General features: G+C 37.3%; 30 protein-coding genes, 1 long non-coding RNA gene and 3 other non-coding genes across 59 annotated transcripts; 15 read left to right on the top strand and 19 right to left on the bottom strand.

Moving 5' to 3' along the window:
- The first annotated feature begins 9,863 nt into the window (after positions 1-9,863).
- Positions 9,864-11,933, top strand: LOC147868541 (UDP-glycosyltransferase 85A2-like). Its single transcript, XM_087320542.1, has 2 exons — positions 9,864-10,549; positions 10,701-11,933. The coding sequence occupies exons 1-2, from the start codon at positions 9,970-9,972 to the stop codon at positions 11,726-11,728; spliced, it is 1,608 nt and encodes a 535-aa protein (XP_087176668.1). The 5' UTR covers positions 9,864-9,969; the 3' UTR covers positions 11,729-11,933.
- A 16,957-nt stretch (positions 11,934-28,890) lies between these two features.
- Positions 28,891-36,218, bottom strand: LOC147868542 (mitogen-activated protein kinase HOG1-like). 6 transcript variants are annotated; one of them, XM_087320563.1, is made up of 15 exons: positions 36,042-36,215; positions 35,580-35,680; positions 35,403-35,499; positions 34,995-35,067; positions 34,528-34,638; positions 34,319-34,403; positions 34,142-34,234; positions 32,256-32,326; positions 32,112-32,136; positions 31,968-32,035; positions 31,820-31,889; positions 31,624-31,725; positions 30,852-30,977; positions 29,773-29,895; positions 28,891-29,680 (listed from the first exon to the last, which is right to left on the bottom strand). In XM_087320563.1, exons 1-15 carry the CDS (start codon positions 36,100-36,102, stop codon positions 29,096-29,098), a joined length of 1,791 nt encoding a protein of 596 aa, XP_087176689.1. In that variant the 5' UTR covers positions 36,103-36,215; the 3' UTR covers positions 28,891-29,095. The 6 variants fall into 6 exon arrangements, with proteins under 6 accessions (XP_087176689.1, XP_087176712.1, XP_087176680.1 ...); XM_087320586.1 differs by having other exon boundaries at positions 34,528-34,655; positions 35,035-35,073; XM_087320554.1 differs by having other exon boundaries at positions 34,995-35,073.
- Positions 36,219-39,474: 3,256 nt separating this feature from the next.
- Positions 39,475-45,539, bottom strand: LOC147868543 (ribosomal protein L11 methyltransferase-like protein). 2 transcript variants are annotated; one of them, XM_087320604.1, is made up of 8 exons: positions 45,199-45,539; positions 43,137-43,220; positions 42,406-42,462; positions 41,295-41,435; positions 40,616-40,681; positions 40,354-40,521; positions 39,974-40,249; positions 39,475-39,833 (listed from the first exon to the last, which is right to left on the bottom strand). In XM_087320604.1, the coding sequence occupies exons 1-8, from the start codon at positions 45,514-45,516 to the stop codon at positions 39,726-39,728; spliced, it is 1,218 nt and encodes a 405-aa protein (XP_087176730.1). In that variant the 5' UTR covers positions 45,517-45,539; the 3' UTR covers positions 39,475-39,725. The 2 variants fall into 2 exon arrangements, with proteins under 2 accessions (XP_087176730.1, XP_087176737.1); XM_087320611.1 differs by lacking the exon at positions 41,295-41,435.
- Positions 45,540-48,644: 3,105 nt separating this feature from the next.
- On the top strand, positions 48,645-51,791 carry LOC147868544 (rop guanine nucleotide exchange factor 1-like). Of its 5 annotated transcripts, none has more exons than XM_087320612.1 (7): positions 48,645-49,060; positions 49,490-49,606; positions 49,702-49,856; positions 49,957-50,031; positions 50,626-50,910; positions 51,029-51,397; positions 51,478-51,791. In XM_087320612.1, the coding sequence occupies exons 1-7, from the start codon at positions 48,757-48,759 to the stop codon at positions 51,727-51,729; spliced, it is 1,557 nt and encodes a 518-aa protein (XP_087176738.1). In that variant the 5' UTR covers positions 48,645-48,756; the 3' UTR covers positions 51,730-51,791. The 5 variants fall into 5 exon arrangements, with proteins under 5 accessions (XP_087176738.1, XP_087176739.1, XP_087176740.1 ...); XM_087320613.1 differs by having other exon boundaries at positions 50,629-50,910; XM_087320616.1 differs by having other exon boundaries at positions 48,923-49,060; positions 49,399-49,606.
- Positions 51,792-53,717: 1,926 nt separating this feature from the next.
- Positions 53,718-62,631, bottom strand: LOC147868545 (uncharacterized). Of its 3 annotated transcripts, none has more exons than XM_087320681.1 (14): positions 62,442-62,631; positions 61,922-62,033; positions 60,904-60,965; positions 60,730-60,817; positions 59,854-59,915; positions 59,653-59,740; positions 58,737-59,192; positions 58,049-58,519; positions 57,676-57,810; positions 57,376-57,468; positions 57,208-57,294; positions 55,826-55,973; positions 54,942-54,990; positions 53,718-54,808 (listed from the first exon to the last, which is right to left on the bottom strand). In XM_087320681.1, exons 2-14 carry the CDS (start codon positions 62,018-62,020, stop codon positions 54,358-54,360), a joined length of 2,289 nt encoding a protein of 762 aa, XP_087176807.1. In that variant the 5' UTR covers positions 62,021-62,033; positions 62,442-62,631; the 3' UTR covers positions 53,718-54,357. The 3 variants fall into 3 exon arrangements, with proteins under 3 accessions (XP_087176807.1, XP_087176802.1, XP_087176813.1); XM_087320676.1 differs by having other exon boundaries at positions 54,942-55,005; XM_087320687.1 differs by lacking the exons at positions 53,718-54,808; positions 54,942-54,990 and adding an exon at positions 55,042-55,130.
- Positions 62,632-70,965: 8,334 nt separating this feature from the next.
- LOC147868546 (uncharacterized) lies at positions 70,966-74,056 on the bottom strand. The gene is made up of 5 exons (XM_087320617.1): positions 73,876-74,056; positions 73,213-73,345; positions 72,228-72,475; positions 71,388-71,571; positions 70,966-71,232 (listed from the first exon to the last, which is right to left on the bottom strand). Exons 1-5 carry the CDS (start codon positions 73,986-73,988, stop codon positions 71,050-71,052), a joined length of 861 nt encoding a protein of 286 aa, XP_087176743.1. The 5' UTR covers positions 73,989-74,056; the 3' UTR covers positions 70,966-71,049.
- Positions 74,057-75,515: 1,459 nt separating this feature from the next.
- On the bottom strand, positions 75,516-79,455 carry LOC147868547 (protein arginine N-methyltransferase 1.1-like). The gene is made up of 9 exons (XM_087320618.1): positions 79,226-79,455; positions 78,242-78,456; positions 77,830-77,996; positions 77,476-77,539; positions 77,225-77,364; positions 76,874-76,961; positions 76,636-76,751; positions 76,292-76,442; positions 75,516-75,946 (listed from the first exon to the last, which is right to left on the bottom strand). The coding sequence occupies exons 2-9, from the start codon at positions 78,453-78,455 to the stop codon at positions 75,741-75,743; spliced, it is 1,146 nt and encodes a 381-aa protein (XP_087176744.1). The 5' UTR covers position 78,456; positions 79,226-79,455; the 3' UTR covers positions 75,516-75,740.
- Positions 79,456-81,736: 2,281 nt separating this feature from the next.
- Positions 81,737-90,450, bottom strand: HOS1 (ubiquitin-protein ligase). Of its 2 annotated transcripts, none has more exons than XM_087320635.1 (10): positions 90,328-90,450; positions 89,041-89,428; positions 88,798-88,932; positions 88,530-88,705; positions 86,678-87,091; positions 86,384-86,542; positions 84,519-85,040; positions 84,082-84,216; positions 82,318-83,188; positions 81,737-82,017 (listed from the first exon to the last, which is right to left on the bottom strand). In XM_087320635.1, the coding sequence occupies exons 1-9, from the start codon at positions 90,394-90,396 to the stop codon at positions 82,415-82,417; spliced, it is 2,772 nt and encodes a 923-aa protein (XP_087176761.1). In that variant the 5' UTR covers positions 90,397-90,450; the 3' UTR covers positions 81,737-82,017; positions 82,318-82,414. The 2 variants fall into 2 exon arrangements, with proteins under 2 accessions (XP_087176761.1, XP_087176752.1); XM_087320626.1 differs by having other exon boundaries at positions 81,737-82,020.
- Positions 90,451-92,990: 2,540 nt separating this feature from the next.
- LOC147868549 (Late embryogenesis abundant protein (LEA) family protein) lies at positions 92,991-96,777 on the top strand. Its single transcript, XM_087320644.1, has 3 exons — positions 92,991-93,243; positions 95,936-96,155; positions 96,454-96,777. The coding sequence occupies exons 1-3, from the start codon at positions 93,047-93,049 to the stop codon at positions 96,667-96,669; spliced, it is 633 nt and encodes a 210-aa protein (XP_087176770.1). The 5' UTR covers positions 92,991-93,046; the 3' UTR covers positions 96,670-96,777.
- Positions 96,778-98,033: 1,256 nt separating this feature from the next.
- Positions 98,034-100,664, top strand: LOC147868550 (large ribosomal subunit protein eL33z-like). The gene is made up of 3 exons (XM_087320720.1): positions 98,034-98,153; positions 99,101-99,136; positions 99,502-100,664. The coding sequence occupies exons 1-3, from the start codon at positions 98,125-98,127 to the stop codon at positions 99,887-99,889; spliced, it is 453 nt and encodes a 150-aa protein (XP_087176846.1). The 5' UTR covers positions 98,034-98,124; the 3' UTR covers positions 99,890-100,664.
- Positions 100,665-103,167: 2,503 nt separating this feature from the next.
- On the top strand, positions 103,168-106,111 carry LOC147868551 (G-type lectin S-receptor-like serine/threonine-protein kinase SD2-5). Its single transcript, XM_087320665.1, has one exon. It carries the CDS (start codon positions 103,381-103,383, stop codon positions 105,949-105,951), a length of 2,571 nt encoding a protein of 856 aa, XP_087176791.1. The 5' UTR covers positions 103,168-103,380; the 3' UTR covers positions 105,952-106,111.
- A 4,261-nt stretch (positions 106,112-110,372) lies between these two features.
- On the bottom strand, positions 110,373-112,480 carry LOC147868552 (uncharacterized). The gene has a single exon (XM_087320698.1). It carries the CDS (start codon positions 112,393-112,395, stop codon positions 110,530-110,532), a length of 1,866 nt encoding a protein of 621 aa, XP_087176824.1. The 5' UTR covers positions 112,396-112,480; the 3' UTR covers positions 110,373-110,529.
- Positions 112,481-113,195: 715 nt separating this feature from the next.
- Positions 113,196-114,783, top strand: LOC147868553 (F-box protein FBW2-like). Its single transcript, XM_087320709.1, has 2 exons — positions 113,196-113,548; positions 114,091-114,783. The coding sequence occupies exons 1-2, from the start codon at positions 113,238-113,240 to the stop codon at positions 114,671-114,673; spliced, it is 894 nt and encodes a 297-aa protein (XP_087176835.1). The 5' UTR covers positions 113,196-113,237; the 3' UTR covers positions 114,674-114,783.
- Positions 114,784-116,014: 1,231 nt separating this feature from the next.
- LOC147868554 (uncharacterized) lies at positions 116,015-116,897 on the bottom strand. Its single transcript, XR_015531336.1, has 3 exons — positions 116,822-116,897; positions 116,578-116,699; positions 116,015-116,439 (listed from the first exon to the last, which is right to left on the bottom strand). It is a non-coding gene; the product is annotated as an uncharacterized LOC147868554 (long non-coding RNA).
- Positions 116,898-117,133: 236 nt separating this feature from the next.
- Positions 117,134-118,572, bottom strand: LOC147868555 (ATP synthase gamma chain 1, chloroplastic-like). The gene has a single exon (XM_087320655.1). It carries the CDS (start codon positions 118,495-118,497, stop codon positions 117,355-117,357), a length of 1,143 nt encoding a protein of 380 aa, XP_087176781.1. The 5' UTR covers positions 118,498-118,572; the 3' UTR covers positions 117,134-117,354.
- Positions 118,573-124,376: 5,804 nt separating this feature from the next.
- Positions 124,377-126,419, bottom strand: LOC147868556 (F-box/kelch-repeat protein At5g26960-like). Its single transcript, XM_087320731.1, has one exon. It carries the CDS (start codon positions 126,027-126,029, stop codon positions 124,503-124,505), a length of 1,527 nt encoding a protein of 508 aa, XP_087176857.1. The 5' UTR covers positions 126,030-126,419; the 3' UTR covers positions 124,377-124,502.
- Positions 126,420-132,841: 6,422 nt separating this feature from the next.
- On the top strand, positions 132,842-135,248 carry LOC147868557 (pre-mRNA-splicing factor ISY1-like protein). Its single transcript, XM_087320743.1, has 2 exons — positions 132,842-133,429; positions 134,670-135,248. The coding sequence occupies exons 1-2, from the start codon at positions 132,978-132,980 to the stop codon at positions 135,094-135,096; spliced, it is 879 nt and encodes a 292-aa protein (XP_087176869.1). The 5' UTR covers positions 132,842-132,977; the 3' UTR covers positions 135,097-135,248.
- A 1,108-nt stretch (positions 135,249-136,356) lies between these two features.
- On the bottom strand, positions 136,357-138,069 carry LOC147868558 (ferredoxin-like). Of its 4 annotated transcripts, none has more exons than XM_087320772.1 (2): positions 137,558-138,069; positions 136,357-136,556 (listed from the first exon to the last, which is right to left on the bottom strand). In XM_087320772.1, exon 1 carries the CDS (start codon positions 138,004-138,006, stop codon positions 137,581-137,583), a length of 426 nt encoding a protein of 141 aa, XP_087176898.1. In that variant the 5' UTR covers positions 138,007-138,069; the 3' UTR covers positions 136,357-136,556; positions 137,558-137,580. The 4 variants fall into 4 exon arrangements, with proteins under 4 accessions (XP_087176898.1, XP_087176888.1, XP_087176905.1 ...); XM_087320762.1 differs by having other exon boundaries at positions 136,357-136,581; XM_087320779.1 differs by lacking the exon at positions 136,357-136,556 and adding an exon at positions 136,803-137,177.
- A 779-nt stretch (positions 138,070-138,848) lies between these two features.
- Positions 138,849-148,913, bottom strand: KMS1 (SNARE associated Golgi protein family). 3 transcript variants are annotated; one of them, XM_087320790.1, is made up of 10 exons: positions 148,577-148,913; positions 147,149-147,217; positions 147,001-147,066; positions 146,163-146,371; positions 146,005-146,083; positions 145,599-145,907; positions 143,689-143,855; positions 139,881-139,997; positions 139,589-139,771; positions 138,849-139,369 (listed from the first exon to the last, which is right to left on the bottom strand). In XM_087320790.1, exons 3-10 carry the CDS (start codon positions 147,047-147,049, stop codon positions 139,193-139,195), a joined length of 1,290 nt encoding a protein of 429 aa, XP_087176916.1. In that variant the 5' UTR covers positions 147,050-147,066; positions 147,149-147,217; positions 148,577-148,913; the 3' UTR covers positions 138,849-139,192. The 3 variants fall into 3 exon arrangements, with proteins under 3 accessions (XP_087176916.1, XP_087176925.1, XP_087176934.1); XM_087320799.1 differs by having other exon boundaries at positions 148,571-148,913; XM_087320808.1 differs by lacking the exon at positions 148,577-148,913 and adding an exon at positions 147,455-147,601.
- A 6,346-nt stretch (positions 148,914-155,259) lies between these two features.
- TRNAK-UUU (transfer RNA lysine (anticodon UUU)) lies at positions 155,260-155,331 on the top strand. The gene has a single exon. It is a non-coding gene; the product is annotated as a tRNA-Lys (tRNA).
- A 1,505-nt stretch (positions 155,332-156,836) lies between these two features.
- TRNAK-UUU (transfer RNA lysine (anticodon UUU)) lies at positions 156,837-156,908 on the top strand. The gene has a single exon. It is a non-coding gene; the product is annotated as a tRNA-Lys (tRNA).
- A 4,351-nt stretch (positions 156,909-161,259) lies between these two features.
- Positions 161,260-161,331, bottom strand: TRNAK-UUU (transfer RNA lysine (anticodon UUU)). Its single transcript has one exon. It is a non-coding gene; the product is annotated as a tRNA-Lys (tRNA).
- Positions 161,332-162,707: 1,376 nt separating this feature from the next.
- On the top strand, positions 162,708-167,947 carry LOC147868563 (peroxisomal adenine nucleotide carrier 1-like). The gene is made up of 5 exons (XM_087320817.1): positions 162,708-163,223; positions 164,618-164,849; positions 166,543-166,689; positions 167,088-167,248; positions 167,352-167,947. Exons 1-5 carry the CDS (start codon positions 163,075-163,077, stop codon positions 167,650-167,652), a joined length of 990 nt encoding a protein of 329 aa, XP_087176943.1. The 5' UTR covers positions 162,708-163,074; the 3' UTR covers positions 167,653-167,947.
- A 3,403-nt stretch (positions 167,948-171,350) lies between these two features.
- ASG2 (transducin family protein / WD-40 repeat family protein) lies at positions 171,351-182,344 on the top strand. 4 transcript variants are annotated; one of them, XM_087320833.1, is made up of 19 exons: positions 171,351-171,592; positions 172,508-172,591; positions 174,236-174,313; positions 174,393-174,527; positions 174,664-174,750; positions 176,638-176,772; positions 176,851-176,966; positions 177,051-177,168; positions 177,954-178,059; positions 178,136-178,260; positions 178,382-178,552; positions 178,619-178,729; positions 178,817-178,928; positions 179,016-179,371; positions 179,457-179,550; positions 179,786-179,881; positions 179,970-180,040; positions 180,143-180,270; positions 181,839-182,344. In XM_087320833.1, the coding sequence occupies exons 1-19, from the start codon at positions 171,497-171,499 to the stop codon at positions 181,915-181,917; spliced, it is 2,298 nt and encodes a 765-aa protein (XP_087176959.1). In that variant the 5' UTR covers positions 171,351-171,496; the 3' UTR covers positions 181,918-182,344. The 4 variants fall into 4 exon arrangements, with proteins under 4 accessions (XP_087176959.1, XP_087176968.1, XP_087176952.1 ...); XM_087320826.1 differs by having other exon boundaries at positions 171,422-171,592; positions 172,407-172,591; XM_087320842.1 differs by lacking the exon at positions 172,508-172,591.
- Positions 182,345-183,672: 1,328 nt separating this feature from the next.
- On the top strand, positions 183,673-188,338 carry LOC147868565 (S-adenosyl-L-methionine-dependent methyltransferases superfamily protein). Its single transcript, XM_087320863.1, has 7 exons — positions 183,673-183,892; positions 184,425-184,620; positions 185,609-185,688; positions 186,743-186,803; positions 186,889-187,004; positions 187,466-187,598; positions 187,769-188,338. Exons 1-7 carry the CDS (start codon positions 183,829-183,831, stop codon positions 188,061-188,063), a joined length of 945 nt encoding a protein of 314 aa, XP_087176989.1. The 5' UTR covers positions 183,673-183,828; the 3' UTR covers positions 188,064-188,338.
- Positions 188,339-191,743: 3,405 nt separating this feature from the next.
- LOC147868566 (Mitochondrial substrate carrier family protein) lies at positions 191,744-197,454 on the top strand. The gene is made up of 4 exons (XM_087320874.1): positions 191,744-192,851; positions 194,341-194,644; positions 195,131-195,685; positions 197,212-197,454. The coding sequence occupies exons 1-4, from the start codon at positions 192,214-192,216 to the stop codon at positions 197,278-197,280; spliced, it is 1,566 nt and encodes a 521-aa protein (XP_087177000.1). The 5' UTR covers positions 191,744-192,213; the 3' UTR covers positions 197,281-197,454.
- Positions 197,455-199,748: 2,294 nt separating this feature from the next.
- LOC147868567 (uncharacterized) lies at positions 199,749-203,307 on the bottom strand. The gene is made up of 2 exons (XM_087320887.1): positions 202,517-203,307; positions 199,749-200,150 (listed from the first exon to the last, which is right to left on the bottom strand). The coding sequence occupies exons 1-2, from the start codon at positions 203,240-203,242 to the stop codon at positions 200,082-200,084; spliced, it is 795 nt and encodes a 264-aa protein (XP_087177013.1). The 5' UTR covers positions 203,243-203,307; the 3' UTR covers positions 199,749-200,081.
- Positions 203,308-205,145: 1,838 nt separating this feature from the next.
- Positions 205,146-217,353, bottom strand: LOC147868568 (PHD finger family protein). Its single transcript, XM_087320898.1, has 19 exons — positions 216,862-217,353; positions 213,892-215,211; positions 211,134-211,219; positions 210,758-211,022; positions 210,591-210,634; positions 210,464-210,502; positions 210,056-210,382; positions 209,748-209,885; positions 209,615-209,670; positions 209,130-209,539; positions 208,504-209,045; positions 208,090-208,311; positions 207,584-207,637; positions 207,286-207,348; positions 207,056-207,199; positions 206,801-206,857; positions 206,626-206,685; positions 205,818-206,198; positions 205,146-205,725 (listed from the first exon to the last, which is right to left on the bottom strand). Exons 2-19 carry the CDS (start codon positions 215,018-215,020, stop codon positions 205,573-205,575), a joined length of 4,170 nt encoding a protein of 1,389 aa, XP_087177024.1. The 5' UTR covers positions 215,021-215,211; positions 216,862-217,353; the 3' UTR covers positions 205,146-205,572.
- A 4,083-nt stretch (positions 217,354-221,436) lies between these two features.
- LOC147868569 (protection of telomeres protein 1a-like) lies at positions 221,437-229,741 on the top strand. 2 transcript variants are annotated; one of them, XM_087320910.1, is made up of 10 exons: positions 221,437-221,639; positions 224,219-224,355; positions 225,459-225,654; positions 226,784-226,851; positions 227,182-227,270; positions 227,355-227,645; positions 227,751-227,827; positions 228,007-228,065; positions 228,797-228,994; positions 229,103-229,741. In XM_087320910.1, exons 1-10 carry the CDS (start codon positions 221,522-221,524, stop codon positions 229,274-229,276), a joined length of 1,407 nt encoding a protein of 468 aa, XP_087177036.1. In that variant the 5' UTR covers positions 221,437-221,521; the 3' UTR covers positions 229,277-229,741. The 2 variants fall into 2 exon arrangements, with proteins under 2 accessions (XP_087177036.1, XP_087177044.1); XM_087320918.1 differs by having other exon boundaries at positions 221,444-221,639; positions 229,108-229,741.
- Positions 229,742-230,403: 662 nt separating this feature from the next.
- On the bottom strand, positions 230,404-232,986 carry LOC147868570 (pentatricopeptide repeat-containing protein At1g03540-like). The gene has a single exon (XM_087339551.1). It carries the CDS (start codon positions 232,984-232,986, stop codon positions 230,404-230,406), a length of 2,583 nt encoding a protein of 860 aa, XP_087195677.1.
- A 2,030-nt stretch (positions 232,987-235,016) lies between these two features.
- LOC147868571 (acylphosphatase family) lies at positions 235,017-235,632 on the bottom strand. Its single transcript, XM_087333717.1, has 2 exons — positions 235,491-235,632; positions 235,017-235,381 (listed from the first exon to the last, which is right to left on the bottom strand). The coding sequence occupies exons 1-2, from the start codon at positions 235,506-235,508 to the stop codon at positions 235,109-235,111; spliced, it is 291 nt and encodes a 96-aa protein (XP_087189843.1). The 5' UTR covers positions 235,509-235,632; the 3' UTR covers positions 235,017-235,108.
- A 1,586-nt stretch (positions 235,633-237,218) lies between these two features.
- On the bottom strand, positions 237,219-241,384 carry LOC147868572 (uncharacterized). Of its 4 annotated transcripts, XM_087320939.1 has the most exons (8): positions 241,192-241,384; positions 240,450-240,502; positions 239,807-240,028; positions 238,248-238,363; positions 238,080-238,163; positions 237,849-237,933; positions 237,667-237,748; positions 237,219-237,596 (listed from the first exon to the last, which is right to left on the bottom strand). In XM_087320939.1, exons 1-8 carry the CDS (start codon positions 241,250-241,252, stop codon positions 237,562-237,564), a joined length of 738 nt encoding a protein of 245 aa, XP_087177065.1. In that variant the 5' UTR covers positions 241,253-241,384; the 3' UTR covers positions 237,219-237,561. The 4 variants fall into 4 exon arrangements, with proteins under 4 accessions (XP_087177065.1, XP_087177057.1, XP_087177075.1 ...); XM_087320931.1 differs by lacking the exon at positions 237,219-237,596 and having other exon boundaries at positions 237,603-237,748; positions 241,192-241,383; XM_087320949.1 differs by lacking the exon at positions 237,219-237,596 and having other exon boundaries at positions 237,603-237,748; positions 237,849-237,930; positions 241,192-241,381.
- A 2,753-nt stretch (positions 241,385-244,137) lies between these two features.
- Positions 244,138-254,026, top strand: LOC147868573 (uncharacterized). Its single transcript, XM_087320971.1, has 10 exons — positions 244,138-244,374; positions 246,462-246,743; positions 246,847-246,886; positions 247,656-247,736; positions 247,858-248,031; positions 250,489-250,558; positions 251,066-251,119; positions 251,243-251,592; positions 251,674-251,739; positions 253,747-254,026. Exons 1-10 carry the CDS (start codon positions 244,190-244,192, stop codon positions 253,900-253,902), a joined length of 1,458 nt encoding a protein of 485 aa, XP_087177097.1. The 5' UTR covers positions 244,138-244,189; the 3' UTR covers positions 253,903-254,026.
- A 1,613-nt stretch (positions 254,027-255,639) lies between these two features.
- Positions 255,640-257,998, bottom strand: LOC147868574 (transcription factor ABORTED MICROSPORES-like). The gene is made up of 4 exons (XM_087320982.1): positions 257,225-257,998; positions 256,591-256,776; positions 256,066-256,236; positions 255,640-255,973 (listed from the first exon to the last, which is right to left on the bottom strand). The coding sequence occupies exons 1-4, from the start codon at positions 257,843-257,845 to the stop codon at positions 255,887-255,889; spliced, it is 1,065 nt and encodes a 354-aa protein (XP_087177108.1). The 5' UTR covers positions 257,846-257,998; the 3' UTR covers positions 255,640-255,886.
- Between the last annotated feature and the right edge of the window lie 25,502 nt (positions 257,999-283,500).

Consider the following 283,500-nt stretch of genomic DNA (forward strand, 5'->3'; position numbering starts at 1 on the left):
GAGAGTGTCACGGATTCTTGTTTTTATTATTGCCACGTCACTACTGCTCCTGCCATTATAAAAGAAAAACCAGCAGTAGATCTTCAAGAATCAACGCCCGCCTCCCCCCCCCCAATTTGAATCAAACAAACCAACAAGTGATTTGATTGGTCTTTCGGATTGGGATCGTTTATATGTTAACCCGTAGTTAGATGTGTGTTTTAGATATCGCATAACTCATTGAAGTGATTTCCAATGCATAAGGCTAGCGTTATGCATAAAGTGTGAAAGGTAATTAATTGCAAAACAAAGGTCAGGACGAGTTCTTGTGACTAAATATCGAAGTTTTCCTATTAATTGTTTAAAAGGAAATTGTTGCATAAAATTAATATCTCTTTTTGTGGTTGGACCATCGGATATGCTTAAGTTACATGTTAGTGATAGGGGAGTAGTGCAAGGTTTAATGTTTAGCATTCCGAAGAATTTCAAATTTTCATTAATGAATTTATTTTGAGGAATTATCAAAGTGTCCATACTACGATTACGCGTAACTTGTATGCCTAGGAAATAAGATAGGGGACCTAAATCTGTTATTGAAAATGCTTTGGAAAATTCTAGCTTTGCTTGAGTAATTTCATATTGTGTTCCAACTAATTGTGACTTGTTGAATTTTTGAGGACATTTGTGGAGCCCGCCAAGAATTAGTAGGTGATGATATTACTTCTTAAATTAGTGAATTCAATGTTAGACATGGTAGTCGCGTCTTGTATCTTTTCATAGCCATGATGTGAGTGAGGATTAGATATCAGTTTGTCTTCATCAAATATCACTCGTCGGCTAAATATAAATCTTTTGGATTTTGGGTCTTATAATCGATAATCCTTATAGCCATGAGGTTCACCATACCCAACAAATATTGTGCGAACTGCGTGATTATCTAATTTTGATCGAGTTTCTAATGGTACGAGTGCATATGATGGACATCCAAAGATTCTTAGATTTTCAGAATTAGGATTTTTTCCAAACCACAAGGAAAATGGAGTTCTCCTAATGGATCGACTATATGTTCTATTGAATATGTAACAAGCGGTTGAAACAGCCTCTTCCCAATATGTTCGGGGAAAGTTTGCAACGGCGAGCATGCAACGAGTGGCATCCATATACAACTGGTTTCGTCGTTCAGCCCTTGAATTGTGTTGGGGTGTATATGGGATGGTAAACCATTGTTGAATCCCATGGTTTTGGCAATAAGTTTGGAAGTTTTGGGACTTGAATTCCCCACCATTATCTGATTGGAGTACTTTAAGGGGTAAATCTTGTTGATTTGTTGCAAGTTTATGATAGGCTTTGAATTTCTCAAGGACTTGATCACTATATTTTGTCTTGAGAAATGTGACCATCGTGAAATGAGTAAAGTCATCCCGCCTCGTTAGCAAATATACATTTCCACATAGGGATGGGGTAGACAAAGGACCACATATATCTGTGTGCACCAGTTGGAGGGGTTTAGTGGTCATTGTAGGATGGGATGGAAATGGCGAGTTAGAGAGTTTTCCAAATATACACCCTTCGCAAAGGGATAGTTCCGATTTACTAGGAAGTGTAAAACCAATTGCTATATGTTGTCGGGCGATGTGAACCATTGTTTGATGGTTTAAGTGACCTAATCGATAGTGCCATAATAAGGTCATATAGTTTGATATGTTAGAATCATCTATACGGTGTGCTTCTTCAGCGGGTACCACAGAGCGGCCTAAAAGGTAAAAACATCCTTGTCTTGGACAATTAACGACATAGCCTCGTCTAGAGGGTGTCTTATGACGAATGATACAATATTTTTGATAAAACTCGACGGATGTATTATCATTTGTGAGTTTATTGACAAATATCAAGTTTTTTGCTATGTTAGTTATATAGTAAATTTCATTGATTTCAATGAAGTTCCCATCAGAAAGTTCAAGATGGGCAGTCCCATGTCCAAGGGCATATTCAACCCCATTGTTTCCAAATCTAACCGGGAAAGGATGTTCTAAGACCTTATAGTCTTTGAGTCATTCAACTCTTGAGGTGAGATGACATGTGGCACCTATATCAAGAATCCACGTTGAAGTGGGACAGTTGCTAAATGAAGTGAGAGCCATGAAGGCAATGAAAGAATCTTCATTATCCTCATCGGAATTTTGGTCATTATGACATATGTCATTATTTTGATCATAGTCATCATGTGATGCATTGTAAGATTGGTCTTCTTGATATGTTCTTTTCCCGTTGTTAGAATTCTTATAACAATCTTTCGTTTCATGTCCACTACTTTGACAATTTTTGCAAAAGGATCTAAGGAACCTAGATTTGTTATGATTCCTTGAATCATTAAATTTAGGTCCGTGAATAAAATTTGGAGTTATTAGGTTGGTATGTTGATGTAGGTTTATTGTAAGGTTTTTTATTGTAATTTGGATGTTTGATATAAAGTGCGGCGTGAGATGAGGAGGGTTGATTTATTGCCCTACGAAGTATGTTTTCTTGTGAGATTGATGCCACTAATGTTGGGACACTAATGTTGGCTGATGTGGATTTTGTACCTATTACGGGCATGACCATATAATATCCCGTGGTGAGAATTTACCGTAGTATTCTATACACGTGGATAAGTGTGAGGGTTAAACGAGAGTGTAAAGAAGGGGAGGATTACTTTTAATCCTTGGGATTGAGACAACCCATTAGGTCAAGTGTGAACTTGCCTGGGGGCCTTGGGTATCACTATAAATAAGAGGCCTAGCTACCGTCATTTGATCATCTTTTGACTACATCGAGACTCTGCTCTTGTGGTGGGTCAACTCTTGTAGTGAGGGCGCCAGCACCAGGTATGACTCGACGCCACGACGGTCGTATGGGACGTTGATCGAGGCTCGAGTCCGTCTCGATCCCTTCGCTCGGGGGTGGTCGGGTGGATCGGCACCCTTCTTTCTCTTTCTCCTTTCTATCTATCATTTGTTTATCCTTATCTTAAGCTTACTTTAGTACCTAGATCTCTAATATTTGGTATCAGAGCTATGTACATATGACTATAACACATGTTTAGACTTAAGGTCTAAGTGCACCTCGGGGTCCTCGTAATAGGACTTAAAGAGCAGAAACCGCATATGTGGGCAAAGAAACATAGTTTATTGTTAACATTTTTTTCGTGTATAAACTACTCATGACACGAACATACATGGTTGAGCCTCAGGGAGCCGCCATGAAAAAATCGATATAGAGATCAGGGAAAGACATTAAATTGTCACCCCCATGGTTTTTAAAACACATTTGTGTTACCATAGTAACATGATCTTGAACCTCATCTCATACGTCTAGAGGGGTATTGACGTGAGATCATGATATCGATTAATGTTTGCCCATGATATGTTTACATCACGACATGATGTTATGACTATCTCTCCTCTCTAACCTTATCCTATTTCTTTTCCAGAAATAATCTGTAATGGCTCAAATTAACGACCCGATGTCATCCGCTCAAGCGGAAGGAACTCAAGGGAATCCTCCTGGACAAATGTCCACTGAGATGTATTTGGCACAAATAACCCAATACCTTAGTTTCACCGCTCAATAGATGACCGAACTTCGGCAATCTCAGAGTGCTCTTGAGGCACGTGTCATTAGTCTACAACGTGAGACTAATAGACCTTATGAGCGACAAGGTGAACCATCATTTGTCGTTAAGACATTTACGGGAGACAAAAAGGAAAGAACCGAAGAAGCAATCTACACATGGCTGGGACGATGAGAGTCTCATTTTGAGCTCTATCCCACGCCAGATAGTACGAAGATTGCATATGTCGGCCGAGAACTCGGGGGTAAGGCCGCCGCTTGGTGGCGTGGGCTCCGTACTATGGGGAAATTGCCCGATACCTGGACAGATTTTGTCACGGTTTTTAAGAGCCAATTTTTGCAACCTCCCTCTCGAACCGAGGCAGCACAAGCTTTAATGAACCTCTCTAGCAAGAAATTTTCCTCACTAGAAGACTATGTTCACCATGCTAGAACCCAAATCCAAAAATCGGGTCTAGAAGGGGACAATTGGTTGATAGCTTGTTTTGTCAATGGCATCCCCAATTCGGACTATCACTGGATAGTGCACGATAAGGATCCAAAATCCTTCGAAGAGGTCGTTGAAATAGTTCTTCACTATCAATGCACTTCGAAGAAGGACCACAACAAACCCAACGAAGCGCCCGGGACTAAGCAGTTGCAATTCATTGGGAAACGCAAGACACCCAACGAATTCCTGGATCGCAATTGTAAGCGACAACATCCTTTTTGCGTATTCTGCAAAAAGAAGGGTCATACAAAAGATCAATGTCGAAAGCTCCAACGGAAAGAGCACGACAACAAAGCTAAAGTTGCAGACCATAAAGGTCAGATTCCCAATGTCCTTCAGGTCTATACACATCATTTAAGTAATTGTCAATATTCTTTCCCTCATTATGTATTGGGTCCCAATCATTTACTACGTGCAAACGGGTATATCAATGGATCTCCCGTACAATTTTTATTTGATTTGGGAAGCTCACACAATTTTGTGAATGATCGTTTGGTTCAAATATGGGGAATCCAACCCACCATAAGTGATCCCACCTACACGGTGCACTTGGCTGATGGAAGAGTACAATACATCAACGGGGCGATTCATTCATTAGGAATTTCTCTTGATACTTATATAGAGGAAGTAGACTTCCATGTAATAAATCTTTGTACCACCGATGTAATACTGGGTTATCCCTGGTTTTATAATAAAAACTCTTCTTTATCTATTGATTGGGTTCATCATTCAATTACATTTGTACTAAACGATTGTACTCATTTTATTCAATGTGTAAAAAAACAATCTCTCTCGATTGTTTCCTCGTGTCCATTAGTATCTGAGTTGTCTTGTTCTACTCTATTTTATTGTGTACTTGATCCGGACATTCACGTTTATAATATCGATAATGTCTCAGTTCAATTAACATATTTTGAACAACAACAACTTGATGAAATCTTAAATGATTTTCCTGATGTTTTTCCGAGTGAACTACCAGATGGCTTACCTCCTAGACGTAATATAGACCATCGTATAGATATTGTACCTAGTGTTGCACCAATAAGTATACCTCCTTATCACTTAAGTCGACCCGAAGAGGATGAGGTATCTAAGCAACTCAAGGACTATTTACGAATGGGTTATATACGTTATATTAAATTTCCATGGGGTGCACCAGTTCTCTTGGTTAAAAAGAAAGAGGACACATGGCGTATGTGTATTAATTACCGACGCTTGAATCAAGTGACGATCAAGAATTCGTATCCATTGCCCCGGGCTAACGATCTAATTGATCATCTCCAGGGAGCTCAGTATTTTACGAAACTTGACCTCCGTACAGGCTACCATCAAATACGAATAAGTGAGGACGATGTTCCTAAAACGGCATTTCATACGCGCTATGGCCATTACGAGTTTTTGGTTATGCCTTTTGGTTTGACCAATGCTCCGGCTACTTTTCAACAAGAAATGAATGACATTTTCTGAGAACAACTTGGAAAATTTGTCATTATTTTCTTGGATAATATTTTAGTTTATAGTCGTACATTACAAGAACATGTTAAACATGTCTGCTTTGTTTTACAAACATTGCGTGACAAACAGTTTTATGCGAAGATCTCAAAATGTGAGTTCTTCAAGAAATCAATTACTTATCTAGGACATCTCATAACCGAACGAGGAGTTGAAATTGATCCTTCTCGCATTGAGAAAATCAAGCTTTGGCCCACTCTTCGGAATATTTGAGAAGTTCGATCATTCCTTGGTTTTGTCGGGTTTTTGCGAAAGTCTCTTCGTAATTACTCCCAATTGACGATGCCATTTACTGATCTTTTAAAAGGTCAAACGCGTAAGTCTACAAAACCTATTGTGTGGAATGCTACACTAGACCTCACCTTTAAGGAACTCAAGGACCTGGTTTGCAAGGCTCCTTCACTTCTTTTACCTGATCCTTCAAAACCTTTTGAGGTTGAAACCGATGCAAGCAATTATGCTATAGGTGTTGTCTTGTATCAAGATGGTAAACCAATAGCATTCGAGAGTAAGAAACTTGATTCTGCTCAATGTCGGTATACCGTTCAAGAAAAGGAATTATTTGCAGTTATACATGCGCTCAAAACATGGCGCCATTATCTTTATGGAAATCGCTTTGCGGTAACTACGGACCATGAGTCCTTGAAATATTTTTGTGACCAACAAGACCTGAAAGGTCGTAAGGCACGATGGGCTGATCTCATCTAGGACTTTGATTTTTCCATACGATATCGTAAAGGTTCCATGAACACCTTCGAGGAAAGTATCCATATGACAGTTATTTTGCAAAATATTGGGCAAGAGTTGAGTTTGGAATAGACACCACCACATCCTCGAAGGAATACTTCCACATTGCTAATGGTTTGCTCTACCGTAATGGGAAGGTTTGTGTTCCAGATTTACCCGAGGTCAAAAAGAGGATTCTTTTTTAATGCAATGATGCACCCTCAGCAGGGCACCCTGGAATACATCGTACACTCGTTCTCATCTCCACTCAATTTGATTGGCCTAAGATGCGCCCTAACATACATAGCTATGTGACAAAATGTCACCAGTGTCAGGTTAACAAAGTCGAGCGACTTAAAGCCGCAAGACTTTTACATCCCTTGAACATTCCCAATAATAAGTGGGAAAGTATATCCATGGATTTTATTGTTAGCCTTCCTCGCACCCAAAAAGGTCATGATGCCATCTGGGTTGTCGTTGATCGACTAACTAAAATGGCCAGATTTATTGCTACTAAAACCACAGTAACAGCTCCTAAATTGGCTTACCAATTCGTTGACGAATTATTTCGTTTTTATGGGTTACCGATGGATATCGTGAGTGATCGAGATCCAAAGTTTACTAGTGACTTCTCGACGCAAGTCTTTAAGAAGTTAGAAACTACGTTGAGCATGAGCTCCACAGATCATCCTCAATCCGATGGACAGACAGAACGAGTAAATCAAATTATTCAGCACATGCTTCGAGCATACGTTGGTGCAAAACCAACAAAATGGGAACGTTATCTCCCAATTTTAGAGTTTGCTTATAATAGCTCCAAGCATACGTCGACGGGATATAGTCCTTTTATGTTGATGTATGGTTTTCAGCCACGAGCCCCGATTGATGTTAATATACATCATAATGAGTTGCGAAGTACACAAAACTTTCTTTGGGATATGCAAGATGTGTTGCATATTGCACGAGATAATATAAAAACAGCTAAAGATAGAGCGCGTTTTTATGCCGACCATCATAGGCAACCTCGTGTATTCAACCCTGGACAGAAGGTATTTTTACGTGTACCTCACAATTCTAAGACATTGTCTATGGGTAAGTGCGCTAAGTTAGCCCCACGGTTTTGTGGGCCTTTTACAGTCCTCAAATGCATTGGGTCATCAGCCTATCGTCTCGCTCTTCCCGATGGTGTCGGAATTAATCCAGTCTTTCATGTGAGTCGTCTAAAAGAACTTCTAGGTTCTGGCGACAATAAAATTACTACTGAAACTCTGGTTACTTCTGAAGAATTATCTTCTAAACCACATGTACTAGAAAGAATTCTCGATGTTAAAACAAAAAAATTACGTACTAAAGAAATCCAAGAATTTAAAATAAAATGGATGGATAAATCAATAAAAGATGCCACATGGGAACGCAAAAATACTCTTAGAACTAACTTCCTTAACTTTCCATTGCAAGAGTGCAATGTTTTAAAGAGGGGGAGTATGTTACGGGCATGACCATATAATATCCCGTGGTGAGAATTTATCGTAGTATTCTATACACGTGGATAAGTGTGAGGGTTAAACAAGAGTGTAAAGAAGGGGAGGATTACTTTTAATCCTCGGGATTGAGACAACCCATTAGGTCAAGTGTGAACTTGCGTGGGGGCCTTGGGTATCGTTATAAATAAGAGGCCTAACTACCCTCATTTGATCATCTTTTGACTACATCGAGACTTTGCTCTTGTGGTGGGTCAACTCTTGTAGCGAGTGCGCCAGCACCAAGTATGACTCGACGCCACGACGGTGGTATGGGACGCCGATCGAGGCTTGAGTCCGTCTCGATCCCTTCGCTCGGGGGTGGTCGGGTGGATCGATACCCTTCTTTCTCTTTCTCCTTTCTATCTATCATTTGTTTATCCTTATCTTAAGCTTACTTTAGTACCTAGATCTCTAATATTACCTATAAATGGTTGCCATGATGGGGGTAGGGCGGCTAACAAGAGGGCGGATTGAAAGGAACTTGGCAAGCTATGTCCTAAAAGGATCACATCATCGAGTCGAAGTCTCCAATTTTTAACAAATGTGTCAACATCATCATTTTCATTCATATTCATATTTATTAAGATTTTTAAATTTGCAACTTGGGACGTAATGTCCGTATGGAGGTAATCAGCCTCTAATCTATCCCATATTTGTTTGGTGGTAGTCAAAGTTCTCACACTTTGCTTAAGTGTGTCCTCCATATGAAGGAGAAGTTCTAAGTGAGCGTTTAAATCATGCCGCTTCCATGTTTGCACGTCAAGTGCATTTGTGGGGACATTAATGTCGGGGCACACGTCGGTTCCATCGACGATATTTAACAAGTCATGTTGTTCTAATATAATTTCCATGGTCATACGCCATGGTTGATCATTTTTATCATTCAATTTTTCAATGTGATAAGTGTGAAACGATACCTGGGCGGCATTTACCGCCACATTCGCTATCACTCCACCGTTTGACATGGTCGAAAATTCGTTTCTTTAATTCACGCGTTCGTTATTAACACCGTGACACAATTCTTGGTGGGGTTGGACTCTTTCACCGCTCTGATACCATGTGGAAAATAATGAAATATGATATGGAGAGAGAGAGAGAGAGAGAGAGAGAGAGAGAGAGAGGGGGGGGGGAAGAAGAAAACTTTATTGAATGATAGTTTATGTCTCTCTCTAAAACCAACCGACCACACAGAGAGGAGATGTGGTGGTTCTAGCTGCACCCTAATTTTTTGGGGTGTACCTTTTCATTTCATATAGCTTTTAGTCTTCTTCTTCTTTTTTCTATTTACTTCTTCTAAACTAATTAATTTATTACAACATGGCTAAGAGATCAAGGATGCAAAGAGCACATTAAACAGGTTCCCAACTTCCTTTTATATAGGGTAGAAAGTGGAGGGAAAATTGATGTAGGCTTCTTTGAATTACAACTAGGTTAACATGAAAACTGTTTTGTCTACTAATAATAACTTGTGGTGTGGGGTTATATTTTGTAATTAACTAACTAGTTGCTGAGTGCCAGCTAATTAGTTAATTATAACTGCTAACACTTTCTGAGGAAGTACAATGACAAAGTTCTTTTTTGGGAAGTATTGCAATGAAGATTTGGACGAAAAACAGTCGTTGCAACTTCTGTGTAGTTGTTTTGTGACAGATTCATGTGCACTGATTAATGAGGAAAAATGTAAAGGTGAAAAAGGCTAAAAAAAATTTATGAAGTTGAGAAAACCGTCCGATGAGAGAAGAAAACAGGCATTATTCTTGGAAAGAGGATATTCTATTACGAAGAGACAAAAATGTTTTAAGATGAATCCACGAGTCTTGGAAAGGTGGAAATGGTCCACAAGACTGCGCTATAGGTCAAGACTGTCTTTTTTGGAAGCATATAATTACCTTTACAGCAGGAACAGAAATAAATGGATCTAAAAAGTTGTGTACACTTTTCTGACAATGTATTTTAAGATCATCCTAGTGATGATGCAGCAGTGAAATGATTTGAAGCCCTACGTATGTATATACAGATATATATATATATATATATATATATATATGTGCATGACCAGATTATAAATGTATGGGGAGAGGGGTATCAAACCATCCATCCATCCACTGAAGCAATTCAGGGACACAAAATATGGTGTCTTCTGATACAACCACCACAACACCCAGCAGCATAAGTGGTAGTAGTAGTAGTAGTAGTAGTAGTAGTAGTAGTAGTAGTAGTAGGCGTAGGCATCATGCGGTGGCCATCGCTTTTCCCGCCCAGGGCCACATAAATCCCATGATGCACTTCTGCTTCAAGCTTGCCCGAGACCATGGCTTCGCGGTCACCTTTGTGGTCACGCAGTACCACCATCCCCTCCTCGTCCGCAACCTCGCCCCCGTCTTCCAGGAGCACGGCCTCGACATCCGCATTGTCGAAATCCGCGACAAGCGCAGCACCGGGACCACCACCGGGGTGAGTAGCATGTTCGAGCTCCGCCATTCCTTCTTCAGCCTCCTCCCCGAGTTCCAGGAGCTCTTTCAATCCCTCATCACCGCCTCCACATCTGACCCAATCACTCATCCACACCCCTCGCTCATCATCTACGATCTCTACCTCCCTTTCTTGCTCGACCTCGGCACAAAGTTCAGCCTCCCTCGCATCGCCTTCTATTCCGCCTCTGCGGGTACGCTAGCTTCCTTCATGGCCGTCAATCAGGGCCACCGACCCGGTAATAATCCCAACCTCCTCCTTTCTAGCGATTGCATCCCATCGATCAAAACATTTTTTGTGTGTTACGTAGTAGTAAGTAGTAGGTAGTACAGTAACAGCTGCACCAGGAGGTCTGCCTAACACTTATCATTTTTTGGGTTGTTGGTAAGATCCGCACGACCTGGTACGGTGGATCCCAGGTGTTCCTCCGTTGAAGCCAAACGAGCTCTTCACCTTCCTGCAGTGTTTTGACCCGGCTGATCTCATGTATTCAACCATATTGGAGGCATACCAGAGGATGAAGGAAGCCTCGAGCATCGTAATCAACACTTTCGATGAGTTGGAGCACGAATCTCTGGAGGCCTTACGGGAAGAGAATCCCCACATATTTGCGGTGGGCCCTCTGCTACCACCTGCATACTTTAATCAGCATGCCAGAGACGGCATGGATGGGGATGGAGCAGATGCCACTCAGAATCCTGGCAATGAGGGTTTAGTGACCACATATCACAGTGCAGCGCTCTGGGAAGAGGACCACAGCTGCCTCCACTGGCTAAACGGACAAGCCCTAGGATCGGTGCTGTTCGTATCGTTCGGGAGCATAACCGTGTTGAACGTCGAGCAGTTCGAGGAGCTGGCGTTGGGGCTAGAGGCGAGTGGCGTGGCGCTGCTGTGGGTCATACGCCCCGATCTGATGTATGGGGAGAAGGCCTTGTTCCCCGCGGGCTACTTGGAGAGGATGAAGGAGCGCACGTGCTTCGTGGAGTGGGCGCCGCAGCTGCATGTGCTGAAGCATGGGGCGGTGGGCGGATTCCTGACGCATTGCGGCTGGAACTCCACATTGGAGAGCATATCGGCAGGAGTGCCACTGCTGGTGTGGCCATACTTCGCGGACCAGATGTTGAACAATCGGTGCTGCGTGGAGAAGTGGGGCATAGCCGTGGCCTTCAATTCCGACCCATTGACGGAGCAGCTAGTGCGGCGTGAGGAGGTGGAGGCGAAGGTACGAGAGCTCATGGTGTCCAAATCTGGGAGCACAATGAAGGAGAGGGCATCGTATTGGCGTGAGGTAGCCCGGAAGGCGGCGGCGGTGAAGGGAGGCTCCTCGGAGAGATCATGGACAGACCTCATGGATGCCATTGAAAGCTGGCGACCAGCAAATCAAGAGCAGCGCCACCAAGTTGGGATAGCTATCTAGCTGGCTATTGATGGATCTATTTATTGGCCAGCCTTCTTTATCATGATTTCATCCTGTTTATTCTAATGTCAGACTGATAGCCCTATTGCTAGTATATGGTTTCTAGATTGGCCTCACTATCGTTTCTTGTCGTCTGTTACAAAACTTTGCTTGTCCTTCTTGATGTTCACTTTGCCCCAATTGTGATATCCTAGTATGTGGTATAGATTAGCCTACTATCTCTCCTTGTCCTTATTGTGTGGTTACTAATACCTTACTAAACTTTTTGTCGTTTTTTATGCTCACTTTACTAAATTGCCCCGTAAACAAAATAAATACGGAAATGGTGTGGGGACTCTACCAATGCCATTGAGGAAAAGAAAGAAATTAAGAGATAGATAGATTATATTATCGTCTTCGGAGGTCAAATATAACCTATGAGACCAAAGATATTACATTTCACGTGATACGTGTGAAAGTGAGTATTGATTCTCGATGTTCAAGAACTTTACCAATGAATGTTGCAATCGAGAGTGCACATCGTGATTGTGAGAGAAATTCGTGCAAGGATTGGGCTCGCTCGAAGAGATGTGGAAAGCATGGTCGAATATGATCAAAGGCAGAGCATTGTATCAAAGTGTGATACTCATACTCTCGAACTTGTTTGGGGCAAAGTGTGAATAGCCGGTCACTCTCATCACTTGTGCCCCAACGCCCTGTCTATTAGAGACATGGTCTAATGTAAGCATTAGATAAGGATAGAATACAGATAGATAGATAAAAAGGAGAGAGAGAAAGAAGGATGTCGATCCACCCGACCACCCCCGAGCGAAGGGATCGAGACGGACTCGAGCCTCGATCGGCGTCCCATACCACCGTCGTGGCGTCAAGTCATACCTAATGCTGGCGCGCTCGCTACAAGAGTTTACCCACCACAAGACAGAGTCTCGACGTAGTCAACCAGATGATCAAATGAGGGTAGCTAGGCCTCTTATTTATAACGATACCCATGTGGCATCTTTTATTGATTTATCCATCCATTTTATTTTAAATTCTCGGATTTCTTTAGTAAGTAATTTTTTTTGTTTTAACATCGAGAATTCTTTCTAGTACATGTGGTTTAGAAGATAATTCTTCAGAAGTAACTAGAGTTTCAGTCTCCTTCTTTACACTCTCGTTTAACCTTCACACTTATCCACGTGTATAGAATACTACGGTAAATTCTCACCACGGGATATTATATGATCATGCCAATAACACTGTCTCACATCGCAATGCATGCGAGCTAATTCGCATCGAAGCAACGGTTCGAATGGTAGATATCGAGATGGGCTCTAACATGTCTCGATGAGTACGGCTTCCCCGTTCTGCGAAGAATATGGTTTTGTAGTTAGGTGCAACATTTGTAGTATAATGTGTGAAGCGTGAGCCTCGACATTTGTCCCACACCATGATACATTGGTGTTGCAAAAAAGAGGAATCTAGTGATGCATCATGAAGCAAGTGTCTTGCATCCCATCTACCAAACCATGTTTCTAAATCTTGCATCCAACCAGAACACAAAATTTTGCTTTTATGCGTCTTTTGGATATTTTTGCTTACTTCCCATGCGATTCTAGGAAGTTGATGTGAGGGGCTTTTTTTAACCTTAAGCATGTATTTAACAACCCTTTCCATGGCCATGATGTCAATGGGAAGCGATCTTGTCTCAAGGAGGAGGGTGTAAGGCGTTTGTTTCTTAACTTGTAGAAACTTTGTAGGAAAATGTTTTCGGACATTTTCAAACTCTTTCCACATAGATTTAGGGATGCTACCCCCCCATACTTCCACCCCATAGAGAAGAACCGGGGTCACCAAAGTGTCGAAAAGATATTTCTTGAGAACCCAACACTTAATATCTCCAAGATTGCATGTGTTCTCAAATGCATAGTATGCTCGCTTGCCCGCCTCTAAACGGCGTGTAGCACATTCATTCCATCTATGATTTGAAGGAACTTCACGGACAATATATTTGAAGCTTTCCACACATTCAAGTGGCTCATTGTTGTACATAATGCATGGTTTATCTCTTTTTTGGCTCTTCACAAGCATAATCTTTGTTTTAGAGCTATTGACACTTAATTTAGTGGGCATGCAAAATTTTTCCAATGCCTTCATAAGCTTTTGTGCATCTCCTAAAGTATTTGCAAAGAACACTAAATCATCCGCATATAACAAAAGCATAATCACAACATTCCCAATGGCAACCTCTTCAACAAATTCTTCCTTTACAAACTTGGTAACCATTTCTTCCAATTCATCAATGCATAGACCAAATAATGTTGGTGAGAGTGGGTATCCTTGCTTAACACCAATAGTGCTATTGAAAAAATCTAGAAATCTATCTCTCATACGCACACAACATATAACCTTCTCATATATTCGGGAAATTGCAAGCATATATTCACTTGGCACCTCAAGTTCTTCCATTCGCCTCCAAAGATGCTCACGAGGTACCATATCAAAAGCTTTCTTGAAGTCTACAAAGCAACAATATAAACCTTTACCTCTAAGGCGACTTTCCTCCATTAATACTCGGAGGGTCAAAAGATGATCAATGGTGCTATGGTGTTTCGAAAGCCAGCTTGTCCATAAGCTTCTCTTACCATTTGTTTCTGCCCATACACTTATCTTTGATTCCATTATACATGCAAATAGAGAGAGAGAGAGAGAGAGAGAGAGAGAGAGAGAGAGAGAGAAAGAGAGAGAGAGAGAGAGAGAGAGCGAGAGAAAGAGAAACAAAGTCTCAAGTATAGTCGTTTAGTACTCGTCTCAAAGTGGTTCAAGCTATAATGATTCCAATGATTTCTTAATTTTTGCCATTGTTACCATGGACAAAGAAATCACTTGATCATTTTTCACTTAAATAAACACTACAGAAGAAAGAAACAAACTTTGGTATGAGTTGGGTAATCATGGAACAATATTTGTACATAGGTACCAAAGCTTGGGCAAAAATAATTAGTTATTTTGCGGAAAATGTTAGTATATAACATGGGAAAACAAGAATTACAGCTTTGTGGTGGCATGTTGTTAATAGTACCTGCCAATTTAAATGTTCAGAATCTATTATGGTTCAACAATTGGTGCTTTCTTGGCAACGATGTTTGAATTTGTTTAAATGGAGGCCTCTTGAGTGCAGAAAAGATATAAATTCATTAGTAGCAAGGGTGTTGGCAGCTTTAAGGATGTTACGCTGGGATGGAAAAGAAAGTCCAAATTCACAGTTCAATCGAATGGTAAGGCTAGGATTAGTAATTGTGGAAGATGGTATTTTAGAGTCACGTAGGAAAATGATGGCCTTTCGGGCAATAAAAAATAAGTTTCATATACCACCGGATATGGGTATATTTGGCAATCAATATTGGCATTCCTACATTAGTTTTCCCGATTCCAGAGTTGTGTTGGCCTAGAGGGTGCAAACAACTTACCAAACCAATTTGATGGAATATGAAGTGCAAGCAACCGTCTTCGCCCCAACCATCTTCGCCCCAATCATTATCATCCCCATGCTTCACATGTACCACATTAGATTGGGCATAAGTAGGATGTAATGCTTGGAAAAACAAATGAGATTGACATTGATTATCAATGATTCCTTCCCTGAGTTGTCGCATCTTAGCATAACGATAACTTTGGCATTGCAACTGAGAAATAATAACATGCAATTGACTCTGAATATCCAAAAGCTCCTCATCTAATGGTGTATGTATCAATAATTCATTACACCTAGAGAGAACTTGTGAGAATTGTTGAATAAGACCTCTTCTTCATTGAGCATTGGTTACTCCATACATACGATGAATGATGTTAATGTTTCGTAATGTGATATCCCATGCTTTAACTCCTTTAACATTCACTTGTTGAGAAAAATTTACCAAAATTTGCTGCATGAGAGAATCAAAGTGAGGTTGAAGCAAAAGAGAAGAGTTAAAGCGTAGTGGAGGCTTTCCAAGTAAAGAGTTATACATGTCAATTGCATGATTACACACCTCCAAGAAAATAGGAAAGTTATCTGAAGTTCCAACATCTTGTAGAACGTTCATACGAAGTGATGTCGGTAAAAAAGAATCATCATGCATCACATACATTCTATCTAACCGACTCCATGTTTGTCTATGTTGAGCAAATTGGAAGGTAAAACCTGGATCATTCCCTTGCAACCATGTCCAAACATCCAACTTCAGAACCTCCATAGCCAACGAGTCCCAAGCAAGTTGCTCAGGATCATCCATGATTGAATGTTCAGACGTGGATTGAAATGCATCAACACACATGTTAAAATCGCCCATAAGTAATCCTGGACATCCAATAGATAGGGTTTGAAGGAGTGAACCCCATAATGCAATACGTTGAGTGGCTTGGCTAGGGGCATAAATCCCAACCACCCACACAACCTTGCCAAAAAAAGTGATTTCTAGAACCAAAAACCGACCATAAGGATCATTATGCACCACTTGAGGATAATACTTATCCCTCACGATTAATACCACACATGAATAATGATTATTAAGATGTCCTGCATAAAATGATGAATATCCACGCAAATGCACTGTGGATCCTGCTAACTCATGACACTTATGCTCAACTGCACATACTACATCCCATTCTCTACTTAACAAAGTTTCCCATAGTATATACTTCTTATGAGGAGAACATGCCCCTCTCACATTCCATGTTACCACTTTCATTCAATCAACAATGTTATGGGAGCACTTGCTCCTTTAGAGCAACCGATGTCATGAAACTAGTCAAAGCATGCTCTGATGCTGCATATGGATTTTCATGCACCACATCCTTAGGTGAAGGGGTAATCCCTTATCCCTAGATTGTCATTGCCAAGGAACTTTTTGAGGGCCCTCCCTAGTTCCTGAATTACCTTGCCATGTGATGACAAGGCTCAAACCCATAACCTATGTGTCTAAGAAATTTTCGAACATTCTAGAACTTCTCGCAATATTCTAGAAAACCTTAGAATGCTCCACGACCCACTATATAATGACGCCCTCTCATTCTTGTTGAACCATTCTGCAAACTATTAGAACTGAGTCAAGATGGCAATTGTGGTTAGTACTAGAGGAGATGGCTTCATTGGAGAGATTGAGCACAACATTCACATGTGATGGTGTCGCGAAGTTTCGCGCGCATGTGTTACTTGGGCGGGACCACGGGGGTCTTGGACTAGGGAGTACTCAAGGGATAAATATTTATTTATTTATTTATTTAAAATCCTATAAATATAAAGCACTCTTCGAACCCACTCTACGAATCCTCACTCTACGAATCCTCTCTACAAACTCTCTCTACAAACTCTCTCTACGAATCCTCACTCTGCGAACCCACTTTACAAACTCTCTCTACAAACCCACTCTACGAATCCTCTCTTTGAACCCACTAAACGAACTCTCTCTACGAATCCTCTCTACAAATCCTCACTCTACGAACCCACTCAACGAACTCTCTCTACGAACCCACTCTACAAATCCTCTCTTCGAACCCACTCTATGAACTCTGATATCGGCCAAAGAAATAAATACGTATTCGATTCCAACGCTAGAGAACCCTTTATAATATAGGGTTTGACTACAATGGAAACTTCTAGTCAACCACAAGCTCAATCAAAAAATAAATATTAAATGCCCTTAGATACAAGAGCAAAACCGAACACGGCGAAGATGAACACACGAGCACCACCAAAAGGCCAACCCCAACGAACCATGACCACCCGAACGGCGAGCACACGGGCTCGCAACGACGAATGGGGCTCGCAACGTCTAACCAACGAAGCTTGCGCTCACGAGCACTTCTAGTGCCAACGCGAAGAAGGCGAGCACGTGACGATGAGGGGATGAAGGGGTATGAAGAGATGAAGAGAAGTGGTGAAGAAGAAGATGAAGAGCTCCGAAGGAAAAATTGCGATAGTCTCCTCCTCCCAAAACGTCCTCTTGAATAAGCCCCCTCGATCTCCTTTTATAGAAAAAAAAGAAAGGGGGGGTCGCCAATTTTGTCTTTAATGCAAAAAGGAATAAAATTCCTTAAATCACGTTGCATTATAAGAGTAGATTTGAACCGTGCACCCCTAGTTAAAAATTAATGTGACTATCCACTAGCCCATTAACTCTCTCTTATATAATATATAATTCTATCTCTATAAACTCTTAGCCTATCTCCCCTCTACCTTTTATATCTCCTCTCTCTTACTTTTTGCACGAGCTTCTATATATCCTTTCCACCCTTTCTTTTCCTTTTTATTTTGCATATGCACAACAAATCGCCTTTGTGTGCACACACATTGCATATGCACATTTTGACCCCCCCCTCTTTCGTCGGTTTTTCCCACTCTTGAGCACACCACATCACGACAACGATTCTTGAAGTAGGAAATTGTTATTATGCCTTGATTTATAAGAAGAGCTTTCTTCTTGTTGGGATGATGTCGATGATGCTAGTCTTTGGTCTTATTAGGATTGAGGAATATTTCTGTCTCGATTTCATCAATTCGCGATGCAATTGATGCTTATGTGCCGCAATAGAGTATAAAACAAAACTCATAAAATCATTTTGCTACTTTTGTTCTCAAATTTCACTATCCAGTAGCATGATTAGCTTGTTTGCACCTCTCTGTATTGATCTCTTTCAGAAGCATTCAATTGCCTTTGTTGTGAATGGAATCCATTGAGTGTATGGCGTCTACTTAGTAGTTGAAGAGAAACAAAATAAATAGTATATTTGGTAGTAAATAGACACAAGCATACTTTATATAGTGTCATATTACAACTCACTTTGTCTAATCTTAGATAGGTCGCATACAAATTAATTCCTTCACATTAACAATACCATACACAATTTATAAGGTTACGACAAGGGACTACACAAATGGATTTTAATGCACACCTGTGACCACCCTACTTGCGTGATCAAACAAATATTGCACCGTGCATTATGCATATAGGCTGCCTTATGTCATGAAAAATTTCCGAACATTATAATGTAAATGCAATGCATCACGAGAAAGGTACTACTTAAATGCAATTGGATTAATGACATTTGTCAATGTTGAAGGAAATAACACCAAAAATATTGACACGTACAATCGGATCCACTTGTGTAAAGGTGATACATATAATGAATATGTGTGAAAATGGAAAATACTAGTATGATACATTTATGTATATCAAAGTTATAAATATGAAATTTGATAACAACATTATGCGAAAATTCGATGCAAAGTTCTTTCTGTTTAGATTTTGACACAAGGTAAAAGATTATGACAAGCAGAAATTATGGAATAACTTGGAAAAGGAACAAGGAATTTGATTAAATCAAGCCAATAATGCAGTAACTAAGATTAATGGCTTGTGTAGACTTTTCAAGTAATATACTAAGGTGTATCTTCCTTATCAAAGAAAAAAAAGAAAAAATAAGAAGATTAATGGCTTGTGGAAAATAAGGAAATATGGAATGGAAAGAGAGAGAGAGAGAGAGAGAGAGAGAGAGAGAGAGAGAGAGAAAGGGAAGAAGAAAACTTTATTGAATGATAGTTTCTATCTCTCTCTACAACAAACCGACCACACAGAGAGGAGATGTGGTGGTTATAGGTAGCAATGGGCCCGGTTCGGTTCGTTTTTTTTGCCTTGAAACCAAACCAAACCACTTATTAAGAAAAAAAACCCAACCAAACCATTTTGAACCGAACCGTTTAAACCAAACCATTTAAGAAGTATGAGAAACCAAACCATTTAAGCCAAACCCTTTAGGAACAATTTAGAACCAAACCAAAGCATTTACGAAAAAATCAGAACCAAACCAAACCATTTACGAAAAAACCAAAACCAAATCAAACCAAACCACTTTAAAAAAATGTAACAAAAGACATTGCAACATCTAAACCAAAACCAAAGATTCGTTAGACATAATAAACATAAGTAGAGGTTAGATAAACATAAAAACAAAACCAAAGACAAATAATAATAAACAAAACGAATTAGAGAAAGAAAAACAAAAATTTAGACATTTTAAATGTTTTTTGAAGAAGAATACCATAATAATCAGAAATTTTCTGATATTAAAGTTTTGTGGAGAATGTATAGATAATACACAAAAAACTAAAGGTTTTTTGGAATGAAATCCTAGAGCTTATGACCAACAATCGATCATATACAATTCACGTCAACATTTAAGTTTGTATCCACCATTTACAACAAAGTCAAAAATATAAGAAAACTGTGAAAAACCTCTACATAAACTAATGCTCCTCTTTTAGTTTCCAGTGTTTACTTTCAGCTTGAATTACGGATTCCTAGAAGTATAAAATATGTAAAAGAATTAATTAGTAATAAAAAAATAAAAAATAAAAATAAAAACAAATTCGTAAAAGTATGCACTAAGAAATTACAATGTCTTCGAGGATCTTCAATTGCAACTTGCATTTCATGGACTTCTGAAAAAGTATCATGATTCCTGTACCATGTACATATAAAAAACATCAAATAAGTAAAAAACTAGTAATGAAAAATAAACTTAAAGAATGAATTAAAAGGTATGCACACCTTATCTCCCATGATTATCACGTAACATGTAATCTATTACCTCGTCTTCACCAACAAGATCATCTAGATTAAATTTTAGTTCTTCATAAGCCATGTGAAAGTTATCTGTTATTTGAACATCCGATTCTTGCAAAACTTGCATCCATGATCGAATACACATTTCGGCCTTGAATGTGCATGAATGTAGTTTGATCCTATCATCAAAGGTCATTTTTGCTGCTGAATTTGCCTCTTCAACAGGTACTGATGATGCTGGCATAGCAAGGTAATCACATGCCATCCTATACAATTGTGGCATTGCAGATATATTATCATGCCACCATTATAAAGGATCCTTGTCTGTGCTAGCTAAAGGAAGTCTTATGAATTGCTCAATTTCTAATCGTGAATCAAAAACAAGACTTTTATTGTGTACACCCATTAACCTCCAAATTTTAGATTTATTATCAATAGGTTGTATTGTGGTTGAAGATGGCTCAACACCACTCGAGAATGAGTGGTAATGGGACTCAATCATGCCTTCAACCAAGTTAATATCCAACTCTCTTTCGATATGGTCATTTGGAATAGGCAATCTATAAAGGAATGAAAAATATTATTAAACTCGAATAAAATATCAGAAAGCATGAAGACAATTGTAAAACTTAAAGGAAAGTATTACCTGGGATCAAGAAACATTGCAATGCGCGATGGAATAGACTTTAACGATTCTTGATACTTAATTAAATATTGTAAGCAGTTCTCAGACGCTTTTTGAAGCACCTCTTGTGTGAATCTAGATGATCTCGGAAGTGAAGAATCTAAAAACTGATTACAATGATTAAGTAAACAATTATAAGCTAGTGATGCTAATGATAATGTAGGATAATGTAGGATAAGCTCGTCTCAAAGTGGTTCAAGCTATAATGATTCCAATGATTTCTTATTTTTTGCCATTGTTACCATGGACAAAGAAATCACTTGATCATTTTTCACTTAAATAAACACTATAGAAGAAAGAAACAAACTTTGGTATGAATTGGGTAATCATGGAACAATATTTGTGCATAGGTACCAAAGCTTGGGCAAAAATAATTAGTTATTTTGCGGAAAAGGTTAGTATATACCATGGGAAAACGAGAATTACAGCTTTGTGGTGGCATGTTGTTAATATTACCTGCCAATTTAAATGTTCAAAATCTATTATGGTTCAACAATTGGTGCTTTCTTGGCAGCGATGTTTGAATTTGTTTAAATGGAGGCCTCTTGAGTGCAGAAAAGATATAAATTCATTAGCAGCAGAGGTGTTGGCAGCTTCAAGGATGTTACGTTGGGATGGAAAAGAAAGTCTAAATTCACAGTTCAATCGAATGGTAAGGCTAGGATTAGTAATTGTGGAAGATGGTATTTTAGAGTCACGTAGGAAAATGATGGCCTTTCGGGCAATAAAAAATAAGTTTCATATACCACTGGATATGGGTATATTTGGCAATCAATATTGGCATTCCTACATTAGTTTTCCCGATTCCAGAGTTGTGTTGGCCTAGAGGGTGCAAACAACTTACCAAACCAATTTGATGGAATATGAAGTGCAAGCAACCGTTGTTGCCGACCTCATCAAACATCTTAACAATGAAAAAAATGGCCATGAACGACAAAACAAAATTGGGCATCGACAGAATCCAGATGATCGTCGTGGCGTGGAAGAACCGGACAAAGACAAAGATAGACAATTGTTCGGCGACAGTGTGGAATCAATGATCGCGACAAGTGGTAGAACTCCAGATACTCTAGGCGGATGCAAAGAACCAAAAGAAGGACGGCGACCATTTTTACAAAAATTATGGATGAAGAAAGCATTGTTACCATCCGGGAAGAATTGTCGAATGACTTTTATGCCTAAGTTGGTCGAAACACAAATTGAGGTTGTCTCGAAGCTCATCGAAAGGCTGAAGATGATCAACTCGAGACCCAACTGTAGTTCGAGAGATATGAGCAAGAACGTTGACGGAGAACAATATTATTAGTTAGGAAATATTATAGGAATGGATGGATCTGGATAGTTGTACCGATTCGGATCCACACCAATTAATAGTGCCGGTAGTCGGTAAGGCACCGTTTTGTATTTCCTACCGGATGCCTATAAAAGGGTCTGGAATCGATGTAATTGTTTTAACGAAAGTAATATGAGATTAGTGTTCTATTTTACTTCTATTGTGTCTCCGCACTTGTCATTCTGCGCTTCAAGGGTTAATCTTACACGTGTCATAATTAATCTGTTGTATGTTAACAATCCAGAACGTAACCAAAATTAGTTGGATCGGAATCGGATAGCCGGATAACATCCATCCCTTAACCACCCCTTTGGTGAAGTGTTCTAGAACGGACACCCTGTGTTTGAGGCTAAGTCCAGCCCAGAGTAAACAAGTTGGTGGTCGAGGACTCATGGAAAGATTGGTCATTTGGTATTGGGAAATCGATTTATGTGGTGCACACTAATGATATGTACCATAAGTTGGTTGAAGATAGAGCTTGGTTAGCCAATAAGGTTTTGGATACATGGTACATTACTCGACATGTAATGTGGTGGTGTAGAGTTTTAGATATAGGGTAGCAGTCTTATCTTCCATTTCGTGCAAAGGTGTTTCTTTGGTGTGCCATAGTTGGTGGGTTGCTTTTGGTGATGGCCTAAAAACGAAGACATATTTCGAATGGGACATGTTTTTTCTGTACAGTGGTTGAAGAAGATGCCAAACATAGGTTCGTTACATGTTCAGTTGCTAAGGCCATTTGGGTAATTATGTCACAAATTTGGGCATTGATAACAAGAAATATTTTGTCAAGTTATAAGTAGGTTTTTATGGATGAGGATAAAGTTATGCCCACACCATCATATAAGGTTGTTTTTTACTACCTTAGATATTGGGGGACTTGGTTTAATTGGACCATGAGAAATGGGTTCTTGTTTGGCGTACTTCATGGGGTAACACAACAACTCCGTAGGATGAAAGGGAAGTTGATTTGGCAATTTTCACAATTATGTTGTATGGGGACGTTGTCCCAAGAGGAGATACACTTATGTCATCTAGTTTTACAACACTTGAGAGGGTTTCCCTTTGCACTATCATTATTTATGAAGTAGTGAAGATAGCAAGGGTTATATTATCATCTTGTTTTAATAACAAACATTGATTTACGGAAAAAAAAGGAAAAAAAAGAGACAAATTTTCTTTATTGGAGAGTATAAATTCTTACGCTTTGTGGAGTGATTCACTAGCCTTCTAATAGTGTGCACGTATTTATTAATATAATTATGTCTTTTCATGAGAGAGAGAGAGAGGGAAACATGGTGGTTGTTTTATATTATAGGAAGCCACCACATATTCAGGTTTTGTGGTTGTAATGCTATGGTGGATTGTTTTTTAACTTTCAACAAATTGAAGCACCAAGTAGTGTGTAGACATAATGTACTTCATAGATTGACATATTCGCATTCGTGGGGTTTCCCATTCGAATGCATACGAATACGCATACAAATGCATGGTCAAGTATTCGTTTATCCCTCCCCCCCCCCCCCCCAAAAAAAAACAGTCCAAGAACTCCCTTCTTTTTTAGTTTACTAGGATAAAAAGAAGGGACTTCACAATAAAAAGGGACTATAAAAAGGAACATTAAGAGGAACTTGACACTAATCAATTTTTATAATAAATATAAACGTATTCATTTTATTTTTAATAAATAAATAAAATAAAATAAAGGTTCATAAATTCCTTACTTTTTATTCTCTCAAAAATTATAGATATTTTATTTTGATATTAAAAATTGGACTTCACACTAATCATATTTCTATAATAAATATACAAATATTCGTTTTTTAAAACAAATTAATTAATTAAAATAAAGGTTCATAAACTTCCCCATTTTTTATTTGACACTATAAAAGAGAGTTAATACTAATCATATGTATATAATCTATTAATGAATGATTGTTCTTTTTTTTAGTGAAATTAAATTTATTTAAATAAAAAAATAAATTAATTAATATTTTATATATTTTGGTAAAACGAATGGTTTTATAATATTCTTGGGGCCATTTCATACTCTCGAATATTGAGAATATCACGCATGGAGAATATGACGAATATCACGCATGTGTCAATCTATGAATATAATTATGTCTTTTCATGAGAGAGAGAGAGAGAGATACATAGATAGATAGATTATATTATCGTCTTCGGAGGTCAAATATGACCTATGAGACCAAAAATATTATATTTCACGTTGTCGTGCCGTTCGGCTCCGGATCGTTGCGTGAGTCGGGTGGGAACCACCGGGGTTTTGTTCTAGGAGGAGGAAGAATTTGAGGCTTGTGAATCCCACAAGTATTACGTTAATCAATATTTATGTAAGAATATGAATTTCGATTGAAAGAGATAGATTATATAAAACTTCGTGAATCCTACGAGTATAGTTTATTAATTGGTGTTTTAGGAAATATATCCAATTTCCCAAATATTTTTCACCCCCCCTACCCTATTACATTGTGCTCCTCATCCTTATATAGTGATGAGAGAGTCTTTACAATCCATGCTTTTTCTCTAACTATAGACTCCATGCTTTTTCTGTCGATAGACTACATGCTTTTTCTAAAAGTGATCATGCGTTTTTATTATTATTATCTAACTATAGCTTTTTTATCTAGAAAATATACGTGAAATAAAGCTTCTATGTGGGATGTCTACTTTTTGAACACTAATGAAATGCTAGTGTAATGGTAAGACATTACATTATTAACATGGAGGTGCAAGGTTTGAATTTTGCCCTATGCATGTTATATGTATTTTAATATTTTCTACTATTTATTCATATTTATTAAATCGGTACTTTATAAGTTTTTCACGTAGTGTACGAAATACACTACGACAACGTGATACGTGTGAAAGTGAGTAGTGACTCTCGATGTTCAAGATCTTTACCAATGAATGTTGTAATCGAGTGTGCACATTGTGGTTGTGAGAGGAATTCATGCAAAGATTGGGCTTGATCGAAGAGATGTGGAAAGCATGGTCGAATATTATCAAAGGCAGAGCATTGTATCAAAGTGTGATACTCAGACTCGCGAACTTGTTTAGGGCAAAGTGTGCATAGCCGACCACTCTCATCACTTGTACCCCAACGCCCTGTTTCACATCGCAATGCATGTGAGCTAACGGTATGGGCTCTAACATGTATGGATGTGTACGATTTCCCCGTTCCGCAAAGAATATGGTTTTGTAGTTAGGTGCAACATGTGTAGTATAATGTGTGAAGCGTGAGCCTCCACATTTGTCCCATGTCATGATACATTGGCGTTGCAAAAATGCCTCATTTACAGAGGAATCTAATGATGCATCATGAAGCAAGTGTCTCGCATCCCATCTACCAAACCATTTTTCTATATCTTGCATCCAACCGGAACATAAAAATTTGCTTTTATGCGTCTTTTAGATCTTTTTGCTTGCTTCCCACGCAATTCTAGGAAGTCGATGTGAGGGACTTTTTTGAACCTTAAGCATGTATTCAACAACCTTTTCCATGGCCATGATCTCAATGGGGAAGCGATCCCGTCTCAAGGAGGAGGAGGGTGTAGGGCGTTTGTTTCTTAACTTGTAGAAACTTGGTAAGAAAATGTTTTTGGACATTTTCAAACTCTTTCCACATAGATTTAGGGATACTACCGCCCCATACCTCCACCCCATAGAGAAGAACCGGTGTCACCAAAGTGTCGAAAAGATATTTCTTGAGGACCCAACACTTAATATCTCCAAGATTGCATGTGTTCTCAAATGCATAGTATGCTCGCTTGCCCGCCTCTAAGCGGCGTGTAGCACATCCATTCCATCTATGATTTGAAGGAACTTCAAGGCCAAGATATTTGAAGCTTTCCACACATTCAAGTGGCTCATTGTTGTACATAATGCATGGTTTATCTCTTTTTTGGCTCTTCACAAGCATAATCTTTGTTTTAGAACTATTGACACTTAATTTAGTGTGCATGCAAAAAATTTCCAATGCCTTCATAAGCTTTTGTGCATCTCCTAAAGTATTTGCAAAAAACACTACATCATCCGCATATAACAAAAGCATAATTACAACATTCCCAATGGCAACTTCTTCAACACATTCTTCCTTTACAAACTTGGTAACCATTTCTTCCAATTCATCAATGCATAGACCAAATAGTGTTGGTGAGAGTGGGCATCCTTGCTTAACACCAATAGTGCTTTTGAAAAAATCCGAAAGTTTATCCCTCATGCGCACACAACATATAACCCTCTCATAAATTCGGGAAATTGCAAGCATATATTCATTTGGCACCTCAAGTTCTTCCATTCACCTCCAAAGATGCTCATGAGGTACCATATCAAAAGCTTTCTTGAAGTCTACAAAGCAACAATATAAACCTTTACCTCTAAGGCGACTTTCCTCCATTAATACTCAAAGGGTGATAAGGTGATCAATGGTGCTATGGTGTTTCCGAAAGCCAGCTTGTCCATAAGCTCTCTTACCACTTTTTTTCAGCCCATACACTTATCTTTGATTCCATTATACATCCAAATAGTTTTGCCATTAATGAGCCAACCATGATGGTTCGATAGTTGTTTACATTATTTATATCTCCACCTTTAGGTAATGGTTTGATCCAATTTGTAGTCCAATCGTACGGCATACCATGTTGCAATGCATCATTAAACATATCGCTTATCCATATATGTGCTTCCTTTCCCGTCCATTTGAGCATTTCAGCCTTTATACATTGAAGATCGCTTGCCTTTCGAGAGGCCAATTTCTTAAGTCCTATGCATATATCTTCAATTGTAAAGAAGGGAGGCATATGTGAAAGAGAACCATAACACATCATCTTTCCAGCAAGAGATAACTCATATAAATTCTTACAATGCATAGACAAGTCGTGAAGAGAGAGAGAGAGAGAGAGAGAGAGAGGGTGAAACATGGTGGTGGTTTTATATTATATGAAGCCACCGCATATTCGGGTTTTGTGGTTGTAATGCTATGGTGGATTGTTTTTTAACTTTCAACAAATTGTAGCACCAAGTAGTGTGTAGACATAATGTACTTCATTAATCTTCATCAACAAGCTCAAAGGTTATCATGCTTGTTTTGTGGCATTGTTGTGGTATCTTACAATGATAGGTGGGTCGATTGGTTTATACTTTTGTAACCAATCTTTATGATTTCTTAGATTGTTGGTTGTACGAGTATCAAAATACCAAATCTCATTCATTATATTCGAATTTTGGAATAGTTGCCAAAAGTACTTCCACAGTGCAAGCTTGAAGAACATCTTCATAAATTTTGCTACAATGTAACGTTTATGATCCTTAAGGCAATTGTCATCATTCGCATTTGCTTGAACTAGGTGAGGTTGGATATGCTTCAAGGTGGGAAACTTCTAAACATGGTTTTGCAATGGTTGAGACAAACCTACATGACATATGTATTTATTATTTACATATTTTATGGTAAAGACTATTAAAACACATCTTTATCCATTGTATTCAACTATCTCCACGTATATCATGTTTGAATGTAGCCAATATTGACATAGTTGAAGTAGGCTCATGACCCTTTTATAATTAGTGAAAGGAAGCTTTTGTAAGATATCAATTAGGGAGGTACAGTTTTTAGAGTTTTTCGATGGTTCTAAATGTCGTCCATGAGGACAGAAGCTGAATCTTTTGCCCTTTACTGTCAATTTCTTTTGCTGAATATACATACATTGTCCAATTTTTCTACTTTAAGGTTTCCTACCTATGACAATTATATTAATAAATTTGTGGAAAAACACTATGATGTTTCTACTCCACGTCTCCTAGCCAATGCTTTAATCATGCTTGTTTGTGCAATAACCCTCTCTGGGCTGCTGCTCCAACTCCCCCAATTTCCACATAAGTTCTCTTGAGCTGAATGATTGTGTATATCGGTGAGCCCACTTCCGGCCATTGTTCCCCTCTATGTATATTTTTCCATGTTCATGCATTCTTGTCCAAAAGCAAGCCAACATCAGCAATGCCCCACATAATATGGTCAACAATCTACTGATTAATGAATTTGACACTCCCCCCCACCATCTTCGCCCCAATCATTATCATTACCTCCATTACTATCTCACCAACAAAACTCACACAAAGCAAATGTAACCACAGTAACAAGATCCCCAGCCAACCATCAGTACCTCTTCAAATTTCATCGTAGCACACACCACTCCATCACCCTGCATACTTATAGATATGATTCAATTGAAACCATATCCATTTTAACCTTGCACCATAGCCTTGCGCCTTGCTGTTCACATATATAGCATCCTCTCAGAAATGTAATGTATCACCTAGGTCCTAAACAACTCTACGGCATCTAGCATATACTATATTTACGGCTAAAAAGTTCACTACAATATTCCCTAACAAAAAACGAGTTTAGGTGATCAGCTTCTACCTATGCACCTTAGAGCAGTGAAAGCTAAATTCAAAACCAGATTAATTATCAGAAAGTTATCCTAGACATATAGCTTAACATTAGTGTTAAGTGAAGAATCAAGTTTGTCTAAGAAATTTCAAAGGACATTTTAATTTCAATTTTTTGAAGTCTGTAGCACAGTCTAAGAGAATTAGAAAAGTTTCAACTAGCTGATGCCAAATTCGTACAATTAGCCATCCATTTGTCGACCGTTCAAACTATTAGATTCCATAGAAAACTACCACCGATTTAAATATAGGTTCATATGATTACAACACATTTTGAGTTACATCCTCACAACTCATCAAGACGGTCGACGTGTTCTCTTAGCAAGAGGTAACCCTGGTCGGTCATATCGGATTCGAGGAGATCTCCGAGGAAAAGATGGAAATTGCGATGACTTTGTGTCATTTCTACAACGATCATTAATATCAACTACATGTAGCTTCGAGAATCCAATACTATCAACCTTTGGAATGTCTCTTCTAAGTTCTCTCTTGGTTGATGTACCTATAGCTTGATCCTGGGATGTATGGTTAGTACCAGAGGAGATGGCTTCATTGGAGAGCTTGGACACAACATCCACATGTGGCGGTTCCTGAAGTAAGAAAATTTTCTTATTCCTTGACTTATAAGAAGAGCTTTCTTCTTGTTGGGATGATGTCGATGATGCTGGTCTTTGGTCTGTATTAGGATTGAGTATTTGTGCCCCAATCTCAGAATTTGGGACGTCCCTTCTGAGTAATTGATGCTTCTGTGCTGTAATAGAGTATAAAACAGAACGCTTAAAATCGTTTTGCTCTTTTTGTTCTCGAATTTCACTATCCAGCAACATGACCAGCTTGTTTCTACCTCCATCTTGATCTCTTTCAGAGGCATCCAGTTCCCTCTGTTGTGAATGGAATCCATTAAGTGTATGGCATATGCTTAGTAGTTGACGAGAAACAAAATAATAGTTGAAAGAAAAGACAAGTTTTTCACCTCAAGCAGTTCTAGGGCTATGGATGGATCTTTTATTTTCCAAAGAGAGCCATTTGTAAGAGCTGCAATAGGATTGTCCGACAAACTTTGCTTCACATCACTTGATTTTTTTATACCCTTAAACTGAAGCAGCAAGTAAGTTAACCTCTTAAAGCAACAAGGAAACTTACCAACATAGTCTTTTTGTTATTTTAAGTTCTATCAACTTTACAGGAATAACGTTGCTTTAAATTTACCGACTCTCCAACAGACCGTCAACCATTCTTTTGTAGCACAATTGACAGCTTGTTTCCATAACAGTCAACCTACCAACTAAACTGTCTATATCTCTAGAAGATTTTTCCGTGGTGTACACAGCCAGGTTGAGATTGACATGCACATATGCAGCACTACGAGAACTATAGAGACCATGTCATCAGGCATACTTTCAGAAGCCTGTAAAATGGCATATTATTGTGGACTATTCATGAGTATAACGCAGGAAGGATTTATGTAGAGTATATACATTAGGATGCATTCATGCTACTCAAGATATTGAGAAGCATACATGCCACAGCAAAGATTGTGTTATGATTTGCCAATTTCAGGTAACCTTCCACCAGCTCGATATAAAGGGGCACGTGACACATATGCCTCGAGTGGAGAGGATATGCAAACTTTGTTGGGGCATAATGCACTGTTTCAAGGGTGCACCACACTCTTGACATCCCATACCATAACAAGAGGTCACACTCGAGCCGCACAGAAACCTTCAGATCAAGAGTACTAGGTTTGTGGGCACCGAGACTACACCCAGACCATAGAGACCAAGACCCACAACGAGGATATAGAGACCCAGAAACATCATAGAGAGCAGTGCTATGGTATGAGAATTGTTTGATCCAATAACTCTATCCTGCATCCCATTATCAGTTGTTGATGGAGCTAGTCATGTAGTTACATATACCACTTCAACTCTACTAAGCCCAAAGTCTTCATATGCCCACTTACGACATAGTTGTATTAAAGAATTTTGTTTTGTACCCAAGTAGAATATTAAAACGTAGTTTTGCAAGTAAACATTTGACAGCATTACTTACATATACATGCATTAAAGCCTCCTCTGCGGTACACCGGCGTGCAGGGTCAAAAGCAAGCATTCGCAAGAGAAGATCAATTGCGTCATCCTCTACAAGACTGGCCATACCCTTTGCCAGGTTTCCTGCCTAGCAAACCCAAATATATTAATACGACAAGAATAAAGGGGATGACACCTTAATTCTAGAAGCAATGAAAAATCTTTAATGTTAGCATTTTCATAAAGAAAGAAAGATATGTTGATGACTCTAAAAGACCATAATATCCTACGGAACCTGACAAAGATTGCAACTGTAGTTATTAACTGTCAATACTATAGTTTTCAATCCTTGTATTGTGGAAAATAGGACAACATCCATGTTGCAAAGTTATTCTTTTAGGGAGCAGATCGTTATCGTGCATGAACTCAATTAAAATTATGAAGACTTGTTGTAACAAATGTAAGATCCAGCAAGACTGAATTCCCATAACGCCAATGTTGCAAAGCACAAACTTTACCACTATACCATTATATTTATATACTACTAGAAGCTCAAGGCAGCCTCATGAATGCTATCACATTGTTCTAAGGTCATCTTCAGTCTCTTGTAGGTTGTCTAAAAGTAGTGCTATCACATTGTGCTTTAGCATATATTTTCTTGTTTCATTAATACACATTGCCCTTACTGATATTGCCTTCAACAAGTAGATACGGATGTTGAAAAACTAACATATAAACTTCATGATTATTGCAAAAAAAGGAATAAACAATGTCACTTTGGGAAAATGTTATACTCGTCCAGGCAATTCCTTTAAGTATTCACGCCACGTTTCGCTCGGTATACTCTGAATATCCTTCCAACAAGGAGTTCCAATTACATTGAAGATGACATTAAGCTGCAACAGAGAGCACATATTAGGAAAGGTCATAACAAACCCTTCCTCCACAAGTGTCACAAAAAATAGGCCAAACAGATGTGAGTGTCATAACCTGCTCTGCTAAAGGTGTGTGACTATCCTTGGCATATTTTTCTCCAGCATCTGGTGTAACAGGCTCTCCACTGAAGCACAAATTTCACCCTCATAATCATTAAGCAGACTATGTGTGCATCTTACTGAAGAAGGTCAAAGGACATTACCGAACACCAAATAAGGGATTAGCTAGGGGCCCCCTGAATTGTTGATTCACACTCCTGATCAGTAGCTCCTACATGTAGGAAAATATGATATTCACTCAATACTGAATATTCAAATGTTGTATTTAAATCTGGAATTTAACCTACCCAGAAAATACAACCCAATGACCATCTGATGCATTGAGATTTACGTGCCGTTTCCAAAATAAACAACATAATTAGATATCTCAGTATTTGGCATTATGGCAAAATGTTCATTTTATTGTGAATCAATTCAGAAAACTTACTCACATATCAATTGTAGAATCATACTCCCCTCTAGACATAATCACCTCCGGTGCACGATAACATGGTGTAACAACCTGTATTTACCAACCAGTAAACAATCCATCATAAAGAGTTGGTCATTCATTCATACCTCAAATATTAAGAACAGTCAATAAGAATTTAATTTACAATATCAAAGCAAAAAACATTATGAATATTCATATGAGATCCAAGTTAGAAATCATCATAGATATGAGTCAAATCCAACAGTACATTAACACCTAACCACCCACAAATATTGCCTCCAGGATATCAAGCGCCTTGATATGGAGGTTTAGCATCGGTAAGTGCTCATGAAGCACCAGGGGCCTGGTAGTGGGGTTTGTGAACACCAAATCAGTGGACATGTCTCTGGTGATGGTGGAGATGCCGACTGATTTAACTGTGTGTGGAGACACAATATGAGACAGAATTGTCAATTGAGTGGCAGCGTCACCTCGTTCTCTTGGAGTGCGGACCAAATATTATTGGAGCTCAGCCATGTGGCTGCTCTCTCCTATTTTGAGAACAGGGTTTGGAAACAACCTTTGTATTCCCAGTTCAGCCATGTGGCTGCTCTCTCCTATTTTGAGAACAGGGTTTGGAAACAACCTTTGTATTCCCAGCTCAGCCATGTGGCTGCTCTCTCCTATTTTTGAGAACAGGGTTTGGAAACAACCTTTGTATTCCATCTACTAGACACACAGTTGAGTTCACTATCTTACTTCCTGCGTAGCCTAGGGGTTTGCAAATATTACTTGTTTTCAGGTGTGTAACTGCAATACATTGTCAGCAGTGTCCCCAATAAAGTTGCTTGTTAGGCCCTTCAATTTGGTTTTTTGACTGTCACCGCAGACACTGGTTGCCGAAGAGTTCAAGCTAGCTAAAACAGAAGCATCGCTTCTGCGGGTGGGGCCCGCTGGGGGCTTGTCTGCTTGCTGTAGGTGGGGTTTCCAGGGTATCAAAGGGGCTAGTGGTGGCAAGCTTTCTCTGGTGCAAGGAGTGTCGTGGCTTTGGTGGGTAGTGATAGTTCCAATTCTCCTGATGCTCACAATGATCTTCAAGGTTGCAGCATTCCTGGCAATCCATAGACATATTAAGTCTCCTGAAACACCTCTGTATAACATTTCTTTCCTGTCTTTAAGGACCAAAAAGAGCTGAAACAAATGAATCCAATCCCAGGAAGAAAATTGTGCTCACAGAAATGATGGTTCTCCCTCCCTGACTATTCCATTATCTTTATTCTTATTGCAAGGACTTAAAATAGTTGTTCAGACAGTAGATTCATGAAGCATAGAGGCTGGGCAGTTGATTGCGTGAGGGACGATCGGTGATGAAGAAAATCCAGTAGTTTTCATAATTCACAGATGTTACGAAATAGATCATGAGGTCATGTCTCTAAAGTGTAATGGTTAAATTAACACCGACAGCGTAGTATCACATGCGTGTAAATAAAGCACAACAATATGGATCTATTTTATTCCATCTGGGTTGCACACTCCTTCGCTAGTGATTCACAGATATTCTTTGAAGCTCTTTGGCTCAACCTTTGTATGGCTTCTCATTGTCTAGAACTAGATCAATAGTCCAGATAAATATTAAACATGTATGGCTTCTCATTGTATGGATCAACCTTTGAATCTGCTGTAGTTGAAGACCATGTTTCCTTGCACATAAATATTAAACATGTATTCTTCTGTGTGTACTCATTACACTCATTACCGCCAAAAATAATGGAAAAAGAATATAAATACTTATATGATAGGAAATGCCAACCAATATTGTCAGAAAATCTATCACAAAAATATTTGTTTTTAAAACTATCTCTTTATTTGACCAATGAGAATTGAAGGCAGTAAAAACTACCATACCATTTTAGTGTATTGTCTTGTTAATGTTTTCCTTATAAATTTTTTCCCAGCAGTGCCAGTGGAAATTTTCCCAAGCTCAAGACCAGAAGCAGCCTGGAAACAATACCAGGTTCCAAATAGTTACATGAACTTGTGCCGCATGCAGGTAAATCATAACTAATTGCCACAATGGATTACCTCTTCTGCTGATCTTGACAACCCAAAATCACAAATCTTGGCATGCATCCTAGATGTCAGAAGAATATTTTCTGATTTGATATCTCTGGAAAATAACCATAACTTTTAGCATAGATTTATGAACTGAGCTAGATAGTTTTTAAGCCAAAAACAAATCAAACCTCAAACAAAAACAGAAATTAAGATACAAGTGAACTGAAGAACAGTACCTGTGCCAAACATGACATGAATGTAGATATTTAAGCCCAGAAAGCAGCTGCCACATTAACACTTTTACATCACTGCTGGACAGTGGTTCTTTTAAATGATACAAGTCACCCCTGAAAAGTTTCCATAACTGTTTACATAAAAAGGCACTGGTAAAATCATTACATGTATTGTTAAAGTATATACACATTAAGAAATTTGAAGGATGACTGTAAATCAATACAATACGTATGTTATGTAGAGATATACATTACCAGATAATGTCCTAATAAGAATGTTACTGATGCATTTAAATTCCCCAATCAAAATTCCAAATGTAGAAAATTATTTCATTTTCTGCTGGAGTGCAGGATTGAGATTGATCAATGGAAGGAAATTATCGTTGGCATTTGCATAAATGTGTTCTTTTTATACATAGCAGGTCAGAATTGTATAACAAAATGACATGGCACATTCATTTGCATATTACCCATCAGCAAATTCTGTTGCAATATAAAGATCAAGCCCACCTTCGATATCAGATGATGGATAGACAAAAACATCTGTTACTGTCAAATCAGGGCAGAAAAAAACTGGAAGTTAAACTTCTATTCCTGTCATACGTTACGACCAAATTAAGTGATTCTTGGATTTCTAAGTAAATCTTAAGTATAGGGGAAAAAATTCTTGGAATAGAAGAGTGTATCATTACAAGTTTTGTCATGTCTGAGTTTCATGCTCATTCATGTCACAAGCCTTTCAGCTTTTATTTGTACTAAATCTTTGTTATGGAATCAGCATTCCAACTCTTGTAAAGGAACCCATTGAGCTTTTGAATCAACCACAGTCAAAATGAATATTTTTTCCCAGGATTTTGCATACTTCTTGATAAACTTACAGGAAATTATATGTTGATGAGACAGGCGACGCATAATGCAAACCTCCCGAAGAACACGTTTAGCCAACAAGGGGCAACATAATACATCTGGAACTCTCTAAAGCCAAAAAAAATCCAACCAAATTTAGTAAACTGGATTCACTTAGAGGGTTTTTAGAAAAGAAGGGATAAGAATACCTTCAATGCTACTATCTGGTTCATTTCCAAGTCTGTGGCTCGACAAACATCCCCATATGAACCACCTCCAACATGCTCATGCAAAATATATTTGGGTCCAACTGATAAGATAGAAAAAGAGTTTAACAAAACGTTTTCCCAGTGTTCCATGTGACCTTGCATTAGTTTTCAAATAACATTCTTTGATTGCTACACTTGTTTCCTATTCAAAGAAGAAATGGGCAAAACCATCTCTAAGACTTTCCATAAATGAGCTAATGATAGACATTCAAGTAGAATTGGCACTGCTAACTTAGTTTGAAAGGTTACAGTAACTGAAACTTGTATATTACACTTCATGTGCTACTTTTTTTCTCGAGACCTTGGCATGGAGGCCATCATATATCTTCATGATTGAAAAGCAATAAGCTCAACATGGTAGAAATGAAGAAGAAAGCGAGAATCGAGAGAGGATGGGCATACCTGTCCATAGCTTGCCACGGACATTGTAACTGTTACAACTGTCGGGCATGGCTGCCTTCATTTTCGTCGTCGGAGGAGGAAAGAGATACAAATGGAGGCTGTTGACCGGCAGCAATGAGTCAAGAGGGACGACAACCCAGGGATCTTAGAGCAAAAAAGCCAATCAATCATTCACAATATGTACATATATGTAACTCTTCTCGCTACGATCGCTCAAATCATCTAAAGACTGAACATTGTTTGGGCTTTCTTTTGTCCTGTCCGGCCCTGCCCTGCCCTGCCCCGCCCTTCACCAAAACTATGGTCTGGACTCTGGGCGGCCATATGTATCCCAAACAAGAGCCTGAATTTGATGGGTTAGTATTAAAGTTTTTTGACGGGCATTTTTTAAAGATCTATGTCATATATGACATGAGAGAGTACAAAAACTAACATGTCATTTGACATACAAATTTTAATAATAATGAAAAGCTCTATACGATGCTTCATTGTTATACATTTCATTACTATAGAAAGTAATGCACAAATAAACATAAATGCCTCACAAATATCATAAAATATATCAAATAAATACCGTGTTAATGTTTTAACTCATAAGTATGAAAAAAACAAATTTGGGAAAAAAAAGGGTTGGTAAAATATTTCATTTTAACTTAAAACATTAAAATCAAACCTAGAGTTTACACTCTTAAAGTATTTTTAATAAAGGTTATTGTTTAAAATTTCAATCAAATTACAACTAGAATTATTTAGTAAAGAATAAATATTTGAGAATATATGTACATATATCATTATTACACGATGATCATATTATTTTAAGCGTGTTACAGAAAACAAAAAAAACATATAGTATAAAATTTAAATATATTATTATACACACTTTATAGTATCTATAATAAGTGACATATGTATATGACATGGGAAAATGAATTTTAGCATGTCATTTCACATGCATAATTTGTAGGGGCCTTTCACATGAAAAATGGAAATTTAAACTTTATATGTCACTTGATGGGCATTTTTATTATGTGTATGTTTTTGACAGGCAAAATGGCCTTTGACAGGCATGACACCCATCACATTCTTGCCTTGGTCCCAAGCAAAGCCCTCTTAGAACAAAAGCTTCTTTAAACTACTTTCGTTATATACCTCATTCTCCAATATCAATGTTAACTTGTCATTGGTCAACGTCAATCATTTCGTCATCTAGATGTCCTGCCCACTCCCGCTCTCTCATCTCTGCGCAACAACGTTTCTTTCGTCCTACTCATATTTCATATTTCACTCACCATCATGACACTCATAAACACAAATCTAGGGTAAAACACGAGAAATAGCCCTTCCCCCAACTAACTGACCAACCACATAATACCGAAACAAACCTCGGTTTTTTCAAACATCACTTGAAAACACCTCTACTTTTATAAACTTTTGGAGATCATTTTACTAACTTTTGAAGGTAAATACTAAAGAAGTGTGTCAACAACCTCATGAAATTGGTAAAACAAAAAGAAAAGTAAAAGCTTGTTTCCTCGATCTCACGGTTAAGTTTTGTTCTTTAAAACATCTTCTAGACATCCTCAATCTATTTCCTTTGGAAACTTTGAAGTGCATGTCGAGTGTTGTACAAAAACAAGAAAGCGCACAAACAATACTTGACACATATTACTCAATGAAGACAACTGAGATCCATTCTTGTATTAGCTATGGACCAAGGCATGATTATATCATAGATTATATGCTCTTGAAAACTAACCTACAAATACACACTTTGATTTGATTATTCCTACCAATGTTTAACCCATCTATCATATTCAATGCCTCACTCTTTCCATTTTCCATTGTGGCAGAGGGTAGTTGGCGCTTGCTCACACCAACACACCCCCTCGAACACTTTACCCATATCAATTTCATCATCCGATTCAATTTGAATTTTATTTCATCTTTAATAGAACAAACTTCTACGTATGAACTCCCACATCATTTAGTTGCTTAAACTCTTCCATCAATTGGTTGATTGAACTCGTGTATAATCTAACTTGTTTGACACTTCTTGCTAGTATTCCCACACTTGAGCAATCCACTATAGATCCTTAATTCACTCAAGTTTATGGGCCTTCACGAAGAGATCTACACAATTTCCATTTAAAGGATAATCACTTACTTCACCAGAATGTATGGTTGGTATTGGGTCATCATATGCTTGATCCACTTGAATGAACATTGAATTGTTTTTTATAGTAATGTAGTTGTATTTATCACACCTTATTTTCACCTAAATCAATATCTTGATCTCTAATGGGACCTTTCACACTACAACTCTTCCATTGAGGATAGCAAGACACTCCATTGCTTGTTAATTGAATAATCCAACTACTCAATGAGGGATCAACTTGACGAAGGCACAACTTGTCATTGAGTACAGCAAGACACTCCATTGCTTAGCTTAGTCAAAACCAAACAATGCCTAGGCAAATCCAACTACTCAATGAGAGGTCAGCTTGACGGGAGCCACAACTTGTCATCCTCACGCAAATTTGTCAATGCATGGATGGGGTAACAGCTCTACTACCACTAGGACCTTTTTGGAGCAAACATGCATGCATGCATGGCATTGGTTAAGATCGCCATATAAAAAATGTGAGTGTTTAATAGCTAGCAAATGGTATGCTAAATCCCACCCCTTATTACCATTATAAACAGTCCTCTCAACACACAAGGCACACCAAACGTGTGGCTACACATCATGCCATTTAATTATTGAGTATAATAATAAATGAATTTTCATTTAAATGTGGTAGAGCATGTCCTAGACTGAGGTTACGGTTTACCTATGTATTATAAGCTTTTAGTGTCTTGTAAGAGTAATATATGTCTGCCATCTGTTGTTGTCAACCAGCAATTTTGATTGCATGATCTAGTTCAACTGCGCATCAGATGTCCGATCTTCAATAATCTCAAAGTGCTCTCAAGGCACATGTCATTAACTTACAACGTGACACTAATAGACCCGATGAGCGTCAGGGTGAACCATCATTTTTCGTAAAGCCATTTACGGGAGAAAAAAAAGGAAAGAATCGAAAAAGCAATCTGCACGTGGTTGGGCTGATGGGAGACTCATTTTGAGCTCTATCCCATGCTAGATAATACGAAGATTGCATGTGTCGGCCGAGAACTTGGGGGTAAGGCCGCCGCCTGGTGGCGTGGGCTCTGAACTTTGGGGAAATTGCCCGATACCTGGACAGATTTTGTCACATTTATCAAGGGCCAATTTCTACAACCTTTTCACGTCCTGAAAAGAAAATAGTTATTAATATCATACTGTCATTGTATGCCTAAATACAATTTCTGCCAAAGGCTGGTCAAATGCCATAATTATGCTGATAGATATCCACATTGCATGATGATCAGCCAACAGTGGCTAGCCTCAATCCAGTACAAACATTGTAAAATTCATTAGATTATCAGCTTGTATATTACATTCCAGAAGGCTGAAAAGTACAACCCCAGAATTACAACCTATTACATTTCCCATAGGCTTTTTAATGCGTTGATCATGATGTTTTGTGACGTGTGAGAACTTAAAAGGCTTCTCATTGTCCTCAGTTATGTTTTGTATAGAATGTCATAAACCATACCCTTCAACGAATTTCATCATGATACCAATAAATAAGATCATTGAAATTATGGGTGGGAGACACTTTTTATCCCATTGACACATGCCCAACCATCTTGTGATTGTACCGAGACGTTTTCTAGATATGGAGCATAGGCCTCTAAAACTTGATCTACCTGAAATAGATCCCAGCATACATTAGAATTATATAAACACACATAAATATATAGACATACAAGAATCATATATACATGCATGCATACATGATACGATACATATATAATCAATCAAATTGAAGGCATGCAAATTACAATACCTGACTTTCTAGAATTCCAGAAAGACCAAGGCATCCACCTGGTCTGATGTATCTCAAAAGATTACAAGAGAGCTGCAACACGGGATTAAGGAGAAGATTTGCAATCACAATGTCATATGCTCCATCACTAATGGATATCTCATCATTATCGCTACTACTGGGAGCAAGAACAACTTCAAGGGACTCTGACCCAAAACCATTGAGTAAAGCATTCTGTTTTGCAGATGTAACTGCAATCGGATCAATGTCTACACCTACCGCATGGCTAGCCCCTAGCTACAAAATAAAATAAAAAGAATGAAAAAACAAATCATAGTGAATCTAGAAAAAAGAACAAAAGAAATTAACATTTGAGTCTATAAAAAATTCTAGTTTTTCACCTTCAGTGCTGAAATGGCCAGAATCCCAGAGCCAATCCCATAATCCAAAACATTTTCCCCCCCCTTTACAATTTGTTTCAACCACCGAAGACATAACTGAGTAGTTGGATGATCACCAGTACCAAAAGCAAGCCCAGGATCCAGAATCACATTGGTGGCTGAAGGATCCTATCAAATAACATGAATTAATAAATAAATCAGCACAATGACGAACCCAAGTTCATTATGTTCTCCAAAATGTAAAAGAAAAAATTTTCATTACCGGTACAGTGCTCCACTTGGGCACAATCCATAAGTTTTCTGAGATCTTTGATGGTTGAAACAGATCCTGAAGATATAAAAACAATGCCGAACTAAATAACCATCCTATTCAATCTTCTTCGTACATGAATGGTAGATACATATATAAGGCAGTTGTTATAAGCTACACAGCAAATTCAAGGCAAAATGTGCAAAAAAAATAATTGTGGTAGCATTGACCATCTGAAAAAAAATGTACAAAAACTTACAGCAACAAACACAAAGAGACATAGCATTGGATATGTTCAAATGTATGAATGGTTTCAGCTACATTATATGAGTATAGATGCATTACCATCATTCCTATATAGCTTCTGATATCCTCAAATTAGATCTATAAAGTTCATGGATCAGCTGCAAGGTACTACTTGATAGAAATATGGCTCACTATCAGTTTCTATTTTTACATGGATATTATAACTTACAGTAATATAGTGATTGTTTCTAGAAAGAAAGGAAAGACTAATGCAACAGTCTAAATAGTTGTACATAAATGTCCCAAATCTTTCTCACTTTCTAAATCATGTGTACACTACTAAAGAATAAAGAATTTTTAACTGAAACTGAAACGATTAGGGTGTATAAGGCAGTGAAGTTAAGAGCAATACAATTTAAGAAGAAATAAGAATAACATCATATACTTTTACTTCTTGTTCCCAATCTTGATGCTTAACAGCTTCAATCTCATAAGGAGGAATTTCCTTTAGCCCTATTGATTCGAATGCAAAAGAAAGACTCTCCTCCGCATCTTGTTCAGCTGGAAATAATGCAGTCAACTTACTCTACAGCAACATAAAAATACATTGTCCATGAGTGCAGTCATTGTGTGGAGAGAAAGAAACAATAAAACTAAAAGGCTACTTTAATATCACTAATAATTTGCATAAACGTCATTGTTGTACATTGAGTGGCAAGTTTCTTGAGTTCCCTTGAGATGGGAATTTAATAGGCTTCAGGTTTTACATATTTTTGTTCTGTTTTTAGATGTGTTGAGAGTAGGAAGAGATCACAACTTATCCTCAAAGTCGTGAGTTCTGTCTTGGCAAGTAATGACTTGGCTTGTCAATTTTCCACCTCTTTACCATTTTGGAAGGCAAGCTTCCTCACATATAAAACACATTTTTTTACTCTTCTAAACCATCAGCTCTTCTTTCTTATTAATGTTGTGATTAGTTATGTGTGTGCACCACTATTATAAAAGTCTCAGTTTTCCTTGATAAAAAATTAAGTTTCCTATTGACTATTTTCTGGCAGTTTGTGGTGCAATTGGACTAGCAGGATTACCCAGATGATTATCAACGTGCTGATAGGCACTGCTTACAATATAAAATAAGTTCTTATAGCCCATCACATAATATCCAGATCTCTAAGTTCATAATTCATATCAAACGAACAAGTTCTTATAGCCCATGATGTAATATCCAGATTCTACATTCATAATTCGTATCAAAATTTAGTAATCCATAATTGGATACGTCAAAACAAGGTCTTATCTTCATGATTCGTGCAGGGTGGAGGATCTTGGCTTTAATATTTTCTGGATACCTACAATATACTGATTTGATAGTGAAAAGCATTTTTATTGACAAAATTTATTATCAATAATCCATGGAAGTCTCCTTCTCAGCTTTATTTGATTTTGAATAAAAGAACATAAGGGAAAATAGTACAAATTATTGGCATTAAAGTGCATCTTGATAGGGAACGCATGTATGTATCCATATAACTCAAGTAAATTCAAAGAAATATTACCTGATCCCAAAATTTTCGTTTTTCATCACTCCATGCCACTGGGCCACTTGAAACTCCCTATATGCACATCAAATAGCTTTTTACGTGAAAGATTCAAATCTGTTAGAAATGTATGCATTAAAATATAAACATTCTTTTCCAGCAACTTAAAAAAGTCTAAGATACAAAATGAACTTAAAAAATATATCATAATTAAACTGATTTAAAATAATTAAATATTACATGTGAAAGAACAATTCTAAAAACCAAGAACCTAAATAGTCAGGGTGAAACAGGAAACCATAGTACTATTAAAATGATTTTCTTAATCGAATTCATGTCACATATCACAGGCCTCAAAATCTCTAAAGGACAGACCATAAAGATTAGCATATCTCTTGAGGAAATAGTGAAGAGATTGCTTCATGCCAAAGACATTAGTTTGCAGATATATATACACCACTTATAGACAAAATATTCTAGGTTTCTCAAAGAAGATTCAAGATTAGTGCAGAAACATTATAATAGATTCATTCCCCTAGAACCCCATAAACATTCAAGTCTTTGCTTATTTTTGCAGATTGTTTGGGCAGTTCCTGAAGAGAAAGAGGGAGCAGTAATATAACAAATTATTTACAAAAAAAAGGATGGAAAGTATAAACCCAGATTTACATGAGAAAACTTCTTGACCATGATATCGGCTGGTTTCAAAGTGAATAAACCGAAAAGATTGAAATGTGTCATTGCATCACCTCCTGAGCTGATGAAGCAATAGTCCCATTCGTAATGGTCACTGACGATGCTCCAAAACTCATTAGTGCTTCTACCAATTCATCCTGTTAAAATAGGAATTATTTGAAGTAACACCAGGCATCAAAACTTCAATGTAACTTATATGATCTCAGCCCTTTTTTCTTTGGGTCATTTTGACAAAGAGCTGTCAAAAAGATGAGTGCACAAGATCACTGAATAAGCATACATATGTTAATAGATAATTCTAGACTGAAGAAGATCTGATGAATGCATAAGAAAATCATATAAAACACAGTCACGCAAATAAGATTTAGTACATTTCCATAAAACCTCGATTCACTATAGCAAAAATACAAAAACCAAATAATTTAATCCACGTCTACAATACAAGAATATAATCTTTCATAAAGAAAGAATGTTAATCCTCATCTTTCTCAACTGACGGATTTCCAAAGCAAGAAAGCATCATTAATTCTTGTCAAACTGATTTCTCAATCCACCACCCATCATCAAAGCATTTGATATATTTACTCTAGCCGAAATGATTTTCCGTCGCATTAAAAATATTATCAATTCAAGTCTTAATGGTTGTCCATCATACAAAAATGTAAATTTGGCATAAGATGTCTCAGATTCAACATATTGGCAAATCAGTAATCCAGAACCAATAAATGGGAAGATTTCATTTTAAGAGGAACAATATGCATTTAACTTGCACCAAAGTATCAGAACAGCAATTAAATCTAAACAATTTGATTATTCATCTTAAATTTACATCTGATGCATCCATTTCTTTCTATAGATTTTAATCACTATGTCTTCATTTTACTGTTTCTAACTTAATCAAAATCTGTATTCACCTGTTGCATTTACGTTGGGGTTTCAGCATATGATTTGGAAATTTAAGTTAGGTTTAAGCGTCTCTATCTATTTGGCAATGCAATAAAATTAGATATCTAAATTTAAATTGTGATCTCAATTTTATCACTGCATGAACAACTATCTTATATCCAGCTGATTCTCCAAAAGACTTAACAGAGATATCTCTAATTCATGCAACACTTTTGCTTTGAAATCACTGTTAGAATGCATAAACCTATTCTTGGTATGCAAAACCATTAGAATTCAAGCTTCATGATCTCTTGTAAGAATATTCAAATGGTTCATATCTATCCCAAAGAAGATTAATACAGATAATTCTTCAATGATGAAAATCCAACCATATTCTTTTTTCAAGACTGTAATTGGCCACCAAACATTGTTGGTAATAGCAGCACCATAATAGCCTAGCGCCTTGTTTGGATGCTACCTTCTATACAACATTTTCCACCAACTGCTCAGGAAGATTATACTGAAGCCCCTAGAGAACTTAATACTGATGCTTTCACGATATTTAATTCTGATTCTATGAGCAAACTGATAGTATTTCTAAATTGAGTGGGGTTTTTTCAAATAAAACTAATTATCTCTGCAGAATCTTACTCCTTTTATCAAAATGCAGTTTGAGATTCAGCACCTATTGCAACTTTCCTTATTTTAGGATCTTACTCCATAATTTGAACATAATGATAACAAGAAGAGAAAGATCCGTTCATTTTATTACATACATATATGCACACACACACACACACACATATATATATATGTACATAAATATCTGAACCCATATATATGTACAAGAATATATATAAGTTCTTATTCAAATAATTGATTTTTCGATATGCCCTCTGCATGAATATGCGTATAAGTAATGGATGTGTGTACATGTGTATGCATCAGTGTATGTTTGTGTATACACACACATATGTATGAATACACGTACATATACATGTGTATGTATCAATTTATGCATGTGTAAATGTGTGTGCATCACATGTTACATTATACACATATAAGTTCTAAATTCAAATGATATGGAGCCTCTATGCCCTTCAATAACACTTTTTTTTTGTAAAAAAGAAGGTCACCAGAAAAATTAATTATCCTAACATAGACAGAGTGAGTGAGTGAGTGAGTGAGAGGAAGAAAGAGGAAAGAGAATAAAAATGGAGAGAGAATTACTGCAATCTCGCCCTTGCATTCTAATGTGGCTGATACTGTGGGGATAATATAGTTTCTGTAGCTGGTGGCGCTGCTGTTGCTGTTGCTGTTGCTGTTGCAGCTGCAGTTGGGGTGCAGAGCATCATCCTCACCAGTGAGATTACGAGGTGGGGGAGGATTAAGAACTTCCTTCTTACTGTTACTGAGGCACCTCACCTGGGAAACAGGAGAGTTGCGAGAGAATATGGAGGAGGCAGCAGGGGAAGGAGAGGAAGAAGAGAAGAGGCAGAGCCTGGCAAGGCTACTACTACAACTCAACACAAGTAGCTTCATCATCATCTTTCACTAGTATAGTAGTCTTGTGGGAAATATGAGTCTGAGAAAATCAGAGAGACCAAGACCTCGGGCCTCTCTGTTTTAACTTTTAACTTTTTATTATGAGTTGGGTGGGGGCCCTCGGCCTCTCTCATGGGTCAATCAAAACCTTGGGATATGGCCCTCTCATGCTGCACCAAGTGTTCTCTCTAATGGACATTGAAATTTTGAGCGTGGCATCGGGCACTTTGGCCGGACAATCCTCTCGAGTGCTAGGACTTTCGGTTTGATCTCCACAAGATCCCAAATGTGTAACCGAGAGTTGGGCGGTGGATCAGTTCGAGAATAGAAAACATGGTGGGGTAGTGAACCTTGTTGTGTAAAATAGGACATTCATGATAAACGGCCAATCGGGCATGTAACACTCCCAACTCTCCAATTTTGATTGTAGAAGAAGAATATTTAAGGATTGGAAAGGTAACTCTTGTGTTGTCATATATATATATAAGTTGCAATTGTTAAAATAGAATTTACAGCTTTGCTACCTCCCTCACCACTCTCAATATTGTGTTATTTGGGCATTCGCTCTCTTCACTTCCATTTGTGGTTGTTTGTATACCTATAGTGTTTGTCTTAATCTTACCATTTTCGTAAATTTCACGCTTGGCATAAACTCCGTACTAAATTATGTGGGTTCTATTCGGAGTCTTTGCATTGGAATGTTTACACGGGGTTGGTCTATGCCCGTTCTCCTCAATAAGTGGTATTAGAGTTGCACGTTCAATCATAGTGCCTAAAAAATATGAGAAGATTTGGAAGAAGGAAACAACATGCACGAACCCAATAAGAAAAGGGAGAGGGAGAGGGAGAAGAGGAGATGTGGATTAACAATTGAGAGTTGAGTGAAGACAAGGGTCTCATTGAGTCGAGTGTGATCACAAAACGGACTCAATACATATCATCAAAATCCGCCACATCAACAAATATATCCCAAGGCTCGTCCAACATTATTCCACAATGAAGAAATCTTAAGGAGAAAGAGAAAGTATCAATGTTTATTTCTTAGTCTTAGACAATGAAAACTCGTTGAAATTGTCAAAGAATATAGGAAAATACAAGCTCACACAAGGTTTACTTTATGAGACTAGAGAGATTTGGAAGTTCCTTTGAGAGCTTCTAATGTACAATGTGACACCGAATAAAGTCAACTTCACATTAAAATCATCTCTCTCTCTATATATATATATGTGTGTGTGTGTGTGTGTGTGTGTGTGTGTGTGTGTGTGTGTGTGTGTGTGTGTATGTATGTATGTATGTATGTATGTATGTATGTGTATTTGTGTGCATACATTTTTGTATCTATTTGTTCCATTATGTTGAAGGGCATGCACCATTCTCCAATATTCTCTTCATTGTCTTTTCAAGCATTAAGTGCATGTATTGAGCCCTCCAGCGTATGCAAAGAATAAAAATCATCTTGATGCAAATACTATATTTCTAGCATTTGTTATTTCCCTAATAGTAAATGGTTATAACCCACATCCTCCCTAATTACGACCATTTCTCTCTTGTTCAATGAAGGAAATACAATTGTAATTGAGATCATTATGCACTCACATCTACAACCACATTCAGGATCTCGTGATTGAGAGAATAAAGGTTGTTCCATTGAGTGATTGATGCTGGGAAACATTTCCTGGCATTGGTGTATGCATCATATTGTGGGATGAGGTGCTCAATATCCCAACTATCAACATAGATTAGAGCCAAATTCTATGCTAATGCACATAAAACAGTCTTTAAAAGCCATCTTCTAAACCTTGTATCTACTCTTGGTCATCATTGATAGAAAATAGGTTTGTACACATCATTCTCTACATAGAAAACATTGGAATATATAACAACCTTCGTCCACCCAAGTGGTTGAAAACAAGCACAAATATTGTAATAAGTGTGTGAATTGGTTCTTCCAAATGTGTGTCAGTGTTGTGTCAACCCAAGATCTACACTTCCTTTTATCTTCGAATATAGAACATGAATATATATATGTGGCGCAAGATCTATACTTCCCTTTTTTGTTCGAATGTAGAACATGAATATATGTATGTATGTATGTATGTATGTATGTATGTATGTGAATTGGTTCTTCCAAATGTTTGTCGGTGTTGTGTCAACCCAAGATCTACAGTTCACTTTTTCTTCGATTAAGTTAAAAGTTTTTATTTTGGGGGAATACATTTCGGATATCATGGTTAGTTAACCTCTATATAGAATATGATGTGTATATATTAGTATTGCCTATTAAAAAAGTTTAAGTCACACGATGTTTACATGGTGTTGATATTGATAGCTTCTTCTTAATTTGCGGTTGATGTTTCTATCCCTATTACTCTACAATATTGTCTCTTTATTTGTTTATTATTCTCTCCCAAGAGTTTGTGAAACGTTTACTTATTTACTGGCCAAGTTTCCATACGTGGATGAAATTACAAGGACTTCAATAAAGATCCAACATATTTTATAAAAGATTGTGGGATTTATTTTCCATTATATGTATTTCCAAGAGTCATGTTCAAGAATTCAACCGACATCTAATGACCAAACAATCTCTCCAACAGACACACACATGGGATGGGGATGGTTCATGTTACTATATTTAAAAACACACACAAAGATAAGTCATGTAACCATATTTGCAACCAGGTATTGACAATAAGCAATGTAAAATGTGGTAGCATATAGACGATGGGAGCAAAAGAGACATTCCTCCAAGGATATCCACAAGGTGAACAAACAAATTGTGTCAAGTTCCTTATACGAGCCATTCACCATCAATGTGAAATTGGGCCGAGCAAGAAAACAATGAATGACCTTAGCCCCCACACCATCACCACCACATGATCAACCAACAAAACTTAAAGAACATAAGAACAGAATAAGTAAAACTTCCCTCTCTTTTTTGGGGTAAATAGGATAATCATCCCATAAATGCTTTTGGCATCATCACGTGGAACAAAATGGAGTAAATAATGTAATGTACTTGTTTATTTATGAAACCAAAAAGGGGCCCTCCAAACGTGTGATGCACGTGCTCTCTCACTCTAGATTCTCTCATTCTGCACCCCACGTTTCTTTTCTCTTTTCTCTTTTCTTCTTCATCATCATGTTCATGGAGATCTCAGCGCCCCTCCTCTTATCATCTATACTATATCACACTTCTTCATAGCCATCATTCATACCACTGTCTTGTCAACTCATCGAACCATGGATGATGCCCACCCACTTCCACACAACGTCAATGCCCAAGCAGAATTGGATCCCTCTCATTTGTATGATGAATCGGATGTTGACTCCTGCACCATTGCCACCAATTTCAATCCTAATCCGATGACCCCATCTAGTCCTCCATCATGCCCCCTTGATCCATCAACACAACAAACTCTAGTTCTTTCTTCACCAACTCATCATCATGAGGCCATTACACCCGTGGACACCACTAGCATTCACAATAATTCGAAATCTCATGGAACAGATGTTGATGTTCCCCTTGAGCAAGGAGAACCCTCAGGTAAGGTTATGAACTGCGTTATTAAAGCGTATTCATGGTCTAGAATTTAGAATATTGCACAATATACATATTATATCTCATCAATTGAGCCCATTCATAATGATACTAGACATGTAATTACACATGTGATTGTCAATGGACTTGATTAATTTTGCATTAGCATGTTTGCATTATGAATGTGCAACGTTGTTTGAAGAGACGGATGGTTGCACATGAAGATGGCCAATTGGCTTAACCATTGACATCATGAACCATTTTAAAACTATGAACTAACCCATGGTCTTAGCAAAAGAGCTATAATTCCACATTGTATGATCTTTGGCCTATTTGACTTTTAGGTGTGATGAATATTATGCTCATATATAAAAAAGTGGGAATTAACACTTTTGGTGTTGTGCATTATAATGCATGGTGCCTTGGGCCTAGAAGAAGTCGAGATGATCAAAGAAAGATTTGCGAAGCTTCTTCTTGGAGAGGATTTGTCTGGTGGAGGTAAGGGAGTTTCAACTGCTCTCGCCATCTCCAATGCAATCACCAATGTTTCTGGTAATTTTAATACCCACTATTGGTTCTCTTGGATTTTATTGAAAGACAAAACTATATAATATGCTTTATCTAGCATTAAAACTTTCCAAGAGTAGCTTCAATTTTTGGTGAGCTTCGGCAACTCGAACCGTTGTCAAATGAGCGAAAAGTACGATGGCAACGAGAGATGGAACGACTCCTCTCGGTTAGCGATTACATTATTGAATATGATGCTTCATTAAAATCCTTGGATGATGGGAGCACAATAAAGGTATTTATCTATGTATGCTTTCATCAAACAAGAGATTGCAATTTCTAGTGCATTACTTTGATGATTTCTTTTATGGTTTAAGTTTTGCATACCATTATAGGTCATGGAAGCGAAACATCGACGAGACCTCCATATCTACCTTCCGGCCTTAAAGAAGCTTGATACAATGCTAATTGTAGATACCTTACCCCAAAGTTTGTTTCTAAACGTTAACTAAGTATAATAGACAATAACCTTAAAGGCGTATTTTTAATGAGGCCATAGATTTACCTAAATAACCCTTTAATGTGAATTTTTCTATATAATTGCAAATTTCTGTCTTAAATCCAATTGAGAATGTTGTGTCTAGAAATAATGTGTCGAATGAATGGCTAGTTTAAAAAATCCCTTGTATTCAAATGCATCTTGCAAGGCTACATGGTTATATACATACATATTAATTTTACCAATGACCCCGCCAAACCATGAGATACCTCTACCCTAGAGAAAGGGTGGTACCGTTGGTTGTCTTTTATAGTTTGATTAGTGAAATCCTAGTTCTATGCCCAAACCATAGCAACTACTAATCTCCATCCCATCAACTTTCAAGTGTCAAACTCATATGCTAAATTATTGTGTGCATGTACATAAATCTTTGGCCTCATTGACTCCAAATGTTTCAATCTGTACGCTCACTTGCAAACAAGTTCTTCAGCAGAGAAAGGTTGCCATGAGGATCTGTGAACATAACAGTACATTTGGATTGCCGTGTTTGTTGTTGATTGATTAGGAGACTTTGGATAGCTTCAGCGACACTAGCTTTTGGTATACCGATCCATCCACAAGTAATGGGGGGACGGAAAGTGATGCACAGAGCCCAAATCAGAGCCGTGTAGATCGATGGTGGCTTCCCACTCCTAAGGTTCCTCCTGGTGGCCTATCCCCAGAAGTAAGGAAGCATTTGCACCACCAAAGAGAGTGTGTCAACCAAATCCTGAAAGCAGCATTAGCTGTAAATGCCCAAACCCTCTCTGAAATGAAGGTTCCTGTAACTTATGTGGATTCATTGCCAAAGGTATGCAACCTGGTAAATTCTACGACCAACTTTAAATATGTCCAACAAAATTACAAACCAAAATCAGGTTATGGCCTTCTCTTGGAATTTTCATGTATTTTTATTTTTATTTATGTAGAATGGGAGATTAAGCTTAGGTGACACAATATATCGTACGATGAGATCAGAGAAGTTTTCGGCTACCGAGTTAATCTCTTGTATGGACCCAAACCAAGAACACAACATCGTCGATTTAATGAACAGTGTTGAAGCGGCTCTTCACATATGGAAGCGAAAGGTCCGAACCATTAAACAGGCCCGCATTGAATCAAAAGATGGTCAATTGAATAAGGTGTTGCGAGGGACATTCTCGAAAGAAGGGTTGATAGGTTTAGAGAAGAGGCAAATGTTGATGGAGAGAGCCGAGAGCTTGTTGTTATTGATGAGGTTGAAATTTCCAGGCATGCCCCAATCCATTCTAGATGTGAGCAAGATACAATATTGCAAGGTGAGTATTTGATCCTCCTATTTTCTCATGCTCATCAACAGCCTACCAAATGACGGTTTCACAAATATGTTTCCGTGTAGGATGTCGGTCAATCAATATTGGAAAGTTATTCAAGAGTATTAGAGAGCTTGGCTTACAACATACGATCTCGGATCGATGACGTTATATATGCCGATGAACTTGCAAAGTTAGAACAAACTTCTTCTTTGTCAACAAGCATGTCCAAAAGCGAAAGTTATTCAACTCCACCCATTCCTTTGTTTTTGTCTTGCTCTGGACTTTCCTTGTATGATGAGCATCCACATGAGCCCAAGTCTCCCTCAATACCATAGTTATCCAAATTGTGCCCAAAAACATGGTCAAGTCATCCATGAACTCGTGGGGTCAATGAACTCGTGGGGTCAAGTCATCCATGAACTCGTGTACTAACTTGTAGCATTCAATATGTGCATGATCATAAAACTATGCTTGAACACTTGCTAGAAATTGCAAGGTCTTGAAGGTTGGCCTTCAACTTGTAAACACAAGCTTATGGGATTGAGATTTAACTTACAAAACCATATTTCGGTTGAGCTAATATTCAACATTCCACATTGCGCATCAATTATATATTAAATGTCGTTTTTGTAAGTCTTCCATTAAAAATATTGAGTGACCACTATTATTAGCCTTACATGTTGTTGGCCCATACTCCAAATGTCCCTATACTAACTAGAGCCCATGATATTATAACCTTAGAACATTTATTCGATTAGTGTCGATGCACTCTACCAACTTGCGTATGGCTTTTTGATACTCAACCCCCTATCATTGTCTTGTATGCAAGATCATAATCTCAATTGGTAATGCAATGATCATAGCATATCAATATCGATAATTTGAAGTTACGTGGTGAATTGAATCTACATATAGTCAACGACCGCATATCATGTACTTACAATTACACGACAACATTGTACCTTCATGATACATCCATCAATGGTAATTGAATACTCTATGCCAACCATCATTTCATGCAAAACCTAATTGCATCGAATACTTGAATGTTTGCAGCTCTTTATACTTAGTTGAAAAGGAGATCATTTTGACAATTGTAGTCACTTCTCACGCGACACCATCTTTGGATGGACAATAATGACAAAATACCATAAATTTCTTTCCAACAATCGTCAAGTACTCAGTTCAAAAGAGGTATTGCAACACTTGGGATTGAAAAGTATGCAATGTTTTGTTTTTAATTAAATGATATTTTCATAGTTTTTCCACTACAAAAAGGATCACATTTTGTAGAAGTGAAAGCACTTTGCTACCAAAACAAAACAATACATGTAGGACTACTGTATTCATTTGCATATTTACCTCAATGCCCTTCATTTTCTAGAAAATGTACCCCTTTAGCGTTTAGGGTTTATGTAGTACACTAACTCTTTGCATGCTTCAGGGGAATGTAACCAAGAGCACATATGTGAAGCTCGTTTATCTAAAGATAGTGCCCAGTGTAACAAATGCACATATTGATTTCTTCTTCAACAGGCCAACCTCCACCTTTAACGAGCTTACTGAAGAAAATCATGGGATGATAGTGGCCTACATATATTGGTGGCATAGGATCTGTCATAATTCTATTTAGTATTCAACAATAACCACACAATTACTGAAGTAATTCCATCTTCCCAAGAGGAGCTCAAAAAAGAGAACATACATTGAGTCTGTAAGGCAGTACTGTTTAACCACCAAGCATAGCATTCAACAATATTACTTACAGACATCCATTTTTCCAAGAAAACCTCAAAAAGTGACCTGGGGCCTGTGACAGTACCATATATAGCCTCCATTTTATATTATTGGCACTACTATATTGGGGTCTGTAAGTGTTCCACAGTAAAGAGTAGTATTACTTCAGGCTTTCCACAGTAAACAGTCAAATTACTTCAGGCTTTCCATTTTCCCAAGAGCTTGAAAACTGACTATACTGTTTAGCCTGTGCTTAAGAGTTAACAGTAAAGAGTAGAATTATGTCAGAATTTTCATTTTTCCAAGAAGAGCTCGAAAAGTGACCAACGTATATTAGGGTCTCTTCATTCACACGATTTCTCACGATCCAATGAGATCAGTGTCATATTATCACCATCAAACTCCAATATTGTCTAAGCAGGAAAAATAATCACTTCATTCACAATATTTCTCCCGATCCAATGAGGTCAGTTTTGAATTATCACCGTCGAACTCCAATAGTGTCTAAGCTGGAAAATAATATATTAATCCAGCTCAAACTGTGTCCAATTAGGAAACCCATAAATATTTAGTCAATCAACCCAAATTAGGTTTAGTAGGAAGAAATATAAATTACTCCAAGTCACATTCACATAGGGATTTCGCGGCATATTAAAAAGTAAAGAGGCTCTAGATATCTTCTCTAAGAAAAAAAAACAAGATACAAGGTAAAATCAACGCATGGACAAGCATTTAGGACATTTTAGAAAGTGTCAACTCTCAGCACTAGAAATCCTTGATCATGCCTAGGACAAGTTTGGCAACCCCCAAACATGCACAAAAATGCTTGTACACTTTATCTTGTCTGAAGTGTAAACTCTCCTGCACTGAAAATCAGTACTGAGTGATTCCCAGCATTTTGCTCACGATCCCAGCTTCCAAAAAACGAAGATATATTCTGCAAGAAGCCAGCATTCCTCTGATGGATTCCTGATCATCCACCATAGTTTCATCTCTCCAATGTGGAGTGTGCCCAGAAAAACATATTTAGTCATTGTTTATACATCATACACAGAATCATCATCAATATGTAGAGAGCAATGAAGAGGCTTATAGTTGTCGACCTTCACAAGACACTGCTAGAATTGAAGGTTTCACAAACCAGTGACAAACCATAGATCACATCGTTGAAGCTTTTTCTTTTGGTCTTTGGCATTGAGCAGCATGAAGATGATTCCAGAAAAAAATCAGCCAAATGGATTGCCATTAGGATTCTCGGTATTAAAATGGAAGGAACCTTGTGGAAGAGGTTGTGCATCTGTTCCCAACTTGTTGCTGAACGATCCATGTGAACTATGAGGTTGTGATTGAAATAGAGGATCGGTACCAAACATATTGCCAAAGGATCCAGCTGAATGCTGTGATATAAGATGCTGCTGCTGACTAACATTGGGGTAGAATGAATCTGTATTCGCACTACTTCCACCAGGCATACCTAGTGAGCTATGATGCAAAGGAAATTGAGGAGGATTCCCTTCAACATTAGGACCTGACGCTCCATATGAACTATTCCGGAAAGACGTATATGGAGGTGAAACACTGCTTTGATTCTGGAAAAACATATATGGAGGTGAAACGCCACTTTGGTTTGGCATGCTCAAGAAGTTTGGTAGAGCTCTTGGATCCACACCTTGTTGCCTACATCATGCATGTAAAGCAATGTTAGCTAAGGTAATAGTTAGATGTTCTTTCCAATTCCTTGAACGCATATATATAGACCATATGAGTGATCCAACTGATAAATGCCACCTTGTAGAAACCAGAAACTTACATCATTTGGGGAAAGTTTGCCATTTGTTGGCCTTTAAAATTCGCAGTCACTGCATATACAAAAGCTAGACTTTACGCATCACGAATAAAAGTATGCGGATATAAATGAGCCAATATCCTTTCTAACCCACAAATAAATCAGAGGAGAAGCTAAGATCCCTTCTTACATTAATGCGTGAAGCAACTCGAACTACAATCACCCAAACATCACTGCTAGCCAATAGCTCAACATAACCACGCTAAAATTTTAACTAAGAAGTTTCATCTACCACATACAACATAAGATAGATATATATACCTCCAAATCAGCTCAACTACCACTTCCAACCACAGCATTCTTATAAGCTTATAATCAATATGTTCAACATAGATTGTGATAGAGAGGAAAACATTAACTTAAAATCTACCACTTAAAAGATACATATTTATATCTATTTCCAAGATAGTAAACACATCTATATAGCTCCACATCAGTTCAACTACCACTCCTATTTATCAATATAAGCAGTATGTTCATCTATCACTCATCAATCTGAGTAATGAGAGGGAAAACCAGCAAGAAGCGCACAATATTACATCACAGGCATTCTAACGCAAGAAGTACTTGATCACTTGAAACCCATCGACAATCTTCAAATGCCATTATCAAGTTTTCTCATGAGTGAGTGAATAAGTGAGTCTTCACATCCAGTGCAAGAAATATTATTATCAGAACATTTTCGAGAGTTGATGAATACGTCCACCCGTAGTTAACGCAGCTTGAGCTTCCCCAGCCCATGTTAAATTCAAGACTACATAGCAAGACACATTTTCCGGGCGAACAATAAAATTGCAAAAATGAAAGCAGAAGATTGCTGACGTTTTTAAGTGGTTTTTAGAAGATACCTGATGGTGGGTAGGATGTTTGTGGTTGAACTACTGCATTTGTCTGATTCCATAGGACACCATAACCATTAACTCCAGGCCCAGTCACTGGCATTGATGGAATACCAAAATTTGGAAGTGCTGCTTGCATTGAGGTCATACTGGGAAACTGCCACACCACAAGAATACCAAAATTATGTGTCAAGAAAAACTATGATATTAATTCATTAACAAGAAAAGCAGAATGTACATTCTCACATTATACACTGTTAGAACATTAATTCTAGAACCCAGAGATACAACTATCTAAAAGATTCTAGTTTTTAGACTAATGATGCAGAACAGTATCCAGGCTTGTTATATATGCATGTATGCAGGATTTAGAATACATCATATATTAGCATGTACCAGTAGGGATCGGCAACGGTTCGGTTTAGGCTTAGCCGGTTTGGCCTGATCCAAGCCAAACCGGCTAAGCCTAAACCGTTTACAGGATCTCAAACCTGAGCCGAGCCGGTTCACAAACCGGTTTAGGCTAAACCAGTTTATGCTAAACCGGTTTGTGAACCGGCTTGGTAAACGGCTTGTAAACCGGTTTCCAAACCGGTTTAGAAACCTCCGTCTCTCTCTCTCTCTCTCAGATGATCCCTCCCACTCTCTCTCACGTCTGTGGTCTCGACTCTCTCTCCCTCTCCCTCTCTCTCCCCTCTATGTAAATCCTCTCTCTCTCCCCTCTATGTAGTTCCTCTCTCTCTCTCTCTCTCTCTCACGTCTATGGTCTCGACTCTCCCTCCCTCTCTCTCTCTCCCCCCTCTATGTAGTCTCTCTCTCTCTCCCCTCTATGTAGTTCCTCTCTCTCTCTCTCTCTCTCTCCTTATATGTTGTCTCCCTCCCTCTCTCTCTCTCTCCTCGTTTGTGTAGTCTCTCTCTCTCTCTCTCCTTATATGTTGTCTCCCTCCCTCTCTCTCTCTCTCCTCGTTTGTGTAGTCTCTCTCTCTCTCTCTCCTTATATGTTGTCTCCCTCCCTCTGTCTCTCTCTCCTCGTCTATGTAGTTCTCCCTCCCTTACTCTCTCTCTCTTTCCCCTTGTCTGTTGTCTCTCTCCCCCTCTCTAAAGTTTATAAACAGCTTAAACGGTTTAGCCGGCTTAGCCGGCTTGAGCCGGTTTGGCGAGGCTCAAGCCAAGCCGAGCCGAGCTCAAACCGTTAAGGCAAGTTCAAGCCTAAACCGAGCCGAGCCGAGCCGCTAAGCCGCTAAGCCGTTTTCAAGCCAGCTAAGCCAAACGGTTTAGGCTTGAGCCGAGCCGTTGCCGATCCCTATGTACCAGTTCAACTTTACACGAGTGAATAGAATCATACATTCTATCTATCATAAGCAGTATCCATTAGAATTTAATATGAAGACCTGATCAGCTGATGCGCCTAATGGTGTATCACCAGGAATGTCAAATGGATTTCTTGATTTTTGAGGTTGACTGTAATTGCCCATACCCTGTACAAAATCCATTATGTGATATAGGTACTGCTGTCAGAAAGCTAAATTACTTTGGCAACATATAAGAGAGGAATTCACCATCACAGTTGATTCAGCCATTGATGAATACTGTGATACATAGGGGGGGGCAACTGAAAAGGGTAGGCTTGTTTGTGGTCTGCTGAAAAAATCCTGAATTTTTTTTAAAACAGCAATCCAAGTTACATAAGTTACAAAGATGCAACAAATAGAGAACACATACAGAAAGATGAAAATGGAAACTTTGACAGTTCCAAGGACTTTGAAAATGAAAAAGTATGAATCCTACACAGCTGACAACATCCCATCAATCTGAAACAAGAAAGGATATTATTAACGATGAAAATGAGCTTTTCTTACCTCAGGAAGCTCTTGTGTTGCAAACGATTTTGCTGCTGTTGAGTGTGTTGCTCCACTGCTAGAAGAGGCAACAGGTTCTGGCACTACTCCAGTTTGCATAGCTGGTGGAAGACTTGGAGGAAAAGCATCCCAAATCTGAGAGGCAAAAGTTAGAAAAACAAATTCAACCATCTTACCAGAATCCATAAGCCTGTTAATGCCTGTATCGATATTTACCAATTGTGTATGTCAGTGCTCATGTATGGGCACATATCATATATGTGTGTGCGCATGTACATACACACATATATGGTATAGGTATATAACAGGCATATATGTGTAAGTGCCTTCGTATCAATAAATACAACTACCATATATATAATTATGCAATTACCTGGGATCCTGCTGGTGGAATAGATGCAGCCATCAAAGGAGACCAGTTATTTGCATGCAGGTCAAGAGCTGGAGCCATAGGAGCTGCAGACCATTCAGTTGCCCATGGTGTATTTCCATTCATATCAGCTGTCGGTTTGTTAACACCTGAAGAGATGCCTGGAACAGATGGTGAAACACTAGTTGTTGTGAAGGAGAATGGTTGTTGTGGAGGTGAAACACTGGTTGTCGAGAATGTATCAAATGATGCCCAGCCAGTGCTACTTGATGAAGTGGCTGATGGCTGAGACACTGTGCTCAGCCCAAAAGGATCAGTCATCTCTGTAACTGCTGTTGTTGCTGGGGGGGTCGGTTCTGACAAAAAGTCAATTAAGCTTCTAGAGCTCTCTCTAGTCAAACTTGTAGGCCCCGCTGCCACACTGCCTTCAACAGAACTAAAACTACTTGAGGATCCAAATCTTTTACCTCCATTCTGTGGTGAAAAAGAGCAGTTGACAGTTGAGATATAATAGAAAGCAGTTCATCATAAGAAGTTATGTTTATATTAAAGTTTTCCAAAGTTCAAAGTGACCAAACTGAGAGCAAAAGCTTAGATCCATGAGAATTTTATAAATAAGTGAAAATGTACCGAGTTCAATTTAAAACACGTATGCACTTATTAGATGGGTCAAAGAAAAACAATTTTATACCTGACCAGAACGGGATTTTTCCGCATCTTGACCACCATTGGTTTGATTACCATGAACTTCCACTTGAAGATGTGGAATATTATCACCCAGAATTTCCTTCACAGGTATAACAGGTGGAGGACTTCCATACTCCCTATTTCCTTTCTCACTTGAAAACTTCTCAACCCTTCTATCGTAGTTATCTTCATAATGCTTTCTATCACGATACTCATTGTGAGGCCTTTCGTCATATCGGCGATGATCATTATTATTTCGGCCATATCTATTTTGTTCAGTTTCAAACCGAGCAGGGCTTCTCCTTTCATTATACTCAGATCTCCTGTCATCATGGCCCACATTTGAGCGCCGAGTCCCTGTTGGACGGGTATCATATCTTTCTTCATATGTAGGACTCCTGGAATCTGTCCGATAATTTGACCGTGATTCAGAGCGGCGACCATCATTTTCATAATCACCCTAGAAAATGAGAATATGATATTCAGATATTGACCACATTATAAATATAGCTATATATATTGACCACCATATATGATTTAGGCATCATCTGCAACCATTACAAATGCTTGAAACATAATAGTGGCAATGCAATCCCTCTATATATAATAGTAATGGAGTTGTTAGCCTAAACACTCATTTCTACCATCATTAACATGACAGACACAAATTAAGAGAATTGCTTTGGAAAATTCTGAAGAGACCTGGATGAGGATCAATTATAACAACCTCAAAATTGGCACTAGTATAACCATTCATTCATTTTGAAAATGCATCATATATAGTTTGGTCAAAATCAAATAGGCAAACCAATTCCTATATCGTTTCAAATATTCATTGGGAAAGTAAAAATGTCTCTACTGCTACTAATGCTGTCCAAACACAGTCAAAAAGAAAGAAAGTTTGTAGTTTTAAACAGTACCCCTCTCCCTTCAGCAGATGCCCTTTCTCCAAAAAAGCGTTTCTCAACGTAAACCATTTTAATGAACTCTCTTAACCTGTCTATATTGCTGCAAACAAACAGAACAACCCCAATGCAAATCTTCAGTAAAGCCAAACTTTCAGCGGGTAAAGTTGCAAAGCTGCAAAGCAGCAAAACAGAGTTTTTGATCAAGTAAATAACCTGCTATCTGGTAAAGGTTGGCGCTGGGAATCCCATCCCTTGAAATAAATTTCTCGTCCACGCTGTCATCAGTCAAAGCAGAATAGTCATGTTAAATAGCTATTTTAAGACATGCTCATAATTCACAACCACACATGCGTTTGCGTTGTTTGCTCAACCAAAACAATGTAGAGTCCTAATATGAGGTGAGCAACTAATAAGAAATTTGGAGATTTTCTGTACATATTTTTTGTTCCACTTGGTTGGAATGCAGAGAAGAAAAGGACACTCTATTATCCCAAGGCCTCTCCTAATCTCAATTTTATATTGAGCATGTCTATATGATTCAGCACCCACATCCAGTTTTTCTACCAGAATTCCACCCAAAAATCCGTCAGGGGTACACTGTTTGCTCAACCAAAACAATGTAGAGTCCTAATATGAGGTGAGCAACTAATAAGAAATTTGGAGATTTTCTGTACATATTTTTTGTTCCACTTGGTTGGAATGCAGAGAAGAAAAGGACACTCTATTATCCCAAGGCCTCTCCTAATCTCAATTTTATATTGAGCATGTCTATATGATTCAGCACCCACATCCAGTTTTTCTACCAGAATTCCACCCAAAAATCCGTCAGGGGTACACTGTCAAATCCTGAAGTCCCTCATAGTCTCATCTTTACATTCAACATATCTATAAGGATTCAAGGGCCCAGATAGTTTCATGGAACTATCAGTTTTTCTAACTATGTTCCCCCCCTGAATTCATTGGTATGCCAAGTCCCTGAAGTGCTAAAGGCATTCAAGCTCGATGGAGACATGATAGTCTACCCACAACTACACTATTCGACAAACAATTGAAGTAGTATTGCAAAATGCATCTGGTTATTATGTATACCTCATTACCACCATTCTCCAGATTGGCCACTTCTTCTGAATTGAACTTTGACATTGACACAGATTTTACACGATGCGTAAATTCTCGGCTGCAGCCAGTATATGCTGTCAGAGCTAAGCAGATATATAGGTAGATGTTACCTTTAACTAGCATTTACATGAAGAAAGCACTTACTGGATTCCACTGCATTGTGTACAAATAAAGGTAGAAAAGTTCAAGCACACATATTGAGGACCCTGCCAAACATGATCAACGAGATTCAGAGACATGTTCAGTAAGATATCCTTCTCATAAATGCCAAAAAATTGAATTTTACTTATTTAAAGTTGTGTCGCATCATCCTCAATACCTTCTGGATCGCCATTGCAGGCCTACTAGCTGAATTTTTTTCAGAAATTCCTATTTCAAGATCCTTTTCTTTGTTCCCACCAAATCTTAAATTTTCATTGTCCTCTTTCCAAATTAGAAATATCCAGGCATACCATTTGATAGTATGCAGAGGGTTAAGCCCCAATAAGAAAATGTGTCCACAATTTTCACATAGTAAATAACCAGTATGCAGAAAAAGTTCACCCCATTTACTCAAAAGCCTGGCTGAATATTGTGAGCATGCTGACCATCCCGTTTATAAAGCGAGCAAAATATTACAACATTATGTAATTTTCCCACTCAATGTTTATAAATTTGTGGTATTTTAACATAACCTCTTATCATTTGATATAAATAAAATCGTCTCCTACTAAATTGTTATACTAACTTACGATTTATTATTTCATAATACATTCTTAGAGTTTTCTATTATTTCATTCAGGCAATGGATCACTTTCCCCGACAGAATTATTTTTCCAACCCTTTCTATGGCTTTTTAATCCCATTTCTGCTGTCTGGAAAGTTTTTAATCGCTTTTCTGAAGCCCTATCTAAATAGCCTTCTTTTATCAAATTTCTGCAGCCCTAACTAAAAGCCCTCTCTTTATCAAATTTCTGAAAACCTAATAAAAAATCTGCTTTCATCAAATTTCTGCAACCCTAACAAAAAGTCCTCTTCGTCACATTTCTACAACCCTAACTGAAGGACCTCACTTCACTTTTTCTTGCAACTCTAACAGAGACCACTCAAAATTTCACATTTGATGTTCTACTTTACGAAGTAAAGTTACCAAGGTAGTGAGAGAGGATATATGACAGCATACCAGGCTGTTACAGTTGATGCATCTTCGATTTGGTGTCTTCTTTAGCAGATTCCTTACTGCCTTCTCGTTTTTTTCATCCATTTTCAGTCTAGTCGCCATGCTTCTGAGCTCTCTGAAGGTGCAGCAGCAGAGATCGAGAAATCAATCAAAGTTAAGGAAATAGGAAGAGGAGAAGGGGGAACGGGGAACGGGAAGAGAAAAGCATCATCAGAGATTCAACTTCTTCTACTGCGCCAAGAAAAGTTTGAAATGGAAAAACAACGTGAATACATAGTAATCAAAACTATGAATTCAAAGAAAAAGAAAATACAAACAGAGAGGCATGGATCTTATCCGCAGAGAAACTGAGAAGCTTAGATATAGAGAAATAACGGGGGTGAATTCAAAGCAAAAGCAACACAAAAGAAAAGAGAAAAGAGACTTTATACGTAATCGACCATTTATGCAGACAGACAGACAGAGGGGGAGAAGAAATGAAAGATAATACACAGAAAGACGGCAAGAGGATGTCGAAACTCACCTGACGAAAAACGTTTGATGATCAGTTGGAGATCTGCAGAGAACGAGAAGGAAGAGACGTTTTCAGATGCCAAAAGAAAAAACGGAGAAGTCTCGGAAACCCCTTGATTATCCGAACTGTGGAACCCTAAGTTTTCGAACAGAGAAACCTTAATTCTTCGAAGAAGAAGAAGAAGAAGGAGCTCCAGCTCCAGGAAGAACAGGAGAGAGAGAGAGAGATGAAAAATAATCATAATAAACATAATAATAAAGAAGCCGGTAATTATTTTTAATTTACCGCCACGTGTCGGAAACTATTTAATCCCCATTAGATACCTTCCACTTTTTTTCCCTCTCTCTCTCTCTCTCTCTGTCTCTTGTCTTTCAATGGTTTTGTTCTTTTTTTATATGTTGTGTGGGCATGGATCCCCTCCATCTTATGTATCCATCCATCACTCATCTCCATGTTTCTATTTGTATTTCTGTGCATATATGGATTATTGCGCGCTCTATGTGTGTGCAGTTTATTGTGTATCAATATGAAGCATTGTTTGTTGTATGTTCGTATGTATGTCTGTTTGTCTATGTAGATGCATTGATTCTTTGTGTGTATGGTGTTTCGAATCGTAGGCATATTACCATGTTGCATTTAGCATTCATGCGAACATCACCTTACGTATAATATAATTCTTCTTCTACATATATTCCTTGGAACTAAGTACGGTAGGAAACATCACATTAGAGAAGAGCTACGTTGGATAGGTCATATATTCAAGCATAGAGACAACAATTATCATATCTGATATATCACGTAGCTTCACAAAGCATACGTAACAATCGGCAACAGTTTGGTTTGAACCGAACCGAACCGCGAAACCGCAGTTTAACAGCTTAACGATTTCAACGGTTCGGTTCGGTTCAGGCTTAGGTTTTTATTAACGGTTCGGTTCGGTTCAGGCTTAGGTTTTTATTAACGGTTCGGTTTCAACAGTCAAAAACCGCAGTTTAAACGGTTTAACGGTTTTTAATTTTAATTTTAATTTTTAAAAATTTAAAGAGTTTTTTAAAAAATCTAAAATTTGTTTTTAAACAATATTTTCATTTTCAGACCTTGTTCTCACATTTTAGGAACATCTTAAAAATTTTAAAATTTTAAAAAAATGAAATCTTATAAATTTAAAACAATTGAAAACCGAAACCGAACCACAAAACCGCAGTTTTACAGTTTAATGGTTTAATGGTTTGAAAAATGTTTCATGGTTCGGTTTAACGGTTTCGTGGTTCGGTTCAGGTTTCAAAAAAATTAAACGGTTCCATTCCAAACTGGTTCGGTTTGGACCCTCTCAAACCGAACCGTTGCCGATTGTTAAGCATACGCATGCTTTGTTCAAATTTTGTCCACTCTCTATATGCAAATAAGTGTTGACTAGTGTAGTCTTGGGTATTTGTAACAGATTTCCCATGTTCCCACATGCAAATGGGTAACATGGATGAAGTAAATGAAGGGATGGAAGTACAAATGTTTGTCTACATAAACACTACAAACTTCGAGAATAAGTTCATTCAGAACTTTGTGGCGATATGTGTCCCACGTTTGAATAATGTCCTAACAAAAATGTTGGCCAACAATGAACACAAAAATGGTATGAAATACAAGTTGCGAACTATACAGTCTAGACTCTACATAAGCTCTCACAAGAGAGTACTAATGCAATCAAATGTTTTTTGTCGTTGTTTGTATAAGGCCACTCTAACCATGGGGAAATGTGTATTGAATGAAGCAATACAAATAGAAAGGTTTCTTATAGGAGGTAACTATGCCTTCCGAGGCATAGACAAACATTAGTTTTGGTGTGTACGACCCCCTTATGTTAGTGCACAAAGAATGCATTTATACTTTAGGTTTTAAGCCCTTGAGATACAATCACGCTTACAAAAAATAATAACATGCCAATGTGAATAGTGAGCCTTTACACCAAACATTGAATTGAATTAACGATTTTTGCTTGTGCGCAAAGAATGTATTTATACTTTAGAGTTTTAACTCATAGAGATGCATTCACACTTAGAAAATAAGTAATAGCTGGCCAAAGTGGACAAATTGTGTCCACATCCAACATTGAATTCAATAAACAATTTCAATAGCAATGTAGTGGCCCATGGAGGTCAAGGGAAAAAAATGCAATAATAAGATAAAATTCGAAAAATCTAAGCGATGCCAAGAGAATTTCACAAATGTATTTTTTCATTTGAGATTTATGCATGCATGTACATGCATTTAGAGATGGTAATGGTGGCAATGTGAGTGAGCACTAGAATTGAAACAATATCTTAGAGTTCAATTTTAATACTTATTTCGATTGTGGTCTTTCCTTCAACACGTTTAGAGATGAGTCCAAAAGGTAGGTGATGTTCTTTGACCCCATTTAGAGATGGGGCCAATTTTAATACTTCAAGCGCTCTTTCCTTTGCACTTGAAATGAAAGAATATCCCCCAGTCCAATCTTAAGACTACGAATATTACCACTTTTTCCTCTGAACTGCAAGATAATGAAAGAATACAAATTTTTTGTCGTGCATGCACTTAAAGAGCCATGGTAATGTTATAGGAGCAATGAGTATTATTTCAAATATTTATCTTATTATAAATCTTTCTATCCTCGAGCTTTGACCTTTATTAACTCTTAGCTATGAGTATATGGAAATGTATCAAGAGTAATTAAAGAATCCCTTTCATTGCACATTTTGCATGTCGTTTTGCTACTTATCATTCCTTCAATGTTGCTTTACACTTACTTATAGATAACTTGATAGAATAGATTGTTTGGGGATTTATGTGAACAACACCATGTTCAATACATATGAAGGTATCATTGGTGTTCAATGACATCAGAAAGGTTGCATACTCTAAAAGTTCCCATGATAATAAATTTACGATCACAATTATGACCCTGTCAAGAATCTCAACTTGTGTATGTGACGTAACACAAATCATGGACATGTATTCATAATGAGGGTAGAGATTTGACTCACCTCCTAGCTATAAAGACAATATGAGCTCTTGTCCAAGCTAGGAGCTTTTAGTGAACATGGTAACCTTGGGCCCAATAATCTATACCTAATGTTAACATGAGAAAAAATAGTCAAGCGCAAGAGTCTAATATTTTGGTGATCACTTGATAATTTGTCCAATTAAAAGTTTATCCACATGTCAAATTACTTTGCCAACCTTTCATTTTAGGAACCCCATTTACATGTCTATAGATGTATCATGTAACTACCACTACATGACAAAGTTTATAATTGTGATACTATCATGAGTCATGACAATCCTGAAGCACAACAATCTCAAAACCCACCAATTTCTAGCTCTTAATAGATATATTAATATCACTTTCATCGGAACTAGATTTCAATGCTTGACTAACCTCATGACACTAATCAATGTCAAATATAAATATGTATGTTAATTGGTAACTTATGTGTTTCAACTTTTCTCAAATGCAACATTTATTTAAAACGTAAAAATACATTAACCAGTACATATGATTCTCCATCTAAACCATCGTTACTTCCATCCTTCTTGAATTTTCTTCACATGCATCCTATTGCAACGAAGGGCTTTTGTGCATTCCATCCTTTCTTGATCAAGTTTCCTAGCTTTTACAACAAGCTTGGAAAACAAGTGAATTGAAACATATATATTACAATAATATAATATATATCAATGCAAATCTCCGTCTGATTAACTACACCATGTCAATTTTGTTCGTTCAATATGTGGTATAAGTGCATATTCAAATGATTCTACCATTGTCAATTCAATACAACTAGAAATTTCTTACTTTTTATCATCCCATTTACACTTTTCGAAGTTCTTCTAAAATTAGTAGGGCTACTTCTGCTTCTTCTTGTTTTGCAACATATTCTATGCTTGATGTCATTGGCTTAGACCAATTGACATTAATGGAGCTGTTGTAGGTAAAAGAGGTGTGCAACATGAGGTTTTTAGGTAAATGAATTTATTTAAATATACCCAAAATAAAGGATGAGGTTATTCATGTCAACATAGGAGTTCAATTTGACTTAGTCAATTCCTAATCTTGATTACTTTGTCATCAATGCTCATAAATTTATTTCACATACCAATTCTCCTCTACGCTTCCATGTTTCATGACTCGTGGAGTCCTTTTTTGCTAATGTATTGTCCAGAATAACCTATGTATCGGTGCTCATGAAAAATATTATTTTTAACAAGAGATGGTGCATGACCTCCACCAAGTTTTTTTTATATTTAGCGAGTCTCAAAAGCTAGACAAATACAAATAACCTGCTTGTTCATGCTTTCACCTAAATGCATACAATTTCTAGTTTCCCCCACCCAGTGTCTTAGATTACCAATTTAAATTAGAAGCTTGCTCAATGCTAAACATATTTAACACACCCCATATATTTGATAATAATCAATATTCATGTAGTTAATTTATTCTTTTATATAACCGAAATTCGGTCAATTCCAGCAGTCGGCTCTATTATCCATGTCCAAACTTCAAGACTCATAAATTCTAATGAAACTCATCATTAATTTGAGGAAACATTTTGGATATCCTCTTTTACAAATATGCAGTAGTACTCTACTTACAATAAATATAACTTGCAAATCCCTTTCCAAGGTGAACTCTAAAATCTATCATTTTTTCATAAAGTTTGTTGTGAAAGACATTTGTCCAGAGCTTTGGTCACTATTAGCGTCGACTATTCATTGATGGGGCAAATGATTATTTATCATCAGGTTTTAGGATTGGCTCTTTTATTTTCAAAACAAATTATCCTTCCATTAGTTATAAATAAAGGTCATGGTCATAACGATATCATACAAAGTATTTTTTCCCAAACCCGTTTTGTGTAGACAACGGTTAAAGAAACAAATCTATGTACTCCAACATAGAGAAAATAGTCTAGTAATTACAATCTATTCCCTAGACACCTTGCAAGGTATCCATATCCATAGGCAACAACGAAAGTAGCTCTATTCGAAAACAAACCCTCTCAAGTCGTAGTGATGAGCCATTCAATACTTCTTCAACCTGTCCATCTCGGATTTGAAGGTGATCAACTACGTTCTTTGGTTTTTCAAGAGAACCACTTTCCACATTCGTGGCTGTAAAGTCAACAACTATGCTTCCTCTTTCCCCATTAACCATCTTGCCGGATTACCACCAAATTCTTGTACATACAACAACAAATTAAGCCAAGTTTCCTCCTCTCCTTATGAGCTTATTCTTCGGCCCCCACACCATCATCACTTGTCCTTATCAAAAAACATAAAAAACTACTTTGTTAAGTCCTCATCAACCATCTTGCCGAATACCACCAAATTCTGCACAGAAACAATAAAATGTGTCTAAATTCCTAATCTCCTCATGGGAATGTGTTTCAACCTCCACACCATCATCACTCATCCTTATCCAAAACATAAATTCTACATCAGTAAGTCTACATCATCCATCTCGCTGAATACCACCAAAATCTTGCACATACAACAATACATGAGTCTTTTTTCCTCATCCCCTCATGAGAATATGCTTCGCCAAAAACATACATTTTGATTCATCCTTATCCAAAAACATACATTTTGATTCATTAAGTCCACACCAAGTCCTCGCGGATTACTGCCAAAATCTGTACATACAAACAACTAAATGAGTCTAGTCTTTTCAATAGATTATGCTTCAACCCCCACACCACCAACACTCATCCTTATCAAAAACATGCATTTTGCTTCCTCAAGTCCACATCAAACTTCTTGCCGATTACCGCCACAATCTTGTACATACAAACAAGTTAGTTTTCTGAAGAAACTATACTTCAACACCCACACCCACACCCACACCCACACCACCATCACTCATCCTTATCAAAAACATGAATTGTGCTTCAATAATCCACATCAACCATCTCACTCTCGTTGTTTTACCACTAAAATCGTGTACGTAAAAAAACAAAGTGACACTACTCTCCTCGTCTCTCATTAAATTATGTTACAACCCTCAACACCATCATCACTCATGCTTATCCAAAATCAGAAAATGCTTCATTTTCCACATCCACCATCTCGCCCTTGGCAGTCCACAGAACTACCCAAATCCCATCTGCCTCTTTTATGTTCTTCCTAACAACCAGAGATATTAGAAGAGATGTGAGGCGGGTCGAGGGAAGTTACACCATAACTCCCTCTGTGCATTGACTCAGGTGCCCCTCGGTGATCTGCCATCGCTCGTTTCTCTGCTCACACCAAAGTCTTCTTTTTTAGGATTGGCTTTTTAAAGCACATTGCCATCATTTTTACTTCATGTTGTGGGGAATGCCAATGTCAACATCACAAAGCCATTTTCAACGTCCAAATAGTAGTGTTTTGAGTGCATTATCCAAACTATAATAATATAGAGTTTCTACTATGAAATTCGAAAATACAACATTAAACTCATTGCGTTAGAGTTGAAATGTAACCTTATATATAGTTTCCGTAGGTAAAGGTAATATGTTTTTAGACAATGATGCCTTGCTATTTCAGCCACGATTTATAATAAATGGATTTCGAGATTTTGTTGTAAAATACTTTTCAAACGTGAATCATAGGTATATCTTAGATAGGAATTTTATACGGATTACAAAGAAGCAATTCTTTGTCTATGTGAAATTAATTGATAGGTACCTAAATTACAAGGCAAAGCTACCAATTTTTTATCCTTGGGTTTTTCATGTGCGCATGTAGAAGCCATTTTTAGGGGCTAACATTGTCATACATCAAACCTGTTGCTTGAGATTTGAGCCTACAACTTTAAGCACAATTGTACCATTAATTGTAAGAATATTAATATTTAAACGGAAATACATATATGAGGATTAAATTGATAAAGTCTTTGAACACACAATGTCTTCTTTATTGATAGTTTTCAATCTTTGTATTGTAGTAAAGACATTTCTATTATAAGATATTGTTATTGCTCTAATGATTAATCCTTGGGTTGTGAGAAGTTAATAATCATAAGCACTTTTTTGTGAGAAAATGTGGTTATATGCATGATTTCAAGGTGCCCTCATTTTCAACCTTTGGAAAGTTATTATAAAGGTTTTTTGAAAATGTAAATATGCCATTGTGCATGTTTTCAAATTGAATGTATTCTCAAAACCACTTCCTCATACACACTCTTCCCCAATGTGATCACGTAGTGTAGGCCATAGGGACATACTATCTTTAACACAAACAACAACAATTCTATAGTTTCATCAACTTACATTCTAAACATGTATTGTTACAATAAAAATGGAAAGTTTTTTTATCTAGGGTTCACACATCAATGCATTTGATAAACCCTTACAAGAGGACCTTACACACTCTTCCCTAATGTCTTGAGTTCATGTAGTGTAGGGGCATGAAGTCACTTAACAATAATCATTCTTTAGTTTTACTCTAAACATGTAAGTGCAAAGTTTTTGATCCAATGGTTACACAAGAATGCATTTGGTAAACACTTGAAGATATGGAAATATCACACACCCAAGTAGAATTTCAATCAACTTATAACATGTAAACTTGACCTATAATATTATGCACAATAACTACATAATTTTAAGTCAAATAAAAATTAAACACAACCTAAGTTGAATCCTGAAGATTTACCGTCTTAGTAAATATATATCATAACAAGTACTGTGGTTCGATGAACATTATTTGATCACTTTGATGATCTCATTTCATCAATGACAAGACAATAAAGTAAATCTTATCTGCATACAGAACTAAGTACCATCGTATCAAATTCTGCCCATGCATTTAAATACAATTAGGGAAGATAATTTGACTAGGCTCCTTAATTATTGATTGCTTAATAGGTTAATTAAATCCAATGCCCTTAAACAATAGCTATCTACACTTTGCAATCAAAGTTATCACTAACATGATTAAAAACGAAATACAAGGTCAAATCAGTATTGGGTATATTCAATACCAAGGCTAGTATTGATATTTCTAGAACAAACACCTAGTATTGATCAAACGATTTACAAAACTTTGAATTGGACATGCGATCTCGTATTTCGTGAACAAAACAGTTAGTGGGAACAATGAGCCAAAAAAATAAATATGCAAGAAACTAATCATGCAACTATGACACAAATTAGCACTGATGCTTTCATGCTCAAATGAGGATAGTACATGATAGTTAATTACAACTTCGAGCTACAGTTCACGTGATTGTGATTGGAAGGAATCAATTGAGCTACAAAGACCACTACTTCCTAAAGACATGCCAAGCGAATCATGATTTTTATCTGCACTGACAAAACATTGCACACAATTTGTTATTGACTTGGTTTTATTCCCTGAAATGCTTACCTATGCTACTTTGGTAACATTCAAATGCTTGAAACCTGAGACTAATGCTAATTGTGTTCCTAAGTAATGCCATGGATCACAAATTTGTGTTTTTGAGTTTACTAAATAAAACCTATTTTTCTCAAAATAAATTATAATGGCAGCTACCTATTCAAAAACATTTAATTAACTAATCAATCAGAGTCTAAAAAGTACAACATTATATGAAGTGCCAAAAGAATGCATTTTGCATTCAACTTTCCTTCAAGTTCCTGAACTTTTTGGCGTGAGAGCAAGGGATAAGATCTTCTATTACGAGCCTTACGAAAGGTGGTTGAGAACCTGTATCTATGTCTGCACCATTCATATCAATTGCATGTAGTGCTTCTTTGAAGCTTGGTATTGCTGCTGCAACAGGACCTTTTGCTGTACATACCTATTGCAATAAACATGTAAAACCAAATGGCTTTTAGAGGTAATACAAACTAGCTACTACTCTAATCTATGGTGAGAAAGAAAAGTGCGTATTTGATGGTTTGTTTCTTTCTAGCATAAATCATGACCAATATTTGAATAAAAAAATGTCAGTACCCAATGGTTAGTGTCCAATTGGCTGAGATAAAAGTGCCAATCTGGCTGATATACCCCATCCAGGTGTAGATGGGCAAACATGCTCCACACATTTCCACATTTGTAAAAGAATTCTGCTCTTTGCATGTCAAATCCTAGTCCAATACCTATTGCCTTTACATATGATTCCTTCGTACACCAATACCTGGTTACAAAACAAAATAGCCCTAACTTTCAGTTATAATATTCGAATTAATGCTATAATTCTTTTCAGTTATAACATCTGAATCAAGACTAGTTTTTTAATTAACATTCACACGTGCTTAAGTAGGAAATGTAAATATGATTTCTTTCTTTCTTTCTCTTTCATATTAGGTAGTTAAATACAATACTCCCCATAACGCTATAACACTTTACCACTGCATGTAATGTAAAAGCATATAGAAAACACTATACCATTTTCTATTTCCTCATTTTTACTGTTTTCTAGTCTCTAGGAGGAACCAAAATATGAGTAGATACTGACATTGTAATTGATTATGTATGGGTTCATCAGGTGCAATTGAATAGTTGTTTCTTTTAAATGTAGTTTACAAGTAGAATATCCAAAAACTCAAATGGAAATCTATTAGCATGCTAAAATTTAATCCTGCATCTATTACTCTCATGTCACATATTTATTAAGAAATCACAACTGATCGGCGAAATCCAATTAAGCCATCTGGATAAGCTTCAAATAGTAAAATTTATTGAATAATTATCCATTTTATGGTCAAATGAACCAAGATAAGGATGTAATATCAAACAGACACATTTGCCAAAATAAGAAAATATCAATGTCTATTCAAAAAACCAAAATACCTACTAAATTGGTGAAGTAGAAGTCTCTTGTCCGGGCCAACACTGTTGATATTTGTCCATTCTCGTAGAGTAAAACAAGATCTAAAATTCTTTATATACTCCTCGGGTGCTGCTTCCTCTTCAGGATCAGCTATCATAATATCTAATCCAACAAGTGCATGTGGTTCTGAGGCCAATGCCACAAAGTCTCCATGATGAGAAACACTAAAGTTCAAATTTGGGAAACATGAATTCTCTACAATGTTTCCCTGCACAAAAATAACAAGTTTGCTAAACACAATAGCAATATTCATCTGCTGAACACAAGAAAATAGCCTGACATTCAACATCAAATGATAAGCTTGATGGTTTACAAATTTAACAGTTGATCTGGACACATGCATATATAAATGAAAGAATTCATGTTATATATATGAACCAAACTAGCTCACAGATAATAAGATCAGACATATTCAGAATAAACCAAGGTTTATCAAACTCAAATTAATTTCCACAACAAGGAATCATCACCCTTAAAGCCATATTTCTCAAAAAAATGGAGAATGACCTAAACAGAAGCAGTGGTAAATGAAGAGAACCCAGATTTTCAATGGAGAAACACGACCTTGAGATTTCATTAATTATTTTCTTGTGTCCATGCATTAATTAATTTATTCATCTATTTATTATAGCTTTAAAATTTAGATGTGACATACTTTTATAGGTACATATTGTGACACATCCCATAGAATCCATTCTTTTCCTAATGCTCTAACTGGGTTCAATTTGAGGAAATAACACCTTCCATTTTTCTATGCTTTAACAGGACTTGTGAATAGCTCCTACATAGGCTTTTTACTACTCATTTGTTGAAGGAGGCGCAAAAGTGAATGTGATTAACATCATCATTCTTTAGGATCTACTGAGAACTATGTGTAGTTTCAGCAATCTCCATCTAGGTAAAATTTATGATTGCGGTAAACAAAAGCTTAAATATGTTGCACACCACAAATGGCTTTCCTTCAGGTGTTCGAAAGATAGAAACATCCGAGTATGAGATATCAAGCAGACTATGAATGAGCATCCGTTGCATCAGGCGACTAATTAGTGTACGTTTCTGGTCTTCACGCTTTTTGAACCTGGGAAATGCAGAGATAAGCGTCTTTTAGGAATCACCATGTGGCTTACATTATGATAGCAAGAACAAATCAAAGAAGCCCATTGACTCTACATTAACATGAATTATGAAAGGGTGTCAAAGATTTCAATATTTCTCCAGTGATCATCCTTGTTTATCCCATTGGAAATGACCTAAAAAAGCCAAAATATTCCTGAAAAACAGAGCACAAAGAAATACTCATGCTTGCAAAGAACTGTGGCTGCACTCAATGTTCATAATATCCATGCTCTAGGATCAGAAATATCTAAAATATTGTTTTTCTGATCCACTTTTGCCTTTTTCTAGCATATTTGTTTTAGGGGTTCTCACAAGGAAAAACATTATGTTGCTCTCTCTCTCTCTCTCTCTCTCTCTCTCACACACACACACACACACACACACATTTCATACAACCCTGCTTAAAACACGATTTTCAAATACTAATCTTCAAGAAATATGATCATTTTCTTCAACGGGACATACCTAAAGAGGGAGATGCGAGACAAATACCTTGTGACTTGTCTCTGGTCATCGAGAGGGAGCAGCGAGATGCAGAGGGAAAGCTGCGGTGCGGAAGGTCTCCATGCTTTACAATTGAAGCACCACCTCTGCACACCGTCCATCGTTTCACAACGATGACGACGACGACGTTTGCTGCAATAGCAGATGATAGATGTCCTCCTATTCCCAGTTCTTGGAATACAAATGATTGATAGATGGACTGATTTATTAGGAAATCTTAGCTTAGCTTTAAAGCTTCATCTTATGAATAAGATAAAGCTGAGAAATCAAATTTTTGTAAGCTCGGAACGGACCATTAATAAACACTCTCTTGTTTGTCGAAACTCCACATATGTTCGGGCTGAGGCTAGGTAAGCAAGTACTAGGGTTCCTCCTAAGAAATGTCTTGGAAGTAAGGAATCTATCCTTTTCCAATCTATAGATAGATTGACCCAGGGGACACTATTTTCATGGTTAGAGTGGTCTATCTCGCCCACGATTCTTGAATGGTCGAAGAGGTTCCACTACTCAATGAAGTCTTTTTATGTTGATTCCTATGCATTCTGTGAAATAATCATGTGTAGCGTAATATTTCATAGGCTCAACCTTTCATTGGTTACTATGACCTATTAATATGTATTGTTGTAGCACTCAAGGCAATGCAATTTGTGTGAACATAACCATTCTTGAGGAAGACTTAGCCACTAGTTTAGGTGGGAAATTTTATAATCACTAACTATTTAGGCACCCAACCTACAAGTACAATTTTCTACTGAGTGAGATACATCCCTTGTGCACTTGGGCAAAGTGCAACATAAATGAATTCATAAAATGCTTCTTCTAATTCCCCTTAGCCTACTAGGGTGATTTTGAACTTAAACAAAAGACGTTATCCATGTTCATAACAAGAGTGGTAGGTGCCAAACAATATTTACACATTACCACTTCATTCTTTTTCTCTAGTTTTTAATATCAAGGATAAGACCACCCAAAATATATTAGGCTCAATATTTGCAAGCATTTTTCTAAGGGAGTTTTCATTAGGCAAATGCCTCACCATGTTTCTTGTCTATGTAGTTCCCCTTAGATGTGACAACTAACAAGGCACACTATAGGGAGGCAAAGAGTGCTACATGTATTATCAAGAACCATTGACCCTCCTAATATACATAACTGAGGCTTATTATCCACCTCAAAGCAAGGATACTTAAAATCTCTTCAACACTGTCCTTTGAGAATGACATTGAACTCTTAAAGGATGACCCACTGTCCCAATGAGACTGCTATCATACAGAAAATAATGACTAAACATTTTTATCTGCTTCTGTAGAATCCTCCACCTCGTATCACTAGAGAACATCCCATTTAAATGGGCAAAAAGAGAAACACCTCATATCTCTATCAATATGGAAGAAAGACCATCAAATGAACCTCTTTAAAGGGATTATGGAGGAGCTTAAATACTGGAGCACAAAGAGATGGAGATCAGATGTATTAAGCCCAGAAAGAAGGTCAATGGGTGATTCACCGTGGACATTAATTCATCATTCAAACATTATAATATCCAAGATTCCATTCACATTCAAAATCACAGCAATGAACACTCGTATTTTAAAAACTCTACAAAAGTTAAAATTTTAATTAACAAATCAGATAATAGTGAAACCTTCTATAAATGAATCTGACAAACAAAAAAGGTCTCTGACAATATAATATAGTATATTATATTGTAGCTTTGCTTTCCAAATGGAAAATAACAATGGCAAAGACCCAAGGTACAAAAACTCTTGCCATCACCTCTCATTAGTTTCTCTCCCCCTTCCCCACAAAAAACTGAATAGAGAACATTGATCGTCTTTTTCTCTGCAAATTACTTAACGCATGCGATACTCTTGTGTTCTTGATGCTTGAGACCGTTTCCCATTGAAACTGTAACTAAGTTTGATGTCGATGTCCCTTGGGTTTTTAGCGTTTGGTGAAACTGACATTGTTCCAGTTACAGCTTCCCCTTCGCACATTGTCAAAACATCTTCAAGATACAGCACTGTTTGCTTCCAATGTGTTGGTCGTGCCTTCGGCCCTGGAAGGTAGAAAAAGAAAAAACAAAGTAGCATTGATGTGCACAAATTCTTGCCAACAAAAAAAGAGAAAACAAAGAAATTGGGTAACTCTTAAATTTTTGGATATTTTTTGTTAGACTACCTTTTGAATATTTACTACTAGACTCCCACATAATCTTCATGAAATGATCAAAATACCCCCTTTATTACCATATTACACCTTAGTAGTAGTACACACTTAATACAACTATGACAATGTATTGAGGTGCTTTTAAAAACTTCTGAGAATTATTAAGGTAAAACCAAATAATGTTTGTGTTTTGCCATATCTTAGCGAAAATAATTTAACACATGGAAAAATATACCTGTCGAAAAATGGATAGGTTTGTGGCACTTGGTGAAACCAACATCAAAATATGCAACAAAGGCATGCACAAAGTCATCCCGAGAAGCAACTAGCTTGAAGGATGAAGAAAACGAGACATCTCGAGATCCCATCTTATCAATATCCATGGTCTACAGACATAATGATGTTGAAAAGTAAATTACAACTATACAACGTTTTTGCAAACTCAAGAACATCATTGCATACACTTGAAATAAAATTATCATTTCACAGTTTAAAATCAAATAGCATACATGAAACATGAGGAAGTACTAGAGATAATGCAACGTGAGTTACAAACACAAACATATGTCTTAATCTAACCTTCAATAGTTGACTATTTGTTACAATTTGATTTTGGTCCACTGTGTCAACCAGTGGTTCAAGCATGGCTTGCTTCTTGATGCAACTCATGTCGAAACCATAAACATTATTCCAAACTGCAAAACAATCCTCCTCATGAACTCATGCTTTAGACATTGTCAATGCTCAAATCAACAATCATCCAAGTATTAATGCTCAGATTTCAAATGATTAAAACATTGCTTTGAAAAGAGCTTACAATCGATTTTATCCTGTTTGTAGTCTGCATCTTCAATAGCAGTGATAAAGAGTGAGGTTCTATCAGGAAGAATGACACCCCCAGGTACCTGTGTGCATTAAAACTTGTAAGAGGTTGAGTCTGAAAGTATGCAGGTTTATTCCAAAATGGCATTCCACAAACACCTGTTAAGTTCCTTCATAAGTAACATTGGAAGTGATGGCTAGTTCTTTATACACCAATATAAACTTTGGTATTTGGGTATATAAACGCCTTCTATATACTATAAACTCCTAGGTATGTGTCCAAACTATAGCAAAAATGATAGCTGCACATACTGAAATTATAACACATAACGCCAGAGAAGCATACCAGCCACTTGTCCCTTGCATACAAGACAGAGTTGACCATGTTTTCAAATAGCAGGAAGTAACCCATCCATTCTGATACAATCACATCAACATGTGTAGGGAGATCAATCTCCTCCACTTTCCCTTTCAGAACAGTGATCACTAACACACAAAACAGAATATTAGCTTCACTCCCTTATGAGGTAATCAGAATATTCCTTGTTAAATAGAGAGAACACTCCCACAAGTAACCAATATGCTTTTAATACACACCCTTTTCATAACCATTAGCTTTGACTATTTCAACAGCTGTATCTGCCATCATGGAGCACTCGACCTGAAAATAATACAAACGTAAATGGTATATTATCCCATGCAGTGTAAACTGCATTCATAAGTCTAAGAATCCGAGCTAGATTAAATAGTGTAGTTTGCATCTTTATGCCTATGAAAACGAATTAGATTATAAATTTGCGTATACCAACCCACATAATGAATTGTGTTTCTATGTCGGGTAAGTTAATAAACATGAACATATTCTACGTCCAATAAATGGGTTTTAGCAAGACTATATCAAACCATATAAAAAACTACATTTCTATTAAAGGAATCTAATTCAACACTTACAGCATATACATGCTTGGCACCAACTTTGGCGCAAAACAGGGAAAGTATACCAGTTCCTGCCCCAACGTCAAGGATGACCTTATCTTTGAACAAGAAAGTGTTCTGATACACCACATTTTGGTATGCTTTGGTGCGAACAGAATCTTTTAGCATTTCCTGCAAGCATCCTCTGTAAGTTGCAGCAATGCATACACAAAGCAACCACTCAAGCACCCCTTTTTTACTTATATAATAATTTAGGAGAGGAGAGGGACTCTTAATTCTTTTGATTCATCATAAACCTAAGGTATGAGAATCTTACTTCATGGATGCCTGAAAGAGGAGAAAAAAACCAAGAAACATCATTAGTTCATAGAAGCATGTGAGATGAGAATCAATACAAATAAATGAAAACAGACTGATAAACACATACCAAAATGACCATAAGAGTCGAAATAATAATCTGAGCTTGTGTGATCACCTCCTATAACTACACTTGTGGTCGGGGTTGTCAATTCAGATACAATCCCATTGCATGGATTTATGTCCATTACTTCCGAAGTTTCCACTGTGTTCATATGATTACTTTCTTCAACAGTGTTCCCATTCTCATTGGCGGTCCCAGTCTTTGATTTACGACGTCCCATTCTATACATTGACCATTGACATTTAGCTCATCAGAACTCAAGAAAAACTAATTTTGAATCAAGGGAAGTTCATTTAATCCCAAAATTGGTGTTTTGAAATACCTCATTGTTATTGACAAGACAATTTTACTAAATATGATTCATAAGAAATGCTCCAAAACTATATATAACTTTGGTTGGGTCTTTTTCCTTTCAAAACTAAAGGTTAATTCAAAAACCTCCCAAAATATAAATTCAAAATTTTGAAAGAATTAAATCAAATAATCACAAAAGAGAGCTGAAAGCTCAAAGAACTAACATACATGCATAGGAAAACGTCATTAATCACTCTCCAACACGTTCACTCTACACCTCATTAATCTCATTGCTTCTTGGATATTTTGTCACTCTTCAAATTGACGTTGTCCCTAAATTCCGAAGTGAAACTTCAGCAATATGTTTTCCTCATTTTTCTTCTTTCTCTCTTCTTCCTCTCGTCTCTCTTTCTGTTTCAAGTTTAACAGTGACTCTCAAAACCCCCACCCCGCCAAAAAACAAAACTAGCGTTAACAACACGATTTTTCCTTCATCTTTTGGTCTTTCATCGCCTAAGCCTTCTTCTTTCACTTTTCATTTTCTCTATTTCGTCACCGAGCTTTTATCCCCTTTTTTCCCGCATTGCTTTTCACTGCCTTTCTCTGGTAATTACTTTCTCTCACTGTTATTTAAACTGTGTTACTTAAACACTAAAACCCCAATAGTATCGAAACAACATAGATAAGTAGTGTTACCTGAGGAATTGTGAGGAATTGTTGTTGCTGCTGCTGCTGCTGCGTGGAAGCAGAGAAGAGGAGGAGGAGGAAGAGGAAGAAGTAGAGGAGTTTGCTAGTTGAATAGCTGCGTCCGAAACCCTAAAAAAGGACAGAGTCTGCCGCGAAGCAGAGGAGAAAGCTTATGAGCAAACATGAGTAAGGCCATTGCAAAAGAGGAAACGAAACCCACACACTCTCCCTCTCTCTTTCTCTCTTCTTCCGAAGAATTATTTATGGAGATATTTATTCTATATGTTTTGTGTTGTCGCAAAATCTGACCTAATCAGATGGCCCAAATCAATTCCACTTAATAATAGAGAGTTTACCAAATTAACTGAAATTCCCATCGATTGCCTCCTTACTTAATTCAAAAACCCACGGACACCCGGCTTCTCCTCTACCCTCCAAGAATTACTACCATTTGTTCACAACTGCCCATCCTTCTTATGTTCCCTCGCATCGAGTTTATTGTACGAGATCCACATCCGCCCCTACAAGTGCCATGTCCCTGGATAAATGAATGAAGGTGCTGAGAAAATGTTGTCCCACATACTGCGAAATCACCAATGGAACTTATGCCGCCAGTGCCATGATAACTACAAAACAGAAAATGTTGTGTGTGTGCTTCTTTATTGCTAAAACACTAAGAAGGTAACAATGGCTTCGATTTTGAAATTGGAATGGAGATATATATTAATTCTTGTATCAAGGCCTGGATGGCTAAACCAAGTTCAGTGTATGACATTTGATCAAACATTGCCAAAGCCTTGTCTTCCAATGATACTATACAAAAAACAGATGCCATTAGTAAGTGTGATCCATTGTCATGTAACTACAAGCCCTAAACCTACCTCTCTCATCCTTCATTGTATAGCATTTGCCTTAGCAAAGATTTGGAGAGGGGTGTTATTTATAAATTGTTTGTCTTTGAAACCAAATTTCCATTCCTCATAGTGCCCATTGCTTAGATTGCATTAAATACCATTCAGCCCAACCTTTCAAAAATGGCCCAAGATATTCCCAATTTATATGTGAGCTAGAAGGCATAAGCCAAAAAAAAACAACTTGTTCCACATGTTACTCTCAAAAGATGCCAGGTCTATCTTTACTTAAAATGATCCTATTGTAAGACATTAGATCACATTAGCGAACTTATGTTATCAATTCACTCCAAGTCATTGCATTGTTTAAAGATCTTTGCTTGAAAGCATATATATTTTCATTTTTTCTATATCATTTCCTTACATTAATCATTCTTTCTCGTTCTAATATAAAATAATAACAATATGTTATAGACCCTTTCAAAGACAAAATTACAATAATCATACATATATAGAATACATGATTTTTTAGATGCGTATTATTCTATTTCTATTTACAACCAGTTTGGTTTGTTCTCTCTCAAGCTAGAAAAGACAAGGCTCATGGTTCCACTCAAATAAATTGCATGGACAATTAAGAAGCTACATAGTGTATGCCTCATTGCCCTCTGCAAAAACATAGTACAAAGCAGTAACATTTTCAAGACATGAAACTCATAATACTAATAATTGTAATTGACCAAATCATACAATAAAATTTGACAACCATAAAGAGTTCGTAGCATTGGCAAACTGTGCAATCTATACTAGACACTGTGAGCTCATTTCAAAATACAAGCTAAAGTGAAGAACAAAGACGCCAACATAAACCATTTATTTAGGAGAACAATTGCATGTACATTTGGTTGATTATGCACAAAAAATCTTGCAAATTATATGCCAAACACAACTATAATTATAGGCAATTGATTGGTCTTGCCTTGATGTTGAATGAGAGTTTACTTTACCACTAATAACCCTTCATTCTGTTTGCTTCCAGATATAAAAGTGGCACATCTATAATATAGTAAGTGACAAGAATCCTTGGATAAGCTTAGCTAAGTGGCTTTAGTTGTCAATAAAATTTTGAGATTATGCTTAAATATCATGAAGTACCAGCACTTAAAAAACAGAACTTTATTGATAACTTTATTTATCTAATAATATAAATTGTGAAGATTACAAAAAATATAAAATCAGCTCAAAAACCAGAGCCTACCACTATCTAGTGTGTATGGGAATTTGAAATTTCCACACGGTGACCTCAATATATTCAAATAGTAGTTTATAACATGATGTCTCATTAAACAAAGGATATAAAAAATAGGTTGCCAAATTAAAAACCTTATCCTCTTATCAGTATCTAAAACAGAATTGTGCTTCCGGTATAAATACTAACAGCTTCGTCGAAATGAAATACATTAGCACAATAGAAATATTTTATGCACCATAATAAAATCCAGATCACGTGTGTTTCTCACCCAGAAAAAATTATATGGTTGACCGCTTCAAACCATAAACAGCAGTGATCGCATTTATGTCATGGGTTTCATAAGACTGGGAAGCTTGGTGCCCTCATTCAAGCACATTGGAAGAAGAAAACAAAGCGAAAGAAATAGACCTCAGCACAAAAGATAAACATTCAATCATTTCGTTGAACAAGCAATACATCTGCTCAATGGAGTCATAAAAAGATGAACACTAGCAGCAAAACTCATGCTAATAGCTTGCTCTCAAGAATGGATTCCAAACTGTGATGGAAGTATAGATGAAGAATTGATACGTGAGTACAGGCCAGCCAATCAATGCATTCTCAAGCCTGAATGGTATCAGAATCCTCTTCAAGAGCTATATCATATAGTGAGCATTATAGAAAACTTACCATGAAATATCGCCACTCAAAGAAGCCCCCTCCTACAACAAGATAATCAGAAAACTCTTGTCAAAACTTCCAGAATCATAAAATCAATTGATCATAAAATATGTGAAACTAGGATAACATTCACTCTGCTAATTAGTAACTTGATGGAACAGCATAAGTTTCAAACGCCAAGCTTACAAATACTAGATCCACATATTCCACTAATTATAGACCATCTACATGCACCTGTTTCTTATCTTAAAACACGCATATATTGCATTGCTGGTATTGCAAAACTAAAACAATGTTTACCCATAAATAGTTTTATAGACAGTATTTAAATCACATACCAAGCCAGTGATCATCTTTTGTGCAAAATTTCACCGTCTTATTTTTGGTGAAAATATCCCAAACACCTCTCTTTAGTTGGATACATCATCACATATGTCAACATGCAAACTCAGGTGCTTTCCTCTTGCCATTAGGACTTGAATATGCGGTTTGCCTTTGGTGTCTATATTTACTGGATAAATCGAAGACTCGATCTTTCCTTAACAAGTCCATATTTGTTATACCCCCATTTTCAACCCAGTTAGATAAGGATGTAGAATCACTGTCAGTCTTCAATGTTACTGATCCGTTTTTCCCTCTTTGATTAGAGCTCCTTGGAGTTCCATATTCTTGTAAACTTAGTTTGGTGTGTGAAAATTGTGTGGATCCAAGATTACCATTTGATGCCCTAGAGTTTGCATCCTCAGTACCACTTATTCCAGGTCTTTGATTATCATAAGAGGAATCCGTTTCTCCATTAAACATCAACCTTCTGCCGAAAATATGGCTTGTTAACAATCCTTCATTTTGATGCCTTCCAGGTGTAGTATAGCTCTTACTGGAAGTAGACAATAAATCCACACCCCCAAATAGAATTTTTGATGATTTCCCAGGAATTGAAGGTTGTTGCCCATGATCCCAGGCCATTGTCTTGGGAAATTCTAAAAGAGACTTCTGAGATGACATCAAGTCCTCATTTTTGTCATTAAAAGGAAGGGTAACTGCAGTGAATGGATGAGCAATGTCCTTCATTGATGTAGAAACTGTGGCTGTAGAACTCAGGTGCTTATCCAAAGTTCCCCTCTCTCCAGATTGAGGTAGAAGTTTACCTAAAGCTCCAGATTTTAATTCTTCCTGTTGAATTTCTGGGAGAATCTCAATACACTTTCCCTGGCAATGATAACATAAACATTGAGAATAATCAAATTAAAAGCTTCGCTGTTTAAAATGCCTGATGCTTCATGACAATAATACATATGAATTAAAATTAGCTACAAATGGGATGAGCACATGACTAATAACATATTCCATGAATAAAACCTAATACTTTATAATCGAACATTCATCTTCCCTTACAATTTTCTAAGATATCCAAAATTTGAAATATCTTGGCTGTTACAGATAAGACCTAGAGAGATTGTTACAGGCATGACCATATCCAAAATTTTCTAACCCTAGGAATTGAGGCAACCCATAAGGGACAAGTGTGAACTTGCCTGGGGGCCTTAGATCTAGCTATAAATATGAGGCCTAGCTACCCTCATTAGGGACCTTATTTGACTACGTCGAGGTTGTGACCTTGTGGTGAACAAACTCTTGTAGCGAGTGCGATATGGGACGCCCATCAAGGCTTGAGTCCATCTCGATTCCTTCGCTCGGGGAAGGTCGGGTGGATCAGCAGCCTTCTTTCTCTCTCTTCCTCTTATGTACCTATTATTTATTCCCTTATTTTCATGTTTACATTAGAAATAATCTCTAACAAATATCAAGATTTAGAACTCTCATCATCAAGAACAGAATCGTAGATAAAAACATCAATCGTATTCAGAATGGACAAGATCAATGGGCTCTTGGAAGCATTTGAACTATTTCCACACAGATCTTTTGGAGTTCTTAATGCTTTACAAAATGTTATGCGCAAATTAGAAATGCTTTCTTCCGATCATAAATATACAGTAAAAATGTGTTTCATTGATATTGATTAATACAACATTTTGTCTTTAAACCATGTTTTTTCCTGTCTAATACAAATCCCTAAATTCAAAAAAACTGTAAACACTTACCACCAATTTAGTTCGATTTGTGCATATACTTTTTACAAGGTCTCTCTTTTCACTATTTTCGCATTGAGTAATGAATGCATTCTCAATAACAGCGAGTTTCTTGTGTGTAAGATACACCTCTCTATACCTGCATCTCTGCCAAAAGAAAGAAATACTGAAATTTATAGGAACTCATAATACAAGGTTTTCAAAGCTCAAAGGCATACAAAAGCTTCACAAAAGGCATAGGCCACATAAAATGATTCTACAATGCTTCATATTCTACTATTTCTGCTTTAAATATCAATTACATGCTATGCAATAGTCATATTCATTTAAACCAATAACGCACGGTAAGAAATAAACATTACATGTTTTTACAAGAGTAGGACATAGAGATTAATATGACTGCAAAATGTTCAGTTACATTTCACAGGAAGTGGAACATGAATACTCACCATAATGTAGTATATAATCATCAGACTTCCAGCCGTGGAGCATGGATTCTGGGTTGCTTGTTCCAAAAGGAAGCTGAAAAGAATCCTTTCTTCATCTTCTTGCCAAGGGAGCTCAATCATCTTATTTAATAAATTCTTTCGCACGCATAACGAGCAAATCTCACCTACCAATAATTGCATTTCAGAGAACCAATCCCGGCAATCATCTTTATCACTAGATTTTGTTTTGGAAATTGGATTTTGCTGCGCATTTGAAATAACTCTTGATGTGTACGATCGTTGATAAAGGTATGCTTCTGTCAGTAGACCACATTCAAGTCTTACTCTCACTGCAGTCACAGCATCTACCAAAGATGGAACTTCAGCAGAACTTGAAGAGTTCGAGAGTTTAAGAGCACCATCTCCACCACTAGAATATAAAACATCCAAGGCTACCTTAGGTCTATTTCTCTCAAGCAATACCCGTGCCACCTTTGGATGTATGCTAGGAGAAACAACTTCAGGAAGAAGTACACAGGCCTCCTGTTCACAGGACACTCATTTTCAAGTTTATGACAACATTCACTCCTCATATTATAAGAAAGTATAAATAAGTTTAAAGTAAAATAAATAATACAGACACAAATATTGATTGATAAAGGTATCAGTCCATCATGCATCACTGATGCAACAAACTCAGTTCTTAAATTAACACAAGTCCCCACAAATAGTTAGAACTTTCCAGTTCACATTGTCAATTCTACACAGCCAATCTCTTGAGTAACATTACGGACACAGTATAGTAACTAAAACCAGGTACGGGAATAATTCAGAGAGGTACGGCCAAGGATTTTATACTGAGGATGGAATTATGTAAATCGTATGAAAAACAAATAACATGTTTTAACAAAATACAAACATTATGAAAGTTAGGTAGTATTTGGAGATCACAATCCTCTACCTAGTCGTTGGGTAGTATTTGGAGATTCCAACCAACTGTTAGTTAGGTACATCTCTCATCTGCCCACTGCTTTGTGCTGTGCCAAAAATGACTCCATCCATCAAACAGAGATGCAGAAAGCCATGTGGAAGACAACTTAGGAAATCTTTCAATTGGCACAGGTTGTAACAAAATATAGAAAGATACAAAGAGGGGGTGAAACACAATCAACTTGCATAAATGATAAAGTAATATGAGTTGCATCTCACTATTAGGACGAACATTATCATCTCCATTTGCAACATTTGGCATGTGACTGATCACAAAATCAATTCATCTGATGTCAGTTATCATACATACAATGAATGAATTCAGAGCAGTTCAGATTGTGACTATGTTTGAGATAAGATATGTGGAGACAATCATGTCAGATCATAAAGAGTATTAAACCTAAGAAACCGATCACATTCCAGGCTCCACATTGACCTTAGGTCTGCAGATGATGACCAAATCTGTACTTATGAAGAACCAGAAGTTGTGAAAATATTGAAGTCATTGATGAACCATCTACAAGGTGGGTAACTGTTGCTATTCTCTCTCTGAAATTGGCAAGAGAGACAATATTTGAAGTATATGTAAGACAAAAATAATAACGTAAGGTTTGTTCTAACTGATCTGGCCTTCACTTGATAATTTAATCAGACTGACAAGGTACAAAATTTATATTTTCACATCAAAACACTCTTTCAGTCTGATACTAATTATATCGCACTGGAAATATCCATAGGATAAAAAATTGCATAATTCATATAAAATGGAAAATCAAGCACTTCTAGAACAGAATAGCATTCAGAAGCTCATGGCATAACTACAATGTTCAAAACATAATTTAGTGTCTCATACACTTAAAAAATAGATAAAAATGCATCTTGATCATGAGATTTACCTCCAAAGCAATCTCACTACTTTCATCCAGCAAAAAGAATAATAGGGACTCTAGCATGGCATGCCTCGATATATCAAAGGTGAATAAGTAATCATCCAAAACTATCTTCCATCGATTATCACTATGAGACCATTGCCTGTCAAAGAGGTAATACAAGAACTATAGCAAGATTAAGGATACAAAATATTGAGAGAGCTACAAGACCCATTTTTCATTTATTTGTTAGTTTGAATCTCGAGATAAAACTCCACAGTACTCTAAATAGAATAATATATTAGAGACAGGTAAGGATACAATCGCTTTTTTTGCAAGGAAAAGATCTGCATTTGTTTCCAGAAAGATAATGTCTACAGCTGTCCGCACACTTTTTGGAGGATATACTCCTGTTGAAAGAGCTCCAACTGTTTTCCTCATAACAGATGTTGCTGGTCCTTGCTTCAAGCATTCTAAATCTGGGGTCTCCCTCAAAAAATCATTGTCCATGTCTTCGCCAAATCCAATATTTTCCAATGCATCCTCAATGAATAATGTTGCAGGCTTGTTAAGAGTGCTTTCCCATGAATGTCTTATATGATTGGGCCAGGCCCTGCTGTTAGCTGATGACTTCCGAACTTCAAAAGCATTCTTCCAGTCATCGATTGTCGAATGACGTGATGATATATTCTCAAGAAAATCATGCTTTGCGCACCAACTCATCAAATCTAAATGCTACAAGAGAGAAGATGGAAATCAGTACCTCTAATTTGTGATACGATCCAAAGAAAACAATGAAGTATTTACAAAGTTCATTATAAAAAAACAAATTCTTTATGTATTATCGAGCTAACTGAGAATGATTTACCCTTCAAAAGGCTTGGAACAAAATACACAATAATGCTGAACAAAAATTTGGCCAAAACGAGAAAAGCTCATGTTTCCAGAAACGTACATATTTCGAAAGAATGAAAAATCTCATACAAACAAGCAGATACATATTAAATTGTTGCAAGAGAAAAGTTTTTATTTCACAGTGAAAAAACATATAGATGATTATAATCAGAAACACTAGCATGTGAGGCTAGTTTGTGAATATTTTACAATGTAAAAACGCATTCTAGTCAATTAATATAATTTTAAACTATCTCTAATGATTTGCAAGAATTATCTAGCAGTCTTTGCACAACAAAAAATTAGACTTTTCTGTCCTCAGGATACAAATTATCAATTCAACAGAAGGAGGAGATCCATTATATACAGTTAATCAAACAGCATGGAAGAACTTCATTGGAACAAGAATGGACAGTAAAAAAATCCTCAAGACATGTCAAGTTATATTTTTTAGAAAAGTTATTGTATAAACACATACATTCCACTAGATACATCATTCGCAATACATATCTATGTGCTCAAGCCCAACACGCCACAAAACTCTGGGTGAACCTTCCTATGCATCAACGTTGGAGATGGCCTCGAGGAAGACAATGCCCACAGTCAAGATTTGATGTCCTTCACAACTGTTAACTCTGCATCTTAGCTAATGCTTGGAGAGAAGGTACCCTTCTTTGTGGGCACATGAGCATGTATGCATGGTCAATAGTCTTATTCAAGAAAATAAGACTAGCACATCACTAACATCACTAACCCAAGGCATTCAAAATCGAATTAGTGAGAACTTTTCCTTTCACGATAAGGTTTATTCTTTTATGCCTGATACAATCTGGAGAAAACACGATAAACTAATTCAAGCAAGAATACGGATCAGATTGTTTCAACATAGCAAGCCAAAAAATAGCCAATCATCACGAAACAAAGAAAAATGGCATTCAAATGAATTGATAGCTTATAGGTTCATAAATTCAAGCTTCGGGAATTATATAGATTATAATGGATAACATTCATCTGATACGAAATTTTGATCATTCGGTCAGTTTACTGATCTCCTACAAAATTGCATCTTCCGATGGACATTTCTTAGCACTGGAAACTTAATAAGCAGACTTGTTCATCAATTCTCTTGATAGAAAAAAATCTTAAACTGACCAGAAAATAGTTTATAACCTATGACAATTCATAGAAAGACACACTTGTAGGAACCTAAATTTAAAAGAATTCACGTTAAGGAGTAACATATAAATATAAATATGAAAAAGAAAATGGCTTACACTACCTGTGAAACTCTTCCAACACCCTCTACAAGTTGCTGAAGCTCGAGAAATGGCATTGACATTTCATCAGAAGTTGGACCTTCAAGAGATTCCAGGACATTACATAGCCCATGAAGCTTTGAAGAAAAACCCTCCAGTTGGCCCAGATTCCTGTGCATTTCCCTGGGCTCTAACAAATCTACCAGTAATTAAGTTGAAGAAACAAGTTAAATCATCATTGCAATGCAACAAATGAGATGTGTGGAGGGATCATAAGCAAATTTTGGATACATATATCTTGTAAGTTTTGTATGATCTGCATAAATGTCCTCTTGCACCATTCAATGACAACAGTTCCATCCAAGAGCATGGAGATAATTGCATTACTGGAGACCGCCTTATCGTCCATACAAACATCAGAAACATCTGAAAGGTTATGAACGTTAAGGGCTCGCAACAATGTAGAGGAAATCAAACATGTAATCATACTGTTCTTAGACATGGAAACTTAAAAGTGTGACTAAACAAGGATACAATGACAAATAACTGATACTGCTTTATTTTCAAGAGCTACATCAAAGAAAAGCCAGAGGCGTCGAACACTAGCATTCGAAATGCCATCCTCTTCGGAAGTTTGTTCTTCTTTAGAACTGATAAGGCCAGATTCGATGCATTCTTCAAAGATGCGAGGTTTCATCACAGGAGTTCCGCCATGCCTCTTCGTGATGGGTACTCGGCAAATCGGGCAGAACTCACATCTTTGGCAACATTCAGCACATAGAGATGCATGGTTACATGATGTGAGAGCATGTTTGACAGGTTTCCCACAACCTCTGAGGTCCCTTGTTGCTCTACATTTCTCAACTATAGCCTCGTTGCAAAGCTCCCTTGGATCAAGGCCAGCTAATCTTAACAATACATCCTGCCAGACGTAATATTAGTGCATGTTCTCAAATTTCCAGGAATATGAAAACACGAGCTTGCAGAAAGGGAACTTGTTTGCATTACAGGATACAGAACATGCAAAAAAAAGAGTTTTTCCGAAGAGCAGGTGAAAAACCTAAAGCATTGCAAGCACTTATCCTATAGAAATCATCAGAGAATATTTTCTTTCTAATAAAAAATTCGCTGATTATGAACGCATCAGAATCCTCATCAGTTGTAACGAATACACTTCTCTTCCATGGAGAAGAGAAAACGGAGCCACCGAAATAGAAAGAAAAGTGAAATCACTCAGCAAAACAGGTGCAGTGAGTTCGTCTACTTCTAATGACACAGCTCACTGTTTCTGATGTCATGTGAAAAGTCTGCATTCATACATTGCAACTATTCTTCGTCTACAAAAGTAAGGAAGAACAAGCTTTTACAGAAAAGCAAAAGAAACAACATTTCTTACAGTCTCCATACATGGAAAAGAAGCCACATATGAATACATTAGTCTTTTTTTATGTTTGGTGTCGCAAGTATTTCTTCATCCATTAGGAATGGCATCGAAGACAATGTTTCATGGACCACATTTACAGCGTCAGAGAACGAAAACAGATGTGAACTAACGAGGTAACGAGATTTCCGAAAATGAAGAAAATTCTCTTGCTTCAGAGCATGCTCAGAAGAAGAAGAAAAAGAAGAAGAAGAAGAGAAACTAAATTGAGCTAAGACAGAAGAAACGCGTATATAATGGAAGAGGTGTAAGAGCTCCATGAATCTAGAGCTAAGAAATGTCGAGAAATCAGCACAGAAAGGGGTTGGGGGGGATAAGGGAAGGGAATAATTTCTAGGCAAGTGAATAATAAGAGGAAGAAGGTAAGAGGAGGAACGAACCTTTTTCCTGCTGCAGAGAAGGCGGCGGTGGTGTCCTGAGTCGGGGAGCGTCGAAGGTGTCGTCGACATGGAAGGGAAGCTCTGCAGAAGAAGAAGAACCTACCTGGTAACGAAAGAAAGAAAGAAAGATGGGGGAGGGAGGGAAAGCAGAAAAGGCAAGGAAAGGAAAGGAAAAGGAAAAAAGGGAAGGGAAGGGAAGAAGGGAAGCAGGGGACGGACGGACGGACGGACGGACGGACGGACAGGACAGATAAGACGCGTGTGAAACCACCAAATACATTCAGATTTTTATATGATCCATCCCGCTTAAAGTTATGACGTGACGACCAAACTACTTACTTGTATCGCTTGCTCTCCGCTAGGAGGAGGCTTGTTGTCACTCAAGATTTATCCGCACTTCTATGATGTCGGGGGGTTTTTAATCCCTAGTGTGTGTTCCGCCTCCAAATGTACCACGCACTCGCTACATCCATACATATGTGATATGGTAGGTGCGTTGGAATCCCATGACGCCTTTGCTGACTTTGTTGTCACCTATGGATGTTGTGTTGCTACCATCATCTCTCTATATATTGTCGTTGTTCGATGTGACCGCTCCAGCTTGCCTAGGTAGAGTTGAGAGGTTCGATCCTTTGCACTTTGATGTGTGATGCTTCGATCAAGTACTTTGTCTCGTGTTACATTGTAAACCCTTGGCCAAGTCGTGCCTTGTCACGACATTCTAGGGTTGCATCCTATATGCACACGAAAGTTTTCACAAACATTATGAGGAAGGATCATCAACCAATCTCTGTTTTTTTTCAATGAAATCATTTGTCTGTGTCATGTGATGCATCGTTTGAAGTGTTGAAGTGATTTTCTTTTTACAACTTAGATGGAAGTGTGTGGGATGCATGTAGGAAGATGAAAGAGGTCCAATATTTGATATTTTGGAGGGTTTTGAATACCTATTCAAATGTTAATTAATAAATATCAAAACCTCTTTAGAAACCTTGTCAAAACTGTTTCTAAAGACGTGAAATAAAAAACCCTACCTTACTTTAGAGAGCAATGAGAACACCGATTGGCCAATGAAAAAAGGCTAGTTCATCAACCATTGACATCTCATGTCAGTCAACTATCACAGAAATTTCTATTTTAACATTTTAAATTTTTTTTATCAAGGGTGTTCAAGCAAACATGGGAAATATTAATATATTACGGTGGGAACTTAATTGGAAAATATTATGGGTGGAATTTTTTTACAATAAGAGTATGAGCTTTGTACGGGGAGATAATTTAATCAACAAATTTAGGACTTGTTTTTGCAAGAAGGAGAACTCTTTGTGGCATTTAGACTCATCACCCCGTTCATTCATGTTTCTGTTGTCACCGAAAATATATATTTTGGTCATTATAGGAGGTAACCACGTGCCAGACGATCCTCGTAGTGACACTGAGGGATGCGTCACATATCCATAAACTTGGCAACTGACAACAATTACATACAACTTTGTTGGTAAGTGCATGCATTATTCCTTTCTAATGATTATTGGATCAATCGAGACAGTATCACTTGTAAGAGTTTCAATACCAAACTACACGTACTATCAACCTTTGTGTTGTTTGATAGTTTAGAAATGGTTGTCAAATAGAGTTTCAATGATTAAATTTTATTCGAGCATGAGAAATAATCTTAAGAAATCAATATTTTTGGAACATACTTACGACTTCAACTTGTGTAACCAACTTAAAATTAATAAATTGTACTTGTAACCTTACCTTTTCATGAATTGTTGAAATACAAAGGAAAACATCACTTGCAGTCCAAAAATGTTGATATCATTCAAAATGATTAGTAATGTATTTAAGTCAATCTTATATGCTTGCTTCAATTAATGGAGTGTCATGTTTCTCGACAGGGAAGTATGTCATTGGACAAGACTTTGCCACTCCTCAATGTCAAAGATCAAACATTGTGAAAGTCTGTAGTGACCATGTGCTTATAGTTACCTACTTAAACTTGATAATTTTGTCCAAAAAAACAAGAAAAAATGCACTCAATTCAAAACTCGTGCATCACATACATTTCATGAATTCAAGATTTTGTTTCAGAGTTCCATTTCGTTTCCAAAAATACGAAACAATTTTGAAAGTAATTAATAGCAATACACCCACACAAACATATGAAGATTTGACCATACAAACAAAAAGCACAAGGACTCTTGGTATATCGGCTCAAAAATGTTGAATTTACTCTTTGTTGTGCTTGGAGATAAGAACATAATTAGAGGTTAGCGACCCCAAAAAGGCCCTTGACATCAAACCCACACAAAAGAAGCTGGTAAAATGCTCTCTATATCATAAAAGCAAAAAGATACATAACTATTGAACACCTCATCTTTTCTTCCGGCAATAAAAGCTCACAAGTTACATGTGGGAAACGAACATGAAAGCGAGCGTAGTAAAGGCCCACATTGGATCGATCACACCCCATAACATTACATTGGAAGCAAACCATCGGAAAATATGTTGTGAAACTTTCTCCTTGTGACACATTTTCCACACACTTCTATGTCTCTCTCTCTCTCTCCCCCTCTTTCTTTCTTTACTTACTTCTATTGAGACTTCTTTCTGTTTTATCACTGTGCACCACTTCAGTGTTAACTAAAGTCATATAGTTTTCTGCATCTCTCTTTGCTCTGTCAAGAAGAAGAAGAAGAAGAAGAAGACGAAGAAGATGTGGATTACTCGCTTTGTCGTTATACTCAGCTTCCTAGCCTTAGGGGCTGTGCTCTACTCGTCGTTGTCTTCTTCTTCTTCCAATTTTAACACCAGTTACGGTGTTGCTCTTCGCCTGGCTCACCTCCTCAGTTTCGCTACTGCTTGGGGTGTCGCTCTATGGGTTACCTTCATCGGTGGCATCATCATGTTCAAGTAAGGTTTTCATTTGCAAGTAAATAAAGTCTGATTTCTTTTAAAAATAATTATTTTTTTATATTACCGTCGTTTATTTAAAATTTATTGTTTTTTTCTTTCTCATCCATTTGTTGTAATTGCAATGATTAAAATGAGTGATGCAATATCTTTCTTTTAATTGTATTTATTTAGTTATTTTTTTCATCCCATCGTTGAAGTGGCAGTTCTCATCGATCTATGGACATAAAAAAAGGATTCTGGCAGGAACGAATTTCTGCTGTGTGAATCCCCAAGTATAGAAAAATATTGGATGGGAAAGCAAAGGAACATAAAATCCTAGAATTATAGAAATTTCGGGCAGAATTCATGTCTCTCAAAAGCCTAAAAATATAGAAATATTGGGCCAGATCCATACCTTCATTTATTGATCAGAAAGCTTGGAAATGCTGTATAAAAATTTACATGACACTTCCAAAGTACAGAAATATTGGGCGAAAATTATATCTTGTGAAACCCTAAAGATGTACAAATTTATTTCATCTTTCCATAACCCTTTGAACTCCCACTTCTTTTGGAGAGGCTTGGATGGAAATGACACTAGGCCTAGTACAAAGTCATTTCCTTTATCGAATATGTTACATCATAACACGTTTTGTACAATACTAGAACTCTTTTAGCTTAAGTTCTATTTAAATTTTTGATGATTGGGTAAATACCCTATTTTGTTGTACACCAATTGTCTCATGGGCCAATTTTGTCCTTAGAAGACGTTAATATATCTTTCTTTCTTTCTCAACCTCATCCAAAAAATTTGCCAAAAGTTTTAAAAATCGCTTAACTTTTTTTCATTTTGGCTTACATTTGCTCCTTGACATCACTAATTCCAGAAGGTGTGACCTATGTGTCACATCTCACTAGCACAATCGTACGTGTTTTGAAGTTTACTTTCTACCACACCATTGACGAGTTCTGGTTAAGGTGCGTTAGACTCACATTCAGCCCAGACTTTATAGTTCTTTAGTGTTATGAAGAACTAGGATCCAGAATTTGTGGCTACTTCCGTTATTGTGTATAATGAGCATAGTTATAGTTAGGCAACATGGCTTTATGAGCACAGTACCGCTGGAGGGAATCAATTTATTAATTGCAAAACTTGGTACACCCACCGAATACCAAAATTTAGCAACATGGTTTTATGAGCAAGCTTGATTTATGCTAAAAATACAACATGGGTTCTCCAATGAGTTTGCAAGCAATCTTGGAGCAGAATAAGGGTATCCCCTCTTGCCTAGACCCATGCATAGAACAAGTACAAGATTTCGTCAAGCAAGTAGCACAAAGCGAGGAACTTTTCGGGACCAGCATTAGGTAAATATTTGATTATGCTACTTCTGTATGCAGATGATGTGGTGCTCTTGTAACAGGGTTTCAACACTCATTAGTGCTTGCTTGGTTCACAGAGACTTAAACCACATGTCTGAATCCAATTTACAATCTCGATAATCGTCAGAGACTTAAACCACCTTTGACTATTCAAATCAAACGTATCTAAACAAAAATTCAAATAGAGATTCTCCACCCCAAATTTGTCCATCGAACCATGAAACCATTCTAGCTCCATGCCTTAATCATAGTTTTTCTAATATATATATGATTGAGCAGATTTTATGCTGCTTGATTGTAAAAAAGATATTTTTTCTATGCAGTTTCTTTTTCCCTTTAACTTCCGCAGACGATCAAGGTTCTTTAGCTGAATAAATAAGATGTTTAGAGTCAGGTCATCACGCACGTGTTTTCAGAAATTTCCGCTTAAAAAAGAACAAATTAAAGATCTCATTAATTTCTCACCTTTGGTTCTGGAACTTTGAGTTTCTTTTGGCCGATATTTGCAAGGCTCAGCTACTCCCGAATTAGTTGTTAGTTGTTGACAGCATGAAGAACTAGGTTTTTGGCATTCATCATTAACTCTATCAACCTGTTCACGGGGTATATCAAACATATTTACCAAAATCTTTCATAAACTTTTTGTTGACATTCAGCTTGCTAGTCCTCATTTCATGATGAAGAATTAAACAAGATGGAGAAAATATGGCTAGATCACATAGTATATGTCATCGAAGTGAAAAAAAGGGTTTGAATTTGGGGTTACTTGTAGGGTTGTAAGGTATCGAGTTTTAGGGTTCATAAATTTATGCAAGTTTTCATGTGTGTTTATGCTCATAGATTCATATATTTTTTGTAGCATATGTTTTACGGGTTTGTGTAGGCTAGCACATATTGAGATTTTCAGAGGTCTGAACTGTAATTTGTTTATACTTTTGATTCGCATGAATGAAATAGTTCATCAATTTCTCTGGTAAATATTGTACAATATTCATTGGTCTCATATTACTTAAACATTCTTTTGTGGGTATCATGCTCTATATTGAGGTTTCTGACGAGTAATATATATATATATATATATATATATTCCTACTAAAATCAAACAAGAAAATATAGTTTTCTTACTTTGGATTTAAAGATTATTGAATCTTACTTCATTTTAAATATGTTTATGTTCTTTTATTTCTCAAACAAGAGTGTAATCTTGTGCTCTCGATCACGTTGAGTCAAATGATGATAGTTTGTAAGTAACCTAATAGGTTTAAGCACATATTGCACTGTTTTGTGGATATATAATTATTGTTTTTTCTTAATTCATTGTGGATAGGAATCTTCCTCGACATCAATTCGGTAACTTGCAATCAAAAATGTTCCCAGCATATTTCAGCCTCCTCGCAGTGTGTGCGATTATTTGCCTCTCTGTTTTTAGTATTTTGCATCCGTGGAAATCGTCATCATTGACAGAGAAGACTCAGATCGTGTCCTTGGCTCTTTCGTTGATTGCGACTCTTGCCAACATCCTCGTGTTTGAACCAATTACCACCAAGGTAATAGCTCATTCATTCATTCAAAGTTGTTGTAAGAGTTCATATTGTATTCCAAATATGTTTCTATTTAAGGGTACATATTTATGGATCCAATTCATTTTGTCTTTATACATCATAATCAAATGATCTGAAGAGGGATCTCTGAGATACATATTTATGGGTCCATTCATTAGATCTGTGTAATATATTTGAAAATCATGTTTATTCCAGGGTACATATTCTGTGAACTCAATTTGTTCATAAATAAGGTTATCCTAGTGCACCTTTTTTATGTTTTCCTTCCATTTTTGTTTTCTAGGTAATGCGAGAAAGGCACAGGATTGAGAGGGAGGAGTCTATTGGAGACGAAGTTGGGCTGACGAAAAATAAGGAAGTTGCGAACAGAAACCCAAAGCTTGCAAAAATAAACAAAAAGTTTGGCATGATCCATGGGCTTTCATCACTTGCGAACCTCTTCTCATTTGGTGGCTTTGCTATTCACTCTTGGTATTTGGCAAACAAGCTTGTAATATAGATAGTCATGCACAAGATATGTTTGCACATTGAATTTATGTGCGCCTAATGTGACACATTGACATATTAATCGCCTCACGAGAAAATTATAACATTTAGGTTTTGAGACTGCTTGGTTTAGACATTAATGTGTTAGTGTAATTGGTTTTGACTATGCTTTTATTTAGAGATAACCATTATTATAGTGGTGTATTTTGAATTTGATCCCCACCCATTTACACAACCTCCCATATACTTGAATCACAATGCACAGATGTTTCAGTAATATTTGGAACTTGATATGCATAGGATATATGAAGTGAAATAATTCATCTATCTGAGAATATAACATGAACATTTTTGTCATTATTTTCTCTTGCTTCATTCAACATTGACAGATAATATTATTGCCTTAGTCCTTGTGTAGTCGGAACCCTAGTAATGCTTATAAATGAAATTGCATTGTTGGATACTTTAGAGCTAATTAACTGCAAGCTCAATCATGAAGAAGACATGCTTTTGGATATTGTTTTTACTTGTAGCGCAACATATTTAATGCTGTGTTCTTATGAGATTGCTTAAGATTGCAATGGTGTGTAAATAGGAACCCAAAATTATGTGGTCATTAATTGTTTTTGGATACGTTATAACATTGTCTCTCATATAGGTTTTATTTGTGGGTTATGAATATTGCTCGTATGAACTTGATAAAGATAAATTTATGTGTCCTCGTGGATGAAGGATCTTATTTGTACAAACATGACAACTTTGGATTCAACTCTATATGATCTCCACTTTAGATTTGTGAAAGTTCGTCTACTTATGCATTGTCCCCCAAATCCTATGCCATACTTAGGCACTTATAGATATCAATGAAGCAATAACTCAATAAGGAGATGACTGTAATAGCATGGAGGAAACGAGAAGCTACAAACATTGATTATCGACGTATATTGTAAAATGTACACAAGAGATCAAAACCAGCCTACTTAGCTTCGTACTTCTTGCTCAATTTATAGTTGATACAAACGTACCCATTTTGGTTAGCTTAGCTACATGCATGCTAAAAAGGGTATACCAATAGGTACATCCATGCTAAAATGGGTGGCACAAAGGAACACATGCACACCACAATACATTGTCTACACTCCAATAAAAAGCTACAAAAAAACCTAGTTAGTGATGGCGCTTATAGCATGGGAGAAATGGGAGACTTACATTGATGGATGGACTAGAGATGATTCATGGGGTCACATGTATCATGGTATGTATGTATGTATGTATGTATGATTAGATGGATGGACATGGGGAAGTGGTGCGTGTGAATGGACTTTTATCAAAACAAATGACGATATTTTAAGGACACCTCAAGAAATTAGGGTTTTCATATGTTTGTGCATTTCTTTCATCATCATCTTCTCCTTCTTCTTCTTCGCTGCAATTTCTACAGACCTTAGCCTGTGCCATCTTCATCGTCATGCCGGAGAACAAGGGAGAGCGCGTCAGGTCTTTCTTCCTCTCACTGTTTTCTTTCACCTCTCTTTTGCTTCTCTTTCCATCTATCTCTGTGTCTTCCTCGCTTCATCCATCTCTGTCTCTGTCTCTGTCTCTCTCTCCATGTATTTCTTCCTTTATTTCGAGCTCATTGTTTTTATTTTCCTTTCCTGTCTTCGTCATCTTTCTTTCTTTTCCCTTCACTATAAATCTGTCCTTGTCTCTGCCCTATCCTCGGGATTGTTTCTCTTTTTGATCTGGTGTCATCTTCTTGTTTCTCTACGATTACTTTGCCCGGGCTCAATTCTTACTTGACAAAGTGCTGTAGTTTCAATAAGTTTTTTCTCTCTAACTTCTGGGGATGATCCATTGAGACTTTCCATCTCAATACTTTTACGTATATATATTTATTTCTTGTTCCACGGTTTGCACACATGTGTCCTCTTTCTTCCTTTTACATTTGGTATCTATTGAACATTCCTCATTATCTACTTATGAAGAGGGATTTGTTGCCTTTTACATATCAAGGTTTCAATTTGATTCCTTATTACGACTGATCTTTTCATCAGTATGAAAACCGAGAGTGTAAAAACCGGTTGTTGTTGCTCATAGATAATTATCCATACAATATCCATGACGACATTTTATTTACATTTTCGTTTTGATGATGTTTTGTTTGTATTCATCAAATATTTCTTAATCTTTATCTAAATGCTGAAATGTCGCTCTTTTACTACACCGCATTTTTAAATGTGGTTTATTCTTGGTAAATCTCCTTATCCATCAGTTAATCCTTATATTTTACATGGAAAGCTTTGAGTACAATCTCTCTTCGTGACTGTGTTACTCAATATGTTTTACTCATAAGTAGCTTTTTGATGGAAAAGAGACAATTTTATTTGATTGAGAATTGCTTCTTTTCTTGATGTCATTCTTCTAATATCTTCATTGAACGACAGGCTCTATGTACGAGGAAACATTCTTGGATACAAAAGGTTAACATGGAAATATAAATAATGATGCATATCTATAAATACTATTGATATGGCTTTTGGAGAAAATCTGAATAAACCTGAACTTTCGTCCATTTCCTTGGCTTTCCGTATGCTTTTTGACATTTCCCAAAACGCTTCTGGTTAACCGCAGAAAAAGAGAGAAGGGTATGAATCGTAGACATAATTGCTCAGCTAATCCACCTGATAAATCTCCTGAGATGGGTTTGACCGATGGCGTTTTGATGTAATGTCAAAAAAGTAGGGTTTGCTAGTGAAGTCAACGAACATGTCAGGGGTATTTTGGAGTTTCCCCCTTAGGTGTCCTGTACTGCGGATGTACTGAAGATTTTAAGTCTCGTGTGCAGAGGCAAGTCTAACCAGTATCCTAGTACGTCTCTCATTCAAATTGAGGGTGTTAACACTACAGAAGAGGTGAACTGGTACTTAGGGAAAAGGATTGCTTATGTTTATAAAGCAAAGACAAAGAAGAATGGTACTTTGTATCGAGCCACTTGGGGCAGAGTTGTGAAACCACATGGAAACAGTGGGGTAGTTCGCGCCCGCTTCAAAACCAACTTGCCTCCTAGCTCTTTGGCAAGTGTTTCGATTTCCCTTTATGATGCTTTTGCTGGAATTCTGTTATACGTTTGTTTCATGGATTGCATTGTGTATTGTTGTACATGGTCCTTTGTACATTGGCTGATGGATTGCATTGTACAGTGGTTGCTAATATGTAGGGCTCATTGTATCTAGATTATTTGTCTAGGTTGCATTGTACAATGTTGTAAGATTTTGGTTTCTGTTTTACACCGATGATTTCGATTTTCATTGTTTTATGACTCCCAGTGCATGAACCCCATTGTATGCTGCTATATGGACCGCATTTTATGTGATGCTAGTAATTCTGCTATATGTACAAATTTTGGATTGTACCTTGCTGATAGATTCTGTTCTATGTGCTTTGTAGTGTCAGTTTTTCTAGCATTCTAAATTACTTTTCCCTAGGATTTTGACAGTACGCTTCATGTAGTTCTATCTATGAATTGTAATGTATTTGTTGAGTTATGAGGCTCTTATCACTTTGATGATGTAACTTGTAAGTGCTTTTGTCTTTGTCTCATTCCTATTGTTTGTTGGACAGGGGGGGAGAGTAAGAGTCTTTATGTACCCTAGTAGAATCTGAGGATGTTGAATCACGGTCATCAGTTCTTTGATACATGGCCTGATTTCCCACAGCTTTTATTCTTGTAGACATCTTATTTTGAGCGACTCTGAGGGTTCAGAAATCAAATTATTCTTCAACAAGTTGCAGTGGGACTTTGAGAAGACTTTTTTGGGTGCCAGTTTTGGTGCACTCTCTTGGTTCATTGTTCGTAGTGTTTGAGGACTATTTTTAATATCCAAAAGTTCAATTCTATTTATCTTCTTCTCCATTCATTGACAAGAATTTTCTTCAACAACTTGAGACTGTTGGATTCATCTGTCATATGTACTTACTATTTTAAATCTACAAATGCTTATTAACTCAGGCAAGTGAGTTGAATTTGAACAGCTTTGGAGAGATTAATTTTCCTCACATGTGTTTACTAAATTTAAAGGTACGAATGCTGTCAAACTTGAAGAGTTTTAAATTTTTTATAAGAATACATGTGACATGCATTTGAGGGATGGCAATATACCTTTACATTCTTAGAGAGATCTATGGTGAACCACACAGGTTAGACCTGAGAAAGTGGATGTCATTTGGGAAGTACGTGAGGGATTCTATGTTTTAGGTGAGGCATGGATATGGATTTGTATACTTGGTCGAACTATGATGTATTCTGTTTTGCTTACATTCATTGATAAGTGGTGTCTCTGCTAAAACAATTGGAAGTAAGTGTTGAAGGGTGTGAGCACTAGCACCTCATTTGTTCCTCATGTTAGATGTGAAAGTTGCTTACTATGTGCCACCTGCTACTCCATGATTGTTGACATCAACGTGGAAGTGTTGAAGACTGTTGGCATATTCTTTCAAGAGCAGACATCATTATATTCATTATGTGGAGACATGCATCAAGTGGGTTTGCTTAAATGAGTCTAAAAGTTATTTTTTTGATGAAAAATTCGAAGAGGTCTGTGTAGGCTGAATAAGGTGGGTGAGAGGGCTTTCTCTGAGAACTTTCTAAAACTTTAGGGATAACGCATTATATTATTTTACTTTCCATCATGCTTCTGTTATTGCAGTTAAGAGAGAAAAAACGTGATGCTCGATCCTTGTTATCATTCATGTGTTGATAGTCTAATAACAGACCACCAAGGTAGAATGAGAAAAAAAGATCAAAGAGGTTATGAATGTAGAGGGCATTGGCAATAGAGAGATGTTCACATGAGGTTGAGAAAAGGGAGAATGATACATATAGTAGCAAAATTATGAGGGGGAAATAAGTTGAGAAACAAGGAAACCTATGGAAATTAACCATTTGATATGGGATTTTATATATTTTAATTTGTCTTGCACTGTCGATAAACTACTTCCCTTTGTCGATTGGGTTTCCGTCTACTTCTATCAGAATGAATCTATCTGAGTCGAACCGCTCAAACAAAAAAAGAAAGTGTTCCATTGTATTTTAATTTACCATTTGAGAAACAAGGAGATGTGAAAAATAACAAAAATTTTGCATTATTTGACTTATAGAAATGTTTAATGTTTGTGATCCTCAACTCCAATAGTATAATTCTAATCATGAAGTCTACCAAATTTAGGTTCCATTCACACTATGGAGAGGAAGAACAATATGTTCTTCCCTTTTGAGTATTGGTCCTACAGTAGATGATAGACTTGGAAGAAACACATTTCAAGTGGAGAAAGTGGTACCTTTATTATTTTATTAGTGTATTTATGTCGAGTCGAGCATAGAAGTAAAGGTAGATGATAAGAGTGCATACAATGGTAGCCTACTATACTATTTGTGGCTCACCGTTTTCTACAACCCATAATTCGTTCTCATTACATTAATTTGTTTACATCGTATTTGGTTGACTTTACTTACTATTAAAGACAAAATGTGTCATTCAACCAATTATGATTTGTGCATCGTTCAAGTGATAACGATTATTTGCCTGATTAATGCCACCAATAAATGTAAGATGAAATTTATAGAATAACTTTAGATTTTCCTTATGGATTTGAATTTGGACTAACTTGAATAAGACAACCATCATATCATTAACCCAACTCCCAATCTATAGATTTTACATGCATTTATGATTACCTCTTGTTACTTGTTTGCCCTACATAAGATTGTTGCTTCGTGGATTCTCCTTGACATCGAGGACACAATATTGTAAGATGAATCTTGACTTGAAGGCATAAAACTTATGAGAGGTAGATACCCTTGTTTTAGAAGCCAATTGCAAGCCAACCTCCATGCCCATCCTAATGTCAACTTAGGGAGAAAACTCTAAAGGATAACCTCATTGAGATGTTAAATGGCCAAAAATCTCATTGATGACCTATGTGACGATCTCATCGGTTACATGTGAAACACTAATTGACCAAACACAAGTATCTAATGTCAAGAAAGTGCCCATCCCCCACGATCCTTATGCTATTGGCATTTTCCTATGCTATCATTGACACATGCATAATTACTTGAAGGCACTTTGAAGTCATACCTTGAGTCTCAAAAATGGTGATGATAATTGCTACTCCTCGGAGAACATTCAAGCTCAAAGCAAGATTCTTATACAAAAGCGACAAAGAGATGAACAAGTGCGACCGACCAAAATCGAATACGTTGTGATACACGCAAATGGAGACTCGATTGAATCTTTGACCGGCCAAGAACGTAGAGTGAATCCGACCCGGCATCATGTGTAAGGATGTATAGACCGAGGAGCCGGAATCGAATCTTTAGAGGTGTGAATCTCAAGCCTGGGCTGGAGGAAAAAGCTTCCTACCAAGGTATTTCAGTTTATTGTAAAGCCATTCAATAGAAAGAAATTCAGCACATGCTCAAAAACATGTAGACCAGAATTTCTTTCTATTGGAATTCCTCTTCCTATTCTTCACAGAGTCCAATCGGAGATTCAGGCCCTCCTCTGTCTCTGATCAACCTGAAGCCGGCCCAACAACCTCGTTTATCAGTGGTTTTGATCAATTTAACAAGGTAAGCCTCTGTTTATCTCGCCAATAGACTCGCAGTTTCATGGGAATTCTCTCCGTTTTTTGGTCATTTTGAAGCCAAAGAAGGAGATTTGAAATGAGAGATGATCTGGTTCGGTGTAGGGTTTTTTTAACCCTAGTTCTACACCTTTTCTCATGGTCCCCATGGCCAACAATGTCTATTTTCACTGACTACATTGAGATTGATTCCTCTGCTAAGTATTACGTTGGTGGATTTTTCCTCCATTCGTTGGATTCCATGAACTCCACATTTTCAGCCTCATTTAGTAGCCTCTCTTCAGGTCAAGTGTATTTGTCAGTCTCACACACTTCGATTCAGACCCCGACAGCTGTGGTGGTGTGGACGGCCAACCGAGACAGTCCGGCCTCGCCATCGGACCCCCTCATATTCACACCTGATGGCATCCACATAGGTACCACCCCTAATGTTGTTTGGTCCACATTGAACTCCACTGTTGGAAAGGGTGCTAAGAGAGTTCAAATGAAGAACAATGGAAATCTTGTGCTTTTGGATGCATTGAACAATACATTGTGGCAAAGTTTTGACTACCCCACTGATACAATCTTGACTGGACAAGCCCTGAAAAACAATACCAGGCTTGTAAGCCGTGTGTCTGATGAGGACATTTCGTTGGGCTTGTATGAATTATCCATCCAATCCACCGGAGACCTTATGCTAACTTTCTATATGGGTTCAAGTTCGGGTTCTTTGGCCTTTTCATACTGGAGCATGGCCAAAGATTCACGTCTTGTAGTAGGATCAGGGATAGGTCCTGCAGACCGTGCTGTGCTCGATTCCACTGGAATCAGCCTTATCATCAGCAATGCTCCCTCCTCTTCGGCAGTTAAGTCATCATTTTTCTGGCATGGCACTGCCTTGTTAAACAGAGCAACTCTGGAGGCAGATGGGAATGTACGGGTCTATGCCTTTTATTCTGGACAATGGAACAACATATTCACATTCATAAATGATGTTTGCCATCTTCCCCTCTATTGCGGACATTTTGGTCTTTGCAATGGTGGTCACTGCAGTTGCCCCGGGTCTCTCCTACCCCTCAACTCTACCAATATCACTTATGGTTGCCAAAGACCTCCCCCGGGTCCATGCACAAACAATTCTTCGTCTTCTTCTTCTTCTTCATCCACACTCAACTCGTCCGATTCCTCTTACTTCGAAATGGTCGGTAGTGGGGTTGATTACTTTGCCAATGAGTATGTCTCACATTTTAAGACATCAGGCCTTGACTCCTGTAAAGAGCTCTGTGCTCGGAATTGCTCCACATGCAACGCGTTGTTCTTCTATGGCGAATCAAGATATTGTTACCTTTTCTCGGAGCTCGCTACAATTCAGAGCTCTAATGTTGTCAACCATTCTCTATATCTTAGAACTGTGGCTTCCCCTGTCCAGACGATGCCACCTCTGTTGACAGATCCTAAATTGCCTAGGCATGAGTTGCCCAAATTTATTATACCGACAACAATTATTGGAGCATGTGTGTTGATTGCTATTGTTATGCTTGTCATGTACCAGAAAAAGGCTCTACATTGCTTTACACAAAAGTCCCAGGAAGATGAGGACTTTATGGGGATTCCTGGGATGCCCACCCGGTTCACCTTCAAAGTCCTCCAGAATGCTACAGATAATTTTAGTCGGAAGCTCGGTGCAGGTGCTTTTGGGTCTGTATATGAGGGGGTTCTGCCAGACAAAACGAGAGTAGCAGTGAAACAACTGGAGTTTGCTCAACAGGGCTGGGTGCAGTTCAGAGCAGAAGTTGCCACTATTGGGAGTGTCAGCCATGTTAATCTAGTTCATCTCCATGGATTTTGCATCGAGGGTGGACATCGGCTCCTCGTTTATGAGTTCATGGCCAATGGCTCTTTGGATAGGCACTTGTTCCGAAAGGCGGCAGGTGAGAATGATCGGGTCCTTGACTGGAACACACGGTACAAAATAGCATTAGGTACAGCTCGGGGCCTTGCCTATCTGCATGATGACTGTCGTGAGAGAATCATACATTGTGATATAAAGCCTGAGAATATACTCCTGGATGAGAGTTTTAATGCAAAAGTGTCAGATTTTGGCTTGGCCAAGCTCGTGAAAAAAGAAGAGGAGCTAGTGCTCACAAGCTTGAGAGGGACACGGGGCTACCTCGCACCAGAGTGGCTTCTGCAGTCCCCTATATCAGAGAAAAGTGATGTGTATAGTTTTGGCATGGTTTTACTCGAGATCGTGGGTGGGCGCAAAAACTACATCCCGGCAGATGAATCAACATCAGATGCAAAGTCGTCCTACTTTCCAGCCTATGCCTTCGAACAATGTGAACATGGACACGTTGAGCAACTTGTGGATGAGAGGCTCATAAGGGAGGCCATTACAAACACAGAACTTGAACGGGTTGTGCGGATCGCCTTGTGGTGCATTCAAGCCGATGTGTCAATAAGGCCATCCATGGGAAATGTGGTGAAGATGCTAGAAGGAAGCATGGATGTGCCTATGCCTCCTCTTTCACCACTACGTGCTCCCACTCCATCTTATCATGGGGCTGAGGAGGTTAGTGCACATTCTAGCCACGATGCATTCAATGTAGATTGTAATAATAGCCAGCCCTTGCTCTCTGGCGTCCATGAGCTTTCCATTGCAACATAAATAGAGTTTGTTGTACCCATTTAGGAACCAGCATTACTTTATTGCAGATACCTTTAAGATCTTTACCCTTGCTGTGTATGATGTGGTCGCAATGAGCTTTTGCATCTATGTAAAATAGTATAGACTTTTGAAAGTTTTCTTCAGGAGTATATCCCTTGCCGATGTATCTGGGATTGGAACCCGTGTTGTGGATATTGTCTTAGTGAGCTTTCCATCACAACATATTGTCAATTTGATGTCGAAATTTGAATATGTTGAGCTTTTTCGTGGATATTGAACTCTAGAAGTTCATCTCAGGATCGTGATCCTTGATATATGGTGTTGATAAGAACAAACCCTAGAGTCATGGTCTCAATGAGCTTCTCCAAGCAACATAATATGAGCTTAACCCTTGCTATGTTCTCCATGATCTTTCGACTGTGGCATAGTAATACAACTGATGGCTGGTTTGAAACATGACAACAGTGGTTGGTTGAGGTGTCGATGTTTGAAGGATGGGTAACCCTTCTCACTGAGCTTTCCATTGCAACAGAATATGAATTTAGTGAAGATATCTTTGTGGATGTTCTCCATCATCTTGACGAGCTTTTGTTATATGAGGTTATTTGCATTGCAACATGGAATTTATTGGGTTTGTGTTTGTGAGATCCTTTGCTTTGCAACATAAAATGAGCTAATCCTTATCATATGGTCTCCATGAGCTATCCATTTCAACATAAGCCATGCTTGGTGTTTACCCTGGAAATATGTTGTCCTTTTTATGTGTTAGTCAATGAGATTCAAGTATGTCTCCTTCACTATTCAAATATGTCAATGGGATTCAACTATGTGCCAACCTTGATGTATGTGTTTGTCAATAAGTTACCTAGACTATAAGAACATAAAATCAATGAGCTTGCATGATGCTAAAGATCTTGGCATGAACTTATGCACACATGAACTACAATGTCTACTTTAATAAACTAAAGGTCCATATTCATGATTGAACGTAGTTGTTATATCATTGGTAGGATTTTACTAATAATTGGTTTGTCACAAGATGTTGCCTAATGAAAAGAGAATTTAATGTCTTTACAAGCTTTACGTTTTTTTGCAACATGTAGGTAGTGATGCGAAAGGTACTTAAGATGATTGCGCTTTTCTTTGTATTATGCAATCTCAATTAGCTTTTTTTGGATTATTGTGTCCATTGTGTGTGTCCAAGTTTTAGTAAAACTCATGTCGGCTCATGAATATATATGATCATTTGTGTTCTTATTGTACTAAAATCGAGGACAAATGTATACTAAAATAATAATAATAATACAAAAAATGTGATCCTTAGAATCTCAATTCTCTTTTCGTCAAATATGTGGTGTATTGGTAAAACATGTGAACACGTCTTTTCTTGTTGTTGGGTTATAAGCTAATGATTTTCTTGATACCAAATATTTTATCCAAAAGACTTGATCAATTAAAATAATGATTGTACTCATTATATTGATTATGTGTAAATGGTAATTATTTGAAAAATGCAAACACAAAAGTGATGTATTTCATGTAAAGTTGGTCTTCAGTTAATCTATTGTTAATGCATCGGATTACAAAGTTTTGGAACATTTCATGCCTAAATGTACACACAAAGAGCGAAAGAAAGAAATATATATTAACGTCTTCTAAGACCAAAATTGGCCCTCTTAAAGAGAGAAAGATCATCATGCCTAGATGGATGTAGCTCATTTGGTAAGGTTGAGAGGAGACCATAAGTTATTATGGTATAATTAATAGAGAGGTGTGAAAGTTGAACCCTACATTCCACAATGGTTTATAGTAAATTAAGAAAAATATATATGATATAATTAATAGAAAGGTGTGAAAGTTGAACCTTGAACACAACATGGAATCATTTTTGGAATGGAGAATTCATATTTATGATATCAATAGAAATATCTAAAACATTACATACCTACTTACTGTATAATTGTTAAAACTTAAAAGTTTATGCATGTTTAAGATAGATACATGCATACATCCCACAGAACCCCATTAGAACATGTCTAAACACATTGTTTGTTAGTTTGTGTAGGTCACATGGAAAAAACATCTACGCTTTCTTTTATGTAAATTGAAAAATCCATGGTTTTGGGAAAGTCACATAAGGAAGAAGATAATCACTTTGAAATGATCAAGGACTCGAAAATAATTTTGTACAATTATGATTTGACTATTAAGTCACAGCCTGATGTGATTAATAAGAATACTAGGGATTTGTTGACCACTTCTGTGTTATAAGGAAAATGAAGTCTTTTTTATTTCTAAGACAATGTAGCTCACGTGGAGTTGCCATTGGAATTGTATTTGAATAGAATTCATGATCAGACATATAAATGCTTGTTTCTTTAATATTAGGATAAACTTTGAGAGTGAACTCACAATGACAATGAAGGACCTAAAGGAAAACATAAGGATAAATTTTGAGAGTCGACTCACAACTAATATGTAATAAACAAATGTAAAAGCAAACTATGACAATGGCAAGCTACGTAAGGTCCTAGTTGGTAGAATATTGCCATCTACTGAACATTATAAGCCTGAATTTCAATATATTTTTCTTCCATTGGTTATTGGGGACTTTGCCTAGAAAATCAATGAGCATCCATGTTGTTTTTCTTATTTCTTCATTTTCAAGTAGAGTTGATGTTTCATCTATTGAGGTTTGATTTGACTATGACCCCAAGCCTACTTCATAAAGTTAAAGCAAGGTATGAGCCATTCAATCCCTTTGTACAAGTATGGTGGAAGAATAATGAGGTAGCATAATGAAATACAATTATTTGTAGTGATGAAGTTTTCAAAGATAAGTATGAGTTGAACAACACAAACTTGGATAGAATATGAGAACATAGAGCTATGTGGAATTTAAAATGGCATCGAAGTGGTCAAGTATGAAATGCTAATTTTTCATATTAAAAGCTAAAAGCCTTACATGCTCATGAAAAGCCATATATTTGGTGCATATTCTTTTCCATATACAACCATTCTTGTAATCTTTTGGGTTGTATGTAATAAGTTCATGAATTAGAATTTTCATGATCTACTTAAGAGTTCCTCATTGTTGATCAAAATAGAAGTAGACCCATAGTTGTAGAATACTTGGGATACAATACATATGCTATGTATTCTAAAAGTATTTGAAAGATAAATTCTATAGAGTAAATTAAATACTTCGTATATTTGTAATGCATCTAACAATTCTTTTTTGGCCAAATTTAAATTAAATAATTTTCTTTTGGAGATATTAAATGCATAAAATACCTAGAATTCCTAATACATTTTTAAATGCCAGTTCTAAAATGTACAATGTGTTGAATACTACTTTAGAGTATTCTAAAATGTAATCCATAAATAAAATACACGTTTTTTAACAATTACCGTAGAACTATCTCAACAATGATGATCTCTTCTTGTACAACATTGTTTTGAAATTACATTGGGGATTATCAAACCATATCCACTTCAATTCACGTACCCAAATCATCAATAAATGATGGCAAATTTCTTTACATAATGTCAGCAATGTCCTTGTGTTTTACTCGTATTAAATTTAATGTTATAAAGGTTACTCATCCAAAGTAACTATTCATAGATAAGATCAACCATTGCATCGGAAGTTAAACAAGATAAATCTTTTAGTATTTTTCATTAGCTGTAATGCGGTTATCATATCTAAACATTCCAAGGTTTGAGGCTCTTTCAAATTGCAGATAAATTAGTTACAATTATAGCTTTGGACATGGTATTATGTATGCATGTCGGAATAAACATAGATTTAATATAAAATGGTGTCACTGTTGCCTTCTATTTGGGATTTCCCTTTTTTATATATAAATATGCATTACCTCAATATTAGAGGCAATGATTAGAACTAATTTATAAGCATTAATTTGTATAGAGGCAATGCTTTTCCATTGTCCTTAAAGCACATAAGCTTAACACATTATTGGTGATAAAACATTTTAACAGTTTAAATAAGGATTATACACTTTGTGCTCTTTCTAGAATCATTGGATAGAGATTTCAGTATAATCTTCACTTTCCTTCAAACCTTCTCCTTTGTCATGACATGTTTCTTTCATTCCACTCCAAAATCTTGCACATTGCTTACTTCACCTATTTCATGCTTGGTGGGGTATAGTAATCAGAACTAAATATATTTCTCACGATTAGTACGTCCATAGATTAAGTGCTAGATATTCATAACTTAGAAATCCCACATCGGGAACCACCTTATAGATTAATTTCTCACAGCTCTGATCATTAACTTGCATAGCCGTGACTCTTCACAGAGAGGCTCAGAACAATATCCACTTCGGTCTTACATGTGGTAAGCCCTATAGTAAAGTTTCTCTTCTTTCTTTGACGCATCATTTCTAAATTAGAGTAACTGAGATAATTGGCGAAAGTGTGAGCAGAGTGAAATAAACCTTCTTAAAGTGAAATCTTTTTCATACAAAGGGCAATAATTCCCGTGTTTTAGGCATTTGTTTGGAATCATTTATTTTCTCTCAAAAATGTTGTTTAAAATCATTTGCATTTATATCATCTTACCAAATTTCTTCTTTTGAAATATTGACTTTCAACCATCTTTACAAGGTGAGGATCGATATCAAATCCCAATTTCTTCATCTTCCCAAGAAGCATGTTAGCCTCTCCATCTCTCCCGGCCTTTATGAACCCAAAGATAAGAATGTTATAAATCACAGAATCAGGTGTAATCGAAAGGTGTGGCATTTCTTTGAAAAGCCCATATGCATCATATATTCTACCTACCTTGCACATACATGATATTAAGCACGTAAAAGTCACTACATTTGGATTAAAACCTTGAGTTTTCATGATTTTAACTAGGTTCTCTGCCTCTCCGAGATACCCTGCTTTACAAAAACAAGATACAAAAATATTGTACAACTCTGTATTCACATGAATCCCGGCCACAACAAGCTCTTGGAAAATATTATATGCCTTAGCTAATTGATTGCTCTTACAATATCCATCAATCAAGCTATGATAGGTTGCACACTGTGGCTCAAGACCCCGGTCAAGCATGGCTCGGAAGACCTTTTCGGCCATTTCTACCTTCATTGTCTTACATAGACCATGAATGAGAACACTATATGTTAATGCATCAGGCTGACAATTCGCCTTAATCATGTTCATGAAGACCTTGCTGCCACTTTCCATGTTTCCCATCTTTAACAAGCTTTGAATTAGAAGAGTATACAATACGGTGTCCACTTGAAATCCTTTGCTTTGCATTTCATCGAAATAACGCTCTGCAACATCAGCTTTTCCTGAATTACAAAGCCCGTGGATCAATACAGTATATGTATATGTATCACGTGAACAACCACTTCTGACCATTTGTTTAAACAACCCGATTGCATCGTCGATCTTAGAATCCCTACATAACCCATCTATCAACACGTTAAATGTCCGCCTATCAGGGAGTATCTTATTCTGTTGCATTTCTTGAAAGAGTAACAGAGCATCATCCATCTTCTGGGCTCTTGTAAAACCATATATAACTGTATTGTACGAGATGACATCCGGCAATACATCTGTATGGTGCAGCATCATTTCCTTCATAAGATTAATTGCTTGATTCATCCATCCATACGAGCAAAGACCATGGATCAAGATGTTGTAGGTCTCTAATGGACCCCCTTTGAAGACTTCGCGAAAGATCCTCAGTGCTTCACTCACCATTCCACCTTTACACAAACCGTCGATGAGCGAGTTCTTTGTGACTCTGTCAGGCTCACATCCTGAGGCAATCATATCCGAGTATACTTCATAAACGCGGCCAATTTCACCTACCTTACCATACCCATACAACAATACACTGAATACATAGTTGTTTGGACACAACCCATCCTTCAACATGAGTTCATACACATACTCTGCATTCTCAACCATACAATCCTTCATCATTACATGCATGAGGCATGTATATACCATCACACTACATACATAACCATACCTATGCATAGCATCTAGAACCTCCATGGCTCTTCGAGCCATACCAACTTTTCCATAGCTTTTGATCAGGGTCGTGAAGGTGAAATCATCCATACATCCATTTACATGCATTTCATCCATGATTTTCCAAGCTACATCAAACTTCCGTGAGGATCCGAGTATACCCAACAGAGCATTGTAAGAGAAAGTGTCATGTGTGTAGTCATGACGTTTACCCGACCATCTGAAGAACCAGAGGGCCATCTCAGCATCCTTCACATGGTTCAGAACTTGTGAGACATCAGCGGGTTTCAATGGACCTGAAAGACTGTCCAAAGAATGTTCAAGGGCCCTCTGATTCAGATTCTGATTCCGGATTCTTTGCAAGGCATTCAACACGGTGTCGAAGCTCAGCATCGAGAACATTCCTTTGGCTTTTTTCTTCATACTGAAGTTGCTCTGTTTTGTGTCCGGCTAATATAACAGAAAGCAAAACCATAAACCTCCCTTCTCACATTACTCAAGAAGTACTCAAAAAACATTATAAACTGAGAGAGAGAAAGAGAGATGTATTAAGGTCTTTTATGAGACCAAAATGGTATATACATATATACATATATACATACATACATACATACATATATATATTATTATATATATTATTATATATATATATATAATATGTATGTATGTATACTAGACCAAACAATTCGATTATATCTTAAAATGTTCTCAAAATGAAGAACTATCTTATTGCCCAAGTGTAAGAGTGGCATAGTGATATTGAAGTTTGAATCTTCATTGGTGACTCCCTAGTGTTAAAACTTCACAAATGCAACGTTGACACATTGTGCATTAGCACATTATAAGAGCAGCCTCCTATATGCTTGTTGAACCTAGGTAAAAGTATCATTGAAAGTGATGAGGTTATGATGCTATGGCACTAAAGTATAATGCGGAGCAAGGGATGTTTGGAGGTTTGAATCTTCATCGGTGACCCCCTAGTTATCTCGCCCTACAAACGTAACAATGAAACTCGACAATGTGGTGTAAGCCTACACCTGCACCTATGTGTGTGTGTGAGTGCATGTTTTTGATAGAGAGAGGGTTTATTTGAATTGAAGGAAGGGCAGTGTTATGGAGATAACGAGAAACTCAGGGGCATTAGGTGGAATTACAAAAAAACCATAGGGTAAGCAAAATTCCAAACACTGAACAGCACAAGAAGTAGAAGAAGAAGAAGAAGAAGAAGAAGAAGAAGAAAGTAGAGAGAGATACAGGAAAGAAAGATGCGTGAGCTGCCTAGCCATGTCTTGGCGGACATATTCAGACGTCTGTCCCTAGAACAGAAGCTTTGTGTGGTTCCCTGTGTTTGCCATGCCTGGAAGAAGGTGTGTGAAGAAGACCCTGGGTGCTGGGAAGGGAAGGTCGATCTTCGTGACACTCTTTTCTCCTCCTCCACCTCCTCCATGGCAACAGACAAGGAGAAACTCCACAGATTGGCTCGCTTGCTCGTCACCAAAATGAACCATGGCCTCGTCTCACAGTTCACGGTCCCCTGTCTCTGGGCTGCCGACATGCTTCTTGACAATTCCACAAGGTAAGTTATGCATCACTTTTATATGTTCTCTTTTTTGCTGTGTTAGTAAAGACTGTTTGTTGCCTTCCTAATGGGATATGGAGATAAGGAAATGAACTGTGTTAGATTGACTCCCAACTAGAGGCTAAAGAAGTTACCTGTTGTACAATCTCTTGGAAAGACACAGAAGAAGTTTCTTATAGAAGGGTTTAGGGTGCAACATGATGCATGTGACCAAAATGACCTTTGGGACCGAACAAGATATTACACCTGAAGATGTTGTCTCTTGTGCCGTAAGAAAAAGCTTAATAAATATAAATAGGCTAGAAAAAACATCCAAAGATACCTTTGTTACTCCTCAAGAACTTTCGAAGCATATGATCTTGAGAGAATAGATAGAGAATATCTGTGATGTACGATAGGTCGGATAGTAACATATCAGCCCATGAATGTTCTGAAGTGATGTTGTATGACACCAGTAACTAGGAATTGTAGTGATGGACAAAATTAAAAATATGCTCTTCTTCAGTAAAACCCATTTACTTGTGCTTTTCTTGATGCAGTGGATCCAGTCTTCAGGTACTCCAAATCCCACAGAATACTTTGTCTGAGGATGTATTGTATCAGCTCGCAACTAAGTTTACTTCGCTTACTTCTCTGGATTTAAGTGGTGTGTCAAATTTATCGGGTGCTTGTGTTGAAGTGTTTGGGAAGAACTGTCCCCAAATAGCACACCTCAAAGTGAATATGAATCCACAAATGGAATCTGGCTCGCCCAATGACGATATTGCATTTGCAGTCGGCAATACAATGTGCCAACTAGAACATCTCGAGATGGCATATGGAACAGTGTCAAATGCAGGTTTTAAATTCTTGATGGAAATGTGTGCCAAGCTTGAATTTTTGGATCTTCGTGGATGTTGGCATGTAGACGTGAGTGAAACTTATGCCAAAGAAGCAAGCCAAAGGTTGAAGGTGTTCCATGCACCAATCGTGATTGATGATATATATGATGATGAATCCTTTGCGTATCTTTCCGAATATGAGGACTATGCCAATGAACCTGAATCTTGTTCCGGTGACTATCGTAGTGAATCTGATTATTGTTGCAGTGACCATGACTCTGAATTAGACCAATATTATTAATAGGGACATGTGAAGCTTAAAATAAGTGGAATTATGTAAATTTGGATGGGATGGACATGTGATGCTTTTTTATTCCCTTAATTAAAACTGAGTGCTTTAATCTGCCTTAACACCCTTGATAATCAGAATTTGGTTGTCTCCAATAAATCAATGATCTGACTAATTAGTCAACACCCATTAAGCAAATTATCAGCAATTAACCAATGCACTACTAACGTGTTGATTATATGAACATTGTGCCACTGATCAACTGATTATTTGAATAGAAATCTATTAACTTATTGAGAATGTTTAAGCAGATTGTCGATTTATTTCAGTTGTCAATTGGTAAGGTTGTTTGTGGATATAATATAAGACTTTAGAAAGTCTTATGTGCCATTGAAGAACCGGAACTCATGGTAAATATCCTCTATATGTCTCCTTTGTCAAGCTATCAATTAGGCATGCTATAAGAGTGGCCTCACTTATGCTTGTTGAACCTAGATAAAGTACCAGTGAAAGTGATGAGGTTATGACCCTGTGGCACTAAAGTATAATGCTGAGTAATGGGTGTTTGCTTATGCTTGTTGAACCTAGATAAAGTACCAGTGAAAGTGATGAGGTTATGACCCTGTGGCACTAAAGTATAATGCTGAGTAATGAGCGTTTGGAGGGTTTGAATCTTCATCAGTGATCCCTAGTGTTAAAATTGTATATATGTAATGTGGACACATTGTGCATTAGCACATTATAATGTAATGTATGTTTTTGTAAAGAGATTGAAGCTTAAAGAGCTTCCTAGTCATTCTTATTGATGTTTGTCCAAAATAGAGTATCGTGATGATTTTAAAGCGTGTCTTCTTTTCAACCTCAACGGATGGTAGACCATCGAACTTTTTCCAAGATCAAAATTTGTGTAGTTACTTTCTAGAGTCAATTTTAAGGCAAACCAATGATAGACTTGGTCTCTTGCCAGGTATTTATCATTTAAGTGTCATCAGTACAAAAGTGACTGAAAAATAAGTCACTGAGTATAGAGAGAAAGGATTTATACATCTAAGGGATAAAGTTATTGTTACATCTCCAAACAAGTTCCATGGCAATTAGTAGTAAATGGATAATCAATCTTTGGGGAAGGAATCAATGTCATTTGACCATTTCATAATCATGCTAGAGTTAGCATCCAATCTCTGAAATAAGACTTGCCAGATTTGATCATTAAACTTCCTATCCAAAATGGATAGTGATTGATGTAGGTTCTCTGTGAGAACCCCATAAGGCCTCAACAAGACTTTGGTTTCCAAGGAATAAACTAGCTTAATGCTCATATAGTATGAATCACAACATTTGTCAAACTGCATGAAGTTTGGTCTTAAATTGTTGTGTGATGAGGTTAGGTTCAAACTCCAGCACTGTGATTGAACTAGAACAATGGATGTTAATATTCTTTGACCTAGAGTATATGTTAGTATTCTTGTCTTTCAAAGGTGGAATCTCTCCTTGATATTAACATTAAAACTAACAATCTCTTTTATGTGACACTGCTCATAATCAAACTCTCAAATAATTCCTGTAACTTCAAAGTAGTAGATCAAATATATTGCATTGCCTTGATAAGAACAGTATGCCAAGGTAATAACAAAGAATAGGTAAGGGTGGTGACAAAGCTGTTATCAGAGATACTCTGATAAGTACATGTCATCCAGAATCCCACCATATGTCAATGCACTTAGGGCCATGGCTCGATTAGACTTCACATTGATACATGAAGATGGCTTGTCAATGCACTGATATTCCATAGCTCACTTACCCATCACCTTGATACTACTTGATAGTACGTATGCAATAGCAATACCGTGAGGATAGAAGAAAACTGTCAATGCACTGGCATTCCATAGCTCACTTAGCCATCACCTTGATACTACTTGATAGTACGTATGCAATAGCAATATCGTGAGGATAGAAGAAAACTTGAACGCTCACTGCCAATATAAACTCCTATCATCAACTGCATTTCTCTAGGTTTGCTCAACAGATTTTAGCGGCTCTAGTACAATATAAACTTACCAAAACCTGCTGGATATTCTCACAATTGTTCCGAGAATATCCAAGAAGTTGTACAAGTCACTTCATGCGTTGGAGAACAAATGGGGTTCAAATATGTCCAACTAATTTCTCTCATCTATACAAATATGTCTGGCTTGATGTAGCAACTAAAACCAGAATAATTGTGTGATGAAGGACAAATGAATACCTACACAACACCATAAGCATGTTGTATCAAAGACAACCCATTTTGCTCTAGCATTTCATGCTCTCATAAGATCTCAAGAAAACAAGACATTTTAAATGTATGTTTTGCACGAATGAAGGTCATGTTGCCTTATTGCCAAATATCCACTTCAATCCAAACTAATGAGGTCAGACTCACCCGGATCTTAAATTGATACAAGCAATTACTCATCAGTTCGATGTAGCATGTCAAGAAACCCATTAATCGCATTGGAGTGAGGAAGATAATGAGAAGTTCCAATATACAAAAAAAAGAATTTGACCAACGGTGATGGGAGATATAGGGTTACCTCAACATTTGGCCATAGATACAATTACAGGAGAATCTCTGGCATTTCGGCCCATACATACATCCACTTTTTTGAAAAGAAATTGAAGTTGTGAAACCAAAAAAGAGAAAAATAGGAAAGCTACATTGCATTTGCACCAGAGACGATCTCAAGGATCTCACCAGTAATCTTTGCCTGTCTCTGGCGGTTATAGCTAACCGAGAGATTCTTCTTGAGCTCAGATGCATTGTCACTGGCATTATTCATCGCATTCATTCGAGCGGCGAGCTCACTGGCGACCGACTCTTGGAGGGCACGAAGAATTTGGCTATTGAGATACAATGGCAAAAGGGCATCCAAGATTTGGACAGGCTCCTGCTCGAACTGGAGGACACCAGCAAATTCTGCAGTCTCCGTGCGAACGGTCTCTCGTTCGAGGGAGAACTTACCCTCTTTGGTAGTGAGACGGAACATCTCATCGTCGGCAGCATCCACACACTTACCATTCACATCACACACTTCCCCTTGGGGAGACAAGGGCAAGAGGGTGTGAATGATGGGATCCGATTTGATGAGTGACACGAACTTAGTGTAGAGGAGCTCGACCTTGTCCACCTCTTCGCTGACAAAGAGAGCGAATAGCTCGTCCGCAATGGCTTGAGCTTCTTTCGTCGTAGGGGTGCTGCCCGTGTCAATGTAGCGATCAACGGGGATCTCGGGCCGGCGCTTGAAGTAGGAACCGCCTTTCTTACCCACGCTCACAAGCACAAACTCGACACCGATCTTCCTAAGGTCTCTCATCCGTTCTTCGGCTTTCTTGATGATGAAGTTGTTGAAGCCACCGCAAAGGCCCCTATCACCTGTGACGACTACGAGTGCGATTTTCTTGACGGGACGGATTTGGGTTAGTGGGATGTCAATATCCTCGGTCTGGATTTGCGAGTTCACATTGAAGAGGACCTTGACGAGATTCTCCGAGAAGGGCCGGCCGTTGACGACCGCCTCCTGGGCACGGCGCACCTTCGCAGCGGCCACGAGCTTCATGGCATCCGTGATCTTCTTCGTGTTCTTCACGCTGTCGATCCGCTCGCGCAGGTCCTTGAGGCCGCAGACCACAGTGGAGGCGCCACGAGGGGCCTTGACACGGGAGGCAGAGGAGGCACATGGCAGGAGGCTACTGGTGTCCGAGGGGCCGACAAGGGCTCGGGCCGCGGTGGGAAGGTTTTCGAACCCACTAGACCTGCTGCTGCTGCTGCACAGGGAGAGATGGCTTGAGCACGCCATAGCTCTAGATGTCTGTCCTTTTCCTTCTTCCTCTTCCTTCTTCCTTGATTCTTCTTCTGGTGCAGACAGGATCGGAGGTGGAGAGATAAAGAGTATGTGTGTAGGGCATATACCATTGTTTTGTGTATGTGTGTGTGTGTGTGTTTGTGGTAGTTGTGATCTCCAGTCTTATCCACAATTCCTCTCTCTCTCTCTCTCTCTCTCTCTCTCTCTCTCTCTCTCTCTCTCACACACACACACACACACACACATTGCTTCACTCCATCCGTCCATTCCTTCCTTCCTTTCTTTGAGGTCCATGGTGTCTCGTGTGTGAATTATGTTTGCTTCTATATATGTACATATTGGCTCGCCCCCCCCCCCCGGAAACACGAAAGAAAAACCGGCATTCCGAACTCATCTCCCTCGCCACGCTGCTCTGCTCGTATATGTTTCTCCAAATGTGAGTGTCTCCGTATCGGTATTCAAAAAGTTCGCCTTTACCGCTTGATACTACTACTACTACTACTCCTGCTGCCCGGATTGGTGCGATGCTTTATATGCTTCTTCGTATGAAACTGGATTTTCCCAATGAAGTTTTCTGGCGCATGAATATCGGTTCTTCTGCGAAGGTGCCGAAAAAGGAAAATACACTTTTATTTAGAACATGAGCCCGACGTAATCAAAGGTGCCCGTGTATTTGTATTGCCCAAAACTATGGAATTTGGGCCCTCCAAAATCTCTACCTTTACCTAAGTTGGTTCATGATAGTACATTTCTCCACGTAGAAGACTCGTTTTCTTATGTAAAGAGAAAAACAAGTTTGTATTTAGAAACATTTGCAATGATCTCTATCAAGCAACACCTATATAATTGACCATGAAATGTGTTATTCATGAGTATTCCATTAGGGTAAAGTTTGTATTAATGTGGCAACATTGACTTAAGAGTTGCATTTCTTTGTTGGGTTTCGATAATGATAAAACATTTGTAAGTGAGGTGAGCATATTATACATATAGTCATGACTCATGACACTCATGCATGTATTATACATCGAGGAACGAGCATTTGGAAAGCAATGATAGAGAATCATTAAGGGGGATGGTGTGTAAGTTCACCGGAATTTTGGGTTATTTCAAGTTTCAACTTCCATTATTCATGATTATGTATCGTGGGGGAGATATCAGGTTATTATCACTTATTTCAAGTTTTTTAATGTCTCAAAAGTATCGACAACTAATGTTAATCCAATATTAGCATTGTATATACTATATAGCTCTTAAGATCAAGTTGCCTTTTGTTATTAAGGTCAAATAACTATGACATCAAGTAGGTAAGGGGGAAATGTGCATCAATGTAACTATAAAAAAGATTGTTGTTGTGTGCCTTACTTGAACCAATAGTAGCTATATGACTATGATAGATAGTCAACAAGAATGTATAGGCATAAGCTTAGGGACTTATTCTAACTCCAACTTGGTATGATAGCCTGAGGGTATACGAAGAGGATTAACAAGTGTAAGGGTATATGAAAGCCATGAATGTAGGATATTGTATTGACTCTATGAATAGACATCAATGTGCATAAGTTCATGCTTACTCGCTCTGTGGGGTTGCCCAACGTCCCATTGAATATGGCAGGGGGTTGGCCGCTTGTTGCAATTATGCCAGGTGCAAGGCTCAATCAAGTGGGGAAATATATGTTGGCTATCATGGCAGACCGCAATTGGCAAATATGAGCATCAAGAGGAGGGGATGACTTTGGTAATAAAAGCACAAGAGGTCATTTTCTCCTCCAGCGGCAATGTCCACTCCACTCCTCTTAATGACAAATCTCAAGAGGCGTTGGAACTGGTCAGCCCAATAACTCTTTGGATTCTATGAAAACAACGATGTAGGCAAGCCTTCTCCAACCAAACCGCACATCCAACAACGTTACTGCAAGAGACATGGAGTGAAATTGTAGCCACTCTAAAGAGCCAATATGATGGCCTTAAGGGCAGCTTCGAGGGAGTTGAAAGACAACGAATAGCCTTCATCTAACAATGGTTGTCCTCTCCCTTTCTTGGGTCAATGGGCATCCACATAAGATAGAACTATCGCATCCCTTCAGGGATTTGTACATAATCGTCTCATTTGTAAAATTTTATAACTAATGGAAGGGGTTTTGTTTTTTTTTTTGGAAAAAAAGAAGAAGTTCGTGCTTACTCACTCCACTAAAAGAAATCTAATTGATCTTTCGTGCAATTTCTTATTGCCATTTAGGTTTTATTACGATTATTGATGTCTCATGCCTAGTTGTTGCCACTCTACACGAAGTGGTAGAAACATTAATTACTATTATCATTATTAATTTTCCCATTTACCTTGATTGATTGGTTCTTCTAACAACCGGCAACGATCGGTTTGAGAGGGTCAAAACCGAACCGTTTAAAAAATTGTAAACCTTAAACAAACCAAACCAAACCACAAAACCGTTAAACATTTTTCAAACAGTTAAACCTCCGGTCAAATTTCGGTTTTCAACTTAGGTTAAATTTTAAATTTATAATATTTCATTTTTTAAAATTTTAAAATTTTTTAAGATGTTCCTAAAATCTGAGAATAAGGTCTAAAAATGAAAAGATTGTTTAAAAACAAATTCTTAAAAAAAAAAACGTAAACCGTTGAAACCGCTAAGCCGTTGCCAATTGTTACGTTCTTCCACAAAAGTATATTATCTAAGAAATAGTCAAGACTAGGCATGTATTGTGTCTCATGGAAGCATACATGCATATATTATCGAAGAAAGAGTCAAGACTAGGCATGTATTGTGTCTCAAGGAGACATACATGCATCCTACTACATTTTAACGGTTTATAATAGTGAAATAAATATAATATGTGAAAGTTGGACTCTAAATCCAAGGTCATGTGGCATTGGTAGTCTAGTAGCTTACATAACTATAACTTGTAAGTAAATAACACGAGAAAGAGAAAGAGAAAGAGAAAGAGAAATGCATGGGTGATATGTGAAAGTCGGACACTGAATACAAGGTCGTGTGCCGTTGGTAGTCTAGTAGCTTACCATAAGTGTAAGTAAATAACAAGAAAAAGGGAAAGAGAAATGCGTGAGCAATGTGGAGATCACAAATTTAGACATGCCAAAGATAAAAATTTGGAGGCTAGATAGACGCGATTCTGCGAGGTAAGGATGGATGAACACACACAAACTCGAGAATGTGGTGTAAGCCTACATCTGCACCTAATATATATGTGTGTGTGTGTGTATGTTTTTGTCTTGACAATTCCACAAGGTAAGTTATGCATCACTTTTCCTTCTTCTTGTTTTTATATGTTTTCTTTTTTGCTGTGTTAGTAAAGACTGTTTGTTGCCTTCCTAAGGGATATGAAGGGAAGGAAATGAACCGTGTTAGATTGACGCCCAACTAGAGGCTAAAGTAAAGAAGTCACCTGTTGTACAATCTCTTGGAAAGACACAGAAGAAGTTTCTTATAGAAGGGTTTAGGGTGCAACATGATGCATGTGACCAACATGACCTTTGGGACCGAACTGTAAGATATTTATACCTGAAGATATTTGTGCCGTAAGAAAAAGTAAATAGGCAAAATTAAAAATATGCTCTTCTTCAGTAAAACCGATTTACTTGTGCTTTTCTTGATGCAGTGGATCCAGTCTTCGGGTACTCTAAATCCCGCAGAATACTTTGTCTGAGGACATATTGTATTAGTTCGCAACTAAGTTTACATCGCTTACTTCTATGGATTTAAGTGGTGGTGCATCAAATTTATCGGGTGCTTGTGTTGAAGTAAAGTTGAATATGAATCCAGAAATAGAACCTGGCTTGCCCAATGATGATATTGCATTTGCAATCGGCAATACAATGTGCCAACTAGAACATCTCGAGATGTAATATGGAACATTGCCAAATGCAGGTTTTAAATTCTTGATGTAAATGTGTGCCAAGCTTGAATTTTTGGATATTCGTGGATGTTGGCATGTCGACATGAGTGAAACTTTTGCCAAAGAAGCAAGCCAAAGGTTAAAGGTATTCCATGCACCAATCATGATCGATGATTCCTATGCGTATCTTTCCGAATATGAGGACTATGCCAATGAACCCGAATCTTGTTCCTATGATAATATGGCTCTTATTTTGACCGATTTGATAGTAATTGGGACGTGAAGATTAGAATAAGTGGAATTATGTAAATCAGGATGGGATGACATGTGATACCCTTTTATTCCCTTAATTAAAATGGAGTAGTTTAATCTGCCTTAACACCCTTGCTAATCAGAATTTGGTTGTCTCTAATAAATCAATGATCTGACTAATTAGTCAATACCCATTAAGCAAATTACCAACAATTAACCAATGCACCACTAACATGTTGATTATATGAACATTGTACTACTGATCAACTGATTATTTGTATACATCGCTATTAACTTACTGAAAATGTTTAAGCAGATTGTCAATTTGTTTCAGTTGTCAATTGGTAAAGTTGTTTGTGGATATAAGACAAGACTTAAGGAATTCTTATCTGCCATTGAAGAACTGGAACTCTTGGTAAATATCCTCTATATTTCTCCTTTGTCAAGCTAATAATTAGGCATGCTATAAGAGAGGCCTCATGTATGCTTGTTGAACCTAGTTGAAGTACCATTGAAAGTCACGAGGTTATGATCCTGTGACACGAAAGTAGAATGCGGAATAATGGGTGTTTCGAGTAATTATCTCGCCTCTGAATAAGCACTATATAGTAAGCACTAGGAGACAAAATCACAAGATCAACAACTGTGCACAGGACATTTCTGCAACAATACAGTTATTATGTAAACAGATTAACTTGCCAAATCTGATAGATACCAAATGACAAACACTGAAATGGCAATGGAGATGGACTCAGGGAAGCTGTGAGCATTTCATTAATTCTTGAAAACAAGGCGAAGTGAGCATATAATTGCTCACACAACTAAACCAACAAAAATGCACACTTAATGAAATGTTTGAAACTAGATAGCATTTGCTTCCTTTTAAGGAGATAGGTCATACAACGCCTCTTGGCTGATCATCTTTTTTGCTCCAGTCAATTCACACTACGTCAAACATTGAAGAATGTGATGAAATATATCAATGATATATATGCCCCAAAGCCTAAAATCATTAATTCTGAAGGTAAAAGCCTACCTTTAAATGAACATTTTGTTCGTACTATGCTCTTTAGCAAGAGATGCCACTCAACACAATCCTTGTACTCCATGAGTACAGAAAGAAGATGCCAATATGTATAATGCTTATATCATCCTGTGAGGAAAGGAAAAAATCTGTTAAGCAGTTGATTGTCTGTCTTAGAATCCATCAGTTCCAGACATTAGATAGATGGTTACTCGGGAAAGAACCCTAAATCAAAGTAGTTGTTTTGTAACGTTGATAATGATCAAACAAGTAAAAGTCGTTTTTACTTTTCTCAAGTTACACAGAGCTAGTTATTGAGGAACAATATGTAGTAAATATTTGAAGAAACATAAATTCTTGCACGAAAGGTTTCACATGAGATGAATACCACATACACTATATTTTGGAGTTATTTTTTATCTTGATGCACAGGTTGCAATGCACATTTGACATGGTATGACTACAGTGTTGTCAGTTTTATCACGGATGTATTCACAGATGTATGAGATTGACTAGCTTCAATCACAGGACTTGACTACTATTGCCTTGTTCTCACATTCCATCCATGCTCTCTCCATCTTTTTGTAGTTGGAATCATCCTCACCGCCTTCAATCGAGGACAGAATAACTACAAAATAGTCTAAAGATTGCATGGATTCGATCACACTGAAAACAAATACATACATCATACATATGAAATCCTCCCCCATCAGCACACAGATTGATCAAATATTGAAGAAATGAATTTAATGAGTAAGTTTAAGTTAGCATCAACTTCCCTCCAACACATACATAGATTGATTGAATAGCAAGGCAATGAATTTAATGAGTGAGTGGTTAGTTTCAGTTAGCAGTGAACTACAGCACAAGCAGCCCCATTCTTGATACATGAAGGTAGATCTGGACCTCTTGACCACTCTTCTGAGATAGTATCATAAATCAATACAAGACCTTCTTTGAGACCTCGTGTATGCCTTCCGCTACGACGTAAGAGGTCATCGATACAACCACCCACTTGAATGACGTACACTGAGGTACCTATTGAGGTGCAAGAGAATTTCAGGCGATTGTCAAGGCGAAGAGGCGAAGGGATGGGTGGGGGTTTTATCCGGGTCCATCTGTCTCTAAGTGTATCATATTCCCAAAATGATAGTTCTACAGCATGGCTTGAAAGCATGTAGATACATGACCCGACGACCGTGCATGCAATCACACATCCCCCCGTCGGGAGTGGTTTCGTCTTTTGCCATGTATTTGTCCTTGGATCAAACAAATCCATTGAGCTTATATATGTATAAGGTTGCATACACATACCCACAACACTACTCGATTTGAGGCCACCCACAACATAAAATATGTCGTCCACGGCAACTCCCAGGCATCCATACCTTTTCCGAGGCATGTTTGCGATAGGTTCCCATTTGTCTTCTTCAGGGATATATTGTTCAGCATCCATGAGGGCGTCGCGACCAGGGTCTCTGCGGTTGGCACCTCCGGCCACATAGATCCGTCCCCGGATCGAGCAACATGCAAACTTCTTGCGAGGCAATCTCATTGGTGCTCGTCGGGTGAGTGTCTTGCTCCAAGAATCATACATAATGGTGGAGTGAAGATGAGCACCCATGGGGAGGGTATTCTTAGAATTGCAGGTGGTTGCGGTGTTGTTTTGTTGGCTAGGGATGACACCAATAATGAAGACACAGTGATTGACGACCGCGGGTTGTGCATGATGCAATGATTGAGAACCATAACACCGATGCCGGTGATGATGATTATGATGTTGATAATCAAGATTGTTCACATTTCCATCAATACCACTAGTGTACTGATCATGGGATTCCACATAGTTGCCAGCATTTACATGACTAACTTCCAGTGGCGATGAGAGCGAGAGCGAGAGCGAAAGCCACTTGCCATCGTGTTTGCTATAATAAATGGAGGATGAGGCACTTCCCCCAAAGACAAAGAGGAGGGGCTCAAGAGTCCCGACAAGCCTGCGCCGCTCATAGTACTCGGGCTCACGGACACAATGCTTCCACTTGTGGCACACAAGCATCATGTGGTGGAGAGAATCTCTCGGGACCCGAGCCAAGCACTCGAGGAGGACGTCATCTGGGAGTGAGTCGATCGAAGGATGAATGATGGTCTTAGTGGAGTTTGTGATGGTGTGATCATCCCCAAGTGAAGATCCTTGTAGCAATACTATCTCGATGGGTGCTTCACTCCAGCAAGCTCTCATCATTAGCCTCCTCAGCCCACCCTTCTTCCTACTGCTTCCATCCCTTCTTGTGTTTATCAGTGCAGAAGTAGTAGTAGAAGAAGATGCTTCCATGACCTCCAATTGAGTATTGCAACATTCAAAGCTAACCATCATTACAAAATAGATCTCCCCTGACTCTCTCTGTGTTCTTCTTACTTACCTCTTCAGTGTCTCACAAGATCAGGAACTAATTGTAATGCTGCTTCTTAGAAGGAAGTGAGGGAGAAAGAAGACCCCTTCTGCTTTTATTTCCCCTGTTTCTTCTTTCTCTAGTAGGGGTTAGAAGTCCTCTGGTTTTTCTCTGGAGCATAGCATAGAAAGGTTTCCTTGCCTATGGAGAAGAGGAGGAAGAAGAAGACCCACATGTAGTATGAAGATCTGAACTTAGACTTTGGGTTGAGGCATATATAGCTTTTCTGGTTGGCATCAGTTTATCTGACTACCCCTTCTTCTTCTTCTTCTTCTTCTTCTGCCTCACCTTCTCCTTTCTTCTTTCTTTCCTTCTTTCTTATTATACTACTACTGTTAGAACTATCCATGGCTTTTGCAGAGCAAAAGTAGAAATAAAATACAAATAAAACAGGGGAACAAAGAGAGAGAGAGAGAGAGAGAGAGAGAGAGAGAGAGAGAGAGAAAGAGAGAGAGAGTGTGTGTGTGTGAGTGAGTGTGAGTGAGTGAATGAGCGAGGAGGTTTAAAAAAATTTACCCAGAAAAAACAAAATATTTTTATTTAATAGCAAAAAAAGAAGAAGAAACAAGCACAAATTTTTATTTATGCAATGACCACCAAACAAAAAACCTGCTCCCTTTTTTTTCATTCTCTGCTTCTCTGTTTTGTCTCTCTTTCTGTCTTCTGCTGAATGTATGTATGTATGTATGTATGTATGTATGTATGTATGTATGTATGTATGTATGTATGTATGTAAGTATGTATGTACGTACGTATGTATGTATGTATATGTGTCTTTTTGTCTCTCTTTCTGTCTTCCGGTGAATGTATGTATGTACGTATGTACGTATGTATGTACGTATGTATATGTGTCTTTTTGTCTCTCTTTCTGTCTTCTGCTGAATGTATGTATCATGTATGTATGTATGTATATCAATATGTGTCTTTTTTCCCTTCAGTTTTGACCGTTGATTGATTGATTGGGTGGTGATGGTGGGCTGCCTTTCTCTATCCCTCCATCCGTCCAAACATGAGCATAATAATGCTGTTGGACAAACCACACCCCTTTTTTTTTTTACATGGGGAAGGCTAAGAAAGCCCCCTCTCTCTATCTCTATGTGTGGTTCACATGATGGGCATTGTTGGTGTTGCTGGTGTCCGAGTGTCGAGTGTATGTGCGTGTGTGTGTGCCCGTATTTATGATGTGGTGTTTGCGCATGTACATGTAAATGATCACACATGTATCCTCACGATCTATATACATGGATAAAGGCCTTCTTGTAACTTGCGAGGTTGTCCTTTTTACATACATATATCTGTACCTTCTTGTTGTGTCATGATATCGATGCTTGATAAGTCTTCTCGCCGTGTCATCATACCAATGCTTGATAAATCTTCTCGGTGTGTCATGATATCGGAGCTTGAGAAATCTTCTAGAAGCCTACATGTATGTTTGTTATTGCTCATTTTCGTGATCCACGTTTCTAAAATGATTGATTTAGAGAACACATGGAAAGCCATATATCCTCGATGTCCATAGATTTTGAATCATCATTGCTGCATGCACCCCAAGTTTATGTCCCTCAAAAGTGATGTTGATGTGGGTAACAAGCAATCTTAGAGAAAAAGTTAAAAAATGCAAGAGTCTTTAACATCAAGTTCTTTTGTTGCAACTTGCATAATATCAAGGTTCATTATGATTTCCATTTATGGTTGAAGGATTGAATCAATCATAAGAGTAACGAAATGTGAGAATCCGTAATAATGGAACTAGCACATCAAGCTATCCTTACTAGGAAGGGAACCTAAGAGTTTACACTTGTTGTTCACCAACCTTTTCTTTGTAAACATTATATATTTGTGATTGATAAAACAAGGCTTGATATCACAAAACGGTTCATTCTAATTCAACTACATGCTCTTTGCCACTTGATAGTACAAAAGTATATAAGGATATCATTGATAGGTAGTGGCATTTGGCACCTAAAATCGTTTAATTTTTTATATGAATAAGAAATTGTGTTTCTACCTATGATTTCAATTTCCAAACTACCTTTCGGCAACATATAATCAATATGAGTTTTTTAATTTCATTTTCAATTTGCCTCCTTTTTCTTATCATCACCTCTATATTTGGATAGAATTCGATGGATTTTAACATCACTTGCATGTTATTCATATGATGCACATGCTAAATGTTATGTTAGAGGCCCAAGGGCATGTTGAGACATGCTAAATGTAATGTTGGGCAGGATTTTCCATATATATTAGATTGGTCAATAATCATATTTTAAATGACATGTCATAGAAAATCTAAATGATCTCCTTATGAGCCATTTCAATCGTCTTTATCTTTGCCATCCTCATGGGTTGTAATTCTTTCTCAATTACGTTACTGCATGTAATAACCATCAAATCGCTTAAGTGCGTGATGTTTGTCCACCTAACCAAGGTTCAATTCATATATCAATATTTCAATGTAATCAATTGGAATCCGTTTGATTTTCATCATAAAATAAAGGAAATGTTTTCTAGTTATTGTTGTAAACGTGGTTGCATCGTAAGAGGTACAACGTTATGAGTACTGAGATGTTATTATGTAGTGACTAGTGGGTAAAAATAGAATAGAATATTCATCATTAAATTTGTAGGCGTGGGTGAAAAAAGTGTTCCTAGCATAGGATCCTGGTGCCCACCTTCTCAAACAAAAGTATACAAAAGTAAATAAAAAAAGAGAGCCTTTGCTTGGGTTGCTACATTCCCCTTTTTATCGTAGCACATATGATGAAATGTAGCCGACATTGTTTTAGCCTATTGTTTTGAGAGGTATGATATTTGGCTGAATTGAACTAGGTGATTTCAACACTAATATAGAAAGACTTGTGTTTTCCACTTAATCTATAGCGATGGATATGAAATTCACACTTTGAGATGACATTTTATGTTTCGTATTAGTTGTTTTCTGACAATGCGAATTTAAACATTTTGCTAATCTCCAAATTTCTAAAGGAAAACAGTTTGGAAAGGTAGATCCAATACTATCTATGCACAATTGTTTATAGTTTCATAATAGCATTGTTTTCTCTATATGAATATATACAAATAATTATAGTTTCAATGATAATGATTAATCATTAAATTAACAAAAGGATTGTTTGACAACCTAAAACTAATTGTGTTGCATTGCATCAATAGGAATACATTCACAACCACATTCAACTCACTTTCTAATACCTCAAATTTTCCCTATTCTTAAATCGAACCAATCAAATACCATCCCTCCACAAAAATCTTAGCTCAATCATGTTGTTGCTTTTATACAAGATTGAAAGGTAGTCAATGATCTCCAATGCGCACAAAGGTAGTTTCCCAAACCCTAAACCCATTCACATGAACTAAGGTCTCACTTATTATCATCAATACCAATAATCCATATTGACAATCCAACTATTGTGCTTCACACCCACACACATGATCACATCCACCAAAGCTTCAGATCTCCAAACTTATTGAAGATGTAAACATGAAACATTGAACAATGAAATGCAATCAATACATGTCCATTGACACCACTCGTGCATAATTGTTGAGATATCAAGCTCAACTAGGTTTAGCTATTTAGTCAACCCTGTAACTTAGTAGTTACATAACTAGACTCTAGTTATAAGTGTTGATTTTAAACCCTTAAATAGGATCTTGTACTTGTATGTAAGTGGGGATACATTCTCGATCCTCCATTACCAAGTATATTTAATATAGGACTTACATCTATGTACCTATATTCTACTCACACATATGCACCCTTGCACATGACTTATATATATGTATGTATATATCTCATTGTGGGTATTTTTGTAAGTTGATGATGCTTATTAATATAGAGGAAAGGTCTTTAGCTACACTCTTGTTAATTATCCCCATTTATATTATTGTTCATAAGTGTAACTTCCTCTCACATACATACGCACACATATCACATAATCTTCCGCTGCTTAACTACTCACATAATAAGTCACTAATTAACCCTAGTTAATTACCTAATTATTAACAATAATCCTTACTTGTGAGAATTGTTTGTGACAAACAATGCCTATATAATATATGCTACATTAAAGTGGAGTGAGTGTATAAAGCACCACGTGTGGAAGCTAGGAATAAAACCAGGACATAACAAGAATGATTATATTTTGGATTGTTTACATCAACACACGATGTGTTAGGCGAGGGGAATTTGCTTGTTTTGGGGAGAGGAAGATACAATTTTCGTAGTTTGTGGCAACATATGTGAAGCATGAATCTCCACACCTTTATGAAGCCATCAAAACACATTGATTTTGCAAAGAAAGGAAGTTTTTGGAATTCCCTCAATTTTTTATTGATGAAAAGGGGAGGCAAGAAGAGTAGTAAGGCATCATCCCATGAAAGTTGCAGAGTCCGGACCATCTATCTTATGTCTTTTGTAGGTTACATCAGTTTAGAACTCAACATCAAAAGAACTCACATGATGGTGAATCATGCTACTATTTTCTAGGTGATAGACAAATAAAATGTGTAAGGTCATTGATAACTCAACATTTATTGGCTTCTTAGTATAGTGTTTTGGCATTTTTAGAGTGGTATCCATCACATGAATGGGAAGTAATACAAACTATTTGCAATTTGGAGGTAGTTGCAACATCTTGTCTTTTGGTATAGGAGGATAAGCACTCACTTCTACCACAATTTACCCATATGGCATGCTTGGGTTTGGTTAATGTATAGGATGCCATGTTGTAGATCCAAATAAAAATAACGGCATTTCGAACAATTAGGACACGGTTTCGTGTTCCCAGAATTATCATGTTATATCATCTCAGTTGCAAGAAATGCCGACTTTACAATATCCAATTCCAAATTTGACTATGGTTACACTTGAGGTAGAAATTCATAGAAGCTTTTGTCGAAGTAGAAATAAATCATGTGTATCATAAACTAATTGATAGGTATGCATAGATGGTAGAGCAACTTAATAAAGAATGGTGAATAGCAAGATCGAATTGGTGGTTGCAGAGTGTGGTGCAAGCAATCTCATTTTCCTTTTCAACGCAGATGGCATTTATTTGGAGGGTCATGGTGGGTGGATTACCCATGGGGGTTGCTTTGTGAAGATAGAATATTGCTTTCTGGAATGTGTTTGTTTTGTAGAACTTCATAGGAACATAGTCGACATCGATTTATCAATTGTCCAATGAGAAGGGCTATTTGGTAATTTATATATATATAGTGGGCTTCTATAAGTGGAGTGTCAAAATCTTTGTTTCAATGGTTGTTTGTTCCTATGTAGTCAAGAATGCCTTCTCCACATTTTGAGATAGTATTTCAATATCTAAGGTATTGGGGATTATGGCATTATTGGCGGATGAGGAATTCCTTTGTTTTTTTAAAAGATGAATATGGGGTTAAAAAATACATTTGACAATTAAAAAGCATACTAGTGATGACAATTTTCCTTATTGGAAACTTGTGGGAGGTTGTGAGGGGAAAAATTAGAGATCGATAGGCTGTTGTTTATCACTAGGGACGACATAGGCCCCATAACAATGGATGATTGGTTGAGGCAAAATCAGCAATATGCTTGTGGAATGCATTGTGGTGAATCTACGGAATCTATTTTGCATTTGTTTTGGATGTGTCCCAAAATCAAGCAATTCTGGAGTAAGTTGTTTTTATTACTAAGAAACCACTATGCTCGTTCTACTTTCTCGTGGGGTGCAGTATTATGGGGTGTCCTTCATGGAGATGTTATGAATTACGAACGTATGCATGCTTCTCATGTTTTTTACTTTTCCAATGGGTACATCTATCTCACTTCATTTCCATCTGTTATTCCTCGGTTTAGAACTGAAAATCTGGTTATTTGGCGTACTGTTACGTCACTAGCGCTGTGGACAATATGGAAAACGAGATGCGATGCTGTTTTTAATAATGCTCACATACATCTCAATAATATGCTTATTGAATTCTGGTGGTTATTTGTCCACACCATACGTGGACAATATGATGATTTGCAGGGTACAACTGATGCTCAAAGGCAACGTCAAGTGGACTTTAAGAAACGGTGGCGAGGGCTTCACTTATTTTCAGATACGTCTCCTGGTATGAAGTGGAATTATTCCATTCCTCCTTTTTTATTGCATAGCTTGTAGATGGTGTTCCATTTGTTCCTATTGTGATATCATCTGTATCATCAGATGTTGGTATTATTTTGTATTACAATAGAGGTGAGATGAAATGTCTCCCTCTGTTTTCTATATGTACATTTCTCAAGTAATTTACTAAGGTGTATCTTTTTATAATAAAAAAAAACAATGGATGCATCTAGATAGAGGGACGAAGGGTGTCATGAGAACCCTCATCAATTGATCTGTGGTGAACCCATAGGATATATCAAACATAATCCATATACATATGAATCATAATTCGACTTTCGTAATTCATGCATATTACTCTTTATGAAGAAAGAAGATTGTGTATACATATATATATATATATAGTCTATAGATAGATAGATAGCTCTAGCCTCTTATATGAACCCTGTGTATAACACATACATACATATATACATATGTATGTCCATATGTATACATTAAGAGGGAGGGGCCAGCGTTTCGTAGTTTTACATAAATTGGGGGCCTATATTTGTAATATTTATAATTCCTGCAAACGCTCTTCTTCTTCGATTTCCTCTGCAGGCGTGTACGTTTTCCTTCCTTCACAGAAGCAGAGCAAAGCAACACAGGCACAGGCACAGGCACAGAGCGAGAGAAACAGACAGAGACAGAGACAGAGACAGACGGACAGACAGAGAGAGTTCGCGCGACAGAGAGGAAAGCCATCCATCAGGCCTTCCAGCCATGGCTAGGAACGAAGAGAAAGCGCAGTCCATGCTCAACAGGTTCCTGGCCTTCAAGAATGAGGAGAAGAAGAAGCCCAAGGAGAAGCGTCCGTACCTGGCGTCTCAGTGCAGGGACCTTGCAGATGCCGACAAATGGAGGCTCCAGATACTGAGAGAGATTGGGAGGAAGGTAATGGACATACAGAACCCAGGGCTCGGGGAACATCGCCTCAGGGACCTCAACGACGAGATCAACAAGCTGATCAGAGAGAAAAGCCACTGGGAAACTAGGATTTTGGAGCTAGGGGGTCCTAACTATGCACGGACAGCGCCCCGGGTCACTGATGCAGATGGGAAGGAGATTGTTGACTGCCGTGGCGCTGGGTACCGATATTTTGGTGCTGCCAAACTCCTGCCTGGTGTCCGTGAGCTCTTTGAAAAACCTCCTGAAGCCAAACGGAGGAGATCAAGGTACACATATATATGTCTGTGCGTGTTTGATTTTGGTTTTTTTGCCTCCTTTCTCGTTATTGTCTATATACTTACACAATAATAGGAAATCCTAAAAGGGATACACTCGGTCACTTTGCAGTCACCAAGTGTCAAAATTTTCTTTGTGCAGAGGAGCCATCTTTAGCATTGTAGATATGAAATTAAGCTGTCTTAAAAGGTGTCATATTTTTAGTTAAATTGGTGGTTTGGTTAAATCTCTATCTCCTGTGCTGTGAAATCAATGCTAAATTGGTGGTTTAGTTTGGGTTTACTGCGCTCTGGAAGTTCCACATCCCATTGTATAGGTTTGATGTCATCGATGTTTCTATGGAGTCTAATTCATGTAAAACTTTGTGCTCATGGTATGCATTGATCACTGCCCTCAATTGATGGGGGCATGTGTCATGGTTAGAGATAGAAGTTTGGCAGTAACTCAGAAATCCCCCTTCTCCCCCCACTGTGTATTTATGTCATTGTTTTTAATGTGTCCTTGTGGTAGATACTTTGCCAAGCAGTTCTATTCAGCAATAGATTTTTAGAACTTGATTTTCCTTGGACAATTCTTCATGTTATGTCTAAGTATGGTGATATGTTTTCTGCAACTGCTTTGTTCAATGTGTCACTTTTGTCTTTGTATTCTACTTCACTACAAATGAAATCCAGTCAAATTTATGGCAGATTCATCTTTTCCTTCAATATGTTGCCCTGCATGAGAACTTTATTAACATCTAGATTTAAAATGATCTAAGACATATTCTTTTGTCATCTAAAAGCTATTCTCCAACAGTGTGATTACATATGTGTGTAATTACTCCTTCATTGAGACTCTCTTGGCAGGGAAGAGATAAAATGTTGTTGACAAGCTTCATTCAGACCATAGTGACCAAAGAACACATGATGTCCTGTACACATGTTTCAAACATCAGAAATGGATGAATGCAATCGTCGTGTTTTTCTTTTATTCCTTTGAATTAAGCATTTTTCCCGAAGTTATTTTGTATAGTGAGCATGCTTTGCTCATTTGTTCAACTGTCTGCATATTCTATAGTGAGCACGCTTTGCTCACCATACATGAACCACCATGAGTTTGTGTGTTTTTTGTAGCTAGTGGGTGGGCTTGATTGAATGTAATGACCTTGTTCACTGAGTTCATGGCATTATTGGCTGCAACTTTGTATTCTTTATTTCTGACACAAATGATCGGGATGGAAATTGGCAGGTATGAGATGTATAAACGCATTGATGCTGATTATTACGGTTACCGAGACGAAGAGGATGGAATCCTTCTGCCATTGGAGAAAGAAGCAGAGCAGGAAATGAGGTCGAAGGCAATCAATGAGTGGAATGCGATTGAAGCCGTGAAGAATGCTGCAAAGAAAACCGTGAAGAGTGGCGATGTTGCTCGAGTGAAACCTTTGTTTTTTGATGAGGAAGAGACACTTGACGAAGAAAATGAGAGTGATGATGAGATGAACAACAAGACGAAAACTCGAGAGTTTGTTGCTCACGTTCCATTACCTGATGAGAAAGAGATAGAGAGGATGGTTGTAGAGAAGAAGAAGCTTGAGTTGTTGAGCAAATACACTAGTGAGATTCTTGTTGAGGAACAACAGGAAGCCAAGAATCTCTTGAATATTCAACGATGACTGGGCTGGCCGATATTTTTAGTCTGTATATTTTACATTATAAGCTTCCAAAAGGTTGTGGAATGGATCATTTTCTACATGAAATGTGTTCGATTCTGTTTGAACTCTTTAGGTTATGAAATTTTGCACTGACTTGTTTGAAAAACAGTAAACCGGGCTGACTTTTGTATGTTGTTGGTTCCAAGTTCATTGTGGTATAGTTGTGAAAAGCTGATACAGTTGTGAAATTAGGTAAATTTCTTCTAGATGGTTTAGGAGAGCATGTTAATATCTTCATAACGGTTCTGGATTTTCTTCTACAATACACATCCGCTAACTTTTGGATGTGAGCACACTATCTTACTCTGTAATAAGTATTCGAAGCAAACAACTTTTATAATCATGCTTAAATGATGGTACACGCATACCAAAGCTATCCAAGTAGTGGTCTTAGGAACACAATCTTTACGATATGATTGAATGGAGTTAGTTAGATCGTAAAATTTTTGTCCCCAAATTATTGATGATGCCAACAAGCAATCTGTTGGGTTCATTGTCTTCTTTAGAATATCCTTGTCATGATGATGGGATGCCACCAATGTAATTGTGAAATAGGTTTGTCAAATTCCCTTCATCATCATATGTTCTTCTAAATGCATTGGCATCCTTTATCATTACAAAAGCAGACAGCTTTCAAACTATTATTGATTGCATGGAGAGTTTATCAAGGGCATCTGAGCCGAAAAGCAAAGTTATTATCATATGCCTATGAGATATTCTTGAACATAGAGCATCACAATGTATAGTGTAAAGTGCACTAGTTATACGAGGGGTTAGTTGGAAGTTATACAACATAAGTTCTAGTTAGTTATACTAAGGTGTAAGAGGCTTCTTCCTTAAGGGGCTATTAGTCTCCTTTGCTCGGTTAGAATGTGCAACAATATCATGCCATATGTATATATTCTCACAAACATTTGTTTTGCTGATATTACACTATAGATACTGGTTTGTTTTGCTCCTGTGCAATTATTGGATGATATAGTGTGTTGAGGTTCATACGCCGCCAAATGCTTTGTTAATGAAAAGCAAATCCACAGTTACCATTTCAGCACAGGTTGCTTGCATTGTGTTTCTCTGGATTTTGACAAATTACACAATACCTAGGTCTTACCTTTGATGGCTATAAAAAGAGGGGCAAAGTAAAGGGATATTGTTTTTGTTTTTTTCGTATCATGAGAAAAAGTGGGCAAACATATCCTCTGGATAGCAGAAAAGGGTGTCAAAAACAAAAGAGTTTGTATGTCCATTACATGAATAATCAAATTGTCCCACAACCCAAAGTTAGAGCCTGTACATTTTAGAATTTTTACTTGCAGAGTCTGTTTTAAGACTTAATCAGTGTGATAATTTCGTTGATCATTCTCTTACTACCAATCTTGATCCTCATTGCTTGTCCTTGGCAACTCCCAAACACCAGGTTCCTTTCTTTCCAACAGCAGTGTAGATCTACAAAAAGTTAGTACATAGTTGGGTTTGTTGATGAAGTTTCAGAAAATAAAAACGGCTTTGGCTTTTTTATAATGGTATAATGATAAACTAAGCTCACGTGGAACAACATACAACTTCACACTAAAAAATTTCTGATCGTAGGCCTTTCAAACCTTCCAATTTGAAAGGGAGCAGTGACAAATCTTATTATCATGTAATAATATAAAAGGCCTCTTGCATTTCAAGGACAAAAAAATGCATTCTATTCATTCGCAAGGGTTGCATGTTTATAAGGCTTAAATGTTCACAAAATGTTTATAAGGCTTAAATCGCATCCATTCATGAAGCCAAAATGATAAAGAACACATGCTTACAAGGCTTATATCAGCAGCATTCTCTGAATCCTGGAAGTATTGAAATCGTCTATTTGCATAGAAACCAAAAGGATTTGATTCATCCATTTGCAGAGGAACAATGGTTTCAAAAGCCAATGATATTATAAACGTTGAACAAACATATATCTATGCAGGCAGAAAGATATCCATGCAGAATGATTGCGTCACTTCCAACGGCACTATTCTTGATTTCCCTAGTGTTTCCAAACCTAGCTAATTCTTTCTGCAAAATTACAAACAGATAATAAGAAAAACAGATAAGAAACGAAATCTTCTAGCAAAGTACTTCTTAATAATAAGGAAACAACTCCTGAAAAGAGAAATTATATGCAAATTGGAAAGACGATCAATTTTACATGCATTCGGGAATCAAAGTGATCACTTGATCAAACAATGCTCTCTTGATCCTCATAGGATACTCAAAGGTTCTAAACTCAAAGGTTGACAACCTATGAAACATGAAACAAAATGAAAATTTGAACCAGGATATGAAAGATTTTAAACCATCACCATATGAAAGAGAATAGACAATTTAGAAAGAACACATGAAGGATGAAACAACCAACAAGATACAGAAGAGGAAAGTCAAGAGATCTAACCATTTCTTTCTTTTTCTCCTTGTTCATGAATCATAGAGAAGTGATTCCTGATGCGTTTCAAGGACAACATCAGAGAGGGGGTACGCAACGCAGGTAAGAACAAATCCCTGAGCGACTCTTGAATCATCCAGAAAGGTCTGGTAGCTCTGATCCACTTCACCAGACTTCAGGATCGCAGCACAAGAGGAGCAGTTTCCAGATCTGCAAGAGATCGGGAGCTCGAGTCCAGCTTTCTCCGCAGCGTCAGAGATATAAACGTCTTCTGGAACGTCGAGAATCTTCTCGCCGTGTGGAGTTCTTAGGGTAACCTTGAAAGCCTGCGTGCCTGACAGGGCTCTTGCAACCATGGATTTTCTTGCGTTACGGATGGAGACATTGGTGTGGAATCTTTGGTGCTGCTGGTGCGGAGGATGAGAGAGAGTGGAGGACATGGCAGAAGCTGAGGCCATGGTTGTGCTTCTCGGATAAAACTCTCTTTGGTGGTGCTGGTAGAGAGAACTAGCTAACTCTCATATCGTCTTAAGGAGTCAAAGTAGAGCTTTTTTTTTCAAGACATTTGCATGCTATCTATTTACACACATCCAACAGGAGTTTGGAATGCAATGCTTTTTCTCTATTACCGAATAACCTCAAAACCAAAATACAGTATAAGGTTCCGAAAGAAATCAGCAGCTCTCTCACAAACTGAGAGTTGGTGCACTATAAAAAATAGGTCTATATGGGAGTATCATGGTGTTGCAATATTCAAGTAGACGTATGATTATGATTGCTGCACTATTGAATATGATCAATGTCTTCGCAAACTATGCTCCGTGCCCATGATCACAATTAATGATCGAGTCTGATCGTAAACATATCCACCCAAGAAAGCCATCATTTCTAATCCCCGTGAAGCTCAAGATGCCATCACGACCACGAAAAACCTCTCCTATACTCCACAACATTCGAAGAAAAATTATGCACACTAACAAGCATCAATCTCTGAAAAAGCCACCCACTTTCACGTGCCAACATGTTCTACATTGTGTCCATTTTGATCTCCCAATTTCAACCCATCAACATTACTCTTTTCACATTTGCATTTGTACATCTCAAATTTAGTTGGAAATTCTCAATCACAATATATCATGCTCATGGAGCTATTCTTTTGGTGCCACGATCATTAATACAAATATTAAAAAATGGAAGTAGATATCACATACATCTTTCTCACTAAATCTGAATGCATAGACTATCCCATCTTTATTTGGGGAAATGGATACAGAGCAATTGAATAAAACATTGCCACATTATTAAATGGAACCAGTTTTCCACAGAAATTTTTTATTCATTCAAAGCAAACAATGGTTATGAAAAGTGTTTGACAACAATGAAAAATTGTCACTTGTATATCTTTGCTAAAGTTAAAGCCCCGAAGAATATTTGTCATCTCTTCCACGGCAGTGAGGGGAGGACATGTTAGCTTATCAAGCTGCCCGGAGGACAAGTAATTCTTCAAACCACATTTAAACGGATCTTGAATTTGCATCCGTTTAACATTTTTTTTTATATAAACAGGGGAGTGGAAAAGGCATACCCAAATGCACATAGACATATTGAGCACAATTGTAATAAACGAGGAGTGTCCTATACGATTTATAGAGTTTTCTTATCCACACCCTTCTTCCGCTCTTCTATTTCCTTGTTGTGTAATTCAAGAAGATAGCTTTGCGCTGTTGTATTGATGATACTATTGAAGAAGGTTATGAGCATTATCCAAACAAAGGTATTCCAAACCATCGCTGGAGAAAACTTCCAAGGACTAGAAGTAGCCTTTTGGAAGAAAAAGCCAACACACCAAAAAGTAAACAATCAGCACATAAACTCTAAACCCTAAGCTATTTCACAAGAACATAAACTCTAAGAGTAAAACATTAAATACAATTTACTGCAACCACAGAGGTATTCTTGTAAGTTTTGAAAAGGTATTGGGGGTATTTGGGTGTTTTTTTATTTATTGGGGATATTATCTAAAATAAAACATCCAGTTACCTTGTCAATGCCGGGCAGACCATTGCTGTCATCATCATTGTAACTCTTTTTGGCTTTCTCAAGTTGGCGCAAAACCGCATTCAAAATACCAGCAACAGCTGGTGTTCTCTCAAATAACCAACTGACATAGGCTTCAATTTGTTCAATAAGATGGTTGTTGCATAATATGATAATGAAAACCGTCTTTAGGAAAACCAAAAATAAGTAGTTAGTGTTTTCTCACACACAATAATGATGATTTTAAACCTTTTAATACATTACTAGCCTGAGGTTTCTTTTTAACTTTTTTCACCTGGATATGAGTCTTGATGATAGCTTTCCCTATCAATGTTGGGATAAAGAATCTCCAAAATGGAACCAACATTTGACCACACATCATACCAGCAAGATCAAACAAAGGGTTTGGCACCTAAAGAACCAATAAACATCAGGCTATTGAAGTTGGAACGATATACGTTTACTAATAACTACGTGCATTAATCATATCCAAAAAAACTCAAATAGGGAATTGGCAGAACTTTGAGCTGCCAACCAATAATATCTTATATGCCCTTCTTTGACATTGCACAGATTTTTTACCGTTAAAGGCTTCCAAACAAAAGAGCTGAAACTAAGGTTGTTTTGCATACCATACGACTGCTAAAGTTCTGATATAATTGTATGACCATTAGCTGTAAAGTTGCATTTAATAACAGGCATAATTTGCTTTTATTAAGTTTTGCTTTCCAACTGTCTATGTGAAACCAAACCTAAGTTCTCTGATATCCAACATTTTCTATCACCTTCTTTTCACTGTGTATTTTTCCTGTGCCACCTAGCCATTCTCATTCTTGTTCTTCATTTCTAAGATCAATTTTCTCCTCTTGAATTCATTACAGTGAATGGCGGGAAGCTAAGAATTTGATTAATTCTAAGATTTTATTGCTGTTGAACTGCCACATTATTTTTTGCATGATAAATCATCTAAACCTTATAAAAATAAGCTGTATGAAAGTGATTTACACTAGCACTTCCAGTTTCTATTGAGGTTTGGAAATCCAGGAGCCTCTTGCACTTCAATTGAAATCTGGGCTAATATTTCCGATTTAAGGATCAGGGTTTACTCCTTAATCCACCGCTCTTGAATTACCCATTTATTCCCTTGTGACTATGCATTTCCCCTCTATTGAGGTTTGGAAATCCAGGAGCCTCTTGCACTTCAATTGAAATCTGGGCTAATATTTCCGATTTAAGGATCAGGGTTTACTCCTTAATCCACCGCTCTTGAATTACCCATTTATTCCCTTGTGATTACGCATTTCCCCTCTATTGAGGTTTGGAAATCCAGGAGCCTCTTGCACTTCAATTGAAATCTGGGCTAATATAGGCAATTTAAGGATCAGGGTTTACCCTTTAATCCACCCCTCTTGAATTACCCATTTATTCCCTTGTGACTATGCATTTCCCCCTAATATGCAGCACGATTTAAAACCTGGACATCACAGTCAGACTAGATGTTGAGCAGATAAACCTTTAATCCAAAGAACTCGACAGTCATGATACTGGGGTAGAGCTGCAAGCATGGAAAGGGTGAAATGCCATATACACAAATGCCATGGGAAAATTGATTCAGCGATGACATTGATTCAGCACAAGTTGACAGTATGCCTAGAAATGTTTGCAGTATCAATGTGAGATGCAGAATGAGACCAGAACCCAAAACTTGTAAAACCAGTTTGGAGATTATAGATGTATTTTCTACAAGCATAAACACCTTCAGGATTAACTAGCTGCAGTCAAATCAGTGAAGTTTGACACAGAGTTAGTGTGGAAATGTATCTGTGCACTGCCTCTGAAGTATAAGGCTTGGTCGCAACTTTGACCACTCAGGTGAGAAATTCGTTGCTTTTTTCGGCAGAAATTACTGAGTTACTTCAAGAAGAAGAGCTGTGGATGAGGGCACCTCAACAATTGAATATGGATTCCACATTCTTTCTAGACAGTAAATTGAAGAAGAAAAAGATGCCACAAGCGTGGTAAACTCGAAGTACGGCTCACAGTTCAAGTCTGGAAAATCTGAAGGTAAGATTCTCATGGTCAGCTAGGAACACTTCCACACATACGATTGATGATGCAAGCATGAAATATCTTGTTATGTTCATAGTGACATGGTGTATTGAATGCACGATTATCACAGCAGTGATTTGTACATGTAAGTTGCATGAAGATGCATGCAGATTAGTTGGCACAACTTGTCCGGCCTGGCTCAAGTGCCTGAGAAATGAGAAGTTTGCACAATGGCCACAAATAAGCGGATTGGTTTCCCTACACTAAACTGAGACTGTAGATTGAAGATCATATGGAAGGCCCAAGAACGTTGAGAAGAATTAGAGGAGCGGCCATGGTGGATCAAATTGTCAACCTGATTATACTCAAGGCAGAACTTTCTGAAGAAGATAAGGAAGTCAGCTCTGTGGAGTAGGCATTGAATGGCCTGAGGTGGAAAACCACAACAAAACTTGAGGTGGAAAGTATTTTGGATAACCAGATGTGGAACTTAGAGGATAGATGAGGTACAAGACTGATGAGTGTGTGGTAAATATATGCAAGACTTGTGGCAAAAGTGTATACACAGAGGAAGGGAGAAGATTTTGAGGAATCATTGGCTCTCCCTTAAAGGCTCAGAACTATTTGATAAGCTCTGGCAGGGTCTGCGGCACAGAATATGCCCATATACTAGATGGATGATAAAGATTTTTTTAAACATTCGCACAATTTTACAAGAAGTTAAGGAAATATACACAGTACTCACCAGACATAAGCTAAATATTGGGAAATTTTAAAAGAAACTCCTAAGCTATGCATTTGCCCAAAAATATATATTTGGCGAGTCCAAGAGGTTCCTTACTTTTTACCTTGGCTACATGTAGACGATAAGATCCTCATGGGCAGCACTGAATCAATCATGGTTGGAAAGCAGAAGCTGACTTCTAAGTTCGAGACATCAGATGTTTGGTTCGATGTTTAGATGTTTGTCCCCCAGCTCAAATATGCCTGCTTAATTCCAAATGCATTCTGGATGGAGGACAGCAGATGGAAGTTCACTTGGTGCTGAATAAGGCTCAGACGAGATTGTTGGACAAAGTGGACAAGTATCAGCATCTGGTGGGAAATCTCCAATATATATGCAACAATAGATTGGATTCACCTATGTGATGAGAATTCTCACAACTTGTACAAGGAAACCAGAAAAGAGTCCTTACCAAGGTGGAATGCATACTCTAAGGTACCTGAAGGATATGATCAGATTTGGCATCCAGTTTAGCCAAGGGATATAGCCAGATATTGTGATTATGATTGTGCTAGAATATGGAAGACAAAAGACTTCATTCTAAATTTGTTTTTTACCAGGGTTCAGAATATTATCTTGGACCAACAAGTAGCCAAGTGTCTCGTTGTTCACAGAGGAACTGGAGTACATGGTGAAGCGGTATGTAGAACATGAGAAAGCTCCTGAAAATCAAGATATTGATCGAGAGGGAGTCCACACAGATAGCATGTGGCAGCAAACACTGGATTACTATTCCAAATAATCTGTTGTTCCATGGGTAGGCCAAATACAATAGAGGTTCAATATAACTTCCTACCAGAACTCATTTAAGATGAGAAGCTGGATAATTGTACTCTGGACAATGGCACAGATTCCTTTATGATGACCCTAGCATGGGAAAACCAAACCAGAGAAAGATGACAAGGATATCTGGAAAATCAGCCAAGTGAATGATGTGAGAACTTGCAAGTAGATGACGAGGGAAACTGGGCAACCAGACGACATGGGAATTTGCTACATATATAAACTGAAGAAAATCAGATGATGAGGTTGCTACGGTAAAGAACTCAAAGGGGGAAGGGGGCACGGTGTTGGTGTGAACAAACGTCAACTGCTCTCTTTATATGACAGCTTGGCAGCAGAAAGAGTGTTGTCACTTAATGCCGTAGATAGGTCTCGATTGTTCTGTGTTGATTATGACAACTTTCCACATAATAGTCAACTTAATCTTGAACCCACTCTTTCTTTACCTAGAATGCATGAAGAGAGAGAGAGAGAGAGAGGAGCTTACAGAGGCAAATAACAGAATTGTCCAAAAGTTGAATTTCTGGAAATGGAGAAAGGTGTGAAATTTGAGACTGCTAAAAAAACCTGAGCCGGCTCTTCCAGTTAGGTTGTCTGATGAGCTTTCAGGCTCCAAGTCCTCCAGCTTCCTAAGCCTCTCCCCAGACAATCGTGCTGTATGCAAAAAAAAATTATACCATTCCATAACAACGTCATGTGCAAAGCAAAATGTGATGCAGTGCCTCTTATTAGCAAATGTACGATGATGCATTTGAAAACCTTTAGAAACTAATTTAAGAAAAGAACTTGACGTAAAAGAGAAAAACTTAAGCCTATAAATATCAACAAAAACTATAAAATATATCATGATGACATGGGTTTGATTGATTAATCGATTGAGAGAGAGAGAGAGAGGGATTCACCAAGGAGCTATTATTTATCAGGCAAAAAACTATAAGCAATCATGTGATCTTCATAAAAATTCCTGCCCTAATTTTAAGATTTCACATATTTCTTTTCAAAATATACCTTTGAAAACAATAGCTTGGCTTCTGTTAAGAAGCATTCCTAAACATTGGCATTTAAGGATCTACAAATGACAATATATTTTAGTGAAGATGAGAGGAATAGTTTCTCTTTTTCTCTCTGTCAACTTTATCGTGGATATGCAGCCCATGGTGCTCTTGAAAGTCAATGCGCACATATACAATTCCAAGAGCCTCAAACTAAATTATGGCTATTTGACACACTTGTGACACCAACTCTTCTCTAAGGAGTAGAAACTAAGGGATTAGTCCTCATAAGATAAATAACGGGACAGATTAGGAGAGTCCTTTAGTCTCGAAGATTGCTTGCATGATACGAAGCAAAGCATCAGTGCCCATGATACATTCATGCAGAGATGGGAAAAGCCCCAGTAATCACTGAGACATTATTATGATTAGTGGCCAGTATCCAGTGACTTCAGGATCTCCCTAAATAAAGCTACTCAAGTTTGGCACTAATGTCATCAAAACAACTTGCTAAACACAGAGAATTGTAGTTGGTATGCTGAAACACAACAATGGCTCTAGTCAAATAGCATAAGTATGACAGCACTACTCCCGTTCATTTATAACTTGGATTGTCCCCATCTAGACATGACAGAAAAGAATACGGTGATCTGAAATGTTATTATCAATTTGAATAATGGGAGAACATGGATTGGCCGCATAATATCTCATTGCAGAAATGGCCCACAGTAAGGCACACTATAGCATGTGTTCCGTAGTGTGATAGAGAAGTTGCAGGCCTGCTCACATCAGTTAGAGGTTGAGGTAAGCGTATATGAACGCACGTCTCTAGAAGAAAGAATTTGACAATTGTGCCATCAAGGAGCAGTATCAGAAGAACAATATGTTTGCCATTGCACTGGTTTTTATGGAATAAGCGGGAGATATCATTGCCTCGTTAACCAAGGCTTTGACCCACTGTGCAAGGTAATGGAATATCAGAACCAACAATGCTTGGGACTGTTCTTGCTAGAACTCAAGAGACAACAAGAACACCCAACAAATTGTTAATTACAATTTATTAGATCCTCTTATTGTATAGATTGTGCCCAAAAGTCGAGGTTTGTCGGTCACAGCCAGGCATGTTCTTTGCTCATCTATTCAACCACAGAACCAAATGCATGGAAGATCCAAATAAGTAAAAATTCAAGAACAAACTCAGTTTTTCATATTCTTTTTGCTCTATCAATTTTAAAATCTCCCAACTATGTGACTGGGGAGTGTGCTTTATAACAATTGATTGGTTCCATGGGTCACGTTTGGCTCCCCATAAATGTTAATATATCATCATTGTCAACATCACCGTACATTATTTAGATTTCATTTTTTGGGGGGTAGCCTAAAGACAGGGCAAGCAAATTCAAACCAGCTCTTGAGACAAAGTAAGGTGGCAGCTCGCCGAGGGCTGTTCCAACTCCCCATAGGACTGCCTCCCACTGTACTGCTTGCAGGATTTGTAACAACGGTACGCTATACCGCTCCGAGTTCACGGCCCTCAGGAATAACGGGTCCCCAAAGTCTGTACAGACTTTCAGCTCCCATGTTGGCCCTTTCCAGAAGACCAGTGTATCATAAGTAGCAGATTTTAGATCCACTCTTCCACAAAGTGTTGCCATCCTTGTGAACATGGCAATATGAGGACCAAGATATAGCACAAATGTATGGAGACCTGATCCTGAAATTATAGCCCACAAAAACATTTTCGTAAGTCTTTTCTATTCCATATGAAAATAGTACTACTAAGATTTGAGGTGTAAAGGATTGGGTCTCACCTAACCCAATGGATGACGCGATGCCAAGTCCAACCCACCAAACAGCATAGCTTACGTAAGACGACACATCTTTCATTAACTGAAAATTTTGAGATAAAATAAGCATTTCAGGTTTAATTTGAAGATATTTAAAAACTATACTTTGTTTTCTTTGTGACCTGTTCATGTGGACCTTGAACCATATTGAGCTTCCTCCAAACAAAGGCAAGAAAGCATGCTCCTAAAAGAAGAAATTTGTGGGATATAATGTATAGAATCATTTGGCCAGAATATCGCAACATAGCCAGAGAGAAATATCGCATGGTTGCAAGTGGCCGCTTTGATAGGACCAAGTTCCCACGCTCTTTTTCAAAATTCCGTTTAAGCTCTGAAAACAAACCAACAATATAGAATCACAGGTTAATTAGACAAATCTGCATATTGGTGTATGCTTTTGTGTTTTAAAATCGCCACCCATGAAGATAGTCAGTCATATGACACCCTTATACCATGACAAGTAGACATCAGTTAGTTTACAGCAATTATTCTTTATTTTAAATGCTTCAAAAGATTCTGAATTAAGATTTTTAGCAACCTTAGAACCAAAAAATTTCAAACTAAGTTTATTTTACTGTTTCCACATAAGTGTGAATTTACTCTAATAGAGTTAGTTTTCATCAGTAAAAAATTCCTGCAAAGGTATAATGAGCAGAGGTATGCAGACACCTTACTAAACACATGAACATTTATAGCTGATTTCACACAATGCATACCAGAATATTCCTCAGACACTAGGTTACATGGAATTTGTATTTTCACTAAAAGCAACACAACTCGCCTTCACATAAAAAGAAGAACAATCCAAATTCCTAGCATCAAGGACGACGTAAACATGTTTCCAAAGGGAAAATGTTGTGTATGAGATTCAATAAAAATGTATGGTTATAAGGCAAAATAGGCAAAAAATGCACTACAACGATTAACAGAAACCCCGCTGAAAATGTGGCGAGGTTATACCTTCGAGATTTGTGTTTGAAGTCATATTTTCCTCACATCTGGATTCCATATTATTATTGACCTCCACTGCATGTCAGGGTAAAAATCTTGATAAGAAAATATGGAATCATATTTAGAAGCTTGAAAGCTTAGGCCGTCCGTATCTTACACTTGATCTAGCTGCTTGGAATCAAACCTTAGATTGGCTCTACACAATGACCTTTCACGCTTGCAGTTTCTGCAAATATTTGCATCAAAATGTGTAAGTTATCGTGCCACATTAAATACTCAAAATGTTTGCATTCATGGGCCCTTGATAAGGATATGGGCTTTGAGTCCAGGGAATTATCATTAAATATTATCATTATTGGTTTCAAAATTAAAAAATTTACAATTCCAATCATCCTTTAGAACATATGTTTTATCACAGCAACAGCAACAGCAACACCGAACATAACATGTTCTGCAATCCTACCACGACAACAATTGATATTGTTCACTGCTTTGTGGTCAAGCTAGTCATTTTCAAAGAACCAAAAAATATGCATTTCTTGTTAATATGTATGACTACATAAGCATCTCATCTTAATCCTTCTTTCTTTCTTTATCTCTTTCTGCATATAAAACAGTAGATTTTAATGAAATGCCGGCATTTCAAAATCACTGCCATAATCTAAAATAATCAATTACTTGCAGGCTTCTATCCATATAATGACACTAGATTTTCTTGAGAATACCAGCATTCCAAAGTCACTGTCATAATCTAAAATGACCAATAACCTGTATGCATCTATGCATATAATGATACTAGATTTTCTTGAGACATCAGACTCCAAAATCTATGCTATTATCAACACCGGTAAAAAAATTATCTTTCTCATACAAAGGTAGACTCTCAAGAAACTTATATAAATTAAAATAATAGCTTAGATTCAAAAACAATATATATATAGACAAACAAGTATTATTTATCAATTAAATAAAAAAGATTTTCTCCATGCCCAAAAAAATACATCAGTGGCTAAATTCTGAAACCCCAGAAAAAATTCATCATACATTGGGAAAAGGATTGGAAGCGAAGTTTCATAAGCAGCAACAAAAAACTGAATTCTACACTATTGCAAAAATAGTCACATAAAAAAACAAAAACCATAATTAAAGTCTCATAACTGGTAAAGAAGATGACGACGAAAGCATGCGACCCTGAAGTAATAGCAGAAGGCGTAAAAGTTTAATTAACTTAGTAACAAAAACAGAAGTTTAGTAAAAGAACAGGTGACATAAATCGTAATAAACATATGGTTAAATATAAGAAACAGGGGATATGTATCAAAAAAGCGTAATTAGTATGAATTAGTATGGAAAAATAATTGTGGTTACAGTGAACATATAAATAAATCCATACTGTAGACAGTAACAAATAAAACGGGAGAGGCATAGAAAAGAGAAACATAGATTGAGATGCATTCCTTCAAAAACATGAAAGGACGCATAGACACGTGAAAAGGGACATAGCTGGAAACTATATAGATAAACAGATAGATAGATCTAAATTAGATTTAACAGAAAACAGAGTAAGAAGAAAAAAGACCTGAACATTCAATCATGTACTGCTTGGGTGGGTTGCACAAATGTGATGGAAGATATTTTAATGAGTATGTTTATATGCCGCCCTTCCATGGTAACAGCCCTGCGACTGCTCACTCTCCCTCTCTCACTTCTTCATTTTATTCTTCTCTCTCTCTCTCACTCTCTCTCTCTCTCTCTCTATTCTCTTTCGTTTCTTGTTAATCTGCCTCCTCTGTTTTCGTTCGTCTTTGTGTTCTGCTCTTTCTCTGTGGTCTCATATACATCTCGCTGTTTTTTGTTGTTCTGCTGTGTTCTCTCTCTGTGTCTGCTTTTTTGTTGTTCTCTGTTTCTCTCTTTTCTTTGTTCTTCATGGGAACCAATCGCAAACTCGGATTTTTACATTAAATACATCACAAATTACAATTATATTTACAAAATTTTGATCTTTTCTTTTTTCCTTGTTGAATAATTATTTGTTTCTCCTTTTCTTTTACGTATTTCTGAAACGTATATACATTCATACGCAGACATACAGAAAATACAAATACAGCATGCATGCATTGCTTTACATCTATATACATATATATATATACACACAATGTATGCATATGCATTGCTTTACATACATATACACACACAAACACACGTACATACATACACATACACAATGCATGCACGCATTGCTTTACATACATTATTACATATATACACACTACATTGCTTTACATACATACATATTTCATTTATTTCTCTATTCTTTCAATACGATTATGTTACCATAATTATATGCTTCTCATGTTTAAATATGTATATGTGTGTGCGTGTATGTATATATGTCCCGTATACGTCTCAATTTGTATTATGTGTCATCCTCATGCGAATCTTCTTTGCATCGTTCTACATTTTATCCGATGTCCCTCCCTCTTTTGTAAATAACAGCTACAGCTTTCATTCCAAATGAAAAAGACATCACCATTAGGAACTTCCAATCAAGCTTGGGTCCACCCCACCAACCCTTACTTGCAACAAACTTTGGATATGTTTAGGATCTAAAACCTTACATACCGAATTCAAATGGCATTGACTTGTCCCCTTTGCATCATTATCACTCTTCATGTCTATAGATTCTTGAACTTTTCTAAGAAATAAATTTGAAACAAAAAAATACTTTTAACCTTGCACCATTTTTTTTTTCATCCCAATAATCAAAAGTGAAGGCATTTCTCATACTCCAATTGAACCATAGACCTTAATACCTTTACTGATCCATTGGATTCACTTGGAAGTGGGGCATCACTAAACTCAACTCCACATATGCAAAAACCCAATCGAATGGAGATCTTTTCACCCCCAAAGACATCCACACCACATTGATTAGCTTCCAAACCATTCTTGCTACTAGGCAAGAAACAAATTGATGCCCATTATTCTCCACTTCAAGTTAGCAAAAAAAAACACATCATTCCATTAGCAAATTTTCTTTAGATTAAGGCATCTCCCAAAAGCAAGGCCCAAAACATAATCCCCCAAATGAATATCATAGCTCTTAATGTTAATTGAGAATTTTCAAGCCACCACCTCAACGCACAACCCAAAAGAGGTATAGGCTTTTTGAATCCCCATACCTCTGTAACTCTTTCCTCCATTCAAGCATCTTTGAATTGACTTATGTTAAATATCATTAGTTGATATTTTGGCAAGACTATTCCCAACAAATGTTCAATCAAACTATTGTGATCCTTCTTCCAAATCTAGGATTGGGCCTTGCAATATTGGGAAACTTGTAACTTATCCCAAACACAAGTTTCCCCTTTGGGAATACCGAATGATCACCTTGTTGTCGTAAATGCCATTAATCATTTTTGTGGGACTAGCATGGCATAATGTGTTGCAATCAATATTAATTTGTCCCATCCCCAATCATCTTAATATTGCCAAACCCTCTATTATAAACAATTAGTGCACACCCTTTATTGGGAAGGATACCACTATATAAAATCTGATACACTCTATCAAGCTATGCATTGGTAAATGATCAACTTCTAGAAACCCTTGACAATTTCATGGTTCTTTTATGATTCACCACATTGTCCCAACTTGTCTCAACTTTGATGTTTCCAAGTTCAATGCTTATCTTTCCAACAAAGAATGGCATTGTTCTCTCCAAGGTTGTAGTCCTTGAAACATAAATGTAAACAAAGAAACTCTTTGATCAACTATATGATCATCAAAATTCAATATTGCCTCCTTGCCATGTTATTTATGAGTACAAATATGACTCCACACCAACCAATAAATACTAGACTTCCCTTTTCCTCTCCCACAATAATGATTCCATTGAATTCGTCACTTTCTCAATAGCCTTACGTTCCATCACCCCATGGCAAATTGTCGTACCAACACACATCCATGCACACGATTGTGCCTACTATTAAGTTAGGGGTCCACCTCCAATTAAGGAACTATTGGGTACCATGACTAGCCATACACTTGCCAAACATTTAGAAGTTATGTTTGAAGCAAAACTCAACTCTTACATTCAAGTTGAAGATATATTGAGTCCCATTATAAGTGGAATTTACGAGGGCCTTCTCCACCACCAACCACATCCTTAAATCATGTTGCTTTGTAGGGCACACAAAGGTGTATAGTATAATATGTGAGGATCGTGACTGGCCACAACCGGTTATGCTCACGAATATGTGTTCGGGTGCAAAGAAAACGAGGAAGGTAATGCTTAGACAGAAAAGAACAGAAAATGAGAAACTAAAAAACGAGACACTGATATTTAACGTTGAAAACCCAAATCGGGAAAAATCACGTGGACTCCACTATCTCCAAACAAATCACTATAAGAGAGGAGGTACAATAAGAACTCAAAAGCAATGACCTTGAGATTTTCTTCGTTCGTCTGATGGTTACAGAGTTACACACTCTCTCTCTCTCTCTTCAAAGTTACAGAGGCAACTCTTCTGTGTCAATATACAACTAATAATGATAAAGTACATCTTAAAGTTTGCCCTAGTTGTTTATATAGTAAAACAACTTTTTGGTTATTTACAAGTACAGCCCACAAAGGGGCACATTTGGACTATTTACAAATATAGTCTTCCGAATCGGCTATTAAATTGATTTTCGATTTTGGTTCTCGACCTCGGCTGAATTACCCAAGTGTCCTCAATTCGGTTCGTTCTCTTCTTCCCATTCGGAGGGGCCTGTTTTCCCAACATAATAGGTGATTGTATTGATGCTTCGTACATCTCCACATTGCTTCGAAATTCTGCCTAGGGAATGTCTCCTACAAAGACATTGTGCACTCAAAATTTCCTAATACATATTGTGGGTGGTATATGCATTGTACAAGCAAGTGTTGGGACAAGTGAGGTGTCTTAGGGGGCTTTCATGGTTAATCACAAACACTATTTTTGTGAAGCAAGAATGTCCACATTCTCCTCCCTTTGTAAACTCTACATCGATGAGGTACCATATTTGGAGGTGACAAGATAATCAAATATTAGGCACACTCTGTCATGTCTTTCTTTATGTTGATGACATAATCTTGGTTTGTGAATCTCCAACAAGTATACAACATCATCTCAATGTCCTATATGGTATTTTCCACGGAAAAAGGGCTCACGACAAACCTCGAGAAACAAGACGGCCATGATCTTCCACACATCCATGATTACTTGTCAGCAAGTTGTCTTCACCCCGATCACGAGGGCAAGTTGAAGTAATAGATTCCTATGTATATCTAGGCATCACATTTACGAGCACAATGGTTGCGTCTGTATGAGCCAATCCACTAAAGATTAACACACTAGAGGATATGCACTCTAGGCATGTCACCAAGCACACTTCCAAGAGCCCCATACCAAAGAATAATTATCCAACATTATGATAAAATGAGAACTTTATGTATGAGGCATCCACATGAACTCATCCTAGTCACACAAAACTCATTACTTTCATTTGGTTAACCAACCCAAAATTTGAGTTCCAATAAAATTTAAATTAGGGTGAATGCTTACCCTACCATCACAATGTTCTTGAAATTCAACATACCTCCATTTGCAATGAATACTCTCTCCCCCCCCCATGTAGAGGGGACACCGCGGCGCAAACTAAAAAAACACTTGGCAATGAAGACAACAAAGTGACTAAGTATCATCAACCTTACATTTTCATTTGTTTATAATTATCACTAGATTCCATCACGAGTTTCTTATCTTTGTTTTTGTAGACTTAATCCCTCCTTTCTAGCCACCATCTCTATCCATGGTTTCTTACTTCAAACATTGCTCCAAGAAAGGAGATTTTTTAGCCACCCCCAGATATTTTTGGCACACAAATATGATTCAATGACAACAAACATAGGCTCATTTTATCCTTATTTTTTCATAACATAAACCATAACGAGGCTATTAACCCTTCAATCACCCTTTTTTACCATGGCAATAATGGTCGATTATATGAAACCATAGGAATCATGATTGATGGGATCACTTTCAGTCTTGCATGAAAAGGCTAAGCTTGTGATTTCCAATATAGTAATTTGTTCTCAATCTTTTGGGATGTCCACAAAATACCACTCCCATTTGGCACCTCCAAACCATTTGAATAAACCAAGTGCCTACAAATCATGCAATGGGGAATGATAACCCATACCTAACCAATATCATAGAGGTTCCTATGTATCGTGAAATGAGTTTTTATTCATGCATTCTAATATTCAAACCCAAGGCCATTGCAAATAGATCCCACATTCATGTAGCTTTAGTAATGTCATCATGGTCACTCATTAATAGGTACACAATGTAGGGATCACTAAACAATACTCCATTAAAATCCTACCAAATATCCCCCCCCTTGCCATACTATGTTACATTGTAAGGGAGAAACCAAGTTCATATGCTAATGGAGGAATTTCCCAATGCATTCCACTTGACATGGCTGGCCATAGAGTCCCTATCTTTCTGATTGCAACACTTTCCATTTTAATAATCCTTCAATATTTTCAATTTGTTGTATATATTTTAGTGCCTATTTTGTCTTGGCAACATTTAGGGGAAGCTATAAGAACTTTCTTTCAACATACTAAAATATTCCAAAAGTTTATACTTGTGTTTTTCATTTCTCTAAGTTTTTCAAACTTCCTTATAAATTATTGGCATTGGCTTATATTTGTAGCTGCAATTGTGTACTTGTGACCTGTCAAATCATACATGATTGGAAATTATAAAATCATCTATCAAAGAGTAACCAGATTATAACAAAAACATGTCTATAACCATTTTGAATTATTGAACAATAATGTACAACAGCAATCGCAATAGACCCAAAACCACGAAATAGTTTTAGATGGTTTGTAGAGATAACAAAGCATTTTTATTCCCATGGCCATTTGAACAATTAGTCATAGCTTTGGTTTTCATTGGGGGTATACAAGCCTTAATGAGTAAGGTTAAATTATTCATCTACTAGAAGATTAAACAACAATTTTGAGCATACTATTTCATGTTATATGACAAACATCTATGAAACGGAACCATTGTTTTGTTGCATAATTACATGCCAATGGATAGATAGAGCCATTTATACAATTTTTGCACAGCGTGACATTTGCAAAAGGAACCATATCAATAGAAACTATTTTACTTGTGAAGCCATAGCATCACAAACTATTTTACATGTGAAATCATAGCACCATACACTATTTTACATGCATCTACAAAAGGGACCCATCAATCTTAGGTTTTCCAAACCAATGAAGAATTCAAGTACTTGGTAGTGGTAGAAAGCAACTTAGATATGAAATGATAGTTCATGAAAGCAAAGTGAAAACCATAATCATGAAGGTTTAAGGCTTACATTTAGGATCTCTTTAAGGTAAACATGCTCAAATGCATTGATGCATGCCACAAAGATGACATTATAGAACAGCTTTAACATATTCCTCTAGAACCAATATGCAACTACCTCATTGGCTAAATCCAATATTCAAAATTTTATACTCAAATTTGATCATAAAATTCGAACCCATTCCTTGCAAAAGCACAATGTGGATGCATTGCATTCTACATTGTTACAAAATTACATATTAAACAAACGAATTTGATAGTGAGGTGGCAAACCTTATAGTTGTATAGCTTAAGATTGCAAGCTCAAGATTACCATTTGACAACTATGCTCCTCTTTTAGAAAAGGCATTCTAAATAGGTTTCCTGCCATCCAAATGATTGAAAACATAATCATTGTCCTTTTTAAAGTCAATGATTATAATGAAGGTACTTAATGGCTTTCTAAATTGGTTTTCCACACAAGTGTTGAAAACAGTAGCTTCACCGTTTTATGGGCATTTCTAAGAATGAACCATACTCATTCATTATGAATGTGACAATACTCCCTACCGTTACCAATCTCATCGTGAAGAAACTTTACCAACAATCCTCCTACCAAATTTACAACTTCATCACATTGTAGCTACAAAAGTAACATCCAAATAGCAAGAATATTAACCTAAAGGTGCCCATGATTGAAAATGTTGATCTCAGCTATCCCCTTTAAATTGGATAATAGAAAATATGATTTCAAATTGAATTGAACTATTAGATGAAGAATTTGGGCACCTTGTAGTAATGCATATGGTTAAATATAAAACCATGCATTGTTTTAACTTCAGTTTAAAGATATCATGTACTAAACAAATATGCTCCTATAGCACAGTGGTAGTGCATCCGCCTTTTAAGCGAATTGTCGTGGGTTCGAACCCCACTGGGGGCATCCATAACTATTTTGTATAAAAATCCAAACAAAATGAGTCTCCTTGCATGTATATGTAACTTTATCATGCTGGATAAGTGTACAATAGCATTGAAGCAATTTCATTTTACATATCATCACGTCAACCTTTTATATTTGCTACATGACAAAACATTTGCAAAAGGGTCCCATGCAATAGTTTTTGGCATCTCCTGTTTTTAGCTTGATAATCGCCTTGAAAATTTGAAATTGAAATGCAACAACACCCCTACATTTGATACGATATGTGTACAATGGAAGTGTTTTTGATTGATTAAGATATAGAAAATAATGGGAGGCAATAATCTTGACTAAGAAAAGAAAACCACCTACAATGCTTGGGAGTAAGACATTTACAGCCCTTAGGATATATACATGTCGAGTGACATTGTGACTCATATCCCTTTTCTATACAGGCTATACAGATTCATATTGCCAATAAATAAAAAGCCTTTCTAAACTTCATATTTACACAGTCCTTAACAAAGGAATTTCATACAGTTCCATAAGTATGTGTTTATACCTTCACATATTAGAATAAATGTAGTATACCGTAGGCACATCTTTATTTGTATCCAATAGTTTTAAGTTCATGGAGCAAATACAACTTGAGTAACTATAATATGGCAGTAGATCTGCCACATGAGTACTCATGTTACTTGCAGTATAAAGCATCAATCATTATTTGCATAGAAGTTATTATGAAATGTCTGGAGCTTACCTCCCATAGCATAACATGTTTCACGGATTCAATTCTCACTAGGGGTATGTATGTCTCTCCTTGTTTATGGACTCGAACAATATGGTGTAATCCTAAATTGAGGTTACTGTATGTTTGCTTATAAACATGCAATATCTTTGCCAGCTGAGTATAAGACTACATATCAGAATAGTTTGAAGCCGTCATAACAAAACTCACCGAGATATCTATATATAAGGGTTAGCTTTGTTACATTTTACGACGCCAATATTTTAGAGGGTTCTGAATCAAAATTTGAATATGGAATGGAAGTGGCAAAATTTCAAGCTTGCACCCTCTATTAGTACAGTAATAAGGCACCCTTGAAAATTGTTGTGGGTTCAATCCCTATTGGTGCTTAATAATGGTATTTGATATTCATTTGTAATATTGGTGCCTAGGGAAAACGTATTGGATGCCAGTCAAATAATTCAACTATTGGTAGGTTGGAAGTACAGTAAAGAGAACGAAACCTCAGAAAACAGGTCGTTAAGTTAACCAAAAAAATTCCTAAAACAGGGTAACGTCATAGATGGAAGGTAAGAACTCATTCCAATGCTTCCGTAGCAAAAGTTCTGGGTGAAGCACTTACATGACTTTGGCATCTGTAGTGTGGTCAGACCATATCATAACCGCATAACATTGCGCCAATCATAGCATCCCAACTGTTACATTCACTGTTCCATTAGGCAGATCTCATAGTAATATTCTGCTTTGCAATACATGAGGATAGAATCACCTCGTATATGCTCCTGTAGCACAGTGGTAGTGCATCCGCCTTTTAAGCGAATTGTCGTGGGTTCGAACCCCACCGGGGGCATAGTTTTAGATTCTTGACAAGTGGTGCAGTCTTCCAGTTTTATTTTTACTTTTTTAACTTCATGTCGCTATTTTCTTCTACTTTTCCTTTATTACACTCAACTTTTTTCCTTTTTCTTTTTACTTTAAACCTTTTATAGTTTTACGTTTTAGTTCTAAACCTTCATCCCCTTCTTTTCTTCAACATTTTGCGTTTTTACTCTTTCTCGCTTCCTTCTGATTTTTTACTTTTTTGCATTTCCTTAATTCTTTATCACTTACTTTCTTCTGCCTTCTTCCTATCTTTTTTAAGTCTCTTAGCTTTCTTGCTTCTATTTTTTACTTTTTTACTCTTCAAAAATCTTCTACTTCTCCTTTTTAGCTCTTTATCCCCTCGTTTCTACTGCTTCTGCTTTTTTGCTCTCCAAAATATTCTGTTTTTGCTTTTAACTTTATCTCTCTTATCACTCATTTCTTCTATTTGTTCTTCATATCTTTTTTTCTCTCTCTATTCGCACATGATCTTCAGATCTAAAAAAACTTTTTTCTCCAAACGAATCCATAAAATCTCTTAGCAAACTAACTCTCCCAAATGTTCTGTTTTAAAGTTTTAATTCTTCATCCCTTCCTTTGTCTTTTTGTCCTCCAAAAACTTCTGTTTTTGCTTTCAACTCTCTCTCTATGTATCACTCTTTTCTTCTATTTTTTATCTTAAAAACAATTTTCCTACCATTTATCGTCCATACGACAATATATATATATATATATATATATATTCTCTCGCTCTCTATTCACATAGTATCTGCATATTTTCAGATCTAAAAATAACATTTTGCGAAAAGGAATCTATAAAATCTTGAAAAAAAAGCAAAATCAAAAGAAATTAAGTCAGTGAAAAACCAACAGGAAGATCCATCATGTAATGCATTCATTAAGTAAAAAAACCTTTCTTTTCTACAATCACTTCGTTTCTTCATATTCATTGATCAAAATAAACAAAATCAGGAAAAAGGACATCGTAAACCATAAAAACGAGCAAGAAATGGAGAATGATGCAAGCGCTAAAAGATTCAGATGTAGGAGAAGATAACTAACCTCTCTTCTTCCTGCCCGTCTTTCTGGAAGCAAACTTCTCATTCACAACGAAGATCGCGATAATTGAAAGATTGCATTTCTCAAGCAAGTTGGAAGGTTTTCTGGATTCAAAGGATTGACTTTATCGCGTGAGTGAGTGAAAAACGTCGCTAACGCCCTGCACTACATGTTGTCAACAGTAAAAAAGCTGTCGTCTTTCTCTCTGCATTGCGACCAGTTTGACAGATCTTCTTTCTTCTTCTTCTTCTTCTTCTTCTTCTTCTTCAGTGGTCACGCTGTCAAGACTGTTATGAGGCTTGCGGCGTTTTTGAAATTGTGGAAATTACTCCCCACTCTTCAAACTAATGAGGTATTTACCGTGATGCCCCTGGGACGGTTATGAAAGGTATGTACATTTATTATACATACATGGAAGACAACCCCTACGATCTACCACAACATAGCAATTGACTATAGGGCAAAAGTCTCGTGTGAAGTTATGGTTGATTATGCATGGAAGTCTTGTGTCCAATCATTGAGTCAATTTTGCGATTAGATGGTCAACATCCTCATTGTGAAACCACTTTTAAAATTTTAATATCTCTTGTGAATTTGCAATTGATAAAAAAAAGTAAGCATCATGTGAAGCAATGACCAATCATTAGTGTTATTTTAGGCTTTTTGGTAAACATATGTGTTGGTTACCATATGTTGGATAGTATATGTAGACATAATGTATGTAGCAATATTACTATGTAATTGTGGTTACCTTAGCAATGAAACAAATCTTGAAATATCGTGGAGTTCTCATAACATAGAGCATCTATCACACAAGGTTATTATGAGCAATTTGATCATGATTCTCATTAAGTTAATATAGTCAATATGAATTATTTGTTGTTTACTTCTTTGTTTATCTATAATCAAGTTTCAAATGCAACCACGAGGTAACTCATTTCCATTAGTTAGTATGTTAGTGATCTCCATTTGATTGCATGTATAATCCCTAGTTGTTGTGACTTGGTCTTATAGTCATATCTTGAGTTGGAGCCCTAAAGTGTGACTATAAAGGTATGATATCATGTACGTATTTTCCACCAGGGGTTTAATTCAGCGGAGATAGGGTCTCTATATCTTCAAAGTTATTTAAAAGAGATAGGTGTTAACGTATTCCACAATAATTTAGTTGATTATGTATTGTTCCCACAGTAACCATGGATGGTTATGGTACACAAATTTGAATTAACTCATGTTGGTTGAAGCATAGAAGCCTCAATGAGTATCAAACACTTTTATCGTGACCCACTCGATACTATAAGGATACATGATTATTGTCAAGAAATTTGAATTTGGTCATGAAGCTCGAAGCACAATTGCTTAAGGCTATGTAGAAGGCATGCCATAGAGCCATATGTGGTGGATAGTTTAATAACATACTTAATTTGTGCCAACAATAATGGTAAGGTAGAGACTAACGACAAAAAATGATTATTATGTTCGAACTAGTTTATTCAAGTACAATCAGATAACGATGATATGAACAACATTTCCTATGAGGTTGAACAATGTGAGAAATACAATTATGTATGTACCTTTTGATGGCAAGCAAAGGTGAAAGTTACGAAGAAAACAGTTACAAGAGATGCTCAAAGGGAATAAGTAGGGCAAATGTATAAGGATATGGTCATTCCTTTGTTAAGGAACGACTAGGGTGGATGCAAGATAGTGATATAAGCCTCAATGAACAATAATGAGGACAAAGGCATAACCCTTCGGTGGTGGATAACATAATAGTGGTTGAAGAGGTAACACATCATTTGTTAAAAGAATAAAGTTGTTTGTCAAATAACTTCAAGCCATAATATGGCACATAATGCCCACATAGCATGATATGAGCTTACAAGGAAATGTATAATTCCTTGTTTGTGAAAATGCTTAGTTGCTTGGCTATATCATAATTTTGTCTCATAATCGTTCATTGGATTGTGTTGATCCTTTTCCATGAAAAAGTTGGGAGTTGTTTGATGCATCATTAACTGAGGAGATTTTAGTTGATAAACTACCAATGATAAATATTTAAGTCATAGTGGAAGTGGATCCATTAGAAAGTTGAGGTAAAATTTGCCACTAGTTCTTTCAATTAGCAAACTCGATGAAATGAATTGCATATATTTATGCACATTCAAGAATATTCCAAGCCAAATATATTGACATTCATCCAAAGACGCTTCCAAGGAGGTAGATGCTTTGAGGTCAATATTAAATGCATATCGAAAACTCATATGACTTTATCGTAGCCGATAAGTAGCATTAGTCATCTTCATTGAGCAAAACCCAAAGATTGAGGTAGCAATAAAAGATACGTTGGAAGAAGAGAGGGTAGTGGGGGTAGTGATGTTAAATCACCTTTGGACAAGATAAGCCGAGTTAGGTTGGCAACTCATCGAAGATGGGTTGGTAGGGAGTTATATTCATGTGTTGCCCATCAAAATTTGTTAGCCTTCTCATTGTGAGGATTTTGGAAATTTACTTTTTGAAATGAAGAGTTATGGATATGTGCAAAGATGGTTGCAGTGGGAATAACTTATAGAGTGATGTGATCCTATGTTGCTCGAGAAGTAGAAAATATGTATGTATGTATAGAGGCACCTACTTCAATTCAAACCATTTGCCTTCAAAGCCAATCTTGAGTCTTCAAGGTATCTATCTTGTGTTCAATGCTTGCCTTGGTGCTATTGTATTCTTGATACATACATACATACATTTATACATATTATGTATATATATGTACAACCTCTTGCTTTCAAATGAGGAAGTGGGTATATGTCTTCATTCATCAAACGAGAAACCAAATTCGCTAATTATGATCCTAATTAGATATTGAGCTTGCAGTAATTAGGAAACCTCCGCAGGCTCCGATTACTTACCAATTGTATTTCTTTAGAGGCGACTTTAAATCATACAAGCCGAATTAATCTAATGAAACATTAATTAGACATAGATTAAGCTAATAGAGTTAACTTTTATTTTGACTATTAGGTTGATAACGCTAATGAATTCTCTAAATATAGGTACATGCATAATTAATCGTGATCGCGTGTGCTCTGTTGAAAATTTCAGGTGACTAGGAGCCTCAAGTTTGGGCAAAGATCATGGATAGATTTCTCCTCAGATCAGAATTTTTGATAAAGCATATGTATAATGTCAAAGTTTCCCAGCTTCCACCATTCATACATATATGTATAATATGAAACACATGACTCAAGTGAGTCTTTTTATTATTAGAATAAAAGCAAATATGCCCTCGGTGGGGTTCGAACCCACGACAATTCGCTTAAAAGGCGGATGCACTACCGCTGTGCTACGAGAGCTTACTACTCAATACCGGGGGGATTTTATTTGTATACAATTATTACACTCCAAATATATATGTGGCTTGCAATACCACTAGCCATGCAAAATCGAAACACCGTATTCTCACGACTATAAATAGATTACTAGGAATTGATAGAAGCCCAACAAGTTACAAAAAGAGGAATATGAAGAGGCTTTGGAGGAATTATTTTTATTCCTACACGATCATCAACAAGATGTCATAGAAGAATTGATTATGATGTCAAGAATGTGTGTGACACATGCATTACGAAGACAAGTTGAGACATTTTAAGATGTTGCACAAATGACATATATTTGTCCCCAAAGATGGATAATGCTATTAATGAAGGTTGTCATCACAACGTGGCATGTGGTATACTAGCTTGAAATAGAAGCATGGTTTGCGAAAGATGCCATGAACTTCTAAGCTAGCCATTTAGGAAGCTATAAACAATCGCATATACGAGCTACAAAGAGAATTGCTAACAAGGACAATTTATTAATTAGTATGAAAGCATCGGTGGAGATAAAAGAAAATTCATGCTAGAATGCAAGATGGTGATTTGAGTTTCATGTATTTTAACAAAATGCTATTAGACAAACAAAACTTTACGCAATGATGGGTGAAGGCTCAACATTTGTACAATGACAAAAAAAAGGCAAAGAAGTGGGTACATATTCAAGACAAGCAAGTGTTAGCCACGGTAATCCCATGTTGTCTAATAGACGAAAGCATAGGACAAACAAAAACAGGTGGTAGCAAAATGGAAGGATATGAAATGCAAACTTGTCGCCTCGTATGCTTGCAAGATAAGCAACGTGCCAAAAGGACGAATGCACCTCATGCTCGAATAATGGCAAATTCGGGAGGTAAATGGAACTTCATGTGCCTCGAGAATGGGCAAGAGATGGTGGACAAAAAGGGCGTGGCATCACTTATACGGAGGATAAGGCTTGAACAAACAAGCGAGCTAATTGGGATGCCCCAAGGTCCAACGGAGGAGACACTGACATGATCACGAGATGATGGTGTTCTACGGGAGTTGGAAAGGTAGTCTGAAACGTAGTGAGGGGGCCGAGGGGCTAGCACTATGACCTATATATGTGTGTACATAGCATAGCCTATAGGATGCCACAAGGTCCCATGGAGGAGGACATTGGTTGGGTTTGCTTCTTTTCTTTGTCCGTCGTCGTCAATGGTCATCATCATCGATGACGACACCCATTCCATTCCGTAGAGGGAGGAAAGAAGGAATTTCAAATTTCTTATTAGGAAGAACAAGCAAACAAAATAACTATTTAGTAGTAATAATATTAATAATAATAATGACTTTTCTTTTCACTCGTTCTTTCTCGCTCTCTCTTCTTCCTCCGCCATCCTCGTGTGCAGAAACAAAGAAGCGCTTTTATTTCTGTCTTGTCTTTTGTCTCTCTAGCCATGGCGGGAGCGACGACTGCACCCTAAATTTCTCAGACGTAATATCTTCCTCTTTTCCTTTTTTCTTCATTCTTCTTCCTCCTCGAATCTCAAGGTTGCTTCTGGAAAACACAGAGATCACAAGATCGGCAGATGAGTGGAAGTTTGGAGATACTGCACGTAGAGAACGCAGAGATACAGTAGGAGTTCAAAGTAAGATAGAAGCACAGAAACGATCAGAAGGTCGGAAAGTCAGAGAGATATAGGCAGAGGGAGAAGATCGGAGAGAAAGAGAAGATCATACTATATACCTGAGCGATTCATGGTAATGGGGCTTGATTTTGAAGCTCTGGCAGATGCCACTTCTGGTGCGGTTGGAGGCGTTCTGAGTACATCCATACTTTACCCTCTCGACACCTGCAAGACCAAGTACCAAGCAGAATCTCGTCCAGGGAAGCTTCTCAAATACAGGTGAATAAAAAACTCACAGTTTTATTTCGTTCTTTTTGTACTTAAATCCCTCTTATCTCTATTTCTTTCGATCATTTCTTAGCTTGATTAAAAAAATTTCGTTTTTCACTATTTTCTTCCTTTCTCTTTCTCATAATTAATCTTCTTGTTTGAAAGATCATAAATGCGCAAATAATCGATGTTCTGTTCTTTTCTCGTCTCTTGAAAGTATCTGTTACAAGTAAGGTGGAAACTTTTTCTGGTTCCACGATAGTAGATGGATTTTTCTCTTTTATTGCATTGTCATTGATCTTCATGAATGCATCTGTTCCTTAAATTCCACAGGATTCATCTTTTCTCTTGAAAATCTTGCATTGGAGACTGTAAATATATTGTTTTCCTTAAGTAGCTCGTCCTGTTCTCCATGTAACAAAACATATCCTCCTCTCTTTCTCTTGCTTTTTGCACCAAATTCTCTCTCTTTCCACCTCTTAAGTAGATACATTTTCCTCAACCTTACTGTCTGTATTTGATCATATTGAATTTGTGAAACATCTTATATGAAGTAAGTTGCGTTTACTTTCCTTTCATCGGCTAGGAAGACCCTATTTTATAGTCAAAATATCAAAGTGGAGAATTATTTTCTTGCCTTGTCTTTCACCATTGATCTTAATGAATGATTGTGTTGCAGATGAAATACAAACATTCTCTTAACTAGATTGCTTTTTTATCCTAATATGCGAATGAAATAAACAAACTATTCTCAAGGTTTCCGTTAATATTGCAGTATTTCTTCTCTGAGCCTTTCATTTTGTTGAAAGACTTTATTACAGACAAAATACAAATGTTTTACTTGAGCAGGTCACTTTTGCTTCACCTGAAACCACATCTGAACAGGAAAAACTCACTTTTCTTTTTCCTCTCTTCCCATGCTTTGCCTTTTAAAGACCGTAGTGCTTACAAAATGCAATAATTTTTCCAAAGTAGGACTTTTTTCTCCTTCTCTTTGCCTTTGATCTTCTTGAAAGTTGTGCAATAGAAATTATAGAAATATTGTTCTTTAAGGAGATCACTTGTTTACTGTCTGTTCTACATTCAAGCATAACCTTTATACTTTACTTATTTTCTTGTATTTCCCTCCTTATCATCAAATGAATGTGCTACAAGAAAACTACCAACAATTTTCATAAGTAGGTCACTTGTTTTTATGAACGATTTCCATTAGTAGATTGTATGCTTCTACATAAGGTTGTCCATGCAAGTAAGTTTTTCTTCTTCGTGTTTGTTCATACAAAATACCTTTGCCAATCGTTTTTCTGATGTTGTGGAAGCACTATATGTTAGAGATAATATTCACGAAATATTTTGTTTATTGGTTCACATGTTTACTTGCATTACTCAATGTTTTTAACTAGGACTCCGGTCGATGTCTTGAAAGAGGCTCTCAAATCTAATCAATTACTCTCCCTATACCAAGGACTTGGTGCAAAGACTTTGCAGTCATTTATTTCACAGTTCATATATTTCTATAGCTATAGCTATATAAAAAACATTTATTTGCTAAAGAGCAAGAGAAGAAAAATGGGAACAGGTGCGAACCTCCTGGTTGCAGCAGCAGCAGGTGCTTGCACAGCTGTCATTACACAGGTAGCAATATGCATCTTTTTCTAAAATCTCTACATGTATTCTAAGGCTCATGAAATCAGTCTGTGCTAGCCTGTTCAAAATAGAGCAGAATTCTATCTTTAATTTGATTGGGTTCATGTGTGAAAAACGTGTACAAGCATGCTGGCCCTATATATACTCAGATGCATAGGTAGATACGTGGATGGATGGATGGATGTATTTCAATTATCGTTCTGGGATATTAAGTCAACCTAGGGTGAGAGAGCTTCATTTTCCATAATTCTTGCTGCTGAGTATTATATACCATAAGCTTATTGTGTATCCTTATTTGTTATCATCCAAGTTGGTTTGTGCTATAGGTCTAGGTTTCACACTTGCAGGAAGATAACTTATGCCACTTGCACATGCAGATTATTATAGGTTCACTTTACAGATATGGAGATTAAAGGATTAAGGCAACACCTCGATCTTCAAAAAAGTCAAGTGGAAGTGTTCCACTGGCTGTCTGTGTAAATGTATGAAACTTTATTACAAGGAGATCCATTATATTAGCATCACATTGTATTGTGCATGATAAAGACAAAGTCATCAAGTTTAAACACACAATTGAAGTTGCATAAAAACATGACTGCTTTTTATGGACAAGAACATGGTAATTATACTATTGTATTTATTTTATGTTTTTCTATGTTACATATGGATATGTAATGGAATTCTGCAGAATGCTTTTGAGGATGGTTTGGGTTATGCTAGGTAAAATTCACAACAGTTCCTATCAACTTTCCAATTGGGATCTGGGCTGTTTCACTCTTCATGATTTATTTAGGTTTGCACTTTGTCACTAAACGTTTCATCTTTGCTTTCCTAAGGATTAACATTTCATGCTATTAAAATTGATCTTCTTTTGAATATGTCAAGAGTATTTCCTGTTACGACCTAGACCAAATATTTTAGATGCTCAAATTGGAACTTCATGCTGTTTCACACCATTAATCCTTTTAAGAAATAGGTTTTCTAATTCAATCAATAAAAAACAAAAGAATTTTCTACAATAACTCCGTGTCTCTTTAAGTAGCTTTCTAGGTTCCAATGATCAAATGATCATCTTGAATGTGGCTGGAGATCTTTTAAATATTTTATACATTAAAGCCTGTTATTTGCCTGTTATTTGCCTGTTGTGAGTATTCCAAAAAGGTGCAACCAGTATCCATATTATTTCACATGCTTACTCTGTCTGTGGCTACCTAGTTTCCAAGTTTCTCAGTAAAATAGATATGACATTTTAAGACACGTATTAATAATTAAGCTAATATGTAGACCAAACACATTAAGATTTTGCTACTTTGAACTAGTTCCAATTTAACTTGGTTACTGGATAGAAAGATACAGAAATAGAAAGCAAGGATGGCAAAAGTCAGATAATGTAGGCATATAATCGATCCAAAATATATGAATCAACAAAAAGGATGATAGAATATAACATCCATATTTTCTTTTTCCAAGAGATGAGGAGATGAGTTATCTTAGCGTGCTTTCATTTTTGCATGGTAGGTGTAATGAGCCTTATGTTCTAAATGGGGACTTGTTTGGTAATCTTTTGTTATACCTTTCTTTGTATGTTAATATGAGTACTAGATCATTTGACCATCTTTATTGTATGCATGCTGGAGTCTATGTTGCAGAAGTGTATACTTACATTCATTTATCTCTGCAGCCCTTGGATACAGCTTCAGCTCGAATGCAAACAAGTTCGTTTGGCAACTCACAGGGATTGTGTGAAACCTTAAAGACTGGAGACTGGACACAAGCTTTTGATGGTCTCGGAGCATCCCTCATATTAGTATCGAATCCTGCTGTCAATGTATACAAATTTGATAGATTTATCAAAAGTTATTTTTCACATAGTGAAATCTCCAAAACATCCCTTTGTTCTTTATTATTTCCATAAATATGCTCTGATTTTCTTTATTCCCCTAAATCCCCTTGGTCCACACCCCCAAAAGAAAGCACAAGTAAATGTATCTTTGAGCAATTAACATCGGCAGTTCATATTCTCCTTAATCATGTGGTAATTATATATGAGGAAAGATATAGGTGAATTGATCCCTTTCTGTTTCTTCTGGGGTTTGACCAAGGATGTTTAGGGGGGAAATTCAGCCAGTAGGGGAAATAAAGAAAAACCTGGAGCTTTTTCTGAGTTTTTCCTTCATTTCACTATCATGATTTCATTTCTTGATATGGCATCATGAATATTGGCAGTACACAGTTTTCGAACAGTTAAAGAATCAACTGCTCAGCAATCAGAGACGAGAAATAAGAAGTCTAGAGGGTTCTCCAGTTGTATTATCAGCTTTATCTGCTTTTCTATTAGGAGCTTTGTCTAAAACTATAGCCACAGTTGTAACATACCCAGCTATAAGGTAACACGAATATCCCTTGTAAAACATCATGCATGCATCAAGATATACATGTGTATACATATATAGTTAAGTGGAACATAAAGCGTTCTCTTATTTTTGGCAGGTGCAAAATTCTCCTACAGGTTGATGAAGAAGACAAACAAGATAGAGATATAGATGGTAATCGGAATGTTGAATGTGTAAGAAGTTCAAAACCCAGGGGTATTGTGGATGCGATAAACATTGTATGGCATAGAGAAGGAGCATTTGGGTTCTATAAAGGCTTAGAAGCACAAATCCTGAAAACAGTTTTGAGTGCTGCCTTGATGTTGATGATTAAAGAGAAGACATCTAAAATTACATGGCTCCTGCTGATGGCTTTTAGGAGATGGTTGACCCCGACTCCTAAGAGGCTAATAAGGTGAAATGATTTTGCCAAACTTGGAATAAGTAATAAAACAATCCGAACTGCATCATTAGATTCTTAGAAAATAAGAATTGGTCGTACCTCTTGTGATTTTCGGATCTACATATTATTTGACTACAGAATCAATAAACAAAATCCAATTTAGCAGGAGGCCTGCCCAAAGGGCAAGGTACCTACCATTAGGTGGTGAACATTAATGGAACGTAGTTCAATCTTTCTTTCCCCCTTTCTTCTACAGACTTCTTTAACAGGGGTAGTTGTAATTATTGTGAAAATTACCATTTCTTTTGCTTTGTTTGCATACCCACCGCCCCATGTAGTAATGATTTTGATAGGTCCAGTTCTCTACTACTGAACAGTTTTTATTTATTATAGTTTCATCTCTCCCATTCTAAAATTATAATTGGACCTCCTATGAATGAATCGACAGTTGATTGGCATTCTAAGGTACACCTGCGAGTAGTGTAAGAGTGACCTAATGGCATGGAAGATAGCAGGAGGGAACCACATGGCATGGGAAAGAGTAACCAACCAAGGGAATTAATCCAATAATCATTCAAGAAGAAAGAGGGGAAAACAAAAAGAGTGCAATGAGAGGCTCCTAGGCTCAATGTTTGATAAGGGACACTGGATTTATTAGTATTTTGGTATACTAGAATGTGTGCCATTGAATTATAAGATTGGTAACCATGTTGATGCATTGACATGATATATATTTCACCTTGAGTATGAGAAGAGGAATGCGTAGCATCAAAGTGGACAAATAATTGTGTCTTGCAAATGTATTGGTCATAGGTTTAGAGTGTTCCAAACATATTGTGAGCTAATAGTTTATTATTGATGTCTCATTGTTCATAGGTTGTATAATGTGTTCTAGACAATATTGCAAGCTAATAGTTTATTATTGATGTCTCAATATGTGAAATATTGTGGTGAAAAGGACATGAATAAACCAGTGATGGAACTTTTGAGCAAACATACAACTCAAGGCAAACGAGATAGAAGAAATATTTTCACCCAATATGCATGTATTCTAAATTTAACTAATGAACACATTATACAACCTATTTTAGAATTCCCATGGCCTATTTTGTGTTTGGTTGGTTCTATCCATACTTTGATCCATTATATAATAGGAATTTGTAAGCACATTTACATAATAATTGCATCACCACATATTCATATAGAAACTAATGTGATTGATATTCTTCTTGCAACATCCAAAACCATTTTTATGCTCTTAGTTTATTGAATATTGGAGATTTCTAGGTCACTATATTGTATTCATCCTTTGTGGAGTTACACGTCTTCTTTGAGTGTTCTTGCATGTAATATAATGTATTGATATTCTTCTTGCAACATCCAAACCCATCTTTATGCTATTAGTTTATTGAGTATTGGAGATTTCTACGTCATTATATTGTATTCATCCTTTGTGGAATTACATGTTTGTCTTTGACTGTGCTTGCATGTAATATATAGTGTATTATGAACTAAGGTGTGTACAATGTACAACAACAAAAAAAAGATTGTGCATGAAAGAAAGCCAGAGGAATAGCTTTAGAAAGCATGCAAGGAAGGAAGGAAAGAAGGAGAATTGAACGAGGTTTAGCTTGGGACCTTATGAATTTAAGGGAAATTGAATGGTGGACATCCAATTCATTGTATACTTTATGACAAAATTTCTTGTATACTTATAAAAAATGCCAATTTTTTAAATGTAATACCAAGGAAACCAACAATCTTTCCCTCTGTTAGCAAACCTTTGGATTGTATTAAAGTTTTGAATGTGGCTATGATTTGTCACACTTTTGGACATGACAATGTTAGGTAAAATGGTGGTTAGTCATTTGTCTAATGAAGGAAGTTTAATGATAGGATGAAAACAACGTGTAAGAGAAATATACAAACACACTCAAATCAATGGACTATGGAGATAGGCTTCTTTAAGGGTCATGATTGAATACTGTGTTGTAACTTGTGCTTTGTGGATTTTGTGAAACTAGGGTTAGTTACTTTTTTCTACTATACATAGGATGATAGGACAACTATTATATATGAATATCATTGGTAACAACCAAAAGTAAATTGTTCACTTGACAATAACAATAATACATATTTCTTTGTTGATTATTATACATATGGCAACAATTACAAATTATTTTACTTAATTTTGGCCATGGCCGGAAATAATTCATTCAATAACAACAATAATACATATGTTGGTGGTAATGATGGTGATAATGATCATCCTAAAGATCAATCAAGCAAACTAACCCAAGCACCCAACTAAAATCTCACAATTTAAACTACTTTACTATACACCACTGCAAAATGGAATGGTTGAACACAACTCACATTTCATTGAATGATCTTATAAATCGAGCTACAACTCTCTCTTTTTTGTAAATAATGACTTTCATTACGGAAGAAAAAACACACCACCATGATTGAATTTCAACAAAGTATAGAACCCTTCCCTTCTAAGGATCTAAATACCATTCTACCATGACTACAAACTCCATCCCACCCTACACACCAATTCAAATGTCAAATATGATGATACGTGACCTTGCAAAGTTCACCCTCTTCATGGTTGAGATTTCATGACTTCTCAAGCATTGTCACTTGCCACAAAAGAAGTCCTTTTAACTTTAATAACATAATTGCTCACCCCAACTTGCGAATCAAAAGTGAAGGCATTCTTTTGTATAGTCAAGTTGAATCATAACCCCCATTACCCCAAGCACTCAAAAATAAATTGGGAATGAGGCATCACTTCACTATTCTCCATATGTGCAAAAACACAAAGTCACAACACACACACACACACACCTTGCTCTCAATTTCTTTAATTCCTAGAAACATGCCCCCACCCCAACGTTTTCTTTGATTTCCTTATGTAGATAAACATGTGACTCAATCTCTAGATACACAAAAAATATATACGTATATATTTATATAGGTAGGTAGATAGATAAACATGTGAGTTGATCTTGAGATGTATGTTTGCCTAGATGGACGTAGCTTAATTGGTAAGGTTGCCCAATGGAGACCAGGAGGTGATGAGTTTTACCCCCTACATTCAATAGTGGCATCTAGTAAAAAAAGAGATGTGTATGAAGTAATAGAGAGATAAGAAAATTGGTGTTGGAACCCATGGCATAGTAGAGTATTATGAATAAGAGAGAGAGAGAGAGAGAGAGAGAGATGGGGGCCTATACCAAAGCAGTTGCTTCCACTTTCAATGGTTTCGATATCAATGGGATGAAAACAGTTTGTGTTTGTTCCATATAAGTAGAGTTTATATTATTTTCATACTAAGATTTGCCGTCATTGTCGTCACTGCCGCCTCAGAGAGAGAGAGAGAGAGAGAGATTTCCCGAGCACAAGGGGTAGAAGCGTATTACGATTAAAGAGAGAGAGAAAGAAGGATATACTCTATCAAACTCTTTAAAGAGGCCAAAATGGCCTATAAGACCAACCAAGAGATTACATCTTTAAGTGTTGTGTTACGTGTAGGGATATTTCCCGGGCACTGTAAAGCAAAACGAGGAGTAATTTTTTAACTGAACGAGCCAAAACTAAAAAAAAAAAGTAACATATCAAAATAAATTACGAAAATAGAAAAAAAATATCTTCTTCTCACTGCCTCTATGAAGACGGCAGAGCTCAGTTCTTCTTCTTCTTCTTCTTCTTCTTCTTCTTCGATCGATCGATCAATCAGTCGGTCGATTGGCTCCCGTCGAAACGTTTGATGCTCCCCCTCAGCGTTTCTTCTTCTTCTTCTTCTTCTTCTCCTCCTCCTCCTGCGTTTTCTCCGCTCATCTCTCCGCGACGCCATGTCGTCTCCACATCGGAGGACAAAGTCCATGCGATCCACTGATGGAAACATCAAAGAATTGCTCGATAGCCAATGCTTCACCGTTCAAGTAGAGGTTAGCCAACTCCTTTTTATCTTCTTAATTTTCCCTGGCTTCTCAACTCGGGAACTACACAGGAGAGAAGATTTTAGGGATTAAAGAGACGCAGACATTTTCTTGGTTCGGAGAAGCAGATGACGCAAAATTTCGATTTTTTTTCTTAGACTTGCCGTTTCTGAAGTTACGCAGAAGGAAACAACTTATTCACACATACGTTACATTTCTGCCGTTTCTGGGTTTCTGGATATGGCAGAAAAACAAAAATTATGCTGTTACTAGATGTGACAGAAGGATATGTGTTTTTTCACGTTTCTCTTTAAAGCTTCCGTTCTATTTGAAGAAGACGCAAAAAAGATGATTTTTTTCACTCTTCGCTTATAAATGATCAGGCAGAAGAGACAAAATTGATTCATGTTAACTTTAAAAAATACGCAATCAGTAGTGAGTACCATATGTCTTATACAATTAGAGAGTCCATAATTCTGCTAGATCCTAATTCAATAACCTCAGGTGTTAGAGAAGCAATTTGATAATAGCAAACTATGTAAGGACTTCATAATCATGCTAAACCCTACTTAAGGAATCATAGCTCTAAAGCAATTAGTGAATCAATTGTGGATGCAATAAATAAGTTCTCTGAAGTTCTTTGTTTCCATATGCTTAACCAGTTAACTAACTATTAATAGTTTACTGTCAATAGTATCTATAAGCAAGTTATAAGAAATAAAGCATACTATATTCAGACCATTTGGATACGACATTATATAATCATATTTATGGATCATCTATCCATCTAGCTATTCTTACTTAAGTTTCTCTTATGAGGCAGGGAGACGAATTCTATTCACATTCTTACCATTTCTCCCGTATCCAAGTTTCGGTAAAGAGGAGAGTTTTTGCGGTTTTAAGAGGAAAATTTCGTTTTTTCAGGCTTCGAGCAATCACAGAATAATGCGAGCTTTGCAGATGCATTCTTCTATGGTTCAACGCCTTGCGTTAGACACCTTGATGGAGGTAAACGAGGAAATTGATGTTCGCATTACTGTCCTTTTCATGAATTAGGAGAGATTCTTTTAGTGATCAGCATTTGTTTTTGTTATCTATTATGTTTCTCTTGTGATTATGTTGACTTTGTAAACCTCAAATAGTGAAGTTCTGAGAGGTCGACTATCTAATTCTTGTTTGTTTCATAAATTAGGCTAGATTAGTGCTGCTTTGCCCTTTTGTTTGTCAATCACTCCTTGTGCTGCAGATAGTTTTTTTCCATTGATTTTAATGACTTCATCGACCTAGAATAGTTACGTGAGCATTGATACTCCACGGTTGTGCTCTCATGAATTATATTTATGTGCTTTCACTGTCTTTTTTCTCTCGTGATTGTGATGATTTTTTGTATTCCTACAATATTGTAATGAGATCATTGATATTTTTTGTATTCCTCAATTAGTGAAGTTCTGAGAGGTCAATGTTTTAATTCTTGTTTGTTTCATAAATTAGGCTAGATTAGTGCTGCTTTGCCCTTTTGTTTATCAAACACTCCTTGTGCTGCAGATAGTTTTTTTCCAGTGATTTTAATGACTTCATCGACCTAGAATAGTTACGTGAGCATTGATACTCCACGGTTGTGCTCTCATGAATTATATTTATGTGATTTCGTTGTCCTTTTTCTCGTGATTTTTTGTATTCCTACAATATTGTAATGAGACAATTGATATTTCATGGATGTCTTTCTTTTCAAGAACTAGATTGGTGTAGTTTTGTGGCATTTGTTTTTGTTTATCACTCTTCATGTTATTGAACTGGAAAGTCGGGAGGGCGGTAAGTCACCAATTAAACCATGAAATTATGTTATAGTTGTTCGAGTAGTTTTTAAGAAAGCCTTTTTCTTGATGTAGAACGCTAAATTCAGTTTTATACCTAATAGAGAAGTAATTTTAGTGTACCCAAATCTGTGGGATCATAGCCGATTCTTTCTGTTCTAATATGCTCGCCCATGGAAGTTCTATGCACAGGATTTAGTTGGTGAAATAGGATTAAACTGCTGAGTTTATTTCCATTAATTGTAAAGCTGATCCCTGGAACCAGAACACGCATGATAACTGTTCTGGAGGAGTGAGTAAAGTAAATTAAAAAAAGAAGAAGATAAGAATAAAAAAACAAAAAACAAAAACAAAATAAAAAAGATAAATACGAAAATAAAAAATGAAAACTAAACCAAAATAAAGCAGTTTTAAAATGACTTCGCTACAGAAGAACAAACGTAACAACTCTTCGTAAAAAAATATGTGATTTTGATGATCATTTTAGAGCTAGAATAGCATGTTGGATAGAAGTGAAAAAAGAAAAGTGAATGTCAGCATTAGAATGGAGATGAAGTAGTAATCTTTGCTTATGTAGATTAGTATTGTATTTATATTCTCGTGTGTTGGGATTATGTTTGTATTGCAAAATCTTTTGGCCTGTGTGCATTAATATTTTGAAGTAAATACTTTGCTGGTTGATGTAGTGTTTGGAATCGTATGCACACATGTTTTGCTGGTTTATTTTAGATCACACATAATTGACATTGTTATTATGAAACTCTTGCATGATTATTGTTGAGTAGAAAATATTCCTTGAATGCCAGCATTCCACATTATGCATTTTGCTACATTCCAGGGCCATCAAGGGTGTGTTAATGCTTTAGCTTGGAATTCGGAAGGATCGCTGTTACTCTCAGGGTCAGACGATACAAAGGTATGACTTCCTTGACTTCATTCGTCCTGTGTTCTGTAATACAAGCCTATCCAACCCATGGTATTCGTGATACATGCAGGTGAATGTATGGGATTATTCAAGTAGGAAGTTGATACACAGCATTGATTCAGGACATTCTGCAAACATTTTTTGTGTGAAGTTCATACCTGAAACCTGCAATGACATGGTTGCCTCAGGTGCAGGAGATTCAGAGGTATAAACGTCTTTGTGGCAATGTAATCTACATTAAAGTGTGCTACTCTAAACTGAGAGATAACTTGCATATAATAAGATTATTTTGGAATAATCTCATATAAGCCCACATGTTGATTTAATTTTTTGTTGTTTAGGTCCGTATACACAGGCTTAGCCGCTCTAACCGGGGAAATTCACCATTGCATTTCCAGTGTCATACAAGGAGAGTAAAGAAATTGGCGGTGGGTATGCTGTTCCCTTCTAAGCCACTTTTTCTTTATCTAGGAAAAAATAGTGTATGATATTTTTAGTATAATGTGAAAGAATAGTTTTTCTGTATGTTTAGTTCCTCTATTCTATTAAGTGAAAAGGAAGTGAGCCTTTCCACTTCAATAGGTATGGTCGAGAGCCCTTTTCATGTGGGATTACACTTGTCTTATGAAAAAATATATTCCTTATGAGAATCTATTTAAACTAAGTCATATGTGGCCTCAAATGATAGTACTCTTATCTCTAGTCAAAGTCCTGTTTGTGCACCATACACATCATTTTGCAATGGACAGAAAGAGGGTTGGTCAAAGGCCTTATATCTAGGAAAAATGCAACCGAATGAATTGAACTTTGGTGATTTCCTTAATGAACATGTTTTGAGTTCCTCTATATATAATAACAACCAAAGCATGGTTGACTTCTGATTTGGTGGTTCTGAGTTTAATGTCGTTGGCTATTGCAAATTTTGATTTTGATGTCTGCTCACTATGTGGAGTGTAATGGATATTGTATGTATCACTATGTCCCATAGGTTATATTTGGCCTCTAGTAATGTAATCTCCTTTCTTTCCTCTTTGAAAATATCATATCTGCCTGTCCAAAGTGCGAAGCAAAGTTATAACACATTCTAACAGGGAAAAAGTTTCAAAATGGGAAAATCAGAAATATTCTTTAAAGTTTAATCAGGTATATGAAGCTCTCATTTCTGAGGAAGGGTCTTCTAATACTATTCTAAAGGACCTCACAAGAGCTCAGAAAGAACTAATACCATTTTTTTGAAACTCTAAATAAGTACCTAAGCGATAATGAATTTCTATATAAATAAAAATACAAACATTATTATCATAAACCTTATCATTCAAGTATTTTAACCATTAATCTCATCTTAACCCACTTATTCTATCTTAGCCTGCTCATTAGGTTTTGCCTAATCCTCTTATCCTACCTTAATTCCTTGATAAATCTCTATTCAATCTGCCTATCGTGCCCTAAAATTTTCATTAATCTCTTTGTACATCACTTATCATATCCTGACCCAAGCATTAATTTGTCCTTAATGCACTTAATTGTTGAATAACCTCTTCATATTTGTACTACTAAAGCTAAGAGTATGAAATTATTAAGTACCTTTTTCATACCTTTGAATAAGTACTAAAAGCATATTTCAGAAAATTTCCATTATAAAAGTTGTAGAAAATGGGAGGTAAACAGATATATTAAAGTGAGAGCATCACAGAAGTGGATAGCTTATTGGAAGAAAATCAAACTCTTAACTAGCTACCAGTGTTTGGGGTGCACAGTGTGAGAACTGAGAGGAAGATTACACATGATAGGAAAGTATCCAAGTATTTTCTTATCACAAAAGCCTGAAAGAAGGTTTTTATCCTCAACAAATCAATGAAGCAATCTTTTCATGATTGGACTGATGGTGTTGTAGAACAATCTAGGTATTAGGGCATAGACCCCTTGCACTGTTGTACATCATCACGTCAACTTGGGAAAATGGCTAAATACCTTCACTAAGAGCACATGCCAGTTTATTCTGCTTGTGCATCTTTTGCCATGATGAGTCAGAGACAGCACATTACACGTGTAGATGTTCAACCTATCAAGACATCAGAGACAAGATACACCCATTCTGCCAAGACTAGCCCCCATCCTCATAAAGCTAATGGGAAACAAAGACCGGAGAGAGTTGGGATTCTTTCTGGTAGAGCTCCACAGAATTGAGAGTGACAACAAAGGTTGGTCACACATCACATTGCCCTCAAAGCCTTTTAGCTTCTGGTTCTAGTTTTCTCAAGCTCATTTTGGCTTCTTCAGTGGCATAACGTAATCTTATGACACTTGAATTTCAGGTGGAAGAGGGGAATCCCCATATTGTATGGAGTGCAAGCGAAGATGGAACATTGAGACAATATGATTTAAGGGAAGACATTACATGCCCTCAAAATGGGACTGGAACAACTGATCATGACTGCCGGAATGTACTTGTATGTTAATCATTAATTCTGATTTACTCGATGAAAGTGTAGATGACAAGATTGTTTAACTTGTCGTAAATATGACAGCTTGATTTGCGTTCTGGTGCCAAACAATCTCTGTCAGATCCTCCAAGTCATTCTCTCGCTTTAAAAACGTGTGCAATCAATAGAGCGAGACCACACCAGCTTCTAGTTGGTGGAAGGTATATGACTTGATTTCAAATGAAAAATCTAACTTCTTAATACAGATTTTGACCGTGTAAACTATTTGATTTGACTATGTTCAGTGATGCATTTGCTCGTCTCTATGATCGTCGAATGCTGCCACCCCCATCATCATCGAGAACTCAAAGGAAAGCCTCACCATGTGTGTGCTACCTTTGCCCAGCCCATCTATCAGAATATGTAAGCATAGAACTTTGCAACGATGATCCCCTTGAAGTATAAACATTTCAGTTGCATTAGAATGGGTACTGCGGTCGTCATAAGTGAATAGTTTTAATGATAATTTTTACCAAGTGGCTGAACTTCATCTATATGATGTCTGCATTGCATATGAAATTTGACATTCTGCCTTCAAGCAAAAACATTTCGTCCAATGTAGTTCTGGTTGTCATTTTGCAGCAGTCAGCATGACAACATCAGTGTTGTGCTGGTTGCTTCAATATGTTATGTGAGGATGTGCTACAGATTTCTTTTCACCTTCACTGAATAATTTGTAATATAAGCATTCAAATAACTCAAATACTTCAGTTTCATGAATAAACAGTTTAATTTAGCATTTAAAGGTACAAAGCAATGAGATGCATTCGATTGTGAAAATTTTGAAGTTTTATCATCACATGTTAGATTTAAATCCGCATCAGATGTTAAACCTTTCAGCATTATTGGTAGAAGACTGCTTAAATATTGGAATTTCATTCAGATGATGGATGTTGATTTTGGTGCAAGATGAACATAATTGATGGTCCATGTTGCCAGTTCACTTTTTTGTGCAAATTTGTTTATTAATTAGCAGAATGTTCCTCTTAGTTTTGTTTCTCAGAATTATCCTCTTATATATGGTTTGGAGGCTTACTATCTGTGAAATAGCTGTTCTTATGAAGATAAACATAGCTAATGTTTCTCTACTGAGCCTATTTATTTTCAATCACTCAGTTTTTCTATATTGATAAGAATATTTTGCACAGAATCCCCCAAGTTTGCATTTGACACACGTGACTTTTAGTCCCAATGGTTCTGAGGCGCTCTTAAGCTACAGTGGCGAGCATGTGTACCTTATGGATGTGAATTTTGGTATCTTCCTCGTTACACCTTTGTATTCATTTCTGAAAGGAATTATAACAAATTCCTAACCTTTTAAATACTGCAGGGAAAGACGATACTGTAATGTATGTCCCAAGTGATTTGCCGAAACGAATTGTTTTAGAACCCATTGTGAATGGGATTCAAAGTGCACCAACCAAAATAATGACAGGCAGACATGGGTCTCCTCAGGTTTCTACATGATTTATTTCGTCCTTTCTTATGTGTAAATGCTTGGAGCCAGGGTTCTATATCTTTGCACTGTAGCTTATTCAATTTGATTTGTATCAATCTAAATTCCTGGCTATGCTAGTTTTCTGAGTGCCAGGAATTGTTGGATGAAGCAAGGAAAGCATTGAGGGAAGATCAGAACTACCATTATGCAATAGAAATAGCATGTGAAGTACTGGACATTGGTGATTCAATTATTGATTCCAATCTTCAGTTAGCTTTTCTATGTATACGTGCAGAGGCTTTCTTAAAGGTGGGTAAGGATATTGCTTACGTAGTTATGGATGGGTGAGTATTAATATGCACAGTGATATGACAGAGGCTATGGAAGAATGATGTGCATATGGCCGTAAGAGATTGCAACAAAGCCCGTGCTTTAGATCCATTGTCAGCTGAGGCACATAGTATTATGGCTGAAGCATTGTCACATGTAAGGCTCATCTATATTTCGTTCCTCTTCTTTTTGAATGTATCCTAGAATTAATTAAATTTATTTAATTGCACATGAACAATGAAGCTTGGAAAACATATGGAGGCTCTAGACTATGCAATCAGAGCTCAGTACCTTGATCCCTCAAATAGAAAACTTGTCGAGAATGTAATTTCTTTGAGAGCTAAGCTGGATGCAGGTATTAACTTTGGTAATTTATTCTGAGCATTAAAGATGATAGCTAATTTTTTTCTCAATCTAAAGTACATCCTCTTTATGTAATCAGCTGAGGAAGCAAGGATAAATGGTAATATAGATAGGAAGGATGCAGAGGGACAAGGTACATCAAAAATGCAGTCGTTAAGTGACCTTATAACTAGGTCAGAGGGAGACCAGGGTGACTTATCTCCTGAAAGCAGGCGCTCAGAAAGAGAAGGTTCTGATTTTGATGATGACATGGAAATGGAAATGGAGATTGAGGTGCTGGTTGGAGGTGAAGATGAAAGAGAGGGAGAGATGGGTCCACGGCAAGGATCAAGTTTGAATCTAAGATTAAGGCGAAGGGTCAACAATAACAGAGAGAGAAGCACAAAGATACAACCGTCTGGGTCTGGAACAGCAAGCAACAGTGAACCTTTAGAGGTTCTTTTGTAATGTCTTGGATTATTGAGACATTTATGAAGATTCAGATATATTTTCTTACATAGGATTTCATATGAAATTTCAGCTGCCAGAACTAGCATTGGACATGCGACAGAGATATGTTGGGCATTGCAATGTTGGTACAGATATAAAACAAGCAAACTTTCTAGGAGAGAAAGGTAATTTTAGTGTAGATTGACAGGAATTTAAACTTGAATCCATACTTTTAGGGACAAAGGACTAGCAATGCATCAGATTGAAGGATGTACTATTAGTGAGTCTTCCATGATATTTTACAACACAGCCTGCTAAATAAATGTCATTTGAAGTTCCAGACAAATTGCCATATTTCACTACATTCATTTGCAATGGCTTTGTATGCTTGCACTCATGCCTAGAGGAACTATATCTCAGGTGACTATGTTGCAAGTGGGAGCGATGATGGAAGATGGTTTATTTGGCATAAAAGAACTGGAAGGTTGATGAAGCTTCTTAAAGGAGATGAAAATGGTATAATCCAAAAGAATTTAGCTGGTAGTAGTCATTTAATTTGATTGGCTGTAGACTTTGTTATTATATACCTCTGTTCTACTTGCAGTGATCAACTGTATACAATGTCATCCATTTGACTCAGCTGTTGCCACAAGTGGCATAGATAATACAATCAAAGTAAGTGAATTGTATGAATGCACTGTGTCTTTTATGTAAGTGTTTATGCTCCATTGAACTTTATAACTTTAGCATATGATCAATGCTTTTCTCTTCATACAGATGTGGACACCTTGTGCCCAAGAGCCTTCTCTTGTTTCAGGGGGTGTGTCTGGACCAGAAATTTCAGATTATTTGCAAATTATGGGTGAAAATCAGAAAAAAATGCGTCGCCCAAGAGAGATTGGCTTGTAAGTAGTTTAAATCATTACTAATTAGAGAACAGTATCTAGAATATTAAAAATAAGAAAAAGTAAAAACTAGCAGCTAGATTTATTTCTTTATAACTGGTTTAGTATTTATCTAAGCATTAATCAAGAGTTTCTCTAATATATACCTAATCCATTTTTATTGAATTTTGATTGATCTCATAACCAATTCTTATATTGTGATGCCCTCAGTGATTAGAAAAGCTTTATTTATTGATGTAAAAAATTTATTGATTTGTTTTTGAAGAAAAATGCTAAAAATACTGTCTACCGCCTAGTTATATTTGAAGCTTTGCAGCATCGCTTTTGTATTAGAAGTAGATATATTAAGTACAGTGTTTAATATAGAGGACATCTGTTTTTGATATTATAGCTTTATTTGTTTTTAGAAGAATACTGCTCCAGCCTGGCAATATTTAAAGTTTTGCTGTATTTTCTGTCTAATTAGAAGCAAGTATTAGAGAAATTTTTAATAAAGGACTTATTTTTTTGATGGGATTTTTGCGAACATATTTTGTTCAGAATCCTAAGTTTGCATTTGAAACATCCAGTAAATGTTTTTCTGGTAGTTGGCAAGTATATTTATGTTGCTGGATAGATTCTAGTAGCCTGAATCTCTGTGATTGTATTTCACATTCTGAGAAAAACATATCAGAAAATTTGGCAGATTTTTGCCAATGTTTAACTTCTCAATATATGTGAAGTGCTGTTTTCCTTAGAGACTGACTGAAGTTGTTGAGAAGCCTGAAATGGATTTCAGCTGTTTGGCATATGAACCCTCAAAAACTTAGGGGCTTTGTGTGGATTGGTACCATAATAATCTACATTTGAGACGATTTCAGTCTCAAGTTCCTGTACAACTAGCCTGGGATTCTTGGTTTCCGTATATATTTGCTAACATCAATATATAGCCTCAAGTTTCTGTATGAGTATGCCCTTTGAGAGTATGTATGGTCTGACCGAAGGTTATAATGGGCATTGACATCCTCGTGCTCATTATATAAACATTGGCTTGATTCAAATGCTGACGGTTTCCTGTTTTTTCTATTTTGGTCTGCTTTGTGTGGATAAATTCATTGTTGATGATATCAAATGTCTACCTAGATATAGTTAAGAAATCCATGATACCAATGAGTAGCATATAGGTTTAAGTATCTGAGTTCTGAAGCATGCTCTTTTTTAGAGTGACACTATCGTCCCCCTGTTTATTGTGTATTTGTGGAATCATGTGAAGTGTTTAGATTACATCTCAATGTCAAATATATGTAATATGGTTACGTAAGTTCCTGAAAAAATAGAGTTCTAGTGTTCTCTAACATCAGAATTGTATATATATATATATATATTTTTGCTAACATATTTTCTGTTCAAATGTAATTGTGTACATGATTTATGTTTTTATAATGTAATGGTATCAGAATCAGTTCCGATTACATTCCTCTCAGGCTACTTGTGAACATAATAAACCAAGACAATGTGTTTTCTTTATAATTTTGGTTCTGTTATTGGCACCCATTCTCACAAATATGCATGATTTTAATTTTTTGCAGCCCAATCGAGATTTTGCAGCGATTTAGGATTCCAGCAGAACATGGGATGCGGCCACCTTTGGAGTGCATACAAAGTTAAATGATATTATTGAAGAGCTTCCATTGGTTCTAAATCCATATATATCTGCAACCAGGAAATTATGTGCTCCGATACTGTGTATAGCTCAGGAGTAAAATGAAATCTTAAATTTGGTGATGCATCCATACACATCTCGAGTCTCTTAAATTTGGATTTGTACTAAAGGTAATTTGGCAATCCATTATCACACCAGTGTTCATACATCGAAATACAATACAATGCCCACTCTTTAGGTGAGTGTATCATAATTCTGTACATCCATGAAGAATTGCATGTGCGAAGATTGGTGTTACATATTAAAAGCACATAACTGTAAGTTCCAACCGTTCCAACCCTATCATGTATGTAAGCATATTCCCACCTTGTGATTGTAAGAAAAAAATAATGCAAATGTTGTCACTCACTAATAAGAGAAAGTGATATTGCCCTTCGTTCCCTTAACAGCCAGCTTAGTCTCTTCTACTATGATATACTCCGGATATACTGGTTTTATGTGTGTAGCAAGAATTGTTTGACATTCATGATCAATCAGATTGTTTTGTTTCTTATGGATTATGTATATAACACGGTTTATGTATTTTACATGCATGCCATTGTAATAATTGTGTATCTGAAGTTGGTGATGTGAACTTTGAAACATGATTGTTGCCACAAGAATGGAAAGTAATGTATCCTTTGTGAAGGCAAAATGGGATGCAAGGTAAATTGAATGTGAGATGAGAAGTTGCATCATAATAAGCAAAAGTAATGTATACTTTGTGATGATACAAACAAGATGCAAGGAAACTGGTGAGTCAAGTTGCATTACAAAAGCAATGCTAACTTTCAATCCCAAATTTGGCAGAAGTTCAGATCATCAACCATCCATTCAACTGAAAAGAGTGAATGAAGAATGTAAAGGCCTAAATATTTTGATGATTAATTTTGTCAGGTATTTGCCAAAAACAAACGCCACTCATGATATAGTGTGATTTGTTGGACAGATGACGTATTGAAGTCTTCATCTTTTGTGGTTCATAATACCAATGTTAACATGAAAGAAAGCAAATGTTGGAAAGAGTTTCAAGGTCAAGATTAGAAATATTACTTGGGGAGAACATGAGCCTAGTGAGTTGAGATTTAAATATTGTGGTTCATGGTCACATCAATAGTGAATATAGCTTGCCTTTTACTTTTCTTCTCATTGAATAATATTTGTCCTTGAGCACATTTCTGCAAATTGTACTTTCAAATGCCACATTTTAAAATTGTTCCTATTCTATATTGTTCACGTAATTGTTTCTATGTCTCTTATGGAAAACAAAAGTGTTTAATCATAGCATTGTTTGATTTATGCATTGCAATGGCTTCCACAAAGACATAATGACCAAACAAGGATATATTTGTCAAAGGGGACCCAACATTACTAGCAATTCAATGATTGTTTTTTAGCATAAATTTGGTATTTTTTGTAACATCTACAAGATGTATAAACTTGAAAACCAATCCCAAATTGTAATCCAAAACCACATAATGATAAGCATGGAATAGATGTTTACTTACTTACACTTAATTTAAGTAAGAAGACATGGAGGTAGTGCCCTAACTACAATAGCATAATTATTAAGTACGACAATATACATATCATCTCCACTTAACTTGTCCACAAATATACATATCATGTAAAGCTCAAACCTAAATGAATCATATGATGCTCTCTCTCTCTCTCTCTCTCTCTCTCTCTCTCTCTCTTAGCCGAGATCAAAACGGAATCAAGGTAAGTGTTAAATCTCCTTTGGTCATGTTGTTGGTTCTTTCAAGAATAAGGGAGAGACAGAGGGGTCTTGGGATCTTGAAAAACCTCTCTTCCTGTGTTTGGTTTCCTGGAGCTAACTAAAATAACCTTCCCTCGCTACAGTCTATCTATACAACATGGCACCTCCATCGGAAGCGTCTCTGAGGTGGAGCTTACTTCGACATCACTTGCTCTCGAGAGGTTGGATATCTCTTCTGCAAAATCCTGTTTTTTTTTTTCTCTTGCTCTCTCCTTCTCCGTACAATTTGTAGTTTACTATATGTATGCATGAATGTATGGATAGATGTACATATGTATATGGGTATGCATGTAAGAATGGATGTGTATGCGTATTAATGTATGTAATTTGTGTTTATGTATAAATGTGTGTATCTCAGCTAATTGAAAGGTACTGACGCCTACCTTGGAGATTCCATCCAAGCATTTATATACGTTTGTATGTATCTTTACATGGTCTGACTTCTTCTAAGAATCAGGATCAAGATTCAGATATATGCGTGGCTATATCTATGCATGAAACATACGTATGTGTGTGTGTGTGTGTGTGTGCATATGTATATCTATGTATCTATATATTGTGTCCATTGGTATAATTTCTTTGAGGGATTAGGATTGCGGGGTTTTTATACACATGCAAATCTTTAGGTTTGTTGTATGTAATTTTTTCTAATATGTTTGAGATAATGTGTAAACAAATCTTGGTGTGAATCAGGTGGTCCAATGAAAGATGAGCTTGTAAAGGTTTCAAGGCGGCCTCACGGTAATTTTGGATTGATTATGTTTGAGAAAGTAAATTCTAATGCAGAAATAAGAGGAGATGAGGGATGGACTGGAAAAGAACAAAAAGGAAATAATGTCTTTTTCAAGTATACTCTGCCTTCAAATCCAAGAATTGAGCTTGTGTTACTGTAAGTTTTACTGCTACTGCTGTTTTCTTCAGCCTTATCTGGCACTGTATTATGTAACATTTGAGGATTGTCACCGGATTTAGGTTCAGTATCTAGGGATAATGACTTTATTTAATGTTCTTGTGTTAAGGTTTGATGGCTTTAGATTTTGTGGTTTATCAATTAACTTTAGGGTTTTTATCAGCTTAGAATTTATTAGTTAATAGTTTAGAGCAGGTATTACTACGTTCTTTACTTTTATATCTGATGTTTATATAATGTATCAGTTGATGGTTGTAACTTTGGTCTCATAGGTAATTTTGGCCTTTAGCAGATTCTAGTAGTCATATTGCTAATATAGCTGTAATCTGACATTTTGACTCTCTGCAAAGCAAATAATGAAGACCATACATAATTTAATTTTTACCTTTTTGCAAATAGTAGTATTGCATTACATTTCTTTCCTTTAATACACCAAAATGTGTATTTGTTGCAAGTGCAATGCTATGGGGAATCATGGAAATACAAACTAATTAAAACATGATAATTAACATCAATCAATAGATTTGAAGGCGTGGAAAGGTTTCATGATTCAAAATATAATAGTCCAGGAATCAATAGAATCCAAACAAATCATGGAAACGGCATATGATATAAAATAGCATAATCAGTCTATGGACTTCAAAGGTTCTTTTACCTTTAAAATCCTAAAATCCTTGAATCTAAACCCAGGAAAGTAAAAGAATGTTTCAGCATTCCCAAAGGGAACTTCTAAGAAGTGTGATTCAACTCCTAAGCACTGCACTGAAAGTGGGAATATACTGTGGTGAAGAGAGTCAGGGATAGGATGAAGTCTCACTTAATCAATACTCCGGATGACCATTCATGGAATTCGTTTTATTAAATCTTTCTATCAAACGTTGGCTTCATGTTTAGATTATTCATATTTAGCATTCATTATAATATGTTGGAATTTTCTCAGTCAACACATGATTGTTTAATCTTTTAGCCAACGGAAGGAAGATGAAGCTCAGTTATCTGATCTAACTTTCTCAACCAAGCATGGAATTGATATGACAGGGCTTGTAGGTAAGCATCTCTCAATTTTAGAATTTATCACAGTTATTGAAACTTGTGTTTTTTTACTTCATAAATGGTAGAGGTTAAAGGACATCAAATCTATTCTAGGTCTAACTGAACAAATAATTTTACCAGATTCTTCTGAATCAGATTGCAACTGCATATGTACTATCACATTTTGCAAGTTGGCATACCTGGATATCTTGATAAATGGATATAGAAGATATTTAATGCCTCTATTATATTGCTATACTGCTCATCATGATGTTGAAATTGCATGGTTTCTTCATTGCTGTAATTTCCCTAGTGTCCACTGGCAAAGTTTTCCTCTGCCATCACAGTTTTGTGCTTATTATTCATCTTCACCGGGGAACAAGTTGTTTGCGTAAATTGTCATAGCACCTATTCTTTAGTGAGTTTCATTGATAAATGTGTTGTGCTTCCCATAAGTGTAATCATGATTCATCTCATAGGACATTAATATATTTTTCTTTTATGCTCTCTTTGCTGATATAACAAAGCACGCCCACCCTCATACAGAAGACAGGCATGATGATGAGAATGGTATGCTTTGTAGAGTTTATCTCTAGAAGATAAATTACTAACTCATTGTGAAAAATAATCGAGCACTATTTGTTTTCTACTATTTTTCACTAGGTGGCATGCATGGAATGGGGTTGATATAGAAATCTTCAAAGGCATTGAAGGACGAAACTGATTGTTAGTATTTAAGCTGAAAGAGATTGCATTTATGTTTTCATTATCTAGTTTTAGTTTGTAAACATCTAGATTTAACAGCAACCTCAATTTTTGGATAAAGCTAAACCTCACTTTGAATTAGGGAATGGGGATTAGATGGTGTCAATAAAGCCACATTTTGAAAGGCTTTTGATCCTCAAAACATGTTCTAGTACACATATCTTTTTCTCTTTAAATTATGGAAAGATTTCTGCTTTTCTTTGAGTTGATTACTGCTTTATTTTGCACCAGCTTATTGCCTTCACATTAGGTCCATTATTAATGTTTTCTTCTTGTCTGGATGCTTTCATGTTTTTTTGGTCAGGATTATGGCCCGCAGAGGAGGTTCTGACACATTTTTGCATCAATAATCCTTCAATTTTCAGGTAACCATAAATTTTTTTTATGGTCTTCTAATTTTTAGGCAAGTCAATGTGGTTTGAGCTAATCAAACCTTTTCTGAACATACAGGAATAAGAGGGTATTAGAACTTGGATCAGGTTATGGATTGGCAGGTCTAGCTATTGCCGCTTGCACGGATGCATCAGAGGTTGTTCTCACCGATGGAAACCCACAAGTGCTTCAATGTATCCTCATCTGATTGAAATTTTGGTTAGTTGGTTCTTATTTAATATGATGAGTCAATAGCTATGAACTGAATTACATTATGATCTTTCACGTTTGGTTATAGTACTACTGAATCTAAACCCTAGTACAACAAATTCTATACTGATGAATTGATACTGTTCTGACGATCTTCCACTTTTTTCATTGTCATGTTGCATGATTACTCGTGTTTTCTTGGCCCTCACGGTCTGTTTTTTTTCTAGTTTTATTTCTTCTCTTAGTTAGGGTTTAATTTGGGGGCGTAATTCCTGTTTGTTGTGACAAACAGCAGGGCAGTACAAATTGTACCCTTAACCTATTCCGAACTATACATATGAATTGAACTCAACACAAGTCCTCACGATGCAATGTTTCATAAGATAAATTAAAGTTTTGAACAAAGTTTCTTGATTTTACATATTTGTTCCCTTAATTGGTGCAGATGTGGAACATAACATATTCAGAAATTCTATGAGCTTTGGGAAGACGGAAGTGCGTGGTTGTGTTCTTCGCTGGGGCAAGGAGTTGCCTGTTCACTTTTTCAAGTCTTTTGACATTGTTGTCGCCGCAGATTGGTAAAAATGAAAAACAAACAATCGTTTAGTTTTATGGGACGAATTGAATTCTTTTGGATCTTTCTAACCAAGTTATTCACTGTTTGTTATAATGGTATCTAAATGGGAACGGAATTCCTTTAGATCTATCTTAATCAAAGCATTCTTTCTTCTTTTTTGTTATGTTCTAGTACCTTCTTCAGTGGATCACATGTAGACTTGGCACAGTGTGTGGAAAGCTTGTTGAAAAGATCAAGTGATTCTCGAGCATTTTTCTTTAATCCTGAGAGAGATGGGACGTTGTATTCATTTGTGCAACAAGCAAGAAGCTCTGGATTAGATGTAGAGTGTAAGGATCAATATGATGATGCTCTCTGGGGTGCACACCAGCGCCTCGTACAGGAAAAAACACCAAATTGGATAAACTATAGTGCAAACCATTGCTACCCACTCCTAACTATTTTGAAACTTTCAAATCGTATATAACTTATTGGAAGTTGAAGGTGGTGTTCTTGGGTTTGTGAGTTTATTTAATGTTCTCTTGGTTTTAGATTCTATGGTTTTTATTTGGAGTCTTCAATATAATTTATTGGAGTAGATGCCGAATGGATCAAGGCTGCATTCTATTGTTTTGAGAAGCCCTAAATTGAGAAGCTATTGTAATACTTCTATTTTGATCTCATGTTTTTATTATTTATTGTTTGAAGATGACATTTTTACTCAGACACTGATCAATATTTATACATTGTTAGATAATTTCATATTCTCTTCAATCTTCTGTCACTAAAGTTTTTTTCAAGCAAAGAGCCACTTTGTATAGTGATTGTTTACATAATGCAAGGTCTCTAGTTATGGAAAGGAGCCATTTTGTTGTTGAATCCCAATCCATGTATATGTCATGCCAACGTTGATTGATTAGTATGCTTTAAATTGAAATGTTTGTAAAATATGAGTTTTATTGGTCACCAAGGTAAAATATAAAGATGTAGATTGGAAGTTGTTTCCATCCTACATTGATAAGTTTGTGAATGACATCATCCTAAATGTGTGCTTGTCTCGATTATAAATCTAGACTTCCAATTCTATCATGTCTTACCTTGATCATAACTTCACACATTTCTAAAAGGTATAATTGTTAACCTTAGTCTTCATACTAAAGGAGGCTCGATCATAAATAGGTCATTTTGAAAAACAAATAATAAAGAAGCATGCTTTTGGAATTTATGATGGTTCGTAGTAATTTCCCTCAAAGGTATGTAACACCTTTTCTTTTGTGTACAACAACATCATTCCTCCCATGGGTGTGGGGACAATAATGGCAGCTAATTATGTGGATGTGACTGATTAGCCAAGCATAACACTTCAATTTATATGCTAAAATCCAAGCCACAAGGTAAAACCCAAATACTTAGGAGAGGATGGAATGTAAAGATAAATAGTTGTATGCACTAAATGTGAAATGATTTAACAATCTTAAGCTTTAGAGGTGGACCTCCATACCATGGTCCACGAGGATGTTAACTATTTCTTTTATGTAAGGAATCGGGATGTTAGCAATTTGCTTAAGAAAGAACAAGAGGTGGTCATTCTTTGTTACAAAGGTTTTATAACCTTGAGCCTTCTTAAGAGTCCAATTGTCCTCCCCATTCTCTCTATCTCACTTAGCGCATGGAATGAATTAGAGAAAAACCAAAAAATGTTCTTATGTAGAATATTGGGAGTTCTCAACACCTTGTGCTATCATGCTTATTAGAAACGTGTGCTCAACCCATAGAGGTACTAACCATGCAAAGAGTATACAAGTATGTTATAGAAGTCAGGAATATGCTTGATCATAGATTGCAAAAACAAGCTTGGATCATAGGATGCAAGGTATCAAAAACTAATACAATCAAAATCCTCTCATCTAGCTGAGTGCTTGACATTCAAATATTGTTTAAGAGATGGGGAGTAAAAGATCTATTGGAGCTCTGAAGTGATACTATGAAGTATGTGATCATTGAGGAAACATTACTAGAGGAGTACGGATGTGTGGCGTGATCCTAAAATGTCAATCACACAAGATCTTTTGATTTGTACATTTTTACAACATTAAAGACCGCATCATGATGTTAGGAACAAGCCCTATGTATGTCATGGATTCCAATTTGTGAAACATAAAATATATTAGGTCATAGTAGCAAGTAATGGACTAAAAAATCGATATTCTCGAGAAGCAAGAAAGAAAGGGTTTGAAAAATAAATCATCATTTAATACGAAAAGTTAGGACTCCCATCCATCTTTTTATGCCACATGTTTCTAAACTTGTGACACTTTTTAAAAAAAACCAATCATCCCAAAGGATGATAAAGCTTGAGACGAATGAGAATCTAGGAAAATAATAAAAACCTTAGTTGGATTGAAAAGGAAGGAATGGTGCTTGTCTTGAGCCACATCCATTTGAAAATCCAATTATCAACATGTGTATACTTTAATGTACGTGCATGTTAAAAGATAGAGTCTAGACATTATTTTGGTCATATGTGGTTTATTATATGACCATATGACACAATGGGCTAATGCATTTCAAAAGTCTCTCTTATTAGCAAATGTTTGTGAATTTTTAAGGGAGCCCTATCACGTGGTAAGCATATCATGTCATCGTTTGCGATGAAAACAAAATATTACCAAAAAGAGAGAGCAAAAAACTAGTGTGGGACCTCAAAAGAATCATTTGTTTTGTTCAAGAAATTTTATCTATTTACTATACCATTATGATAAGAGAGAGAGAGAGAGAGAGAGTGTGTGTGTTGCTTAGTATTATACAAAAAAGGGGAGTGAAACTCTCTCATGGTTTGGTGGTTTACAATATGGGATTAAAGTCCTAATTATAGAGAGAACTAAGTTTGTTCCTTGCCATGGGCTCAACCTTGTCCCTTAGGTCCCAATTGGTCTCCCGTAGACATGAAAAAGTTCCCTCTCTATCTCCTAGGTCAAATTGGCCTTGTCATGGGCAATAAAATACCTATTCTATTCTCTCAAAATCAACAACTCAATGCCTTGAGTACAAATCCCACTTTCACACATGTTTATTGTTCACTTTTCCTTGGTTGATTACACATCATCTGTCAACTTTTGCAACCTCATTTGTGTGTGTGTGTGCGTTCACATTTGAGAACATATAGATTAGAGGACATATGAAAATTTGGGTGATGAAGCTATCTCTATTTTGAAACTTTGGTGATGCCAATGTAGCACCATTATATCACTGGTTTGGAGAGATGTGCACGCTCATGTTTCACACTTTATGTTATATATGTGTCAACAAACCACAAATTTATTTATTCTGTTAACAAGAAAGGCGCACTCACTAATACATAGTTGACCTCATCCCTCTGTCCACTAATTGTGCCATTTTTTCCATATGACTGAGCTTGAAGTCTCTTTGGAGTGAACTGAAGTGTCAGGGCACAAGTGAGGACTAAATCAACTATACATTTTCCTAAAACTGTGATGTGAGTACAAAGTATTACGGTATGCTACAATGCTCCATGTGATGATCACTTAAGGAATTGCACATGTTTCTCTCACAAAGCACAAAGTTCACGTGCGATTGCAACATTCACTACTACTAAAATCCATGGGTATTAAGAGTTGGCACTCAACATTAGACGAACTAAATGGTAATGTGCTTACGCTGATCATCTGATAACCTCAGTCATAAGCTATTAGACCACAGACATAAGGCCTTCGGGTTCGAGTGATAGGGTGTAGCCATTGGGAGGAGGCCGTAGGACTTGAAGGGATATATATGGTCAGTCACGACCAATGAATATGAAGGGACATAACAAGTTGGTGCTGCCATCAATGAGAGAGAGCGTCCATGAGGAGGCAACACTCACCACTCCCATAATCCCATTCCAAATTCCAATGATGATGAGATGGGCGGATAAAGTTGCTCATGATTCTCATGAGACATCTCTCCATCTATCCAATTGCTCTGTTCTGATCTGCAACAAGACCATACCCAACATTTTCATTCATATTGGGTTGATTATGAACAACAATACATCCATCCATCCTTGCATTTTTGTTTGGCTATGTCTACATTATATAATATGTCTATGTCTATGTCTATGTCTCTGTCTATGGTGTGCTGATGATGATGATTATTGATGATGGTGAGAGGAGGATGACCCCCCTCCCTCCCCACGACATTAGTTCATTATTTTACGGAAGCTCTTTCTGCTTCCTTATCGTAGTTTGTAATGAGGGTATGCTCAGATTCTAGGGGTTTGTGTTTTTGGTGCCTAAATCTCTCAGGAATAAAGGTTTTTTCAGAAGTCGGGACTTTATTGTGAGAGTTGGGTTGTATCACAAGTTAGCTCCCGTTTTTTGTGTTTCTGCTGCCTCATTCTCTCCGATATTAGGAGTTTTGTCAGAAATTAGGAATTAAGGTCTTTGTCAGAAAGTAGGGCTTGATCAGGAATTAAGGGTTTTGTCAGAACGCAGGATTATATCAGGAAATAGCATAATTGTTAGAAATTTATCAGAAATTAGGGGGATTTCTGGTTCATCTTAAAAAGTAGTATTTTTGTCATAAATCAGGTTTTATTTCGCAGAAATTGGTTTCTGTTTTCTTAAAATTGGTTTTTCATGATGGAGCTTCCGTGGAAGTCTAGGGCTAAAAGCCCATCGAAGGAGACTTCTTCATCTTGTATCAGCTTTTCATACATTTCACAGCTAAGGAGCCATAACTCGGATGACCTTCAGACCTCTCAATTGCATATTAACGAGGATCTGATTTCTTTCACATGGGTCTCTTCCTCTAACGTAAAAGTTAGAGTTAATGATAATAAGACAGATATGCAAGGGAACTCTTGTTCATCTTCGTCGATAATTTCAAAGAAATTGATCCATGAAGAAGCTCGTCACAACCCTCTTCTTCAACCATTAGCTTCATTGGCTAGCTCTTTGGAAGCTATGTTTGTAAAGAGCAAAAGTGTTAAAGCAAAACAGAAAGTTCAGAATGGACGAGCTTTATTTTGTTGCCTGGGGTTAGGTGGAAGACAAATCGATAAACTGAATCTGTCTCAAGCTGAATCTGTTTATATTCCAGAAGGCCAAAGCAATGAGAAAACTATGCTTGATGCTCAATTTCATCACAATGAGGAGGAGTCCAAGACAAGCATCGAGTCAGAAAAGCAACAAGTCAATAAGGTTGCAATGCATGAATCAGCATTTGTCACTGTAAAACATCTTTCTGCCGGTGCTTTATCTGCAATCGTGTCGAGGTTTGTTTTCTCCTCCTAAAACTCAAAATGAAGTTTGAGAGAGAGAGAGTGAGAGTGAGAGTGAAAGTGATGTAGTAATCATGTCTCGAAAGGTACAACCATCATATATTACATGAAATAAGTCTAAAACTTAAAATGAAGTTTGAGAGAGAGAGAGAGAGAGTGAGACTGATGTGGTATTCATGTCTCCAGAGGTACAACCATTGTCTAATTCATGAAACATGTACAAGATCTAATATGTAGAGATGTAGGGGAAGTTCAATGGTGTTTAGCTTAGTTCCCAAATGTACCATGAGGTCCTGAGGGACACCTAATGTGTTTATTTCCACACACAAATACACATGCCTGATATTGCTTTCCTAATATCAACACAACACCAAATGCTGGACTATGGCTTCAATATCCTTTATTTGTATCCAGTTGATTGAGGTATTGTTAATTGTGTTAAGACTGAATTGTAAAGTCTGAAGCTATTTGTATAAATTTAGGCATGTAAATTTAGGCTATTTGTTGGACATATAATGCCAACAGGATGTGAGTAAGTGTATGTATAAGTGCCTCTAGGACAAACTTCCTAGGTATGAGCAGCTTACATGTCGAAAAGAAAAAGGGGGATAGGGATGAAATGAAGGTATATTAATTTATTCAAAAGGTAAAAGTGACCTAGTAGTTAGAAGTATGATCGAGAGCTCTCTTGAAATATGCATGTATAAGTGTATCCAGGCTGCCAGCAGCATACAGACTTGCTAGGTATGAGCAGCTGACGAGTAAAAGAAAAAAAGAGGGATAAAGATGAATTGAAATATTGTGTTATAATATCAAATGCTACATTCATGTGAAACTTATAGAATGTCTTTTAAAATGAAGCTGAATTAGATTTTACCAAAATTAGGTTGCTATCTTTATTTGATTGCAAGGATGTAAACAAAGCTCAACAACGTAGATAGTTATAACGGGAAATTTAGACCAGGAGCAGGTGCACCCAACGAGAGATTACAAGTGACAACGTTCTCTTGTCTATAGGAACGAAATATACAAAATTAATAATCTTCCTGAAATAGGCCGTGTAAAAGTCTTCCTAATAGAGCAACATCTGAAGTTTGCTGAATAATGAAATTGAGATCAGTGCTATTTAAAGATAGCCAAATAGTCTGTCTGAACCTCAGTTCATGATGGAAATATTTCCAAAGCAAGGAAACTCACTCCAATGTGGAGGGATGATGGCATTGATTTGGAATATAAGTTTATCAAGGCTGAATTTATTTCTGTATCAGTATACACTGGTGCTACGTATACATGAATGAGAGACATTTTCAATATCAACAAATAGAATGAATCCTTGAGAATAAAAGATTTCAAGAGTCAAAGCCAAATTATCTTTGTCTAAACTATTCCAAGGTTGAGTAGGACATGAGAAGAAGTAGGCTTCTATGGAGAGATAAGTTGTAACACCATAGCATCTTTTTGAATAACCGCGATGTCCTTGTAGGTCATTTGTAGCTCCGTTGGAAAGGCTGAAACTGGAGTACATGGTTCGTGGTGCTCGTCAAAATGTAATACGAATTATAGAGCTGATTATATTGAATGAAGGAATACGAGGATTCTGGAGAGGAAATGTTGTAAATTTGTTGCGAACGGCACCTTTCAAAGCTGTCAACTTTTTCTGTTATGATGTTTATAGAAGAAGGCTGCTTGAGATTACAGGGAAAGAAGAAGCAAGCAATTTTGAAAGACTTATTGCTGGTGCAGCTGCTGGAATTTCAGCCACATTACTTTGTTTCCCCATGGATACAGTAAGCATCTAACTAAGTGTAATTCTTATTCTTGTTTTTTCCCAAACAATTTTATCTATTATTTGAGCAACTGTATGGTCAATTTCGCAACCATTTGAGCAACTGTCAACTGTATGCACTATTTGAACAATTATACAGTGAATTCATCCTCCCATCCTCTCTTTTGGGGGTTATCCAGGGGCATTTTAGGAAATAAATAAAATATCGGAGGACATTGGAGTTCTCCCTTTTATTTATAGTCTCAAAGACCTTTTCTTCTTTGTATGAATGAGATATCACCGTATGATTGTAACATTTTTGAGTCTCATTCTTTATTTTTCCCTTTTAGGCTTCTTCTAGCTTTAACTCTAACACATACGGCAACGTATAACTTATGTATGGTATTTATAAACATTGTCACCGAAGAAAAGAAATTTATTATGACATTCTTTAGTTTTGTTTATGTTTGCTTATAATGAGATCATCTAACACATCTTTAACTTGTAGATACGAACTAGAATGGTTGCTCCAGGTGGGGAGGCTTTGGGAGGTGTAATTAGCTGCTTTCAACATATGGTTCATACAGAAGGATTCTTTTCTTTGTATAAGGGTTTATGGCCAGCAGTAATAAGCATGGCTCCCTCTGGAGCAGTCTTTTATGGAGTATATGACATCTTAAAGACAACATATCTTCATTCTCCAGAGGGTCAGGAAGATCTTAGGAAGAGAATTGAGATGGAGAGAAGGCGGCGTAGAATTGAAGAGAATTTACCAACTGATAATTTATCTGAAGAAAGCCTCAAAACTAAGACACTCATTGAGCTAAAGGAAGATGCGGGAAATCTTGGACAACTTGAACTAGGACCCATAAGGACCCTTGTATATGGAGCAATAGCAGGAATATGTGCAGAGACATCAACTTATCCATTTGAAGTTATTCGACGGCAAATGCAAATGCAAACTGCAGCTACAAAAATGGGAGCGTTTGCAACTTGTCGATGTGTATTCCAAAGAGGTGGCATTGGTGCCTTGTATTCAGGATTGCTTCCAAGCGCACTTCAGGTTAACGATTGGTTCTTTTGTTTTTGGTTTCTATTCTACTTTGTTTTATTTGCTGCCTTTGCCTTTCATGTTTTAAAAAGGACAAGTGGCCATATCATGACTGATAACAGTTCCCTTCATTGATTTAACCAAAGTTCAATGCTAAGGATATGGTATATGATCCCATATGTGGTTGCATGAATCCTAACACTGATTGTTTGAATGAAGCTCTAAGGACATAGCTTTGTAGCAGTTTTATAAAACTTCTGGGTAGTCTCCTTCAGATGGGCCAACATTTGTTACTGTACAGTTACAGTAGATTCTGAAGATACGATACCTAAATCTGTGGCAGAATATAGGTGTTTCTAGAGTTCCACTGTGCATCCTCTGACGATTCAATAGCACCTTTTTGTTTTTATCAAAATGTTCAGAATATTTCTGGGTAACTACATTAGGAGCCACCCTGGAGGAATGTATGCAAGCCTTCCCCGCCAACTAGGGAGCACAGGGCTGTTTCCAAATCCTCTGAAGCTACATTTTTAGGGGTTTATATGCATCTCATCTTGGTTGGCCTTAGCGTGAGTATAGTGTTGAGAATGGGCATAAAACATGCTACTAACCTATTTTTCCTATTAAACTGATTCTGTGTGTCCTTGGTTCTATTAAACACCCTTTGTACCAACAGAAGAGGTCGTCTTATAATACTCTTTTTGGGTCCCATAGATCATGTTTCTGGCATTTGGAAGACATTAAAATATCATCATCATCATCACGTCCCCCATCCCAAATAGAAACAACAAATGCTGGGATCTGATAGGTCAGCCTAGCTCGGTATGATTGCATCAATTCATGCCCCCTATGCTCTACTAGAAAAAAGAATATCTCATGTTTTGAAAATGAGATGAAACCTTTCATGTTCTCGGGCCTCCAAATGAATCGTCAGTTAATGTATGTTTTGAAACTTTGAAACTTTTCAGGATGCTGAGTAACTTACAGGTCATGTTTCTGGCATTTGGAAGACATTAAAATATCATCTTCATCATCCCCCCCCCCACCCCCCCACCCCAAATAGAAACAGCAAATGCTCGGATCTGATAGGTCGGCCTAGCTCAGTACGATTGCATCACTTCATGCCCGCTATGCCCTAGTAGAAAAAAGAGTATCTCATGTTTTGAAAATTAGATCAAACCTTTCATGTTCTCGTGCCTCCAACTGAATTGACAGTTATTGTATGTTTTGAAACTTTTCAGGGATGTACTTACATGTAAATGCATGCACGTTAATGTCTTTAGTTAGATATGTATGTAAATGTGGAATATCTATGCATGTAAATGTGTTTTTGGTATCTAGTGATGTGTGAAGATAGTTATGTAAATGTATTTAGATATGAAATATATTATCTAAAATTTTGTTACTCTTAGTGATTTATACGCAATTTACCTACTTGTACATGTACTGTTTTGTTATGAATTCTATAGGCATGTTATATGGGTATGTGTGTGTTTTATTTTTTTACTCATAGAACTTGAGATCTTACTCATCTGCAGGTCTTACCTTCAGCAGCAATCAGCTACTTCGTCTATGAGTGTATGAAGATAATTCTAAAAGTTCCGTAGTGAGTAATGATACACTGGCTCAAAATTTCTCTACAATCAGTAAAGATAATCAATTTTGTTGCATTCATTTTCTTCTATATATTTCAAAATTGTCATGTATGGAATATAGATTAACGTTTTGGGGCTCTGAAGGATTTCCTTATTAATTGTTGGAGATAGATTTTCTTTTTGTTACTCATGTCTTATTGTGTATGGGTCATTGATATGTGCTGAACAGGCAATTTAGAGCATATAAACATAATTTGTGATATCCCAGTTACAGTAGTGTATGTTTCCCAATAGTATATTTTGAAGTTTTCCTTGCCTATACTTCTTCCATTTAATGAATCGTGTATTGCAAACGTTTTCATTAAATTTTTCTGAAGTATATAAAAATTGAAAGGCTCTTAACCTCTAAACCAAATGTGCAGTTTTCACTCGTTACTCCATGTTTTCCCATAGGATGAATTCCGTGTCAATTAACTAACCACTAGTAGAGACAAGTTATAACTATGGGATTCGAAGAGAAGTTCAGATATCTCACATTTTATGGGTGTGAATAAGTTAGGCTGGGGTGAATAATGTTGTAGTTACAAGTATTGAGTTAGTCAAATAGGTAGAATGAATGGAAAAAGCATCCCATTTAATGTTATATTGATCAATCATGCAAAAGAAAATGGAACTCCATGTACGATACAAATCCAGTAGGGATTTAAAAAATAGATTAATGTTCATAGATGGCTCAAAAATAGTCTAGAGTAAAATTGTCATTGGAAAACCTCTAATTTCAAGACTTGACAAGAAAATAGTTTAGGTACTTTTTATCCTTGCTTGGCACAAAGAAAAAAAGAAGAATCATTCCCAAAGTAAATAGCTGAGAGGTGACAGCAAACACTTCCACCTAAACTCTCAGAAGAGTATGTGTGATAAGAGTAAACACTTCCACTCAACACTTTCCATATATGTGATAGAGTATGAATATTGGCATGTCGCAGCATTACTTGGAATATGGAAACACTAACCATCTGATGCAAAGATTGATTGAAGCAAAATAGGAATCTTCTAGGACAACATAGTTTGGATTGTTGCTATACCAGGATTGTTGCTAACAATTCAACATCAATTACTTAATGACTTTCAATGCATTAAAGGCTAAATTCTTGGAATGTTTCCAAAGTGAAACCCATACATATGAATTGTTAGTTAAATTGTACAAAATTCCCAAGAAACAATCAAGATTAGTGATTTAGTTGCATTAGTTGAATCTATTTCTGGAAGGAGATAATTTGAATGTGAGTGGAGTACTACATCCATTATAAATGCCTTGGTGTGCTATCAATTTCTCCTTAGTGCCTTGGAGAGTGATCATTTGGATGACATGGTGAATGTGCCAATGTTTGACGTGCACAACAAATTTTTCCATCACCAACAGATGGTGTTTGATTATCTATGTATTAGATGAGCAATCATAACTATGGAAAGTCGTGGAGACAAAGTGATGAGTGATGGTAGCTGGCCAATGTAAATAATAGAAGAGTTCAGGCCGTGAAACAGTTAAAGGCTAAGGTTTGTAGGTGAATCCTCTCTCTTCTGTAGTTTCTTCTTCTCTATGCTCGTCCAGGGCAGGTGGAAGGTGTCCCAAACTAAAAAATAAAAGCAATGAACTAGTACCTCAATGAGTTAACCATATTGTGATATTGGTACTCATATTTAATAGCACAATATAGTTGCTTGAGATTGGCAATCAATAATAAAATGTGATCAAGGCATTTATTCCTGAAATGCATTCCATCAAAAGTGGTCCAGGCATTTACACCTTACTCTCATTTGATAAAAACAAGTTCATTCAGATTGAATGGATTATGTTGAATTCGTATGAAATTTGTATACCTCATATCAATTGTTGAGAGAAGTGACATAGTTTGTTGGATCTTAAAAATTCTCATGTGAATGGGTTTATTCTTTGGTGAAAATTAGTTAAACTTAAGGACCCATCACCATGGGTTTGCTACATCTAATGATTCTCCATATAAGATGGCAATACTTTCCTTTATATGGTGTTCTTGCTCATGGGCGCAACTTGAAAATAATAGAGGTTTTATAATTTGGTAGCCTGTGGGCTAAGAGGATCCCAAACTGCTCTGTGGGATGTCGAATTATTAACATTACCCGTAGCAGGTTACTGTTTGTGAACTTTCTGATATGTTTTAGGATTAAACGCGTACAAGTGTGACATACGTCCATTTAAAAATAAACTTGAGTGCTGGTGTTATGTTCATAGAACATCACATGCATAGATCTCATTTGTAATTATAAGGTCAAGCTTCCACACCGTGCTTTATAGTACAAAGAGCATTCCTTTCTCTCTGTCCAGTATCACAAGCATTGATACAGTTTATTGCATGCACATGTACATTCGGCATCTCTCTAAACAGCATAGTCATGGATGTGTGCAAAATTCAAATAAATTGATTAGGTGTGTTCATGTATAAGCAATCAAGGTCTTGTTTCTATTATTTAGTCTCTACATAAACAGGTTGAGGACAAGAGTGCAATACATTTTCCTTCTTTTAAAACAATGCAAGCCAGAAATTTATACCTTTTTTTACAAGTTTTTTCACCCTTTTGTCAAATATTTGGTGAATGAGTCCCCATTGGTACCAAAATTTTAAAATTTTTGACAAATTGGAGTTAATGAAGCAATCAAATTGCTGCAACTTCAGATAAGTAACTGTTTGTAGTGTCAATAACACTATGTTTCTGCTTTTTCTTTGCCATGACAATATTTTTTGTGCTTTGACTTCACAACACACATTTCTTCATTAACTGCAGTCTTGACTGCGTAATGCTTGGTTTTCTGGATCAACAACAATGTCACACGTCACCTTGCCCTACAAAACACAACTCTCTCTCTCACTCTCTCTCACCATTACACATATTCAATATCCGAGTACATTAGTAATAAAGCTAGTTATCTTTCTCTCTCCCTAGTGTCATGCAGTGGTAAAACATCTATGTTGTGGAATGTCATGGGTTTTGAGTCCTAACATCTACAGTGTCTTTGTTGCATAGAAAAAAACCTAATGAAATCCACACTTACCAATGACCTCTCCGATAAGACTCTGTCGTAACATTTTGTATCAAGGGTCATAAACATCATATAAAATTTTCCAGATGGAGAAGAGAGCGTGCCTTGTCCATAGAAGTGTGCAAAGGGCCAAAAAGTATTAGTCAGATAATGACCTCACCCCTGCCCAAGATACTCAAGGAACACACGCCAAGAGTACTTGAGGAAGTGCCCATCACTGAGCGCAAGTCTTTGTGACAGAGATTGGACCTAGTCAAAATGTATGAAGATGATTTCTTGATACTTGGGACTGCACGAGGCAGCATTCTAGCCATTCGGAGAGGCAATATTAACAGACATTGAATATTCTGAGAGGCAATATTAACAGGTTGATGATAATCTAGCTCTGTTAGGATGGACAATATTTCAGAGGACTAATTTAGAAAGTGCAACAAATTTGGATTAGGCCTGAGGATGTACATAAGATTGCACCTATTAACTTTTGATCCCTATAAATTTTGGCAATGCCTCCCGGACTTCTGCCACTTTCAATACGATTGTGGAGTTTTTCACCTGACAGGAACTTTGAGGGCCTATTTGTCAATGACAGTATAATGTGGAGAATGAATATAACCACAACGACCATTTGGCCAAGATTTTCAATTATCACCATAAAACGGATTACTTAATAACGCTAAAAAAAGTGAATTCTTGGAAGAGATACATTTCCCTGGCAAGATGACATTACATCAGCAATGTGAATGGCCAACGGTCGATGATCTTTCGACGAGAGAAGACAAGGCCAATATATCCAGGATCAGCATGGACGAATTAGCAGTGGGTTCTGATGAGTGTATCTAAAAGTAAAGCCGTGTCCTATCAAGTCACTTTAGGTTAGGCCCTACATAAATTCAGGTAAAGTTATAAAGGCATGGGCAAAGACATTTTTTGAGGAGGTGACACTTGGCAACATGAGCAAGGATCAATTTACTCAAACTAACCTCATTCGATGTAGAACTCGAAATTCAACTTTCGAGCTAATCCGGGGTCATTTTAGAGTGCATAACTTGCTCTCTTCTTTACTATCCAAGAGTACCTAGGTAGGTCTACGTACAAACTTTATTTGCAGAAATAGACTTAAACAGTTGCCTGTATTTTTAAGGTTAGGGCTCTATTTTACTATTCTTTTCTATTACCTACCAATAAAGAAAGACCAGAAGTGGATCCAGTGTTTGGGGCCAATAGATACCAACTTCCTTATTCGGGAGAAGTCCAGCTTCATATATGTGAAATTGATGCTTCATGAATCCAAGATCTTGAAGTGTTTCTTCAATTATATAAGATATCTCTAAGGTGAAATTTCAGAGCTAAATTAGCGGTTCAATGAATGGTTTAGTGCCCTCGCCATTGCCCAATCCTTCCTCAAAGCCAATGAGCTAAATGTGAATGTTTTAATTGGAACAATATGCATGTATGATTTCTTTCCATTACATCACTGATGGAATTTTACATACATACTAATAATGAAGGAACACATCTAAATGGATAAAAAGGTCTCAAATCTTGGGCATTCCAGCCCAATTTGCCTCTATATAGTTTCCAGAGCTCTTCTCACCTGGTTCATTAACAAGAACTATTAACTAACTTACATAATGAAACAATATGTATATATGATTTATTTCCATTATATCACAAAGGTGATTTTGCCTTATATGTGATTTCTAAATAAAGGAAGGGATATGTCTCAGGGGTTCCAAGCCTATTTGCCTCTATAGAATTTCTAGAGCTCTTCCATACTGGTTCACTACACCCACCACCAAAAAATAAGAATTGTGGAAACCATATGATGATGATGGCGATGATGAAGAAAAGGCTAAAAGTCTCATTTTTAATGTCCTCTCGATTTTCTCTACAGAACAAATACAGCATTATTTGATAGTTCATGAGGATTGAAGGACAGTTCATGGGGACTGCCACAATGGGAAGTATAGCAAACAAAAAGCTATGGCCCAACCCTTCCACTCTCATAATGAAGTTATAAAATAGATAACTTCCATTTGATTTCTTATCATTATGATTTTCTTTCCATTATTTGACCTTCAAAGAATTTATTTTTGTGTAAAACCTCCTACTAAAGAAGAAAAGAATTGGATAAAAACACATACAAAAATGTAAGGGATCTGTACCTACCTCAACAGGCAACTGGAACCAAATTACATCAATATATCCATCGAACACTGAAACAATTTGCAAAGGCACTAAACCTTTGGCAATATCGACAATCAATGCAGACACGTTATTCAGGATCTGATACCCATCTATTTCAAGACTCGCACTGACAGTTGATGTCTGAAAAGCTTCAATTAAACCGCCAGCAGACTCCTCTGGCTCATCAATCTCGTCTCCTTGGAAAAGAACACTTGTAACCACATTATCATACTCAAATGTGAAATAATTAGGATTTCGTGCTCGAAGGCTCAGATCTATGTCTAGGTCAATTGAGACTGAAGGTTCTTTATCAATTGAGAATTTGACTTTTTGAATGTCTATGTTAACGCGTAATGTTTCGATGGAGCGAGGCCAGATGAAGAACCCAATGATGCCTCCGAAAAGGATTAAGAACAAAAGGGAACACGCGAAGCTCCTGATACATGCTCTGCATCTCCATCTTCTTCGTATTCTCTCCGGAGAATACGAAAGGGAAGGAAATGGTGGTGGAGGAGGTCCAGAGGGTAAGAAAGCATATACTGGTTGTCCTTCAACTGTTTCACGGATCACAGGGTAGCCAATGATGAGAGGGCCTTCTTCATCTCCATCTCCATCTCCATCTCCATCTCTACCTTCGGCGAGCCGTCTTCTTCTTCCTTCTTCTTCATCGTCTAGTCCTTGTTGATGTATAGGGAGACGCGATGCCATGGATGTCAATCTTTCCTTTGTGCTCTCTCTTTCTCTCTCTCGGGTACTCTAAAGTTTACTAGAGAGCCATCCGGCAAATGCTCTGTTTCTGATGCTCTCTCTCTCTCTCTCTCTGTTCATGAGTTTTACACTTGAGGAGTCAGTCCTAAGGAAAGACCAACCTCTTATGGGCGAGAAGCCGCATTCGGGATTCCCCCGACAATGTCCCATTTTGTTCGCATTATGGCACAACCTCATTGGCCGTAACCATATGAAAAAAGAAGAACTTCGGGACCGCCCCCTCACTCTCTCTAGTCACCGATCAGAAATCCATCCCGATTTCGCACAAATATGTCTTTCTTCCATCACGAATAATTTTACTCCGTCTATTCTTTGCTCCTTTGGTTAACCGTACCCATCTTGTAAACACAACAAAACTCCAACCAAAGGCTACGTTCTGATGTGAGTACTCACGTAGGAAATCCATGTTTGGTGTGGGTCAAAGTAATTGGGGGTGGACCACTTCCACATTGATGTGGTCCTTGAGGTAAACAATCTACGGTCTTAACTAAATGAACATTCCACGATCTAACATAATGAACACTCCAAGCTTACACTAACTTGGAACCAATTTGTGTATCACAACTCATTGGGTCTAGGATGAATCTTGGAGCATAACTAGGTTGCTATTCATAAGCCATGCCCTAGCATGTGCTAGGGGTTATTCAAGGAGTTTCTCTCCCAAACCTAGGGTATCATGGTTGATCATTGGGCCATTTTCGAGAAAAACAAGAAGATTTTGAGGAACATTCCAACTAATTCAATGGAGGTTTAAATATTCTAGGAGATCATAATTACATCAATGGCCAAGGAGCCAATATATGCTCTTTGCAATCTAAATCATTTGGAGGAAGTTGAATTATCAAATAAATTAGGAAAATCAAATTGCATTAGAAGTTGTTATAGATGTTTTGCGTTCCTTTCCATGTTTTTAATGTTCACAAGACTATTGTACAACAAATTTGCAATACTACCATATAAATTGACAAAAAATGGAAGATAGTGATACTAGCATTAAAAATTATGCCATATTTTGCCAAATACTTGATATATTACTAGTCACATCACCAATTACCTTCAAAACAGGAGATGTTGAAGATGAACTATTGCCGCAAATAGATAGGATCCTAGAATAACAAAATCATGCTTCCTACTATACACAACTTCAACACTTAATGTAGCATCGACAATGAACTTATGTTTAGGTTCAACAAAACCTCAAGTGAGTCTCCTAAATAAACTTCAGGTAGACCCCCAAACACTCATTAGATATCACACTTGAGTTACAAATTATTTCAGTCTTTTCAGAGTTTAATAATTGGGGTTCACATTAAAACTCACTATCCAAGGCATGCAATAAACCAATGAACATTCAACCAATTAGTATTCCCTGTCCCCTGTACAATGGATTTCAAAGAAAGTTCTAATTCTAGTCAACTTCAAGTTGTTAAAAATGATGAAGCCAATTCCACAACATACAAAAGTTATCAAGACAAGTCCATTAAAATAAAGACACGTTCTGGACTCCCAAGTGTTACACAGTATCTCTCACTAAGGAGACGTAACCAAATGCATTTGCGCATATATTTTAATTTACTGGAAGACCAATGCGATGATCATGAGTACATGAGCATTCATTCCAAAGAACTTATATGCTAATAGCATTTTCTTCTGGAAATGATAATACACGAGCAGTAGTCAAAAGAAACTTGCAGAACAGTTGGATGATAGTGGTTAAATTCTCAAACACATTGGGAGAAAATTTCTCCATATCAATGAATCTTAACATTCACTTGATCCAAAACCTAGCAATCAGCTCAACTCACCCTCTGCTTATGAAGAAACCCCACGTCCACATGTACAATAAACAAAGCCAATCATTTTCTCGATATTTCAAGGCAATAATATGAGAAAAGAATCTACAACTTGCATGTTTCAACTCTGATGGGATTTACCCAAACGTGCCCTAATCATGCACAACACCAGAGCAATGCAGTATACTCTATAAATGGCAGGATATCATGGCATCTGCCGAGTACTAGCATTTTACAAAAATGGATTATAACAGTATAGATTTCACCTTTTCTGTACATCAGTAATAATGGTACAAATGCATTGGAGTAAACATCCGCAGCTATATTACTCTACTCTAGGGGGCACTATTAAGATGTTACGACTACAAGGTGGTGCCAGTGATAACTTCACTAAATCACTAAAAAGCACACCAAAATATGTAAGTTAAAAAAGTCAATGGGCATGGGATGACCTCCATTTCTTGCTTGCAGTGGATATCATTGATCCTTCGATGCCGATGCTTCTTGGGCACTCACCTTCCCCTTGGGAAGCACACCCACAGGGACATAAGCATACCCTTTGGGCAGCCTTTGATTCTGTACAGATGCCTCTGTGGGTGTCATGACCATTTCTGTGTGCAAAATTTCCGCCTGGTATGAGCAAATAAAACAGTTTAAGATGAACTGAAACTTCGGAAATGCATGTAATAGATCCAAATCACAAGAGCAAAACTCCATGTTACCTTTTGATTCTTCCATGGTCTTTTCTGTTCATTCGCTGATGTACTGATTCGTCCTTGTTCCTGGACAACTGCTGCATCAGATATTTGTGATCTGGCTGGTGTTTCTCTGGACAGTTCTGACATGCTTATAGGAGTCTGGTAAACTGAATCACCAGAAAGTGTATCAGGATGCCTGTTCCCATCACTAGCAATGCTATTCCAGCTGTATGATTCACTTTCTAGTCCATGTGGCTTTGCAATCAGTAGCATTGGTTCTCGGAAAGAAAATGGAGTATCTTGGGTGTTGGAAGCAGCAGAATAATCAGTTGACCCAATCACTGAGGACGACAATGAGCACAGTTGCGCTGTGTACCAGTCCATCATACAAAATAGTTTGTCACGCTGCAAAATGACACGATTATCAAATTTACCAGCGACTGATTATCTGTTCTAGTCAGCTGGCCAACAAACCAATCTCATAGAGCTGAATCAGCTTCAAAGGCTGAGATAACCGAACAAACATCTCCAGAAAACAAAGCTTGAGGTTACCCAGTATCATTACATATAAACATCATCTAACTTTACAGACTCAGACTCTACACCAAATACCACTACAATGTTCACTTTCTGAAACTCAATAAGCACATCTATGACATTAAATACCCACTAAGTTTTACATGCCTATATTTTTTAAGCACATGCAATACTGTGCTGCTCACTGTAAACACAAAACATGTGTGTACTACCTTTTCCTCACAAGGTTCCATATCCAGATAAATATACTTGCTAAACATTGAGATTTTGGCACCACTATTAGATAAATATTAACCTTTATCCGTTCTCGCTTGGAAACACGTTCACACAATATGCGCACTCTTTCCAGCTCAGCCTGTAAAAATAGAATGATTAAGCAACCTCAGCATAGTTGCATTGTGATATAGTAACAGAATGTTGGCTTCAAGACATAATCAAGCCAAACTACAGTTGATGGCATCATCTCATACCCTCATTTGCAAAAGCGCACTTAACTCCTCTGATGTTCCACTTCTTTTTGAATCAGCCTGCAGTGGCACACAACATAAACAACATTAGCTCAGATAGTATAGCATTAGGCATTCATACAAAGCCCCAGTTAGCTGTTCAACACCAGCTCTCTGAAAATATATAAATATAAATTTCAACGCATAAAATTTCCAAATTATCTTTCAAAAAAGTTTCAGCAATTAACCAGCAGAATTTAAAAATATGTGTGTGAATACCTTCTGCCTTTGTTGGGGACTATGTTTCTCACAATACGCTCGATACTGAAACCGATTGCCAGATGTACGCTTCACAATCATGTAAAATCCAGAATCTCTAGCACACAGAGGATGAAATGTGCGATGGCAATGTCCGAAACTGCACTGAAAAAGTCATAAAGAAATTTAAACGAAAATTAGTATCCTACTCAACACTAGTAGTGGAAAATACCATAGCAAAAGGCTGTTACCCTTAAATGAGCTCCCTGCTTTAAGTGGCAGATGCAGCAGTCCTGCAAATTTCTCTCAAGTTTCTGCAAAAAAGAGCTAACACATAAGTTTAAAATCCAAGAGTGTGGCATTTAATTTGCAGCTTCAACAAGACCATGATTGCAGTGCACGCAAGAACACGCTGCTTTAAGGTAAAAGCTTACAAAAACATGAGTGCATACAGACACACACATGCATCTTTTTCACTTTTATGTGAATAGCTAAAATCAATGTGATAATAACTTGCAACTTTTATTAGGTAAAATACAAAAGCTCTACCAATTCTAAACTGCCAGTTGCCTCATCTTTTTCAGCAGTCTTTTGTGACACCCACTGCAATACAATCAAAAACATTGGAAGTGAAAAAACAAGAAATGATGAATATATTCAAAAAGAGTACTCAGAAAGCAGAACGCATTAAAGCAAGGACAAGAAAGGAACATTTTAAGGTATCTTCTTTCTATATATTTATCAATTTAACATTGGAACTTATGGCTGTTTTTAGAATCCACTCAACAAAGCTTCCTTTCCAAGATCAATTTGTAAGAAACAACTTTATGAATTAATACATTACTTGAAGTTAACTGTGAAAACTGCAGAGAAATGGAGACATTTCCTGAATATTGAATGATGATATTTAATTTTTTTATTTTTATTTGTTTTAGTTTTATTTATTTATTTTACACAGTTCACATACCATTTATTTATATTGCTAAAACTTATCAAAGCTATGGGTATTGCACTTTCCCACAACAATGAACACTGGTTCATTTTTTTTAACCCACCTGAGCACAGAAGACGTGAACCCAGCTCCGACCATTGTCCATGAAGGCCCCTGACCGCTGAAGGCACTTAGAGCATACCACCTCGTGTCCAGGAGTAGCTCTATCAGTTACTTCAGGCACCTTGCTGCCTTGATATTGTTGTAAAATTTCGGAACAAGGTTGGCAGTGCCAATCACCAGAAGGTATACTATCAAAAGGATAGCACTGCTGGTGGACAGCGACCTGCATTAAATAGAAATCACATGTCAACCATTTAAGGGAGGCAAAACTTTGAAGCCAAATATAAAAGTTGTGAACTGACTGATGCTTATATTGAAGCAAATAACAAAAGCATAGTGCTTTATAATAATAATAATAATAATAAAGATGAGTATAGTCTCCTCCAAACCTTAAAATGAAGTAGATGCGCATTACCTTGCATCTCTGGCAAGTGATAATCGCATTCAATCGGGATGGATCTTTGCAGATGTCACATAAAACTGGTGTTTCTCTAGTTTCACAAGAACTTAGTTCACTCCCATAATTTTTAGAATCCAAAACCAATTTATCCTGTGTGAATGAACTTGCTAAGCCACAAGAAGAAGTTTGTGACGGACTTGATTGACCATTGCCCATTGATTTGAGTATGCCTGGTCTGGCTATGCTCCCAACTCCAGAAAAACGTGAAGTCGGTGGCATTGTAGGCGTGCAAAATGACTCTCTAACAAAGAATGATTTATCATCAGCCCCAAGGACATCTTTCCTCAAAGACCCTGACCTGGATGATGTTGACGCGACTGCAGATGCAGCTGCTAAAACTGCTTGAGCTTCTTTACTTCGCCTCTCCTTCCTACCCTGTTTTTTGGCTTCCATAACTAGGGCCATATATTGATTTACAACTGCAAGATCTTTGACTTTTTGTGAAGAGACCCATAAATCCATTGATAAGCGTGGAATAAGCTTCAAAATCAGTCCCTCTGTAATACAATATGAAGATAATTATAATTATACCAAATAAAAAGAAAAACCAAGACAGAATCCTTCCCAGATTTTTAACATACCACATTGATGACGGTTTTTCTCTGCACATGAAATTAAACTCATTTGCAGAGCCATAATTTCTTCTTCCAGTTCATCCTGTGGTGCCATATCCAGTATCCCTAATTTTTTTGCATGCTCTAACTGCTTTATTTGTGCCTCAAATGATTCGTCTCTTCTATTTTTTGTAGAACTTGAAATACAACGCGCCTTGTTATTTTTAGATTGATATCTTTTAGCACGAGGAATTTTAGCAGTTTCTTGTATCTCAATACAGGGAGATGCAGAAGCTAAGAACTTGCAATAAGGGGGAGAAGCTTCAAGAACTGTTCTAGATCCAGGTTCAGAGTTCCTCTCAGCTATGTTACATACATCGTCCATTAGCCTCTTCAGTACAAATGGATGTATATAGGAACCAGTTCCACTGTTAGGCCTGTGTGTAAAATTTGAAAATCTGAATTTGGGGTAGATAGAGAGACAAATTCCACAATTAGACAACATCTGTTACCTGAGAGGTGAGTTCCCATGAACATTAAATGGTAATTCCTCTTCAACTTCAAGATCCTACACAATTCACAATTTAGAAATTGACGGTTCATAAATAATAACAAGAAGAATATTCCTACATTCAATTTGTGCACCTTCTTCAGAATCTCCAAGCTGCTGATTTGCTCCTCATTATGAATCGAGAAAGCTATATCTTGACTAGTGCATACCTCACTTGTTTGTTCACTATCCATCATACTCGTTTCAACACCAGCATGTACAGCCTCTGAATCCTGGAAATTAAGTGCTACTTATTGAGAAGCAAAAACTTCTAATCAAATTTTGACTACTAATATACTGCATTTCCCATGTGCCATGACAAAGTATTGAATCTTCCAATGAATAAGAAGAGTTGCATACTCAAGTCTATAATCTCACTGTTGATTTGTATCTTCCAACTTACCACATGATTCTTAGCAGATAAAAGGTCCTGATTTTCTATCTCCTGCAAGTCAGTGTCTTTACGCGGGAAAATGGCTCCAGATGTAAGGTCTTCTTTCAGCTTCCTCCGAGATAGAACTTTTCCATTCTGCTGTACTTTGTGCCTCTTGTTATGGTACGTCCTAAATGAACCATCCGAGTCATTGCAATTCATTGACTCCTCTTCATTTGCTGAATCTGCTCGTTCAATATTTAGCAGTTGCCCATTGAGGGGTAAAGAATTACAGCTAGAATCCATATTCCTTGCATTCACAGTACCCTTTTCTTTTTTCTCAGGAATATCGTCATCCTTCACAAGCATAGAGGAAAATTAGAGCTACTAACTAAACATTTGGAATATTTTCCCAGTTCTAAAGAATGTGGACCAAACCTCATGGCTTGAAGAGAGTGTTGCATAAATAACTCCGATCTGCAGACCAAAAACATTCATGCTGCTTAGAACTCATTTCCTAAATTAAATCCAAGGTAAAGGACTTTCCACTATAATATGAACATACATTTTTCTGACATTTAGTGCCAGCCTCTACAGACTTGCATAAACCTGGAAACAAAGCAAGCAATTATACCACAAGGCTTCCATGAATCAAAAACCTAATGCCAAAAGCAGTAACTTCCATTTTCATGTTTATAACATTAGACTTTTCATCTCGTCCAGCACTGGTACCTGAACCCTGATTCATAGAAGTGTGACCATTATTTTCTGCCTGTAAATCATCATCGACTAGATCTCCATCGTGACCTGCCAAGGTTGATATGCTTGACTGCATGCTAGCAACCTGCTCACCTTTGTTTGAAGGATTTTTGATCATTTTATGCCACAAGTCATTTGTACTTATTGTCTGATTCTCAACTTCAGTCAACGAATGTCTGCCAATTGAAGGTTTGGAAGTCTGCATTGAGTGCTTTGCGCAGAATGCACGAAATTCAAGCTGTATATAAACATATATCACATGGTTCAATCAAGAAATCTTGAAGAAATAGAAATAGAATTGATAACGAAAATGATTCACCAATCTACTTCAGAAATAGCCAAAACACACCTCATCACCACCTCTCTTGCTGGAAACTTCCATTCGTAGTTTTTCTTGCCTTGCACAAAGAGGATGGAACGCAGTCGCACATGTACCTAAATTTCCACAAAATACACAGAATAAATGAGATTTCAATGCTGTGGAGTGGCATTTAAAATTGAACAGACAGTGTTCATAGATATCAACTGCAGAGAAATCAACCAGAACAAGCAATTACATAATCTGGTTGATAGTCCGCACGCCATAATATATGATATCTAATCTATATTTAATACCTTCAACCATGGTGCATTCAAGTTATTAGTTTGGTTGCATCAGAAAAGATACTTACAATGACTCCATGATATATGAATTATTGATTAATAAGGATAGTTCACGCGGAGTATTTGTTTTTTCACGTTCAATGAAGATTACTAATTTATAGAGGCATGTCAAGAATGTCTTGGCCTTGATAGTGTCATTCAACAGAAATGGCTGAAGTCTTAAACTTACAAGGACTTCAGATACATATTTTGATGTATATATCTTTCATATAAAGGCATCCATAATCTGAGCTCCTTCATAATCAAACGTTTTCATTCTCCATGTCACGCAATACTGCATAAGGTAACAAACTGATGTATCAGTGCGACCCCTGCAACAGGTCTTACCTTGAATTGCAATTGGAGCAATTGTGTGCCACCACAAACAATAGGATTATACTTGTGGGGTTCTTTAAACTTCCAATCATCAGCATGAAACTATATGCCACAGTCCAGTTTTTCATAGGTTATGGCCCATGAGAAAGCCACAGTAAATTATTTCAGATATATGGTCATCCTGTTCTTCCACTTAAGAAAGCAATCAATGGCATAATTCAAACTGAATTAGAGGGTTTCAAGCACAAAATCACTCCACCAACTAAGAACGGACATGCACCACCACCCATAGAATCAAGAAAGAGCTCTCAATCTGTCAATCCTTACTATGTCTGGACCTGATAAGTTCCCCGTGTTGAGTCAAATTATGCTGCAGGCTCCACTCCTGGTGGTGCCCTTCCGTCAATTCCTTTAAGTTTCAGCCTTGCGACCATACTCCCCCCAGAACCCAAAAACTTTGATTTCTCATAAGGTGTTGGCGGAGTCATCAATATAACATCCGCCAATCCCTAGTTGGCATCATTTATGGTTGAGACTAGGACGGTATCTGATCGTCTTTGAGCCCCCAACTTTCGTTCTTGATTAATGAAAACATCCTTGGCAAATGCTTTCGCAGTAGTTCGTCTTTCATAAATCCAATAGCATAAGAGTAATGCCTAAAGATAAATGTGGACACATGACCCTCTATCCCTCCTAATGTGAAGGCCATTGACAAAAATCTTATTCAAGTTAGAGGATGCAATAATCCAATATTCATTTCTCTAATCGGAGTAATTCAACGGTCAATTTATTTTGATACAATAAACAGATGTTCCCTTTAAATTGGCTTAATGATAAAAGTAAATATTTTCAAGGAAGAATAAAATAGCTTTAATGAAATAAATGTGTTTCTTTCAAAAGGAGAGACCCATCTAACAATATATGCCACATCTTTTTTGAGATAGTTAATGCTATTAGAAAATACCCTTTCCATAAGTGCACTACATAAGCCTCAAGAAGATCATTGCACTTCTACAGTTTACTATCTTTACTTTCAAAGGATTACATGATCTGCCAGTGAAAATTCAAACATATCTAAATATGTGTCTCCAGATTCTCCCAAAGAAAGACAATCTCCATATGTATCTTTCCAGCACATAGATTAGTCGGTTAAAAAATGTTGAAGACGCAGGACTGCATTCCTAATCAAATGCTTGACTTGTACATTACAGATGATGGGACCACATTAATCCTTCGGACATACATTTGGTCTTAAATGACATTTTCTTGTGCACCACTGTATTTAGAATCAAAATTATGCAAGGTCAACATAAATCATAATATAGATGAAGAGGAGCTAGCAAGGTTAACCTTCAAATTTTAGTTGTCTGCTCAAGCAAATTAGAGCCGTGTGTCAAAATCTCTAAGGCTATCAATTTCTACGCATCACACAGCAGCTATAACTCTCCAGATAACATTCTGGCTCTCATTGGGGAACGTGTAACTTAAAAATCTGTAATCAAACTCATAATGTCCCTTGGGGAGCATGTAATTTAAAAACCTGTCCAACGAAGGTTATAACTGGTGTCAATGTCTTCCAAATCCATAACCCGTGACAAATGACATGGCACAATATGTTTACAAAAAGATACTGAGACACAAGAATATGAATGGAGACGATACCATAACCCCAAAGTACAAGCTTATATTTATCTCTTATCATTTGCATTGGAGACAACTGCAAACAGTTAACATGTTCTGAATAAGAATAAATGGTTTGGCGAAGTTCTTTCCTTATGCAGATTGTATCTTTGTAAACATCTACTAATAACTGAAGTTGTTCTTTTTTATTACTTACAATGTTAGTCGGGGGTTAGAAAAAAGTGAAACAGGGTAAACACAAATTTTCTTGTGTAGTTTAGAAGCTCTAATATATTCTGAATACATAGAGTGTTATTACAGCAGGATAAAGAGAGCTGAACCAACGCAGATAAAACATTTCATGCTTTGTTTAGATGTCCTCAAATATTCTTAATGCATCAAAATTTGATTAGGCAATCTGAAAATCATTTTAAACAACAAAATGCAAAAATCATTAGCATTTTACGACAGAAGCAGAAACATACATTAGTATCATCAGAGAAACTTACCATGGCTACACTGTATACATGCACCATGCTTCTCCTTGCATATAGTGCAAAAAAGCTTCCATCTCTCCTCTCTCACTCCTTCAACATTCATAATGGGCTCCATCTTCTCCATGTCACCAATAAATGTTTCTGGAATCCATTGAGAGCAGAACAAATGGCCAAAAACGGCTCCTGACAAATTGGCATTCGAGAGCTCTTTTGCAGCAGCAACTAGTTTCAAGGCTCCACCTTTCACAGGGCACAGTGCACAATCTGGTGAAACATTAGAGAGGGCTCCCTTGCTTATTTTCCTTCTATGCTCACAGAGAGCACACAGCCACTGGTCATCGGGAACCACTTCAACACCATAGCATTGCTGATGAACTGCAACGTTGCAAGAATCACAAAATAAAATCTGATTTTGGTCATCACTGTCACCTCCATAACAAACATGACAAAGCTCTTCATCTCCGTTCTCGGGAGGCGATATCACTGCTGTAATCACTTCATATGAGGAAGCTGCCAATTTTCTTCTCTTGGAGGCAGAACTTGCTGTCACCAATTTCCTTTTATTTTTTATCAATGATTCACGAACCTTTAGAATCTTTGTAGATTGTTTGCTATCCTTCGCTAATATATCTGGATCAGCAACAGATAGATATTTGGGATTGTGTCCAGAAGAATCTTGCCTGTTTTCAGTAACAGGCATCTGAAGCAATGGATCTAACGAGCTAGGACAACCCAATAAATCCAGTTTAGTTCTTGGAAGAAGAAGTTGCAAATCTTCAAGTGTTGGAGCTCGAAAATATTCTTCCATCTGCATCCAAAAAGGACTCCCACAAGAATCCTTGCTCCTGCTAGTTTCTATACTACCCGGAACATCACTCTTCTTGACCTTTTGCTTCCGCTTATTCTCATTTGCATTTATTGCACTTATTGCACCACTGGAAACTGCACCCTTCACCTCCCCATTTGTAGGTTTTAAAGCAAGGGCTTTAAATACCTGTGAAAATACATCCAAACCTCGTCCTTTTTCCTTTCTTCTCATTTTGTTAATGCTAGCCTCGCCAAAACCCTTGGAAAAGGGAGTAAATCCAAGGTTTGAGTTCGTGTCACAACTGTTGACCCCTTCTGCACCCTTCCCCATCATCTCTGGCTGTATGAATGTACTCAACTAGCCTGATTGCTGTCAACTTGCCTGGGTAAAGGATCTGCAAGTGCCAGCTAATTGATAAGATCTCAACCAAACTCAAAAGCACTTGAGCCGATTGTAACTGATACGTTACAAAGCACCCTAACATAAGTAGCATGCCCTTGTTGCAACATCAAAATCATCAAGGCCTGCACACAAAGACGATATAAAAATATGGAGAATAGAAATTGCAAAATATACTCCAGAGTGAAAATCAATTTCGAGTACAAGAGGGAGTTGTTACATGTCAATTTCTGGTAAAGGAAAGACAAGAAAATATACAGTCTTCTAGTATTGACAAGCTCTCTCCAGCCATGTTTATTAGGTATATATGCCACGTGAATGAGTTTGAAAGTATAAATATGTCTATAAACATAAAGACTGGGTATCCCAGCACCGTGGTTATCTCCTTTTACCTTAAAATATGAATATGTCCAGAAAATCTGGGTACAGGAACGGATATATCCTAACTTCATAACAGGTTTTAAAACCTGGTACAAAAGGTTTCCATATGTAAGGGAACTAAGGTAGATGAGTATCCTGTACATTTCAGTCCCAGAGTAACGAATCTAGCCATCAGCTTGTGTTCAAATAAATTTATGTTAGCAATTATCAAACAATAGACTCTGTAAGGCTATTCCAATCTCTAGGTACATGATAATACTCGAATAAGCATGTCTGTGGACTTTCAAAGGGATAAAAAATACAAAGAATGAAAATTCAAAGAATACAATCCTTGTGTGTCACATCTATGCATATGTTGCATTCGCAGATCCCATGAAATACAAATTAAATCAGCTTGATTTGTGTGATGTATTTAGTCAAGCCCAAAGGAAATCATATAATGTATGGTAGCCCTAAAGGCTTATACCAATCATCAACTACTTCTAACCTGAAGTCAGATATCAAGAAACAATAGCATCTTGTTCTGTTTTCGCAGCAGTATATCATACAAAAAGATGGGAACCAGCCAGCAGTTCCATAAATCAATACCATGGATTTTATACACAGCCCCAACAGTGTGTAGAAACCCTCAAGACCTATAGTAATCTATGGAAAGCTTTATGTGCCAGAAATTATGAAGACAGATGTGTTAAGAGAACCTGGTACATTATACTGTAGTCATGCCTTACATGTCTCTTCTGTCATCTGGACATTCTATGTTACTTAGATCATAGATATTTCTGCCCCAATCTATTCATAGAGTATGATATGAAAAACTCTAGAAAACAGATTCTATAAACAAAGATCAGTGCTATGGAAACCTTGTGTAACCCTTGATAACCTTTTTTTATTCAATTTGCTTGTGCTGAGTTGCCATAGAGCACAACATAGCTTGCATACACAAGGATCAGTAACCGTATAAAATCCCAGATATCGGTGTCTGGAACAACTCTGGAAAGCAGCGTGCACCCTCAAATACAATTTCCATGGAAACCGTATATAATCCTATAAATGTATATTTCTGCTAAAATCAATGTGTTTGTGTTTAAGAAACTTATCAAGTGAGAAAACAATAATAAAAACCAGCTAGTAGTTGCAAAGTTCATTAGCATGGTGCCCATTCTAACACTATAACTTCTCTGTAACCCTAAAAAATGACAGTAAACCTTAAAAGAAAATATTAGAGAAGGCTGAATACTAAACTAGCACAATAAAATCAAAAATAATAAAGTATACAATTCTAAATATCTGCAGTAATCCCTACCCTACGACGTCCGAGCAATTTAAACCGTAGAAAAACCATGATTTCAACCGATCTGAGGATAAAAATCAAAAGAACGACCAAGGGAACATACCTGAAACGAGATAGGGTCGAAGAAAGACGAAAAGTGTCCAAGAAACGTCCGACAGGCGCCGCAGAAGGCGAAGTAACGGAAGGAAGGAATCCTGACACGAAACACTCCGATTATGCGTACAAAACGACCGTTTCTGAGAAGTGAAGCGTACGGAAGGCCGGCGATGGCGTTGAAAAGGCCGAAATTTTAGGGTATAGAAAGAAAGAAAGAGAGAAAGAGAAAGTTGCAGAAGAAGAAAAAAATATACAGAGGGAATTGCAGAAGAACAAATTGCCAACAGATAGAAACTGTACGGAATCTAGGGTTTGCAGAGAGAGAAGACAGGCGATGGCGAGGATAGGAAACTAGGTTCAGCAGGGGGAGGGAAAGGAGGAGGACGAAGACGACAGCATCGTTACACGGGGAAAAACTGCGTGGAAAAAATTAGGGTTTGCAGAGAGGCGAGAGAGCGAGAGAGGGGGATGTGTCAGATGGAGAGTGTTTGCCGCCATAGCCCCGACGGGCCTGCAAAACAACGCAGACAGGGAAGTGTGTATACGTGTCAAGCCACGTCAGCCCCAAAACGCCACGTTGTCACCGTCGTGGCCCGCGTGGCTGGCTAACCGCAGGCATGCAAATGCCACGCAGGATCACAGCCCTGTACAATCCTCGACGAACCCCACAGGTGTAATATACATATATATGTATTGTTAGCCTTATCATTAAAATAATACATTGTGTGTGCGTGTGAGAGTCTTCTCTCTCGCATAAAAAGCCCTATGTTTTTTCTTAGCCCTTGGACGTGGGTTCGAGTCCCACCAAGTGAGACATATAGATAATAGAACATTGTCGTTCGTAACCTTGCATCGGAGGGATCTCGGACGTTTGAGATGTGTGTGTGTGTATGTGTTATGTGCCTCTCTTCATACTATTTCTTCAGACTATAACACCCCCCCCCCCCCATTCAAGTTGTAGACATGATTAGGGTTCGTGGTATCCGTACTCAAGTTTTGATATAAAGAAAACGCTCCCATTGACTTTCAAGAATTGCACGAGGCATCATTTATAAAGGTTGAATAAACATGCGAAGTAAAATGTTGTCTTCTTATTGGATGCATTATATTAAGAGAGAGATTTGGGTATATGGAATACATTACACTTGCTTCATGGTGCCTTGATGATGAACAAAATCTTGGGTAACATTGCTTGAAAATATTTCACATTCATTCATGTGTCATGTTTCACTTGTGATCATGTTAAAGTAATCGAAGGAAATAATGTCAATGTAACAATGAGAAGCATTGTGGCTCTCAAAGGGATTAAGTGGTCCAATAATGTCCTCGACGTTGTGAATTTGTCACCCTTCCTAGACCCGACATCTCTTCAGAATGATGAATAGAATAGGGTATCACAAAATGCAATGGTAGATCTATATTGGACAACTTGGGTCCACAAAGGGAGCCTCTTCCAGAAAGATGGTCCACTACAAAGATGGGTTCATACATGTAACAATAAACATTGATGCCTACAAGCCCAATAGTGTGCTCAATGCAATCAGGCAATTATCTTTCTCTATATTGACTCTTTTGTATTTTATAGGCTTTTTATAATCTCTCGTTGTTGAAGTGGTTGTATGTTCTATCGCTACTAAACCAAGAGATTGAAGAACATCTCCCAAAAGAAACATGATATCATTAGAATTAGAATTAGAATTTTTATTGTCCATAAAGAGGTTAATTTTGACCTATAGGACCAGAGTATACATGTGTTCTTCATATGCGTCTGCTTCCTAAGAAGGGGTATTCATACATCGAAGTACAAAGTCTCTATGTGTGAATAAAGCATGCACATATGAGCTCCACCTTCTCAGCGATGTCTTAAGTATGCCACTTAAGTTATCACTCCCTCTTAGTATGTTAGCATATCTTAAACGAAATTGCACTATATGTCAAGCATGTAGAGAGCAAGTGACATTCATCCTCTACCATGCCTTCATTACATACTTTGCATGTCTTCAAATTAGTTACATTTATGATACCATGATGCAACTTCAATATCTAACTTGTGAGATCAAGTGCGAAGTAGTGTAAGGGCTCTACGAGCATTACTACTCCTATTGGTAGTGAGATAAGGTTGGATACAATCAATAGGCATTATTGCTTTATATTGAGACCAACATTCAAGGTTGACATTTGCAATGTAGTATTCTAGCTTTGTCCTCTTGACATCTTCCCACTTCATCCTCGACAATTCCACCAACCTTTCCCCAATCATTACATATTGCATAGCGTTGCTTGAAAGCTCTAAAAGATCATCCAAACCCCATCTTCTAAACCATTTCCTTATGTCAACACCCAACCGGATGAGAGAATCTTACTTTGATGATTCTTTTGTAGCTTACATCCAACATTCCAAGCAAGATGTGGCAATCGATGATTCGACATATTCTTGACTTTTGTAATGTATTTATATGCTCTTTGGGGTGCCAATAGTTCTATGTGTCGAACACCTATTTCCAAGAGCATAACCTGGTAAGAGGTAGTGCATTTAACTCCTAATTGCCTCCTTAAAAACATATTTTGAATTTTCTCAATCTCATTCCATTCATTAAGAGAGATTGTGCCACCTCGTACTTCTACTCCATAAAGCAATACTTGAGTTACCATGGCATTGAACAACATTAGTTTTACTTCCCATCCACAAGTATCACTTTGGTTGCATCGGTTCTCCAAAAGGTAATATGATTTCCAACCGGCTTGGATCCTAAAATCAAAGCATGCACTCCATTTTTTGTGGTGGGTACATCAATACCAAGATATATAAAGCTTTGAACAAATTGTATATGTTCACCTCTTTATGTGAGCATAGGGTAATGATGAGGTTGGATGGTTTGCACTACCATCATTTTTGTTTTGTCCATGGTCATTGCTACTCCACTACTATGACAAAATTCTTCTAGTACCCCAAGTAATTTTTGCATACTATCAACATCATATGAGAAGAGTACCACAACATTTGCATATAGAAGTAATAAGATAACACGTTGCATCAATTTGGGGGCATTCAATCCTTCTTCTCTTGCAATCTTATTCACCACTTCTTCTAATTTATCAATACATAAGCCCAAAAGTGTGGGTGATAGTGGACATCCTTGCTTGACTCCCACGTTACTTAAAAAGTGGTTTGAGGATCCATTATCCATTATTAGTTGGCGTTTAACTTGTTCACATAGGCGTGCAACAACAACTCGGTACTCTAATGGCATGTCAATCTCTACCATTCTATTCCAAAGCTCACTTCGTGGTACGGTACCAAAGCTTTCTTAAAATCAACAAAACAACAATAAAGTGTTTTTCCTTGTAGTCAACTCTCTTCCATGATTACTCACAATGTGACCAAATGATCCACAATTGGTCTAAATCCTGCTTGCCCAAGTGCTCTTTTGCTTCTACTTTCGGCCTATGTGCTTATCTTTTGCTCCATAATAGTGCTATATAATTTAGCAATAGTTGAGCTCACCATTCTTGTACAATAATTTGATACTTGATTCTTATCTCCGACTTTAAATATTGGTTTAATCCAATTCATAATACAATCATTTGGAAATCATTGTATTTGCCAAGGAAGTAAATCCTAATGAAATTAAGATGATCGTGGCAGGAGAAAGAGAGATCCAAAGTAGTAACTAGGGAAATGGCTTCTACATCGGGTAGAGTGGATTGCACACGATTGCAACAAAAGGGTCGTTCCACAATGTTTTGATGGGAATGTTTTACAATGAGATGATGGAAGGGGGGGGAGAAAGCAATCCCTAATCTCAAAGGGATATGAGAATTACAATTTACAAAGATGGAAATATCATAGGTACATAGAGGAAAATTCATATAGACGAAGGTTATCTATTAGCGGAAGTGTTTATTTGGTTGACAATGGTGGGTAATTTGCCTCTAGATGTGGCTTTAAAACACCAAGACATTTTAAGATGAGACATGGTTTTTGAGTATATTGTTCGAGGAGACAATTTCCTCACATGTCCAGTTGTTACGGCCCTTTAAGCATAACGTCACGACTCACAACTATGCCATTGTGAATTAGGAAAATGCTATGAACCAGAGAATGGGGTTTTCACAAAGGGAATAAATGCTTTACTCCTCTTCCCCCAAGCAAGGCATAATCACATAGGGTTTTCACAAGGGGGTATTCTTCAACTACATTTGGTAACAAAGTTGCATGGTTCAAAGACTTTAAGAAATGGGTTATTGTTTGATGGTCTCCAAGGCATATCATAACTTGGATATGTGATCAAAGGAAAAATTGATTATGTGATTTTACCAAGCAACGCACTGGGAAAACCTTGTCCTCTAAGGGATCTGACTTTTATATTTCACTCATTCTTAAGGCGCGACACCCTAAACCCTAAAGACCTCTGAGGATTAACACGACCATAAGATCCTCATGATTTGTAGTTAGGACTCAGGGGGACAACAAGGGTTTTTCAGTTATTTGTTACATTGTTTAAAGTTTAAACCAGCATAGTTTCAGGGAAAAAAGAAAATGATCAGTAATTTCTGTGAATTTCAGTAATTCTCATATTTATTTATTTGGCACACTTTATTCCTTTTTAAATTCCTGTCTCCTTCCCTCTCCCTGGTCTTCAAACCGAGAGGAGCAGGACATAGAAATGGCTGATGAATACGAATATAAGAGGCTGCACGATGCGATTCTCTTAGTGGGAAAGAAAGTGAGTTTCTATGGTGCAGTCAGTCAATTTGAGCAACCCAAAAATACCCGTGGATCAGGTATCCAAACTGAATTCTACTCATGTCATGTAAAATTCACATGAAGTTTCAGAATGCGTGGATCTTTCCTTATCTATTTAGTCCTTGATTTTCTTCTTCTTCCTCTACTTTGTTTTTATTTCTATTATCTATGTCTTCTTTAATGGATTGTTTCTTTATTTTCCTATATCTGTTAGTGTCTTGGTCAACAACATTATCAAAAGCTCATCATGAAAAGGTGAATCTCGATGACATCGAAAATGTGTGTGTTTTGTAGGTTCGCAATCTCAAATCTATCCCCTTTTAGCCTTATTTCCACACTTTTTATGTCTATATTCCGTTATTTCACACATGACCATGTCACCGTTAAAGATGATCTTGGTGGCATTAAAAATTCCTGCTATGTGGGTTTTCAACCAAAATTCTATCTTGGTTTTTGCCTTATGTACACAGTTTTCTTAGGCCTATTCTCTAATATTGTTTGTGTTAACCACTCGTCAAGAAAAATATAATTCTTCGTGGCAGTGGAAATTCATATTTTGTGGGTTTTGATGCTCATTTTATCACGAGTTTCCTTATTTACATGTTTTTATGTCTATATTCCACTCTTTTCACATGTTGGCCTAACCCATGAAAAGTGAAATTTTGTCGGTTGGGGGGCATTATAATGCGTGGTTTTTGGTCTTGATCCTTGGATCTATCATGGTTGCCATTTTCCATGGTTTTTACCAGTTTTGCATGTACACCTCACCATGTAAGTTATTCTTGGGGTTATGTTGAGTGACGCTGAAATGCTTGTTCTATGGGTCTTGATCGCTAATTCTGTCATCTCTGTCATAGCATGTTCTACCTTGATTGCACGGTTTTCGATGTCTACATTCAACTCTCGTACGTGTTAGTTTCACATGGAAAATGATTCGTAGAGTCCTGAATAACATTGGAATGTGGATGATGATCCTAAATTCTATCTCAGGTTGCCTTATTTCCATGAATTTTATGCTAATAACTCCACTCTTGTTCATTTTAACATCACCATGAAAGTTTTTCATAGTGTCCTCATTAACCAATATTGGAATTGTGTGTATTTATCTTGAATTCTATCAATGGTACCGTGTTTCCATATATTTTATGTTTGCCTTCTAGTCTTCCACATGTAAACTTAACCAAGCAATGGAATGCTTGGACTGCTGATTGACATTTAAATGTGTCTTTATAGGTCTTAATCCTGAATTCTTTGTGTTATATTTCCACAAATCTTATGTAAAATGTTCCACTCTTGCACATGTTAGCCTTATCATGAAAGTGATTTTTCGTTCACCTAATCATCAAATTTCATATATTTAGGACACATGTTTTTAAGGCTTTTGACTAGATCGCTGTCAAGGAACATGTAGTTATTCAGTAGAAACTTACCCCCCTGTCAAGAAATTACCATACACTTAATTTCTATACCTTTAGATGCCATGGACATTGGTACCCAAGCAACAAGTGTCATACAAGGAAAAGTGGACAAGAGAGAGAAACCTTGGGGAATAGCCTTAAGAGATTAAAATCTTCATATATGTACTCATGCTAAATGTACAAGAAGTATAACGGTGGAATTATAAACCGTTTACTTCTTCATGACTTTTTACCTTAGAACTAGAGTTTTAGTTCTCTCTCTCACACACACACACATTGAGCTTTAGCCCTCTCTCATAACCAATTGCATAAGCGTTATGCATTACCTTTCATTGTTAAGCCCTATCTCATTGCAAGAATGAGGTGATCCCACCACATGTACAGGCATATACATTCTGATTTCCTAAACAATGTGTCTTTTAACTGAGTGATTAATTGTGTGCATTAAGTAGGTTAAGTTGTAATTTAAATTTCTTTTGCTAATTGTGGTGATGACAAAGAAGATGAGCTAGGATTACAGTTAAGCTGTTGGTGCATGCAAGAACGATGGACACAGGAAAACATTGTATCTCTACAAATGCGCCTGATTTTTTCTTACTTCTCCAAATACCATTGGACAATGCCCAAGGATAAAAAATAGAAAATGGAGATGAATTGACCATACAATCAATAACTCAGTACATATATTTACGAATAGTATCATTGTCCTTGCCTGGTAGCTTTGTAGTACATAGGTGCATTTGGTCATTTTTAAGGGTTGAACGGAACCACTATAGTAACCGTCATATGCATTTTATTCTTTTTTATTTAATTCCTGACCGTCTTTCATCAAGTCGCACTGGGAGTCAATGATTGCTATATAGAAATTTCTCCATGGATTTCCTTGGAGATGTTCGATGCTTCCCTGAGCTTCCTTCATGACCACGAAGCCACTGGATGAATTGCCAGATAGATAATCTGGACTCTGCTGTTGCTCTGTGGCAAGTTGGGCTTGGCTCACTCAATGAGATAATTTCCTCCCCTAGAGCCTCATAGCGTGCCGGGAAAGGGGCCTATTCGAGGACATTTGGACGAATAAAAATGTTTTGGTGTTTTTCTCTGTAATATGCACATGATCATGAATGCATCAAATGGGAAGTTTCAAGTTTTTGTTGTTATCATGACTGCTGTTTTGGTTCGTAACTGATGATTGCTGACAGATATGATTTGTACCATGACGGTTGAAGACATGAGTTCATACAGCCCTGGTTTGCGTGTCATTGTTTTTTCTTCTACGGTAGAGGGCCTTCCACGGGTGAAGGCTATAGGAGACGTGATCCGGTTCCATCGAGCAGTGGTAAGTTCTTCAAAGTCATTGTTTACATGGTTAGTCTATGTGTTACTAAGGGTTTTTGAGTTGCATTTTTTCTGTGACATATTTGAGGAGAGATGTTTCCTTTTCTTTAGGCATTGACTAACATGCATACTATATGATAACCAAATACAATGGATAAGTCTAAATTTTTTTCAAACCCAACAAAATATTCAAAATTTCGACAAAGTAAAATATATTTTAAATTGCTTAAGTTAATTATTGTTTTGAACATCAAATGTCTCTAGAATTGACTCCTATAAAAGTTTGAAAATAAAGTACCCTAAAAATGATGTCCAAAGTAAACTGAATATAAGCTTATCAGTCAAGGATCTTTCAAGCTTAGCTCTCCAAGTGCTGAAATTTGAGTGAAAAGTTTAGCTATTATAATGTTGAAATTGGGCTTAGGGTTTGCCTGAGGTGGAGAGTATAGGGGAGGTTATAGATAGTAAACAGGGCTTCAGCTGTGCAGCAATGAGTATGTGATGTGCAAAAAAAGCACAGCGGGAAATTTGTGCAGAAAAGGAAGTAGATCAAATGAATATTAGGGGAAACTTTTCACGAAATTTCCCGCATGATGGAAAAGGATCAAATTAGGGTGGATACAGCAGAAAAGGAATTTAGGGTAGATCAAATGAATATTAGTGGAAACTTTTCACGAAAGTTTAACATTTTCAATGATCCTTTAAACAGAGTGTTCTGTTCACACACATGGTTGGAATCTATCCAAACAGCAGCATTTAGATGCAACTTGCTCTTGATAATCTTCAAGAGCACTGTGATATGGGCATTTGTTATAACACCATTGTGACTCTAAATAATGATATGGTCTTGTAGCTTTTCAACTACTGAGGATGACATACCTAAAAATATATAACTATTAGGGTCTAAGGGATAAATATAGAGGCATGTTGCTCGTATGATGGAAATGCTTCTGTATCCTAAAAATTTAGTTGAACTTAAGTTTTTCTTTTAATGAGTGCATGCTGATATTTTGCTTGTATAACTTTTGAAGTTTTGTCTTCAAGGTTTTGGTTGTTGCATCATTATTTTCACAGTGACACACATTATGTATGTAAATGATGCAGATTAACACTCACAAAGATGTGCCTCAAGCAATTGTTCGAATTAAAATGGGAGCATCATTTCTCATCTTTGATGGGATGAATGGAATTGGATACACACCCTATCAGGAATCATCCAAAAATTATACAATGAAACCTAATGATCATCAGCAAATAGATCTTATTCGGGATTGGGTCAAAAGACAGCCTATGGATATAGGTATGGTATGCCATATCACGATTGAAAACAAATAAATAGGTTCTGAGTTTTTATCCCAAAGTATATATAAAGACACTGAGGACATTCAAAATGGAAGGCATATTCATGTTTGTGTGCAGTGTGTGTGAGAGAGTTGAATATGCTAGAAAAAGTATTACAAGAGTGTACATTAAAAGAAAATGTAAATATGCTGATAATTCTCTTAGGAGGTAACAGGTTGTCATTGAGGGTCCTTGGGGTAGGCATATGGATGCACAAAGCATACTAAACATATTATTTTGTTAATTTTGATAACTTGGAAGCTGTAGAAAAACATTCACGTCAATTTAAGATATCCAAATGACCTCAAACATGAATAGATGGCAGAGTCAACTGCTATATATAACACTACTATTTGATGAGAATAAATTTAGTCGACCCTTGCAAATATGGCCAGATCTCAGTTGCTCTGATTGAATTCATGAAGTTTTTGGAAAACATGTAAGCATCATGAGGTGTTTACAAGCCATAAATTATATGAATTGCATAATAGAATGACAAATGAGAAAAAAATGTGAATGGAGACAGATAAAATAGATTTAACAGTTCATCAAAATTAAAACCCCTTATGGACGCAGGTTCCAACAGTTACATACAACAGAACATTATATATTGTTCATTCTCCGAAGGGAGGGAGTCTCTTGTCTCATAAGACTCTTGAAAGCAAGCTGGCTTTCATGGTGATAGAATAATGATATTTTACCAGATATATGTGTTTCCTTTAGATATACCATGCATAGAAAATGTGTTTGAAACTCCGGGCATAAAAAACAAATCTTCTTGGGAATTTCCCATGTCAGTATCTTTTTATTTTTTTATCTGTTGCTTGGCATCTGTATTTGACGAACAATAATTGAGTGGAGAAGAGATCTGTTCAAACAAGCTCTTCCCTAATTCTGTAGGCCTTTTAAACAATTTGAATGTTGGGCCTTCAGAAGTTACAGTTGAATGTAAAGCTTTAGAAACCTTTTTAGTTCATTTTCAAAATTATGAACAGGAATATTTAATTGATGATAAATTTACTTCATCTTGGAGGGTTACTATCTTCAACTCTTTGTCTCTTTTAACCTATAATTAGGATATTCAACAGGCTTAACTGAGTATCTTGTTCCAATCAGCGGTATTAATGAAGGGAGCTACTTTGACTTGTGTTGCAAGGTATATTTAGATCTCAAACTGTCAATAAATATTATTCTTCTATAGTATTTAAGTATTTGATAATCTGAATCTGTAGCATGCTAATGGAGTCATGTAATTTGTTATTTGTACAGTCATTTATTTATGTTTTGTTGTTTGAAAATAAATTATCTTTGAGAAAGATTCTTACTGTTCAGCATTCGATTACATCTCCTTCATCACATTTACTATACAATATGCAGAATTATTTACAATATCTTTTTCACAGATATTTGTTTTTACACTTGACAGCCTTATTTTATTCAAGGCTTTCCTTAGACCACTCATGTGATATGATCTCTTGTCTGACAGATCTTGCATGTAGATGACCAAGAATCTAATAATGCTATCATATTGTACGTTTGGGATGGTACAGATGCTCCACCAGCTTTTTTGACTGTGTAACTAAAATCTTCTTAAATCTCTCATGCTTCTTGTTACATTAGTTCTGGTCAATCTCCTCAAGTTGATATCTTTTAATACAGCTCTGAAGGAAGAGAAGGTCGAGAGAGAGTGTTCTCAACAGAGATAAAGGTAGAAGGTGTTCCAACACTTAAAAGGGATATAATTTCCTCCTTTCCTCCTGTCGGTACTGTATTGCCCATAATCCTCAATCTAGAAGAGAATCCCATTCAACCATATTCACCTGGCAATTGGGTCAAGTTCCGTAACTTGACATGCCGAGTCCATTCAGGGATTTATGAGACAATATTTCTACGTGAGAGTAAACTAAGTTTACTATCATCTCGCTGTGAGCTGGTAGAGAAGCGTGAGAGGTACTATGAGAAAGTGCTAATAATAATATTCTTAATGACAAGAAAAAAAGATAGCTCCACAATTCAAATTCAGGATGATTTAGCTTTTGATGTTCCTATGTGTAGAGAATTTCAAAGGAGGGTTCTTGATGCTGATCGGCGATTGCCTCAATCAGCTTTGAAACCTTTGCATTCTATTACAGGTATGCACATCTAACTCAGCTTGTTTTTGTGCGTAACACGGTGCAGCTTGTTAGAGCATTCAGTAAAAGCATTTATATATATATGTGAAAAAAATGATTAGGCAGGTCTAAAACTAAAGTAGCTCCTTTTTATGTTAACTTCTTTTTGTATACATTCTTGGCTGTACTATTGATTACAGTGACGGATTACGAACATGTACCTTTCTCAACCCTAAGGGAGGTCTTGACATATCCTGAGGTTTGTATTTATGAGAAAAACGCTCATTTCTGCCTCTTGTAATGATACACTTGAGAGTATACGTGCTTGTAGTAATTCATCTTTTTTTTCTTATTTATCTCGAGAAATGATCTGCGAGTGGTGTTGGATACAATATAAATTTCTGGGTTAAATTACTCGTATTGTAGATAGCTGGAATAATTTGAAAAGCACATTGTATTGGTTTAGTGATTATGATGAAACCTATCGAGGTAGCAGGGCTCTATCCAGGAGAGTTTCATAATGTGAGACTCAAGGGAACTTCGGTTAAAAATAAACCTGAGTTAAAGGTATAGGTGGGTTAAAGTGCTCGTAGGTATATATATAGATAGTCACGCGGCAAATGCGACTGGAGCATGGATGACTATGGCAGAGGGCTTTGGGGCATGAGAGAAAAACTAAAAGAAAGAAAGCAGATATATTAAAATCTCTAAGAGACCATAATGGGAACCTAAGGTGTGTTTGAAAGACTACTTTTATGGAGGAAGGTAGAATCATATGCTTAATATGAGAAACTAACAGGTCACCATTTTGTTTGGCATTTCAAGGTGTTTCTTTTTATCTGACAAATGATACCATCTGATTTAATAAATTGTTAATGCCTTGAAGGAAATGAAAGGGAGCACCAGAAGATTAAAATCACACACATTTCAGCTTTATTATTTCTCTCCAAACTCCAAGTTTTCTGAAGTATATTATAATTATGTTGACAGGTAACTTACAAGTTCCATTGTGTGGTACGTGTTGTCTCGACACTACCTACAAGAGTACATGATTTTTGTGTGCCAGTGGATCCAGAGATGTTATTGACATTTAACGAATGCGAAGGGAAGACTTATGTATATAGAGTACAGTTGACACTAGAGGATCCGACTGCACGCATCTGTGCCTACTTGTGTTTTGAAGATGCAGTATGTCATATACTTCTGGTTTCATCTTTGTCTTTATTTCCAATTTAAGACTAAATATGCATAATGAAGTAACAATTCATGGGCATCTTATATTGCATGTTCTGAAAGTGTAGGAACGCTTCTTTAATGGCCATCCTGCTACGGATTTGCATGGTGATAGTGCATCAGTTGGTGCTCTTGAGAGGAAAGTTCAGAAGCTTCTCGGGTTTGAAGAGAATAAGTTGTATGGAAGTGTTACGTGTGAGTCAAGGTTTAATCCTCCCTGGATCAAGTGTTGCGTGAAGTCTTATTATTTGCACAAGGAGAATCCATGGGGGTCTCGGCGCTTTCGGATATTTGGAACAGTACTCCTTTGATAATAATGTACACGTTTTAAAACCACAAATGCAATTTTTGTACATGATACCTTTTAGATCAGAAGGTAAATGCAGTGTTAGAAATGTTTGCAAGCTGCGAGGATTGTAACTAACGCTTGCGTGGTAAAAAGTTACGTTTTGTAGTTTTCTCTCTTTCTCTCTTTCTCTCTCTGTATTTTTCACTTTGTGCAGTGTCTTTAGGCCATCTAAAGTTTGAAGCCAATGTAAATATTCCATACTCTTGACTTTTGCGCAGTATAATGAGTCATGAGGTTGATTCAATGACAAGTTCATATGTAATGACATTTACCAAGAACTCAAACCTGGGTCATAATTGGATTGGCAATGGTTTGAATTTACGCTTGCAATCAAATCAGTTCTCATTCTATTTTATTGTGAACAATTCAATTGATGTCACAGCTACCATGTCTTGCATTGTACCGTTTGCAAACAATAGTTTGCATGCTAACATTTTTGAGCTGCCACAGCCACTTAAAATGATTCTATAATTCTGAACTTTGATGTATGTGTAGTTGAATTTAATTTGCATGTTGTGAGAGAATTAACAAAGACCAATGATCATGATAGTGATAATGATGTATACAGGAGGCAATTTTCTAGAAACTTTGATTGTCCCTTTTCTAGTGGTTATGCTTTTCTGATATCAAGTCTTGGATAACATCTTCATTTGGTTCTGAAAAACAATAATACCTCCTGTTTCTTTGGAAATCATTTTGCTTTCAAGGCTTCATGAAAATATTGTGGCAAGGAAATTTGAGACAATTATTCATGGGTTCTATCTGCACATATGCATACACTATTTTTTATTAACACCTGCAACACTAGTTCTAGGCATCGTTTAAATTTGCCACAATCCATTTGGAGCACTGAATGCTGTACCACCAAACTTGTCAAATGCAAAGTTCTGGTGCATTAGTCCATGCATGAGGTGTTTCCACGTATAAACTACAAACCTTGAAACACCACCAAAAGGTGTCCTAAGTAGTATCTATGTATTTGGATGGTTGGGTGGAGCGGTCACATCATCCCCTGTTACATGTCAAGGGGGACCTCAGTAATATTCATCACTCTCATGGCTTCAATCTTTTTTGCGTCCTCATGCATGCCAGCACCTGCAAAAATAGTAGCCATACATGCATACGCTGCAGCATTCCCTTTATCTAGTTGTATTGCATTATTGAAGGCCAATCTCCCAAGGTCAACATTTCCCCATTTTCTACATGCACCCAATAGAGCACCCCAGAGAGGAGGATAATCCGATGCTAGCATTGTCTCAATCACCAACATTGCCTTTTCAAAGTGTCCGGCACGACCTAGAATGTCGACTATGCACGTATAGTGCTCGGGGTCTTGTATCACACCATATTTGCTCATACTCACAAATTTCACTTCACCTTCATATACTAGACCTGAATGACTACATGCATTTAGCACTGAGAGGAAAGTCATCGCGGTTGGAGAGATGCCTTCATGTTGCATCCATTCAAAACAATGTAGTGCTTCTTCACCGCGTCCATGTTGGGCATATCTTGAGATAAGTGTTGACCAGGAGACCACATCCCGGATCGGAAGTTTATCGAGCACTACTTTTGCTTTCACCAGTGCACCAGATTTGGCATACATATCGACCAACATGCTGCCAAGAATAGCATCTTTTCCCAATAAACCCTTCCTTAAAATCTCGTCGTAGATTTGTTCTCCCTTTTCAATCGCCCTCATGATTCCACAAGCCTTTAAAATGCAAGTGAAGGTGATCATATCAGCCAAGAAGCCTTCACTTTGCATACGTCCAAAACAATGCAATGCATTGCTTCCTTGCCCTTGCAAGACATACCCAGATATTAAAGCATTCCAAGATACCAAATCACGAATGGTGAGTTTATCAAATACATTTTGAGCTTCTAGAAGTCCACCACATTTAGCATACATATCCACCAAAGCAGTGCTGAGAACAATACATTTCCCATTCAACCAACCCTTGGCAATTAGTTCGGCATGAGTTTGCTTGCCTCTTTCAATCACCCTAATGCTACCATAGGCTTTCAGAACACAAGCAAAGGTGATTGTATCTGGATGGATGCCTTGAGTTTGCATTTGCTTGAAACAGGATAATGCTTTCCCACCCTGCCCATGTTTGACATAAGCAGATATCAACGCATTCCATGAGATAGAATCAGACGCTCGAAGTTCATCTTTGAGAATTTGATGTGCTTTACATAGCGCTCCACATTGAGCATACATATCTACCAATGCACTACTGATTGCAACATGTTTTGCAAGAAATCCATTACTGATAACCTGATCATGAATTCGTTTGCCTGTATCAATTGCCCCTATATTAGCACAAGCTTTCAAGATACAAATGAAGGTGATGGCATTAGGAGAAAATCCCTTGATTTGCATTTGCTCAAAACAATCAAATACTTCTTTACATTTATTGTGTTGCAGATAGCCTGAAATGAATGCATTCCACGTGATAACATCCCATAATGAAAGCTCATCGAATGCCTTTTGTGCTTCTGAAAACGCGCCGCATGTGGCATACATACCTACCAGAGCATTGCTAAGTATGAGGTTTTGTTTCTCCAATAATCCCTTAAATGAAATCTCATTGTGGACTTGTTTGCCCTTGTTGAGTTCCCCTGTTCTACTACAAGCCTTCAAAACACAAACATAAGTTATGAGAGTTGGAGAGATTCCCTCTAGCTTCATTCTTTCGAATAAGAAGAAAGCTTCTTCACCTTGTTCTAGCTCACAATATCCTGAGATCAACATAGTCCATGATGCAACACTTCGAAATGGCAGCTCATCAAAAAGCTTTTGTGCATGCACGACATCCCCGCATTTCGCATACATGCCGACTAAAGCATTCCCAAGCACAGCATCTCTTCCCAACAAACCCATATACACAATCACCTCATGAATCTCTTTACCCTTGTCCAGTGCTCCTATACAACCACATGCACCCAGTATGAATGTGAACGTGATTGCATCTGGGGTGAGGCCCTCATTCTGCATGCGTTGGAAACATGTGATTGCGTCATTGTCATGACCCTCTTTGACGTACCCCGAGATCAAGGTCGACCATGTGACTGTATCTCGGATGCAGAGTGTTTCGACAACTTGTTTAGCTTCACCGAGCAAACCGCATCCAGTATACATGTATACAAGCGCATTTCCGAGAACTGTATCAGTCTCAGAGAGCCCCTTTATCACAATCTCAGCATGGATTTGCTGGCCTTTCTCACCCATCCTGAGGTGATTTCCACACGCCTTCAACACACAAATGAAAGTTACTACATTGGGAGAGATGCCCTCGAAGTGCATACATTGGAAACACATGAGAGCTTCCACTTCTTTGGCATGGTGAACAAGACCAGTGATGAATGCATTCCAAATGACCGTGTCATGGAGAGGAAGTGAATGGAGGACGAATTCAGCTCTGGCAAAATCACCACATTTGGCATACATATGGATCAAAGTGGTAGCTAAATGCGGGCTCTTCACAAATAACCCTCTATTTACTATCTCTATATGTGCTCTTATGCCTTCATGCACATCCTTGTTCTTCCCACAATGCTTTAATAATGCCAAGAAACAATCAATCTTGTTCATCTTTAATGATGGAGGACGTATGATCCATCCTCCTTTTTCTTCTTCCTCTTCATCTTTTTCTTCCTCTTTGGTATTGCATGGGTTTTTTTTCCTCTTTATCAAATAGAATGAAATTTACACAACTTCAAATGTCAGCATGGATATTGAATTTACTATGAAGAGTTGAATCTGGGTAGCCCACATACATTCCATTCTTGATTTAGGGAAAAACTCGGAAATAAATTCTCCTGTTTTCCCCTATATTTCGCTGAATTCTCTTTTAGGTTTTCATTATTTCTGTAAACGCCTTTGGTCAACCTCCTTTGGCCAATTTAATTCTCTCTCTCTCTCTCTCTCTCTCTCTCTCTCTCTCTCTGGTAAAAGCACACCATTACATTACTTGCATGTAACAACCACTCGCACAACTTCTTAGCCTTCTCTACCTATATGTTTAGGTAGAAGGACATCTTGCCAAAACCATTAGGAAGTCTGTATATGCATTTGAAGAAATGATCCCCACATGCTCCAACATCCAAAATTTCCAAACATCCCACCATTACGCAAGAGTGTCAGACTAGGGAACATTTTGGGAGATAATGGAAACATGTGGATCTCAAACTTTCCACTAAATGGTGACGATGTTTTGTATTGCACAATTTCATCTAATTTTGCATACTAAACAGTTTCTATTTATTTTATGGGATCTGTTTTTAGTCATCTTTCACGCATTTTTTGAACACAGATTATACGTTAAGAATATCATTCTAGAACATCAAAGCAATCCTGAAAGCTATGGGTTGCATCAAAATATAGATTACATATTCGTTGACACTTTTGGACTTTCGAAGAAGAAATCATCTCAGGGCTCCCTCCAATCGAGTGTTAAATTTGCAGTGTGCACTATGAGAAATTTATAACTTGGGTACCAACACATACCATATAATGAGACGCCATAATTTAGGATTACATCATTATTAGACACAGGATGAGGCATCAATTCATCTGATCTTGTCACATACATCAAATGTCTATTGTTATGATAACTTTAGTATTGAGTGAACATTTATAACACTTTCACTATACTCTACTACTATGCAATGACATATAATGCTCTAATGTATCATACACAATAATGAGGAAGCTTTCACAATTGTGAACTTGAGTAGCTACAAACCATTAAAAGAGATCACGAAGGTGATGACTTTGATTTATACTATATGATGTCAATGAAGTTCAATAAGGTGACATTGACTTTGCCATGTACATGCATCCCATATCACAAATGGTGACTCTTCTGATTATAGTTTAACTAAAGAATATCATCCAATAGGTATCTACTCAAAAACTTGGATCTACTAAAGTTAAGGTGAAGATGTAGTCATATGTTTCCTTCACATGGCGAGGCACATAGCTAACAAGCTCTGCCATTATCTCAAGGCAATGGTAAAATGGTGTGTCTTGCATGACACATATAGGGAGATTAGGGGTATTATTAACAAGGGTAATAGATTAACGCATCGTTGTTAAGTCTTTTGAACATAGTCCTAAAGAGTATGGTTTGGGTTATGGAAGTTATATATGTAAAATAGCATAGGCACACATAGGTCTATGCATTGGATAGCAAAAATGGAAGTTTGGCCACAATATCTCATATCATATCAGGTCTATTACATGTGGTAGGCTATCAGATTGCGACTCTCGTGCTACCATTTCACTTGCATCGAGCCTAAACCATTTGTTGTGGAGGTCAAATCAATGTAGCTTCTCTTGTGATCTATTGAATCGGATATGCCTACTTTTGTGTCAGTGGAGCATATGCTAGAGGTCTTTATAGATGGAGGTTCCATGATACCGCATACATATGCAATGGAAAAACACGTTCTCGTTTATAGTTCTAACACTTAGTTGTTGGAAGGGTCCACCAGCAAGGATGGAGGATCCAATGTCTACCGTGGGGCATGGAGAGGTTTTGACATACACATAATGTCTTGGACATGAATCCTGTCCAACCCAATCTAATATAGCACAAGCCAAGCCAAAACCATTACAACACAATACAAGCCAACCCAATCCAATCCAATCCAATCCAATCCAATATAATACAACTCTATTCCAATTCCAAGATTTCGGCTTCACAACAATTTCATTCTGTAGGTCTTCTCTCGAAACCCTTGGAAGGATGATCGAGAGACGCAAGGGGCTCCACGGTTACGGACGTGACGACTGCGGCCTCGGGCCCGATCTTGCAGCTCTCGACCATGGCATCCACGTCCCGCGTGTTCCCCGAGAACACGGCCTCGACCGACCCATCGCGCCGGTTTCGCACCCAACCGTCCAATCCGAGCCTGGATGCCTTCTCAACCGTCCATTTCCTGTAGTACACTCCCTGCACCCTGCCCTTGATCCTCACACTTACCTGCACATATAAAGGGGAAGAAGATGAGAGAATCTGAAAGAAGAAGTAAAAAAACTAATAATCTGATTAGGGTTTGCAGGAAGAAGAAGAAGAAGAAGAAGGTACTTACTGTTTTCACGGCCTCCATGGCAAGGCAAAAAACGAAAGAAATATTGATCTTCCTTCAGACAAAAGGCAGAAAGGCGAAGAAGTTAAATTTGAAGCATGTGATTCTCGTTATTGAATAGGATCCCCAATACACACTTTGTCCGGCTGGGCATATGTACTTAGTTTGGCACCATTGTGTTCGTGAAAAAAACTTGAGTTTTGCGTGTAAATTGCACCTTCGAAATCTTTGAGAATCGATTATTCATCGTGTGAACTTAGTTTGGCGCCATTGTGTTCGTGAAAAAACTCGAGTTTTGTGTGTAAATTGTACCTTCGAAATTTTTGAGAATCGATGATTCATCGTGTGAACATTGAACGGTGGAAAAGTATTGATCTCTTTCAAGGAAATCTAGCAGTGAAAAACCTTAGCAATTTCGCTACATTCTTTTTGCCGACATATTTTCTCACATCTCAAAATGAAGCGTTTTCTAATTTGTTGCGTCATATTGGGAACGAGTCAGTCATGGCTTTGCAATTCGAAAGCAAATTGCAATGTGTTTACTATCATGCCCTAATAGATTGGCAAGATATTTGAATCCCATGAGGAGGAGGGCTTAGAGTGGAGGATAATAGACCTAAGACATGTTGGAAATTTGGATAGCTACAAAGGTTTTGGGAATTTTATCCCTTATATATGACATATGTGGGAAAAACAAGCACAAATGCGCTCATTCCAAGATATGTATATTTGTTCTGGGACATAGAGAAATCCAAATGGCTTGCTTTCTCAAAAATGGTATCTCTCATTGCATCATTCTATTGTGTGTGCCAACGAACAAAATGTATTACCTAATTTGTCTTCTTGCGTCTTTAATCCCCTCATTACTCCATGATTTCATGTGATTGTGTCTAACTATTAATGGGTTTTATGCATCCATTGGATCATCTTGAGATGCCATGTTGGGGACACTCAAATGTTGCTAAAAAAAACCTTGTTTACATTAGAAGGTGCACTTAAATTTTTGAATGTTCAAAAAGTTAGTCAAAGAATCTTTGTTTGTATCCACACATTATAAATTATAATACTAAGGAGATTGATTGCACAATCTATTGTTTGGGTTTCTCCATTCCCATGGAATTATTCCATGTAATATTTCTCAATGCTTTGTATACAACTAAATTGTTATAATGAAAGACATTGAATACTTTGAAAAACAATATCGTTGTGATGGTGACAAGGAATTTTGTGATTACATCAAGTCAAACGAATTGTTAAGAATGCAGTCACATTTGTTGGCTTTTCCTTGAAAGCTGCATTCTAGAAGTTGCATCACTTAAAAATAATACTATGTTAGTAGGATGTCTTGTTTGCATGTTCTCCTATCTTTTGTAGCATGGCTCTTCACATTAAGTATCACATCATTTTTAATGTCTTAACTTAATAACAGGTTTTACTCCCATCGCAATTGATTCTTCATTCCACATATTGTGGTTCATATCCTATGGGACGTTTTATTGGTGCATGTCCCCATCCTTTGAGCACCAAGACAGTTCTCATTTGGGCATATGTATATTTGGCATTTCTGATAGCCCAATGAAAGATATAGATGAATCGTGAGATTATGATGGTACTGAAAAAAGTGGCTCAGATCATTAAAAATCAATGGGTCTAAATAGCTTCAAAAATGAACAAATTATCAACAAACATAATTAATTGAATCTAATAAAGTCAGCAATACCAATACAACAATAAGCTCAAATATAATTATATTATTTGCTTTATTTCACTTGTCAACATAACCCATATACAATCTTCCCACAAACTAACAAGTATAATCCAAAATTGGGCTTTGACTACACTAGGAATTCTGGCATCCAGCAAGTTACATTATACACTTTCCATTCTCACTCAAGACTTGAAATGGAAAAAAGAAAAGAAAAAATAATATCCCTGAAGATGAGTGAGTTATCAAAATGCAGGGCCCAAAAGATACACGGCGTATCATGGAAATACTAACATCTATTGGTCTTTTTGATGGATTAATCACACTTTGTACTGGATTGCAATATAGTAAAGCCAACAATGCTTGACTTCATCTCCTCCATCCGAGATGAGATCCAAATTGGTGGTTTGCAATATAGTAAAGCCAACAATGCTTGACTTCATCTCCTCCATCCGAGATGAGATCCAAATTGGCGTTTAAGTTGGCGTTCTTCACGCAGTGAGGCAAATCTGGAATCAAGTGTCTGTGGTTTATGCATGAGGCCACTAACAAAACCCTAGCAAATAAAAAAGAGTGGCAAAATTAGAAATACAACAGTTTCTTTCAGAGGGAACATAGAGTTTATCATAGCAAACAGACAAATAAGGGTCTCTCACATTGTTGGACACCCAATTTGGTCTTGGAGACGGAGAAACTCGCTTCCCAAAGGGTCTTGCCTTTATACCTCCATTCACCCCACTGCTAGTGAGTTGCCATGGTTAAATGAAGGAGTTCAAGAAAGGGGATGCAATTCATAAGGACAACTCTATACTAAACCAAAACTGTCATCCACCAGCATCACTACTAGCAGATACTATACATATACATACACACATATGAACACTCACTTTATCATCACATTAGGGCTCAGTAACTTTGCAGTTCTGGCACCAACACCTGCTAGCTGAACGGCTCCTTGCGCCATGGGCTTCCTGAGAGAAATGCAACCAAACTATAAAAAAGGCTCCTGTCGTTGAAATAAATTCACTGCATGACTGGTAGATTTCCAAGTCTACCTGCGCCACCTGTTCAAGGGTGCAGTCACATTATTCAATGATCCTCGTGTACTTAATTCAGTTGCAGCAGATATAGATCTTCTGTTAATCCAAGTCCTTGATTCAGCTACTTTTGTCTGCTTCATTTGAAATCAAGAGTCAGAGTTAAAGGTTACCATGCATTTTCATTATAAACAGGACATTACACGCAAAGCTCTATTCATGCATTGCCTGTTATTTGCAGCACATTGTGATGGCTCAACTTTTTAAAAATACTAACTACAAACATAAGATCAATCAAACTTTTATGTGCCAACTGATGAAAGAGGAATTCTAATAGAGAAACAATTATTGACATGAACAAACGCCAGCTGACCCTTATTTTAGTCAATAAGGGGGTATTGCTGTTTCAAAAGGCATTCTGCATAGACGCTCCTAAACACCCCAATTAATATTATGTTTTGCTCCTTTTTTTCCTAAAATGATAGGGTACACATCCCATTCTGTGATCAATTGTCTCATGGGCCAATTTTGGTCTTAGAAAACGTTAATATATCTTTCTTTATTTCTTGCATTAAGATCATGATCATGGAACTTTAGGAAACTGAGAGCTTTTATTTTGTTTCATATGGATAACATGAACTCACAGTAATCATTGTCTCATAGGCCAGTTTTGGCCTCTAGAAGACATCAGTGTATCTTTTTCTCTCGCTCTCTTTTAATTCATTCACTGAGATCACTCATTCTCTCATGCTCTTTCTCTATAATGTGTCATGGTAACTCAATATCAATACTTGATGTACAAGAAAATGATAATGTCTACAATCTATTGTTTAATAGTGACCATGTACCTTGAATTTGTAATGTTTGCACTGATGGGATTTCCCATATTTGTTAAAACAATACATGTAAAAAGTGGGTTATTCACAACATATTTGCAATGTCTTACCAAAAGTTGTAAATGTGTTTCCAACATTAAGGAAGTGCGCTTCCGGAAAGTTGCAAGCCACAGTGGTAAGTCCCATGAAGTTAATGCAGTGGCTGAATATACCAATTACGGTTTGTATATGAATGGTACTTTATGAGCCAATCATAGTAAGTCGCGCACCCAATCATTGTTTGTATTTGTATCTACCCACTTAGGAGCATATGACCATATATCTTCATTCAACAAGTGGAAGTGAACCCACCAGCAGGTTGACGTCATGACTGCCAAACTACAATGCTCTCAGCGTGTGAACTCAAAAGAAAAAGCTAAACATCGTGGAACATGAAAGTATGGTCGCAAGGGCAGAACTATCTGATCCCTGTTAGGTTTAGGTGGTTCAATACATAAACTACATCCTCAAAAAGAGTTTCACATAATCACGCTCAAGCACTTGTAATTGAGATTTTCTGTTTCTTCAATTTTAGTTGATGTGGCAGTAAGTAGGTATTATACATGTCCTATCTGAATGCAGGTTAACACTAACTTTTGACAGATAAGCATAAGAGTATTAGATACAAACTAAAGAAGATTTTACTGTTCTCATTTGAACATTTTCCAAAACAGGTTTCACAGAAGATTAGCAATAGAAAACCTGGTGGAAAGTCGATGATTGCAGTGTTTCGAACCTTTCCAAGACCTCTCTTCTCCTCTTAATATCCCTTAATTTTTGAATATCCTGTCCGAATTGAGAATCTTCCCCTCCGCTGTGATTCAAATGTTTCCTTCTTCGTTTTGGCATTCGGGGTAGTTCTTCCCCTTGTGCTTGTCCAGTTTCAGACATAGAGATAATCCCTAATCTCTTCTGTCTTGTAACCTATCTAGACAGAATATATATGCCAAGTTTCAAATTAATCCTCTGAATTGACACCAACATATGTGCTTTTTTTTAATTAACTAGTCCTCCAGAAAATCTGTAAAATATCCTTGAATGTTCTATGACATTTTTACAGGCTTCTAAAATATTCAATGAAAGCTTCTAGAAAAGTCATTGAAGGTTGGTTTTGGAACCTAAGTCCTTGAATGTTCTAGAAAAATCTAGAATCTAAATGTCCTTGACCTGACTAGAAGCTTCTCGAATAGTGTGTGATACATCCTATCAGTTCCCATTTAATTTCAGAAAGCCCTATTAAAACATTCTAGAATATTTTAAGACTTCTGTCGGCTCGATATTCCATGCAAAAACTCCATGGCTCTATTCCAAGATTTCAAGGAACGTCTTGAGAGAGATTAATCACCTTATCAGTCCGAATTTTTCTATCCATTTTCTTGGTTTGTTTGATAATATCATCTGCAAAACAGTTAAATTTAATGCTTATACTCGGAAAACCCCAAGATTTTCCGAATATTGCAATTTGATGAATCTTACAGAGCAACAAGTGTTTAATTAGAATCTCGAATACATTGCAAGAAACCCTGACAGTGATAGATGTTTCAGAATAGCTTCCTATATTGCATATATAAATGTTCCAGAAGATAAAAAAAAGAAAACTTTCATTTCATCCAAATCTCAAATTTGTTCGTAAGAATCCCTGAATCTAAACCCAATTTCATTGAGAGTAATGCTTATATAGAAAATGTCCAATATTTCATCTGATTAATATTCCATAAGAATAAAGCCTCACATCAAATCTCAAGAAATAACTTCATTATTAGATCAAAGCTGAATATCCTGTGTATTAAAGAAACCTAGCAGGATCCTTTGGTGTGTATTGTAATAACCAAAAATACCTAATGTAGCCTAACATGGCCTTTTATTCCGTAAACCTAATAGGGTCTGCTATTCTGAAAAAATAATATCGTAGCCTTAATCCTGGTTTCATAGAAAAAAAAAGAGTGAGAGAAAATGTGTGCATTTTTGAGAGTCTCGGACAAAACCAGCCGAAATTCGAAAAGAAAGAGAGAAAAAGAGAAATGTGCATTGTTTGGTTTTCCCCATCCCTAACTCTAGTGTTCTTAGTTTCACAGAAATATATCGACCTAATGACATGTCGACCTTGCGCTCGATATCGCCCAGATTGACGTCAAGCTGAGAGGCCATTCCAAAAACACAACAAAGGGATCAGTAAACCTTAACCCGCCGTCTCTTTCTGTTTCTTCTTCTTCTTCTATTTACTCAAAGCATTCAGGAAAAACTGCTGATTTTCCTTCTTCTTCCTCCTCCGTTGCTTCGACTTTTTTTTACCGCGCAGGTGTATGGATGTATAGCTAGAAACCGGATGTCCTCTTTCTTCTTCTTCCTGCTTCCTGCTTCCTGCTTCCTGCTTTAAGCTTAATAATAAGCCTTTAGGCCAGAGAGAGACAGAGACAGAGATGCATTAGCTCGAACGCAGAGATTTTGGTCTATACATACACTGTACACACTACAAATATGTACAGATTAGACCTAGGGTTTAGTAATAGTAATGTGTATGTACTGCATAGAAAGAGATATGTATGGCTATGGCAAGAGCACTTACTTATTCACACTTTCTACAAACACATAAAATCCAATGCCTCTTTCCAATAAATATACATACATACATTATACATATAATGATATAATGATATATGTATGTATGTGAGCATGTTTGTCGTTCCAGTTTCTTCTCGTACAAATCGCTCGATCCATGGCATCCAGTTTCATCATCCGAGACTTAACAAGTTCCTCCTGGGGGTTGGAGATGGACTGCATTATCTAATGATGAAGTCCCCTTCTTGTCTCTCTTTAGCCTAGTTGTCAGGTTGATTTCCTTTTCTAGCTTTTTTGCATTGTTATGAATTGGATGCTTAATCTCCATAGCCCTAAGCCCCCCCTCCTTACACAATTCATGTTCCCTTTATAGCCTTGACTTCAACAACAATTGATTTGCATAGTCATGTTATCCGTTAATGAATTAATTCGTTTCCTTTCTATTTGTTCCTAATTCACACCATGACCTTTGAAAGAAAAAAAACATTTGCATCTCTTTAATACTGTTGTACCGTGGATGAACTCAAAATGCCAAATTGCATCCCATGTAACATACTTCCATTATCTCATCAAAGTCATGATAAATGTTCAACGGAAGTCTTTTGTGTCCCTGTTTGTTGGGCTTTGCATGCTACTCGTTCCTTTTGAACACATACCTCCTTTCATACTTCCCTGAGAAGTTCACAGTGTCTCCATTAAGTCCTCCCACTCATTCAAAAAGACCTCCCCACCCTCTAGTTGCTTCTCCTTGTCTAAGAACATGTGCCATATCATAACTTTACAAAATTGCTAGAGCTAGCTACTAACGTAAGCATATGATAAGGACATAATAGATAAATAGAGGAGAGAGGAGAGAGAGAGAAGGGTGTCAATCCACCCGGCCAACCCCGAGTGAAGGGATCGAGACGGACTCGAGGCTCGATCAACATCCCATACCACCGTTGTGGCATTGAGTCGTACCTAGTATTGGTGCGCTCACTTCAAGAGTTGATCACCACAAGGTTAGAGTCTCGATGTAGTCGATAATGTGTCAAACGAGGGTAGTTAGGCCTCATATTTATAGCCAGACCTAAGGCCCCCTAGGCAAGTTCACACAATCAACCTAATTTTTCCAAACAATGAGTATCATCATGAGATGGACCTTATGATAACCAAGTTAGACTCACAATTTTCTTCATCTTTCCATAAACTCAGTGAACTAGACATGGAGGTATGTATATGGGCACTGTGTTTTGTGATATAATACATTTTTCTTGTGTGTGATGATTGTCCACTTGAATTGTGATTAAGTTGTCCTTAGTTGTTTAATTTTATGCTCGCATCTCAACATCTAGAATCCTAAATAACTAATCTTGCCCTCTTGATATTGTATGTGGATCAATGTTTTTTCAAAAATCCAAATCCATTGATCTACAAAGATAAACAAAAGTTCGTACATGAATCAAAGATAGGCATAACTCAACATATTTTCTTGCTCCTTCCCATCGTGGTTAGTTTTTTAACAATGGGGATGACTTATATTGTCATCATTTGGATCAATGTTTTTTCACATCCAAGTCTAGTGATCTACGGAGGTAAACAAAAATTCCTCCACGAATCAACGGTAGACATAGGTCAAAGTATTTTCTTGCTCCTTCTGATCGTGGTTTGTTTGTTAACAATGGGGATGACATGTAGTTGTCATCATTTTGATCAATGTCTATCACATAATCAACATTTGTCGATCAATATATGCAACAAAATTATCTATTATTTTGCATGACCACTACATGAAGATTGGTTGACCCCAATCCATTGTTACGAGTCCAATTGGTACATAAATGCAATGGCTCCTAATAGTCCATTGATGTTAGATACCTTTTTGTCATCGTCATTTGATTTTAAACCTCAACCACTACTTGAATATTAGATATCTTCTTTTTTCAGGAGTCATTGTCATCCGATTTGAAACATCAACCACCACTCGGAGATAATTGACCCATTGATTCAGTCTTAGCTTATAGGGCCACCATCGTTTCATGAATGCTAGATGTATAACTAGATGACCCCGTGTGTTTGACCTCCTCAACCACATTCAATCGAAGGTTTATCATTATGAGTTCATTTGGTATCGCATATCAAAATCATTCAACCACTTTCAACTACAGATCAGTGGTCTTGATTCTATACGCTATACCAATGCCGATGGGCTACGAAATTATATGATATCCATCCACACTCGGAATTACATGATGCAAAGACAAATTAGGTTGACTCTCCGCATCAGAGTCTATGACCACGATTGGTTACCATCGCTTGAAAAGTCTCATATATATTTTAGGTGCCATGGAATATTCTTCAAACTTCAAAAAATTACCGTGAAGGCTTTGTAAAATCAAATGGCAATTGCTTAAGAAAGACATTCAAAGAAGAAAAAAGCAAACACAGAAAAGGGAAGAGGCTTTATATTTATAACTCAACACATCAAAGAGTCAAGACCTCTCTCTCTCTCTCTCTCTCTCTCTCTCTCTCTCTCTGTGTCTGGAGATGCAAGAGATGGATGTTGGGCGATCTATCCTCTTCTCCTTTGTTTTTCATCTTCTTCTGTTGTTTGCTGATGATTGCCTCTCTTCAGTGGCTGCGGAGAAAGAGACTTATTATTTGGGATTCTTCTCCCCCTTTCCCAACCCCGAGGAGAATACTCTCATTCCATTTCATCTCTCCGAACAATGGTAATATTTCATTTCCTATTCTTTAACGGGCTAGTGGTTTTAAGGTTTAATGGTTTTAGTGGTTTATGAACAATTGAAGGTTTGTGTGCACATTTAGAGTCGTCGAGGATGGAAGGTTTAGTGTGTGAAATCGAGTGTTCGATGAACAAGTTTAGGATTTAGTGACCAATTAAGGTAATTTATTATTGTGCAAAATCCAGGATTACATCTAGTGGGATCTCATATAATGTTCCTCTTTTATCATAACAAGAAGGATAAAGTAAATAAATGGTGGTGTTGCTTAGGGTAAACTAAAACAAAATCTTTTGATCAATATACCTGGCTACATAGAGATGTATGATAGTATTAGAGCAGAGAGAGTGTCCAATGCATGTGCACCAATTGTGGTTTTGTTGTTCGTACACATTAATCAATGTTTGAGCTATATTGAAATAGGTCACAGATTCAATAGAGTACTGAGTGTAGGGAACATAATGCAAAATTAGCATGCCATCCTGATGGTCTCTGGAGAGACTGACTAAAATAAGAACTCTTAGTAACCAGGTTCCATAGTGTACATACACATTAAATAAACTATAAACTATAGAAGTTTGTTTGTGCAAGATAATTTCCAAGAAACATTTTCATGCTTCATTATTTGAATGACAATGGGTGTGGGAACAAAAGGTAAAATTATGCCATGCCATCCTGATGGTGCTGTGATAGACCCAACTGAAATAATGACTCTTAGTTTCCTAAGGGGAGATGCATTCAATAAAGTATAGAAATAGCACGTGGAAGATTAGAGAGAGAGAGGGAGATTCTTTGTACAAGAGAACTTTCAATGAACATTTTCATGCTTTCAAAAAACTATATTTGCATAAACAGCTCGTGCTTCAGTGTATTTTTGTGTAAGTTATTTAAACAAATCATCAAATGCTATTGTTTTCTAAGAAAAACACAATTTTTTGTTTCATAAATCTACAAATGATAAAATCATCATATAGAAGGTATGAGGAAACCGAGAAAAGGAAACAAGATTCCCTATTTTTCTCTAGGAAGAATAGCTTTACTATCTAATGACCGGCACTTTGTAGCATGGCCAACAAATTGGAGTTGGCTTTGTAGATCAAAGCAAAGCCACATATGATCAATCACCAATAAGTACACTCAGTTTGGAAGTAACTCATTGGAAATGGCCACAATAATGCTAATCAAGAAGCCCAGGATAGTTTTAAATGCATTTTATAGACAGAGTTTTGTATTTTTATGGGTCAGAGACACTTGATAGAGTACAATGTTTGACAATGAATGCTATACCTAGTTTCATATGAAGTTGAAGTTAAATTGCTTTATACACTTTACAAACTCAGAAAGCACTAGTCATACTGAGTTTTATCAACTGTATGCTTATCAACATGTGATCAATCTAACATTCCAATCTTTTGATGGAATTTAATAATCCCTAAGAGAGAAAGAGGGTGAACATATGGATGGATCTCTGAAATTGGTAATCACCTAAGGTTATGCACATGGTTGACCATGTGTTTGGAGACAGTCTGGGATCCTGGATAGGTCAATCTCTGCCCTTATTGACCAAAAATTATGCATACACTCTCAATATTAATGGATCCTTGGAAACATAACATCGGTGATAAGTGGGGATTAGTGAAAGTTAATCTGGCTATCAAGACATGGCTGGTTTCCTTTTGGAAATACTCCCAATTGTAGGAGGTATATTTGTGGTTGCATATACAACGTTGTACTCTAGCGTAATGTAACTATGACCATATTGAAAATTTTCCTACATGCGAAGATTCCTGAAGGAATTATTGAATCATGGAGAAGAGTGGACATCTCGGATGACAGTTTATAGTCATTTCCTTTTTATGGAAATTTAAAGGAGGTTTGAGCAGGAAACAAGCATTAAGCTATCTGTTTCTAGAATGTTTTTTTTGCCGTGCATTTGTTCATTCATCTCGGTAGCTGTATTGTTCGCATTAGCAATGTCTCTGTATTTAGAAACATTTCACTCAAGAAGGTCTTATATAAGATATCTATACATATCTTGGAACTTGTCATGATCCAGCCCCAGTTTGTTTTTCCAGGCAATCTGCTTTTCAATCTGCACTCGAAGTCTTGAATGCCGAAAACAGATCATATCACATCGACGCCTACATAGAGGACTCTTCATGCAACTGGATGAAAGTTTCATTGCTTTCACGTACAATAAATCAAACGAATCTTATAGGAATTGTTGGTCCTGCTTGCAGTGGGGCAGCCATGTCGGCTCTACAGTATCTCGACCGATGGATTCCGAGTGTTTCATTTGCTGCTACGCATGAGTCACTCTCAAATAGAAATAGTTACCCAAATTTCTTCCGAACAGTGTATGCTCTTCTCTCATGTGGCCTTTTCTTGCAAATACCTACCACCTAAAGTATTAGATTTATAATTCACTTAACTAAGAAAATAGCTTCATTGTTCTTTCAGCCATGGAGACAGTCATCAAACTTGGGCTATGTGGAGCGTTGTAAGTACACGTGTTTCTTTCTTATCCTGGTATAAAAGGGCGTGTCAAATTGCTGTAGTTCCCATAATCATGGAGTGATATTTACATATTACTTAAACTGGCTGTGTCCATTCAGACTAATGTCACTGCTACTTATGAAGGGTCTGTATAGTGTTGAACCATGACATGTGATATGCTCTTAGATGGGGATAAGGGAGCAAGTGAATGATTTAGAGAAACAGCGATGGAGAGGTTTTTGAATAGATAAAAGCTCATCAATGCTGAATTGATAATGGGAGTCAAACACTTTCTTTTGCTGTGCTTTGTCAGATTACAGCACAAGGATAACTTTCTACTGACATGCTAAGTTTCTATAAAATTGAGGAATGTAGATTTTGATATAGAATCTATATGATGCCGTGGAGAGCTGGAACTATGCTAATCTTTTCTCGAGTTTTTTAGATGGCAGATATGCCAAGTTATTGAATTTCCTTTCATTCTATGTCCCGAAACATATGCACTATAGAGAGCCATCTTTTCGGTAAATCCTTCTGGTTTCATTTCTACCACTTGAAAGGGGCCCTTATTTCCATTGTGATTATCATGTCAGACATTTTCCAGACAAACTTAAATTCAAATAATGATGTCACTATGTGTCCAAGTAAAATTAAAAATTCAACCAGATTTTATGTTATGTCATCAGTTGGATAATTTATCCTGTTTTGTATAAATCGGTTTTCCTAGCACATCTCATTTTCTTAGTGCTGCTTGACTTCTATGTTTTTTAAAGATGGAGAAGCTAGACATCAGGAATGCAACAATACTGTGTGTGAAGGACTATTACAGCATGAGCTTAGCAAGCTCTATTCAGGTTTTATTTTTGAGTTATAGTTATCATTATCTTCACATACCCCATGAATGATTTTAAATGTAATGAATTATATATTGTATTTCATGATAGTTTTCACATACTCCATGAATGTTTTTTGCAGACAATTGCTGCTGAACGAGTTTCACATATGATAATATTGGATGAAGGCAATAACTCTTCTGTTAATGCTGATCAGATACATGAGCTCCTGAATTCTCTTAGTCCAAATGATGTTATCATTTTGTCTGTTCCACCTTTGACTGCCCAAGACATCTGGAAGGTTGCAGCACAAGTGGTACAGTAAGCACATACTCTGTTTCTTTAAGCTATGAATGTTCTTGTATCAATATTACAGTTTCTGAACATCGTTTTTGTCATGTGCATCATTGCTAACTGTGTTTTTTTGCTTCTTGAATAATCTATTTTTTATGAGAACTCTACAGACTTATAAAATCACAAAATGAAAAATTTGTTTACTACAATTTATCACATTTAATGGGCTGTCCCTAGAGTAAATAGCATAAAGAATCAGTAGAGTAAAAAAGAAACTGATTCTAGGGTAAAAACGAACCTGAAATCTTAAGGCGCAATTTGCAAAAGAAAAATAAAAAACCATGTGTATTGATGATAGATGACGCAAATAATAAAGTTTCATGTAATAAAAAATGATTACAAATATCACTTTTTTTCTAATTGTTATAGTGTAAGGCAGAATCACGAGTGGTGGAGTGAATGTGAGAGAATGTGCAAGCGTGAAATGCAGGAGGAAAGACCATAGACAAAGAGAGAAAGAGAGAGATACTAGTTTTGATGTGTACCAAGGACTATGTGTAGGTGCACAAAGAATAATAGATGGCCAAAGTGAAGAAAGGGCCATTACACCTAAGAAATTCCATATAAAGGTCCAGAGTGAACATTTCACTAACTCCCACTAGTGCTATGCAGTGCTTATGCTGAGCTTTGCCAATACTTTAGTGAGATCCGCAGGGATATCCAGTGTTTTGATCTTGTTCAATGTGGCCTGACCATCTTCAAGAAGCTGTCTGATGAAGTGGCACCACACATCAATATGTTTGATGCACGAATGAAACATGACATTTTTAAATAGATGCACAACACTCTGACTAGCACATCCCGCCACTGGAGTCCCAATGGACATCCTGAGATCTTCAAAAAGTCTGGTCAATCAAATAACTTCCGTAGAAGCGTCAGTAGCTGAAATATATTCTGCTTCAGTAGTACTCACAGCTACAATCTTCTGCAATCTGGAGCACCAACAGACTTCTCCACCAGCAACTTTAATGACGTACATGTTAATAGACTTGTGAGTTTCTAAGTCACTGGCCATGACTGCATCATAGTATCCCTACAGACCTAATTCACTGTGTCCATAGCATATACACTTTCTTTGGGTACCCTTATCATATTCTGCAAATACACTTGACAGCCTCCCAATGTGCTTTTCCAGGAATAGATGTATACCTATATACCCCGCTGATTCTGGAGAATATCAAGGCCAGTCTTTCTCTTCCCAACCAGCAACATGTCATTTGCATAAAGAACAAGTATAATAGGGCTTCCATCAGTATCCTTCTCTGTGTATAAACATTGATCTGCATGGCTGCAATTTAACCCATGAGAGGCATTAAAAGTATCAAACTTCCTATATCATTGCTAAGATGCTCACTTCAGTCCATACAGGCTGTTTTTCAGTTTGTATAATGATTCTCTTTGTTAGATAAAATTCAGCACCTTCCAAAGGACCATGTCTAGCATGCTGTTCAGCACCTTCGTCATGCTGTCCAGCATCGGTATCTTGTGTCAGAATTGGTAACCATCGTGACAATCACCTAAAAACACTCGCTGTCCTTGCTCAATCAATAATAATCCACTATTGATTAAATGCACCCAACCTGAGAGGCTGAATAAGTATACAAGAGCCAAAACTCAAGCGGGACCTGCAAATAAGCATTTGTATATGTGTCTTATGCTCAGACAGAGCACCAAATACAAAAAACGAACTGTTTTCAGCTTAAGGTTTGTGTGCTTTACCTATTGCCATGCAATCAGCAACAGCTGCCTTCCGCTGTCTAACAAACTAACACAGACTGATGATCTCTAGCAGAATGACTGATGGAGTGATGCAGACTAGCATAGTGACCTTGCTTTGAATCTAGTTGCTAAGCAGAAGCATGAGTGGTGGCAGTGACTGTATAAAAGTGAAATACAGGAACACCACAAAGAAAGGAAGACAGAGAGATTCTAGTTTTGTTGTGTACCAACCTGCTTGTGTTGGTGCACAAAGAATGGCTGCATACTTCAATAGTTTAGCCCATAAGGGTGCATTCACACTTACAAATCAATTGTATCTGGCCAAAGGGAGCAAAAGGCCTTTTTGCCGAACATATAGAAGATGATATGGCAAAATTGAAGGGCTTCTTTCCTGTGCATGTATTGTGGAAACTTGAGAACCAATACCTTCTTGACATGCCAAATGCGTATAATGTTAAACTATTTCATTAAGAAGATTCCTCTACTATATGGAAATATCAGATCCCGAAGTTCTGTCCCTCATACGTAATGGTGTGTACATTATTTAATCCTGTTGATGATGCCAAGACATGTCAGTACCTGGACGTGTTCTAAAGGGGTTAAGAACAAAATCTGCCTCATTTGAGTTGCCTTGCATTACCATTGAAATAAGGTATTGTTTGGTTTATTGACATATTTTGAGATTTGTTTTGCTGATTAGGGAAAAACATCGTCACCTTGGTGGTATCTTGGCACTGATGGAGTGACAGCATTTAATCCATATGCAGATGGTAATTCTTGACAAATAATTTTCTTCTGTTAAATTCACATACCTGTGTTTCTTACAAATGAGTTTTACATTATGGTTCTAGATCTCCTTAATTTTTATAAATTAAAATGTAGAAGAAATTAACAAATTTTACACTTAACAGTCACACCCATTTACAAGCAAAAGGGCAATATGAAATGACGATCATATAAATAAGACAACATTGGAGAACATTAGGCACTAGATTGGGTCCTAATTCTTTTCTTACATCTCACAATATGTAACATTCCCATTACTAACTCATCCTTGTTTAGTATAATTAGCTATATTATTACATTGTCATGACTTGATGGTTAGGATAATGAGTGTAGTTCTGGAGGTCTTTGAATATAGCTATTTTGGTGGACATTCTATAGGATCCGCATGGGCTTGCACCTCTTGACATGTGGCAAACATATGACTTGTGTAATTGTGATTGCCATTGATATGTTATATTAACAAATCTTTTGACAAAATTTGTCATGTGTAGGCTCCTTGGATCTTGTGGAAACTTTGCAAGGAGAAATAGGTTTAGTACCCAACGGTGACATTTCTCTATCCTCTACTGCATTATGAAATTAAAGTTTACATATTGTGGATTCTTTTGTGGATGACTTAAGAAGAATCTTCATTATATGCTAACCTTTTCCTTGATTTGGCTATGCAGCCGGAGATTTCTCCAACAATCCCAAGTGTCAGAGGTTTTACGAACATTGGAGGGACAAGGGTTATCCAGGCTTGCCAGTTGATGGTTTCAATAATTCTCGATCGTATGTGACACACTTAATTGACACCGTGACTTTGTACTTCGAGATAGTGGATGCTCTTGTCAGTACAAGCACACCGATAAACTCTTCAAATGTATTACTAGCTTTACAAGGCAATAGTACTAGAATCCCTAGCTTTTTAGGTTGTACAGGACATGTAGAGATCGATCCTCAGACGGGATCTAGAAAGATCTTGTCTGATCAACCTCCTGTATATGATCTCGTGGCTCTTGTAAATGGTTCTTGGGAGGTATTTAGTGTTACAATTGCTCTTTGATTCTTTAACTGGTATGCATAATTTCTTTACACGGTTGCATTTTTTTTATGACAGTTGAGGGGCAGAATCTTGAATACAACATTTGTAAGCTTTCAGTCAATAGTGAGGCCAACACCAACTGTGAGTATTTGGTTTGTCCCCTATTTTGATGTATTGTATACACATGGGCATACGCACAGGTATGTATGTATCTGTTTATATATGTGTATACATGCATAAATACATATATGTTTATGTGTATGTATGTATAGACATATTTATATGAATACATACATAGTATATAAATCTAGATAGTGAGGTCAATAGTGAGGCCAACACCAACTGTGAGTATTTGGTTTGTCCCATATTTTGATGTGTTGCATACACATGGGCATACACACAGGTATGTATGTATCTGTTTATATATGTGTATACATGCATAAATACATATATGTTTATGCATGTATGCATGCATAGATATATATTTATATGAATACATACATAGTATATAAATCTAGATATATTTCTATGAGAGTAGGGATCAAATGACAGTAACTCAGTTGGTAAGGTTGTCCAGCAAAGTTTATTCCACATGATCTAGTAACCAGTGCAGTTTTTATGGGTTAATAATGAGGTGAAAAATTCATGGGGCTGGCCTTTTAGATTAATTGGTGTTGTAATTGACAGAAAAGAGGTTAGAGACCTTAAAAATGTGATAAATTTGACGAGAAAACCTTGGAGGATATATCTTATCACCAAGGCATGGTCTGTGTGTGCATGAAGGAGATGATGACGTGGGTTGACAATTTATTATTTATCCATTGGGAGCTACCTAAGTGACTCATGGAACCTCCAAGCATTTACAGACAAACACATAAGTGAGCCAAAATACTGTCCTCAGGATTGATGGAGGAGATCGAGGATCCAAGCTGAAATGAAATATAATATATAACATAGAGAGAGAGGGATACAATGAAAGCATAAAGGATATATTAACATCTTGTAAGAGGCGCAAATGACCTGTGAGACCCAACCAAAGTTTGCATCCTAAAATATCTAATGGGTCTCACAGGTCATAACATTACATAACGTTAATCTTGGGAGCGTAGATAAACTTAATCTTCTGCCTTCAAAAGATCTCCAACATAGGTTGATCCAACAACTTTTATGCTGGGAATAACAACTGTGATGGCTATTCGGTCCTTGATTGACTAGTTACATGGGAAGAGGGGCAATGGTGTTTTGTTGACGAGGTCTTGTGGATGTATTATTGTGGTGAGCAGTCCCAAGCATGGTTGGTATTTATTTTTCATCCTCTTTCTTAGTGGACCAAAGCATTGTTCAAAGAGGTTGTTATATCTACATAAAAAACATAACAAGTGCAATGCATCCTTTGATTCCACATCTAGATTGCACGATTGGCAGATGTGCCCCTCCCTAACTTTATGTGCATATTTGTCTATCTCAATCTTTTAACGTTATGTAGAGAGGTTCCAAGTTGCCCTTTCACACTACAAAGTGCATGAGAAAGATGTGTATTCATATAAGAGGACCCAATGATAAACCCATCTTGGGACAAACATAGAAAGACAAAATAGAGTGATTGATGGACAAACATATGCTATACAAATGTGTTAAGAAGATTTCATTTTTATGATTGAACTAGAGCCATCTTATAAAGTTATGTCATGGTAATTGAGAGACTATATTTATCAAGCCAAAACATGCTCATTGGTATATGATAAAGTAAGGGAATAATGAAGATATACTAACAAGAAGAAAAAGACCCCTCCTAAAAGGAGAAGAAAGCAAAAAATTCATAAATGATTGGAATCATAACATTGAAAATTGGAACTCCCATTGTTTAGTAAGAAAATAATTATACGGCCTAGTTGTTTGCATGTTCAACAAATCCTAAAATGATGAGATGTTAGTATAGTCCGAAAGAGAGAGATGTGCCCAAATGGATGTAGCTTAGTTGGTAAGGTTACCCAATGGAGACTAGAAAGTCATGGGTTCAACGCCTACATTCCATACTGGCATCTAGTAAATTAAGAGATAAGAAAATTGGGTTTCAAACCCAACACATAGGGCTAGTAGTCTTAACAACTTAAGAGAGAGATCTTGTTTTCTTATTTCTTATCACAGGTGCTTCCAAACAATGTATCAGGAAAGCAACACAAAGGTTTAATAGTAGGCTTGACCTTATCTTTTGTAGGCCTAATTATATTTGTCACAATAGTAGTGGTTTACTATACAAGGAAGAGGAGTTCACCAATGAATTTTGTTCGTATAAGATCCTAGAATGAAATGAACACTATTTGAGTGTGTACCAATAATGAGTCAAATTTGATGTTTGTCAATATATTGATGACATGTAATATACAACCTTGTATTATTGTGCAATGATAAGACATATTCTTTAATACTTTTGTTGGACCTAACTAGTGTCAAAATAGAATATAATAAAGGAATCACTTTACGTAGTAAATCTTTTAAGGTTAAATAGTGAGATATTGCCATTTTATCAAGTGTAGGAGTTCCCTATAGACCCATGCATATGAAGGAAGATAATGAAGGAATCGGTTTGCTTTGTAAATCATTTAATGTTAAATGAGGTTTGTGACATTTTATCCAAGGTAGGAGTTTCCTATGGACCACCCATTCATTTTGATTATTTCTACTATACCTTAGAGAATCATTATTTGACATTAATGTTTTAGTTGTATTTGAAAACCATCTCTATTTTCACCAATCGGAAAAGTATAGGCAGTTGTTCTTTTAAGTTGTTTCTTGAGGTTTGGAACCTCACTCATAATCTATTCAAATTGTTGTATAAAGAAAGGAAAGAGCAAGTCATTTAAAACTCTCTTGCTCATTGTAAGTGTCAATTATAGAGATTCCATAATGCCCACATATATGTACATTTATGAAGTACTTGTACAAGTAGACACCTTGGACTTTTAGGACATTATTTTTAATTGTTGGGTTGTGTTATTGTACATGATCTCAAACCAAAAGTATGGAGGAATCATATAACACGCCTAACATCAAATCCAACTCATTTACTTGAGATTCCAATCACAATCTCAACGCTACACTATTGTGTTAACACACTTGGGAAATTTAGGAAGGTAACATTGGGAATCTAAAAACATTATGTTAATAGGGAATTGATGGAGAGGTCTAACATGTCTCAGAATATGTCAAAAGACAAAGCTTTCTCAATGCTCTTTAAATGTAGTTCATTGCGTTCAAATTTTTATTTGGTTGCTTCTTATAAGATTAAGTGGATATATTTAGGGTGTGATTTGATTGTTGGTTCTTATATCATTAAGTGGAGGTTGCATAACATGATGCACAAACCTTTGGTAAGGAACCATATATTGGTGGTCAATGGCACCATCATGGTACATTTCAAGATAAGTATGTTCATCTTTATTTATTTGACAATGGCACTAAAAGAGTCCATTAGATTAATCTTGTCATACTCAAACACTTGTGTATTAAAACTAGATCATGGCTTCTATAAACATCACAAATTAGATGTTATGCTTCTGTTTGAACTTATCTATTTGCTTTCCCACACCTCAAAACAATTATATGTGCCAAAGAGTTCACTTTGAAACCTAACCTTAACACACCCATACCACGTTGATATCAAATACATTTGATGAAAAAACCATGGATGGATGTAAGATCCTATACTCTTTGATATATTAGATTTGACTCATCTTTATAAGATTACATACAATTTTTTTATTCCATGAAAGATACACAATTTTTTTTTATAATATCACAAGGAACAAGTATAGAAGAGTACATACAAATTCAACTTCATGCATGAGGTTCATGTTACTCATGGACGTGTGTTGGCTCATAGGGGGTTGTGTTAAAACTCTTTGGTCTCAAAAAGACAAAATGTTGTCTTAACATTCAAGCATGAATCAACGAGTCTAGCTAATTATGACCAAACATATCACATGCCATGCTACTCAATCAACGTACAGTCTCTCGAAAAGAGGCAAAACAGGGCAAATCTTTGGAAGAAGCCATTGATGAGATTACTAGATGGATAGAGAAAAGGCAAGCAATGGTCGTAACAAGTTCAATCGTAGAGAATACATCCATTGAAATGTTCTAAAACTAGCTCCAGTGGAATGCGCTTCCAATTGGAGTTATCGTGGTGGGGGGCATTCACAATGTTAAGTTGGTAAACGTTGAATGTAGGAGGCAATATTCTTAGAATGCTCCATTCCTTGAGAACTAAGTTTGAGGCTGGATCCCCTTAAATAAGAAAAAAGCCAAACTTAGGAACAGTTTCCAATGCCAAATCACGAAGCTCATTCGTATTTGTGTCCAACCCATTCTTCACCTACAGAAAATGGAGAGGGAATTGTAAGCTGCATACTTGTAAAGATCATGGGACAGATAGTTTTTCATGAATCTCGCAAAGTCACAATTTACCTCAACCACTACAGTGTTTAACATGTAATCATCAAGGGATGTAAGGTTTGCATTCAATATATCAATCTCAAGAGCTTCAAGGGCGCGCGTAAGTTGAACCAAGATCCCCGGAGACTTTTTGCAATGAATGCGGAAATGGTAAATGTGCTCATCCATCTGACACACATCCAACTGGCACAAAAGAAAACAAACAAAAAAAAATACCTTTGTAGATGTACCATACCAATAAATCAAAGTATCATCAGGCACTTTATTTCATTTTAAATTAGGTCAGATCTGTATGTGATCCTTGAGAAGAGAGACATCCAATGATTTTGAACATTTTGTTTCATTCCCTATATCAATATGAGACATACCGGTTATAGGGAAAAACTTCAAAGTTATTATTATTTTCCATTATCCTAGCATTTTAGATCTGACATGTCAAGAGATCCAATTCATGATAATTCAATAATTCCTATATATTCTCAATGGAAAAAATTTAAGCATTTCATTGAAGATAACGGAAAATGTGTGTATACATACAGATATGATTTGATGCTCTTGTTGGGTTTTCTTCTTCTCGGCATCAACGATCTTGTGAACTTTTTGTGTGTTTCCACCGTCCCTCTTGCATTGGAGGTCAACGATATCGGTTTGTATTTTCTTCACTTGTTCTTGAAGGCCTTGGACATAAGCTATAGCATCCCTCACTATGGAAGCTTTGTCCATCTGGCCATGTGAATGTGAAATGCATCCAAAACAGAGAAGAAGATTAGACCCAGATGTAGGAAATCACATGATTCAGTGCTCCACGAACAAAATGTGGGCATCATTGATCCCACATAATTGGAATTCATACCATGTCCATGTAAAAATATTATGTCAAAAACAAGACCACAAACAAAAGGTCATTACAATTGACACGCAAGCATATGCATGTGATACTACTGGTAAACCCTAGATCTATGTCAAGAACATAGAAATATAGAACCTTATATATAGAAATTATGAATCCAAGGTCTACAACAAGAACATAGTCATCCCCAAAAAATAACAAAAAAACTTAAGGCCATTTTGTGAATCGAAGAAAAAGCTCGACAACTGGTATTTTCTCTCTTTTTTGAGAAAATGTAGGGGCATTTCGGGAGATAAATGGAATACTGCAACACTTCCTTACCTTACTAATGTTGGGAACAATGGCTCTGAGGGAATAAAGCCTCTCATTGAGCTTCTTCCTCCGCTTCCGCTCCGACACAAGGTTCTTGGAAATGGGCTCCTTCCGTTTCCCACTTGTCTGATGCGATCTGCAGCGGTTTTCAACATCGTCCATGACATCGCTCGTGTCCGAAGACTCGAACTGTCTGAACAAGTCATCCGAAAATGAGCTCACATTAGCCAAAGTGTGATTGTTAGAGTTAGGGTCAAGGTTAATTCTAAGGTTAGGCTTAGGTTTAGGAGTAGGAATAGGGTAGAAGTTAGACTTGGAGTTAGTGTTAGTGTTAGTGTTAGTGATAATGTTAGTCTTAGTCTTAGACTTAGCCTTAGGGTTAGAGTTCATTGTTGTGGGCACATTTTTGCAGTTAGTGGCATGAATTGCCTTAGAGTCAGGATTCTTGCTATTATTCTCAGCTGAATCTTGGTTCCATAGTAGATTCCACAGATCTTCTTCGTCTTCTTTGTCGTAATTGTAGTTGAGATTCTGAGTGAGATGGTTGGGAGGCGAAAGCTCTTCGCATGACATGGATGGAGCCAAGATGTCATGCTCATTTGCTTGATGGATTTCTTCTGCAGAAGCCATGGAAGAAGGATTTGTAGGGCGTGGGGGTGTTTTAAAAACAAAAAACAAAAGTCTTCTTCTTCTTCTTCTTCTTCTTCTTCTTCTTCTATTCAAAGGAATCGTGTGTCATGATGAATTATGCTCTTATTTATCGAGGAGAAAGAAAGGGGGGAATTTTGCTAAGAAGGACGAAAGTGAAAAGAAAGACAGTAAACAAGAAAAGAAGAAGAAGACTTGGATCAAAGAGGAACAGCAGGGGAAGAAGATTCAGAACAGAGGAACCAGTGTTTGAGCTATTAATTGATTTCTATTCATTTTATTTTTTTACCCTTTTTCTGATTTTTACAATTTAAATGGATGAAGTACATTTATATCATGGGACTCTGTAATAAATTATCTACACTAATAAATAAATAAATAAAATATTGTATTATTATATAATAATAATTTAGAAAAGCAAATATATACATACAATACAAGAAAAGCATAATAATAATAATAATAATAATAATAATAATAATAATAATAGTAATACAATACAATACTAGCCATGGGATTGGTGGTAGTATTACATAGTTGGTCATTGAGAGCTTCTGTTTTTGTTATTTATTGTAATTAGCTTACCCTAGCGGTAACTTACTAAGTCTCAGGTTTGAGACCGAATTTTCTCACCTCTCATCTATATGGTCAGGCACTCATGGGAATTCTCTCTTTCTCTCTCTCTCTCTCTCTCTCTCTCTCTTTCCAGAGCCCACATATTGTATTGTATATTGTGGTCCCGAAGGTCATAAACATAGCTCATGAAAGCCTTATAAAGGGTCTTGTGTTGCTTTCTCACGATCTTCGGAATTGTTTCATGCATGACAAAAGAGAACTACTATTGGAAAGTTTCTTATAAAATGAAGTTCTAAAGGGAAACACAAATAGGACACAAGAAAGGAGCCTGAGTGAAGTGTTTCCTCTATTAATTGATTGAGTTCTCCCTTTGTAAGTATTTCAATGGGTTGACAAGTTGTAACATTTGATCACCGAACGGAGATAGATGTTTCCTTGACCTTTGAGTACAAAGTAAAAGATACCTATTTAATGAGGTGGAGGCTCATATGGATTACAAATAAATGGGAACTTGAGCTCCTTCGTAAACATAAGCAATTTAATGAAGTGTGATATAACAAGGGCATCTAGTACATTTGAGAGCACCATGTGTCGGGCAATATAAATTTTTTCTATTTTGACGATCAAGTTCCCTTTTCATGCATAGGAATACTACAAAAGTAATAAGTAATAACTTCCGGAATTTTGTTCCTAAACATTGTTGCTTGGCTACTTATGGTCTCTCTTGAGTCTTGACGCTCACTTAGAAAAGTAGAAAGTTTGGTAATGGAGTATGTATATACAACGTCTTAGTTAAACTAGAAAGTTTTGTTGATTACAAGGTAGACTTCACACTAAATGTCGAGAAGCATATGTAAATATAGACGTGATTCTCAACAAAAAAAGGCTTTCTAGTTGTCTTATCACTAGCTGACACACACTCATATTGATTAATATAGAGATCTATTTTTATGGTAAGACAATCATGTGCACCATAGTTGGGGAGTGAGTTCTTTTTGAAGTAAAAGAATCCACCATTGTATTGTTGATGGCAAGAGAGCTTCATTTGGAGGTTTTATCTTTTAATGTATATGTACATTTTTACATATATGTATTTAATGTTTTTACGATTGTTTGTTGGCATCATGTGTTGCAAGAAACATAAATTTTGTCAACACAATGTGACAAGTAATGGGAAGTTTGTTTCAATATATATATATATATATATATATGCATGGTAGGAGAAGTAAAGGTATTTATGCCTAGACATAGATGCATATCATGACATTGCTATAAACACACATGCACTTTTCTATGAAAGGGTGAGGGGAGCTTGAGGTCGAGAAGAAAAGGCAGAGCCTATCATTTTGTCAATGTACGTTATCTATGAGCAAGTGAGGAGAGCTCGAGATCAAGAAGAAAAGGACATTGTTTTAGAGCTTGTCACTGTGTTGACACACCTTTTTTCTATCACCTATCGTGATACTTTGGAAAATGGCACGAGTTATTCTTTGGAAGTTTCCTTGCACTAAATAGGAAAACATGTATGTGCTTGCAAGATCACATGTATCTCAATTGGCACAACTCGTTCTCTATCACGAAATAAATACTCTCCAAGCAGATCTCACATGTACTACTTACTAGCTTATAAGCTGATTTCAATATGTTCTCGTGTCTAGTTTCAACGATGTGATTGCAAACACCAATTTCCTTGTGTGATGGGAATTTGCATTATTTGAGGACACAATAGGCATAATGATTTGCATATTAAATTCTCGCACATAGCACTGGTAGTCCATCAACTAATAAATACACAGCTTGCCAGTCTAAAATTTCAACAAGTGGCTCATTCCCACATTCTCCAAGTTACCCATACAATAAAAAATCAATTGATAGTTTTTTTGCTCACTCACCAAAAAAAGGATTTATCCACACTCACCAAGTGACCTAATGTTAAATCCTTGTCTTTGCATGAAACCTTATAGTTTGTGCTAGTATCCATTTCTTTGTCATGTATCCTATAGAATAGAGATGCAAACACATCTATCCACAATATTCAATTTGGGCCCCTACAGGCTACAACCATTGATGGTGAAGAAATGTAAACAACTACAATGTCTTAGTAATGGTGCCCAAGAGACTATAAATATGTTTTAATCCAAATTGGTGTGCCATCACTACTAACTACTTGACTATAGATTAAAAGGATAGTTAATCGTCAAGTTTGTTTACTAGAAACATTAGAAACAATCTCTAAATATATCCAATAGATGAGTGTTGAATGTGGAAACAAAGACCTTTCTACTTGCAAATCAATTCCTCATCTACGAGATTTGGATTTCCATATGTCCAACGAAACAATGGCATCAAAGCCCACATTATTGTATGAATAAACAAATACATCAAGAGCATGTGGTTCCATTGCCCATTCTAATGTTTTTTTGTGTTTAAGCGTTATGTAAATGGCCACGCAAATATTGCAACAAATTACACAACAAACTGCCCTCTATCTATTGATGCTAGGAAGAGAATTGGAGACATGAATGCAAGAATTCATGGAACAAGCAATTCCACATTATATCACATTACATGTGATAAGAACATTTGCCTTAATACCTAAACTCACCCTTTAAAAACGGAACATAGTTAAATCACAATTATAGCTTGAATGATGTGAATCGAAGTGTGGACGCCATTATGAAATTGGCGAATCTACCACGTGAGTTCGACAAAAGGGTTTAGGGTATTTTTATACACTTCCTCAACACATGTTTCATGTTGAATAGAAAACAACAATTTTGACCAAAAAAGTAGGGGATGAGCACACAGGACATAACAGATTTACATATAGTATGTAGTTAGTTCCCATCGATAACATCATTAAAAAGGTGTACGTTGTTGCGCTTCTCTACCCAATAAAGAAAATATGGTATTTTAAGGCGTCAAAATGAAGATTTCCAAAAGGTAAATGAGAAGATAAAATAGTAGGGTTTATATTATGCTTTCTTTTAGTTTACTAGATTTCCATTCTCCCTATTGCATTCATTCTTGGCTTCAATTGTGAAAGCCGTTTATGATATAGTTCTAAGAACTTTGTAAACTCCTCTATGTGTTTTGATTGGCATGGTCAATAAAAATTAGGATAGCTTGAAAATATCCCCAAAAGATGCCATATTATATAGTCTCTTAATATCCTCCCATGTATTTCTTTTTTCCTTCTTTCTCTCCCTATCCTTTTTTAAGAAAACATATAACCTAATTGCAACACAAAGTTGAGAAGCTTAATACCTCACTTAAAAAAAGACATAAGAGTCAAGACATGATGAATATGACGAACATAAAACCAGATTGGTTTGGAAAATTAGCATTCAACATAGTCTTTTGTAGGTAGCCCAAAAAGGGACATGCATTAATATCCCAAAATGAGCTACCTAAAGTGTGTGATGTTTATTCCTCTTCGGTCAAATTTGATTCATTGAGTCTTAAGTCGAATCTAATTCAGTATCTCCAATATCTCCAAAACATTAGGCAAATATGGCAGTGACTTTTCGCATGCTTACAAGTTTCCATGTTGATAGAGACAAAGAGGGAAAGGGAAGAAAGAAAGATATATTAACATCTAAAATGAAGTGGTTTGACAAAATTACAACTCAACAACCTCTTTTCGAGAAGAAGCATTTTGAGAGAGAGAATAAAAAAAAGAAATAAATTGATTGAAAATTTATTTTATTATTGTTTTCGATTTTTTGAGGATGCAATGAACTTCTACCCGAAAATATACATAGTACTACGCACTTGGAATTCAATGCATGAATGCCGAAAACTTATTTTGGCAAAAATGACTACCAAAGAAGAACTAAGTATTTCAACAAGCAAAAGAATATAACATCATCCATGTCTTAATACTTTAGAGCATAGTATGAACCATACGTACCATACGTGCATTCGCATTTGCGTAAGAAAAACACCCTCAAAGAATGATAAATACCATACTTTTGGATTGACAATTTATTATGAGGTAAATAAGCCTAAAAAATGGAAAAAAAAACATTAAAAAAATGAGGAAAAAACAAAAAAAAACACAAGAATGTTTGACTAACATTCGCAATCGTTTTCCAATGTAGGAAAACGAATGTTATGCTAGACGAACATGAATTTTACGTACTATGCTTTAGAGTAAGTATTATGAGGAGTCAAAGAACATACTCACAGTTTATATTCTTGTATTATGGTTGATTGCAATTTTAAAGTGTATGGGAGACTTCCATGATCATAACTTATGGCCATCTTACATGCAAAGGTTATTTTAGCTAATGCACAATCGTGAAAATTGAAGTGAGTGGATGCATCTTTCCTTTATGTCTCAAAAATGAAGTTTTCCATTGTTGATCACTCCTAAATTCTTAGCTCAAAGGATTATTCATAAAAGAATTGTCCAAGCATTAATAAAGTATTTTTGGAAAAAAGAAGCATCAATAAAGTATATACATGTTCCTAATATCTTGATCATTCCAATATTAGCACTCAATCACTATGTTATTTTCCACAACAAAAAACTTTTGAATTGAATATGTAAGAAAATGTTATGATTAAAGTTGTATTTTAAGACACTATGTGACAAAAGGAGGTGCTTTAGAACTTGTGGACTTAGGGTTTCGTGCCCCTTAAACTTAGGTGGCACACTAAAACAAGAGGAGCTTTGGATCAAGGTTGGATATCCATCTCTATGTTATGATATCCCTCTCGTTGTTAAGGGGCACTAAGGTAGTGCCCATTAAAGTTATGAGGTACGATATATTGTAGTGATGTGCTTCGAATCATGGTTGGAGGCCCCTTGTTGGACTATAATGTTCCTTCCAACTAAAAAGCAATGTTTCTAAAAGTTTTTTTTATCCTTTTATCTTTTTTTTGAGGGGGGGTGGGGAGATTCTATAATGGAATGACAAGCATCATATCTTGATCCAATAACCTTCCTCCAATTCTATTGTCTCTCTTTAATTAAGAAGAACCAACTTAGTTTCCCTCAAATGTCTCTTACAATGTTATCAATTTAAACTGCAATACACATATCATAAAAGTTAGACTGGCTAGAGGCAATATTGATAAAAGAAACCAAAACCAATAAATTAAAACAATATGTAGCAAGTTGGATTAAGGCACCAAAGATATTAACTACGACGCAAATGCAAGATATAAGCGAAACGGATTTCGGAGAGACCACTAGGTTTTATTAGCCTACATAGAACTAAGCAGTCCAAAAATGAAATCAAAAGTTTCTTAATGGGGTATATGTCTTTGGTGAGTATGATGAGGATAAGCGATATACCCATTTTTGCAAATGTTTGAAATCTATCCTTCATGAATAGATAATGTACATGGTCCATTTATGGGATTAACATGATCCATAAACACATTCGCGTTCACAAGTGGAAGGATTGCGCATTCCACTTATAGATTCCTTTTATAATCTTGCGATTTTAGGCGATTTTCTGAAACTTGATACACCAGTACCACATGTTTTAAATAGCATGTAAAAATTTGTTATTTTTTTGAGATCTAACAAGTTTCAAAATGATAATTTTTAAAATTGAATAGTTTTTTAATAAATGTTTAAATGTTGATGGTTTGTAGATATGAAATGTAGTTAACTTAAAGAAAATCACAATGGTTAACTTAAATCACAAGTTTTTTTTTTTTTTTTCCAAAATAAAGCTACTTTCCCATTAGTTAGGAAGGATTATTACAAGGAGACTATACAAGGAAGCTTATACACAAAACGGGGAATCTCCCTCAGATCAAGATCAAGAAAATGAGACTACTTACATAGTTTTTCAAACCGACTACCTAAAGTAAGTAGATACCTATACCTAAAAGCAGTGGCCTTTAGTGTCGGCCAGAATGAGTCGACTCCCGAGGCCTACATCGAAGGGGGGAGGTGTGAAAGAAGGAAACAACCATCGTGGGGGCTGGTAGTTCCACCTCGGTCCACTTTCTCCTAGCGTCACCATAGGCGTGTTCCGCCATTTCTGCCAAAAGCGCAACCGGGTAGTGGCCACGTCATTGGAGTGGTTGCAAACCTAATCTAATTGCCCTCGTAGGTAGCTGATAAGCGCGAACCAGATATCCATGATCACTTCCACTGGGGGTTGTACCCGATCTTGGAAAACCTTTAAGCATCGTGCTTTCCAGACATACCATAAGGTGAAGCCCGCGATGAACCTCCAAATTTCCAGGAACCTAAGGGATGTGGACAACAAGTCTCTCTTGAAGCGGATCTTGCCGATTTGGCCTCCCGTGCATACATAGCACCAAGTATCCTCATTAAAGGCGTCCGTCCACCTATCAGTCGAGGGGTCAATCCATGCCGCAACACTTCACGAGGCTGTTCCAACCACTTCACATGCCGCTAGGAGGCGAGTGACTCTGTCCCATACCTTTTGAGCTTGAGGGCAATCCCAAAGACAGTGTCTCAGAGACTCAATGGGTGAAGAGCAAAGTGGGCATCCTATCGGGCCGCCCCTTTTACCAAGCCATTCCCCAACAGGAATCACATTGTGACCAATCTGCCACCAAAAGAGCTTGATTTTTTCATGCATGTGGAGACGCCAAAGACCCTTCCAAAAGGTAATGAGCACCTCGTCAGGGATGCCCAATGTTCACCATCCATTACGAATGGGACCAACGAGCTGCAATTGTAAAGTCCGCCCCAATTTAGTGCTATATTCAAAGAAGTGGCAGAGTTTGTCACCATGTTTCCACCTGAAATCCCATGGGTCCCATTCTAGTTCAACGAGGGGACGAGAACCATATACCCATAACTTCCAATGGGGTTCCACCTTAGTAACATCTGGGTCTGTCTTCCAAATGTTATCAACCTCCGCCACCATTCGAACCGGAAGCCAAGTGCCCCTACTTTGCCTCTCCCCCAAAAATGTATCTCTTCCCAATCGACTCACACCCTTCACCAACTTAACCATTCCAGCCTCATCAAAGAGACCGAACCATGCATCTTCTTGCATAGTCCCCAACGGAACTCTATCAACTGCCTTAGCTATCAGGCTCCGCATCTTCATAGCTCCCTTGAGGGGAGGGAATGGGTCCTCCTGGGCTCCCCTTGGAGAAACCATGCGTCTCCAATCGTCTATAGAGTGAAGCCCTGTCTGCACCAACTTTCCCCATGCCAGGCCCTTAAGCTACCCTAACATCATGTCATCGCTTGTTCGCACCTGAGGATTCCAAAATAAGGGTTGTCTAGCCCATTCGATGAGTGTCTCTGGGGTGTGCTTGACCAAATGTTGTCACACATGACACCACGCCCGCAAGATGGAGTTTGTTACCCTGTCCTCCTGTTGACAAGCCATCTTGGGTGGGACTCCACTCGTGCAACACCAGTTCAAGGAGATAGGCCAAGGCCTACCATACTTGGGAGTCCCTGCTTGTAACCTATTGTGAAGTAGTACCTTCCAACACCCCTTACCTGGGAGAAGGCAACGAACCACCAATTTGGCCAGCAATGCACGGCTCTGTGTTTAGGGGTCAATGAGGCCAAGCCCCCCTTTGGCTTGCGGCTGCATTAACCAATGCCATGACACTCTGGCAGCAACCATTGGGTTGTCCTTACCGGACCATATAAATCCCCTGATGGCAGCCTTAATCGCATGCAAACCTGCCGGGTCCATAATCCAACATGAGACCGAGTGCCACATGGTGGTGAGCATCACTTGGTTCGCAATAAGGACCCTCCCAGCGAAGGATAATTTAGATCTACTCCATTGGTTCAGCTTCTTGCTTATTTTGGCTTGCACATGGGACAATTGCGCTCCCTTGGGAATTGCCCTCCCCATAGTAAATCCTAGATACTTGAACGTCGTCCCATTAGGGACCCATGTAAAATCGGCATGGGGATGCCACCTTGGTTTCTCTTGTTCGCTGAACCAAAGGCCTTGGGTTTTATCCCAATTGACCTTGGCACCAGCAGCCTGACAAAAGTCCTCGACTAGATGTTTAGCCTGCTGCAAATTCTCCTCATCACCTTGCAGGAAGAGGACCGTATCATCAGCATATTTGGATAGAAGAAGATCTTCACTCGCATTAGGGATGGGCAATCCCCTCAATCCGTTGCATGGGGCTTGTAAGTAGGCAGAGAACGCCTCAGTTACGAATAGATAAAGATATGGGGCTAGGGGACAACCTTGCCTCACTGAGCGTTGTAGTTTGAAGGAAGGGCCCCTAGCACCCGCAATTAGCACACTACTGGTAGCAGTCCGGTAGAGGGCAGAAGTGCATTTCCTCCAATTTTGGGGTAGGCCCATAGCTCTCATCACGTTTTCCAAGAAGGGCCAAAGGACCCTATCGTATGCCTTCTCGAAGTCAAGCATCAGAATAGCTGAGCTTGAGACGGATTGATCAGCCAATGCCATGGCTTCCCAGAGAAGCAACACATTATCAAAGATACACCTGCTCCTAATAAAACCTGTTTGATTCTCATGTATAATGTCCGGTAAGAAGCTTGCTAACCGTTGCGCGAGGACTTTTGCCAAAATCTTGTAAATCGTGTTAAGGATCGTTATAGGACGCCATTGGCGCAACTCCAGGCTTCACTTTGCCGCTTTGGGAATGAGATAGACCATCCCCTCAGCCAGCCCGGTCGGCATCGTTCCTGAGGACCAAATCTCTTGAACCCCGGCTTCCAAGGACGGGATAACAATGTCCCAATGGATCTCGAAAAAATCTCGTGAGAGACCATCGGGGCCGGGGCATGCTCCTCTCCTCAAATCCCTGAGTGCCTCCGAGAGTTCTATACGAGAAATGGGTCTATCGAGCACCATTTCCATCTCTCGGGATACCTTGGGGTGAATGCAAGTCATCACCCTATCAGCCAGCTCTACGTTTTGCCTCATATGCACAGGTGCAAGTAGGTCTTGATAGTATTGCGTTGCCAAATGCAAAATCTCTTCCTTGTCCTCCGTAATTGAGCCGTCTGGTTTGCGCAACTGTTGTATACGTCCACCACCACCCTTGGGTGCCTTGTAATGAAATAACATGCCACGGTCCTTCGAAATAACATTCGGTTCCTCTCCTCCGTCCTTTCCCGAACCTTCATCTTGGCTTCCTCTAGCTTAGATCTAGACCAAATGCAGCCAAGGTCCGCCTGTAGCAAGCGTTGCGCTGCCGCAACGGACTTCCTTAATTTTATTTCAATGGCTTTGACATGTTGGAGGGCCCGCTTGGTCTCTTGCTGTAAAAAGGAGGAGGAGAGGGCTAGTTTTTTCTGCAAATCCTCACTAGCCGATTCTCTTACAATGGTCTCCCGCCATATACTCTGTAGACCCGCCTTCACCTCTTCACTCTTCATGATCTTTGTGGGGATTTTCATGTTGAGACTCCCGTGGGTGTCGTTGGGTGGGTTAAGGTCTAGTCTCATCGGTTGGTGATCAAAGAAGGTAAAGCCTGCCAAGATAGCGAAGGATCCCCCCAACTCCTCAAGGGACGAGCTGATGTATATGCGGTCTAACCGCGCAAGGCTACCACCCCTAACATTCACGTCGGCTCTCAAGAAGTGTAGCGAATGTGAGCATCTCCTAAGGGAAGAGCCCCATGCATCTTTCACCCCAATTTTGCCAATTAAGAGAGCCGATGAGTCCAGCTCCGCACCATGAATTGGTCTTTGGGTCCCCCCTTTCCTGTCACCCAGATGTTCAGTCATGTTGAAATCACCAGCCATTATCCATGCCTCTGCATCAGGTAATGTGGTCACTAACATCCTCCAGAAGATTGCTCTCTCGAGGGATGAGTTAGGGGCATAAATGTTTAGCACCCCAATCTGTAGGTGATTCCATTTCAGAAGCACATATAAAGCCCTACCCGCAACCAACATGCCATGTGATGTTACTTCATATCGGGCCTTATCACTGATCGAGATGCAAACCCCTCCCCTTCTTTGAAGGTCACCCTGTGCCGCCGACCACCACGTGGTCCACCCACCCGACAAGGGGTTTACTAGGCTCTGAATTCTTTCTTCAGAGAGATGGTGTTCCTGCAACAGCAGTATGTTGAGCTTGCCCCCAATATTAGAGGGATTCAACTCCTCCCGAAGTCTTTTGCACTCTTGGTGCTGCCGGCCTCCACCAAGGCCCAGTACATTCCACTTTAAGATCCTCATCCGAAAACGGTGAGGTTGACGCCCATGTCCGGGCTGACCCCCATGTCATGGGGCAAGCTAACACCTATTTCTGGGGCTATGAGCTCCTGCGAAGGCTGAAGAGCCCCTAAGGGGTTCTCGGCTTGTTGATCCCGGCCTGCTTCAAATAGTTCTCATGATATGTTTTGGCTCCTGAGTGGCTGTCCAACCTGCATCCCTTTATCCCAAATAGTCCTCACCAAACCAGGTGATGGTTTGCTTGTACTTCCCTTCTCTTTGCCCTTGATCTTGCCCGTCCTTATCCACGATTTCAATAATCTGAGGTCACCACCACATTCACGTTCCATCATGGGGGAGGCCTTAGCCAACATCTCCTTTGGGGTGGAAAGTACACGATGTGGTTGCAACTCCATCGGGGAGGGGAACAGGAGATGAGGATCGTGTGGGGGAAGGGACCAAGAGTCACAAGGGGACAATGTTGCTGCCAACGCTTCTGGGTTGTCCTCTCCTAGCCCTTGGAGCAATGTAAATCTGTTGGTAACCCTCCCCTTTAGGTTGTGTGCTTCTGCACTCCCTGAGAGGATCTTCACCCGTTTCGAGGGCTGCTCGTTCACACTTGCTGGTGACACTATAGTGGGACTGTGGTCAAAGGGAAGGCCTTGAGAGGGGGCGGAGGCCGCACCTAGGCTTCCAGGTTTCCCCTTCTTCTTGACGGGTTGCCAAGGAGCCTTGTCACCCTTGGTTGACGTAGTCTTACTAGAGTCTTGAGGTTCCGAGCTTCCCTTTCCAGTCTTACGAGGACAATTCTTAGCTAGGTGTCCTTTCTGTTTGCAAATAAAACACTGTCTAGGGAGTCCCTCGTAAACCACTTTCACCACTGTGAGACCTAGCTCTTTAGAGTAGAGCCTAATTCTTGTTGGCAATCCATGGAGGGAAGGCACTAAGATACGCACCTTAGGCACCTCCGCGATTGTGTCTGCCATAGACATTTTTTGAGGGAAAATCGTCCCTATCTGTTCACCGAAAAAAGGAAGCAAATGGCACAAATGGGGAGGGAGGCCAGGAAATGTTGCGGTGATCACCCTAGGGTTGTTTAGTTTTTGTAACTCTTCACTTGGATCGAACCCTGGTGACCATGGCTGGAGCAATACCTTGTCGTACTTCAATTCAAGTACCTTGAGCTCTACCAAGGGTTGCGCCAACAAATCATCACCCAATTCAATATGGAAGAAATTTTTCCCTAAACCCCTGACACTCTTGATCGATGGCATGTTCTCCATTACAGCCACTTGGAGCATGTCACGAATCATGCCACGATTTGGTCTACCTGCGAGAAACCTACATACAAAGGACGTACGTCGTAGGCGTTCGATTTCCTCCCCTAAGAGTCGGTTGGCCTCCGGGGACAAGGTGATGTCTAAATCTATACTTCCTTTTCCTTGTAGCGAACTAGGGTCTGTTGGGAGTTCGGAGCATCCCCCCACATTAGTTGGAAGTTCGGATCCTCCCACCATGTCAAGCTATAGGTTCTGATTTAACTTAAAGCACAAGTTAATAAGATTAATGGTTTCACCATCTTGAGAAGATGTAGGTTCCAGAAGTGGAAGTTACATCTATTGTTAGACTTGAAAATGTTTTTAGTATAAATGGTAACATTGTAATCCCTAATGCCATCATTTATAAATTTAGTGCTCATTAACATCCATAAATTCACAACTCAAGAAATGTATACAATATTCATAAACAATTTTGATAAATCCATAACTCCTAGAATGTAGATGATATTCATAAACTGTCAAAACTGCCAAACTTAGATATAAACATTAATATATCAATTTGAACATATCACATACTTATCAAGGTATCCACAATGCTCTCCTTTTCTTCATTTTGAGAGCTCCCCTACAAAATTTGTGAAGTAAATGGCATTTGCAAGGTTCAATTACTATCAACACAATTATTAATGGTTTTTTGTTAATCAAGGAAGCACATGTTCACCATAAGGTCTCTTGTTGTGCAACATACTTCTTTACAACATCGATATGCATCTTTTACTCTTGTCAAAACAGAGATTTTAGTACAATTCGAGTTCATGTAAACCCTAAACATCTTTTATTTGAAAAAGAAGAAGATGTCTAAACATGAACTCCATACATTATATTGGGTTGATGTAAAAAACAGAGTTTTCATCACAATTCCATACAATGTATCAAATTTATGTTCAAAGTTTTTTTTCCCAAATTTAAAAAAATAAAAAAATCAAACTTGACTTGATGAAATAACCAAAGTTTTCACCACAATTCAGTACAATGTACCTAGTTCATGTTTAAAATATATTTTTCAAATTTGTTTGATTTTTTTAATTGTTTTTGTTTTGAATTTTTTTTTTTAACATGAATTCGATACATTGTATCGACTTGTGATGAAAAATCTGGTTTTTTCATCACTTCAACTTAAAAAAAAAAAACAAAAAGACCCAAAATAAATAGAAAAAAACCAAAATTGTTTTTTTTAAATCCCCCTTCAAAACAACTTAAAACATGAACTCGATACATTGTATCGAATTCATGTAAAAAAGTCATCTTTTTGACACAAACTCGATATAATGTATTGAGTTGGTCTTGAAAACTCTATTTTTCAACATGAATTCGATACAATGTATCGAGTTCATGTTTTAAGTTGTTTTGAAGGGGGATTTTAAAAAAACAATTTTGGTTTTTTTCTATTTATTTTGGGTCTTTTTGTTTTTTTTTTTTAAAGTTGAAGTGATGAAAAAACCAGATTTTTCATCACAAGTCGATACAATGTATCGAATTCATGTTAAAGTCGATTTTTCAACATGAACTCGATACAACTTATCGAATTTGTGTCAAAAAGTCTGGTTTTAAACACGAATTTGATATAATGTATCGAGTTCGTGTTTAAAAACAAAGTTTTCAACACAAACTCGATGCAACGTATCGAGTTCATGTTTAAAGTTTTTTTTTTTTTGGATTTTTTTCTATTTATTTTGGGTCTTTTTGTTTTTTTTTTTAAATTTTGAAGTGATGAAAAAACTAGAGTTTTCATCACAAGTCGATACAATGTATTGAATTCATATTTTAAGTTTTTTTTTCCAAAAAATAAAATAAAAAAATAAAACAAATAAAAAAAATTCAAAAAAACTTGAAACAAATTTTAAAAAATTACTTTAAACATGCACTAGGTACATTGTACTGAATTGTGGTGAAAAATCTGGTTTTTTCATCAAGTCAAGTTCGATTTTTTTATTTTTTTAAATTTAAGTACATTTGAAAATGAGGAGGAAGAGTCGCAATTGTATATTAGCTATAGTAGTGATTCTCATGAAAGGAATGATGATAGTGATGCAAATAACTCTTAAATGTATTTTTTGTGCAACGATATGTAAGAAATTTAGATAACATTTTATCGAATGAAATAAAAAAGTTGATTGTTTTGAAATCTTTCGCTTATGATTTCGTTACGATCTAAAATACTACTAGTTGTAATTTCTCCTTAAAAATACACAATGTTACTTTTCGTATTTGGCCAAAGTTTGGCATTTTTCAATTTTATCAAATGGTGAAATTTTTAGCTTTTTCATCAAGTTTTTGAGAACATGTGATACTGGTATCAAGGTGTTTTGTGAAATGGCCAAAAAATAACCATGGATAGATGGATATAATGTATGAACACGTTCATGTTCATAAGTGGAAGGATCGCGCACAAATGGAAAGATAAGGAATATTTCATCTAATTTTGTGAAATGGCCAAAAAAGCCCCAAAATTAGATGAAATATTCCTTATCTTTCCATTTGTGCGCGATCCTTCCACTTGTGAACATGAACGTGTTCATACATTATATCCATCTATCCATGGTTATGATCACTTCATGGCCCATTTATAACATTCATCCATGGGTGCTGCCCATTCATGGTCAATACATGCACTATATCCTCCACAATCATGGACATGCTCACCTAAAAAAGCATGACATATCATTTGGGTGATATATATTGTCGACATGGTTGATGTTATAAGGACAACTTTGCATGGGGAAACTGTCCTTATAGATGTCTACCTAGTCCTTTCTTATTTCATTCTTAAGTTGGGAAGAAATATACTTCCTTCATGTGAGAACATAACCTTTTGAATTTTTTGTGTAGATCATGAGGGGAGGAGAAAATAATCTAGATTCATTTTGTTTTTAGTTGTACAGGAACTTGGCGTAATCGGCGAGATGATTGATGTGGACTGAATGAAGAATGTATGTTGGAGGGAGATTGGTTGTGAATGAACCAAATAAACTTTTGCGGAAAATGTAAATATGTTCTGGATGTGAAAAGTCAGATTCACAAAGTTAAAGTATGTTTATGCAAAACATTTCTGAAATCTACTTATAGGAAATATTTGGTATGTTTGGAAAAAAATAAAAAAATACATGTTATAATTGAAACAACCAGCCTTCTGAAACAAATTCCAGATATTGGAGTTGGAAATGGCTTGGTTAGCAGGGTACATGAAACATGGTGGTGGTCTTGGTGAGGAGATATTGAACATTTTTGGGTAGATGCATGAAAGAGGAGTATATCCAGATGTTATCACTCACACATGCATGTTAATAGCTTGTCGTAGATTTGGAGCCACGGGTAAGGGCAAGTCAATACATATTGATATTGCAAGAAAAGTTCTGGTTGAGATAGATTGCATTGTTGGGAATGCATTGGTTGATATGTATTCAAAATGTGTTGGTTGACTTATATGCAAAATGTGGTGAAGCCCATGAAGTATGGATTACCGTCAATGGTCTCTTTGCATTGGATATGTGTTATGAGAACATGAACTTGGTGAGGGTGCACTAAATCTCAAGAATATTTATTTGAAAACATGTGGAAGTTTTCGAGCATTAGAAAAAGGATAAGAAGTGCACAGTCATATTTGAAAACAGGGTTTGAAATATGTTCTTGTAATCAATAATAGGCTGATTGATATGTAGGTAGAATTCCATTTTTTCTTATGGGATTGATGGAATGGATGTGGTCATAACGAAGAAAGGATTACTTGAAAAATAGAGTCTCTTTGACTACACTGATTTCAGGATACACTGACAATGGGTGGGGGGAGTATGCTCTTATATGGCACTCACGTATGCATTCAGAAGGAAATATTCAAACTATATGGGCAAGATGAAGAAGCATTGAATAAACTTGGATCATTGCAATGTCAAGCCATTGGTAAGGAATAATTTTATGGTTGGCAATGCATTGGTGGATATGTATACCAACTGTGGTGAACTTACTCAAGCACAAGAGATTTTTAGTGGATTTCTAGTTAGAGATGTGTTTTGCTGGAACACAATTATAATAGGAACAAGATGAAAAAACATTGAATCATGTGGGATCATTGCAACGCGAAAGCATCTTGCGAAATATGGTCACTTATTTTTTACCTGGAAGAAGCATTCACACTCTTTTCTAAGCAACATAATCGAGATTTTCGGTTTTTCAGCTTTGCACAACCATGAAGTATGATATGTGCATGTATTTTAGATGTGGAAACTTGGAAGAAACATTCACTGTCTTGCAACATTATCGACGTGTGGTGTCTTACAACGCAATGATTTCTGGGTAGGTGCGAAATAGTGAAGGGTTTTCAACTTTGAAACATTTGATCAACAAATGTGTGTAGTTGGTTGACCTTATTGATAGCACATACATGCTTTGGCAATATAGATAGGGGGAAATTGTGCTCGAATGAAGCTATGAAATTGGATCCTGATACAATTGTAGGATATGCACTGATCTCAAGCATGTATGTTGAAAGTCACATAGTGGAGGCTATATATCTCTCAATTCAGCTCTCATTTTTGAAAAATAAGTGGGTTGATTTTGTAGTAGATATGCTTTTTAAAACTTATGGAAGGATATCTTGTTTAGAAAAAAAAAAAACATGACATAAAGTCACAAAATTAAACATCTACCAACTGTTTGATAGACACAATATTATTTGTGGTGTAGTCTACAAGAACAATTCTTGGTGTGACATTTATGTATGCCATCATCTAAATGTCTATTAAGAGAACATACAAACAATTTGGTTGTTCAATTTTCACTTTGTTTTTTGTGTGTAGGTAAGGTATGTTTTAGGTTTACATGAGGTCCATGTGCTCTAGCTCAAAATCTCCCATAGATTTCTAGGTTTGTGAGAGTTAATTTTGTTGCTTGATTGTTTGATTGGTGAGGAGTCAGCCTATCCTATCTTTTTCCACTTACCCCTCTCTGTACCCCACTAACCAAATTAGGTCCCACTCATTGAAACTTCATTATTCATGATTTTATATGTGTTCCCTTCACACTTCTTGTTTTGAAACTCTCCATTCTCTCTTCCTCTCTCATTCTCAAACTCATTCATCATGCTGCTTCATCACTTTACCCCTCGTTTTTACCATCACTATCCCAAAACCCCAAATAATCAATGCAAAATATTCTGAAATCGTGCAATTTCTAGATACACTAACAAATATGAGAAAATGTTTCTTTGGACCATTCTTCATGCCTAACGCATAACATGCTCACTATGAGAACATGCAACATTGGCTCAATATATGAGCATATATAATAAATAGTCATAAATTTCATCAGGTCATGAAGCATTTCGCATATAAAAGGTATATCTTTGTTAAGAAAGCGTTTTTCTAAAGTCAAGATATATTTACTAATCCCTCATTAATTACATAATGTGCATGTCTTAAATGATCAAATATGTGGATTTTTTATTTCAAATGATCAAATGTCCTAAATGGCCAAATGAACTCATGCTCTTAATTAGTTACGAAATTAACTTAGATGCCACATTGATTATATGCAAAATGAATTGGCATTGTTTTGGAGATTAAGCTAATTAGATAATCCTATACCTTTAGAAAATCTTTAGTGGAATCATATTTTCAGAGTTTCTTGAATTTATGGGTCAAAAATGGATAATGGAGATATCATGATGAAAGCTGACACATGGAAGCACTGAGAGCGGGTGCAGCAGAGCGGCGCGCCAACTCCCGGCGGAGGTCTGCGGTGTGGGCGTCTCACCAGTAGACAGCAGAAACGGACCAGGACCAGGACCAGGACTAGGAGCCGGAGCCAGAGCCGACGCAGCGGAAATGTGAGGGTCCAAAAGCCTCCCACTGCTCATTGACACAGACGCCTCTCCTCCCCGCCGTTGCTGCATCGCCCTCCTCAGTTTCGTGAGGAGGCCATCATTTAGGGTTTCCTCTCACACCTCCCCCAATGTTCGAGGAGGAGTAGGTTTTGAGGAGTGAACCCCCCCCCCCCCCCCCCCCCCCAAAAAAAAAAAAAACAAAAAAAACAAAAAAAGGGAGAAGAGAGAAAGAGACGCAGTCCAATTTTATCACTAATGGCACCTTCAAACATCGCCCCTGTCGAACACATTGCACCAACAGGCCCCTCGATCGGTAACGGAAAAAACATCTCTGATAGCGGGGGTCCTTTTGAGATTATTTTCAACAACGAAGAGATGCTTCTACTTGAGAAAGAGATAGAGCGCCTTGAGCGAATAACGGTCATATGCCGAGTGATGGGATCACGACCAAACAGAGGGTTGTTGTGAGATATGTTGCAAGCTCAATTCCATTCACAACTCCGTGGTATAAAAGAAGTCCAACCGCTTGGTAAAGGCTTTTATCAAATCATACTAGAAGACAAGGAGTCTGCAACGAACCTCATAGCACTTTCCCCCTGCCAGGTCCGAAATACATGGTTGTTCATGCGTAAATGGACACATGGTTTTTACCCAGAGAAAGCCGCACAACAGGATGACTCCATGAAAAAGGTAACAATGTTGTTTCCTGGACTATCCCTAGAATACAACATGTTACTACCTACTATTGGCAACTCCTTTGGGATGATGTTGGATGAGGAACTAACGCTAGCACCTAGGCCCTCCCTCTATCTGCCTCTTGGTGCAGGACATCAATAAACTTCAGATCCTCATTCCCAGGAAAAACGGAATGCGAATTGAACAACGCATAGAAGTGATTGGCGCACCGGGGCAATGTTTTGCATGCAAAAAACTTGGTCATTTAAAAAAGAATTGCCCCACAAGACATATTAAAGATCCTACAAAGGAGACTCTAGAAGGTCAGGATACCATAAGACATCAAAAGCCTCCCCCACCACGACCCGACAAGGCTGTGATGGAATGGCGAGTGTTGGAAAAAACCCATGTCCTTCGAAAAACATCACCGGCACAAAATCCTCCATCGCCTATGAGCCCAAATTGCTTTGATCTACTACAAGAGCTCCCCCCCACAGATGAGCATTCCCCTAGTTCTTTCGTAAGCCCCAAGGAACGACCTAAGGTGACACCAAGCACCCAAGAGAAAGTTCTCGTTAAAGCTTACAAAACAGGGAAACACAGACGAATAAGTCATGTAAAGACCCTAATAAGGAGCTTGAGTGGCACGACACCCAATGCAGAAGCAACAACCCAAGGCAGAAGTGTGAGTGTGCTTCCTCTAGCCAAGACCTTTAACCACACCCACAAAACGCCTTGAAATGGCTAGGTATAGGGCTCAAGACAGTGGAAAAAATAAGGGTACATGTATCAGCAGTGCACAATAACGGAGTTCCGACGACCTCAATCTCCTTTCCACTCTTGCTTCCGACTCAGGAAGATTGGTCGAAATCCAAGATTAAAGATATGTTATGTAGCCAAGCAGCGTGCCTTGTAGCACAAATAAAAGATGAAGAGCTCATGAATGAACTAAAGCAACATTGGCATATCACTGAATTCTGGTGCACCATGGATGAAGAGGACCCCCATCTTTGCCACATCCACCTGCGGACTATCATCAACACCCAACTAACTCCAAGCTTTGTCTATTTCTATGAGAAGCATGAAGGGGCAATTGAAGCTCACAAGATAGCCCACAAACTCCACTCATGGATGTGGACCACTATTCCATCCCTGGAAATGACTGAATGTCTAAATGGTGAGTGCTCCCCACTCACGACCTTCTATACAAAGCACCAGGCACAACTGGCAACCTCCCCCCCCCCCTTCCATGAGTATGAAGATTATAACATGGAACGTGCAAGGACTCAGAAGTAGACTAGACCAGCAAAATAGATGGAAACTGAGAAGGGATCTTGAAGAATATTTACTAGGGAGTGGTGCTGACATCATCATGTTGCAGGAACACCACCTCGATAGCACACAGTTAAAGGAAGTTGGAGACCTTCTACCAGGATCATGGCGAACGATTTGGGAGCCAGCAATTGGGGAGGATGGGAATCATGGTGGTATTTGCACTTTGATTCGGGAACATCTAGCCCAAGGCTTACTACACCAAGAATCACTTATACCTGGTAGGGCACATTTTTGCACGCTGACCATCCAAGGGCAACGATGGAACTTCATGAATGTTTATGCTCCAAATAACAGAACAGAAAGAGCAACATTCTGGGACCGCATCCGCCTACAAGTAGTGGGTGCGGAAGAGTGGTGCATTGGAGGGGATTTTAATATGATCGAATCCATTCATGATAGCTCCAACAACAACCCCATAGTTCTACAAGGAAGGGAACGCAAACAATGGGAGAGGCTATGTGTCCACCTTAAACTGCGAGACATCTGGCATTCTGCCAACTTCCAATGGAAAAGGGATTCTCTCCTATTCTCCCGATCAGACGGGCGGAATAGTGGACCCACCCTATCTCGCATTGACCGCATTTATGTGGGGGAGGCTTTAGAAGCGAAGGGAGGGTGGTGTCGCATAACTCTAGGCACGACTTTCTCTGACCATTACCCGGTAGATGGTCATTTTCAATTGCACCGAAAATGGGGCCCATTCTAGACTCGCATCCAACACACTATTTACACACTTATAGACGTGAAGGACCAACTATCCAACCAATGGTCATTACCCGTCAATGGCTCATCAGCATCGGACAAACTCATCATTACCCACAAAGGAATTCTTCCGCTCCAAAGGCTCGAGGCACGCTAGAACTGTGATGCGCAGCCTCAACCGGGAGGATGGAACGACCACTGAGGATGGCGACAAAATTAGGAATATTGCCACAAGGTATTATAGCCGCCTACTTACCGAAGACATGATAGCTACAAGAGAAGACATAAGCGATGATATTATCCTCCGAAGCATACCTGAGAAAGTCACACCGGAAGTGAATACCTGGCTCGTGCGTCCCCTATCAATCATTGAGATATGGGAGGCCCTCACTGATTTAGATGCCGAGAGTTGCCCCGGAATTGACGGTCTCACCCCGCACTTTTTCACATGCCTTTGGGGCACTATTAAAGAAGACCTCCTCCAAGCATATGAGGAGATCATCACCTTTGGAAGCATGCCAGAGGAATTTGGACAGGGGATGATACATCTCATTCCTAAAAGTGGTGGGAATGCCAACGACATTCACAAGTGGCGGCCCATTACTCTTCTCAATACTGTCTATAAGTTGCTCGCAAAAATCGTGGCACGCCGTTTAACTCCACTTCTCCCTCAACTCATTCATCCGTCCCAGACAAGTTTCGTTAGAAATCAGAGCATCCTAGACAACCTCTTCTCATTTTGGGAAGCAGTAGCCCTTGCCAAGCAGACCAACAAGAAGGTAGCGGTGGTGCTACTAGATTTTGAGAAACCATATGACAGGGTATGCTGGAACTTTCTAGAAAGTGTGATGAGGAAACTTGGCTTTCAAGAGACATGGATCAAAGGCATTGCAGGATTTTATAGGAATGGCAGCAATTGCGTTTCGCTAGCAGGTGAAAGGGGCCCCTTTTTCCAAATATCCCGCTCTGTACGGCAGGGATGCCCACTAGTTCCATCCTTATTTCTATTATACACCGAAGCACTCTCTTGCATTCTCAACTCGCGGCATCTCAACCTACGTGGTCTTCCCATACCTCATTCTTACCAAAGCATCCTGGATATAGAATTTGCAGATGACACAGCAGTCTACCTGCAAGGGGACCTGGCAAACCTCCAAAAGCTAGAAAGTGGGCTAGTTTTATTTTGTAAACGATCCAACGCCATGATCAATTGGCACAAATCCTGTGCAATATGGCTCTCTCAGGAAACACATCTGGCGCGGCACCCACACCCCGCTTTCAAGTGGATCAATCAAGGAGCGAGCACCAAATATTTGGGCTTCCAAATTGGTTTCAACATACCGCTGGAGACTATGATTGCACCCGTTATCCTTTCCATTCGACAAAAGTTGATACATTGGAGCTCTAAAAAATTGTCGCTAGCACGTCGCATCATAGTGGCAAATCAGGTACTCCTCGCAACAGCATGGTACAGTCTATCATGCTAGACAATCTCCAAGGAAAGTATACATCAGATTCAACGACTGGTCCGCAACTACATTTGGTCTGGTAAGGAAGACCATGTAGCTCGCACCAAGGTGGCGTGGCCTATACTCACAACGCCTAAGTCGAGAGGGGGATTGGGTCTTATTGATCCCCTTTCACAATCGAAAGCCTTACTTGCCAAATTTGTGGTGCGAGGACTCCAACCAGGAAATGATTGTTGGAAAATGCTACTGAGGTTACGTTTCACTTACTTTAGGCCACGAAAAGGGGTCAATTGGGCCCCCCAAACGGGATGGATTCTAAACATGGATCTCAAACCTAGTTTCTCTCGCCATTTGGAGGACAGATTCAGTGCATCCATGTGGAAGGCATGGTGTAACATTCGTCGAGGGCTCTAGTGTGATCAACCGAGATCCGAACCTGCCTGGCTTAGTCAACGTATCCTATGGAACCCATGTCTCAAGGATGAATCTAATCAACTACTGGGATCACGTAAGGGGTGGACTATGAGATCGGACATCATTAATGCGCTACTGATTAGGGAATCTGCTACTCAAAGGACGACAATGGAGAAATGGATAGGCCACGAGGAGGAGGGTTCTCTGATCCCGAGAGGTAGGGGATCACCAGATAGACTCGAAGGCCCTGAATTGCGAGACACTGAGACACCCACACAGAATAACACCATTCAAGTACTTGCGTACACTGGTCAGAAATGGATTGTAGATCCTGATCCGATCAAAGTACAACCCGATTGGCATATATGTACTCATGAAAACACATGGCTACGTAAGGTTAGTTGGGACCCTTTGCAATGGACATGGCGTGATCCCTATGCGGGGCAAGGAAGCAAACCCATCCCTTTCTTCCAATTCACAACTAGATTGGGTCGCCACATTCTAGCTGCTCAAGCCGCCCGAGAACCGGCTGCTGCGAAGGTCTGGCACACATTTCAAGTTCCCTCCGCAATAATCACCAAGTTTTGGCAGAAAATCTGGAAGCAACAACACGCGAGGCGAATTACCACTTTCCAATGGCTGTTAATACATAAGTCCCTACCGGTGGGAGCATGGCAACGTGGGAACCTTAGCTCTCCTAATTGTGTAGAGTGCCCACATGCAGTAGAATCCATATGACACGCTCTGTGGGACTGCCCAACGTCCCATAGAATATGGCGGGGGGTTGGCCGCTTGTTGCAATTATGTCAGGTGCAAGGTTCAATCAAGTGGGGAAATATATGTTGGCTATCATGGCATGCTGCAATTGGCCGATACGAGCATCAGGAGGAGGGGATGACTTTGGTGATAAAAGCACAAGAGGTCCTTTTCTCCTCCAGCGGCAATGTCCACTCTATTCCTCTTAATGACAAATCTCAAGAGGTGTTGGAATTGGTCAACCCAATAACCCTTTGGATTCTATGGAAACAACGATGTAGGCGAGTCTTCTCCAACCAAACTGCCCATCCAACAAGGTTACTGCAAGAGATGGCCTTAAAGGTGGCTCCGAGGGAGTTGAAAGACAACGCATAGCCTTCATCCAACAATGGTCGTCCTCTCCCTTTCTTGAGTCAGTGGGCTTCCACATTAGATGGAACTATCGTGTCCCTTTAGGGATTTGTACATAATCGTCTCATTTGTAAAATTTTATAACTAATGGAAGGAGTTTTTTTTGGAATTTTTTTTTTTTAAAAATGGATAATGGATGGCTCATCGGCAAAAACAACATTCCCAAAAAGTCCCTAAGGATAATATACAAAAAGCTCACCAATAAATCAAAACACATTAGATGAGGAGCTCATCTCCTACTTACTCACCAATAGACCCTCATCCTCACCCTAACCTCCCTCCCACCCCTTCCCCCAACACACTTTCCTAATTTTGTTTTGAAGGATAACATACAAAAATCTTGCCACAAAATAAAAAACATTAAGTGAGAAGCTCATCACCCATTTGCCCACAAATAGACATCCCCCCTTCCCCTCTAAAATATATTTAGAAGTGTTTGCATGTGTTGATGGAAGTGAGTAGGGAGATCATTAAATTTGAGAAAGTTAAATTATGTAGAATACATAGGTTATAGATCCATAGGAATTATATAAAATAACAAACTCAATTTTATCTAGATTTTTGGAATTGTACAGAGGTGATTAGCATTTGGTGTAGAAGCCTTCGAATTGTGGCAGCCTATGGTGTGAAAGGGAACATTGTGTGGGGCTCAATACAAGGGTTGTCCTTAAAAGGGGAAAGTTGGGGCGAACACTTAAACCCACAAGGACATGGATTTATAGTGCAGGGCGGTGGCATGTTCCAATGTGATGGGGTGAGACCAGGCACAAATTCTGAAATTTTTGAGGAGATTTGGCTTATGGTGGCGTGTTTGACGGCCTGGCACATCTGGATCAGGTGTTGTAAGGTTGTTTTTCAGCAGCAAAAGATCTCATGCGGGGAGATGATGTTAAATATCTGGTTTGATCTTGTGGCTTGGTTGCGCGGTCTATATGATTCGATTCAAGGGGATTTGGAAGAAGCAGAAAGGGCAAGGTCAAAGTTCTTGCTGAAATGGAGTAGCTCTCCCATGCTAGTCAAATCTTCATCGAGGCCTAAGTGGAATTACCAAGCACCTAGGTGGTTGTTTCCACCGATGGCTCCCAATATTGTACATGTAATTATGTATGTATAGCTGACAGAAACGTGTGTCAGGGAGTAGTAGAGTCGGGGTAAAATAGGGTTTAATTCAATTTTGCTTGAGTTAAGGATTGGTTGAGTTTTTTTGTTGTTTTTGGTTGATAGTTTTGGAGTTGTTTCGCCAAGTTGTATATGTTGATCCCATTATGGATTTGGATAAACTTTGTTGTATTCTATTTGCTAACTAATGCGAAGTAGTGGTTTTTTGGAAATAAAAAAATAAAAAAATAGTGAACTTGTTGCCTTGCAAGCTAAATAATGGACTTCATGATGATGAAATAGGAAGAGGTTGACTTATGTAAATACCTAGATAGACATCGAAAGGCTGCATTGTTACACAAATACAATCTATGGAGACAGTGACAATAATTTTTAACGTGTGTAAGAGTTCAAAAATGACTTATGGAACCTAAAGAGCAAGAACTTTATCTTAGTGGGATTACCTTTCTGTCGTCTCATGTTATTACCCCAAGGGTTTACCTTGCCATCAAATCCTCATTATCGTAATATGGCTAGCAAGGTTATGCTTATTATATTTTAAGGTATTTATTATTGTATTACAAGAATTGATACAACTCATAGACGACAAAATTTAACCATGGCTAGTATGAGACAATTTGTCATTAGAAAGTGAGGCTATAATTCCATTACCATTCTAGAAACTAAGGCTATAATTTGCTTGCCATGTTTAGAATAGGACAATACTTAATTTCATTGGTAATACATTAGTAGATATGTATGTTAAATGTGGGTCACTTGCCAAGGCACACATAGTATTTAGCATGCTTTCAGTCCAAGAACATGTCTCTTTGTAATGCACAGATTGCAGGATATGCTAAGAATGGGAAATTTGAGGAAGTGCTCAATCAAATCTATCAAATCAAGGATTCATGGCTAGCCATTGT

The sequence above is a fragment of the Azolla caroliniana genome, unplaced genomic scaffold (genome assembly GCF_043228905.1).
Source record: "Azolla caroliniana isolate FFs.n. ecotype wild unplaced genomic scaffold, voAzoCaro1.0.p SCAF_1, whole genome shotgun sequence".
Taxonomy (NCBI): Eukaryota; Viridiplantae; Streptophyta; class Polypodiopsida; order Salviniales; family Salviniaceae; genus Azolla; species Azolla caroliniana.

Excerpts from the sequence above, each read along its gene's own strand:
- LOC147868555 (XM_087320655.1), bottom strand. The coding sequence starts at position 118,497 with ATGGCGTGCTCAAGCCATCTCTCCCTGTGCAGCAGCAGCAGCAGGTCT.
- LOC147868574 (XM_087320982.1), bottom strand. The coding sequence starts at position 257,845 with ATGGCTTCTGCAGAAGAAATCCATCAAGCAAATGAGCATGACATCTTG. Across the intron at positions 256,237-256,590 it reads AAGAGCATCAAATCATATCT|TTGGATGTGTGTCAGATGGA; the intron begins GTATGTATACAC and ends CTTTTGTGCCAG. Across the intron at positions 255,974-256,065 it reads TAAACACTGTAGTGGTTGAG|GTGAAGAATGGGTTGGACAC; the intron begins GTAAATTGTGAC and ends CATTTTCTGTAG.
- LOC147868557 (XM_087320743.1), top strand. The coding sequence starts at position 132,978 with ATGGCTAGGAACGAAGAGAAAGCGCAGTCCATGCTCAACAGGTTCCTG. Across the intron at positions 133,430-134,669 it reads GCCAAACGGAGGAGATCAAG|GTATGAGATGTATAAACGCA; the intron begins GTACACATATAT and ends GGAAATTGGCAG.
- LOC147868543 (XM_087320604.1), bottom strand. The coding sequence starts at position 45,516 with ATGATGATGAAGCTACTTGTGTTGAGTTGTAGTAGTAGCCTTGCCAGG. Across the intron at positions 43,221-45,198 it reads AATGCAAGGGCGAGATTGCA|GATGAATTGGTAGAAGCACT; the intron begins GTAATTCTCTCT and ends CTATTTTAACAG. Across the intron at positions 42,463-43,136 it reads TTGCTTCATCAGCTCAGGAG|GGAGTTTCAAGTGGCCCAGT; the intron begins GTGATGCAATGA and ends ATGTGCATATAG.
- LOC147868566 (XM_087320874.1), top strand. The coding sequence starts at position 192,214 with ATGATGGAGCTTCCGTGGAAGTCTAGGGCTAAAAGCCCATCGAAGGAG. Across the intron at positions 194,645-195,130 it reads TTTGTTTCCCCATGGATACA|ATACGAACTAGAATGGTTGC; the intron begins GTAAGCATCTAA and ends TTTAACTTGTAG. Across the intron at positions 195,686-197,211 it reads TGCTTCCAAGCGCACTTCAG|GTCTTACCTTCAGCAGCAAT; the intron begins GTTAACGATTGG and ends ACTCATCTGCAG.
- LOC147868546 (XM_087320617.1), bottom strand. The coding sequence starts at position 73,988 with ATGGACGGTGTGCAGAGGTGGTGCTTCAATTGTAAAGCATGGAGACCT. Across the intron at positions 73,346-73,875 it reads GACCAGAGACAAGTCACAAG|GTTCAAAAAGCGTGAAGACC; the intron begins GTATTTGTCTCG and ends TGCATTTCCCAG. Across the intron at positions 71,572-72,227 it reads CTACTTCACCAATTTAGTAG|GTATTGGTGTACGAAGGAAT; the intron begins GTATTTTGGTTT and ends TTTTGTAACCAG.
- LOC147868547 (XM_087320618.1), bottom strand. The coding sequence starts at position 78,455 with ATGGGACGTCGTAAATCAAAGACTGGGACCGCCAATGAGAATGGGAAC. Across the intron at positions 77,997-78,241 it reads CGACTCTTATGGTCATTTTG|GATGCTTGCAGGAAATGCTA; the intron begins GTATGTGTTTAT and ends CAACTTACAGAG. Across the intron at positions 77,540-77,829 it reads GTGCCAAGCATGTATATGCT|GTCGAGTGCTCCATGATGGC; the intron begins GTAAGTGTTGAA and ends TATTATTTTCAG.
- KMS1 (XM_087320790.1), bottom strand. The coding sequence starts at position 147,049 with ATGGAATCCAGATGTGAGGAAAATATGACTTCAAACACAAATCTCGAA. Across the intron at positions 146,372-147,000 it reads TTCAAACACAAATCTCGAAG|AGCTTAAACGGAATTTTGAA; the intron begins GTATAACCTCGC and ends GTTTGTTTTCAG. Across the intron at positions 146,084-146,162 it reads TTCAAGGTCCACATGAACAG|TTAATGAAAGATGTGTCGTC; the intron begins GTCACAAAGAAA and ends CAAAATTTTCAG.
- LOC147868549 (XM_087320644.1), top strand. The coding sequence starts at position 93,047 with ATGTGGATTACTCGCTTTGTCGTTATACTCAGCTTCCTAGCCTTAGGG. Across the intron at positions 93,244-95,935 it reads GGTGGCATCATCATGTTCAA|GAATCTTCCTCGACATCAAT; the intron begins GTAAGGTTTTCA and ends CATTGTGGATAG. Across the intron at positions 96,156-96,453 it reads TTGAACCAATTACCACCAAG|GTAATGCGAGAAAGGCACAG; the intron begins GTAATAGCTCAT and ends TTTGTTTTCTAG.
- LOC147868558 (XM_087320772.1), bottom strand. The coding sequence starts at position 138,006 with ATGGCCTCAGCTTCTGCCATGTCCTCCACTCTCTCTCATCCTCCGCAC.
- LOC147868563 (XM_087320817.1), top strand. The coding sequence starts at position 163,075 with ATGGTAATGGGGCTTGATTTTGAAGCTCTGGCAGATGCCACTTCTGGT. Across the intron at positions 166,690-167,087 it reads TATCGAATCCTGCTGTCAAT|TACACAGTTTTCGAACAGTT; the intron begins GTATACAAATTT and ends GAATATTGGCAG. Across the intron at positions 167,249-167,351 it reads GTAACATACCCAGCTATAAG|GTGCAAAATTCTCCTACAGG; the intron begins GTAACACGAATA and ends TATTTTTGGCAG.
- LOC147868542 (XM_087320554.1), bottom strand. The coding sequence starts at position 36,102 with ATGAAGGCAGCCATGCCCGACAGTTGTAACAGTTACAATGTCCGTGGC. Across the intron at positions 35,074-35,402 it reads TCATCAACATATAATTTCCT|TAACAGATGTTTTTGTCTAT; the intron begins GTAAGTTTATCA and ends CTGATTTGACAG. Across the intron at positions 29,681-29,772 it reads TAGCCCTAGAACTGCTTGAG|AGGGAACTGGATGCCTCTGA; the intron begins GTGAAAAACTTG and ends CATTCACAACAG.
- HOS1 (XM_087320635.1), bottom strand. The coding sequence starts at position 90,396 with ATGTCGACGACACCTTCGACGCTCCCCGACTCAGGACACCACCGCCGC. Across the intron at positions 85,041-86,383 it reads GTAGTGAGATTGCTTTGGAG|GAGGCCTGTGTACTTCTTCC; the intron begins GTAAATCTCATG and ends TCCTGTGAACAG. Across the intron at positions 83,189-84,081 it reads CAAATCGAACTAAATTGGTG|GGAAAGTGTATTGAGATTCT; the intron begins GTAAGTGTTTAC and ends TATCATTGCCAG.
- LOC147868573 (XM_087320971.1), top strand. The coding sequence starts at position 244,190 with ATGCAAGAGATGGATGTTGGGCGATCTATCCTCTTCTCCTTTGTTTTT. Across the intron at positions 248,032-250,488 it reads GGAAGGTTGCAGCACAAGTG|GGAAAAACATCGTCACCTTG; the intron begins GTACAGTAAGCA and ends TTTGCTGATTAG. Across the intron at positions 251,593-251,673 it reads TTGTAAATGGTTCTTGGGAG|TTGAGGGGCAGAATCTTGAA; the intron begins GTATTTAGTGTT and ends TTTTTATGACAG.
- LOC147868551 (XM_087320665.1), top strand. The coding sequence starts at position 103,381 with ATGAGAGATGATCTGGTTCGGTGTAGGGTTTTTTTAACCCTAGTTCTA.
- LOC147868572 (XM_087320939.1), bottom strand. The coding sequence starts at position 241,252 with ATGGCCTCTCAGCTTGACGTCAATCTGGGCGATATCGAGCGCAAGGTC. Across the intron at positions 238,364-239,806 it reads AATCATCGACTTTCCACCAG|ACAAAAGTAGCTGAATCAAG; the intron begins GTTTTCTATTGC and ends CAAATGAAGCAG. Across the intron at positions 237,934-238,079 it reads AGCCCTAATGTGATGATAAA|CAGTGGGGTGAATGGAGGTA; the intron begins GTGAGTGTTCAT and ends GCAACTCACTAG.
- LOC147868567 (XM_087320887.1), bottom strand. The coding sequence starts at position 203,242 with ATGGCATCGCGTCTCCCTATACATCAACAAGGACTAGACGATGAAGAA. Across the intron at positions 200,151-202,516 it reads GGTTCCAGTTGCCTGTTGAG|GGCAAGGTGACGTGTGACAT; the intron begins GTAGGTACAGAT and ends TGTGTTTTGTAG.
- LOC147868570 (XM_087339551.1), bottom strand. The coding sequence starts at position 232,986 with ATGAACAAGATTGATTGTTTCTTGGCATTATTAAAGCATTGTGGGAAG.
- LOC147868556 (XM_087320731.1), bottom strand. The coding sequence starts at position 126,029 with ATGATGGTTAGCTTTGAATGTTGCAATACTCAATTGGAGGTCATGGAA.
- LOC147868550 (XM_087320720.1), top strand. The coding sequence starts at position 98,125 with ATGCCGGAGAACAAGGGAGAGCGCGTCAG. Across the intron at positions 98,154-99,100 it reads AACAAGGGAGAGCGCGTCAG|GCTCTATGTACGAGGAAACA; the intron begins GTCTTTCTTCCT and ends ATTGAACGACAG. Across the intron at positions 99,137-99,501 it reads AACATTCTTGGATACAAAAG|AGGCAAGTCTAACCAGTATC; the intron begins GTTAACATGGAA and ends TCTCGTGTGCAG.
- LOC147868553 (XM_087320709.1), top strand. The coding sequence starts at position 113,238 with ATGCGTGAGCTGCCTAGCCATGTCTTGGCGGACATATTCAGACGTCTG. Across the intron at positions 113,549-114,090 it reads CTTCTTGACAATTCCACAAG|TGGATCCAGTCTTCAGGTAC; the intron begins GTAAGTTATGCA and ends TTCTTGATGCAG.
- LOC147868552 (XM_087320698.1), bottom strand. The coding sequence starts at position 112,395 with ATGAAGAAAAAAGCCAAAGGAATGTTCTCGATGCTGAGCTTCGACACC.
- LOC147868569 (XM_087320918.1), top strand. The coding sequence starts at position 221,522 with ATGGCTGATGAATACGAATATAAGAGGCTGCACGATGCGATTCTCTTA. Across the intron at positions 224,356-225,458 it reads TCCGGTTCCATCGAGCAGTG|ATTAACACTCACAAAGATGT; the intron begins GTAAGTTCTTCA and ends TAAATGATGCAG. Across the intron at positions 227,646-227,750 it reads CTGGTAGAGAAGCGTGAGAG|AGAATTTCAAAGGAGGGTTC; the intron begins GTACTATGAGAA and ends TCCTATGTGTAG.
- LOC147868545 (XM_087320676.1), bottom strand. The coding sequence starts at position 62,020 with ATGGCGACTAGACTGAAAATGGATGAAAAAAACGAGAAGGCAGTAAGG. Across the intron at positions 60,966-61,921 it reads GCATCAACTGTAACAGCCTG|GGTCCTCAATATGTGTGCTT; the intron begins GTATGCTGTCAT and ends CATGTTTGGCAG. Across the intron at positions 57,295-57,375 it reads TGGCTGAATCAACTGTGATG|GGTATGGGCAATTACAGTCA; the intron begins GTGAATTCCTCT and ends GATTTTGTACAG.
- LOC147868568 (XM_087320898.1), bottom strand. The coding sequence starts at position 215,020 with ATGATGGGGAAGGGTGCAGAAGGGGTCAACAGTTGTGACACGAACTCA. Across the intron at positions 209,671-209,747 it reads GCTTGGAGATTCTGAAGAAG|GATCTTGAAGTTGAAGAGGA; the intron begins GTGCACAAATTG and ends TGAATTGTGTAG. Across the intron at positions 209,540-209,614 it reads CATGGGAACTCACCTCTCAG|GCCTAACAGTGGAACTGGTT; the intron begins GTAACAGATGTT and ends TTTTACACACAG.
- LOC147868541 (XM_087320542.1), top strand. The coding sequence starts at position 9,970 with ATGGTGTCTTCTGATACAACCACCACAACACCCAGCAGCATAAGTGGT. Across the intron at positions 10,550-10,700 it reads CAATCAGGGCCACCGACCCG|ATCCGCACGACCTGGTACGG; the intron begins GTAATAATCCCA and ends GTTGTTGGTAAG.
- LOC147868565 (XM_087320863.1), top strand. The coding sequence starts at position 183,829 with ATGGCACCTCCATCGGAAGCGTCTCTGAGGTGGAGCTTACTTCGACAT. Across the intron at positions 183,893-184,424 it reads ACATCACTTGCTCTCGAGAG|GTGGTCCAATGAAAGATGAG; the intron begins GTTGGATATCTC and ends GGTGTGAATCAG. Across the intron at positions 184,621-185,608 it reads AGAATTGAGCTTGTGTTACT|CCAACGGAAGGAAGATGAAG; the intron begins GTAAGTTTTACT and ends TTAATCTTTTAG.
- LOC147868544 (XM_087320612.1), top strand. The coding sequence starts at position 48,757 with ATGGATGATGCCCACCCACTTCCACACAACGTCAATGCCCAAGCAGAA. Across the intron at positions 49,061-49,489 it reads TGAGCAAGGAGAACCCTCAG|AAGTCGAGATGATCAAAGAA; the intron begins GTAAGGTTATGA and ends TGGGCCTAGAAG. Across the intron at positions 50,911-51,028 it reads ATGTGGATTCATTGCCAAAG|AATGGGAGATTAAGCTTAGG; the intron begins GTATGCAACCTG and ends TTATTTATGTAG.
- ASG2 (XM_087320826.1), top strand. The coding sequence starts at position 171,571 with ATGCTTCACCGTTCAAGTAGAG. Across the intron at positions 174,314-174,392 it reads CAGGGTCAGACGATACAAAG|GTGAATGTATGGGATTATTC; the intron begins GTATGACTTCCT and ends TGATACATGCAG. Across the intron at positions 174,528-174,663 it reads CAGGTGCAGGAGATTCAGAG|GTCCGTATACACAGGCTTAG; the intron begins GTATAAACGTCT and ends TTTGTTGTTTAG.